This window comes from Contarinia nasturtii, unplaced genomic scaffold (genome assembly GCF_009176525.2).
Source record: "Contarinia nasturtii isolate CC-2019 unplaced genomic scaffold, AAFC_CNas_1.1 Cnas_scaffold_285, whole genome shotgun sequence".
NCBI classification, from domain to species: Eukaryota; Metazoa; Arthropoda; class Insecta; order Diptera; family Cecidomyiidae; genus Contarinia; species Contarinia nasturtii.
Window position 1 is genome coordinate 2103920 of NW_022197640.1, and position 240088 is coordinate 2344007.

Sequence of the window (240088 nt, forward strand, 5' to 3'; positions counted from 1 at the left end):
CCAACGTACAAGAAAAAGAATTTCTTTCTCGGCCTTACACAATGTGACATTAAGAAATTGGGTTACTCGAACAATTTTAGATATATAGATATAGATATACATGTATAAATGTATTATTATTTTTTTCGCAGGTATTATTGTGTATAATATTACAATTCTCATTCTTTCTAACGTTTTAAAACTTTATATTCAACTGAAACCAACCAAATACCATCGAATTTGAATTTCGAATACAATAAATTTGGTGAACGTTACCAATTCGGTTTGCCGTTCGTTTTTTTTTTTTTTTGCCTATAAAATACATGCCGAAGAGAATGAATATGGTTCGCAATAACGATTATTAAATCGTTGTATTATACACAGTTTTACTTTGTTTGAAATTCAGTTGGTGATAATTATACAATTTTTTTTTTACCGGTGTATCCCTACGTCCTTATCGCTCAAAGTTTATCTTGATCTAAGTCTTTAGTGATATATTATATGTATATTTTGATTTTTATTTACTTTTCCGTTTTCCTTTATTTCGTTGAATTTTTTTCTCTTTCCTTTTTTCGTCTAACCAAAGAAAATCGTTTTCAAGACAGTTATTCCAAAGCGGTTAGTTTTGAAATGAGCACAATATAATTTTTCAAAGCAAATAATGGAAATTGACTTAAATATGAATTGTTGGTTTTCATCGTCGTTATTTGTCATTTTCATTTCATCTCTTCATCTATCTCTTAACATTTTCCATAGCGTGAACAAATTGAATGGTTTTGTGTTGCGAGAGAGAGAGAGAGAGAGTGGGTGAGTAAGTGAATGACTGAAGGAAAGGAAAGGAAATGAACATTATTTCCACACAAATTTGAGTGGTTTGAATAATGTTACGAATGAATGAACTCGTTTGGTTGCGGTTTTGTATGATATCGTGGTATTTAAGTAATATTATCACAACTATATTATTCGAATAATGTCGATTAACAAATCAACGAATGGCTCTCATGTACTTTATTTGTTTGGTCAAATGACTGATTAGACTAGTAATATTTCAGTCGTCCACATTTCATCGAAATAATAATTTGAACACTGAATAAATTTTAATTCGAGTAAAGTAAGTCGATTCGGTGAATTTTGGTTTCATGATCTGGTTCAATGTCATTGAAAATGTGAATCATTTAAATGGATATCAAATTGGTTGATAGAAGATCATTTCTTCGGACACGCACACGAATTCGAATCGTTTCGAGGAACAGCTATTTCAACAATTCCATTTGGTATAAGAATACGGTGTCTCACTTATTTCAAACAGAATATATACGGATTGACTATGTATTTCTCGCTCTCAATCATTTTATCATTTGTAAATGTAGTGATGAATTTGTAATTATGCCAGTGATGCCAGCTGTCGCTGAAGCGCAGCAACATTTACACAATGATAATGCACGAAAATACAAAATTGAATGCCAACTGTTTGTTCGAAAAAATGTGTTGATATTGTCACATCCCTTTATACATGCATTTCTGAAGAACAAATATTAGATTTTCGTTTTATTTTTCTACATTTTATAAATTAAGGTGACATGTTCTCCGTCTTTGAGCCAATTTTAATTTAATACTATTTTAGTGTTGATAACCTTTGGGTTTCAGTCTTTGCATTGTCTTATGTCATCACTTCTTTTAGCGAAACTTTTAAAACAATCATATTCTTAACGTGTATATTCCTTCGATTTGGAATTGATTGCTTTTTATTTTTTTTTGGAAAAAATACAAAAAAATGAGGCATAGATTGTTTATTTCAATTTATAACAAATGCATTAAGCAATCCATTTGTCATGCGAGCCCAGTGCCATGCGATTTTCACGTGTTGTATATATCTCTGTCACTGAAATGCACTTGGCTTAACAAACAACTGTCACTATGATAAACAAGAAACTATACATGAACTACAAGAAGTGTGTATGAAATACAATGGTTTCCCTTGAATGTATCAACATGCAGTTGGACACGATTCACGAACCAAATTTTGATCTTTCATTATTTATCAAACTGAATTATGTTCTATCGGTTAATTCGCTTTTAATTCTCGTGTGAAATGACTGTGTTTATTTTTCTTTTCGAATTTAATGTGCAATGTGTATATGTTTGTTTTTACATGAATCCATCATTAGTACATAGAGAACAAACGGCGAGCATTGAAAACGAGAATGAAAACGACCATTACGGCAATATTATCACACACGTACCCGTATATATTTCGGAAACGAGCACAGCTGAAGAATAAAAACGGACGGAAAAATTAGAAGCGCATGGGGAAAAATGCATAAATTATTCTAATTGTTTCTGCATTAAAAATATCATAAAATTCAACAAATGGCCAGCTCGAGAAGGTGAAAAAGGGTTGGCATGATAACTTATACAATGTGACAAGGGACATAATACAAGCAATGCACACAGAAGCACACACTCACACTACAAATATGTTTGTTCCGTGCACGATTTTAGTTTGAATTGCCATGAAACCGTAAAAATAGGTCATTTGAGCGCTTCAAAGTTTTCGTGCGGCAACTAAAGAAAAAATCGACTAATTTATTGATTACAACATTGAACGAAAATTGTAAGAATATAGAAAGAAATGCATAGAGTGCAATTGAATGAAGGAAAGGAACTCAGAATAATTTCTTGTGAAAAAAAGCACAGAAAATCTGCACATGTTTTCCAAGCTCTTTATAGTCTGAATGTATTGAAACGTGTAAATAAAGTGCAAATACAATGAAGCAACTATAACTCACACACAAAATGCGATCGATTACAAAACACTCAACATTCGACGAATCGAATGTACTAATGAGCAACTAACATGACACACATAATCGTTTGCTTAAAACGTAAGTGTATAATATCAATTGCTTTTGTCACCATCATTTTTATCACACGCCTGCAATAATTGCTTTTTTTCTTTCACAGAGACGGAGAGAGAAAGAGAGATCAATGTACAGTAGCCAGTCGGCATATAACACAAAGCTTCGCTGTTGTTTTTCTCAGTTCCTCTCTCTCTCGCTCTTCCTCTCTCTTTCTGTTTCACTTAAAACTACACATAATCGTAAATAAGCTTGGCAATCTAATGGCCCATTGTTTTTTTTTGTTCAGCGTGTGCAGTGTGCACGATTTAAGGTGTTACCCGAATGAACAATGACCAAACTGATCTTTCCGTAAAACATATGCCACTATGTAAAATCGTGAATGTTGTAATTGGCAACATCGGTCAATTGCTCTATTGCAATTGCAGCTAAGTGTACGGTTGAAATGCAGGTTTCAAGCGTGAAAAATGTCACACAATGTGCATTGCACTATTGTGTACTAAAACAAAACCGTTTTGTAAAAAATAAAATCTCTCTCGTTTGGAATGAACATTCATTCAGGCGATATGCCAAGTGAAAAAGAAAGCGCAACCGTGTGTCTAAATAAAAGAAATTGCAGGTAAAATAAGGCTTTGACGGCTAATGTAAAATGTAAAACGTGCAATGAAATCGAGATTTATACATTAGGGTGAAAAATGTGGGTAAGTGAACTCATTGCTTTGCGACTAATGCGTGAACCAGCATAAATTAACGCAATAAATGTTCACCTTTTGCATTTACCGATGCCGACACCGTTACCGAGAACAAAACCCAATAAACAAGTGCATTTTTATTTTTGTTTTTGTTCAGGTTCGGTCTTTCACTTAAACAATTAATTTGCACAGTACCCTTTTATTGTTTCGATGCACATACATTTGAATCGCATAATTTCGAAATGGGCGTATACGCCGATATATCGAAGCCGTCATATTCGCCGAATAAATTTCATGTGAACATGCAATCATTATATATAGAGATGAAAGAAGACCCTTGGTTTGCGAGGCCCTACATTTTAGAGATAACGTGAGAAATCCATAATATTTATTAAATCTGATTATGGTTTTTCCAATAGAAGGGCATTTATGTGAGAACGAAGGAAAGTGTAAAAGAGCGACGAAAGAAAAAAAATCAATCGAATTTCTGTGTGTGAATCGATGTAAACGTATTTGAATTTCATAAACGAAATACAAGACAAACCAAAAGGAGTAAGTGTATGTGCGGGCCTATACATACACAGTAAGAAAATATCAGCCGACGCTATACGCAAAACCGACTGGTACGTGCGCTCATACGTTTTTACATCTTTTACATCTAGTGACCATACGATTTTTCGACTGATTCGTTACTCTTTGTGCGTATCTTCGCACAGTCGAAAAATCGTATGGTAATAGATGTAAAAGATGTAAAAACGTATGAGCGGACGTACCAGTCGGTTTTGCGTATAGCGTCGGCTGATATTTTCTTTCTGTGTAAAGAACGAACGAAAAAAAAGCACGAAACCAAATCCATATATATATATATAACATATATATTGTTTGATTGTAACCAAACTAATCGAAATACGAGAGAACAAATGTTTGTTGTATTAGTTGGTTAAATATAGCCACAATGAAAAGAATGTAGTGCATCGATCGATAAGTATCCTTGAAAAAGCCACCGAATAGACAACCATACATAATTCACAAATCATACACTAACATATGAGTAAAAAGTCTTTGCACTAAATTCAGATGTTCGCCATTCAAACAACAAACACACAATATTAAATTCTTTTTTATTGGTATAAACCTTTATTCATAGGCTATCGAATAGCACATTCACTTTACACTGAACGGACCATTGTCTTCGATTTTTCTTAATATGCGTCGAACCATCAAAATTATGTTCTGGACAACCGATTTGTCGATTTTTTTCAACTTTCTCTCAATCCATGCAACCAATTGTTGCTCGTTTCAAGTATTTTGGACCTTCGCCTATAACATACATCCAAAAACAGACTAGAAATAATTAATTCTGTGTTTTTTTCTGAAGTTAAAAAGATGGTCCTTTTTTCATGGAAATGATATTTTTTAAGAAGTGAGCCATTATTGTGATTTTTTCTGCTTGCAAAGCACAATTTTGTCTTTAATCAGATGGTCCACAACAAATTCTATCGATTTCAAGAATATTTGGTTGATAATAGAGCAAGTAATTGAGGTTTAACCTTACATTTCAGCACTAAATTTTCGAATAATGGCTCCAAGACACCTTCCAAAGAAGATCCTACCATACAAACACCCCTTTATCAAAGTTCAGTTTGTCGACGTCTCTAGCCTTATATAGTAGTGCCCTAACATAATCAATGCTAAAGAAACCACTTGCACTTGATTCGTGGTTCGATTTGGCGATGGATGTTTCACTGTCCAAAATGTTGAATTTTTGAATGCAACATGCTATGAGGCGAAGTGAACATCCAATGTTTGACACTATTTGGAATTTTTTCATAACTTATTTTGCTGATTGCTATTGATTGTGTCTGAATCTGTTGTTTTGGTTCAAATTCGGATGTGCTGTAACCATAATAATCACCAAAAATGAATGGTTGCTTGACCAACCCGGTTTTCGGTACATGATGACAATTTTGTAGGGTTTGAGCATTTAAATTGGGAATACGACTGGACTATCTGCTTTTTCTAGAATCTTTGTCTTCATATTAAGTCCATGAAACACAATACATGGTTCGAAGATAGATTGGTTCATCTTTAGACACATGCAGATTTTGTTTTGAACTTAGCTGTCCAAAAGCATTTGAGACACTTTTTCGTAAATCCGATTTGTACGTCATCACGAATGGAAATTGTTGTGCAAACTGTGTTTGACAGTAGAGTAGGAGTCCCGTTAGGTCTCCTATGTGCATTGGTTTACATTTTAGATTTTGTTTATGTGGCGCAATAAACGCCTGAATCTAGTGCAAAGACTTTTTACTCATATGTTATTTAATATTAAATACACGAAATGGTAACAGTGAAAAGCAAACGGGAAATAAGATAAACGAGAAAAGAACCATCAAGCACTTAAAACTCGACGTGAACACAGATACACCCAGTTTAGAGGAAAATGAAGAGCGAAAAAATCTGTGGGAGAATGTAGCGATACAATTACAACATTATTGAAATTCGATAGCACGTACATTGAAGGCATTTTTATATCTCTTTCGTTGTTTTTCTTTAGTTGGTCGTTGTGTTTGTGTGTGCTCCCGCAAGAAATTTCGTGTACTTTTCCAATACAAAAATACAATGCATACTTCGATGATCTACTCTTTTGTTTGACGCTTTTAAAAATTTGCGATTCACGACTTATAGTTTGTGAACGTGAATTTTGTGTTTGTGTATGTGTGCTTAGCTTTCATCGATTTTCTCCATATTTGCATACGGCATGACTTTTACAACATAATTTGCTCATATTGGTTTGTTTATCATCTCGAGCGGCCGTCAATATGTGTTTATTCGTCGTTATTTAGCATTTGACACACATTTAAATGGAACGCTCAAATGATACCTGTGTATTGCATTTGATTTATCGGTCATTTGTGCAACCGCATGCCCACCCAATTGGTTTAAAATTAAATTAACCGAAATTGTAAATGCCAATGTATAATACGAATTGGAAATGGGTAAATTGGTGTGGTGTGTAATGCAAATTAAGCGCCGAAATTTCGTGATGTAAATTGTAAAATGTGAATGGTGCAATGCATTCTTGGCATGAGGAAGTGTGTTATTGTGCAGAGAATGACTTTTCATCGAGTAGCATGTTCCTTGCAGTCATGCTGATTCCTTCATCTATTGTCAGCATATATATTTTTTTGTGGAGTTGCTGTTGCTTTTGTCGCTGCTAATGTTACTGCCCAAGATAGAATGCACTTTGCCACACTTGCTCGGTCGCTCACAAACACACAGGCGCGCACATACATACGAGAACAGAAGAAGGAGAGATGGTTGGCATTGGTATTGGTGGAACGATGTGAAAATGTGCAAGTGTGTTTCGTTGACTGCTTGACTGCTTGGCGTTGTGTACATTAATTCCTAGTCTTGCTGACCTTATTTTTCGTATCATATGCGCTTTCGATTTTATTTTGTTACTGGCCTGTATGAACATATAATAAAATTTTATCTGCAATATCCCTGTAAAAGAGGCGAACGAAATCACCCTATTCCAAACGGAAAAATGGGAGAAAAAGAAAACAATAGCAACAACGATATGACGACGACTGCGTATACCCATTCTAACCGCGTGTGTAGAATTCGCAATGTAATGCTATCCCTTTGTTGAGGTACACTATGCTAAAATGTATACAATGCATACTCCTACGAAGCACGATACACGAGACATGATCTGAATCTTAGCATAGCGCTTGGCAAAACACATACAATCTGACGCTTTTGTCTTTATTTCACACAAATTAAACGATTCAATATTATAATGTGGGGCCGATTCAATCAGTTTCATTTTGACTGTGTCTCTGTTAGCGAGAGCACAGCACGGATACAGATTTTCAATTTAGCAATGACATTTTATGTGCAATGAGAACGGGTACACAACGAATCGGGTGGTGAACTATTATTTTGTATAAAAATCGGAACAAGCGAATATATGTTATAGCGAAAGAGCACGTGAGCTATAGGGGAATGAAAAAATAACAGCACGCCCGAGACAGGGAGCAAAAGGGAGAGAGAGAAAGAGAAATAGAGAGAGAGAAAGAGAAATAGAGAGAGAGAGAGAGCTTTGAGTGACGAATTTCAAATGCATGTCACACATACATAAGCTCTTACTCGGATACACATACACCAAGCAAAAAAAAATTGCGCGCGTGCATATCTACACTACCATTGAGAGCAATGCTCATCCACCAACACAACACACACTGACACAAAGAAAAAAAGAAGAGAGAGAATACTTTTCAGACTTGGAATAATTCGAACAAAACGGACGAGTCAATTCACATGTGAATAATGTGCGCGCGCTACGTGCATACCATATTATGGTATTCGAAATGACGGAAAAGCTTGAACATTTTTGTTCATGGCCTAGTTTTGTTTTTGTGCAGTGCAGTAGTCATTTTGTGTACCGTTTTCTACCTACCATTAACACAAATATTATAGTTGTATATGGTATGCGATTGGCAAACAAATAAATGGTTCATCCCAACCGTCCTGATTGCACACAGACATTGGGCTCTCTCATGTATATGAACCACATGAACCATTATCTTCTTCTTTGTTGTGCACTTTTGTTCACATTTATTTGCTTCATTTTCAGTGTGCAAAAAAAAGAATTTTTTGCATATAATTGTTTGTACACCTTCGGGTTGAATATTTCAAACCGATAAAAGCTATCCAAACATTAATTTTGTCATATATGTACTAATTCAAATGAAGTATGCCATACTTTTATCCCAATCATTTTCAATTATACAGCAATTTCTCTTATCACATGGTACGGGGTCAATCGAATTCCTTCATTTAGATGCAATCAAAATTGACAATGTTTCAATCAAAATCAAATGTACTAAAAGCTCTCGCTAATATTCCAATCAAATGAAAACTCCAAATCTAATGTTTTAAAGAATGAACATTTGAATGACTGTTCTAGTTTGCCAGCAAATACACATTCGTTGAATGGTGGTGCAAAAATACCAACGAAGATTCGCCACAAAAGCTTCGTAATTATTATTTTCTTTTGCGCAATACAATGACTCATTGCAATACCTTCTCTTATTGTTTCTGGATACATTTACATTTTTTTTACGAATACAAAGGCTAAAGTCAAATAAAATGACAATTACAATTTTAAATAGAGAGCAAAGCGAAAAAGAGTGTCAATTAATATGCACATATTATTGTATATTTTTGTGCAATGGCCACATAATATGTGTACAATGGTGGATTGAAATGAAAATGAATTTGAGTGAGTGTTATTTGGTTTCCAAAAAAAGAGGAATATCATTGACATGGTATGACGTAGACTGCGACCGCTTCGTACATTGAAATATAACACACAGACAGACAGATACAAAAAAAAACGAAAAATTCTTTGACAAATGTTGCCATACAAAACATTCTCAATATTCGAATACGTTTTCGATCGAACACAAAATTTGTATATATATCGAAATCTGTTTGCATGAAGCCATTTTAGCGAGAATATTTTCAAACTACTGTATTGTGTAAGTATTTGAGTGTGTTGCTGTGCTGTATGTTCCAATTGAATGTATAAAAAATGGATAATGAATTTATCGTTTAAAAACTATAGCGGAATGACAAGTTCGATGTAAAAATTGTGTTCGCTGACTCATCAGCCCACTATTGCCACGGATGAATATATCTGTAACTGTGTCTGTGCATATGATAATGTATTGTATGTCAAAATCGCGAGATTTTTTTTGCTATCAATAATATTTTATGACAATTTTGACATTATCGCATTTGAATGGATGACACGAATGACATATCTAAAGTCGCTTCTCCTCCAATTAATAAAATCACAAAATGTTGCAATGTTTTTTTCTCTTGGGTGGAATTTGCCGCACTCTTAAAATCCATTGTGAAGATTATAAACCATTTTTTTTAAATTTATAATTCGCTCTTAGTTGCGATCTAATTTCTGAAAAAAACACATGAACATTGTTCAAAATTGGCATAACACATTTAAAAGCCTGCATAACGTTTATGACCAATTAAAAAATTAACCCCATTCGCTTTATAAGCTCGAATCCTTTGAGAACGTATAAAACAAATAATATGAAAATCAAATACGTACACTGTCTGGGGATTCGATTTTATTACATTACCGTATATGCGCTTAGAATTGTTTAAATAGCATTTGAAACATACATTTCAAACTCTTTCATTTGATTCGCTCCACTATATATTTTTCTCCTCTTTTTCGAAAGAAAATGCACTTGTACAATGTTGCCATATACTTTTTTGACATTTCTATTGAATAACCTCAAAACGGGTATATAGAAATGAACTATGCCAACTGTGCACCGAATGAAAAAAAAAATAATGTGAGTTGTATGTTTCTTTCTTGATGAAAACTTGTGCCATTTTTATGCTATCAGAGAAAATACAATAATGACCGACTATGGTTTCGGTGAAAATAGCCGATATTTTTACCTATTTGACGTGAAATTATCAAAATTTAGTGCACGTCACCATTTTGTATTTACATCACATCAACCGAATATGGAACGTCCATTACTAAATACTCCAATGAAATCTCAGGTAGAAAATAAAAAAAAAGCAAAATTGAAATGTTAAAATTTTTGCTTAAAACTGTGATCGTGGACATTTGTGGGATGGCACCAAACATAAACGATAAATTCACTTTTACTGCCCATTTTTGTCATAACTTATATTGTATCATGGGCTGATTTTTGCATCTGTTCAGAAAAATTTACACACCCAAATCAAGCAAATATATATATGTGTGTGTGTGCTTCATATCTAATATGCGTACTCTGCAAAAAATATTTTACGACATTTGATATTGAAGTGCTTTGCTTCCGGTATCCGTTACTTTGAATGTGTCAATATGATAAGAGACCGAGTCCATTCTGGGACCAGTGTGCACAAAGTAGAATCATTTGTGCTTTAAAAAGAAGAATAACATGATGATCTAAGAGTAGTGGATCCATTTCAAACTCTAAGTATGTCACACATTTTTCATCCGAAATTAAAATTTGTATAGTTTCACAATTGTTGGTAAAAATAGCAAAGAGACAAAGAAAACAGCATGAAATCATGTATGTATATGGGTTGTTTTGTTTTGTTTTCAAATTGGCATTTTTTTAACCTTTCAATGACGTATACACACGCAGTTTTTTTTTCTTTGGCTTTACGTTATTCACGTCATTCATGCATACATGGAAATTCAATATGCGAAAATGAAAACATGACATAATCTATAAGATATGAAATAATAAGGGACCATTCGCATGCATTGATAAACGTTTTGAAATCAAGAAATTTAATATTTGAAAATGACCTATTTATTTGGCCACAATGACCATGAAATCGAACGAATCGAAGAAAATAGATAAAGAAAATTGGATGTACAGGATCATGCCCTATTACATTTCCCGGACAGTTGTGTGTATGTGTTGTTGTTTGGTTTTGCTTACTTTGCTGATGAAGCAACAATTAATGCATGAAATTGAAAGCAAAAGTATCAATACCAATAAAGAAACATTTTGTTTTGAAGATGATATTGTTTGATGATTTATATGTGTATTTGCGTGTAATGTAATGTTTATGTGTTGATAGTGTTTTTTTTCTTTCTTTCTTTCCGACCATGTGTCGTTTCTTCTTCTTTTTCGCTTATTTTTCAATTTCAATTCGCATTTTGAATGACAAATGGCACGACTATGGATATATAAATGTTAAACGCCAAATTAAAAGCGTTTAAGTGGCGCAAACGATTGTCTAAAAAACACTTGCATACTTACGAAACACGATTAAAAGAAACCAATGGAACGAAAAAAAGAGAAAATGGAGATTGGGATATAGATAGGCATAGAGAAAGAGAGAGAGAAACCCAAAGACAAGTAAATACGGATAACAGCGGCAATATAACGTGAATAGAGACAGTAATGCGAAAGAGCGAACAAGCAAACGAACGAATGAGCAAGAGATAAACGAAATCACATTACAAATGTGAAGTAACCTTCACTAATATTTTGGAAATCGAACATGGTCTAATACAAGTTCGCATTAACGAATGAAACAAAAAAAGAAAACAAGTACTAGCACAGGAGCACCCCGCAACACATGTCCGTGTGGCGATTTATGGTTCCATACCAAAACATATGTCACACACATGCACACACACGCAAGTATTGATAGTGAATAAATTAGCACTCGCAACGATGGAAAACAGCTTTCGGAAATTCTATTGTGTAATGTGTTAAGTTCAAGCATTGCGAGTTCCACTCACACACATATTTTCAATATTTTCAAATGGTTTTGAGAGTTAAATGAATAAAGGTCTCTTTCTCTCGGTGTGTTGTTTTTATTTTTTGCTTTCTTACATGAATGAATACTTGAAATTTCGAGGAAATAAACATAGTGCGAAATAGGTAAACTCAAACCGCCTATCACCAAATATATCAAAGTATCATATAAAACAGACTCGTATACTTATTATTATTTGTCATTGCTGGAGCAAAAAGTATAACTCCACGAAAAAGAGCGACGACAAAAAAAATTATAATAATAATAATAATAATAATTTTAAAATAAAAAAAAGACCCACGCACACAACCGCATTTCCCTTCAAAGTAGTCATTACAGAAAAGCAACAGCACCAAACCACATACACACAGACCTACAAAGTTGTGTGGCTGCTTTTATGTGTTGAATGTTAACGAAAACAACGATAATAATAATAATAAACACAATGAAAAAAAAACTCGCCACACATCAACGAATGGCTGAGCTGCTACATCACATAGCTCCGTCGTAGCAATCGAAATGAAGAAAGAAGAGAGAAAAAAAGCACACAGCTCTCACACTTGTAATGAATACGTTCGCACACAGTGCAATTTGACGATGACGGTTTCGTTCAAATCGTAGTCCATTTATTTGATTAGTATTGTTTAGAGGGGTTCACATATCGCATACACAACACTAGATACGAACCAAATATTATAGACAACACGCGCGCGTTGCCGACATAATATGATTATCGCTTAGTTTAAAGTAATCACAGCAAAAATTCGAATAATTTTTTTTTCGTTCATTTCGTTTCTTTTCATTTCTTTTTCGGAGTAATTTTTCTGTCATTTGATTTAATTGTGCTTTTTTGTTTCCCGTGTTCTCTTCATATGGTGTGTAGTAATTAATTAACGGTTTTTTTTCTTTCATATTTAAAATGTGCAGTGCAGTTTATCAATCACTTGCATTGAATTGGTTGTTGGTTTTCTTGTTTTTCGTTTATTTTGTGCACCTTTGTGTGTGCACGAGTGTGTCATGATGTTGATGTGTACTTTGTGTCGTATTTTTTGCTCCCAAACGTTTAGAATACTCATCGAATGCCGTGATTTGTGCTTAAAAAGTGCCTATTCTGTCCACTTTTCTTTGAATCATAATGAGCAATTGAACTGGAACTATGACACACACGCACACACACAGACACACACATATAATAAACTTTATCGGATTTTATCTGTCGTGAATTTTCACGCCCCCAGTATGTTTGTGCCTAGCTTTGAACAGGCAGCACTATGCACGTCGTTACGATTGTTCAAAATCCATCAGTAATTCAAACAAAACACGTAGATTATTCAATCAGTTTTATTTCTGTTTAATTTTAAAATAATACCACAATCTGATGCATTGTGTTAGACAAACACAACGAGATGAAAATAAAAAAAATTCAATTAAAACGCCAAGTATTCCATTGAAAATGATAAATAGCCACTCGCATTCAACACATCATCATTTTTAGGTTAGTGTTTGTCATGTGTGTGTGTGTCTATTGTGGAAAAATTTGTAGTTTGTGTTAATATTTGAGGAGCGAGTGAGTGAATGAGCGCGAGCGCAATTTTGACCTAGAACCGTCCATACGAGCAGTGATCGTGTGATTTGTTGATTTCTGATCAAGCTTCAAGTGAAATGATAGAGAGAAAGAGCGAACGAGCGAATGAGATGGAAATAAAATCATGTGACATTTTCAATAGTTGAAATGCGTCGATGGGCCGCCTGATTCAAATGCATACTTAATTTCAAACACAACATTTAACATTCAATTCAATACCGATACATGCCTGAATGTCACCGACGGAAAAACTTCAACCGAAAAACATGCTTCGAAAATCAATTCGAAAGAAATTTCCGTTCAAATCAAATTTTATTCATTCATTTATACACTGGTAAACTGGTTTACCAGCAAAATGAATAGCAACAACAAAAATCATTTCGACGAACCAAAAAAAAAAAAAAAGATTGTGTGTATGGGCCAAAAGATACAAAGACGATGATTATTCACACATAGCCTTTAAACGAGTGTGAATGAAGACCATCGTAGTTTTAAACTAGTTATTGTTGTTGGATCTGCGATGGCGACTACGACTACGACGATGGTGATGATTCTTGTACCATTACTCAAAATGAGAATGTATATTTTAGCGAATCAAAACATTGCGTCGCGATTTCCGAAGAAATCCATCCGTATTTTGGTATACACATTTAACATGATTGTTCCAAATTTTGAAAGAGAAATAGAGAAAGAGAATGTTAAACGTAAATCTCATGCTTTCCCATTTGTTATTGTTGTTGTTTGTTCGTTTGGTTAATTTGCGTGTATCAAAATATTCTTTATATGAAGAAACGCGCGCGTACTCTTGGGATTTTTATTGTTGTTGTGGTCAACAAAATTTGAGCTTGTATGCTCATGACTCTTGTTCTAGCTTTCAAATGAATGACAAAGTTGCGCGTCATGTGTTGCCGAAATGGAATTGCCATACATTTGTTGTTTTCTTTTCCATTCTTTCTTCAAAATAATTTAATTCTTTTTCCCGTCTTTCTTTGCATATTCTTCCAAAAAAAAAAACAGAAACGAAACTCATTCAGCCGGTTGTTGTTGTACACAGACAAAATGCGCTCAATAGTTTCACATATTTATCAGCCCAGTCAAAATGAAAAAAAGAAGCACAGACAGAAAATCGTCAGTCTAAAAAAAATGGGTTTGCAAAATGTGTATATGTAAACGCCACGTACAGTCAGTGGTTGATATTGATCAAGTGAACGCTGTTTCTCTTAAGTCCGCGAACTCTTTCTCTCTTGCATAATTGCCATGGGTTGTTATTTTTATACATCTAATTAGATAAAAATACACTAACCGAATTTCCATGATGTATTTTAAATTTTTTACGAATATTTATCTGATAAAGTCGAACACATATGTGATGATATTTGTTAAAGTTTTAAAATGGTACTGAATTGTTTGTAAAATGGAACGAATTGAACAAAAGTAAGCAACGAACGACACAGCAAAAAAAAAGAGACAATTTATATTAAAAATGAAGAAATAAATCCGAATTTACTACAACAAATCGGAGTTGTTACCGTTTCATCATCACTTTAGTATGCTTTCATTGTCGTCTTCACACATGTGATATGAATGTTCGCTTGATGATGATACAGCATACACATAAGCACACGCATACATGTGGTAGTACGTGTACGAATATTGTGTGCTGGAGATTCCATGTAGTCGTTACGAATAAGAGGCTATCAAATAAAATCTATATATATGTGTGTGTGCACGAGCGCTTTTTTACGAAAATACACGATTTGTTTCAATGATAATAACGTTTTCGGCTGTTAGTTTCCAGTTTTCGACCGAGATCTCCTGTCAATATTTGATAATCTTCTCTTTTTTTTGCTGCTATAAATGTGAATGATTTGAATATTAAATCCGTTTGCAATTTCGAAATGTGAATTGTATTGCGATAGTTTGTGTAGAAAGTGCGTAAATGTGTGTACAATTAAAGTCATGAAAAATAAACAACATATGTAAATTCGTTTATGAGCTTTTTACCCAAATCAACTGTGCTCCATTTCATTGCAATCATATATGGCAATTAATGTGTGATGATGATAAGTGAAAAGGAAACGTAGATCTATTTTCAAATTAGTACGTCGATTCAAATGACATCAAAACACATGATCACATTGAAAAACACACTATCCAACACACACACACATACAAATTCATAACTATAGCATGTTATTGTTGTCTAAAAAAAGTTGCACAATATTTTCAATAACGTCTCGTTTGTTCCAAATAATGCAATGAGCTCACTCATACAAGATTAAATCGACATGGATGTACGAAAATGCCATTTATATACACCTTTTTATATAAAGAATAAAAAATTCACAAACACAGGAGAAAAAAATCTCGCGAATAGTTGAATTTGAGATGACACGAACGCCAAGTGAGAGAAAAAAGAGAATTCGTCAACGATAACAGAGTGCGAGCGCCGCAGCAACAGTGTGCTGTTTCAATAACGGCTTTGAAACACTTAACATGAATCATTACATAATTTTTTTCAAAGGCACTCATATATTCCGTCTCGAATATGCCGATGGAGATTATACGAATGGAATATGTCGGCTATCTCGTTACTTATTCTCAACGCGCTCGCTCTCTGCTCTGATTTGGTCGGCGCATTCGCATCTGTGTTAAAATGTTAGTTGCTCACTTGGACTGATTGCGCGCGCGAACACTTTTTTCAGTAAAGCCATGCCATTTATTTTTTTTTATTTGTATTTGAGTGTGTATATAATTATGCGACTGTAATCGTGTGTGCAGTCTCAGTTGATTGAAAACCTATTTTTTTAAATTAAATTGCGATGAGATTACTGTGTTTGTCGTGATAGCTTTTCACCGTCGATTTTGATTTTTTTTTGCTTGCTCAAAAAATGTGATTGTTACCATTTCCCAATCATTTTTCGTTACACCGTTATTATGAAATTCACAAAAATAATGTAACAAGAATAAAAACTGGTCATATACAAATGTTAGGACTTTGTCATGCTCATCGTACGGTACTTAACCGAATAGTATTCGGCGAAAACATAGTGTTTTGTTTGCGAGATATACAAATAGTGATTGAATAGTCACGAAGTAAAGAACAAATTTTAAAAAGAAAAAATGATTTCAGTTTGATGGCGTCGTTGCCGGAATCGTTTGGAACATTTGTATCTCCGATTGAATTTTCGACCAGTCATTCTTTGTCTGGTGAACTCACTAGATCTTTATTAGTTTTCATTCAAAGTGCGAAGGAAACCGAAATACGTTTTTTTTTTCTCTCTTCATTTTGTTCAATGTAATATGTCATGAGATTAATTGTATTTTTTGAAAGATAACCAACAATTAAGAGTGAAATGATATTGAAAATATCATCAAATGATTGTAAAGATAACTAAATTCATATGAGTGATAAATAATATTTTGTGTGTGCGTGTGATTCAGAGAGGTAGAGCGAGAGAAGGGAAAGAAAGAGAAAGATGAATCGATTTGTGAATAATGTTCAGTGTTTGTGGTATAAATGTAAATGAATGATTTAAAAGCGCACATATTTTACGAGGTAAAATATTTGTGTAGAATGATTAATTTATGAATGGATTATGTAATGATTTCATGCAAACATTTGGTGGCCAAAAATTAACAAAAATCAAATCGATGAATTAAAAATCGATTATAGGTTGTGTGAATAAGTGTGTGTGAAAGAGAGAGGGAGAGAGTGAGAGAGCTTGATATTCCACAGCAAAACATCCGACCATCCGTCATTTGATAAAAATATGTAATTCGTGCATTATTATCTTATGACAATTATGGCACAATCTCCATTACATATATTCGAATAGCGTTAATAAATTCAAGAGAACCAACAATTCTATCAATTAGGGATTATCTTTCTCTTTAACTGAACACATTTTTTATCCAACCAACAATATTTTTTTTATCTTTTTGTTCTTTTTTTTCCTTTATTAATCGAAACAAAAACAAAATAAATGGTGATTGAAAAATGATCGTATTTGTGGTACGCACACGAAATCCAAAATGCATCGAATCTAAACAATTTTTATTACAAAACAACTAAAGTGATATTGAAATAAAGCATACAACGGAATAGCATCAAACGCATAAACGATAAAATATTTAATCGACGACAACAGCCAACATATTCAATCAAATTTATAAGAAGAAAAACAAAAAACACTCAATATTTAGTGGAAGAAGAAACAGTCGTGAATGTGGATTATTTGGTATAACGGATTATAAAAAAAAACTCAATCGAATGTGATTTAAATAAAACGAGAGAAAAATAATTAAATAAATACAACCACATTCTTGCAAACCCTATCACACTGTTTACGATTTCTAAATGAAATCAATCTGAACGGAACTGAAATACAACAGCACTAAAAGAACTCACATTTTCGGATTGCGGTCATAAAACATCTCAACTCTAATTGAACAAAACAATAACATCAACAAATCATTTGGCAGCAAACAAAAGGTCATCGTCGCAAACATCTAAACAAGTTCAAAGCGAATCTTATAATTTCATAGAAGCGGAAATAAGCAGAAATCGAAAGAAGAACAACATCACGCTAAGAAAAAAAAAATCACATCACTTTGAAATCTTCTACTCTTAAGCGGATCAGCGTTACCACTCACCCCACATCACATATTACGTACACCATTATTTCATTAAAAAATAAAACCAACGTCGTAGATAGTTCGAAAAGAAAGAAATAAAAGTGCCTGAATTTAAATGTGATACTCACCACTTTGCTTAAATTATACACATCGCAGAAAACATTCACATACACTCACTCACACAACCACACACGCCAATCAAACATTCGCCGTTTCAACAACAACAACTTTAAATTTTATTTATCGCAAGCGTCAACATACTTTATGTAGTAGTTCCCAAACACACCTACACAAAGCTGGCTTTTGTAATATTGGTTTAAGTCAGCATAAGTGTGTTTCCTGATATAAAAATCAAACGAAGACAAAAAGAAATTTCATTGTAATACACACATTGCTGATACAAAGAAAACACCAAAAAAAAAAATCTCAATCTCGCAAAGCATTGATACTTATTCATTCGGGCATCAAGTGTGTGAAGCATAAAAATTATAAGAAATAATTTAGCGTATAATTATTGAAAAAACGAAAACACAAATTGCGCGCTCAACATTACTGAATTTAATGTTAATTGAAAAGCATTTATCAACACGATAGAGCACTAAACAGAAGTTGTGGGGCAATTATCGGCGAAAGGACACAATAAATTAATAATAGACGAAGAAAAAAAACGTTAATCGAAGTAAACGAAGCCAAGGCAAATTCCAGCTGCGCCGATTTCCGATTGCTGTGTTGTCACTGTGTGTAAAAGTGTGCACGCGAGTGAGCGAGAAAATATATATAAAGAGAGAGAGAGAGAGAGAGACGAAAAAATAGTGTAAAACCGAACCATTAGTAGTTTGGAAGTCAAACCGATTTGTCAACTAGTTTGACCTCTAATGTTGTAAATGGCTACTATCTTTGAAGCAGTTGCGAAACAGTCCCAAAATAGCCAACCGAATCAATCGCAACCAGAGTCGAATACAAATCAAACGGCACATCATTTTACGGGCAATTGCGTCACAAATGGGTTGTTTCTGTTCGACGAACCATCCACATCGATTAATATGTTAGATAATTGGCTACTACCATCAAAACAATCGCGAAGCAGCCTCGAAGCAGCTAAACGCAAAATCAATCCAAATCACAGAAGCCAATATAGTCTCGATACAGGAACTGTTGATCACATCGATCTATTGACATCACAACAGCAACATTTCCATCAATTCCAGCATCCGCAGCATCCACACAATCAAGCGCACTCACTATTTCTATCGCATACATCGAATATGGACTCATCACAAATATCGCAACAATCATCGTCGTCACTTCAGCCAACCCAACAGCAAATGCAGCAGCAAACTGATCAGCTGCAAACATCGCCGAATTGTTCTTTTGGTGAGTAGGCTCTATTAAATTCGTAAATGATACAGCTTCAGACTTTCATATTTCTGAATTCGAATGCTGTCGTCGAACCAAAAAAAAAAAAAATACAAATACAAAATCACACACAAAATCAAAACAAAAAAAAAAATATATGCTTAAACAAAACAATGCAATATCCCCTTTTCCAGCCACAATTTCACAACCATCCACGTCTTTTACACATATATATACACACACACAAACACAACCATCAAATTTCCATACGAATTTCGGCGAACATTACCAAATTTGCATCAATTGGATAAATGTCAAATGTACAAAAATGTACCCATTTATTTTTGGTTATTGGATTTTCTCTTACGATTTCAAACCGTGATCATATTGCATTTTGGTCTGTACGATGGCTATTTTCGATGACAATTTCGTCAATGTCAAACCGATGTTCCCGTGAAAATTTGATGAACACTCTCTTCCTTCTGATAATATAAAACAAAATCAAATCGAATGCATACATAATCTATTGGGCTTTTCAGTCATTCACTCACCTTTATTTTATATACACGTAGCCAATGGGAAAGGGGATTCGGAAGCATTTGTACAAATTCCATTTAAATAAACAAATAATAAACAAGAGGAAAAAAAGCAAGCAATAATAATAATTTTATACATAATGAATATGTGGGCCTGAACACATTTGTACGCTTGGCCGAAATGAATGGTGGTGCAAACGTGAGCTGGTCACATATCTCAATAACAACATGAATCGCAATGTAATAACTCGAAAAATCAAATTAATTTAAATAGTGATATATAATTCAATCATCGAAAAAGAACCATCAAAATCTTACTACATCACAAACACACGTTTAAAATATAAAATCACATCGTTGGATCAGCATTCAGTTCAGCCTATATCATCATTCGCAAATCACGACTATTTTATTCAGATAAAAAAAAAACACACACACACACATAAATTTACCATATTGGTATAAATCTGCAAATAAAAAAAAATAACAACATGAATATTATGATTTTCCAGACGCAACCAACATAAAATCAAAAACACCAAACTGGAAAAAAATATATATGAAACGATCTTGCCTCATAATCACTTATAATTATACCGAAAAATTTCTTCTCCATCATATTTGTAGCCAAACCAAACATCGTTAACATCACATAATATCTATATATACATATATATATATATATTTTTAAAACTTATATTTTTATGTGCATTACTGGTCATATTTATTTTTTTTTAATTTGCGCTACATTTATTTTTTTCTCAATTTTTTTTTCCGTTTAAATTCGAATAACATATTGCAGACAAAAAGAGCAATAGAGGTAGTAGCATTTACTTGGAAAAGAAGAAAAAAAAACACAACCTATTGCGATTTTTGTTCGGACTGCAAATTTAATAATAAACTTTCACTTACACATAAACACACACCAAACTCATTAATGAACGATTCAACCAAAACAAATCAAAGGAAAAAAATACCAACTCAATTTTTCTTATCATGTCACATTGTGGGGAAGTCAAAGAATATATATTTTAATATTTTTTTTTCGTTATAATTTTTTTTTTATTTTATTTTTTTTTTGCTCTCAAACTTTCAATTCTAAAACAATTCATTCGTTCTACCTATTTTCTTTTCTGCTGTAATTAGTTTCTTTTTTTATTTTGGTTTTGTACTTATTATCGTCATTTGCTTTCATCAAGCTCATCGTGAATCCTTTTCGTTATCCGTGCTAGCTATCTTTCTCTGTTTCTCTTTCTATCCGATCCAATGCTGTAACATCCAAACGATCAAATTTGTTTGCATATTCATTTAATCATTGTATACATGACAATAAAACATACAATTTCGTTTTTAGTTTGTAATTTTTAATTTTAGTTTGTAAAAATCAAATGTACATTTTTTTTTTTTCGTATCATTTTTTTCTCGTAAAAGTTTGTCTATCAATCGTTCGGTATTTGTCTGAAAAATCCCATTTTAATTTTCGTTTTGCTGCTTTTTCCCATCGACCCAAACCAATTCAAAACAAACAATAAACCAATATGGAAGCCAAATACATTAACATCTTTGCCATCCTTATCAGTAAATTTCAAATTAACATTCAACAACATTTCGCTACATTTTAACTACTAGTAAATTTTGTTCGTCGTAACCATGCAATTCTACAAACCAAGCCAATCGTTGTGCCTGCTCATGTACATAATAGTGTCTGATGTGCAACAACAACAAAAAAAATGTCTATTCAATTCACACATTCCTAGAGGGATAGATAAAACACAATTAAATCCAAATCACTAGACATGCTTTGGATTGCGAACAAAGCTCACTTATTTGGAGAGGAAGAAATTGACAAGTGAGAGGGGAAGGAAAATAGAAGTACAGTGAAATCTATAAAAACTCACTGATTAATAATGGTTAATGTGTGCGCTCGAGTTAAAAGTGTTTAAAAATTGCTATTGAATAGGGCTACAGAATGAAAAAGAACACAACTCAACACATAGTGTACAAATATTGATATTGAAATTCCCAACACGCATCATATCATTAATGGAAATGCAATTTCATGGTAATATAGTCAGACTATTGTCCATCCTGGCGTGATGGCATTAATTGTCCAATCAAAATAATTACATAGCGCATATATTATTCGGTCGATATTTTCGAGCTCAACTCATTTCAATGATAAATTCTATTTGTTTCTTTTATTCTGTTATACATTCATCTTTTTTATTAATCATACGTGGAATTGAGTGCATTGAAAAAATAATTGACACGTCATTTTAATAAAAAAAAAAAGCAATGATAATTTTTAAATTTAACTTCGTTTGGAAAATTATTTTAGTAAAATAATATACCGATATCAGTGGACCATGAATCACTGTTAGAATTCGGTCAAATAGATTTTAAGCACATACATTGCTCACACGTTCGTCAACTCTTTGTTACAAACAATAAGGCCGACATAAATTGGTCGAATTACATTTGAAGAGTGAAGCGGCAAATGGAAATTAATTACAGAAAAAAATGATGTGAACCGTTTACAAATCCAGATAAATTGGTTTCACACGAAAGAGTACCTTTGCCAATTAAACAACGTAACTATTTATTTTATTCAACTCGTTTATCGAACAAAGAAAAAAAATGATGCAAAAGATTCATAGAGAAGCGCGCATCAACCGAAAAAAAAGAGATCATGACACCGAAAGCTATAAATGGCATATAAAAGCGAAAAGCATGATGTCACCACGCATTATGAATATGGAACCATACGGTTATAGCAAACGATGCCGTATTTACCAAGTGAATCAATAACAATTTAACTATGATTCGGATAAATAGAAACCGATCATCTTTATTTGTTACACACTTCTAGAACGATTCTTTGTTCTGTTTGTATTTCTAGGAATTGTTAATTCGACATCAATAACATGATGATGGCTTCAATATTTATATCTCGCTGCGATGAATGATTTAATGAATTCATTGATTTAATGCATAAAACTTGATTTTCTTCTGATTAACTTCGATTAACTTCTCGATCAATGATTTTGAATCGTCAATGGCGAATGTTTGCATAGCAATTAAATGTAATTGAAGCTTTTCTGAGATATGATACGTTGACCATCAATTTATGCATTTGTAATAAGTGTCATTATTCAACTGTGAGTCGATACAAAACCATTTATTGTAGCACCATATATAAACGCACCGATTTTTGTTTTATTGTGTGCGAATGAATGTAAATGAGCAATCGTGTCTTATTTCAATTTATTTATGCAGCCAGCATTTTCAAAGCATATTTTTCGATGAGCGGAAAGGCTTATCAATGACACACATTCTCATGAGGGCAACCATAAAATTCAAAATAGAAATATGACAAATACGACGATAACACATTTTTTTTGTTTCAAAACTGTAATGAACCAATAATAAATGTAGAAAGACAAATCGTCGTTCATTTTTCATTTTGTCGACAAAATCTATGCCCTTTTCTATCACACCGGAATCAACTTAACAAATGTAAGTGTTATGCGAGTTTATTATTGCGGTCGCTAACACGCTTTTGAGAAATTGTAATTCCCATGTGTGGGCATTTCAAATCGCTGTGTTTCGCATGCAAATCGTTCAATTTGATATGAAGTATTTCTCGAATCTGTAGTATGTGATTTTATAATTTTAGAAATGCTCATTTATGGCGTAAATGAGCCACAATTCCGCTGATTGAACTCACCTTGTGTATAGCATTAAAATTACATCGAATGACGATGATAATGATAATGTTTGATTCAATCGATAAACAAGTAAATCTATATTTTGTATGTGCATTCAGCAGTAAATTTTCCATTTCAGTTTTTGTTTTGGGATCACTTCAACGTATTATGTAAAACATTCGAGACGATCTATATCGAACATACTTATCATTTAATTTATCAGTTTATTGAGAAAGTAATTTGACAGTGGCGTGTACACATGTGCCTCACCATTTATTGAACTTTTTTAACTGTGACCAAATGGTTTTTTTCTGTAAATTTATACCCATTCAATAGTTTGTCAAACCGAAATTGGAGTACATATCGTGCTATTACATTGTGCTAGATTTATCGATGAAGCAGATACTTATCAAATTGACCAGGAGTGAAAAGAACAGAAAAAAATACGATATGTATAAAAAATAAGAGTGTATATGTCTATATGTGATGTCCAGTCACATGAAAATCGATTCTCTGCTATTTGAAGTGATAAAGAGAGTGAAAATAGTCTCGATATTGATTGCCTGCTGTCCCTTTAACCCACACCTTGAATTTCACACGTTTATATGAACCGAAAAACGCATGCAATTCAATTGTATTGTCCAGTTTGTGTGATGAACAGTTTTGTGTAACAAACGATGAAAATTGTTTTGACATACATATATTTATGAAATGATTATATTATGTTTAAATATTGAACTGTAAATAACCTGGTTTCAATATTTTTGCCATATGAATATTTAATTTCGTTTAAATGCTTCATCCCATTTCATATTTCGATGTGAGAGAAATAGAGAAATTAGAGTAAATAAGTATGTGTGGTTAGAACATGTGACTTGGCGTTTGTGAGCGCAACTTGCTAAGGATTTGTAGAACATCGAACGGGCCATAAAAAGTTCATCTAATAACTTATTCATAGGCACTCAATACCAAGGGTATTTAGAACGAATACTCTATCTATTTCTTTCTACATTTCGTTTGATCCTTATTTCCCATGCACTATGCATGTGGTTAGCTATTAACGCTTGTTGTCTTTGTCTCATTTTTTTTCTTCTCGGTTCTTTTTTGTTTCATTTTTTGTTCGTCAATGTATATTTCAAAATGAAAACGGCACATGTCATTCTCGCTTCGCTACAGTACATTTTGAACATAGCTCATTTCCATTCGATTCTGAGCTCAATGCGATAATGACGGACTATGATAATATTGATAACATCATGTCAAATGTATGGATGAATGTATGTGTGCAAAGTTATCGCTCCAAAGTAGCTAGTCAACAAATTTAATAATACATGAGTTTTTCGAAATAAACGAATAAATACTGCACACCCATACACAAAACCGTACTGTACGCGAAATAATTTAACATTTGTCATTCGTCGGTCGATCGAACGATTTGAAAAGCTTATTTTGTTGCACATACATCCAAATAAGCACGATGGTATGCAATAGTTTTTAAAAAAAATTGTTTTTGTTTCAATTTCATTTTGCCCGTTGCGCTTGTGTTCGTGCTGTCAGTATATGGCACGAGAATAGCGAATGTCGTATTCGTGAATTGAGTGTGATATGTGTGACATAAACACAAATACATTAATAATATATAGATGAAGGAGCGTGCGCGCATATACTGTACACTCACTGAGATAGCCGCAAACCAATTGTACAAATATGCCAATGTACAATTTTGAATCGAAAAAAAATTTACAGATAATTATCGTCGTTTATAATTTAGAATGACAAAACATAAAATAGTGTAACAGGTAGTTGTTATTGAAATATTTGAAATGGTTTTTATACAGTTCCTATTTGAATTTTTGCTGATTCGCATTTTTGTCAGTGTAAAGAATTCGTCCAATCAGACGATACGTACAAATAGTAGTGCAACGAATTAAATGATAAGTTCAATACATAAAGTAGCTGATTTGTGAGCATCACAAGTACCTGCACTTTGCCATCATATCACATCAATAATCTTATATAAACAATACGATTGCGTTCATCACTTTGATGACTATTCAGTATTCACTATATTTCGTCGAAATCATTTGAATAGATATTTTGGCTGTGGTTTTGCCGTCTATCTGCATGTATATGCACATTTTTCATCGTAGCATCGCACGAAATTTCAAATCGTCATTGTCATCCAGTGTGTGTATGTGTGTGTATGTACGATCGTGCCTGCCAATATGCGCAATACAATGTGGACTTGAATATGATGCGACGTTATTTATGACATCTCATTCTCACTCATTAATCCAAGTCAAGCCAAAAGCATTATACATAGTGTCAACACTTCTATTGGACAATTACCGACCGTATGCTCTAAATTTGCACAGATATAAACTATAATATTTCTAGTCGGTATCGTATAACATGCGGTTTATATTGTATATGAAAGAAGCCTACAATATTTAATGCAATGATATTGCGTTGTCGTTTCTTTCATTTTTATTATTCTTATAATGTTATTTGTTGTTGTTGCTATTATTATTATTATGTTCAACAGTGACCGACTATGAGTACGTTGTTGTTGCTATTCTGATGGTTGTTTTTATTTGTTGTTGTGTGTATTTGTGGCTTTTTTTTCGTTAAACTGACCTATTTTCATGCGACGCGAACGTTCATCAAATCTTTTTCGCTGCAATATACATAAGTTTTTCTTTACTATCGGATATATTTCATCATATTCACATTTAAAAGAGTGCCGCACATACATATATGTGTTTATATGTGTATATGAATGTGCACAACACCGAAAATGCATAGACAATCATATTGCTGAGCTTGATTATATGTGACACATAAATAATACAATTTTCTCATTTTTATGATTCAAAAAACTATTTTGAAATGGCTTCTTGTCCACAAGCATTTCTCATCCAGTTGCGCTTCGTATAATATTGGCCCGTAATATTGGAAAATACTAGGGGCTCGGAAGTATTTTTTATTGATGAAAAAAAGCACATAATCAGAAATATTGAAATATTTTGAGTTTAAACAATAATAATCACCATATTCACGAATATTGGTACATTTTGAGTGTGATCAATACTGTGAATAATCATGAATATTCCCAATATTTTGATTGTCGTAAAAATAAAAATGGCGGCAAATGATGTATGTCATTTTGTGGAATGTTATTTATGAAATCACACAAGCTTAGAACACTTTTATCTATACATTTTTGATGTTCTTCAGTCAAATTATTTTTTTATCAAAGAAATATAAGTTTTTTAGCTTGAAATCTCTTTTTATATAATAAAAACAACGACTATTAATTTTATTTTGTGTTGTGTGTGTTTTACATCGGTGCCATATACGAGCTGAATAATGACAAATAATTACGTAAATATGAGAAATATTCAAAATATTCTCAATATTTTCCATTTATACACCACATTCATACAAAATTGTCAAAACTGTGTTTATTTTGATTTTTTTTTCATGTTCCGAGCCCCTAGGGAAAATATCAATGAGTTAACATTTCGATTTTTGGTTCACTAATACCGAAATCTTTTCGGTTCAATGATTTTTAAAATAAACCAACGAACCCTGGCCAAATGAGAATAAAGACACACATAAACTGTATGCGTTACTTTGTAGTCGCTCATTTCTCCTTTGTTTGTTGTTGAAACGAAACCAAAAATAAACGAAATATTGACCAATTCAACATTCTTACATCGCTTTGACTAGCGTTATTCTCTCTTTTAATATTCAATTTTCGAAAAGTTTGTGAGAATAGTAATTTTCTATTATCCATGGTAATTTACATGGCAATTTGCGTGTATAACATCCGATGGGAACTAAATACACATGACCAATAAGCCACAGAAATACAATAACTGAAAACGAAACTAGGGTGCTTTTTTCCGTATTGATAGTGTACAGCCATGCTTGACGTGTACGCAGAGATGATTAAAAAAGACACGAAAAATAACAAAAGAAACCAAAAAAAATCAAAGCAGAACGCTCTCAGTGTGACTTTGTCTTTGCATTGACATTTAGTGGAAATAATGCGACACAAAAATTGCCCTTTAATGAGAAAAAATTTACATTCATTCATGGAAAGATGCACCGATGCAAACCATTCGAATTTCAATTCATCTGGGACATCTTTTCAAACTGATTCCGAAGAAAGTCGGCAAATGAACAAACATATACAAAATTAAAAGATTGAAATTGAAACAAATAATGTATAGTGAGTTGTATATAGAGATACCTGAGAAAACTTCAATTTTTGACGTCAAATGTTATTTTCCATCCGTTTTTCCGCCATTTCAAGCATATGACATAAGCTACTTTACTTCTCGTGCAACAATCGCGCTTTCATATTCTGTTTTATGCATCCGTAAGTTTCAAAGGGGCGCTTCGACACCCAAAGTGAAAAGCATTTGCTTGTTTCCGCTTTTGAAAATAGGTCAACCGAAGCAACAACAACAAACAAAAATCCAATTGAAATGATATATAAAATGATTGTGCTGGAAATTGATTTCTGTCATATTGCAGATATGCTCTACATTTAATTTCGATGGATGCCAATTTTGTTATTTTAATACATGCTCACTAATTGTGGCTTAAATTTTGTTTCACTTTGTTATCGTCTTTCGTTTCAATTTCCAAATTCAAAGTGGCATTTCAAAGAAGATGTGAGGAGAAAAAAAATCAAAATCAAAATGTTGGACGCGTGCGTCAAATTGTTTGAGTGTTATTTGTAAAACTTGAAATAAACGCTCCATATCAATGTGGTCTTAAATAGATTCAAAAATAACAATAACAACATTAGATTATTTCTAAAATGACGAGTCTTGCATGAAATAAGAAAAAAAAACACACCAACTTTTGGTTATATCAAGTTAAATTTTCAAATATAGCAAACAAAAAATTGTTTGTTTCACTAAATATAGACGGCAATTTCAAGACCAATCGAAGTTTTCTAGGTGCAGCTTTTTTTTCGTAATGTACACTTAAATAGAAATCTAAACCAAAAGTGTAGCCACTAGGCAATCATCGGAATGGTAAAGTCCAAATCATTGTAACATTAATTTGTTGAATGGTTTAAAGAAGCATATCGTCGCATAAACTGGTGTTGACAAACAGATATATGTACTCTAACACATATGTACATCAATGAACTAGTTATAAATTGGGCATCAAATCGGAATAAATTCTGGGCACACTAAACAGCAACATGTATGCACACACATATACAAACGGTAAGCGCGCAAACGCATTTCACAATGTATTAGCATAGCATTTTGGCATGCAACATTACATTGATTTGGTGTGTGCTAATTGATGCACGCGCCAAGTGGTTTCACTTAGTTCAAAGTGACTCGCACATAATTTGCACCTGACTTAAACACTTGACGATCCATTGAATATGAACGTTCATTGAAAATTGAGTGTGTGTGTGTGTGTGTGTGTGGCACACATAAAATGACATGCTGTTTACATGCTCATTTCCCATCTTTCGTTCATTTCTTCGTCCGACCGCTCGCTTACAACAGCATCCATTCAATCGATATTGTCCAGTTGCAATTTCAATTTCCTTGCGTTGTCAATATTTTCAATTAAAAAGAAAATTGAAATGATGTGTATGACATTCAAGCCCAAACCGCTTTGCCGGCCATATGACGAGATTATGAATCGAATTCGTCAAGCAGCAAAACGAATTAGAGCGTCCCCCAAAAAGTGATGATTACACATCATCGCATTTTAGAAATGTTGCATCTCTTCCAAAACAGATCAAATGATCGCACCAACCTCAAGGGACCAAACAAGATGAGATTTTAAAATAAAGTGATAAAAACGAGAGAGAAAATCATATCAAGGTTAATTTGATTCAACATTGATTTTTGTTTTTTTGAATTTATCTCGTTCTTTCTCGTTCACTTTTAAAATAATTGAAACGAGTAGAAAATGGTCAAGCGCATAATAAAACGAACGCAGTTGGAATGCTGGCGATCAAGCGACTACAGTCACAAACACATACACATACACACACGACAAATTACAAAGTATATGCTATTACGAATGAAAAATGCAAACAAAAATTCGTGCTTGTTGTTGTTGATGATGATGATTTTAAACTGACAGAGAGTGCGAATGTTCTAAAACTACTGTACAGTTTAAAACATAGTTAGGCATGACGTGTGCTAATGATACAACAATCGTTCAAATGACAACCTTTGGTGTTCGCTTGAAGAATACGGAATAAAAATACACCACATAAATAGCTAGTGGGGAAAAAAAATGAAGAATAAGATGCTGATGAAAAAAAGACGTATGAAAAGTTATTATTGTTTTTATTTTCGGAACACATGACACTGTCAATTACCGATTGACAGACATAAATACGTATTTTTGTGCATTTTGAACGGCACTTGAAGTCAAAGTATGGCAATAAGACAACATTGCTTACTGACGCCACCAAATACCTTCATATAATTCTATATAGTTCTGCGGTTGCCAGCGGTACTAATCTCTAATAAAGAGTTTCCGACCTGTCATTATTTCCATGCTCTGCTTGAAGTGATCAATCCACACATCGATCGAATGAAATGGAAAATATTCAAATAGTTGCCCATTGTTCGGTCATGTGCGCAGGAATGCTCATTTCATATACAAAAAAAAAAACCAATTAAAAACCGACATAAAACATTGTACATTGATTTCCCATAAAAAAAAGTGGGCCAGCTTTATTTTGAGGGGGTTTGATGATACTGCGTGGTCGAAATCATAATTCGAAATCACATCACACACACACACACACACAAAAAAAACTGTCAACAATATACATATGAATTATATTCAATTTTAATATGATTTGTTTGAAGTTCCAAAATGAATTGCAAATTAGAACGTGCTTCCACCTGCCAATCAAAATGGTGATATCGCAAACGAAATAGACTTCATTCTTTGTGGCTTGCGTGAATCAAAATATTCACTTTGCAATCTTTTTGTGTGTGTAAAATTTCTTTGTATTTGCACGACATACAGTAGTGACAAACGGTTTACCTCATTTTTTTCTTTGAAACCACCACATCTGTTTCAATGCAATTAATTATAATTTATTATAAAGAGTGAAACAAATTTAAAACAGACGAAATATGACCTAAAACAATAATTTCATTATAATAGCTCCAAAGTGAGCGTTTGTCTTGATTTAGACATTGTTTTTTATCATTGTTTTGCTTTCTTTTATGTAACACACACACACACAAACATGTGTTAAGTTATTTACAAATATAGTTTTTCATTCGTCGTCTATTTTTCGTTGGCCCGCTTTGTAGTTTGGGTCTCTTTTTTTTGTTCTTCGTTTGAATTTCGCGTTTGCCATTTGCGCTCTTTCTCTCGCTTAGATTTAAATAAATTATTGCAAACATATTTTTGCATCGTTTTGTCGTTGAAACAAGTGTGTGCATATGAACGTGTTTGAACACGGCTGTGTGTATCGGTCAAATAATACACAGAGGTGGAATGTACATTTGCAGAGGTGGGCCCAAGGAGTCTGGCCAAATGTTCGACGCATTCTATAGCCGCAGTCTATTGCGATTATACATCGTCGATTGTGCATATGAAACAAAAAACATTTGAACACACACTTGCACGCGTGCGCCTTTTGAAATGATTTATTCAGCGGCCATGGTTTCCCACCTCTGCTTGGCTTTGTATGCGTGTATAGATATGTGCTTGTGCACAAATGTTTAGTTTTTTTTTTCTGTGTCATGGTCATCAACTAAACCTCGTTTAGTTACATTCAAATACGACGTAACTTTGTAAATTCGCCCGCGTATTTCTAATTCACAATGCATACGTTCAGTGTGATTTGTTTTTTTCTTCTTCTCGCTTTTCTTTTATTCAACATTTTTTGTAATATGTATTCATCTTCTGGGATTTTCCCACTCTGTCTTGTATGTTTGTGCTCAAACATACACACACAAATTACGAACACTTCAAATAGAACTTGCATTTTGATTATATATTTTTTTATCATTGTCATTCACACATCTATGATTGAATCTAACGATTTGCTTATCATTTTACACAATGAGACTCGATTTTTTCTTCTCGGTTACATTTAGCAATCAAAATCATTCATTTTGATATTTATTTAATAAACAGAATGAGAAAAAAAATATTTTAAATGATATTCTTTCACGATTAGATAATATATTGAGCGAATAAGCAATATTGAGTTTTTTATTGTGTTTCAAGTTTTAAACGAAACTAAAATTGGCACACAATGGAAAGACAATATGATGCAATGTTGTTGAAATATAATTTGGAATTTATCTATGACATTCAAAAAAAAAGAAGCATTCGAACACTTGATCTTGGTGTTTTTATTTTTGTTGGCGTCTCTACTTACACAAATATTCGTTTGCACTGATAACAGTGACGCCATCAAATCAATAAAATTATTGTATTGCACTGCAAATATATGAATTTCAATATGCAACCACATATGTAATATAGCAACAAAAATGCAAAAAAACCAAAAATATTTTGGTATTTTTCATTCAGCCAAAATATGTTCGTGTGTGCTATTTTTTTACTGCGACTTTGTTGAGCCATAACATTATGTCGGCCATCATTTCATTCCCAATGATTTTGCATTGATTCGCTTTTCCCTTATAAAAAGTGAGCTCATGAGCTCGGGATAAAAGTGAGGTCATTAACTAATTATTATTCAGACGCTAAATGGTGATTCGGTTAATTTTCCATGCACATACGATGGAAAATAATTACATTTTAATGTATCCGACTAATGATACGGTCAAATTGAACAAATTTCGCAATATTTCGTACATCCAATTCACTAACAGCAGTTGACGAGAGAGAATTTATTTTAAAGCATGCTTCAATTGTTTTCGAAATGAAAACGAGAAGAAGAAGAGGAAGAAAAAAAACATATGTATTGTTGTACTACATTTTTGAAGGGGAAAAAACATTTCTTTGATAATACTTCCAGTGGCATTCGAGTTGTAAATACAAGCGATTTGTTCGTTGCTCGTTTGTTGTGATTTGCATTTATAAGATGACGTCATGTTTAACTGAATGTGAGTGTCAAATCTATTTTTAAAACCATTAGAAGTACATTGAAAGTGAGTGTTATGCTTCGAATTCATTCAAACGAATGAATGAGAAAACATATAAATCTTTCCATTTTGACACATTACGTCGATTAAATCTCAGACACCCATTCCAAGTAACATTTAATAATATCAAATCAACAAATCAAACATTCATTTGCTTTTTGAAAATCAGCTTGAATATATAGCACAACACCAATAAAAAACCCAATTTAAACCAAAAAAAAATATATAATAACAACAATAAACAAACATTAAAAATTGTCAAATCTCGCTCTCATTCATTGACTTTATTCCATTGACATTCATAGGAATCACAACACAAATCGAACACATCCATTGGTTAAAATTATGAAAAACATAACCCAATGACATTTTGTAATTGTACCAAAAAAAAAAACTATGACATGTTTAGTGTTGCTCATCTGTCAGTTGATATCGCTCATTTATTTAATCTTTTTTTGTTTTTTTTTTTTGTTTCCGCACAATTTCGAATCATTACAAGTTAATAATATAAGTAGCTTTGGAATTTTAGGAACAGTGACAAAGAAAAACAAATCAATCACAAATGAATTCGAAAAAATGTATATTAATTGCAAATATTCCTATTATTGAAGGTGGAGATGTGTCGTACCATTTTAAGACGCTCGTTCCAGCCGTGGCCGCTGGCGCGATTATCGGCAAAGGTGGCGAAACGATTGCAGCCATTCAAAAAGACACAAGTGCACGAGTTAAAATGTCCAAATCACACGATTTCTATCCAGGTAAAGAGAATTATGCTTTTCCAACCGTTCTAATTGCATAATTGCATAATTGACTTATAATAATGCTAATAATAACGGTAGTAGTAGTACGTTACAGTATTTAGTGCGATGCGCATCATTTAGAGCAAATGAGTATTGTGAGTGTGTCAATGTAATAGTCGAATATCGCAACGAAATATTTCACGCGCTGTTTAAAAGAAGAAGAAAAAAATAGGTCAAAATGATGCACAATTCGATTTGTTTTAATGGCTCACGGGCGCTAATTTTAAGCTCAGGAAAAATGCCGGCATACATTTTCATTTTTGTTTCGCCTCGTTTCATTGTGAATAAAAAAAAAAAACTTCTACTACTGCAACAACTACTACTCAACGACAAATACTCAATAGGCCAATATGATGAAGTAATAGCATAACATTGTAGCTAATAGTCAAATGTTCGATTTATTTTGTACAGGTACACAGGAACGTGTTTGTTTGATAACCGGCTCGATCGAATCAATAATGACCGTATTAGATTTTATAATGGATAAAATACGGGAAAAACCAGATCAAACACCAAAATTAACTGACATCGAAACGAAACAAGCTCAAGAACGGGACAAACAAGTAAAAATCTTAGTGCCGAATTCAACGGCCGGCATGATTATTGGCAAAGCTGGCGCATACATTAAGCAAATCAAAGAAGAAAGCGGTTCGTATGTACAAATATCGCAAAAACCAAAGGACATAACACTCCAAGAGCGTTGTATTACGATTATCGGCGATAAAGAAAACAATAAAATTGCATGCAAATTGATATTAGCAAAAATAATGGAGGATCCATCATCGGGCACATGCTTAAATGTATCATATGCCGATGTAAATGGTCCTGTAGCCAATTTTAATCCAACCGGATCACCATATGCGGCCAACCAAACAACAATTAGTTCAAGCACTGCGTCACTTAATTCAACTCCGTCACTTAGTGCACCAAATCTCCTGGTTAATGGTAGCGGCATTAATTTATCATTAAATCTAGGACCAACGAATAATTCAAACCCAGCACTTAACACACAAATTATAGATCACATCAAGGTAAGCAAAACATTTACCACCACGTTAAATTATTTTCCGTTGTATTTTAATTCTTTTGCGAATTCCGATCAGCCTCTAATGCTTTCGTTTATGTTTTCAATTCCATTGGTGTGTAGGTTGCCATGCGAGGATTTGGTTACTTAGAGCCGGTTTTAAATGAAGTTGCTGCAGCTTTAGGAATTCTTGCCAAATACGGGTCGCTGGGTGTCGGTGTTGGTTTAACACATACCAATGGCACGACCCCAATCAGTTATTTGAATGTTACACCATTGGAACAAAGTGTAACTGCAAACAGCGTCTTCGGTGCCATCGGTCAAGTCAATTTAGATTCGTTTATCGGCGCAACATCGCCAACACCACGTGCATCCATTGATCGTTTTGAAACCACAACATTTGATCCATTTCGTCATGCTGGCCAACAAGCAGCCGCTCCAATTTCAATAAATACAAACACATATGGTTTGGCGACAAATTCAACGATTGGTGCTGCTGCAGCCGCACAAACATTGGGCGGCTTAAGCAAGAGCCCAACACCAGCTGATGTTGGCCTACGCGATTCGAAATCGGTCGAAGTCGCTGAGAGCATTGTTGGCGCTATTCTAGGTATTTCATTTATTTTATTTGTTTTCCATTTGGAAAAATGTATATTGTTCTTATGTAAAAAAAAAAAACAGATTTTTTCTTATCTTTAAAAAAATATTGATTGCGAGAACATTTTACTGAATTCCAATTTTCTTATCAATAAATAACAAAAAAAAGGTCCGAATGGCAGCAGCTTGATTGACATCCAAAATAAGAGCGGCGCAACAATTCAAATTTCAAAAAAGGGGATGTTCGCACCCGGTACAAAGAATCGCATAGTCACAATAAGCGGTGCACCGAGTGGCATTCAATTGGCTCATTTTCTCATCGAGCAAAAAGTGAACGAGGAAGAAACAAAACGACGTAACCAAAATACATTAACAGGAATTCCGGGTATTATGCAATAGTCGCGCATTCATACAGACATACATACATACACAGCGAGCATCGACGAACGCTAGATGCGGCAAACGAACAGCAAATAAAATGAAAAAAAAGAGAAGAAAATAATGATTGAGAAATTGAAATGAAAAAATTGTTTTGAAATATTAAAAATTAGATCACAGTAAATTGATACACACAGAAAATAGATAAAAACAGAAAAAAACGATACAAGTAAAAAGTAAGGAAAAAAATGAGAGTGTTTAACGTGGAAAATTGTTTTTATTTTCATAAAAAAAATGTGAAAATTTTTAGTCATGTATAGATCAATGCAATCGGCATGTACGACAAGTGTATGTGTTACCTATTCATTTTCAATGGTCAGAGACAGTTGATATACATATATTATAACTATTACAACAACAACAAAAACAACAACAAATAATAATAACTATAATAATATTAATAATGATGATGAAGTGGAGAAAAATAAATAATTGTTATTAATGTAGTTCAGTGCATAGCCCAAAATATGCATAAACATTATATTTTTTGATGACAGATAAACTATTTTAGATTTTTATTATTATTATAATTTTTTGTTTTGTTTTGTTTAAAGAATTTAAAGAGGAAGAGTTGAAAGAGAGAGCGAGAGAAAAAAAAATATATATATATCATATTTTATGTTGAATATCTTCTTTTCACATGTGAAATGTTTATCCTTAGATAGCGAATAACCGAACCATTTTTATTTTTTACTACGATTTTTATGATTTGTTCTTCTACATTTCTTCTTATCCTTTATATAAGGTAGGGCAATACCAACCGCATAAAAACATTCTCACATCTTCGCACATCGTTTAATATGTACCGTTCATTGAATATATAATTCAGTTTAAAATTGGTCATTGCCACAATACCGCCACCACCACTGCACCTGCCCTTCGACCCTCATTTTCCCAAATTTACCCTCTCTCCGCTCCCATGCACAATTCAATGAATTTTATTTTAGAATTTATATATGTTGATAATTTGTGTTCGAAAGAACGTTAAAAACAAAATGAAAACTATTGCAAATCCAATTTGTTTCAGGCATAGATTTAGTTAGTTCAGTGCATAACTAACACAAATGCAAAATATGTGTGTAAATATTGCAAGGTTAATTACGCTGAATGAATGATGCAAGAAAATGCATGCTTATCGTTTTTTTTATGTTTTCCCGATTCGTTATTGATGAGAAGAGAATATATCCAAAATTTATATGATAAATCTATATAAAAAACGAACCTGATATTGCACATATGTTGATTTAATTCATGTAAATGTTCTCACTATTATACATTCAGTTAATTTGAAAGTTAGGCATTTTCCACTCGAGATGCCCACAGCATATATATATCTACATATATATATAGATTTAATAGGAAGAGTCATTGCTTATCTTTTTTGTTTGTTTGTTTTTCATTTACATAAAAAGAAATGAACGAGATAATAAAAATGTTGTTTTAATCTTATGTTGTTAATTTATATAAAAGATTTATGGAAAATAATAATCACACGTCATAAATATACCAATACTAAGTAATACAAAACAATGTTAACTCTTTTTTTTTCAATCAATCACTCAACATGAATTTGAGATCATCTTCACATAAACACAAACACACAAACAAATTGATTGTTACATTTACAAAGAATAAACATGCAAAGAAAATTTATTTAAAAAAAATACTAATAATAAACATAAATAAACAAATTCGAGTCACGCGCATATTCACTAAAGTATGTATCTATATACTTATTCACTCTCACATACACACACATACATACATTTAAAGAGAAAACACAAAATGTTTCCAAGTGAATCTTTTTTGCTGCAATATTTAAAACAAAAACAAACAAACAATTACAAGAACCGACAAACAAAGAATTGCAAACCAATTACAACATACACTGACGGACGCCACTCTATGTGGTCAAGTGTCAAAGAAAAAAAAACATGTTATTTTATTATTATCTATTTTTAGTTGATTTAAGCAGAGTACGAGAAATAAACATAATAAAGCTATAGTGTGTATAAATTTAAAAATTAAACATGAAACAAAAAAAAAATTGAAATACACCCAGAGAAATTTATTCTAAACGAACAGAAAAAAAAGTTTAATAAATTGTTTTAAAAAATTTTAACAATAAAAATAAATCACATATAGTATGAAAAATTGAGATGTTGCAAAAATATACCTAGAAACAACAAAAAAATGTAAAGGATTCAGTACATTGAATTGTACCGCTGTAATGATAGAAATTAATTAAATGATGAGAGAATAAAAAAAGCATAAAAAGAGACAAAAAACAACAGTTATCTAGATAAGGATAAATTCATCAAAAAAAAAAAATGAAAACCATTAATAATTTCACCATCGTAAACTCGTGATGTTGTTTTTATAAATAGTAATATGTATAGAAATACAGGAAAATATTACTGAAAAAATTCTGATAGGTCTATTATAATTAAAAAAAAAAAACACGTAAAATAGTACCGCAGTCGGGTTGGGGTAATTTAAACAAAAAATATATATATGAAGATGCGTTTAAGCTATATTTAAAACAAAAACATTTAAATTGTAGCTGTCTCTCATAAAAGTGATGGCGATGAATTATATTTAATGGTGATTAATGAGCCTAAATGATTTTCTACGAAACAATCAGCAAAATTTTTAAGAGACAAATCAAAATTCGAATCGTAAAGTCAAAATAGGAATTATTCAACAATTTTTTCTTCACTACAAACGCGCTGTTCTCCTTTTTATTTCATTAAAATGATACGAATTCGATTTAAAACAAAAGAAGAAGAAATAAATTGAAAGAACTGAAAAAAAACAGAGACGAAAAAGTTGAAATTCGGGATGAAATTTGCAATAAATTATGAATTTTCAAAACCATCAAATATATGTGACATTTTTGAATCGATTTCGAAATACGGCTACAGCCGTTTTAAAAGAAGCGTGCTAGATGAACATCAACTAGAATTGGAAGTGATTTAAAATCATTTTTTTTTTTTTGTAACATTTCATTCGTTCAGAACTACTTTATTAATGTAATTTTTTTATTAAAATCAAACGCCAGTCCAGAGAGAGGGAGAGAAAAAGAGAGAGGGAGAGAGAGAACAGAAAATATTATTAGAAATCAACATCAGTAAACAGAGTTGAAATAACGTTTGGAAAGAAGAAAATTGTTGAAATGCCTAAATTGACAAAACAAACCCGTCTAGTTTAGTTTCCATTTATTCAAATACACTTACAAAGTGAATGAGGTTATAACAAAATGAAGTTTTAAAAAAATCGAGATAAAATTTAAGCGAAAACACGAATTAGATGAAAATCGAATACGCTGATTCGTTGTATGACTGTGCCGGTATGAAAAGATATCCATTTTATTATTTTTCGTTGTTATGGGTTCTGGTTGAAAAATTCAGTTTCGTTTCGGGGAGTAAATTTGGATAAAACTTTATAACAACATATTATTATTTTTTTAAATGCTGTTCACTTGAATTTATATTGGCGTTTCGTTGGCATAATTTAATTAGATTTATCGAGAGCTTGTGAATAACGTTATATATGTGTAAATGATATTCAACTTATTGAGATCAAAGTTATATTCAGAGCAAATTGAATCAAAATTACGCCATTAAATGCAAATTAATACACTTTTCATCACATAGACGTTGTTCACATACACTCTCTATTCATAGCCACAACAAAAAAAAAACTGTTCATCGATGAGAGCGAGTCTCAGCAAACGAGCCAATTGAAAATTGGTTTGGGAATTGTGCGTTAGAGAGAAAGAGAGTGAGAGGAAGACAGAGTATTAAACGAATATGAGCTTTCAATCATTCGGTCAAAATTACCGTTCATTTTATAAAATTAGAATTTATAGTGATAATTTTGGGAGAATTTCAATTAGTTCTTTTTTTTCGTTTCTCGTTCAGTAGTTTATATTGACACCAAGCACATAGTCACTAACAATGATTTATTTAAAATGTAACGAGTTTCAATTTATCAGCCATGCGAAATGTAATGAAAAAAAACGTAGCCATTGAATGTACATCAAAGTGTGAGAAATGAATTCGCTGAATTTTTTTTTTAAATTTGAATTCGCCTAATCTTTTATTTATTCGCCTTAATGTTCAATTTAGAAAAAAAAGAGAGATCGAACGAGCCGGAGGGAGAAAAGATAGATAACATAAATACAAAAAATACATATATGATCCACGCAAAATTGTTATTTAAACACGAACACCAATTCATTACACATTGTGCGATCATTATCTATCATTTTTTTTCTCTCTTAAAAACAAATGAAGGAAACATCACAAAATCACTCTACCACCCCTCTTCATAAAAAAAAGAAATGAAATTTAATTTTATATGTGACTTGTTCAAAAAAACAAAAAAATTATTCAACAAACATCAAAATCAAATATATCCATATTAAAAGACAAATAAATTAGAAATTATTTCGCCTCATTACTGAAAAATGAAACCAAACTGCACGGTATAATGTGACAAGCAAGAAACCGAAAGCGTTAAATTGTAGATATAACGAAATGAAGATGAATAAAATTTAACTTGAAGAAAGAAAAAAACTACAAAAAATATTCAACGATACACCGTTTTGGTTTTTTATTTCTAATATTGTTGTGTCAAAGTAAGGAAAAAGATACATTCGAAGAATAAAAAATGAAAAAAAAAAATAGTTACCTCTATTTCCATTTAATTTGTCAAATTAGAAATGCAATGTTAATTGAATTTTAATGAAAACAAACACAAAAACAATTCTGTACATAAGATATTTAAATATAAATATACCTATATGAAAATATATACATACATATAAATATATATATATTTTTGTTGTTTTTTCGAAAGACAACAATGCGCAATGAACAGCAAAGGAACCTAATTGAATTTCAAGAAAACGACAGACAAACACATTATGTTGGAACATTTTTACTTATCCTTTTCATTTTCGTTGTATTTTATGTTGCTGTTATTGTATAAAAAAACATACACACACACACACACACATTGAACATAAATTTTTGGATAAATTGATTATCATTTTACGCGAATATCGTTACTTTCGTTCGCTTTCTCATAAGTTCCGTTTAGAAAAGAAAAAATTCGTTATTCCATCTCATGTCCTTTCTCTTCTTTCCCAAACTATTACAACCGGTCAATAGAATCCCAAATCCATACGAAATTGCTACCCGGATGTACATTCAAATAAAACAGACATGCAATTTTGCGATCACATGACTTGCTGTGAAAATGTGTGAAAAAAGTTTTTGATCGCTAAATGCAAATATTTCAATATAAACTGAATAAATGAAAATAAAACCGGAATAAAAATAGAAAATAGCAACAACCAAAACATTATGAAGAAAATAGCATATTTATAAATATAGAAGAGAATTGAATAACACACACACATATATACAAAACACATCCACGAAATGATTTCAATTGTTACTGACTTACTTGTATGCACGTGAATGTGTAAATTTGTTGAAAACGAAATGAAAAAGAAAATGAGAGAAAGAGAGGGGAGAGAATGAGAAGGAGAGTAATTAGTGTTAGACTAAGTTACCAAGTGCAAAAATAAGTACTAATAAAAATTTTATTTTTTATTTAATTCATTTGTTTTTATTTCTGAATTTGACCTCAATTCTTTTTCCATTTTGTTGGTTTTTCGCATTGATTTTTCTTGTTTTCATTTGTTCATTGTTTTTTCTTTTCACTCTTCCGTTTTATTATTTTGTACAACTAAGTGTATAAAAGAAACGTTCTTCATCAAAAGCGCTAAAAGTGACACAAACAAACCAAAACTATTCTCCAACACAAAAAGTGGTAGTATTAAACGAGTTACAAAACAGTGACAAAAAAAAAATAACAAAAAAAAAACGTTGACTTTCTTTCATATTTTAATACGTAGAGAAAAAATCACAGAAAAAAATTGTCTATTTTATTAAATTACCACTTAACACTTTCACTTCCTGTCAAGCCATTTGAAGAAAACTTCTTATATTCTCTTTCTCCCACATAGACTAATTATCACTACTGGATTATTTGCACACTCGATCACAGACACGTATTATGCATTCAATTAATGTGTGCATTTCAATTCACCGAGAATGTAGCTAAATCTTAACTGTTAGTGTGTTGTTTCAGATAATCAAGAGAATTTAGATGAAATGAAAAACCAAATCAAGGTGAAAATAGTTAACTGTTCTTCCTTTGAAATCTATAGTGATGAATTAGTTAATTTAACGAAACAAATGAAAAAAAATTGATGTAAAATGAAGCTTAAAAGCTGTTCACACAAGTCCAAGTGTTGCAAACTAATGAGAAGTGTACCGTAATCGCTTTTCGAATCGAATTCTATGACCGTCATCAATTATTCGAAAGCATTGCTGCCGATTTTTGTGCAAATTCAATTGATTTCATTTGATCTGAAATCGAAGTGAGTCGAAAGCACACATCACAACACGTACACGCTCTGTATCTGCCGATGATCCCAAAACGCTTTTAGAATGTCAAGCATTTACAGAAGAGACAACAACAAAAAGAACAATCACAAATGCATTTTATGCTTTAATCAATCCAGCCAGAGTTCTTTTACTAAATTCAAATCGACCCAGAAATTGTTGTATTTTTACGTACAACTACAGACAAAAGATAAAATGTATTTAAAAAGATATGAAAACAAAAAATCTGAAAAAAAATAAAATAAAAAAATAAAACGTAATAAAGTACCTACTACGGAATGTGTGCAAAATTAAGCGACAAACAGACAACTATTTATCATACCAACACAGAGAATGTAAGGAAGCAAGAAAACACAGAAAAAACAGAGAGAACTCTATTTGATTATTTTTTTATAACACAACCAAATGAAACTAACTCTGCAACATGTTGTAGCTCTATGAAAATCGAAAAAATTATATTAAAACCATAAAACAAATAATTCACTCAATATTACAAAATATCTATAGTGATTGTGAGAAATGATTACGATCGAACATTAACGGTGAACTTATATAGGTTCAGGCATGAAGATGAACAAAAAAAAATAGAAACTGAGAGATAGCACGAGGGTGGGTGATCATTTCACTTCATGACATACTTGGTCAAAATTGAATATGCATTTTTTAGACTTATAATTAATAACGCACGATTAATAATCATGGTTAGCGTTTCAATGTGTGAATTAAAAGCCGAACTAATTCAAATTGAATAATTTTTTTTTTTAATTGATAAAAATCATCCGTTTCATTGAAATCTTTTCTCCTCAATTAGGGGTACGAATCATGAAATGGACTGAAATGCGATTCTTAAATTGTTCGACATAGACACGAAGTATCGATTATTGTTCATCTCGATAAAAAAAACATCGCATAGATAGGATGAAATGTTTATTGTAAATTCGTTGTAATTAAAATATACTTAAAACTTGGAATTTAAATATATTTTCACTTTCAAAAAAAAAAAAACAATCAATTGAAATGTGACACACTTTAGACATTTCAATACGTGATTCCTTTCAATTTGCTCTCCCACACATCTGATTGAACATACAATATTTCGTATCTATGTGCGCATACTTAGGAAATGTGCGCCTAAACGAGATCTCATCGAGCCAATCACAATTCAAAAGTTCTACAGTGAATCTAATATTTTTGGTAGACAAAATTTTGCATGACACACTCCACTCACACGCCATTCGTATATGAATCCTATGTTAGTGGAGAGTTTCTCTGCTTACTTTGCTTGTTATTTTGTCTATCAAAAAAATTAGATTCACTGTAGTTATATAAATATGTAGATGATCAAACGAAAATGTTCAACTAAAATACACCCAGCAGTATGATGAGCCAACGCTTTTTGCAGGTCCAAATCCCTTGTTTCTGTTGAATGTTGTTTTATTTTTCTCTCTCGATTATTTTCGCCCCGGGCACGTAAATGCTTAATTTAAAAAGCACAGTTTACACGTTATACGTGTACAATAATCGTTTTTTTTTTTTGAAAATAAACGCATTCGATCGAATGCCATTTCATCTGGAACGAATAATGATAAAATAATTATTATGTCGATTTAAATTTACAATGAAAAAAAAAAAGAATTACACAAGCACACACTCAAGTTGAAAAATTAGAACAAATTTTGCGATGAAATGGACGAATACACTGCGATTTCTACAATTAACGGTAGTTTAATGGCGAATTAAGAGAAGCGCATTCAAATGAATGAACATATATACACACAAACACACACACATACAAAGAATATTTAGTTATGAGTTATAGAAACGTATGAGCGTTTAGTTTTACTTACTACAATAATAATGAAAACGATAATAATAATTATGAGATACATAAAGCTTATAAGTGCCATTTATTATAGAAATTAAATGATTTAAATTATTGCTGATTTTGGGTGGAATTTTCGAATGTACTTCATCCATGCACCCAAACGCACCAATGACACGATAAGATACATTTGTTTAGTCAAACGATGATTTTAACAAAATTAAACCACATTTTCTTGTTCGACACAATGATTTGTGTGAAATTATAGTGAGAGAAAAGCAGTTGTTTTCTATTTCTGGTTTCAGATCGAACGCATTTTCTTCCGTAACAATTGCGGAAATGATGCATATATTGAAACTTTGTTCATTTCTTTCGAGTTCATGTTTGAATCAGTAGCAAACAATTATATTAAACGGCCTTGAACATTTTTGCTCTTTGACTCTTCACAACATTTTTTTTAGGAAGATGACAAAAACAAAAAAAAAAAATACAAATTAAAGTTTATTACACGATTCAAATAATTTTTTTTCGAAATGAATCAAATAATTAGTAATTTTGTAGCTATGAAAAAAAAAATGTTTTATTTAATAATTAAGATAACGCAAAAGAAAAACAAACAAATGTATTCAAAGTCGTTTTGTTTGAAGAGCTGATAATCGAGCCGTCAACTAAGCCAAATCTTTTTGTCAATTGACGATCGGCCCGTTTTGTTTATTTTTGCTTGAATGTTGATTTAAGCCAACATATCCGTTTATGAAAACAAACTCAAAATTCAAGCAATAAAAAAAAACTCGGATCGTTCACCATCGCGATGAAATAAAAAGCTTCACAGCCAAATATCTAGCAAATTGTGATTCCAATCACATTGCTGACGATGGTTCTTTTTCGTCCTAGTAATACAGCAAATGAAGAGAAAAAAAAAACAAATAACACTGACTAAACTTTTTTGTAGCAAAACATTTCAAAATCAACGAATTATCCTTACATATAGATCATATATAAAGTCTCTCATTACGTTTTTTTAGCTATGACTAGAGGTGCATACCAATAACGACAATTTTTCAGACATTAGGTTTGAGCTATGGATATAGGGGCTGCTATTTCATAGCCGTTATTCATAGGCGCTATTTAATTCGTGTGCTGTGTGTAACACCGAGTAGGAATATCATAGCCTACTATTCTTTTGTACATTTGAATGTGAGTAGGAGAGAGATGTAGAAAATAACGCACAATATGCATAAATGCATTAAAACGAGATAAATAGTGCCTATGAATAGCGCCTATGAATAGCGCCTATGAAATAGCAGCCGCTATATCCATAGCTCAAACCTAATGTCTGCAATTTTTGTTCGTTCGTTTGTGCGAAATCAATGTTTCGAAAGAACGAACATTCAAACGTTCGAAATAGGTTGAAATGTTCGTTGTATGAACGAACACAATTTTATGTGTGAAAACACCTCTAGCTACAACTATCCATTTCAAAAGCTTTTTAGGGGAAAAAAACATCTATTTCGTGTTAAAGAAGTTTTGAAAATGTCGCGCAGTGACTAAAGAGAAAAAAAATGTACTATTCTTACGTTGAAATTTCATAGCGCTCTAAATCATTTGAAATTGGTCCATTTTTGGTTTTCGAAATTTAGAAAAAAAGAAGGAAAATAGAATGATATGATATGAAATCAAAATGTTCAATTAAATAAGATGAAAAATAGTTCAAATCATAGGTTGGCAACTTGACATCAACAACAACAGTTTCTCCTTTTTTTAAAGTTTAATGCCGGGAATGGATAATGTGAAATCATAAACAAACTAAATTTAAAAGAATGAAGAAAAAACAAAATTCGAACTTAAATTTAATCGAAACGAATAAAATGAAGAGAGAAAGAAAATAAATAAATAAAAACTAGAACTATTTACAATGAAAACAGCAAACAAAACCGTGAAATTAAAAGGATTATTTCAACTAATTATGGTGTCTAATTAATTGTGAGATTGTGTGATAGTGTTAAATTTGCATGCAGGCAAGGATTTCTGAACACAAAACGAACACAAGCAGCCGCATATTATAATCCTCGACTATCTCGAAAACCAAACTATATAAGCGAAGCGAGTCAATTGACAGTTGATATGTGTACACACAAAATAAAAACGTTCAAAACAAAGAAAAAACAACTTACAGAAATTTAATGAAATGAAGATGGAATCAAATTTAATGCCGTTCACGAGTCAAGAAATCCGAACCTCGCAATTACAAATTGAGACAAATTTTTTGATGAAAAATCGAACACAAAAAAATAAACTAAATAAATTTACAACAACAAGAAAAAAAATATTAACATTATAGCGATAAATTTATTTGGAATTTAAAGTTTGTGTATTAAATGAGCAGAATGTAGATAAAAAAATGGGATAAATTGTATTTGATTATCGTGTTATTCGTTGTACAGATAGTAAGTATTAAGTGAAAAGAAATCTGAAGAAGAAGAAAAAAAAATCATTGTTTGCTTTTAAAACTATGAAGCAAATTATTATAAACTATCGTCAAAAGTAAAATGAATAAAACCAATAAACAATTAAAAATTCCTGTTATGAAAAGCAAAAAAAAAACATTTTTTTTTTTTCATTCAACTGTTGTTATGAGAAAGAAAACACCAAATAAAGTACCATACCGTTCATCTGGACAGGTTTTTAGTTGCGCACATTTTAGCGATTACAGACAGCCTTAGCAGCTGTATACACACAATACAATTGTGATTTTTTCGAGATCTCAATTGCGGCAAAATATCTTTCGGACCGAATCCCAAAGACCTGAACATATTTCCTTTGCAATTTGAACCGAGGGTTCAATTGAAAAAAAAAATGTTTCTTTGTTTCTCATTGCTGCCTTATTGTTTTATTTGCAAATTACGATACATGTTGTTGCAGTGCTTTGAAACTAAACACTGATATGATCTTCGTTCATTGCTTCATTTACGTACGTGCACGCATTGTATGAAAAAAAATGATTCGCTAATACCCCTGAATAACACACACACACACATCACTAAAATTTGCTATAGAAAAAACCAAAACGAAATGAAAAGCATCCAAACGAGTCTCATATATTTATAAGAACAAAAAAAAATTAAACTTTATAAAAAAAGGCTGTGTGATTATCCGGAGATAATTTGAACGTCATAAATTCTTGCGCCAAAAAAGTGAAAAGGAAAGCGTTCCCACATTATTTCCGATTGAAGTAAAATCTCAACTCACATTTCATCAAATTGTTTTTAAATCTCACATACCACACCTCACACGTCTCATTCTCATCTACGAATTCACATTGTCCCGAACATATTTTAAAAACTACACGTATTCACAGACACACACACACACACACACACTCGAGTGCATAAATTGCAAATCATACGATCTAAATGAAATCGGTTTCATGAGAAATTGTGGACGCTTCCACATCTATTAAAAAGTAACAAAGAACAGAAGAAAAAAAAGATGAAGAAGAATTCATCAATCATTTGTTCCATTCATTTTCTCTCTCTCTTTCTCTTTTATCACAAAACATAATCCATTCACCACAAGGTTCATCACCCGCAAACAAGTAAAAAAAGAGAGGATATATTGAAAAATATTCATACACATTGATATTGTAGTTGAATAAATGAGCTAGTATTAGATAATTAAAATTCTTTCTATTCTATAACAATCGATTTCACACATATAAACAATTTCAACAAGACAAACAAATTCACAAATAATTTTTCGGTTTATTAATTCTGCTGTACTTTGAATCAACGATTTAATCTTGAATAAAAAAAACCGTTTGATTGATCTCACTCGTTGCTGTTAATCCCATCTTAAATCTGTAAATTAGTATATTCAACCATTATTATGCAACAAAGTTCTTTTCGATGTGATTAGAAAGATAAGAAATCAAATATTTTTGCATCTTCTTTGGAATATTTCATTGTCAGTCAGCGCATATGAACAATATTATATTGACAGTAAATTTAAAAAAAAAAACTAAACAACAACAACCAAACAGAGAAATAAATAAAAAAATTATAATTCTATAGTCAACAAATTTCAGCGTTTTCCATGTCAAGAGCATTTAATGCACCACATCATCACCATTAACAGCACTTCTGATGATTTCACACACATCACTCGTTGGTGATGAATTCACCGACACATAAGATACCATTGAGTCAATTGAATGTGTGCATATTTGTGAAGCAAAACTATAAAATATTAGTCATTTCATATTGTACTCAACAAATATAAAATACAAAACTAAAAAAAAACGATGCAAAAAAAGTTTGGAATAGTTGTTCATCATGGAGGAAAAAAAATCAATTGTAAACATAAAAATTATGGATCTTTGCACTATGAAATCGTGCACATTGAGAGTCAACATACATACTCTCTCTATACATCTAATATATTATCCCGTAACATCTCTTTTTCCCCCACATACGTACATTTGCTTTAATTTAGAAAAAAAATTGTCCATTACTGTGTTATTACTGCTAAAAATCATAAAATTTATGATTGATTTCACATAAATAATAAAAAAAATGCGGAAATATTTGACAACCGATTATCGCCGATTATATAAACGGAGATGACAAAAGAAGTAACTGATAGAACTTTAGTATATGAGAATTTAAAAAAAATATTGAATTGATATGTAAAATGTTAAATTAGAATCAATTTAGACAGATACAGAGCGACAATGTTAAATCGTCTTTGAGAGAAATAAATATGAACAGACAGAAAAGAAAAAAAAATTTAAACAAAACGACAGGTAATTACATTAAAAGTGCTACAATAAACTCAATATTATTATCGTAAAAAAATAATTCTCTTGTTTTATTTTCACATTTTTCACTTATCAGGGATGTTATCAGAATGCTATTCTAATTTACACATTTACTTTTAGATTCTGGAGTCGAGTTTTCTTCTTCAAATATCATAAAAATTTTCTTTCTTTTTGTACAAATGAACATCAACATTTCGGGAAACTAGTGCAAAACATTCAGTTAAATTAACGTAAATCTAAAGCTGATGAATAATAGGTAAAATATATAAATTTGTTATAATTCAATTCTTATTTAAGTGAAGTACAAAAGGAATAAAACGACATAGAAAAAAATATATTTTAATTGTACGAAAATGATGATTCTCAGTTGAAAGAACATATATGTTTTTGCTCCGAATATGTTTGAGTGAAATGGCAAAATCATTGTTACCGACACGAAATAGGACTTATTTTTGTTTTTTGTTTCAAATAGAGATTTAATGAATTATTTAATTTATCCCTTCAAAAATTTGCGTTAGCATCAAAACTGCTAAAAACGATTGAACAAACGAAAAATCAGTTAAAAAATAATCTTATTTAATTATTGTAAATAATTATCGCTGAATATGATCATTGGCGGATTTTCCGTGATTCAACTATTTTCCCGTAGTTAAAACTCGCCATATGGATTGTACAGCGCTTGAGACAAAGCCGCCAGCAACACTAGCTGTTTGCTGTGGATTTTGTGAAATCGATGGCAATGCCAGATCCGGCGGATGATGATGTGGATGTGAAACAGCTTCCCATTCGGTCGGTAAAGCACCGTCATCTGTTTAAATGATTTAATTAAAATTGATTGTATTTTATAATCGAATTGAAGAATTGCTATGTCAGCGAATGTTTGGTTACCTTCATCATCTGAACCAGAGTCCGTATTTCCAGCATTTAAATTCTGCATTAATTGAATATTTTGTTTGCCAATGAAACCATTGTTTACATCAACTGGACCAATTCGACCCAAATCACTAATGTCCAAATTCAACAACATTGATATATTTTCAAGCGTATGATTCGGCCACAATGTATTCAATTTTACATGTTGTGTGTAACATAAATATAAAATGTTTGTATTCAAACGGGCGACTTTTCGTGAAAATGATTGTTCATTCAATTCTTTTTTACAAAAATCACTGTTGACCAGAATTTAAAAAAGAAATTGTTTTATTATTAAAATTTACCAAAAAAAAAAAAAATTAAAAATTTGCTGTCAATACAAACCTATAATTTATTCTGAACGGCAATCTAACATCCAAATAGTAGCTCAATAAATGAACCAATTGTGTTGTGTATGTCAAGGCAGCACTGATGCGATAAGCAGCATTTGAACTGGTCATTGCTTCGCTGGCACCAGGTGGATTTGGTACACCATCCTTTATTGTAGTTGCGACCCAATCATTGTACGCTGAATAATCGCCATTATCTAATGAAATACATTTATTTTAATTTAAAAAAAAAAATCGATCCAACGGATAGTGGATAATAAATTGAATATACCTGGAAGTGATGGTTCAATGATAACATGTTGTAGTTCACCATGGCTATCTTGGACCCATCGGCCACGAATGTATGTGGTGTGCGTTGCTTCAGCTAATGCATTTAGTGTTTCGGCTGAAACAATTGTGCCCGAATCGGCTGCATTCATATCGTTGACATTTTTGCGTGCATCAATGTTTGTCACATTGTATTCAACTGGGCTCGATTTTGAGCTTGTATTTGTGCTAATTGCTGTTGATGTTTCTCCCTTTGATATTCGTTGCGATAATGGGAATATAAACTTTATCAATTTTTGAATGTTTTGAATGCGACATTGTTTCAACTCTTCAAACAATTTTGTTCGTTCTGCAACCTTTTTTGCATTTCGTTCTTCCGTTTTTTCAATATAATCACCAAATTGTTGACATGTTTTCACATATTGTGGAATTTGTTTACGGACTTTTGCATTTTCCAACCGTATCGTTTCACATTTTTCCGTCAGTGTTTTCGTTCCGGAAGAACGTTCGCTTATCAATTTCTTCAACAATAGTATATTCTCTTTTTTCTGCTTGATTGCAAACTGCAAATCTTCGGCCAGTTTCCGTTTATGCAGCAAGTGAAGACATGCAGTCTGTTGAGCACGATGAACCGACTTCAAGTTCTCATATTTCATCTGTTTTTCAACGAATCTAATTTGTTTGAAGGGACGAAAATTTAAACAAACAAACTCAATTAATAAACACATTCGACCAACATTTTTTCTCTCAATTAATACAAAAAATGTACGATAAAAAATGAAAATGAAATAAAGCAATTGTAAAACGAAAGGTTTTATAGGACCTTGAAATTATGATTGCTTTATATTCGATAAAAGTTTTGTTGTTCATTAACATGAAAACAAAAAAAATGTTAAAATAACAACATGCTTTCTTTGTTGACACAAAGAGAATGTTTGTATGTATATATATTGTTTCTTCTAGTGTGTTTCTGTCATTGTTGGCATGTTATCGTAGTTGTTGTGATGTTCTCACGCTGTATACGGTGGCGAATGAAAATCTATTTCTCTTTGTTATTATACTTACCGTTCAGCGAGATGATGCGATGAATGTACGAAATTGCCCTTGCTAATGCATTTATGACAACTAAAATATTTTCGCGAATAATTACACAGTGGACATTTTATTTGGCAACCACTCCAATGGCTACCATCATCATCGTTTTCAGTTGTGATGTGAAAATTTTCTGGTGCACCAAAACTCTCATCGTCGGAATGAGTTGCCATTACATACGTAATAGATGAAAATTGAATATTTTCATCATATACCTTGCAATGCAATGATCAAATTCATATGGTTCTTTCGAAATTCACGTTGTTTATATAGAAATATAATGCTATCAACTGATCACCATGAGACACAACACTCTACAAACACAAATATTTCCCAAAACGTTATTGTTTAGTGCGAACTTGAAGAAAGTATATTAATAAAAAATGAACATACACAGCTGTTTCATATACTGCAGTGCCCTCTGTAGTTCCAAAATGAAAACATAGAAATGTCAAACATCTTTCATCTGTTTCATTTTTTTTTTTTTTTTTTTTTTTTTTTTGAATTAATACGCGCTCATTTTCTGAAAGGGACACTTTTCTATGTAAAATTAAAATAGAAAATACAAAAGAAATAATACAAACGATATTTATGAGAATGAATGGTTTTATGATTAATATCTGCTTTGATATGCAACCGTTCTGTGTGGTAAACTTTCGTCTCGTCCAATCTCCTTCATTCAAATGTTGAATGAAATTTTTGAAGGTTAGATGGCATAGTGTGGATGATTTGAACATTTATTTCTTCTATTTTAAGAATCCGTTGTTATTAGTGAGAATAACAATAATGAACAAGTTTCAAATAAACTTTATCCTTCATTGGATCGACTTCTTCATATATATGTTGTTCGATTGTTTCTGATTGTTTTTTTTCGTTTTTAAAATAAAATAAATTTTCTTTAGTTTAATTCTATTTAATTCTCTTGATTTCGAAAAAAAAAACAAATTTCAAGTCTCTAGAATGTAACAATTGTTAAATTGTGTGTAGAAAAAAAAATTAAATGCAATAAACGGACAGAGTAAATGGATGCTAGCCCATGCTTTGTAGTAAATTGAGAATGTAGGATCCCAAATCTTCGTCTTGATTATTCCACGAGAGTAGAATATTTTTGTGAACTCCCTTTGGATCGGATTCAACGACAAGCTGTACGGATGCAACAGCTATTTCACATTTATCGGACATTGTAACTGTCCATCCAGTCAATTTCTCCTGTAACAATGCGTATAGTCTTTTACTAGTGCTGGTTGAAGGTCCTGCAAAATATAGAAAATTGTTGAAAATATAAATGTCAAAATGTTATAAAATTGAATTCCGGAAGATTTCTTCACAAAATATTTTTTGGGAAATCTTCGGCATTCGATCAAATGGAATTCACAAAAACATCAAGGTGCTTACCTGGATCATCGATTTTAATTTTTGATGTAAATCTAAAATAAAGAAAGAATTTACTATTTAAAAAGAAGCAAAAAATTTATTTGTTAAATATATTTACCGAAATATGTGTCTGTTAAGTCCAACCTCTTTGCATACTTCGTTGAGTTCCATGAGCGAAACACGATTGTCTTTCATAACCAACACACCGTGCAGTAGTCGACTTCGTTTTGGATCTGGTGGTTGTGCATTGTATGCGCGGGCTTCAGCTTTGAGCAATGATAATGATGCGTCGACCGGAATTTTAACGGGTGTATTAATACGACACGTCTCGCCATTTGCTGGCATAAAACAATCAATCGAGAATTCTTCTTTGATCTTTTTGGTAAGAAATTCCATTTTGGCGGCTTCACCATGTACAAGCATTACATTTTTCGGTTCGCAATATTGAATCAATTGCATAATTCCTTTTGCATCGGCATGTGCACTGAAGCTCATGTATTCAACTGACATTTTAACATCAACCATTTGACGATTTTCAAATTCCACTTTTTTCGCTCCGTTCAAAATCTTATGACCGACGGTACCTTGAACACAGTAGCCCGGCATTATGACCATGTTTTGTTCGTATGGTGCCCATTTTTTGAAAATTTGTAATGAAAGACCGGCATGCAGCATGCCAGGCGTTGCAAATACCACCATTGCACCGGGATTATCAATATAACCTTTGTCGAATGGTTTAATGTGTTTGAAATCAAACATATTGCGTTGCACAAATGTTTTGCGAATCTTTTGATTTGTCCATGTGATAAACATTTTGTAATAGTTGTTTGCCTTTTCCGTGAGTCCAACAGCAAAATAAATCGGATACTTTAAATTCATGCGATCCCAGTATGTTTCCAATAAAATACACAATTCTTGAGCTCGACCCAATGCAAATACCGGAATCAATACTTTACCACCTTTGGCCACACATTCGTGCACTTTTTTCAAGAAATCACGTTCTCGACAACGTTTCGAATCACGAATTGTTGTTGCATATGTGCTCTCGGTAATCAATAGATCTGGTTTACATTTGTCAATCCATGCAGCTCCCAAATGACGATCGGGTGTCATATTGTAATCACCTGTATAGACAACAGATTGTGTACCAACTCGAATCCAAAACATGGCCGCACCCAACACATGACCGGCATAATATGCTTTTATCTCGATATCATTGTCAACCATTACACTCTGATGCAGTGTGACAGCGATCACCTTTTTCATGCAATCTTTGATCATTTGTGTGGTAAAAAAGTTTGATTCACCTTTACGTTCGACCGCTATTTTACGCATATCCTCAAGCAAAATGGGTGCAATTGCTTTTGTTGGATGTGTCATATAAATTGGTCCAGTATAACCAACCATTTCTGACATGTACGGCAATGCACCACAATGATCCAAGTGAAAATGTGAAATAATGACACAATCAATACTGCCGGTGATCGGACCTTCTGGCACAATGTATGAAAAATCAGGAAAACGTCGTTCATCATTATAGCCCATGTGCATACCACAATCCAACATTATATTTTTACCACCCATTGACAATAGCAAACAACTGCGTCCGACATCTTGGCCGGCTCCAAGTGGCGTCACTTTTATATCTGGCATGATAGAATATTCAATTGATGCAAATGAATTCACCGCCGAATGCAATCACTTGCGTATTTGGTCGTTGTTGATAAAACAAAACAGTCACTTATCAGTTTTAAGTGTTTTTAATGATGAACCACAACAAAAACTATATGCTAAATACTTTTTTCTTCATCCACTCATTTTCACTATCGTTTTGGTTATGCAGTCTTTACTTCAATTCGACAACAAATTGACATGAGAAATCAATTGAAAATAACACGGGAATACGATAAAATTCGTTTTCTTTCTTTCATTAAACGAAATGTGAAACGCTCTAGCGACCTGTAAGATTTTGTATTGCAATATTTGTATTTGAAATGTCATGTAATTTCTGGATTTATAAGATGAAAGAGAGAGAGAGTGAGAGAGAAACAACCGCCATATGATTTTTGACAGTTTGATAACATGAAATTTTTGTTCGTCACAGATTAGACGATAAATTGCATCAGACAAATTGTATTGAATATAAATATCTAAGTTTTTGCGTCGTTTTTAAGTGTGTTGAAATTAGAACAATCACAAAATTATATCGACAGATAAAACAATAATATCAATATTGTGCGTCGAATAACATCTTCGTTTCAAAAACACACATTTCATTTGGTTTTCCGATAGGGATCCGATGACATAATTCAGCGTTTATACATACATATTTCATATTTGTGTACAAAGTTCTATATTTTGTACATATATAGCGAACGATGCGTCATTGCTCAGAATTTATTTGTTTGCTTAATTTTGTGCGAGGCAAAACACAACACTTTTAAATATTAAAAAATAACAAACATTTCTCTTAATTTCAATTTCACCTCCTATTTTTATACAAAAAAAAACACAATATTTTCTATTGGAATACAATGGGTCTGTTCGGAAAATCACATCAACGCGATCCCAAAGAACAAGTAAGCACAATTTAATTATATTTAAAACCAAAATAAAGAGAAAATTCTCTTTTAATTTATTAAAACTACCTATAAATTTGATTGATTGAAACGATCAAATTGCATGACCAACTGAATGGCCATGAATTTGTGTTCAACAATGCAAATCGATTCAATAAAACCATGTATATATTTCGGATTTTCAAGGATTTCTTGATCATCGTTGAATCTTCAATTTAAAAAAAATGTTTTTCGTAGGTTAATGAATGGTGTCATAAAATTCGTAAAGAAGGAAATCAATTGGATCGTCAAGTGCGTGCAATAAAAAATGAAGAGGATAAAGTGAAGCGAACATTAAAGCAGGCGGCTGCTAAAGGTGACAAAGACACTTGTACCATTTTGGCAAGAGAAATTGTTCGATCGCGCAAAGCAACGAATCGAATTTATACGACAAAAGCCCATTTAAATTCGGTGCAATTACAAATGAAAAATCAATTGGCAACTCTTCGTGTGGCTGGCGCTCTATCGAAATCGACCGAAGTGATGTCAGCAATGCAAAATTTGATTCGTGTTACCGAAATAGCCGGAGTCATGCAAGAAATGTCAAAAGAAATGATGAAAGCTGGCATCATTGAAGAGATGCTCGATGAAACCATGGAATCAATTGAAGACACTGAAGAATTGGAAGAAGAAGTTCAATCAGAAGTCGATAAGGTATGCTTTTTTTCTAGATGCTAAAAGATATGTTTTATACATCGTAGATTTCTTCTTTCTTTTTGAATTTACAGGTTCTATATGAGATAACTGAGGGCAAACTTGGCGTATTGGAGCCACCGCCAACAACACCAGCCGAACCGAGTAAAAGTAGAGATGAGCCTAGCACGAGTAGAGTGGCAGAACCGGAAGAGGAAGAAGAAGATGACGAAGAAGATCTTACTGAGATGCAAACACGTTTGCAAGCCTTACGATCCTAAATTAATTTTTTTTAAATAAATACCGACCTACCGGTGAACATCTTATTGAAACAACCAAACATCAATATATATTTTTCATGAACATCGATGTCGATTTAATGATACTATAGATTTTATGTGCGCTGCTATTGCTTTGTGATGAAAATAAATGTATTACTATGTAAAGATAAAAAAAGAATAATTGAAAATGAACACATGCAATGCGTGTAATTAAGCAAAAATACTTGATAACACTGTCAAATACAATATTATTTATCCAATCCTTTTCTTGAACAGCTGCAAATAATTGGCTTTCAATTGGAATTCATTTATGTGTTGGATTCCGTCTTCTAAACTATTTATTATTTATATTTTACAAGTTAATGCAAATAAAACACACCAATTGACAAATGTCAGTGTACAAATGTGCAATATTGTTGACAAATAATCGAATGCTGGAAAGTAAATGTATTTTTTTGCGATAATATATTATTTAACCAATCCGTTAAAGTTTAAATCGATTCGTTCAAGAGCGAGAAAGTGCCGCAAGTGAATATAATACACTTACTATTACCGTGGTGCATATAATAGCTCTGATTCGCTAAAATTGATAATACACTAATGCAAATTGAAGTGCGCCCAATTTTCAAAAATGAAATGCAAAAACAATGCGATTTTGAATTCATAAAATGTATATAAATTGATTGTATATATTTTATTTATACAAGAATTTATTCGTATTTTAAACAAGTTTATGGAATTCGGTAAATTAAATGAAAATCGAGCTAAAAAAAGAGAGTAAATCGATTCTAATTATGTGTTCGGTTGTTGGTTTCACATTCTTGATTGTTTATGTGTGTTTAACTTAAAAATGAAAATAAATTTTCACATCCCTAACAGAAGAGAAAAATGTTGTTTTGTGATAAAGAGCGTGTTAGTTGCGTTAGATATTTATGCATATATCTTATAAGCCTTGAGCTGCTTTCGTTTTGTTTCTATTCCGTTTCACTTTTTTCAGATTGTCCATGCCATTTTTCAAGATTTTACTATATTCTTCCATTATTTTGGGCACATCATCTTGTGATACGACTGTTGATAGTTTTTTTGATGATGATTTTGCGCGGATCAAGCATTTGTATTCGTCTGGAAGTGGTAATGGAGGTCGGCCTTCGCGTGGTTTTGGTCGATCGTTACCATCATCTATTAAGAACAACAACAATATACATCCAAAATAAGTTGGAATGCCGCAACAGAACTTTGAAATCGATTCAAATATACAAAGTAATCGAGGAAATACTTACATCGTTTGAATGTCAATGTGAACGGTACCGATTTACTATTTGCATTGTGGATCAACAGGACTAATTGAGCTAGAAACTTTAGTTAAAAACAGTTTAGTATACCAAATCATCGAATGCTATGTTCAATTTTAACTGTTTCCCTTCACCAACACAATATCAGACAAATAACAAATATATACTCACGCCTTTGTTGCTAAGCAAAACCATTTTATTTTTCTCTAGTGAAATTACTTTTACTTAAAATGTAAATTGGAAATCTATATCTAAATTTTCCGATTGGCCCGACACAAACTTCTAATCGAGTGATAGAAATGTGTGTTTATTTGTGAAGTGTGGCTGGCACTGTCAATACGTGTCAAACAAAAGGCCTTTTCTCTTTCTCGCTTATTTCAACAGAATTGCGACCGTTTAAAACCGATTCGTGTTTCCTTTGTTGTTACTACTTCAAACTCTGCCAATTTTCTCCAACATCAATTGTTTTGGTTCTGTTTAAATAATCTTGAGTTTGAATGTGGAAAAATAATGGAATCATTAGTTTTGAAAAATAAAAATGTCAAAAAAGTTCAAATTGATTTAATCGAAAATTTTCAACATTTATTATTATGTTTAACATTATTAAAATTGCGCGCTATTTTTGTTTCTTTCTTTTCCTGAAAATGGACAATAAGATCAATAAAGTGGTAATTTTCATCTGGATTGGCAAAAAAAAAATCATAAAAATTCTAATTGAATTTCAATTAATGAAACAAGAGCGCAATATGCGATTTGTCCATTGAACGCATCCATTCATATTCGAGTTGAGTCTTTTCCCTTTCATGCATCGACATTCAATCTAAACATTTGAATGTCATATTTTAACGTCATAATGGTGCTTAAATTCACATCAAATTCGCTGATTTTTTTCATTTTTTTTAATCATATATGACATTCATAGCAGCTGGAAAGTCGTTTCTGTTTATAATTTTGTTTTATTTATTGTACATTCGGTTTGTATTGTTTTGCTTTTCATTTGTCAAAACGATCAAATCATCGATCAATGTAATACACTTGCCAAACCTTGGTGGTAGAAGAGTCAATTTGTTAAATGTGTACATTGAAGAATGATATAATCAAGCGACATCACAAGCCAGATTGGACAAATTGATTTGTGTGCATGTGAAAGCCAGTGAGCGAGAGAGAAATGTTATCGCGAAAAAGCAAAGACAAAACCATAAAAGAAGGCGTTGTGGGCAAATATGTCAAAAAGGAAACACCACCAGAAATACCGAGTGAGAATTAATGCAATTATTTGTGTTTTATTTATTTTTCCAACATTTTTGCTTTGTATAAATGCAGTTATAAATGTATGGACGATCGATGCAAATAAAAATAAGTCGAAAAATCGTCGGAATAGTCAACAAATTGGCGGTGACAAAGATACAAACATAAATACCGATGATAATATTATTCAAGCGACCAGCCAGAAATTCGGTAACAATGGAAAAATTAATGTTAAAAAGTCTAGTTTGGGCCATGAAGGAAAATACACACCAAAGTGAGTACGCCTATGCAATTCTCAATGAATGCCACTGACACACGACTTTTTCCTTTTTCTTCTTCTTCTTCTTTCTGCTTGACATGACAAACATAAAACTAACTGTAGATTTGTTAACACATCGACTGAGATGAACCGAAATATTGGGTCATCGTTACACTTTAGCCCATCAAGTGATATGGAAAATACGCCAAGTCGAAAGATATCATCACAATCAGCAAGCGGTGTTTTATTGAATACATCGAATCACATGAATTTAAATCTTAATTTAAATAATAGCCATGGAAATTATGTAGATATCGATCAAATCGATCAAATGCGACAACCAGATTCACCATTCTCACAATATGACCTATCAAAATTTCAACGAAACTATTCAATGAACCAAAATCATCAGCACACATTCGAAAATCATTTTGGTTTGATGCAAACATATTCGGGAAATAATTTAGCCGATTCTTCACCATTTACAAAGCAGTACTCAACAGCACGTAAAGATCTCCAGGCAAGACATGTGGTCACACCATTATCATCAAGCTCATTACCAAAGACGACCAATTACTTGCTCGACAATTCGCCAATTTATGAAAATCAACAGCAAATCGCACGATCAGAGTCACCAATTTACAGCAACACAAATTCAAGTTTGATGTCATTGTATCCATCCGAACCGGGAAGCTCACATCATGGCTCACATCAACCATTGCGCAATCAATCTTCAATTAGCTCAAATTATCCGCACAGCACTAACTCGTCAGAATTGATTCAACATCAACAAAATAACATTTACTCAAATATTATGGCAAACGATATGCCATTATACTCAAATGTTCGATCGTCAGCCTACGATATGGCCAATTGGGTAAGATATAGCATTTATTTTTGTTGTATGTGTGGAATACAGTGGAAAATAATCTTAATTCAATGTGATTTGGCATTAGAAATCAACAAATACATCACAATCAATACAGCATCCAAGCTCATCGGCCCAAATACAAGACGAAGAATTACCATTACCGCCCGGTTGGTCCGTTGATTACACATTACGCGGTCGCAAATATTATATCGATCACAATGCAAAAACAACACATTGGTCTCATCCCCTAGAACGAGAAGGTTTACCGGTTGGTTGGCAATGCATCGATTCACCACAATATGGAATCTACTACGTTAAGTATGTTTATTTTATTCGATGGTTTTTTTTTTTTTCATTTTGTTCATAAATATTCTTATTATTAATTACATTTTAGTCACATCACACGACAAGCACAATACAATCATCCATGCTATACCTCATGCTATTTGTATACAACAAGCGATCGTGCAAAGCCAGATCGTATTATACCGGGGCCAACTCACACACAATTTACACCGCACAGTGCCTTAGTGCCGGCCAATCCTTATTTGCTGGAAGAAATTCCAGCATGGCTTCTTATTTACGTTGACGGTAAATCAAATGAAAAATAATCAAAGTTAAAGAATTACCGAATTAACGATTGTTTTCGTATTCGTTATATGTTCATAGCCGATCCAGCTACCGATCACAAATTGAAATGGGATATGTTCAAGTTATCCGAGTTGGAGTGCTTTGACAGCATGATGTTTCGCATGTTTAAACAAGAAATGGAGATGCTTATATCACGTTATGAAGCATATCGGTAATATTTCATTCAATTCAATTATTTCATTCAGTTTAATGTTTATCGATGATGCATTCGATTCGGCAGGCAATTATTGAACAACGAAATAAGACGACGACTACAGGAAGAACAAAAAATGCAACAAGATAGTGAACGAGCACAAATTCAAGAGCTGGACAATAATCATCAACATCCGGAACGGAAATCATAGATTTAAAGTACACACAAATACAATACACACGATTCCAAACCTTGATTTGAGTATTTTGTTTTTAAGAAGAAGAGAAATTTTTTATTGAATTGATGCTATACAGCTCAATATTTTGGGCGAAACAATCAAAAACGAGGAACAGTGAAGACGAAAACATCAATTTCTAAGCTTTGCAAAACATTTGTTTAACATTTTAAAAATGTCTTCGGCTCAATTTTAAATAGTTAAAAATGTCATTTGTGATAGTAGCAATATTCTTGTTAATTAAGTACATTACATGCTTATTCAATCAAAATATATATATATATTTAAAGAAAAAAACTTTAAAATCATCAATGCAAAAACCACTTTTATTTGAATTCGTTTTTAATTTAATTGTTCAACCAATTCTTTATTTTCAATTAATTTCCGTGATGAGTAGACAAACAGAAGAGAATGTCCATATTTGTCATATCTAAATTTATTTATTCATAATCCGCAATGAAACCAAAGCATTTTTTAATCTTCTAATCGAACTAATTTCATTTACATTTATTGAATAATATTTATAAGCACAGATAACGTAATTAAGCTACATTGTCCTCATCATCGGCATCATCTTTTATATTTTTCTTAGCCATTTCTTCTTTAACATATGCATAATCTTCTATATTAAAATTCTCGATTTTGCCTTTTCGATAAATTTTAGCTTTTTCAACTCCAAGGTTTATGGCAAATTGTGTAGATGAGGGTAACTGATCCATTATTGTGGGTTCAATACCATATTCTTCCTTTGACAATTTTCCCTTCGAGTACTGATAAACTATGTTCAAATCAAATGTATGTTTATTATTGTCGGTTTTCCAAATCGGTTTCCAAAACTTTTTCTCCCACTTACCCATATAACAAAGCATATTCATGCTGCAAAATGCATAAATAACACTCAATTTTTCTCTATAGTTAATAGCTTTCCGGTATGGGATGGGAGTGCTATATCTTCGAATCAGTCGTCGAAGCCAATAAATTCGAAAAAACGACATTCTCTTCGTTGACTTTCTTGTTGAAAGAACTGAACATTGAATGATCAAACTTCTATATTATACATTAAAAACAATTGAATATCAAACATAACCAATGTTCAATGTTAAACTGTCAATAGACATACAGACATTCTACCGATGATACCGATAGGGAGAAGCACTTTGACAGTACAATATATGCGTAGAAAACGTATCGCAAGGTGTATCGCACGTTGTATGATTGAATATTTGTTGATATTGTTATTTATTGTGGTCGCCGGTTTGCGGGGAAGAACGAACGATTTTGTGGAAAAAATAAAATGCCTCGTCAAAAATTTCGTGCCAAATATGGCAAAAGCTATACGAATAAAGGGAAAAAATTTGGTGGAAATAAAGTGAAAAGTGGAAAAAAATCAACCGAATTTGCGAGCAAAGAGACGAAAAAATACAAATTCATTCGCCGAAATCAGGAGAGTGAAGAAGCTTTACGAAGACAGCAGCAATTGGAAAAGGATTTTCGTGAGAAACATGCATCAAGTAATCCATTATTGAATGCCGATGGCAAAGAGAGTGATTCGGATGAGGATAGCAATGAAGAAGGTACGTCGCTCGAACAATTAATGTCGACATTTCAAGCTGCTGGTGGCTATAAAACCAATGCCGATAATCTCATTGAAAGTGAAGAATCAGTGGACGAAGAGGAATCGGAACATGAAACCAATTTAAATGAAACGAACGATGATATTTTTAAGTTCGAAGAACAGTCGCAGCCACGCGGACGAAAATATCGATCATCGGAAGAAGAAAATAGTGCATCCGATGGAAATGATGATAGCGATGCATCGAATGATGACGACGAAATGCCACACGATACCAGCCAAAGTATACTTCGACCAGAAGAATTTAAAAGTAAAGGCCATTTCGATGATTCGATCGAAGATGGAAACGATTCAGACGATGGCGAAGAGAGTGAATCTGAGCTTGGAGAAGAAGAAGAAGATGTGGATAGCGATGATGAAAAAGTGCCCGATATTTCAAATACCGACAAATTCGACCTTCATTTGGGCTACGATTTAAGTCCGAAATTGTTGGAATGCATGAACGATACGCACCATTCGAAAAAAGAGATTTTAAATTGGCCAACATTAAATCGAATTCAAATTGAAATACCAACTGTGGCCCATGACACCGATTCCAATCAACCGACAAAGAAAAAGAAGAAAACATTACTAGATGACGACACTATTTACGCAACTGAAGGAACAATTCCAACCCTAATCGACGATCAGAATTTTGATTTGGAAGCGGCTGGGATTAAAGTTCAATTGCGGCCGAATGTGGTGGCAGCAAATAAGTGCAATGTGAATAACGATGGTGACGATAAATCCTTTACAAAACTTCAATGTGAACTTTTTTCCATAATGAACAATTATCAAGATTTATTTTATTCGCAACGAAGTCATGCCAATGGCGAAGAGATTCGTTTTATTTACACACTACATGCGCTAAATCACATCATGAAAACACGAACAAAAGTTCTAAATCACAATTTAAAATTGAAGATGTTGGCGTCGACCGATTCCAAATCGGCCGCTATTATTCCGGATAAATATCGCGATCAGGGACTATTTCGAACAAAAGTATTGATTGTGGTGCCATTTCGTGAAGCAGCATTGCGCATTGTAAACATATTAATATCGCTTCTATACCCTGATACCGATAAAGAGAGTGGCAGCAAACAAGTTATGCACTATAAACGTTTCATCACTGAATATGGCGGTGAAACGTTACATTTTCCAAAGAAAAATCCAAAACCAGAAGACTATGAACAAACATTTGCTGGAAATTCGGATGACACATTTCGATTGGGCGTCACATTCACCCGAAAATCGATAAAACTTTATTCGGACTTTTATTCATCGGATATTTTGATTGTGTCACCACTTGGATTGCGAATGGTTGTTGGCGCACCGGGCGACAAAGAACGAGACTATGACTTTTTGGCATCGATTGAAATGTTAATTTTGGATCAAGCCGACATATTTTTGGCACAAAATTGGGACCATTTGTTGCATGTTTTGGATCATCTGCATTTACAACCGCAATCGGCACGCAATACCGACTTCTCACGAGTTCGACCATGGTGTTTGAATGGCTGGTCACGTTTCTATCGTCAAACGTTACTATTTTCATCACATGAACTGGCCGAATTTCGATCATTGTTCAATACACGCTGTTCAAATTATCGTGGCAAGGTGCGTTTGATGAATCCCATCGAAAACGGTTCAATTAAACACGTTGCAGTTCCAATTCCACAAATTTTTCATCGCATTGATGTATCATCGATTCAGTCTTCGTTCGATCAACGATTCGAATATTTTATCAACACCATATTGCCACAATTTAAAGCTGCTTCAAAGGCTCATTGCTTGATTTTCATTCCAAGCTATTTTGATTTTGTTCGCATTCGGAATTACTTTAAGAAGGAAACCATGAATTTTACACAAATTTGCGAATATACAAAGGTACAAATCATTTGTTGGGATTTTTTCTTTCAAAAAATTGCCATATTTTAATATTTTGTTTACTTTTCTGTAGGATGCCAAAATTGATCGGGCCAGATCGATGTTTTTCCACAGTGGTGCACATTTTATGTTGTATTCAGAACGTGCACATTTTTTCCGGCGCACACGTATCAAGGGAATTCGTCACTTAATCATGTATCAGCCATCAACATGGCCACATTTCTATTCCGAAATGATAAATCTTATGCAAGAGGCTAACCAAAATGCACGAGATGGCATTGAAAATTCAATGAGTGTAACCGTTTTATACACAAAATATGACCTGCTTCAAGTGGCTGCAATTGTCGGTTCGGTGCAAGCCAATGAAATCGCGCAATCAAGTAAAACAACGCATGTATTCATGACTGGAGAATAATGAGAATTGGCTAAATTTGTTAAAAGTTTTTATTTATGAAATTTATAACATTATTGCTAATTGAATTCCAAGATTATTTGCAATTTTTAGGAGCAATAGCTGCGCATTTCATAGCTCGCCAATAATTTTAAGATATATTTCATCTATTGAAATAAATGTAAAATTTTTATTAAACTTTCATTTTTATTAATCAATTTTCAACGAATTCAGTAAAACATATAGTAGATGATTTGATTTTTTGCAAAATAAAAATAATAAATAAATAGAAATTCTCTTTGAAAAACAAATATATATATATGTATAGTCATTGAGTGAAATTCATAAATAATAGACCATATCATTGGACCAATTTTGGACCAATTTTCACTTAAAACTTAGAACAAAAATCCACAATTGACAATCGACAAAATTCCACTGTGATTCCTTTTGTTTATCTTTGTTTAAAACTATTTTTTTTTTCATTCATATATTAGCGAAATAAAGTTTATCGTCTTGTGCATGGAACGTTGTCAATACGGTGCTGAATGGTGGAGGAAATCAATTATCAGCTTCATTTATGTCATCCAAATTGTAAGCGTTCGACGTCTCGTTTCTTATTCGATTCAGACCGCTGGCTTCTAAACCGTTCTCCAAATCTTCGTCATCCGCATAACTTTGTTCTTCGATAATGCTATGCTTTGAATTCGATGATGGCGTGCTATCCAATGGGTTCGCTGTACTTCTTGCTATCGAACTCATTTCATTTGTTGGAATTGTCGATCGAATTGAATCGATTATTTTTTGGTCTCGAATTGACACCAATTCGGTATTTGGTGGCTTCTTCACTCGCATTCGTTTCGGTAATTTTTGACGATCACGACGCTCTTGTTTTTGATACATTTGATATCGTCGATAGATATCACGGAAAAAGTATTCAGCTGATACTTCGGATGTGTTTGCCAATTTAATGGCAATACTCTCTGGAATGACAATTTTTTTCGCAGTTTCTGTAAAAACAAAAGAATTCAAAAGTTATAAGTGCCAATAACTTCGCTAACTTAAGTTAATTTACCGCAATTGGTTGTTGGACGTGGAGCCATTGTTTTCGTTGTTGGATCCCAAATGAAGACATAGTAAAATGATAGGATGATTGCAGCCATCGAAACAAAAAGTATGTACGCGGCCACCGTAAGCACTTTTAATGCTTTTTGATTTGGTTTACGTTCGTATAGTGATGATGAATTAGCCGCTTGTTGTAGTCGCGCCAACTGTATTGTTTCTTCGATGCTTGTCATTTTCAGTGGTTTTGTGCAATTTTTTTGGTTTTTTGTTTGATATGTTTCCATCGATTTGTTGTCCGATGGAATCTATTTTTTTTTTCGTTGACCCTATATGGTCGTCGTCAGCGTTAGGTTCTTCCTGTCAATCTGCCCAATTACTTTCACATTTATAGTTGAAGATCTTTCGATAAAAAAAAAACAAAACAACGAAAAAAATCGAATTTCAAGTAGAACGACAAAAGTAATTTTCACAGCGTTTTTTTATTTGCAATAAAAACGAAATTAGGTTTTATAAGTTTCAGTTGTGAATTCCAATGACCTAAAAAGCACAATGCTTCAAACAACAAGGTGCTGCAAGACGTTTTTTCTACTGAACAAAACGATTGATTGAAATATGGAATGGTGTCAGTATGCAGTTAAAGCTTTTCCTTTTCATTTGAATATGCTGCAAATATCACAATTCACAGGCAAAACAAACGGATTCGGCAGAAGGTATCAGAAAAACGAGTAAATTCTTGAAAATTAAATCGATTTTTCATTAAAATAGCCGCGAGCAATATTTAGGTGACGAAAAAAAACTTCTCACTTGAATATGTGTGAAAACAAAGGAAGGCACGATACTTTTTCGATTTGAATAACCTTTTCTCTCGTATTGAATTTTCTGCTTTTCAAAAAAAAGGAAACAATTTTTTAAATCGATTTTTATTTTGTTCGAGATCTTTCAAGGTAGAGAAAATGGTGCAAATTTGTTTTATACAATTCAAAATTTGAGTAAATTTTTGATATGTTCAAATACCATCATGTCACACTAATCAAAACACAGGCAATTCACTAAATAAATTCTAATGCACGCATACACCGTTTTCACGCTTTCAACGCCAACCAAAAGGCAAGAGAAAATGTTCTATGCAAAAAAAGAACTAAGGATTATTGTTATAGTATGCTATTCGCCATTTGATTGGATTGCCGCAAGTGGAAAATGTGTAGACTGGATAGATGTGGTGTCGAAAAAGGGGAATGTGTCGAACGACGACGCATTGTCAAGAACAGCATTTAATCGTACGTGAATGTAATGTACTAATACACTATTTGGCAAGTATACTTACTTCGTTGACTTTTTTGTTTTCGACTAATATTATTGAACTTATTACTTTCGATATATCTGAGTATACAACCGAATCGTTTACTTTTTTGTACAAGCACACAAAAAAATATGTGGTTAAATCAAATGAAGATGCGGCTATTAAGTTAATTAGTGGTATGCGGTCATCATTTTTATAATTTTCTGTTCTAAATTGACCGTATTCGTTGTAAATTTGACTGCACATGCATAAGCTTCAAAATCAAGCATTTATCGACGATAAATTATCGTGTACGAGTGTGAATTATTATAAAACATTTACGTCAAAAATATTATTCCAAAAATTCGATATCGAAATCAATCAATCTAAATATCGTATTACGATCTCCCAATCGTATTTTATTTCAGATTTATCCATGGAAAAAATGAATTTGCAAAAAGGACGACCAAATGTCTCTCATTATATTTGTTAAAATTTTGTTGGTCAAATATTATTGGCTATGTTTTTATTATTTTATTAGGTACTTACAAAAATCGTCACTTTTTGATTAAAATCAAGTGTAGAAATAATAAAATATGAAGGAGAATGCAATGATTAATTAATGCTTTCGATGCGGACCGCCAGATCCATGTGAGGATGTGTTTATTGATGGATCTTGTCGTTTTGGCTCCCATATGAATATATAATATGTCGATAGTACGATTGCGGCCAATGATACACAAATCAAATACGCACAGACAGTTAGCACACGAATGCATTTGGATGCTTTATTGGCTTCATAAGCTTCGACAGCGTTCACGGCCTGTTCAGTTGGGCCATCACCTGGTGCATCACTCATTTTTATGGTCAAAAAATAATACGAAACTGCGACGGTCACAAAATTTACAATTTGCCAGAAAAAAATATTTGATCTGCCACAAACACACTATTTAAGTGACTGTTTACACTAACAAGCCAAATCGAACTGAATCATAAATATCGGCTCGTGCCATAGATTTCTATCGTTTGATATATTTGAATTTCTTCTTTTTTTTCGTGTGTTTACTTAATTCGCCTGTGCAACTTATCAGCCTGCAAAACAAAAGTATGGAAATAACTGTTTACACTTTCGGGCCAAGAAGAAGTCCTACGAAAGAGACACTCACACCAACTAAAGTGAATTGAATGAGAAAGAACGAACATAAAAAGAAATAAGTAACATTCTAAATAAACATAATATTGTATTATGACCGAATTTGTTGTGTTTTAATCTCTTTACGAGTTTTGTAATTGTTCCACTCGCATTGCTACCAACGGGCTGAAATAGAGAAGTAGAACTTATTTCAGTTTAGGTGAATGCGTTGAATGAAGCCATAGAAGACTTGTTTATCCTATAATTTTGCTCCCTCACTCAATTCTGACACCATTCAAGTGAATATTTACGAAAAATCGGCACAAATGCGGTTTGCGTTATTCATAACAAAAATATTTGGTTCATTTAGTTTGAATGAAACTCAATACTTCAAGAGTTTGCCAATATTTGCATTTCATTATATCGACACATACCATCGTAATGTGTCCAAAAAGTAAATTTGGTTTTGTATCAATCAAAGATTGTTCACAAACGAATTTCCATTTGTTTTTTTTTTTCCTCAGTAGAAAATATATTTGGTAAAACATCACATTTTAAATGAAGAAAAATTGAATTTAAATGTGTGTCCGTGCTACTACTAATGGCCACCAGAGTGCGGTGTTGCTAAAAATTTATTTTGAAAAACAGCTGATTGCTTTGACAGCCGATAGAAACATTTTTTCATGGTTCAGTATATGTGAAAATGTTTTGTTCATTGAAATATTGTATTCGGACGCTGAGTAAACCTTCAGTTTTGACTGGTGTTCGAAATTGTTCACAATTTACGGAACAAAATCATTCGAATTTTGGTAAAAATGGACACTTCGATATTATTATTGTTGGCGGCGGAGCGACTGGTATTTCATTAGCCGGTGCAATTGGTAAGTCACGTCAAACGAATACCCTTTTTTCAAGTTTCTAATCTCATTTCATTTATTTGCAGCGAAAAATCCAAAATTATCCGAAAAAAAAGTGTTATTGTTAGATGCATCGCCGTCATTTAAGGGATACAACGAGAATGTGTACAGCAATCGAGTTTATTCTATAAATCACAATACAGTTGAGTTAATGAAATATATCGGCGCATGGGATACCATCAAATCGATTCGAATTCGACCCGTCAAACAAATGCAGGTGAATTCACGTTTAGATACCACCAAAAAAATTGTCATTGAAAACCTGTTGTGCTTTAGGTTTGGGATGCATGCTCTGATGCTTTGATCACATTCAATCACGACAATTTCATCGGTGATGTTGCCTATGTTGTTGAGAATGACGTGCTCGTTCACTCAATTTTAAAGGAATTGCAACCATACAATAACATTACCATAAGAAATGATGCTAAAATTGATAAGGTCATTTTGGAACAAGATGGCTCAACATACGGCAAAGTACAATTGGCCAGCGGTGAAGACTTTAGCGCAGAACTATTGGTAAATATCGATTTATTGTGTTTATTTATTTACATTTTGTTTTTGTTTTTCAAATATTTATTTATAATGTGTTTGAGTATTGACTTTCAAAATGCCAATCTCCTTGGAAATGTCATCAATCTTCTTACTTGAAATTGATTGTATATTATCCAATTTATTAGTTAATTCGTTAATTTGCGTTATGATGGCGCATACTTTTTTATCAATCTCAATAAAATTGGATGATATACATTCGATGGTTTGTGGTTGATTGGTATTCACACTGTTCGGTCGACGTTGACTCTTCATACGAACGCGATCTTTTGCCCAATGATTTCGTATAAATGGTTCACCACACTGTTTATTAAGTGTATCGGCAAAATATGCGATATTTTGTTCTCGCTTTCGTCGTTTTATGCTCACATTTCGATCACGACGTTCGGCCACCAATTTATAAATATTAAATGCCAGTTCTTTGGGTAAACGTCGATCTCTTGGATCATTTGGACGAAAACTGAATTGTAAATGATATCGTGATGCTCGCAAGAGTGCACTTTGCTGACACATTCGGATTATTTTCGGCGGTGCCGAACGAAATAATTTCGAAAAGAAAAGACTTTCCAATCTTGCGATCAATTCCACTTGACGCGTTAGACGATCCAAACCGGCCGACTCTTGTAGCGCTTGTATATCGCTAACAGCTAAACCGACTAAGAGATTTGTTAAAATAATTGTTACAAGTACAACAAAAGCAAAAAACATTAAATGCGATGTGACGGGAAATTGAATTGGATAGTCTTTTGCGTAAAAAATATCTTCAAATTCTAATTCGCCGGACATCATTGTTATAGTCTTCAACATGGTCCAATAAATTGATTTAAATGCTGGATACGAATTGAATAGGACGCCAAAACTCAAACCAAATGCAATCAATAGGCAACAATATGCGAGTAGAAATTTTGCAAAATTGACCGCGACTTTGGTAAACATTTGCACATATAAGCCAAATATTGGAAATCGGCCAACAATCATCATCAATTCCAACCACACCAGAAATATTACAATGGCCGCCACATGATATTGACCATCTGGTACTTTTTTCAAATCATCCTCGCGTACAGTGGCCGGAGTCTGAAAAATACAAATCAATCAATTTTAATTGAAATTATGTTCATCTTGATAAATTATTTTGTCTCACCGCGCACACAAATACACCAAGTATAATGAGCATTTGTACCCAATTTTCCCAATATTTAACGTATAACATGAAACCATGTGCCATTTGAAAAAATTCTTTCGCAAGTAATAAGAAGTTCATTATAATTACAATATATCCAACTGGTTTTACATAGTACGGTGCCTCACAGTCTTTTTCAGTTTCTGGTTCGGCTGAATAACCGAATATAGCATGATTACCAGGGCATTCCTTCTCATATACTCCAATGATTAAAATGGAAAATAGCATAACAAACAGCGCATGATACAGTAAGCTGAATAAAAAGAATTTTCGGATTCGATGCCATTTCAAAAACAGAAACGTTTCACACAATGGATGCTTTAAAATACGCTTTTTGCCCACTTCAATGAATGCCAACATTAAATCGGTTTCGCCATGTTTTGGATTCGGCACCAATAGTCGAAAATCCATTTTGATTTCACAATCAACGTCGCCAATTTCATGTTCGTTGACTTTAATCGATGCATCAAATTTGGACAAAAATTTTGGTATTACTTCAGGTGTACGTCGCACAATAAACGACAGAGCGGTAATGCCACCACCCGTTCGAGCTGTTATATCGGCTCCATGCTCTGAAAATAACGGACATTTTCATTGCTTTTAACTTTTAATTCATAAAAAAAAATCGTATACGATATCAAAGCATCCAATTACCTACCGATGAGTAAAAAGGCACACGCACTCGATTCATTGAGTGCGGCGATATGCAGAGGGGTGTATCCATAGTTATCGGCTCGATTAACATCTGCATCAGCAAGAAGTAGATTCCGTGTGCATTCCAAGCATTTGGACTCCTTGACAATGGCAGCATGCAATGCCGTGCGACCATCGGAATATGTTTCATTTACATCGGCACCATTCGCAATTAAAATTTCCACCGTTTCGGCACATTGTGACAAACATGCCAAGTGCAATGGTGTTTTACCATCAACATTTTTGGCATTTACATTGGCACCATGCTCCAAAAGCATTTTCACACAATCCGTGTAATCGTCTTGTGCGGCCAAATGCAGTGCGGTCATTCGTTTTTTACCAAATTGTGAACGAACATCAGCCCCATAGGCCAACAGTAATTTCATACATTGAATATTTCCCAATGCGGCTGCTGTATGCAACGGTGTTTCTGTATAAACTTGTGGTGTATTCGGATTGGCGCCATTTTTTAATAAAAATTCCACGCATGTTATTGAATTTTTTTCCACAGCAATATGTAAAGCGGATCGTTTTTCAATGCCTGCATTCACATGGGCTTTGTTATTGATCAAACATTTTACACATTCGACACTACATGCATTACATGCACAATGTAATGGCGTTATTTTCATTGCATGATCCCATCGATTTACTAACGCACCGCGATTTATCAACAATTTTACAATGCACACATTGCCAGTCGAGCAGGCCAAATGTAACGCGCTGCGACCTTTGTTATCCATACAATTCACATCCGCATTGAAATCATTTAAAAATCGTTGTACAAAATTACGTCTGCCCATCAAGATTGACACCAACAATGCATTGTTTACATCATCTGGCGCAATTACGAAATCTTCTCCTGTAATCAACAATACAAAAATATGATTTAAAATTTCATTTATTTCGAAATTGTTTGTGTCATTACCATCCAAATCGGTCGATGCTAGAATGTTTAAAATGGCATCTGAATTTGGAATATCTTTCATATTATGATCATCCACCTGAAACAGTCGCCATATTTCAAAGTCACACGATTGTTGTTGAGCATTATTAAGATGTTTTAATGTTTCAGTTTTTATATTGCCACAGCACGTGCTCTCACTTGAAATGCTTCGTTTGTCATCATCTTCATCGTCAACACAATCCAATTCATTATCATTGTCAACCATCAATATTTCGTCTTTTGTGTCATTCAAAATATCACAATTGTGGGTGTGACACATACTACTTTCCTAATTTTTTAATGAGAGAATCACCAAAAAGTGAAATTAATCGGTGATTTTGAACAAAAAATTATTAATACATCACTTGCCACTTACTATGACAGAGAGTCGAACACTATCCATTTTATCAAATTCATAAAACAAGACGACACGTCTGATTCACTGCCTACGGAAAGAACACAAATTCACTAATGATCGTCGATTTTTCTTTTAAATTTCTTAAATATCAACAATATTGAGCAGTTCCGTCCGTTTTTTTTTTTATTGAAATATAAACATTAAATATTCGAAAATAGCCAAATGAATAAAAAAAACGATCATTCACTAAATACTCGAACGTGAACCAGCACCAATCAGTAAAAATAGAAAAAAAATAATCCTGTAGAATTTATAATTGTCGCCGATTTTCCACTAACAACATAGAATCTTTCTGAGTACTGGCGTGGTTTTTATCAAATCGAAAAAACTACGAAATTTAGTGAAGACTAAACAAAAAACTGATGATACAGTTATTTTTTCTCTATTCACAACTATCGTTTAAGAATATCTATCTATCCAAAAGAATACTGTAAACTGTTTGAATTTCTCGAATTTCAATGATCAGTTAATTTGTAAATGAATGAAATGCTTCAAGCCGCAAATTTATATATTTGAAGGAGAGGTGTCAATGAAGTGATATATGTGATTGTTTATGTTGGTCGGAAAATTGGTTGGAATTTAAAACAAACAACTGGTAATAGTTACAGGCTTTAGGTGAATTGCGCCATTCACGAGTCTTACTTATCTGAAGAAGAAGAAAAAACATCAACAGCACAAACGGATAGAATGCAGAAATTAATTTTCGCACTCAATTTGCAACAGTTTAGCGCAGAAAATGTTGTTCATATTATAAATTTGTTTCTGCAGAAATCTGACCAGCTGTCCCATTTGCGTGAAAATAGAAAATGATTAAATTTAAAATGTATGAAGTAATTTCTGAAATCAAGTGAATCGCTCACAAATGCTGTTTTCTTTATGAAAAAACTGTTTCTCTCTTACCATGTAAACAATGCTGAATAACAATCTAAACAAAAATTGTGTGTATGGTACTTGGGGTTTCACACTTTGTGTCCGTTTGAAATATAAATTTGAATTCACGAATCCAGTGATCAAATGTGAAGTGGAAAACGGCGAAGGAATTAAGTGCGCTGCATATGATCGCTTAATTTTGTTTCTTCTCATTTTCACATTTGTATGGAATGTTTGTTTTATTCAAAATGAATTGAAGCTGTTGTTTATCCACGCTCAATTTTATAGCGTTTAACAATTTTTTTGGTGTGAAAATAGCATACTGTCATCTGCGTGAAATTTAAGCAAGTTCAGTGAAAATTTGAATTGGTTCCCCTTTTGCTCTCTCTCTCTCTCTCTCTCTCTCTCTCTCTCTCTCTCTCTCTCTCGTATTGATATTTCTGATCGTCAATGTGGTTTTCACAGAAATCATTCAGTTCCTTTGAATCATTTTCGTGCCATATTGACTGTGTCAATCATCACCATTTCACATACTGGTGATGCTTGGCACGCCTGCCACATTTTTTTCCGCAAATTAATCTCGTTATTGACCTTGCATACGAGCGAGACATATGTGTGTTCAATTGATTTTCTTGTATTTTTTTTCGAAGGTTGGAGCTGATGGAGCTAATTCGATGGTTCGAAAACAAATGAATGCAAATCACTTTGCACTCAGCTACAATCAAATGGGTTTGATTGCAACGGTTGAATTGGGCGAATGTGATGATAACTTCGTGGCATGGCAACGTTTTTTACCAAATAGTGTTATTGCTCTTCTTCCACTTTCGGAAAATCTTAGTTCGATCGTATGGAGCACCTATGCCAAACACTTCAAACATCTGATGCAGTTGGACGAAGCCGATTTTATTGATGCCGTTAATAATGCATTCGTAAGTATTTTTTTAAACATAAATTCCATTCAATTAATAAATTTGGTCAATCAAATTTCTATTATGACAAAAGTTGCAAAAATACGAGAAAAATTCGGTCGTTGAAATGGCAATGGGTGCGGTGCGAACAATTCTGAATACGAATTCATCGGTTGTACGACAATTACCACCACAAATAACTGGATTATATGGAAAATCTAGGGCTGGTTTCCCACTTGGCTTCGGTCATGCCAGCAGCTATGTTGGTCGCGGTGTTGCTCTCATAGGGTAAATATTTTTTTTTTTAATTCAAAAATGAATTATATGAAGACTTCGAATTTATTGATTTTTTGGCTTTTGCAAAAAATATTTTAGAGACGCAGCTCATCGCATACATCCGTTGGCCGGTATGGGATTAAATCTAGGCTTTGGTGATGTTAAATGTTTAACCGAAACTTTGGCCAAAGCAACATACAATGGATTTGCACTAAATGATTTAAACCACTTGTGCGAATATGAACAACAACGCTTAAAATTAAATGTACCGATCATGTTAGGTGTACATGGTTTGCAGCAGTTATACAGCACAGATTTGAGTCCGGTTGTATTGGCACGCAGCATTGGATTACAGATCACTCAACAGGTGCCACCTTTGAAGGTTCGTAAATTGTAATTTCTATGTTTTATTCGTGGCTAACAACAATGGATTGTTTTGTAAGACAAAAGAAAATATTGTTGAAAGAATAATCAGACATTATAATGAGATATTTTCAGCCAGATGAATCAGCTCAGCCAGATATCGTCAGCAGCTGAAATTGAGTGGAAACAATAGAAGTGATTGTTATGGTTATAATTACACTTACATTGCTATAATCACTATAACAATCACTTTTATTGTTTTCACTCCATTTCAGCTCCTGACGATATCTGGCTGAGCTGATTCATCTGGCTGAAAGTATCTCTTTATAATGTCTGAGAATAATTCAATCCTAAAGTTGTCACCAATGACAAATGTTCATATTATTATATTTCGAAATATGTCCAGGAATGTGTGCAAGGGAGTTTTGATTGAATGCCATTTTTTTCTATAGAAGAATCAATGAAATACATACCAAAAGAATTTTTTTAATGATTTATTTAGTATCCATTTAGCAAAAAATACAATTCATTCAAAATTTCATTTTATTTTCAGAAATTCTTTATGCAAAAAGCGATGGGATAAATTCAAATGTCGAACTGAACTGATATATCTACAATAGTAACTTGATGTCGAAAATAAATGATTTAAAAAGAAAATAAAAAATTGTATAATAAAAAAAATTGGCAGCTACCGATTTTTTTTGGAAGTTCCATTAATAAACTAAACAATAAATTAAGAAAAACAATTATCAAATTGCATAATCGCAGAAGTAACATCTCGACTTTCGTAGTTTTCAAACAATTTTATTTGTTGAACTACCCCGGTCCACAGTCCCATGGAGATGTCTTTTAAAAACAACATCGATTAGAGCCCGAAAATTGCTGAAGGGCGTTGAAATATCATTTCCTGATAACGATTCTAATATAATGGTAAAAATTACTTAATTACATGTTTAGTTTTGTTACAGTCATGGTAACTGATTCGTCTCATAGTCAAATGTGCGTTAATTTGTACACATCGCACTCGTTTACAGATCGCTCAATAGATGTCGCCATTGAAAGTGCTTTTAACTAATTGAAAGATGTCTACGTGACTAAATGTGCTAGAAAATCTAGAAAATTTTTCGTTCACACAAAAAAATGTTATCGCACTAACACCAATGCATGTATATAAATGTATTTATCGTCATCTGTGAATCACGCATGAACAATGAAACTTTCAGATGTTTATTAAAAAAAAATGTATTGCTCATCTCGTAAGATTACAAAATATTTTGAAATAATTCAACTTTTGCTATACCACGTATGAAAAATAAAACAGTATATACAAGTATGAACGATAAAAGTCGATGTTTATGATGAAAATATAAAAAATGAGTCGCATTTTGTTATATCATATTGAAAATCGAACAATTTTTTCTAAAAAAGTCAGAGTTTGTAATCTTTGTTGCCCAAGACATAGTATTGTTTTCAGTATAAAGTTGGCCAAGGAAAAACTGAGGCCAATATGAAAATGTATAATAACAGATTCAAAATTAAAATGAAGGTCATGTTTTGCAGACAAATAATTCAACATATACAAGTTTCACTTTATAATTTAACGCCTCCTACATGACAATGTTATCTAATTTCAAATAAATCGTGGACTACTCCTTCCATTTTAGGGTAATTCGCATTTATTTGGTTTCATAAGTTGTTTGTCTGCTGCATATACAGGAAACATCTCGATCTATTTTATGATGATGTAAGATCGATTCAATAATAGCAATTATTATAGACATTTTCGAAATAAACAACAGCATCATTTTGCATTTTCCTACCAAAATGTATTATATTGTATTATTCATATTGGTTCATTGTGCAAATGACTGGTATTTGACCGAGTTCATGGATATTAACAATATAAGACTATTTGAAAGTCTTTTTTTCTGTAAAGAAAAATAAATATGTACGTATGTCTCGACAAATACAACTACATTTGCACAAAGTACATGAGTACGAACAAAGAAAAAATAAATTCAATGGAAGTAACCAGAGAAAAAGTCTCCTTCTATCGATATCTATGGAAATATATTTAAAAAACGAGACAAACAAATCTTCGACAAACAAAAAAACATTAGTAAAAAATCAAAATGAGTTGTTGACTTCAGTGTAAATTTCAATGATAAAAATATCTGGTATTTCATATGCAATGATGAATCACACACGATGTCGATGTATTAGTGCTATACTCTATCGCACACATAGGTAAACTTCTAGAATGTATCGTATGGTATAAATAGGAGTAGGTCGGCCATGATGAAATCATTCAGTTTTTGTGATTCGTTGAGTGCACATCATCGTTGTAAAAAGTGCTAAAACGTTGAACAGTACTCAAAGTGAAAGCTTTTGTCGTCCACAGCAGTTTCAGACAAAGAAAATTAAAAAGTTACAAACTGAATCCAACGAATTCACAAATTCAGGTGTGTTTTTGGTGTAAATATCTATTTATTTAGTAAAAGAAAAATCCCTTCACCACAATAGACATTTTAAAAGACATTTTTTTCACACACACACACACAAAGAAAATTTAATATCGCAATACATATTAACCCAAGGTTAAACGTAGACGGTCGCCATTTTGAAATTTTTTTTTCGATCGCAAATTAGTTACCACATAATTTTTTGAAAATACAAAGTTTACAAAAATGGTTTCAACACATATTATTTCAAATTACGATGTACGAAAGGGCCGTGCTTTTTCATTATTCGACTGGATTGGAAAAGTGAAATGTAAGAAGATGGAAATGCGTCGCAAGCGACGTAGTCAAGATTTACGTGTGGCGGCCATTTTGACAACGGCCTTAATAAGCGCTGAACGAGAAATGCGTATCAAACAACAGGAACGTGCATTGAAATGGGCCAAACTAAATTTAGAAATTAGTCAACAAAGTGAACCAAAATCAGCCGAGGAAGAGGAAAAGCATAAGCGAGAAGTTAGCGAAATGTGGAATAGTGAATTGAGTGAATTAGATGAATTTATAAATAGTTTGAGCCAAATTAAAACATCGATAGTGCGATAAAGAGAGAGAGGGAGAGAGAGAAAGAGAGGGAGAGGGAGAAGAAAAAACCAATAACGTGATACGCGCACACACATATAGGAAATATACAGAAAATCAAAAGCAGTCGTCGGACAAAGAAATCCTTCCTTTTATCCACAACCTCACATCAAACAAATCCACAAAGAAATGATAGAGAAACGCAGATTTCATTTAGCCAATTAGTTAAACAAAGAAATGAAGAGAAAGAAAATAGCTATTTTTTGCCTTTTGTTCGAACAAGATGAAATTAATTTCACATTTAGGGTCTTGTTTTTGCAAACTTATAGAATTTCCGTATAATTCTAAATTTCTTTTCGTTTAAATTGTGATATGGCAAATATACTATGCTAGATTTTTCATTTACAGTACGAAATCAGTATGTGAAAAGTGACGCACTCATTTGACGTCCCGGGCATGAACGCTTTGGTTCGTCTCATATCCAGCTAAAAATTTAAATTGGTTTGTAGTGATCACTTTTAATTTAATGCATATTTATTCACCTACAGGATGAAATGTTTTTTATTTGAATAATTTAATTTTCACAATTTAATTATCAATTATTTTTTTTTAATAATTTAACATTTGAACTGAGACTTAATTTTTTTTTCTATGCAAGAAAAAAATTTGACATTGAACTATTGATTCATATTGAATCCTACAACCAAATTGTAAAAAATTATCAAAAAACCTATTTAGCATTAAAATAAATGTAAAACAAATGTTTTTTATGTATAAAATACATTATATCTTTCATTTCTTTCTACAGCGGAGCATAATCAAAACTAACCATTTTTCCTATGTATATCTTTCAGTACTACTTCTTGGTCAATCAATATCATGCATATTTTCGATGGGTTCGAAAATGAAATGTGGCAAGTTTAGTTGAGCGTGTTTCGGTCTCATTCAGAAATGGTGTGCAGTTGAAATGAGGGAAAAGTTGATGTGTTCGCGAATTAAGCAGCTGAAATTTCGTGTGGGTTCGATTCTCGATTTTTCCAATCGTTGTGTGTTCTTCTATTCTGTCTACCATCAGACGAAGAGAGAGAGAGAGAGTGCTTAGCAGTTAGCTTGTGGAGATGGATTGGAGCGTCGACGACTTCTGGCTCGTTCGTTTGCATCCAGATACACAGCTAATGCGCATGGAGCGTGGAAGCTCATCCGTGTGTACTTGCTATCGAAATTGGCCTCTCATTAAACGGTCTCACTAAAACAGTCTACTCACAAACAGACATGGTTCTTAAACATACACCCATGACTATAACACACAGGTCACCTTTGAACATTTTGAACATCATAAATCCCATAAACTTTATCTTTTATAGAAGAATGTCTAAGAAAAATAGCATGACAAAATTAAGCGAACGTGCGTGCTTGCGTGTGAAAAATGAAACACAGAAAACATTTTCTGGCGCTTTGTATGAACGATCTGGAAACGATTTTGGTTACAATAATTATAGCTATTCATCGACTGTACGATATCTCAATCGCAATGACATCGTTTGCTGACGGCCGTGACGTCTTTTACCATTCTTCTTCTTTTTTCTTCTTGTTTTTGTTTCTCCTTCTTCTTTGAATGTGTTACCATTTAATAGAGAAACAATGTGGCAGTAGCGCGGGCATCGCAGATATATTGTTAGGTCACATGAATCACATAGTGCTGACACCAATTAATCATCACAAAACACACACATATAGACCAGAACGTGAACGTGAACTGAACTGAGTCATAACTGAAATGTATAATCTACTATAACAAAGAAACTGAGACGTTCTCAACGTCGACGTACTGATAAGTTGCGAAAAAAAATACCATTCAATCAATTTTAAATCACTTTTCTACCCGAAAGTCCGTTTCCGTTGAAACGCGACCTCCCCCCACACTAATGAGTCTATTATATTCTTTAGCAGCTATTAGATAAATGACATACACACACACACACACTTACATACAGCACGTTAAAGTCGATGACTGCAACAGAATCGAGGGTGAATCGTTTCATTGCAATGCATCGCATCCATATCACGTGAAAGCAGCTTGACAATTAGTCTGATACCGTATAAAGAGATTGAGTTTGGGGTCCACTTCAAGGATAAGTGATGTTCTCAGTTATTCTGCATACAAAAATCATCTTACCTATCTATCTATATATATAAATCGTTCCAAAATTGAACAAAACACAATTTATAGCAGCATCGAATAGCTGTTCCAATTTATTCATTCAATTGCTGTTTCTTCTTCATCTAGACGTGTGAGAATTGCTGTTTGCGAGAACATAAATTGTTGCTCAGGCTCAGGATAGCTCCCAAATCGGTTTTGGTCTTTCCTGCAATCAATTATCCATTTTACAACGATGTGTGTAATAAACATTTCAAGACTTAACACAACAAGTGAATCCCGGTGCAAAGGCATGATGAGATCAAGTTTTATGTATATTTTCTATAAGGTTTTATTGTTTGAATTTATGAAAAATGAAAATCGTTTTCTGAAATAACACCCCATCACAACCATAACCGGGGTGAAAATTGTGTTCCATTCATAGTTTTTTGCAGAGAATATTTATTCTATTGTACACGATAAACAATGACAGCGGAATCGAATCGATTGATGCACGTACAGCCAATGAGTGAATCGGTCAACGCACCAGTGCCCAGAGTCAGCACATGTAAATGGCCAAAGATAAAAAATAATAATAATCGAAAAACTGTGTGTTTGAGTCGATAAGTAGCATTATAATTTGTTGAACATTTGTAAAATGAATCCGTGTGTTGTACCGACGACAACGGATTACTTAAATTCATAAACAAAAGTCTTCGTCTATTCATTAGGAATTACTCTATAGGATAACTTAAGTTCGAGACAACTTCGGTGCGAAAAAATAATGAAAATCATTCTCAAATCCAATTGGCTGCTACGAAAATACTGAGACTCTGTGCGTGTGTGCGCTTAATACTCTGCAATATAGTGGCTATGTTTTCGGACTGAAACACATTAGCGCAAGTGATCGTTTTCTATTTTGTGTTCAAGTGCATGTATTTTTTTTTTTCTCTTATTAGAATCACTTTCAGCTTTAAACATTTAATGCCCATGCCATGGGCAATCTCTTTAAACTAATCGAACAGTTTCTCTTCTGATTTATTTTTTTTTTCTGGCACATGAAAAATTAGTGAATGTTATTGTTCTAGTTCGTGACACATAAATTGTGTGATTCATCAACATGAAAATGTATTTACACATATAGCAGGCGATTCTACGATACAATTTACAATTCTTTGATATTTCATTCGGGCGGTCAACCATCTGTTTCTTTTTACAAAAATCAATTTGTATCAAAAAGCGTAAGCTAAAAACCACTTTCAATTCATTTGTCGTAAAAAATTGTATTTCGGTTACAGGATCTCTTATTCACAAAAATCTACATGGCATAACTTGTGTTGAAATCTCTAAAAGCATGGTCAACCAAAATGGATGTTCGTTGTCTTGTGTCCCGCTAATTAAAGCAAAAATACTTAAATTATGAAATTTTGTATTTAAAAAAGAAAAAGAAAAAGAAAAAGAAAAAACCTTTACTCAATGCCCAACGGAGGCTTATTCAAATGAAAAAAAAAAATGAAATTGTAAAATTCCAATGCAATACTGTACTGTACAAAATGCCAAATGTATAACATATCGAATATTGTAATGATTGTTAACAATTAAGTTAATTTGAAATTGAAATTTTGAAAAGTAAACAAAATGTGAAACCATCTAGTCAGACTAAGTCGAGCGTGTCGGCGCCAGTGTGTTGAACGAGTTTCATGGTAAAATTTGGACGTTACCGATCCAATTCATGAATACTCAGGTATTTGATGTGCAAATCCGAATTTAAAACACATAATATTTTCATTTTGTTATACCATTTGTTGTTAAATCAACTGGCTTCGCTTCGGCGCTGCCGATAAATCACTAACGGTTTCTTTTCTGAGCAGAATTTCTTTTTAATTAGTGTGAGAATATAAAATGATATAGCCGCATATAGATAGAGAGAATCATCTTGCCACCGAGAGAGCATCTGTACATTTAACATATGCTGAAACCGAAACAAATGGTTGAATGAAGAGTGATTCTGTACACAGCGCCTAGATCGTTTCGATATTTAAATTCATATTCTCTGCACATCCGAAGTGTTCAAACAGACACAGAATCATCGCAGATTTGTCTACCATCAACAATTAACCGGTTATCAAAACAAAACAAAACAATATTCATTTTCAATTAGTCGCATATTGTAGTATTTAGCTGGCATCATGCAAAACAATAACCCGTTACTCGGGTATTGCTAATTTAACGTTCAATCGAACGCCCTTTCTATATTTTTGTCTAAATCTAATAGAGATAATGCAGCCACATAAATGAAATGAAACTTATTTAGACGGAATACGTATTGGCCATATCGAACACAGGCAACTTTTGGGGTTTTTTTTTTACTCAACAACTGGCACTCATTTATGTCATCAACAATGCAATCCATGATTGCTGACGTCTTCGACTGTATTAATTGTTCTGTGTATATTGGGATGGTAAAACGAAACTTTTCGAATTCCGTGCATACGAAACCATCTTTTAGACTCATTTCAGATTTTAATTTGATTGGAATTACGAAAGCAACAAACAATAACACATTCTCCGAATGCAGTTCAAATGAGCAAACTCTTCCAACTGATATAGTCTTGTCTTCATGTGTATTATGTGTGTATGCTGCCACGATGCAGAATCTTTGGGGTTGATTTTACTGATCCGCGTGGCTGAATTATTTGAAACTCGCACTAGACATCATTCCACCCACACATCATTTCTATTGTGCGGCGTAGTGTTTACTTCCTTGGGGCCTTTTTCTATTCTCGATATCATCAAAAAATCATCTGTTCTTCCTTTTCGTGTAATACAATCACCAATCGAATGCTTGCGGTTTTCTATTTTGAGGGGCTACTCATCCAGATCATAAACAAGTTGATCAAAAAAATTGACGAAAATTCGATGCAAACAATTTCTTGAAATGGAGCGAATGTTTCGTTTTTAAAACAACGAAATCCTAACTATTAGCAAAGTCAAGAATATAAATATTCACAACACAAATATCATGACATCAATCAACTGCTCACCACTGTACTTATACACTTAAAATGTTACATCATAAGTCAAAATCTTCAATCAACGATCGCAACAAATGTTCGACACAATCCATTTCACACTGGGGAAAATTTACGCTTTTATTTATAACACAAACATTATTCAAAATACATTCGCTCCAATGCAACGAATATCTTATCTGTTTCCTGTACTTTGCACATTGATCAACGGTGGAATCATCATCTACACATTTTTGATATAAAAATCTAGAAATTAGTGGTGGTTATTGAAAACAGCGACGACGGTGCTTGGGATATAGCAAACATCGACATCGGAGCCTTATGGAATGGAAAACAGCGTCTACGGTGCATGGGATTATGTGAACAGCGTCAACGGTGCGTTTGGATATTGTAAACATCGACAGCGGAGCTTTCAGGGATGGAACTCCATGGTAAACAGCGTCAACGGTGCCTTGTGTGATCGGCGTTCTGGCTCATCGGCAACGGTGCCTTGTGCACTAGGCAACGTCAACGGAGCCTTGTGACTACCATTCTCAACGTCAGCGGAGCATTTGGATCCGGACTGGATCAGCGATATTTCATTTTTTTTTCTGGCCATTTTATATGGATTTTTCAGCGAAAACTTAAAAGATTCTCAATTTGACGAATCGTAATCAACCCAAACATCAATTTCAATGCACATAATCCAAACGAAATCAGCTTTAAAAAGCCAATCTCTACATAATTTAAATGTCGTCAATGGGGGGTGTTTTTTTGTTTCTCTTAAATGTTGAGAAAATATACTTTCATTTATTGTTCATGTTTTGCTGCATACACTGATATATATATATTTATATAAATATATTTGGAAATACTTTGCAAAAACGACAGAATTGCAAAAGAAATACATACAAAATGAGAAAAAACCAAAAATCTCTCGAACTCAAACATCTGAAACAAAATACTTTATGTAAAATGTTGAGAGTTAATTGTTGAAGCATGAAATTGATGGAATGTACGAAGTTTTATGTCTGCTTTACGAAACAACACAACTTTTCCTCGACTTGCTACATTTTCGACTCTGTGATATTTCTTTCTTTAGGTGCTATCAATGTGATTGATTGCAATATTGTTTTTATTTTGATTTTTATAAACCCATGTACGATTTATAACGTTGTTGAAAAACAGAAATTGTACAATTTGCGCTCCAAAGAAGATTGTTTTTCTAATGCAAATATTATTGAATGTGAGCGAATAAACCAAGCGAAAAAGAAAAAAAAAAGAAAAAGTTTGCTATTTTTCTTTTGAGAAATGAAAAAATGAATAAATGGAAATTTTTCATTGATGAACCGAAAAATAAAACGCACTTCTTTTTCTGAATCATATGATTCGCTTGACTTGAAACACAACATGAAAAACTGTATTTGATAGAGTATTAAAGCAATTGGTAAACAAAGGTAAATCACTCTCTTGTTGAATCTATGAACTTCTTTTTTTTTATCTAAATGATTTTTGGTCTGTTTATTTTTAATTTGATTAATTATTTGGCTATTAAATATATTTATTTGAGATAGAAAATGTACGTAAGTAATGACATCACTTTTTCAACACAGATTTTTCTTTTTGTTTGCATTTTTCTAATCATCATTGTTTAAGTATTCATAATTATTATTAAATGGATAGTATTGAAGACGGTCAACGGAATTCTTGAAATTGTAAAAACTCGGTGGCATCGACTGTTGTCGTTGTGGTAATCGGCGATTTTCGTCTTGTTGCTGTGGTTGATAAATATCTGGAAACCATACGGGTTTTGATGACACTCGTTTTCCCGCCGATTTTCTTGGGCACATTGGTTTTCCACACTTTCCATCGCGACATCCATCACAAATACCACATACACAACGTAAATGGGCACCACAATGCTCTTTAATACGAGCCTCTTCTGTGCATGATTCATTGGGGCCTTTCAGGCAATAATATTTATCACAGGCATTCTTTTCGTAGCCATATTTACACTCGATCTCCGGATTTTCAGGCTCAGGTAAATGTGAACATTCCTTAAGTAACCATGGAGGACTGAAAAAAAAAACACCGTTTTCATTTATATTCATTAATAAATGTAAATCATTATCAATAGCCAGCGAAAATTTAGTTTTCAATGAAGAACATTTTTTAAATATAACCGTCATATGAGAGCCTGAAACCCAAAACAAATTATAAAAATTCTTTTCGGAAAAAGAGCATAAGAAATTATTGAGCACAAAACGAGAATATAGAGAGTTGAGAGTTAAAACAACACATGACGGCCTTAGAAGAAAACAATAACATACAGAACATGCTGCAAATAATACTAATACAAATTTTATGTGAGCAAAAACCAAATATATAAAGAGACAGCGCAAAAGGCAGATGCAAAACCAGCCTACTTACATGTGTTTCTTATGTAAGTAGGCTGGTTTTACTTTTGCCTTTTGCGCTGTATCTTTATATATTTGGTTTTTGCTCGCATAAAATTGTATTAGTATTATTTGCAGCATGTTCTGTATGTTATAGTTTTCTTCTAAGGCCGTCACATAGAATACTGAGTGCAAAAGTAGCATATATCGATTTGCTGTTTTTACTCTCAATTCTGTATATTGTATTTTAACCAAGCGTTCAGAAAGACATACATTTATGCGAGCGATTGAATGATGCTTGCATCATTTGATGCGCATCGATTGTGCTGTTGCCATACATTCGGATCTTCGGCAGCGCACGAAGTGCTCCGAACGCACAACGAAAGCACTAGCGATGCGCATCAAATGATGCAAGCATCATTCAATTGCTCGCATAAATGTATGTCTTTCTGAACGCTTGATTTTAACTCTCAGTTTTTATTCGCTTCATTTTAGCACTGAAAATGTATATCTTTTTATTTGGAACCGATAAATATATTTATATTTGCTTTCGTCAAAACATGAGACGAATAAAAACTGAGAGTCAAAATATAACATATCGCTTGTTTGTTTTGTCGCTAACTGAATTTATATTCTGTTTTAATTCTCAGTTTTTTTCTATCGCCTTTTTCATTTAAAATACATTCCGAAAAGAATTTTTATAACTTGTTTTGGGTTTCAGGCTCTCATATCCAATTTTATCTTATTTTTATTTTCATTTATAAGCTAGTGAAATTTTGTTCACTTTTGTGAAATTTTTGGGCAATTCCGTAATATTGAAATTTCAAAGCCATAATTTTAAATTTTTATGCCGTTTCACTTCAAAATCTCAAATTATGCATAGAGACACACTGCAGAGATATTACACCTTTTTTTTCAAATTTAGTAACAGTGCAGTAAAACTATAATTTTGAGTAAATATGTGTCTCTGCAGTTTGACTGCATCCATAATTTAGTCTTTTGAGTGAAAATGCAGAAAAATGACAAATTATTATGTTATTAAAATTTCAATTTCACGGAATTGCTCAAAAAAATTCTCAAAAGTGAACAAAACTTTTCCAAGCGTAATATATCTAATTTTGCATTTTGTTCGGAAATTTAAATTTATTTCTTCAAAAGAGTAAAAAAAACGATGAAAAATTCACAACTCACATGAAGCATAATGCTCCATTTAAAACACAAATGCAAGATATGATAAAAATTAATAACTTATACGAAGAAATCATTATTTGATTGTGAATGGAATTCAACAAGAAATTCGAATAATCTAAGAGACCGTTTGTTGAGAACTGTGGCCGAGTCGATGGTTGAACATCCCTTTATATAGCACTGAATTTCATGGTCACTTATTTCGTTAACAACCCGTTCCATATTTTTTTCTCATCGCAGAATATTTAATTATGCATCAAATGAGGGGGTTGAATATCAGACAACTTGTTGCGAACATACTGCTCAAGAGCAATGCGAAGGGAAATTTAATGAAGTAGAATTAATTTATTCATCGGGCGATTTTAAGAATAGGATACCAAAATATGAGTTGACGTCTTCTTGAATCTTTTTTTTTGCTTGGCCACTTTTTACAAGGTTTTGCATGTTCAGCAAAAAAGTTATAAATAGTGGTTCTGATGGAAGAAAAGACGTTTTTTTCAGATTTTTTCTATTAATTTATATTTCATAAGTTTTTTTTCGCATTTTCGTGTATGCCCATCTCATCTACATAGAATATCATAAAACCACATCAATCCCACTTTTTGCTAACGTCCTTGTATTCTCCGTCCTGTAAAAAGAGAGCAAAAAAAAAAAAGAGAACACACGCGCACAAAATCAATCAATAAAATGAAATGTAGATTTTTTTATGATAAGCAAAATTCGAATGAAACGATACTCAGCTGGTGAGTCATAATTTTTGATTGGTGGCGTATTTACAGGTCCTTTAAGAGTTACTGGTAGTAGATTTTCATCAGGTTGAATGGCCGCTTGATACAATACCTCCGATTCAAGTCGAAGTTCTTGTAGAGCTTTGTTTTGACTTTCGAAAATTTGCTTGCAAATCTGATTCAATTCAAGGTTTTGCTGCCGCTTGTATCGTGTCCAATCCTTTTGAAGTAGAGCTCTATAATCCCTTTGTTCATCGTTCAATTGGATTGGTGGACGCTTACGAGCACTGCAATAAATCAAATTGAATTTAAGAATTTGAAAATAAAACTACTGAAGACTCAGTGAATGAAGATGATTACATTTGATCCTCAATTTTTACCAGGGCCTTTGGTTTCTCAACCTCTTCGATTGGTTTGAGTTGTCGGCTATTTTTCTGCAGCCGACGAATTGCCTTTTCGATCTTTCTCTTTCTTCGATCAATACGACTCTTGATGATGGCCGGGTCCAAACGTTTCCGCTTTTTCATTGGTTCAGCGTACACAATTGGTGTCATATGGAACTGTTGTTGGGAGCATCTGTGTATAGTTTTGATTGCATTGCTAACACATAACCTAAAGAAAATCATTCAATTATTGTTTGAAATCATAACGAAAAAATGTCAGGAATTCACTTACTTTGAAAATGCGGCAATTATTGACATCTTTTCAATTCGGAAAATATTAAAATAAAACACAAATTTTCCAAACTGTTTTTATATTTATGGTAGATTTTTTTGACTGAGCAAAAATACAGAAATTTGACCACAACCTATAAATATATTTGACATTTCGAATTTTGATTCAGTTTGACATTTCGAATGTGTTTTCATTATTTCAAACATCCAAGCCATATAACAAACAATACGATCGACAAGTTGACGCTAAGCCACCCGAAAAAAAGTGTGTTTACGTTTTTTTTTATAAAATTACCACTGAATTTATTAGTAATTAATTGATTGTAATTTAAAAAATTTATAAAATGGATTACCGATTTTTCATCGATCCAAAAATGAAAGCATCTAAATATTTGGTGTATAAATGTGACAGTTTACCGATTGAATTGCTTTTAACAACGGATAAAATGCATGCCAACACACATGAACACTACAATTTTTGCATTGAAAAACATAAAACAATGAATTTAATTCAAATTCGATTGAGCAGTGTACGTGATAATACGTCCGTTTTTATTTGTACGATTGATAACACAAAATTTGAACATTTTAAAATTGAACAATCGCTTTACGTTACATTTGAATCGTTTGTAAATCACATCACGGAAATGGTTGAAAAGTGTCGTCAAAAGCAAATGAACGTGCTGCTAACAATGATGAATAATGGATTTGAAGCGACCAACGGACAACGATTTCGATTACAATTTTATGAAAAAGGCACATTAAAAAATTTGGAACACATTAGTTTACCCATCGAATCGGCACCATACGAAGTAATTTTATTCCAAATTAATCAAACTTATGCATATTCACAAGAAGAAAATCGAATAATATTGCAGAAAAATAATAATCTACAATTGGAGCTGGCCCAAAAAGATGATCAAATTGATCTATTGAATGGCATTATAAATGGCCTAAAACATAATTTAAATGAACAAGAGAAAGCATTAAAAGACCGATGCAAAGAGCAATTGACTCGATTGGAAATCGAAATTAAAGAGCTCAACGATGCCAAAAACTATCAAACACAAGAGTTTGAGAAGCAAATAAACGCATTTAAGGTACGAAATGAAACATTGATGAAGGGAAACTACACACTCAACGAACAATTACAAATTGAACAAAAGCAAACGGCCAAATTGCGAGGCGATGGTAAAAAAGCCTTAAACACAATAACAAGTCTCAATCAGCAATTGGATCAATTGAATGCCGAACGACTGAATCAACAAAATACAGTACAAAAGTATGATAAAACGATTGCCGATTTGCGTCAGCAAGTGAACGATCTCGAACAAAAAATTATGACACACAAAAAACAAAAGCAAGAATTGCTGGCCGAATTGGAAGCCGAACGGAATATATGCCAAATAAAAAAGGACGGCCTCAAAATGGCCACCGAAGATATCTGTAATGCAAATTCAATAATTCGAAAACAGGCAACCGAAATTGATGTTTTGCGTAAGAAAGTCGAACTACGCACCGAAGTGGCATTGAAACAAGAGCAATTGATACGAGATTCGAGCCGAGGCAAGGAGAATATTGGTAGTATCATGGAAAAAATTGACGAGGCCTTAAAACAAAATTCAGAACAAACTAAAGACACAGAAAATCGCATCAAATCAATACGAGATCGCACCAATTTCATTGAAAGCAAATATCGAGATCGCATCGATGACCTTTACGACAAATTATGCACAATATCACCAAAAACGAATATAAAAACTAATTTAAAGAATGGATTCGATTTTGGCTACTAAATGTTTACTAAATTAATTGTCTCATTTCAATTGTAAATTATTATTATTTCATTTATCAAAGTACAAATAAACTATTTTTGAGCAAAAAAAAATATCATCAAGTGTTCATTTATTTTATTGTTCACATTCAATCAAGTTGACCGTTGTATGTTTGTTTGTTTGTGTGTATTTCGTATTTCGTAAAATCATATTTACGTAAAATGTCCGTCGCTTTTTTGTTACGTATGACATTTGTATTATTTTCCCTATTGTGAGTAAACTAATGACTTATAGACATTTGTAGATTCAGCAACACACAAAAAAAAACCACTACAACTTGATAACTATTCCATTTGAAGGCTGATTCATTTCCCCCATTCAATCGATTGTGACGGGATAGATTTGGTTATCCTGTGCCGAATCTGTGCTAAGTTTAGTTTTGAAAATTACTACGAATTTAGAATTACCAGAATTGTTTGATGGACGCCATAGTTGGAGAATCATATGTGTCAAGAAAAGATCGAAATAATAAGGTTTTAGATGAAGGCGGATCTAGTGATAAGAGTCCTCGCAAAAATCCAAAATCAACTAGTAGGCGTCAGCCGGAAACAACATATGGCGTAAGTGCAACTTTATCGACATTTTTGAAACGAAAAAAAAAATTACAGAGAAAGTGATTATAAATGTTTTTTCTGCACAAATTTTAGGGAATGGATGAAAGACAACCGAATGTTGTTAATGAAAGTGAGGAGGTAGTAATACGCGATGGCCGAAGTGGAAACAGTGGACACAGTGGTGATCGCCATCAAGGTGGTCCAAGCCATCCAGAACCTGTTGACGAAGAAGAAGAAGGCCTTAAATACGGTGCTCAGCATGTGATCAAATTATTTGCACCAGTTTCATTGTGTATGCTGGTCGTTGTAGCCACAATCAATTCGGTTAACTTCTACAATACAAAAGATGTGTATTTGTGAGTGTTTCTTTCCTTTCAAGCAATGAACAATTTTATTTGACGTTCTCATTTTAAATTGTTTTAGGATTTACACACCATTTCATGAACTACATCCGGATACTGGCATGAAAATTCGGGATGCACTATTCAATTCACTGATTTTAATGACGTTCATCGTCATTATGACCATCTTATTGATTTTTTTGTACAAAAAACGTTGCTACAAAATCATTCACGGATGGCTTATGCTTTCTTCCTTTCTATTACTATTCATTTTCAGCTATCTGTATATAGAGTGAGTTCATTTTAATGCCACATGTTTATTCAATTTGAGTTGAGTGACTTTTTATATAATAACATTTCAATGTTTGTTTTGTCATTTAAACAGAGAGCTCCTCAGAGCATATAATATTCCAATGGATTACATTACAGCACTGATGATAATGTGGAACTTTGGAGTCTGTGGAATGATGTCAATTCATTGGCAAGGACCACTCCGGCTACAACAAGCATATTTAATATTTGTAGCTGCATTGATGGCGTTAGTTTTCATAAAATATTTACCTGAAGTAACAACATGGGTTGTTTTGGCTGTGATTTCAATTTGGGGTTCGTTTTTTTCTCTCGACATTTTGCTCAAAGCATAAAATTAATTTATGGGATTTTTTTTCACAATTCAGATTTGATTGCCGTACTATCGCCAAAGGGTCCACTTCGTGTGCTCGTTGAAACAGCACAAGAACGTAATGAACAAATTTTTCCAGCATTAATTTATTCCTGTAAGTATGACTATAGTCAAATGAGCGCATTATTGGTGTATTGACGGTGATTTTAATTGACTTTTATTTTATTAGCAACGGTTGCTTATTCGATTATGACCACAACTGAATCAACGGATGCTGAAACTGGTGAAAGAAACGAGAGCAGAAGACGTCAATCGGAACGTACAGCTTCATCTGCAGAAGGTACGGATTTTCAAATGGTCACGTTTAAAGAGAATGGAACGAGTAGTAAGCAAATTCACCAAAAAACACATTTATTTCAAAAGATCATATTCAAAAATATTAGGCACTCAGTCTCGCTTGGGATTCGTAGAGAAGGGAAAGACTATTGTCAATATTTAAAAAAAAAATGCTCATCTCATTTGATTTGACTATTTTAGATGCTGGATTCTCCCAAGAATGGACATCAACCAGTGAAGAACGTTCACGACAACGTCAAGTTGAAGTTCAAGCCAATATTGCAAGCAATCCAAATCGTCCGACTGAATATCGTACGGTTGCAGCGCCACAAGCACAACCACATCCAGAATTGGAGGCCGAAGAACGTATGTCTACTTGCGGCAAACATTTAAGAGAATTTTTTTTGAATTATATTTAAAATGGATTTTCATTGCAGGTGGCATTAAGCTTGGATTGGGCGATTTTATCTTCTATTCGGTTCTTGTTGGCAAAGCATCAAGTTATGGTGATTGGAATACAACTATTGCATGTTTCGTTGCAATTTTGATTGTAAGTATAGTTTGAAGTCCATTATTTGAACGAGAGAGCAACAATAATTTCTCTGTAATATCCATTTTTCTTCTTAGGGTTTATGCCTGACACTGTTATTGCTTGCTATTTGTCGTAAGGCGCTACCAGCTTTACCGATATCAATATTTTTCGGATTATTGTTCTGTTTCGCCACAAGTGCATTGGTTAAACCATTTACCGATCATCTTTCTGCCGAACAAGCATTCATTTAACATTTGGATCTATAAATCATACATTTTCTAAAAAAAAAAACAATTAAAATTAAGCGAGTATATCTGAACTAATTTAGGCCCACTAATATTATTAATATTTGAAGACAAAAAAATATAAAAAACCCGTCAATTTAAATTATCATTCGTGAAAAAACAGGAGAGAAAGAATTGGTCAACGTTATTTAAAAAAAAAGAACTATTTAACCTTCATTATTATTACCACCAAAATTATGACTACAGTATTTGCAAAAGAGAAAATAGATAAAGAGAGAGAATGCGCACGTCTTATTTTATTTAAAATTCGAAAGAATAAACATTTATTCAAGTTATAATTTTATTCGCAGTAATCAATTCAAAAGAAAATATAATTTGCATTTTCAAAGAAAAAAATAAATAATATCGATAGATATACTTTTGACAATAATCAACATTTTGTGTTTTTTTAAAAAGAGAAACAATGAACAAAGTTTTTATTCTTATGTTTATGTTTTTTTTTACCATTTCCGTTTATCGCTTACTTTGTGTGTTATGTTTTGTTGTTGTTTTTTGTCTTATTTATCGGCCTCCGTCCATTTTTTCTATTCTTTTCCTTTTAAATCAAGATTCAATAGTTCAGTTATATTTCTGTTTGTTTGGTTTTCATTGTGTTGTATTTTTTTCAAGCGGAAAAAAGTTTTGTTTGCTTTTTTTTCATATTTCAATTTTTGTATCCATCCTACATTGAAAATCGTATTTTGTGTATTTATTTTATGTATTCCTTAGATATGGACAATATTTTGCGGCAGAAGAAGGTGGTGTGCTATTGTGATGGGCCAGGACCTGGTTCAGTTCCGATGTCATCGTCAGCAATTGAGCTTGCCGTTGATGATATTTTGTGACTAGTTGATGTAATGTTATCGCTAGTGTTACTTGTGTCGCTGATGGTGCAATTATTTTTCGGTAGTGTTGTATTATATCGACTTGAACCAGATTCAGATTCGGCAGTCTCAATTTCCAATTCTTCCAAATGCTGAAAAATATCCATCAAATGATAATCAATTTTTCGCAATATTTTACGTTCTTCGAGACTTTGCTCATGTTCGGTGGAAGTGTTTATTGCCAATGCATGCGAGTCGGGCGATGATCCAGTTGATACCGACGATGAATTTGATAAGCTCGTTGGCGATGTGGATAGATTTGGTTTTGACCGTTGTTGCTGTTCGATGACCATCTTTTTACCATTCATTTCATCATCTTGCGGTTGATCATCGGTGTTTTCGGTGCTTTCGGATTTTAACGATGTGTCTTTTTCATCAGATAAGGGTGTTGATGTTGTTAATGATGTGGACGCTGTTGTTTGATCATCACTTTTGCTCTCGTTTGTTTTGTTTGCCGACGATTGTGTTTCATAGAAATCACTGTCCGACGATGATGATTTTCGTTGCTTTTTCATTGGTGGCGGAGTGGAATCTTCATCTGTGTGTACAAAGATAACATAGATTGATTTATTTTGATATTGTTTGATAAAAAATATAAATTGAAATAAATAATGTCTCTTTGCATACCGTCTAAAGGCGATAGTTTATCTTTGAAACGTGAATAAAATGCTTGTAAGCATCGTTTCATTTCACGTAATGTGAATGAAGGTATCCGAACTCCTTTTTGAGTAATTACACATAGTGCAAGCAAATCACCGCAAATCTCTTCATAATTTTCCTTTGTAAGTAACGTTTGGCATATGGACTCAATCAAGCGATCGATATGTAGAAGAGAAACCTGCAAGTTAGATTAATCATAAGTCACTCGGGTTAAGTTTTTTTTTTCGTTTCAAATCCAGCTATTTACCTTTGGGAAGTACATTTCAATGAATGTCAATATGACTGGATCATTGAGTGAAACACGTTTTTCACGTAAAATTGCGTACATGTAATCGATGAGATTTGAATTCGATATTAGTAATTCGACCCATCTGTAACCATAAATTGTTATTATTGAATAAATGTTGTAGAAAAATATTTTAAAATTTTTGAATAAAAAAAACTCAAATCACAACGTACTTGTGTGTAGTTTTATTGTTGTAAATGCCAACCCAAAATCTCGGAAACAGGTTAAAATGCATGGTGGCTCCCTCGATACCAGCCAAACAATGAAGATTAACCAATGATTCATTAAGTGTGTTCATATTGACAGCCATTCGCATCATAACATCCAAGAAATCGTGATACGGTCGATAGAATGCGTCCAATCCACAATCAAATTCTTTGTCAATGCCACGTTGTATGATTTGCGATTGAGGTATGCTCATTTGAACCATTGAACTCATTGAACGCGGTGGTCGTGGATGATTTTTAACTATGTTATTGTATTGTGCTTTGACACTGCTACGACGTGGAAAATATGGTCCAATCGGTCCGATAATATTTGGTGAGTCTTGTGCTTGCATATGACATGTCAATAGTAATGGACACAAAATGACAACCACCTCGAGATTCGGATTTCGTACCAATTCGGTGAGAACGTCCAAAGCCAAACTACGCATTTGTGGTGGATTGTGTGTATTAAGTAATGTGGCCAAACGTCGTACAGCGTCCGGTAAATGTTTGAGCGCACTTTGTGGCGGTCGTTTTTTCTGTTCGCGTGCATTTATTCGCAATGCTTTTACAAGCAATGCCAATTCGGTTAACAATTCCTGCAAATCGCCCGACACATGACATGCCGTTGCTTCATGATACATGGAATGTAAGGTTATCAATGCTTCAAAACACATTGCAATGCCACCATTATAAACAACAAACAATCGATCATCATCGTTATCCACCAAAATTCGTAATGCTGCTATCAATGTTCCCCATGAGACGCGAGCATCGATACCCGTTAAGTATGCAGACAATGTTGTTCTACGGAATGTCGCAATTTCACGTTGTTCAGCTTCAGTATCGTCTGGATGGCGAGCCGCAAATAGATTCATCAATGAAAAAAGCTCATCAACGGCCATTGCATATTGCGTTGGATGCGGTGTTATATTTTTGAATGCCCATTGTAAATTTTGATGGGCGGCCAATTGTCGTGTCAACGATCTACTTTGTTGACAACACAAACGCAACAAACCATAATATGCAGGTAACATAGCACGATTATAGGCTACAATATCGACATCATCATGATCAGCTCTGAAATGATAAAATTCATAAAAATTACAATTAAAATTTCAATATGATTTGATTGGAGCCAAAAGAAAAATAAATAAATAAATAATGGTCAATGGTTGCGTTGAAATGACATTCGATGTCATTAACCAGTTTTTCAACCTGTGTTCAATTGAATGATGCTTTACTTACAAAATATAATTAAATGCAATATTTCGGGTTATCTCGGGGCAATTTGCGACGGCTTGTGCATTTTCGGGGCAATCATTTGTTGCATGATACCAAAATGCAAGAAGAGCTTGTTTATTATGGTGAGCAGGAACACTTGGCTCTGACAAACGTGGATGAAATAGATCCCATAGAGTTCGAATGTATGGTGTTAACTAAAGTAGAAAAAACGAAAATAAAAACGATCATCACTTTACTGTTACTAACTATGCGTTCGTTATTTTTAGAGCTTACCATAAGTTTTTCGGTTTTTGATACCATACAATAGGTCATTAGGCCAAAATAGGCTGACAATTTACTTGGTCCATGCACCAATATATCGGTATAAACTCTGGCTGGTCGCAGTAAGCGGAGCAATAAATTCAAAATGGTATGCAATATTAGCGTAGCCTCGTCACTGAGATCACGATGAGATGTATGCACTTGTAATTTTAATGAAGCGGCACGATAGTTTGTGCGGAAGGATTGTGATGAAACCAACGACACCAGAAGATAAGCGGCAGCTGAAAAACGAAATTGATTTTTTCATATATATATTTTTTTAATTTGCTTAACAATCGTTTTAAACGTAAAATAAACGTGTCTTTCGTACCATTTCGCACTTTGGCATTATTATGGGCTAGAAGGAACTGTTCAACCCAGCTTTCGGCTGATTGTAAAATCCATGCATGTGCGATTTTATTTCTTGGTGCTTGTACGGCTAACCAATCGAGCGCTGATTGTGGACAAAATTCAGCAGCATCCCAAACTCGTGACAAAACCAATTGAGAAAAACATGGCAAACCCGATGGTCCGCCCGACGATTCCGTTAACAATGTTAGCAATTTGAAAAATGGACCGCACAATTCAATGTGCCGTGTAACCGATGTAAATAGCATTGAAATTATTTGACTTGCCAAACGTTCGTCCCATCGACACAAAGCATGTATCAAATGTCGTGTTTGATGTGGATTTATGTTATCCTTAATTTGTTGGTATAAAAACGGAAATCCCTGCACATTTCAAGAGAGAATAAAACGACGATTAATTTTAATGTGTGCACAACTGCACATTGATGTGATAGACTGTTTTTGGTTTAAAATTGTTTACCTTGCCGCCAGCAATCGCATTATAATCCCTTGGAGACAATTGAAGCCGAAGATCTGGTCCCCTTGAACGTTCCACCAATGTTGCCACTAAAGCTATCATTTTATCGAGTGACGCTGGTCTTGTTTTATCAATCGATAATGTTTCATCCGATGAATTATCGTCATTATCAGAACCAACATCAATCTATAAAGAAAAAAGGCAACAACAAAAAAAATGTTACAAATATTTGTCTTCAATGAAGTCCAATCGAAATGCAAAAAACTTACGCAATCTTGTGTTTTATGACCCAAATAAAAGTCGGCCACACTGCGTATCACATTGATTTTGAGCAAAAATAATGTTTCCTCTTCACCCATACGTGAGAATTCATAAAGCAAACCAAAAAATTCAGACAAATGACGTAAATGAGCTTTTGCACCATGTTCCATGATTGTTATTAACGATTTTACAAATCGCGTAACACACGATGCATCGCCAACAATTTCACGACCTTCGGCATCCGTTTCCGATTTCAAATACAAATTACAGTGGGATTGACGCAATCGTTGTATTACATGAATGACTAAACGCTGAAACATTTGTCGCACCATTTGATTTGGACATTTGATGAGAATTTGCACCGGCCACCAAAATTCCGTTGACATATGCGTTAAAAACCATTCACAAGCTTCCTGATTACCTAAGGGAAGAATCACAAAAGAAAAGAATAAAATTTAAAATAATCGATAAGTAATCGGAAAATAATCGAAAATGTTTAATATTATAATGATTACCATTGAATTGCTTCGTTAACAATTCGACCCATAGAACCATGGTCGGCTATTGGCAAAGCACCAAAAATAAAAAAATAAAATAATAATCGTTAAAATCAACGATGACCAGATATTCGACATTATTTTTTTCTTTCAATTTATACCTTTTCCTTAGCATGAATAAAAGTCTCAATAAAAAACGATACTGATAATTGAGCCGCTATACATGTAACATCAGTTTTGTGCAATAATGACTGTGGAATACTTCCGCATATTTGCCACATAAAACTATTGAAATAAAAATAACACGTGCATTGTTGAATTTATGAGTTCGTAGTAATGTGAGAGAAGTTACACTTAAGAAATATTGCTTACTTGAAATACGTATGTTCGAAAATATTTCGATCCTGCAGAAAGTAGCGATTGTCTTCCCAAATCCATTCTTCGAGTTCTTTGTTCAGCAAATGTCTGAATGGTGTTGTTATCGGTGTTGTGGTCGTCGTAGTCGTCGTCTTTTTCGTTGAGCTTGTTGACGCAGCAAATGCTATTGTTTTGTTATTAGCATCGATTGTTTTATCCGCATTTTCATTGCAATCACTACCACTCTTAGTATCTATATCACATTTATTATGCTCTACCGCTAAATCCTCTGTTATTGAATCAGTGGCTGGTGGTGATGGTGGTGGATTTATTGTGGATGTTGGTTCGTCGATTTTTTCGTCTAAGCTTGTCGATATCACCGAATTCTCGAATGTTTCGTTCATTTTATTAAAATCACCGTGTGTTTTGTTCATCGATGGTGGAGTGGTAGCTGTTGTTGGTTGCACCGGCGTTGTTGTTGAACAACATGCTTGTTCGTATGAATCATCAATTTTAACATTCTCATCAAACGAACCATGATCTGAATGTGCTTCATTTGACGATTGATGTGATGGTACACGCTCATAGAATAGCATATAGGCCGAATTGGTTTTTTCAAAACTGAAATCTAAATATTTTTCCGTTACTGTGTCATATGTTTTGCTCGTCATTTCACCGCCAAAGCATTCGGCTTCGATTTGAGATGGATCGAATTGTTTTACTTCAGCATCATTGAACAAAAACCAACGATCCGGACCATGTGGATGTGGACCATTGCGTTCTTTAATAAAACTATAGTAATGACCACCATCGGCATTGCCAGTGTGGACAGTCACACCAATCAAACTGTATTCGTATTGGTCGTTTAAACCATCATCCAAACATAAAACCGAAGCATTGGCACCAGCACCATCCACTTCCATTTTCTCCATATCTTGTTGTTCATTTGTGCATTTCTCGTCATTTCGTTTAGTCGATTCGGTTTGATCAGTTTTTGATTCCTGATATTGTTGTGGCAACAATGACTTTTCCACATAACCGGACATATCCAATTTCATTGGAAATGAAAAATGTGTATTTACCTTCTCTTTTTGCATTGTCAACATATTAAAAGCTGAAATAGAGAGAGAGAGAGAAAAACGAACAAAATTAATTTTATGACAATACGTGAATAAATTCATCTTGTAACAACAACACTTACTATAACGCATTGTATTGAAACACAATATTTCGGGTAATTTCTTGAAGCAAGCTCTTTTTTCGGCACGAACCTTTCGTCCACATTGATCACATGTATACATATTGTCACCTTCCAATGTATCTTTAACCGTTACTTCGGCCAATGATTCATGTAAATCGCGCATTTGCGCCACTTGACAACGAACCGTATAAAATTCTTCTTGTGTTCGACTCACATGACCGCAATCAAGTGAAACTACATTATTACTCAATGTACCACAAAACAATCGTTTGATTAGCGTTTTCAATTCGGGTGTCATTTCTTCCAATTTGGATACCATATCGATGAAAAATTCGGCCATATCTTTTTGTTCGCCCGTATTCAATGGTTGATGATCCATTTGATAGACGCGACAAAATGAACGTGGATTATACGATTTTCGTTCTGATTCCATAAGATAGGCAAACATTCGTTGTAATTCTTGAAGTGTTGTTGCATGTTTGAGTGACTGTTTTGGATCAACGGTAAGTATGGCCTCTCGTGCTTGTGGCATCATAAATAAATGTTGAATGCACGATGCCATATAGCATGTAGCACCGAGATTCGTTAAACCAATATAACCGCATTCAGAGCGGCCGTCATCACGTGGCCAATAATCCCATGGATATGGTGAATGTGGCCCGGGTTGATGTTGCTTCAGTAATTTGCTATGCAAAATTTTAAAGTTGTTTGGTGCATTTCGGCACAATTCGGCTAACAAATCATAAGCAGCAGCTCGTGATGATTGTGTTTTGCATTTTGGTTTTTGCCGATTTTGCGGCGATGGCAAATCAAAGAGGCAATCAAACACTTGTGTTATGAATATTTCAGCGTCGGAACTAAACTTAAACGGTGGATCATATTTGATTAAATTCGTCATTAAATTCAATAATCCAACTAAACCATCGTCTTGACCACTGAAACGTGTTTCGATGATTTTTCGATTAATAATGCTGTTCGACACTTGACGGCACAGCGCTTCAATGTCAATAATCGCTGATGATGGTTCATCTAAACTTTCTGGTGTTAAAGTATCAACTAAGCGACACAACAGCCAAAAATAATCACGGCATGCTGGACCATATGGATCCTTCCCATCATCGGCAATCAAATGTGGATTCACTGTTTGCGATACCTAAGGGGAGAATCACAAAAGAAAAGAATAAAATTTAAAATAATCGATAAGTAATCGGAAACTAATCGAAAAATAATCGTAAAACAATCAATAATAATTAATAAGTAATTTTTAAGTGATTTGCCCCTTTGCGATACCATTTTCTCGGCAACCGGTAAAAAGCTGATCAAACGCGATAGTACTGGTCCCATCAGTGAATCGTATGCAGCCGAATTTCCCAAGCAAATTCGATACAATGCAGCGCATGCTTCTCGTCGTACCGCTGGCTCTGGATCGTCAAGAATAAAACGTTGTAACCATGCACAAATATCGGGCTCAACCCATAAATATTCACGTGCTTGTGCTGATGAATGCACCAAACAAACGAGCAAATTCATTGCGTAATGTATAACCTGGGCTCGGCCCCAAAAACCAGTTTTGAATTGATGTGGATTCGGTGGTCGACTCGCATCACTTAAAATCGATGCCAATCGATGCAATGTCGCTTTCGCTGACATCAATTGCATCATACAATCCTTTATAGCTGGTACGGTTAGTAAATTCTACACCCAGGGAATATGAAAACATCAAATTAAAACCAAATAAATGCATACATATTTTTTTTTTCACAGTCAATAAAAAAGGACTTACATTTTCTGGTCTCAGCTCTTCTACACCTAAAAGGCACAGCGTTCGTAATAAGCTTGCCAAACAATCTGTCCGCCATTCATTTTCCGTACTATGATCACTTTGTAAAACACCTGATAGAAAAATATCAAATAAATGTCGAAGGCCGCCGTTTGCAATAAAACCGTTAAACCATTGATGTGTGGTCGCAACTGTACTTCGATTTACTTCATTGGCAGATGGTGCCGCTATTGGTGGTGTTGTTGTTGCCGTTGTTGATGATGATGTTTGTAAAGATGTTGCCATTTCCATCGATCGATCAATTTCAATGCTTTCGATTTCTTTGCTTTTGATTAGTTCGTCTTTTTGTGGCTCCGGTTTACGGCAATTCACTTGTGGATCCACATTTTCATTGCCTTCGGCAGTTTTATTTGTGATTAGCACCGAATCTGCATTCTTATTACTCTTTTGTGAGGTCTGTTTCGATTTGCATTTTACTTGTAAACCTCTTGCATTGGCTTCGTTGGTGGAACAACAACCAGTGTTTTTTGATTTCACCAAACTCTCAACAATGTGCAATGAATACATGAATTTTTGCAAATTTTTTGGATCTAAATGTTTTTGTATTTGTTCACGAACCTCACATGATTCTGCCATTTGGCTGGATTTTACAACGCCCACATTTTCATGTTGTAAACTATGTTCGTTATTCAAAAGTGTGTCCCCAAGACGCTTAAAATTCTCCAAAATATCTGGATTGGTTGGCAATAGCGCAAGTATATCCCAAACGCGTCGTGACAACAATTGTGCCTTCGTATATGGAAGCATTGAACCATTCTTACCAAGAATACGCATATCACCCAATTTTTGCATCAAATTAAAAAGCTCTTCAAAATAATCCGGTTGCAGCAGCAGCACAGTTGGCAAGCACTCCTTTGGCGGAGCCGCCTGCAATGATGGATGATCGAATGTTTCGCGACGTCTGCTACCACCTCGACCGCCCAATGAAACATAAACCATTTGATTGTCTTTGAAACCAACATCGGCAATTGTTCGTTCATCGTAATCAGATGTGATCTCTTGACCTTGTGTTATTATTCTCAATGGTCCTTCGCTTAATAAAAATCCTAGTACCGGTGCAGCAACACCAGATGATTTGGCGCCACCTTGCAATGCTTCCCACCATTTTGCAATTTCAGCTTTTAGATCGGCCACCAAGTCAGTGGTATGCATGTGCAATACCGATTTATCGGGTAGACCACCTGGCTGTAGAATTATTCGAATTGATGGGCCAATTGCATCGTTTCGTAGTGCACTATGTGTACCAAAACCCTTTCCTTCTAACGCCCAACGTCGCAAATGATATGCATATCGTCGACGAAACGTGTCCAAATGTGTATTCAATAACATCAAAGCTCGTTGCACACACATCAAAGCCTTCTCTTGGCATCGATTACTGCACATGAAAATTGGAGACCAAAATTAGTTTTATTTTTTCTATTGATCGAAATTATTTTAAAAAATTTACCTATTTAAATCTTCGGAAGCTTGTTTTAAATGGTTCATACAATGGGCGACAAACTCTTTCTCCATTTTCAATTGTTGGCCCATGTAATAGGAGTTGATGTATTGAATGGCCGCTAGAGATACATCTGTATTTGTTGCTCGTAGTGCAATTTTCCATAAATGACCCATTCCAACGGCGTCCAGCGATAAGTCTGACGGTGTTGCATCATAATGAGCGGCGACACGTGCCAAACTGCACAGCGTTTGAATCAGACCTAAGCCAACCATTGATATATCTTCGGGTCTTAATTCGGGCAATTTTTTCAAATAGAGATGTTGGAGCGCCTCAATTCCGAGGGCATGTTGTTCGGAATTTTTCGCTTGTCCTTGCAACCAGGCAAATAAACAATCAGAACATTCACAATCGTTTGCCAACCATGACCATAGCTGATCAACTTGATCCAAACTCAGGCGGAAATTTTCTGGCGAACCAATTGTGCTGAATATTGATGTGAGAAAATCTAAACGAACTTGCACCTGCGTCATATGCGAATACATTGTTTGGCCATTTTGATTTAAAGGCAACACATTTTGTGGAGTTTTTACTAGATTTGCGTACACTTTCAAATTATTGAAGAAATGATACATCATTTTATGATTTCGTTCTGCCCACATTGTCACTTGATGCGTATCAATGGCGCGAAATTGTTGAAACGATGCCAATAAATTGGGCAAAAGTCTCAAACTCACCACAACACTACGATTTGCTGCTAAATTTTGCAAACAACTTTCAATGAATTTTGTACGAATATTTTTCTCTGTATTGAAGCACAATAGAGCTCGAAGAGCCTTTTCGGTTTCAATGGCCATAGATTCGCCGAGTTGACCCTGTTAATATGTCATAACAATATAAGTATTAACACTCGAATTTTTTATTTTCGAAAATAATTCACCCGACAAAAAATAATTTAAATAAAACTTAATTCAAACTTACGATTTTGTCATCCATAAGCAAATCCCATAAGAGAATATTGCATGGTTGTGATACTTCATTGGCAGTCATTAGATTTGTTCGAACATTTTCGGTTGTAGTTCTCGATGAATTTCTCGATGATTTGGCAGTCAATGCATTGTTCAACACATTTTGTGTCATATTTCGTGATGATGCGGCAAATGCAGCCAGACAATGTGTACTTGCCGCTAATTGTGCGAGCTCTTCTTCGCACGGTGAATCATCATCATCAAAATCGGCCATATTTTTACCGGATTTTTGACTTAACGGCGATGAATAACTACCATCATTTTCACCTCCACTTAACATACCAATCAAATGATTATTGGCCATCGTGTTAATGAATGGCGCTTTTGCATGCAAATGACCCAGCATCGCTGATTGGATCTGTGATTCACTACAGTCATCACTGTCATTTATATCAACCGCTTCGTCAGTGTCACCATCTGAAATTGCTTCGATTCCTTGCAGCTGAGATTTTGCCGAAATGACGGCACGCATCTTACGACGTTTACGAATTTTTTTACGAGCATGAGCATCTGGTTCGCCAATTCCATCTTCACTACTACTTGCATTTAGGGGTGCTACTAATCTACGATTTATACGGCTTATACTTTAAAAGACCCAAAAATAAAAAAATTTCAATTATTTTCAATTCAGAGAGAAAGGGAATTTAGGAATGATTTATATATATTTAAATATTATATAACTTACGCCGCATCAAAGTTTTCAGCCTCATTTTCATCAGTGATGTCTTCGATTTTACTACTGTCTGTAAATGGAAAAATAAAAAATTAATTAATTGTGTTTAAAAATAAATAGATATGAATGCCATACCATCAGTAGTTTCTTCGCAGCAGTTTTTATGTCTTGGTTGTTTGCATGGTGTGGGTCCGGAGTCAGAGCCAACTTCAATATCAATCGCACTTTTATGGCCATCTGAACTATCATCGTCTGGATGCTCTTCATCGCTATTGCTGCCATCGATGCTAACGCTATTTTCTGAACTAGAGCCAACATTTGCCGCAAGCAATGCAGCCGAACTGGGCATATCGACAATTTGTTGACGCGATCCATCACGCAACCAAATCATTTTGATCAACGTTGATGCGGTGAATATGCTTTGTTCGGTATGTTCTTTTGGATCCAAGTGGCACAGCAATGAATACATGTGAAGCGCTGGTTGTAGTGATAAATTTTTAACTAGTGGTGGCAACACATCGTAAATAGCTTTTGAGCAATGTTTTAGTTGAGCCGCTTGCCAAATCAAATTCAAATGCTCTTCGGTGATTTGATTTTCAACCGCTAAAAAACGTAACACAATTGGTGATTGTTTGATCACTTCAACATGCAAATTTGGACCGAACAAATGGTTTATGATTTTATTTTCGATGAGCCAATCGGATAATTTCTGACCGACAATTTCAACTTCAGCTACCGTTTCCGATGTACAAATATCGTTGAATAAATTAATATGTGCGTTGATTTGTGCCATACCAGCCAAACGCATTGTAAGCGTTGTCGATGTAAAGTATTTGAATGCCAATGCCAGACCATCGGTGTCGAATGTGATTTGTGTGTCCAATGGATCTTTGATAGCGGTCCACATGAAGTCAGCCATTGATTTCGTAGCTGGTGATCGTAAGTCTTGATCGGCCAATTTGCACATGTACTGCAAGATTTTTGAACGAATCGGTACAAATAACGTAACGATACTACGATAATTTAGCCACAATTTTAAATTTGACACAACGGCTGTTATTGCGTGCGCTGTCGATACGGGCAAGTGTGGCACATCAAAGCAATCACTCAAATGATTGAAACCATGTGCTGTACAGAATAGTGTTACATTTCGCAATAAATAAATGGGCATTTCGTTTTCATGTAAATCGCAATAAATGCTCAAATTTTGTGCATCTTGTGGTGAAATTTCGTCTAAACGTTGCACAGCATGTTTGTACGCAATGTACAGCGGAAAATTTAATAGAAATGCTTTGGCAAGCAATATCAGCAGTCTTTCAAATTCGGGCAATGTCCATGTTTCATTGATTTTTGCTAAAATCGATGAAGTACTATTGCTACTGTTACTGCTACTGCTACTGCTGCTGTTTGTGTTTGTTTCATTTTTGTCTGTGTTTTGACTGTCAGCCTTTTTTGCTGTATCACTGCCGCTTGGTTCTTCGTCGTCTGTTGCATTTGTCGATGATTTTTTAGCTGTGCTACTATCAGCAGCATTTTTGGTGTCATGGTCGCCGTTGTCGTCTTTTTTATCGTTGTCTGTTGTATTCACCGTAAAATTAGCATCATCGTTACTCGCCGCCACCGGAGCATCCGCATTCGATTTAACCAATTCATTGTTAGTAGCTCCGCCGCTATCGCCACTATCGCCACTATTAACTTTCACATGCTTATCACACGATACAGCCTCATTTTGAGTTTTATCCAATTCAGGTCTGAAATTCAATAAGATTGGCTTCAAGTGTGGCGGTGTCTCAAGCAAAGGAGGCTATCAATGAAAATACACACACACAAAACACCGTTATACATATGACATTCGCAATTTTTCATGGTAATTATTGTTGTTGTCTTCGAAAAACTTACCCTGACTGACTTTGCTGATAGAGCATTTTGATTTTGTGACGTTGATGGCGACGGATGTGATGATATCCTATTATTATGATCTACAACTAGTTTTTCGATATTTTTCAGTTGAACTATTGACAAACAGATCATCGATTGTACAACCAACTGAAATCGTTCAAAATTTTTGATATCGCGATAACAGCACATGCATTGTCTGTAATTAAAAAAACATTTTTCAAAACCATTATGTTATCATTTGCATGTAAATGAAGAAACACAACAAAAAAAATCTTCTTTATTGAACAACATATTTACCGTTGTTGCCAGGTTTGTATGTATCCGAAAATAATTTCAACTTCATGTTTGCTGAGATTTGGCTGCTTCGGTCCAATGCAACTTACTCTCGATTCGTCTAAAAAATGTTTAAATAATTCACAAAAATTCATCGTAATTATTTTGTACAAGCAGAATTGAACGGCACCATAAAATTGACAACAATGCAATCGAGCGACAGATTGATTTAAAAAAAAATCGGAACTTTCGAAAAAAAAAACGAACGAAATCGCAATTCAAATGAACATTTTTATGTCGATTCCAGGAATGGTTTATTTAAGGCAATTTTTAAATCATAACAATTGGTTTGACACTGGTTACAATTTCATTTACACTATGGTCAAACACATCTCATTAACATTGTTGTTGGTTTTCAACAATTTTTCGTTGATGTCAAAAATATTGCGAAATTCGATCGTGTCACAAAATAAAAATTATCACTTGACTATCGGTCAATATTCCATGGATGCATTCAATTTCGTTGATAAATTCATAAAACTTTACTCACAAGAAACGAGGAGGCTTAGAAATTCCACACAAACGTCACACATTTTATGGACTGCGATTGTTTATGCATTAGTGCCATATATATTTTTATTATATTTTTTCTCTTTCGAACAGGATAATACAACGATTTGGAAAAATGTACAAATGATTTTAATGAAAAATTTCAATTGTTCAATGTTGTCGCAAATGCAATTAACTTAAAACAAATGCTATTCAAATCGACAAACGATTCGAAATCTCTTATAAAAAAAATAAAATAGAAAACAGTATCAAATGGAAAATGTTTCTCACAAAGACAGTTGTCACTTTGTATTATTAAATATAAATCATGTAGTTAAAATTCAATATGGCTGAAAAGTATAAAGCAAGTATAAAGGGAAAAATACAACGCATACATTCACATTGCAACAACATTCACTTCACGCGATGCACTTTCACGATGAGAGAGTTTTAGCACACAGTTGATAGTACAGAGATTTTGTATAAGTAAACGATATTCCAACTACGGTACATTTCGTTGGTATGGTGTGATTGTGTGCGTGCGATTGTGTTGTCGTCGTTTCTTTTTCGCATGTTAATTTTTCATTTCATTTTTATGCGTATTTACATTTTGTGTTTGCACAACTAGCGCCATTCATTTTTCGAAATTCCGTTCGGTAAACGTCTGAATCGAAAATACGTTTTAAATACGAAAATCAAAATCACATCGGATTCTTCATTCAATTAAATAAAAATTAAAGCGAGAAAAATATTATTTTATTTTTATTTTGTAATTAAATCAAAATAGCATTCCACATCAGAAGCAATTTAAAACGTCATTTTTAATTTTACTATCACAGTGCACCCCGAAATAAGTGTCATTGAATGACACTCAAATAATGCCGAAGAATGAAGACAGTGAACAAAGCTAATATGTTCGCAGATATTTTTTCAACATTTTCAATTTCTCATTTTTTCAACGTGTACTAATTTCATTTTCATTGCTTTGTATACGTTCCAAGAAAATATAATTATCCGACAGATAGAGAGATTGAAATAAACATTTGCGCCCTCTGATGGGTGCAAAATGTCTTTTTCTATCAACACACTGGCACATAATCACAAATGTCATCAGACCATGGTAATTACTAACACAGCGTCAAACAAATATTTACAAAATAAACATTAGTTTCTTTTTTAACCGGACGATAAACTAAACGTTAACGCTTATTATAGAACAAGTATTCAAATTCAAAATGAGTAAAAGTTTAGGTGACAGAATGGCTGATCGTCGAATTCGTCAGTTGGTTGCCGATTCAAAACTGAGTGATTTTGATCCCGAAAAATCCGATCGTGAAAAGCGAAAATTAACGCGTAAAAGTTATGCCGAAACCGCTCAAATACAGCGTGGTCCAGTTACAATTTTTGACGAGAAAGGCAGATATCGCGCAAAGAATGCTGATGTTTGTGATTGTTTAGATAACACTTGTCCCGGTTGCCATTTTCCCTGTCCCAACTGTAAGAATACAAAATGTGGATCCGTGTGTCGTGTCAATCGAAAATGGCCATTTGAATGTATTGAACACGATGGAAAAGATCTGGTGATTAAAAATAAATTGCTAGAAAAATGAGCTCAAGTCAATAAAGTCACTACACTACATCACCACACATTATCACACATCCGTCTCACCCTAGTGAATATCCAAAGTTTATTGACCATATTGTTCTGGTTTTGTACTTTTTCTTAGTTTATATTTATTTATATATACAAATGTATCGAATGTCTAAAAAAAATTACTAAACATCATTGCAATTATCAAAACAGATGTTTTGTTACGATTTTGGTTGTAAGGTCATAACTTCCAAAAAATATCGCACCACCGATGGTGATCCAAATGACACGTGGTATGAATCCAGCAAAAACACCTCGTACACCATTTTCTCGATAGATTCCTTGCAGAATTGCATGAATGCCTTTGCGCTTTACACCATTTCGTGTATCCAACATAATTCTTGTTTTTACAACATCCAATGGAGTTGTTATACCAGCTGTAATATTTGAGAAAATAAAACAAATATAAAATAATTAAATAAATAAATGAGCGTATTTCTTAATTTGTAGTGTTCTATCATTTTACCAGAAATTCCTCCAGCAATGGCACCACATACAGCCACCGATACAAAAGTCAATGGTAAATGTGTTACACTTGTCCAGTGTAGTTTCAGGTATTCCCATAATGGATATTGAACGAATGAAAATGGAATTTCACGAAGAATTGTTGCACCGAATCCTCGATATAATCCACGAAAAATGCCTTCGGTTTGATAGGCATGTATTAGAATTTTTGTGGCGCTTATATTTTTCAACTGTTTACTTTGTACTTGACGACGTTGTTTGGCTATTTCAACTGGTACCCGAACCAAACAAGCGACCACCTCGGCTATTGCAGCCGATGACATATGAACAAAATGCGTTTGTTGACCGTGTGCATATGGTGACAGCAGCTTTTTCATGCTTTCGTATGTACAAAAGAAAAGTGCAGCCGATGGCACTGAACCAACTGCAGCTGGACTCAATCCATTGTAAATACCTCGAAATCCACCGGCTCGCCAAAAACGTTTCTCACTTTGAAGACGAGTCTTTACAGTGTCTGGATGAAGAAAAAAAAACGAAAATTTATAAGAAATAGTTTGAGCCAAAGCACATAATATCTACCTATCGGAAAGAGCATGACATCCACCACCAATCCTGCCATTCCGCCCGATATCAACGATGTCAGATACAGATAGTTTTTGGCCAACATTTTGTCATTTTCAATTTCAAGCGACATTCTGCCGCAACGTTGACACACCTTTCTGCTTTTTTAACGATAAAGAATTGAAATAAATTATTTCAATTTCGACACCAAATTTATGCAATTATGATGCAGTCATTTTGAATTGAAAGTAATAATTAGTTTTTGGTGTGACTGAAACTGTTGTATTCAAAATACAATCCAAACATAACCTATCAAATCGTGTCTGTTCGTTTTATCAATAATTTTGACATTTTATTTATAATCAAACAGGAACATCATTCACTAGCTCCATCTGCTCAGCTGAGTGTTACACATTCACTTTCACACACAAACACATACAACTCATTCAATTTCATGAAATGCAACGTTCGATTTTTTGCTCGTTGCAATGAGATTATCTCACTCATCATCATCATCATGTGCATATATGAAATGCAACGTTCGTTCGCCTGCCAATCGAAGCATATCGAAATTTATAATTACATACGCTTTTCGATTTTATGTTATCTATTTTTTCGATTTAAATGAATGTGCATCATCGTTGTATAGACGATGAACCAAAATTGGCCGAAAACACAACAACGACACGACCACACATTAATTTGCATTCCAATTCAATGAAAGACACACAGACATCGCATCTACGCAATGGTTACCGTTTCTATTGCTACAATATATATATTACTTTTCCGCACACCTAGTGTAGGGAAGGTATTGTATTAGGCCAAAAAATTAAAGTCATCCCAAAACATGTTTTCTATGCATATTTAATGTAGAAAACACGATTGGAGATGATTTTGGGGCATATTAATGTGCGTCGCTGTGTGTGATGTGTCCTGTGTCCTGTGACCTGTGACCTGTGACCTGTGTCCTGTGTCCTGTGGCGTGTTGCCAAAATTTGTTAACTCGATAAATCTTTTTCCAAAAACTCAATTCAAATTCTGACTTTGCAGGATGATTTGGGACTACTAGGAGACGTGCTGATTAGTTTTTGAGCAATATCTGTTGACCGGTGTAATTTTTTTGGGTCCGAATGGACACAATCCATACATTTTACTTTTTTGATCATTTTTCAACCATTTTGGTGACACGATGGTTTCGTGCTCAGACATGAAATTCAAAATCTGACTTTACGGGATGATTGGGCGTTACGAGGAATAGATCCGGTCAAATTTTCAACGACATTGATTGATCGATGTAAAACTTAGACTGTGAAGAGGCACTTATGAGAAAAATGCCTTAAAATGATATTCTTTCAATTTTAACGCTGTCTTTGTGTAGTGGGGGTTTTTTGGCACGAGAAACCCGAATCTGATGTTAGTTTTAAGATGCAATCAATTTTTCACAGACTTTTCATACAATAATCGAAAAAAAAATTCATTTTTGTATGAAAGACTTGCCTTTGTGGTACTGTAATGATGTGAAACTTTGAACAGGCTATTTTTTGGATTGAAATTTCTTTAGACTTAATATGATTATTTATTTTGATAAGAAAATAATATTCACACGTTTTCACGGTAATTTAAGTTACTGCAACCATACATAGACCATCATTTCTGTTTGTTCCCAAAATTTCGGTTCCATGCGGAAAAGTCAGCTTGCGTACGTAAGCCTCTTTATATATATATAGAAATGAGAAGTGCTTTTCAATTTGTGAATTGGATCAAAGACCATGTGCTTTTTGTATTGCGTCGCATCATTCATTCATACTCCTTCGTACATAATTTTGAATTAGATTCGTTCATCGCTTACTTGTGCAATATTTTTTACTTGGCATAAATCGAATCGTATCGAAAATCCGTCTAGTCTCATTGGGTCAATTAATCAGCTGACAAGATTAATAAATATTCACAGATAACGAAGAACTCACATTTAATGCGCACACAATGCTTATCGTTTTCAAAATGATTTGAAATTAATTCCAGTAGAATCGTGTATAAATCATCGTGTTGATTAAACCAGATCCCGTTTAATCGATGCCAAAATAAAAGGAAGTTGGAATTGATAAGGCAATGTGGATATTTGACGGTGACAACAACAAATCGTCATCGTTATTGTCGTGAATGTCGATTCAGTTTGACGATTGTGTGTAGTGTGCTGAACTGCACAAACTCAGTAGTGTGCTCACACAATGATGAGACTTCATCGGGCCATATTTATTCGACAGTTAAATGAGTTTGCACAGTGCACGCACACATTCACAATTTCCACATAGTATTGACATATGAATGTTTTTCTGTGTATTGCCTCTTTTTTCGCTTCTTATTTTTGTTTTGAGCACGTTGTTTTCGTATCAACGAGTGAGAGAGAACGTGTACAGAGTGTTTTTGTTTATTAATACAAATAAATCGTTTTACCAGCTCACCAGAGTTATTTTTAAAAGATTCATACTAACTGAGATATTCTTCTTGATTTCGAAAAATTGCATTTTTAAGTGAAAAAATTCAGGCGAATTCATTGTTTGTATCTCATCACGTTCGCAAATATAAACTAACGAACATTTGTCAGATGTTAACACACGTCGTTCGAAATCGATTGTGCAAATTTTTGTGTAAATAGTTCTATTCTTTAGGACTTTTTTTAAATTCTGGCTCCCTTTTCAAATATCGTCAGATGACCCAAATCACATTTACTTTATTGATTTAACCGATAAAAAATGATCAAGTCAACAAGACACATGGTTATCACATGAAAGCTGACAATGAACTCATAATCAAGTACATTATCGATGGATCAATGTGTAAAACGTAATCGGATTTTTTTTCGTTGATTGTAATAAGCGCCTGAAATGAATTCGTGAATATGGGTGAACTCCCACTGTAGTGTGTATATGCATCGAACATCGCAACAACGGCTGCGTGATATATATATAGATATATACGAAATTTTAAAGAGACAGCCATAGAGATAAAGGAGTGCAACGGAAACCAATCCACAGAGAATTTGTTATCAATAAAAAAAAGAAACAATATGCGCCGTTGTGTATTTGAAGTCTGTTCTGATTGCAAACGTATGGAGACTGATTACAAAACGATGAAACCAAGTAAAACAGATCTATATTGGCGGTCAAATATTTGATTATACGGCGTTTTTATGAACTATTGATAGGAATATGTTTTCGATTTTCATTTTGAAGATATGATAAAAAAAACGTGTGTGTGCGTGAGAGTGTGGAAATTCCTTAACTGAATGTGTTTTACTGAATTAAATGATAATGGTTAATATCGAATACAATAAAGTACGAAAAACTTTGTGAACAATTGCGTGTACCGACATTGGTATTTTTACAGACTGACGGTTATTTGAAATTAAATGAGTGTACAAATCACTATAGAATTGTATACACTGTCCGCATGTGACTATATCTCCGTTACAGTTCGGTGATTTTTTTTTTGCTCATTTTCCGTTCATTCGTCTGCGATTCGAAAAATCATCAATTGAATTAAAATAGTAAATAATTGTGTGTCGCCGGCTAACTCATTTCAATCATCGAATTTTAATTGAAACGATAGACAATTCAACACGTTACAATTAATGTTTATAGCCGCCTATCGTGCGGTATAGTTTTGTAAATGCGCACACGCCAGTATAAATATTGAAATTCGAGTGTGTATTCAAAAACGTTGAGAGTTGTGTTGTGTGCTTCCTTGATTCAACATATTATATATATTTAAATCCACAAGACAGAGAAAAAAGGGAGAATAAAAAACCAAAAACAATTCTCAAAACATAATAATAATAATAATATAAATAATATGGAGTCGGTGGAATACTCCTTTTTTCAAGAGCATCCATTTTTAATCGAGTTCATTGCGGGCGGCTGTTGTGGATTGGCGGTCGATACATTTTTGTTTCCCGTTGACACTTGTAAAACGCGACTGCAGAGTGAAAATGGATTCTGGAAAGCCGGTGGTTTTCGATCAATATACAATGGCATTTTGCCCGTAATTGCGGCAAGCATTCCAATAGCTGCTACATTTTACCTCGTTTATTCGGCCGTCAATGGATTCATTCCAATCTTTGTCAATTATTTTTTTATTGAATCATTCGTATATAATACAGATGGTACGGCAAATCCAAATACAAACTCAGCATCCTGGATATTTTTCGTCAAATTTTTAATCAATTCGATAGCTGCATCGCTGGCCGAAATAACTGCTGGACTTATTCGTACACCAATCGAAATTGTTAAACAAAAGCGTCAAGTGAGTAAAATACAGTATCGTGCCATCGATATACTAATGCAAGCATTCCGTTCAGAAGGCTTGTGGAATGGCATTTATCGTGGTTATGGCATCACAATTATGCGAGACATACCATTCAGTATGATTCAATATCCATTGTGGGAACTACTGAATGAGATTACAACGAAAAATCTCGAAGAAAATCTGAAATTATTTGTGGCCGCGTGTTGTGGATCGGTTGCCGGTGCTGTTGCATCAGCTGTTACAACTCCATTGGACGTTGCAAAGACACGAATTCAATTGGCCGATCTCGAATCAAATGCCGACTATAATATTCAGCATCGAAATCCAATACGAATACTTCGATCGATTTACAAACAGAAGGGAATTTCCGGAATTTTCAGCGGTTTTGTGCCACGCGTTCTGTGGACAACAATTGGTGGTTTTATTTGGTTTGGTACTTATAATTTAGTAAAATATATATTGCAACGGCTGTGAAATGTTCTTTTTTAAGCCCATTTTTTGTTTGTTAATAATCCAATAAAACAGAAATGAAATGTTTAAATCAAAGATTAATTCGTAATTGACACATAGAGGTCAACAAATCGATAACCAAATAGAAAACAAAAACAATAAAAAATAATCGTAAATTACATTAGTATAAGAATTCGAAAGATATAAACAATAAAGCAAACTACGAGACTTCTTCTTTAAGGGATTTGTTATTAGACTTCATAGGACAGCAATGTCATTTCGACACAATTTAACAATAAATATACGTTTAGAATTTACCATGTTTCGAAATGAGTCTAATCTAGAGTAGCTTGATAATCGCCGAATCTTATTGTTATATTAATTTTTGTGTGTTTTTTTTTGTTTTGTTTTTAAAGTGCTTATTTTTTTCATAAGTTTTATTTGTGTTTTTGCTTTATAGCTGCAAAACTGTAAATTGAATTGATTTTTTTTTGTTAGATGGGAAGAATTTTATTGAATTTAAAGTTGTGTTCATCATAATTAGAAAAGAAAAAATAAATTGTAAATTGTTTTCAGAGAATCAAGCGACAAGAATAAATAAAAAAAAGAAATTGTAATTATAAATTTAAAAAGAATTAATTGGAAAATGACCACTTAATCAGATGAATTTATAGATTGATTGACGTCATTTGATTGTGGATTAGCACATGTATCCATGCACGTCAACTAATTTCGATCATTAATAAATATGGTAAGTATCAAAGCGGTAGAGTATCATCCTTCTCAATTTAAAGGTTAACAGTTCACACACGCAAGGTCGCATATCTCCTTTTGAAAAATTAAATTTTTCGTCAATAGTTCGAATCATTTTGTTAGCACCAAGACATTATTCAACTCCAAAATACATTTGCACTTTACTTAATTAGTTCCATTTGTTTATTTTTGTTCATTTTCTTTGTCTACAATTAACATCCTTTTTTATAACATTCATAAATAGAGATTTATTTTTACAATCATATTTTTTTTGTTTCTTAATAAATAAGCAATTTTTATTGATATTGATTTAATTTGATTTGGTGATTTGAATGCGAGAGATATATAAATATATATTTTTGGGGCGACAATAATAAATTTAAATAGAACGCAATTAGACGATATTGTGTGTGCATAAAATAGAAATTCAATCGTAGTGTCACGCTGCATGACACTGAAATTGAACATTTTCTGCAACCGAGGTTTTGGTTTCAATTTCATTCGGCCAAAGTACAAACTTGGAAGCGACATAATTGAAATGATAAAATGAAGAGACAAATATGACTAACAGAGCAACGAATTACACGAGTGGTAAGTGAAAGAGCCAAAAACCAAAAAAAAAAAAGACAAAGTACACGCTTAACACATCGTACTTACATTTATATACACATATTATTACAACTTATGCTTCACATAAAATGCGGAATTTATGTTCTTGAATCAAAATCAGCACAATTATAAATACAATTATTAATTTCTCTTGTATAAATATACGATTTAGCTGCAACATTGATTGGAATTTATAAGTGCGTTTTAATTGCGTGTGTGTAATATTGTATTTATTGTGATTATAAAAAGATATTTAATTGAAGTTAAATATTGGAAAAAAATTCGGAAAATGGATGATGGTAGAGAATGTTAAAGCGAAAGAAAGAAAGAAAGAAAGAGAGAGAGACATACACACATAATCTATGTTTGAATGAGAGAAACACTTCTCCACCTTCCTTCCCGCAAAACAGAAACAATTCATTCGTACATATATTGCACAAAAGCCTTGTTCAAAATAGTGGCCACTTCCGTCAGCGAGCAACAAACCGATATGATGAACCAAAACTAAATGAAATTCGTTTTCTGATCAGTGGCAATTTAAGCGGTTATTTTCCGTTCCGATTGATCTTTCTACATTGTTATCCATAAAGTGTGTGTGTGTGTGTGTGTGTTGTTTTTCTATTTTCCGTTTAATGGTTATTTATGAAAATTTAGCTTGATGAAAAGGGGAAATGTTGTTGATTTTGGTGGAGCAATTTATATTAATTGCTGTTGATTGGTTTTATCCTCAGCATTTGATGTAATCTGATCGATTGCATCAAATTTATTCTCTTGTCTGTTGAGATCCAAAACGTGAGCCATTCATGAAATTAAAAAGAGAAAACAAATATATGCACAATCATTAGAAGGTCAATTTTTATTAAACACACATTTAAAATGATGTTTAGAATATTTGCAATTGGCTAGACATGCTCAACTCAACAAGTTGAATATATACAAGCATGTACGTAGAATTGTAGAATGAACGTCACCGTGCAAATTACAAGAAATACATGATCACGACGTAATCCAAACGGTCATGGCACATAATCAGTGTCATGAAATAAATCGATTTGTCTTTTGAACTTTTTGTTGTTGTTTGTTCGTCGTCTTTTTTTTTCTTCTTGCTGCGCTGCTGCTGCTATTGCGAATGCAATCAAGTTTCAAAGCACCAATTTGTTCGGTTCTATGATTTCACGTATGCATTATTTATAGTCATAACAAAACAACGGAAAACTTTTTCAATATTTCAATCATTTGACTTTCATGTATACATATGCTGCTTTCCAACTTAATTGCATTAATTGAGGGCGTCGAAGTGCGGTCGTACGCATTTGTTTTTTTTTTTTTTTTTTCAAATATATTATGATATCGGTGTGTATTTGTTTTTATGAACATGTATATTTACATTTGTGAGTTTTGTTACGTTAACATAAAATGAAATTGGTGCTGGCAAGCTTTACCCTTTCCAACAGCGATAAAAGTCCCGGACTCCAGTGAAGGAACACGTCAGCACGTAATCTCGAATCGGTTCATAACACTGAATAGGCGCAATGTCCAGATCGTGGTCAGCTCGTTTGCCATATCGCAAAAAGTGAAAATCACGTCGCGGTGTTATGCGTAAACTACCCGATTGTCCACCATTCGAACGACCATATCGACTGCCAGCATAAAATGCGGGACGCTTCACTTCAGCTAGACCTGCAAATATTTACCGTGATAAATCAAATCAAACGCGAGAGAGAGAGAAAAGAAAAAAAAGATATGATGTTCCCTTTTTTTAAAAAAAATGTTTTCGATAGCAAACTAACAAAAGCTACATTTGATTTTCCCATTTCACTTATATTATTGTCAACGATGTTCACTTATTCATTGTTTACACATGTCCTTTTTTTTCTCCTCGTTTCGGTTGTTTTTCCAATGAAAACCATAAAAACAAGGAACTGTTTGCGAACATTATCAAATGCCATTGATGTGAATTGAAATGAATAAAAAAAGAAATATTTTTTACGAGAAATATTCATAAACTTTCCCATATGATTCAGCGAAGACAACATTGATTCAAGCTAAAGACAATATTTCTCTGACGCATTCATTCTCTCACATAATTGAAAATAAATCATTCACTCTATAGGAAGTTTGTTTTGCGTTCAAATGAATATATGCGAGACATTTAATTTGCGCTCATTCTCGGTTTTGCTCTTCTTTCATTTTAAAACAAAAAAGAAACATTTGAACAATGAAGTTTTATTTCTTTTTCTACTTTCTATTCAGAAACGTTCATACGGGCTTAGTCGTTTGATGTCACCAATCATTATATTTTATCACTTTTTTTTTTCTCTCTCTCTCTCTCTCTCTCTCTCTCTCTCTCCCTCTCTCTCTCGAGAATAGCGATATCTACAATCAACACTGACACACACAATTCATCTATGACATAATTTTGTTAAATTTATATACTCAACAACAAATTACGTAATTCATTTTTCACTTGAAAGTCCAGTTGAAACTTTCAATACACTCAAAAAAAAAAGAGAAGAAGAATTGCCAAGCATTATAAATAATCCCTTCTGCTTCTAGAAAGGCACTATGCCATCCAAATAAAATGATCTTGCTTACCTTCTGGCCCACTCGTCTCGATGTCATCATATAAGTTTTTTCCATTGCACATGATTGCACATAAAATCACTGTAAAAGCAACAAAGCCCACTGAATTGATGAATACCATTTTGAACGTATCAACCCTTAGGAGTTTGCTATTCGGACGAGAGATTGGAGAGATATCTGCAAATTGGAACATTTGAATATAGCAAAATTATTAATGTTGCATACAGAGAATGAAATAATTGACATGATTTTCATCATACCGTATCACCTAGTTAGTTATTCTGAAGAGTTATAAAGTAAAAGAGGTATAGAGTGAGTGCACTACTAGTGCAAGTGTTCAGCAGTGGTGGTTCGTTGGTAATTTGTAAATAGGAAAAAAAAACTTTTCCTTTCCATCCATTACTATTATTATTATGATGTCCATACAATTACAATGGTTCCGAGAATAATCTCATACAATCATAATTCTAGTTGAGCGCTTAATTGATTTATATTTGCTTGATTGATGTGCCTCGACCACAAATCGTCTTGACACATTGACTTTTTGCATTTGGAATTCATACACGCACCCCGCATTTATCGGATAAATTAGTTTGAGACTGGTGCTACTGCCATTCGAATTGATCTTATTGTAATATGAATATATTTTGACGTTTGACGTTCATTGAAGATGAAATTCGGTGGAAATTATAGACGGTTTAGCAAGCCGAGACTAAGTTTTGTGTGAAGCTGCTAAGTATTTAATTCTCTGCGTGTGTGTGTGGGGGGGGTAAATGTGGTGATGGTGTTGCATGTGCAAGTTTGAAGTTGAGGTATGGTACAAATCAACGAAAATCTTGAAGCGAGTATCATTTTTGTCACCATAAATAATTTGTGCGGTAAAAAGTATCCAAGATACAGGCAAACATGAGTTCACCACAATGCCACATCAAACCCATTGTCATATATTTTTGAGCTCATTAAAGAGACCGGAGGAAAGAAAAAAAAGAAGGGCGATAATATGTAATGTAAATGATTATGATGAGAATGACGTATGTCTTAGCACTGAGCACAAAAATATGAATGACAAAATAATGAGAATCCATTGCATACACACTTATTTTACAAGTGAAATAGATACATGTAAAAGTGTATGATGTCTCTAATGGATCATTTACTCGTCTTTCTTTCTATTCTTCCATTCACTGTTATTGTTGTTGTTGTGATTTTTTTTTGTTTTGTTTTTGTTGATCTGAAATGTAACAGTGCCATTTGCCTTTCAGTTTGACATGCATGGCAACTGATTATACATGTTGCGCCTTTTGTACCTGACACACAAACACTAGCCGAAGAGTAGAGCTTTTCAGTCTCTGTTCTGATTGCATATTATCCATCTGTTTGCCACTTTGTCTTTGCTTCTGTCGCTGATCATTCTCATCATTGTAACAATCCAAACGAAAAATATTGTCTCTTACATTTTCCCTGCCGCGCTATGTCTCCCTCTCAACCACATGCCAACTACAAAGTCACAATGAGAATTGTGTGACACATGAAATATTTATTGCTTGTGTTTATGTTTTCTTTGTAGCTTTTTTTCGCTTTTTTTCCCTTGTTTTGTTTTAAAGATAGACAATTTTATTGTTAGTATACATTTCAGTAAAGTAGGAAACAATTTTTTTATGATTCAATCGTTTTTGTTGTCTATGACGATCAACTTTGGATTTTCGTGTGGAACGAATATGAATATGAATTTCAATTTTATTCAAATATTGATTTTGTACATTTATTGTATGACGTAGTATCACTTCTTTTTTTTTCACTTTGTCTTTGCCCATCTCTCGTTCGATGCCATCGCATTGAGATAAATAAACAACAGGAATTTTTCTTTTTCCCAATATAAATACAGAAGAGGAAAAACATTATCATTTAAATTCAATGAAATGAAACGAACAATTGATGCATTGATACATCGATGACTGAGTAGCATTAAAAAAAGGGCAAACAAAAATTTCACGTATATCTTTTCAATTCCAATTGGTATAATGGAAAATCAAATACACGCACATAAAGTCGATATTATTGAAATTACACTTCGTTATTTATTTATAACCTCTTATGTAAATAGAATAAATATTTCGCATCAAAAATAATCGACTACAATTAGTATTGGGTCTTTTGACGCTCTTGATTTTATGAAAATTGCCTGCAAAACGATATAATTAAAAATTCAAATGTAACCTTTGACATGTTGCGGTTTGATCAAATGCCTTAAATTAAAAGTGTCTACGCCACTTATTTCAATTTTGCCATTTGGCTGTCATGAACAAATAAAAACAAGCAATTCAATTTGATTTTCGGCATATTGAAAGATACTCGTGATTAAAAAGTTTTTTTTTGCATGATTGAATGACAATGAAAGAAACGGGCGATACCAAAAAAAAAAACGAATCGCCGCAAGAAAGTAATGAAAAGCTCACGCGTACTTTTTTCGACGCAAAATGGACGTGATTGATATGGTATTTGTGTGCGGTGAGAGTTGATAATTGAATTGGTTATTTTGTTGCTGAATTTGACAGAAAAACCAATTTCCATTTGATGCATCCGCTAGAGTGTAGGTTAAATAATGTTTACTGAATCGCGCTGCAAAAAAAAAAAATGAACGAAACAACAACATCAAATTGCATACGTTTCAACGTATCAAAAAAATGAACTTCAACGCAAATAGGCCAAAAATATACAATAACTAGTAACACATTATTGCGAATGCATCATCTGCTGTTTTTCAAATGTATTTATTTCATTTTGTATTGAACTTTGTTCATGTTCAGATGATACAATTGGTCGACGATAAAGATGCAATTCAATGTTTCATTGTGCAAGGGTCACACTTGAAATAGCCTGCGTGCATGTTTCCTGTAATTATTAAATAAAACTTTAAGCCTTAATTTAAAGTGATAGCGTGTGAATTAGATCAATTTTCATTGTGATTAATCCAAAAGCGATGCAGAGCAAAAAAAGGGGCGTTATTTATATTGCAATCACTTTAATAAGTCGCGCATATTGCATGACGAACTGAAATCGCACAATGACGACATCGATCAATTTCTATTTCATGAATTCAATTAGTTCTGCTGTAAAATTGTATTAATCACATGCGAATACTCACACAAAAATACAAAGAGAAAATCAAACAAAATAACTTTAACATGCAAATGATCAAAATGATACATCCCACTCAATACTCACATTCAATTCGAAATGGAAAATGCACATAAAATATTAATTAATCCAAATTAATTTCATTGTGCTCGGATAATTGAAAATGTTCCATTTTATTTATTATTATTATTTTCTTGTAAAAGGGATTTTTGATCAGTAAACATGATTCGATATTTTTAGCATAAAATTAAATTATCATTTGTTGTATGTGTTCAAAATGATGTTTTTAACAAATAATAATAATAATAAGGGAAGTGTCGATGGATTTAAATGAATGGTAACATTTGAACTGTCTATCCATAACTGTTGAGTGCGTGAGTGAGAAATAAGTGTGTCGATGTGTCTCAGATGAGCAGAAAAAACTCCAAATGGATAAAATAATAATAAACTTTTTGTCGAAAATCTACTCGTCAACAATCCAATAAAGGATTTTAATGCATGCGAACGCGTATTATTCCGGTTAAAATCCAATGTAGTACACGTGGTGCGCCTCACAAAACTTTACTTTTGAGAATCGACGGTCATGCACGAAACAACAAAACAGGACTGCCATGAAACGTGTCGAATGAACACTTTCACAATTTTGTGTACTGTACACGGGGGTTTGTTTTTATTAGCTTTTATTTTCGAGAATACATTAACAAATGTTTTGTTGTTTCACATCCCAGACCGAATAAAATTAATGGTCACAAGGTAGCGGAGCGCTTTGTTGATGATGTGAAGGTGGTAAATATGATATGATAATGTCGAGAGTCTCTTCATCCAACACCACCACCACCGCCATCATCATCATCACTTCGTTCGCACGTTCGCTGATCATAATTCGTCAAACATTTCCTACGTATGATTTTATTGACTCCTTGGTCTCCTTCTAACTTACCGTTGCTCACTCATTATTTACAAAATGTAAACAGTAATCGCAACAGTCGTAACCATTTTCCATTCATCCGGACGACATCGTTGAATGTTACGTTTGTTTATTTATACATTTCGATCCTTTATTTTACGTTGTCAATGGCTTGCGAAAGAAAGAGAATGTCGAAATTTTATTCATATTTGCGCGAAATGTATTAACATCTGTCAGCGCTTTCGCGCAAAAATTTAAGCTTCTGCGAAAGTACATCGTTTTTTTTTTGTTAAATATCCAAGGTTCACTGACGCATCAAATGTGGCAGAGATATGAATTTGAAATTATATGCAATTTCTTGTATTGAATGAACATATTTCCATAATATTGCCACATTTTACGCGATTTTACGGCACCTACGGTTTTTCTGTTATGCTTCTAATCTTGTAATTTTCACTACAAATGTCATAAAAACAGCTTTCGAATCATCAGTTCATGATGAAACCTCCCATGTGATGATAGCAACACAAAATATCAATCCGTTCGATTGTGGGCCACCTTGCTATTCGGATTGAGTACCGCTGAATTTTGCTTGGCTACCTTGTCACAATCTATGATGAGCTTATGAAACCTGAATGTGACATGATAATGTCAATCGTAAAGCTTCTTTTTTGTGCATCAAGAATAAGAAACGAACAAATTATGCACATCAAAAAACGACAATTTAATTCGGGTTGATGTTATTTACAAAACAAGATATCTTTAAATTGCACGTAAAAGAATGATTTTAAAATGTTTTCGAGATATTTTAGAAAAAGCTCTTTCGTTTTCCGACTGTCCAAATAATACTTTAGTTCCAAACCATTTTTTGTTTTATGTAACGAAACGAGTCTGGAAAACAAAGAACATTGGTGAATTTTTGGATAATATAGTGCAAGATAACCGAATATTTTCCGGTTATGTACCAAAAACCGAAAGGGATTGAGAGAGAGAGAGAAAGAGTCAATGAATGACTGCCAAGAAGAATAGCTTGCCCGGTTATTTTATTCATTGAAATTTCAATTTTATCTTATTCAGTTTTCTCTGGTGCAATTTAATGCGTCTTTCAACTCTATCTCTATCTCACATTGTCTGTTAGTCTCTTTCTTGGCCTTTGACTGTTTGTCTCTGTATCGGTCGTTTGTTTCCACCATTGAAATGTAAACGAAAATAATTAATAAATGCTCCTACTAAAAAATGGAAAAGCACGCCTTTGAGCGATCACATCTTAACCATTCTTCAAAAAAGAGCGGCGCTCCAGCCATCGAACAAAAAGACGATGAATTCAAATGAGCAGCACATTTAACATTCGATGTGGTTTACAAGTAATTTAAATTCATGTTTTTATGATGCGTTTTTCATATTCTGTGTGGACTGCTGTATGCAAAAATGTTGCTTTCGTGTGTGGCAAAGCCCAAGGTGATACTTCAAGCGCTCAATAATAACATTAATTAATCTAATAATAAACTCTGTAAAGCACAGGAGAAAAAAAAGATGAAGAAATGAACACAAGAAATAGAACACAAAAATCAACAGAGAATGTAATTGAGTTCTTTATCAATTTTTTTTTCTTTCGTATATGTAATATACATATATCCTCTCCGGCAGAGACATGCAATTTTCCCGCCATTTGATGCTGGCGTAAAAGAAAAAATGGACGAACAAAGAGAGAGAAAAAATCGTAAATCCAATGACTGGTGAGTCATATGAATTTATGCATACACGTCGCTGTTCACTGGAAAGTCTAATAGAAAATTCATTGTTTTGCAGTTTTTATGGATAAAGTTGCAACAAGCCAATTTGCAATGAAAAAACGACGACCAAAAAGCTGTTTTGGGGTTTAAAACGTTTTTATCACAAAACATGCGTGGGAAAAACTTTTAACATGTAACATCCACTTTTGGATTCCCATGTTGAGTGTATAAACGAGAGAGGAATCCAATGACGCCCATCTTTATGCGGTCTGCCAAACTTAAGCATCGACTTTCATAAATACATTTGCCGCATTTTTGTTCGACACAAAGCATTCCTGATTGAGATTAACATCACCCGTGTGTTTCTTATCAATTTAGAAAACAATTGCTTCCATTTCCAAAGAAGAATTTGCCACAAACGATAATCAAATCAGCGAATAATATTTGATTTGAAACCACTTTGAAGCACATTTTTTTCATATTCATATTGAATAGATATACATTTGACAAGCAGATCATTTTCGGTTAACAATGTACGTAAAAAGTCATACATATAGTACATTGTAAACGATATCAACTTGAAGAAATAAAAATATATGTGTGTGTTTGATTTACACCCCATTTCACAAAACTAACACATTATAGAGTGTCGTTCGGTGTTCAGTGCTCGCATAAATCACCTATGTATTTACTTACGTAACATGTGTGTGCATCACAGATTTTATGCTTAATGTGATTTCCGGTGAAAGATTTGTTAGTTTATTTTAAATTCGACATTTAACTGACAGCTTAGATGTGGAGATGTAATGAACTTTGTGGTTTCGCTTTCAAAAGAAATGTGGTGTATATTGTAGTTGTATTTCATGTTCGAGAAATTGAAAATAAGTTGGCGCATACTTCAAATCACAATGGCCAATAAAGTGACGTTAATTCTCTTAAAATATCGGCATACAGTCGGTAAAATGTATGCTGGGAAAAGATAAATCTTTCTATGTTGCATGCGTGTAAAGAGTATCGAACGTGTGCTTTTTCGCACATCATCTTCATTCCGACAAATGTTTCTTTCAAATTTGAACAATGTTCCTGGATTTTATCCACTTGAAGATGGCTAGTCACAATGATGGAATCAATATTAATTATTCCGTACATTCTCTATATGTATCACTCGATGCAAATAAATAAAGCGAAAATATATCGAATGACCCAATTTGGTTGAGCTTACGCCACTTAAGCTATTACGTGGCTCCTTGAATAAAAAAAATTTGTTTGGAATGTGACATTATAGTCGAATTCACTGAAAAAGTTTTTGGACAAAATATTATTGCTGCTAGTGCAACAAGTTTTAAAAGTGTCAAAACTTATACATCCATACAAACTTAAGTATTGTTCAATGTGTGCGTTCTTTTCCTTGTTTACATTGATTCGCATTTAATTATGACAATGCACGTGAAAGAAAATTTACTCGTTAATCTATTGTATGGCGTTTATTTTAATGCGATTACCGTATTTTACGCGTTTAAATTGCATTGCCGAATAAATTTATTAGAATTTTCACATAAAAAAAATGTGCCTTTCGTCATAATCCAAGGAAATATATCATCGCACACATATGTGCGTGTCAGTCACTGCTTCCCAGTATTGTTAATATGATTTGTCTATTATTAGGTTTTAAATGAAGAAAATGTTATGCAAGGGGTCAGACGAAATTCATCAAATCTTGTATAAAACTTCATTTTTGAGAATGTGAAAAGAAATTTGGAACAAAAAAAAGACGAAGAAATTACCATCAAAATTTCTGGATTTTAAAATGAATGACGACAATGAGGGTCTCACATTGTCGATTTCAGTTCAAAACAACGGAGCAAACATTCTTGCCACTTTTCACTGTAAGAGACAGAGAGTAAAAACCATTTCCATTTGCTTTTAATTAATGCAAAGTAAAGTGCCTCTGAATGGCAAATATACAATACACAGTGAAATGAACGAGTACGCGAATATACTACTTCGGGCAGTGGTTACGCTGTTTCAGTGTAGATATGCGTTTCGCTTCAACACGAGGGTGGAATTAACACTCAAATCCTTTGAGAGTTCTTCGATTAACATTATTCAGTTCGGTGTCGTGTGCGCCGCACTCTTTTCTTCTTCTTCTTCTTCTTCTGCTGTTTTCTCTTTCTATTTTTTTTGCCCCATTCGACCATAAAATTGAGATACGTATGTTGATCGTTTTCGGAATTCGAAGAAAATAATTGGCAAATGTGGCCAGGTGTAACAAGTAGTAAATGAAATGAATGACCATGGCTCAGAACCATGTCTTGAATTACACAAATTAATAATAATTTAATTAATTCCCTCCGTCATTAAATATTCTTGTTTATATATATCATGTAATATCACCTTCCGAAAATATTTATCGAACATTTACTGCGATTTTTTGAGTGGCCTTTTTACGGCCTATAGTTGCACACAATTTGCATGATCCAATTCCATACGCTTCCTATCTAATCTAATACAAAATTTTATTCAATTAATTTATTTTATCCAAAATGCAATCGCTTTTTTCAACACATTCAAATGAGCAACTGATTTACGCTGGCAATCCAACTAGATGGATCGTGGGTGTATGCGTGTGTTTGTAAACCGAAAATTTACAGTTTCGTTGATATATTTTATGACTAATGGCTTTCGATCGTATCGATAATCTCAAGACTTACCTCCATGCATAATAATTACTCAATGTGTCAGTGTGCATTGTTTGTGCGAAGGTATCATGGCGATGATGGTCACTTGATATGAGCTTACACTTGATTGTGTACCATCAAACAAAACTGTAATTAGACACTACTCAAAAGACAACACGAGCACAACAACTTTGAATCATTCATGAAGAGAATCTTTTGGTAATTAATCAGAATGAAAAGGATTTTGAGACGTATAAGAGATGACAGGGAGACAACAACTCAAATATTGTACTGCATGAATATGCTAATTTTGGAAATATCATTTCGAAAAGTCAAATGTCATGAATCACACGATTTTTTTTTTACTTTTTTTATTAATTTTGTTACCGTTATGATGATGAATGATATGCAAAGATAGAATTTCGATTTAAATCAGTGTGTCCATAATATATAGAAATATCACTAAATAGTGTCGATATCTATACTATATCGGTCCACTATATATGAAAGATATTGCCGCACGGCACCGTATCGCACGATCGAAGCCAGTGTAGACGGAAAAAATCACAAATTGCCATGCGGCAGTAGAAAGAACTGTGTGTATGCGTCAACATGTTTGCCGTCCGCACTCACTTCTATCGTGAGCTACGGTGTCTTGCGGAATATCTTACATATATAGTGGACCAATATAGTATAGATATCGACACTATTTAGTGCTATTTCTATATGTTATGGACACACTGATTTAAATGCAGAAAAGATGCATATTAATTTATATTCAAGCAGATTTCAAAAATACTTTTTTCCCATTATTTTTTCAAACAAAGTTTTTGATTGAATTAAAATTTATGAGTAAAGGTATATTGCAGCTTCTTCTACATTTCAACATTTGATGAAGAAATTCTGCGGAAATAAAAACTATTTGCATTTTTGCATATGAATATTCAATCACCATATGCATTTTTACATTTATTTTTTTTTTATCTTTTTGAGTCTTCACCAAAAGGATTGCATATCTTAAAGACTATTGAATTTATAGAAGAGTACTTACAAAATATGCAGTTATTTCCAAAAAGCTGGATTGTATTTTCTGGATGGATTCCACACGAAATTGCACCGTTTTTATCCCAATTAGTGATTTAACACTGATCAATTCAATTGTATTTTGAGGAATGTTGCACTCAAAATTGATGAAAAAATACTATCATCTAATTAAATTCCGTTTTGCTGTTTTTTTAAGTTTAGCAATTTGACCAAATGTGATCTCAAAGTTAAGAAATTCAAATAAAAACCCGTTATTTCAAAAAAACAGTCGAAAATAAATGAAATACCGTCGATGTTGCCGAGTCGATAAAAATAAATGCCAAAAATATGCCGTCGCTTTTATTGAATTAGGATCGATTCGTGATGCACACAGAAACTGGATTAACACACAGCTAAGTACTCCGATCCGACAATTGTCTCTGATGGTGTTTCTTGAATCGTGGCAAATTGTTGAATGAACTGCTGCTAGCCACAAGTATGCTTTTATGTCAAAAATGTTCTTCACTATGCCAGAGCTGGCTTTCATTCGTTGCTAGGACCTTCGCGCAAAGCGTATTCATATTGGATGAAAGCAAAAAGCGTGCACACATTGTTACACACTACATCCGATACAGTATTTCCTTTTTTTTTGTTGAGTGCCATGGCATGAGCTCAATATGGTGTTTATTTGATTGACGAAATCAAGTGAAAAGGGAAAAAAACACATTATTTTTCATATTGTTCATAATTTTCCGTACGTTTTGTGTGTCTTCGCTTGAAATACGATGACCATTCAACATTGAAATCGTATTTTGAGGCTGTACTTATTTTTTTTAACGTATTACGCGCATGATTTTAACGGTTTATTAATGACGTCCGATTGGAATATTTTCTCCATCCTACAATTTCATATTGCGTGGGTTTCTTCATTGTTATTTGTCTGCGGATTGAAATATCTTCTTCGGCTCAACTGGAAAACAATCGGAAAAAAACGTTTACTCTGTCATTCACAGAAAGTTAATTATGAGTAAATATGGTTGTTATTGGCTTGTTCATTGAAGGATTTTAATTAAATTTTGAGTCCATTGGCAAACCAATTGATTGGAAGATTTTGATGTTTTCACTTTTTGGCGGCCACAAACGGACAACAACTATAAAATTAATTGATTTTGGTTTCTAAGAAAATGACATAAACTTAAGTGAGCTAACAAACGATGACAGGAAAAAACAAAAAGTGATTCATTTATGGTGCAATTGTGCATTGAAATTTCGTTCAACTTTACCGATGAATCATCATGATATTCACAATTCTACGTGTTGATCACGTCACAGTATACAATTAAAAATTAATCTGTAAATATTTAATGAATATTTCATGTGAAATCAAATATTTCCACGCAAACACACATTTCATTATTGTCGTTTACACAGATTTTATGCACAATTTATTGAACCATTTTCTTTGAATCGATTCATTTTTATTTTCAATGATAAATTACAGTTTCATCGCAAACAATTTAACCTTAAACCGCATTCCTTTTTTTTCTTACAAGAAACTTTTTTTCATCTGAAAGTTAAAAACAAATATTAAATTTAATGACAAAACAAAAATAACTGTAGTTAAGCAGTAATTTCATTTTGAAAAATGTAATTTTCAATTTCGGACATCGAACAGATGGCGCCACCGATATCGTATATATTTTATGGAGCACATTCCATGTGACAGCAAATGCTGCCAATCGGTAATCAACATGCATGAAGCACAAGGAATATCAAAACCTTTTTCATTTGTTTTTGGTCATAGCAGCTCGTGTCCGATTCGTTTAAAGGTAAATTATCGTGAAAAATTGGTGTAATCATAAATAATTTGATCATTTATTGTCGGAATTTTTCGCATAAAATCTCCATAAAATCGAATTTATTAAATATTTTTTACGATGATCGTATAAAATCTGTGAAATTTTGAATTGAAAATTGAAACAAAAAATAAATAGACAACAGATTTTTTTTGTAGTGTACTAAACGAGATTTGCCGCAAATGTTTGCCTGTCAAAAGGAGACGAACGAAAGAAAATTCGAAATTGAAATTGTCATTTGTCATTTGCAAATGAATACTTTTATATAAATTATAATTGAATTATCCAAATTAAAATGCAACATATATGTTCAAGAGTTGAAATGCATTCCGACAAAAATTTAACGAGAAAAAAAAATGTTACTTGCAAAAACATTAAAATCGTAAACATGGTTTTGACGAGTGCTCATTCTCTGCATATGTGACTACACATATATGGGATAGAATGAAATAACAAACAGCCTTGAACCGATGTATGTGTATATCGTTCTTTTTTTACCTTTTCGCCCATTTAAGGTTATGTTGTTTAGAATCAGAATTTAGCATGTTTCTCTTGCAAAATCAATTTTTTTTCTCTCTTTTAAATGGAATTTATTTGAAAATGTTCAAGCTATTCGGGGCATTTATCATTGTCATGCATTGACTGATTTTTCTTCTAGAAAATTCCGAAACGAATATTCGGTAGACAGAAACCGCATGAGGTTGCGGATATCTTATCGCCTTGCATGAATGTTCAAATGAACTGAATTATCGCCGAAATTTATTGTGTGTACTAAAAATTAATAATGACTTTTGTATTTCATTCTTAATCGGTCTACAGCCAAATATATATAAAATATATATAGCAAAATGCCAGAATTGACGGAAATTACAAACGAAACTCCCGCCAAGGTTGAAGAAACTGAAGCACGCATCGAAGATGATGACGATGATGACTCAGACACCACTATTCCTGAATTGGAAGATACAGGTAAATATCTAGCGACTAATAATAATACGAAAATTGAAAAAAAAAAAAATTGTGTGAGTTCAGTGTTAAAATGAGTGAAATTTCTTTTTTGCTCTTCTCGTTTGCCAACGTTTGTTAATTAGGAAACACTACCGCCAACCTCGGTAAAGAAGAAATCGATTTAGTGTCAAAAGCAAAACAATCACGTGGTGAAAAGAAGGCTCGCAAGATTATGTCGAAATTGGGATTGAAGCCCGTGTCTGGCGTTAATCGAGTCACCATTCGTAAATCAAAAAATATCCTCTTCGTCATCAATAGCCCGGATGTGTACAAAAACCCGCATAGCGATACATACATTGTGTTCGGTGAAGCTAAAATCGAAGATTTATCGCAACAAGCTCAATTGGCTGCTGCCGAGAAATTCAAGGGACCCGAACCAACCGTTGGCGCCGATTCGTCCGGTACAAATGCAACTGTTGCACCAATTGCCGAAGAAGACGAAGAAGAAGTCGATGAGACCGGCGTTGATGAAAAGGATATTGAATTGGTTATGTCACAGGCAAATGTTGCCCGAGCAAGAGCTATTCGCGCCCTCAAGAATAACAGCAACGATATTGTAAATGCGATTATGGAACTTACAATGTAATTTAATTAAGCATGAACAACATACAAAACTAAAAACATGAAAAATATACACACACAAAGAATCACAGAAGAAAAATGAAATCGTTGATTGCTAAAAGAAAACACATTTTTTCTCGTTTGTTTTACTACGTGCGTTCATTTTGATTCAACATTGATACAATGTGACACATTAGAAATTCAACCAAGGAAATCGATGAAAAAATAACAAAAAAAATAAAACTAAAGCATTAAAACCAAAATCTCATTTCAATATACTTTTTTTTTTTTTGTTCGTTGTCTGTATTCATTTTTTGCGACTAAAACATAAACAATACCGTATTTCTTCTTGATTTTGAGGATAATTTTTCGTTTTTCTTTTCGGAACATAAAGGATATGTTGTATTATTGCGGCTTTTGATACAATTAGACCATTCAGAGCGACATTATATAGACAAACAAAAACTAATATTCATAACTAAATAAAGGGCATTTCATTTCAATACCACACACATTTTTTTTCTGTTCACATTTTTCATTTTAATTTTTATTCAAATTTTTATTTCATCTTTTATCAACGAGGTATTCGTTTCATTAACCTACAGATTATCCATTTTTGGTTGTTACAAACAACAAAATTTACTTGATTTTTTTTTTTTGTAAACAAATAATGAGAAAAATAATTGTATTATGATGGCTCCACTGCCAAATACTGTTTAATACTTAATGTAGATATTTTAATTATTATCACTTGATGTCCGTCACGATGATCATCGAGCTTTGTCTACGCAAAGCGTTGATTCAACGAAATGCCGGTTTGATGCGTTGGAACATTCAATTGACCCCGTAAACCTGAACGTTTTGCGAACAAGAAAATGTGATCGATTTAGTTTTGAAAACAAATCAAATGACGAATGTATCTACAAACCTGGACCATCGCTGCTGACCACAAATCCACCAGGACACGCGTAGTATAATTCTTTTCCCTGCAAAAAAATATTATTTTCAAAATTGCAACAAAATTCCGGCAACTTTAATGACACTTACTTGCAAGCTTGCGATATCCTTCTGAAGCTGCATATCGTACTTTTGTTGTGGTTGTGGAGCCGCTTGTATAGCCAATTGTTGTTGACCTTGAAGGCGACTCACTGCATTCAACATAATTTGATTGCTTATGTCTTCGATCATTGGTAGAACATTTTTTCCGACACTTTTTGCCAACGTATTCAATCCGTGCAATGTTATGCGATTGCGTTCCTTTACAGCCGGACTTACGAATGATTTGTTCAAACGGTTTTGCACACTATTTTTGGCTTTGAATTTTTTTTCCCGGTACAATTTCAATTGGCTGCAAACAAATGGAATATTTCAATTTGCGTCAATCAAGAAAATAAAGGACGATACCTTGTGTGGATGCTCTCGCAAATTGAAGCACGTTCACCACCACGTTGGCCCAATCGTTCATAGATTGGTTTTCTTTTTGGCAATGTGGCCGCTTCAAATGGCACCAATTTTGGCATATCTTTTGGGTAACCATCTACAATTAAAATACAATTTCGATATAAAGCATATTTTAGATCAAAGAAAATAAATTACTATTGTCCAAATCGTCTTCGTCGTCCATTTCATGGTCATCTTGCTTCGCGTACCGATCAAATTTTGATACACCATTCAAGCCATTCTGTTCATTTTTCGCATTAGCCGCCACATTCATTCTTCTCATGTGAATGATTTCATCTTGCATTGCAAAATATTCAATTTCAGCATTTGTTCATCGATAGAATTCGGATAAAATTTCATGCAAAAATTCGACATTGGTTAATTCTATAATTTTTTTTTTGTTGTTGGAAAAAATATATTTTGATTTGCAAGCAGTGTGCTTACCCAGTGACATATTCTGATAGTCCATTTTGGATCCATCATTTTGGTCACGAATGTAGTCGTCTGTATTCCAAATTAAGTATGAACGCAATCAAATCAAAAATGTGCATTTCCATGGATGTCAATTATTGGAATGATTCAAACAATATTTTCGATAAAAAGAATTGTATTATATTTACCCAATGAAACGTTCATGTTTGCGTTTTTATCGAAAAAAATTGCACCGACAATTCTTGGAATACAACAGAGAACACTCTTGTTCTACATCAAATGTATGGCTGAATAGTTCAGTTGTGAAATTCATCAACACCGACTCGATGTCATTCAAATGATGTGTGCATCAAAATGTACCGCTAAGCGTATTTCGTAAATATCATTTGAATCACAACCAAAACTGAACGGGCAGTGTTTTTATTCAAATTTGACAGATAAATCGGTAATGTATACAGACCATTAGAATTTGGGCACATTTTGAGGTTAGACAACATACATTTTAAATAAAAATACATCGTTTCGGAATATTGAAAAAATGAAATTAAAAAAAAACGTACTTTGGGTTTGTATTAAATATCAATTTCTTATTTTTTTTTCACTTTTTTCTGAATTTGAATTTTTAGTTAAAATATGATATCAGAATGACAATCGCCAAATTTACCTGAAATATGTGGGAAGGGCCATTCATTTAAAATTGAAGTTTAAGTCAGAGCATAAAATAAGCTGTCACTGATTTTTTTGTTGCTATTCCATAATTTGAAAAGGGAATTATGTAAACCAGTTAGTTAAAAAAGAAAATGATTAGTAGAAAATGTAGAATTAGTTAGTGAAATATTTAATCGTTGGTTAGCAGTTCAATAGAAATAAGAGCGTCAAAAATTAAAAAAATAGTCATCAATTTGGAGACGGCGAAAATATTTTGAAGTTGTCAAAAAATATAATATAAATTAAATATTTATTTTTTCTAACTACAAACGCTTCGAAAAAAATTCAAATAAAAACGGCTATGAATTCAATTAAATATTTTATTTATATAATGTACAATTATAAATATTTAGTAAAAAAATAATAATACATATTTAAAAAAAGAAATATTTTTTTCAGAAACTAAATGTAAAGAAATATATGCACAATGGTGGTTGCAAAAACTACAATTTTCGAAATGAATTAAAATTTACAGCCCGAGCACCAAGTTAAGCATTAACATTCATGGTATGTGGTAACATAAAACGACTTTGAATATATGAAATTGATAACTTTTTCAACTACTTAATCCCTTTCATGTCAATTGATCTATATGTCTCTTTTAAAAAATAGTCAAAACAGCATTTCTCGTAAAAATTTTTTTTTGTGATTTATGGAAAAGGATTTATTTTGGCAGTTAATTGTTTGGCTGTTTCCAGCGAGGAGGTAGATCACAAAATTGTCCTTTGTTCTATAACTCACACAGTTGTAGGTAACTCTTAACGAAAAAAATACAGATGAATTGTTCATATTACGTCGAACTATAAATGACTCGATAACTTTTCAAACACACTTTAAAGATTAATGAATAAATAACTAAAATTAAACAAGGCATAGATAAAACGGATTTTGTCTTTAAATAAAAAAATTTTTTAATGGTAACCTAATGAAAATAGCAAAATCGATGGTGATAACAAATTTAGTATCTTTTTTTTTTAGAAAATCTCCTTTCGAAAAGCGAAACCATATTGATCACATTTAACACGTAGTGTTTTTGCTAGCTGAGGTGGTCCGCAGTAGAAAACGGTCACTTTTCCTTTTTTCTGCACTTGAATTTGCTTAAAAACTTTATCCCAATTGGGACGGCCGGCATTTGTACGCGTTTTCAAACCAGTAATTAAATCACGTTTTTCCTGCGAATAAAAATCGAAATAAATAAATTGTTTTTTTTTTTTCATTTAAATTAAATTTTTAAAAAATTAAGTTACTAACTTTTTCGTGAAGGAGATCGAGTGCAAGCTGCAAACCAACGGCTTTCATGTCAGTTTTCTGTAGTGCACTTGTAATGTACATATGCATATCCAAAAATCTACAATTAAATTAAATATGAAAATGAATGTTTGTCAAAAAGAATTTCTATTGATTTTTTTTATGTTTAACCTTTCCATGGCGCCACCAAGTTCGGCTTGTTCGATTTCCAATTGTGACAGTAGATTCACGAACCATTCAAATGATCGTTGATCACGATTAATCCAGAAAAAGTCAACCTTGCGTAGATGCATAATACTTTGTGGTATTTCGCTGGACCATTCGAAATTGCAACGCGGACAAGTGTGACGAGCCTTCCAATAGCGATGCATTATCGATTGAAGAATCGAAGCGAATGGCGTGACACCGATACCGGTTGCTATCAAAACAGCATGCTGAGCGCGGAATATGTGACTCGATGGTGCTCCATACGGTCCATCAATATAAATCTATTTATTATATGTCACATAATTGAAGAAAAATTAAAAAAAAAACTATCATTTCATATTCAATTCCTGAATTCCTAATGTGAAAATATGCAAAATACAGAATATGTAGTTGTGTCACTGTATTGTGATGTGAAGGTGTGTATTCATCGATTATGTTCAGTGTGATCTAAAATCTAAAATAACAAAATATCTACTGTGCTCAAACAATTAGATAAAAAAATATGTCAAGTGCAAATTAATACAAAAAATTAATTAGTTAATACTGCAACGGTTTAGAAAAATAAAAAATAACAAAAAAAAAAAAACCGTAACCAAACCTCCAATTCACCATTCAGTGCTACTACTTATAGTATTACCGTACTAACATGTAACTTTTGCGCCAGTCGATTCGACAGACGTGCTGAGAGGGGAGTTTTATAATTAGTCTAGTTTGGTGCAAAAAACATTTTATTATAATTTTTGTCAATATTATTATATATTAAATTGAAAATCAATCCAAACCAATTAAAACGTACAGAATTAACGATAAAGATAACAAAATCATATGAAACAACAAAAAAAAATATACTTTAGTTTTGGTTATGCAAAACGGTGAGATGTAAGAGGAAGAAGAAATATGAGTTTTTATTTTTAAAAAAATGTATTACCTCTAATGGTTTCCCAACTGGATAATTTATGGGTCGATCACTTTCACCTACATAATTTTTTATATCAAACATTTAAAATATTTTTGTACAATTTTGCTTGAAACAAAAACTGAATGTATATTAATAATACCGTTTTTCGGTGAATTTGTGGCTCGTACTACTTTTCCTTCTTCTGCATCATTCGGTGAGAAGACTGCTGAAAAAAAATATTTGTGATCGATATAAATAGAATAAAGTTCTTGAATTAATATAATATAATTAGCTTACTCGTTGGACTTGGTGATGGGCTTTGTTCGCAATTTTCCATGCTCGGTGTTTTGAATGCAATAATTGTTGGTTTATTTCTCATATATCGAAAACTCTGTGCGAGCGATCGATTTTGTGGGCTAAGATATGCTAATCCCAATGATTTCATACGGGCTTTCTTCATTTGAGTCTCGTCAAACGATCTTTCCGATTCGGATCGATTGTATTCCCGTAGTGCCATAATGCGATCCCTTTTTCGCATTCGATTCTCCATATCAGGCATTGATAATGATTTTTCCAGTGGTGTTTTATTTTTGAAGCCCATTTCTGTGCCACGTCGTTCTGTGGCCAATTTGCGACGCATTGGAGACTGAAAAAAGCATCAACATTTTTAGTGTGTTATTCAAAAAAGACAAAATGTAATTGACTTACTTTAGTTTCAACTTCTGTGACCGCCAGGTCGTCTGCAATGAATCCATCGTTTGAATATCCGTCTTGTGGTTGTGTACCTTTTCGAGAGAATGTCCGTTGAAGTGTTGCCTGAATCTTTTTTATTGCTGAATTCGTTTCGGACAATTGCCGTTCAATTTTTGCACCCTGACCGGGGGCCTTTGTATTGCTGGACATTTTGGTCGTTGCATTTTCGGTACTGCTTGCAATTGTTGCCGCATCAAATTTGAATGGATTATCCTTCTTATCAATTTCATTTTCGTTGGTAACTGTTGTTTGTTTTAATGTTTCACTTGATGTTGCTTGAGCTTTAGCGGTTGCCATTGGTGATTGTCGCATTTGTAATAGATTTTTGGCTAAGAAATCCTTTTGTGGTGTATTTGAAATGGCCTTGTTTGTCGTTGTATCTTTCATTGGAATGATACTTGATGATTTTTTATCCATTATTGGCATCACTTCACCATTGTGTAAACGAGCTTGTTCTTTTTCAAAATACGCATAGAGGCGATTTGTCCATTCTCCAACACCACGAATATGTAGCCACATGTAATCTTCTTGTTCTGGTGCACTGCTCAATGTAAACGGATGCCATTCATACTTTGCGATGGCTGGTATATTGACAAAAACATAATCGCCCGGCCGAAAATAGAAGTGAGATGGACGCTTGATCACCAAATGTGTTACTTTTGATGGCAATAAAATACCAGATGAAATATAGGTTTTGCCATGACCATTACGCAACCAAATTATCCTATTGAAAATTTATTGTTTAAACAAATTATTCAGGCAGAGTTGTTAGTGGTACTGAAGAAGTGTTGCTTATAACAACTTTATTTTTCGAGCAATTTTCAAAATCGTTTTAACTTATAGTAATCAAAAAAAAAAAAAATAAGCACTTACTTCAAAGCACGTTCAACCATGTAAATGATAAATGGAATGATGAACCATTTCCAGAAGTTTGGTCCATGAAAAACGAGCAACACCCAAAATGGAACGTAAAGTAAATGTGTCCAATAAAATATTTCAAAACTGCCACCGCGTCGAACGAATGGCTGTGAGCAAAGAAACATAATGACGAGTACAAAAAATAGTGCGATTCCGGTTGGATTTGCACAACCGCCACATAATCCAAATAATCCGGGTTTCGTTGTTAACAACCATTCCGTCAAGGTGTAATGTTTACAATTCAATTTTCGGTCATGCACAACAATTACGGAGAAATTGATGAGATGCATAATGGTGTGCACCAAACTATAAATAGCGATAAGAATGCCGGTCACTTTATGCATATAAATGTGATTGTCCAATGGTAAAAATGCACCAAAACCCCGAGTCCGAAGAAATGTAATGCACTGACGTAACATCACCACAAGCACGAATGCGCAATTAAAATTCAAACATTGACCTACAAAACAATGGAAAACGGATTAAAAAAATGTGTCTCTGTAGCCATTTATCGATTATTATTATTTTTTAATATGATAAATATACATACCACAGGCACGTGCAAATATTACATAGATATTGCTTTCACGATATTGAATAGCACGTGATATAAACAGTGCCGCATTGATGACAAAAAAAATCGTAAGAAATGATAAGAAAACATAATTGTTTTTAAGATATGGTGCGGTTAATTGATGCGGCATACGAGTTTGCATTGATATCTTTTTTGCTGGTTCGATGGGTAATGGGACCAGCCAACGATCGATACTACGAAAAAATAACATTGAGAAAATATGTATATTCATTTTGCATGCCATGCCAATGATGAAAATATGTTTTTGATGACAATTTTTCTTCTTCCTCTTCTTTTCGAACAATTTACCTAATGCTTAGATTTTCTAAAAGACCGCCATGTTTTTCAAGTTGATCTTTAAGCGCTTCGTATGTAATCGTACCACGATTATATGGATCGGCATCTTCAAACATTGCCATTGTCAGATCTTCAATCTAAATTAATAGAGAAAACTTGTCTTGAAATTGACTTTTCTTCGTATATTTTTGCGTTGTGCATCGTGCTTTTCTCTTCTCTTAAATATATAAAATTAGACTAATGTAAACGATTCTCGCCCATTAATCAAAACTGTGCAAGACGACTTAAACCAATCGAGACATGGGTGCCGATAATGGCATCGACACGAGGCCAACCGACACCACATCTTCACTCTATTGCTCTATTCGAACGATGCACAGATATTTCAATCTTAATGCCAATGTTCATAGAGAGCATAAAATGGGAATAACATTAAAATTATTGATTGCACAAAATCTGCGACGCTGTTCATTTATCATATCACTTTTTTTCTCTCTCTTTCTCTATCATTCTCTCTGTACATATTCAATCGGCGCGGTGTTCCGAGTGTGTAAACCATTTCTTCGCTGTTTTTTTTTCTCTTCCTTTTTTTTCTTCGATTTTATTTGCAATTCATGTTCTCTTGCAATCACAAATGGCTGATTGAGCGAACAAAATGAACTGAGAGAGCACAAATTACAAATAAAAAAATCGAACACACAAATATTCTTGTCCATTGAATTATATGTTATACCTATTACGTTTTATATTTACTTGATTTTTCGATTGCAATTGCAATTCGATTTCAAATAGAGGAAATGGACTGCAGCAGAGTGACCGTTGATGAAGAAATGAACAAATAGAAAAATGAACGATAAAAAAAAAGAGATACACACACACATGCCGACCACGAATGCCATCATGCTGTCGACTTGATTTGAGATAATCCGTATGTTTGTCGCGTTCACATTCACCACTCATTTGTGTGTGTGTTTGTGTGTAGAAAAGGAAAAGAAGCCAAAATGAATTTATGCATTTGAATTGAATGCGACAAGTAGTAGATTTATCAATATTATCTATAGTATATATAAATCGAATGTACTGATATAATCGAATCAATCGATTTACGGTTTTCCTCTTTGTGATTTTTAATTTTACACTGGCCGTTGCTCGGTTTTTATTTTGATCAGTGCATAAAACATACACATACATTTTGGAGAGAGAGAAAAAGAAAAACAACGCGACGGCACAAAAAAGAGACAAACAGTTAAAACAATCCTAATGCATATTTCTTTGGATACCTTAAAATACCCTGAATGGCCTTTTGCAATTTTATTAAGTTCTCATTCGGTATAATTTGATTTTTTTTTCTTGTTTTTCTCTTTCGTTTGTGAGTTTGATTGGATACAGACGAGTTAAGACGTAGCAGAGAGAAAAAAAATCGCATATAGTAATATGTTTTGATTACATATCTATTTCTTTAGTCGCTCAATTTTATCCGTGCAATTTTTCCCCCTCATATATTATACGATCGGCTGTCTGGCATCAGTTTAAACCATTTTTTTCTTCAAACTGCTATGTACCATTAAACGTTACGAAAACTGAAGTATACCGTCGATATATCTAGAAAAAAAAACACCAATAACAACAGTAACTCTCTCAAGACAAACACATAAAAATACTATGTTTCTCTGTGTAGTATGAAAGTAAAAAAAATGTTCATCATAAAATTATTTTTCGTACGCACATTCCGGCCGCCAAACGTCGAACGCTTTTATTCAGTTTTTTTTTCAAGCAATAGACAAAATGCGTCTCTCTGTGTGTGTATGTGAGCCTTTTCTTTACTTCATCCGATCAGAATGCGTATACACCAGGCCCATTACATTCCCCGTTGTGACTTTAAATTCACAAGTAAATTATTCTACATTTTTTCTGTCTCTCTTTATTCAATCAATGCATTGGTGGAAAGACTTTGAATAGAGCGACTCACAGACAAAAACAACCAAATAGTTTCATCTATTATCTTAGAATGTTGTTTTATGAAAACTATGCATGAAATTTGTTTTAACAGCATTACCTGTCATATACAGTTTAACCTGCCATTATGTTGTGGAATGATGAGGAAACGAGTGCAGCATTCTAATATATCGAACGACCGCGCGTGTGTCGATTTCCTTTTCTTTTTATTGTATTTTGTGTGTTCAATTTTTTTTCACTCCAAACGCGACTGTTTTTCTAAATTTTCAGATAAATGTGACCACTTACCTGATCTTCAGAGAATTGCATTCCATTTTCTTCCATACAAGCTCGCATTACGTGCTGTAACTCACGATGTTGAATCAAACCATCACCTATGATTATTATGATCATTTCACGAAAAAAAAAAACATATATATAAGAGAATTAAATAAATTATCATTCATCGCACACAAAGCAACACAAATTGAACATTTCTTTGGTTTAAACATCGAATTGCAATATTGGCCGTAAAATTAGCTTACCATCAATATCATATACTTTGAAGAGAAATTTTATCTTATCTTCAGGTGATTGGCCAGCAAATTGATGAATGGCATCGATGAATTCCTGCAGTGATATCGAACCGGAATTGTCTTTGTCGAAAATTTGAAAGACTCGATTTGTGAAGAATGGCTAAATTTTGAAATGCAAAAACAAAAAAAGAAACAAAAAAGCAATTATGCGGGGGTTAAATGATGAATTAGTCGATTTGAATCGATGCCGCGTACAACTTACATTTTTCGAGGTAACAATTTTCTTAAAGTCTTCGCGTCGTATTTCCTTTTCATTGCCCACCGTTTTACGAAATAGTTGCTCCAGTCGCTCCAGAGAGCTCTTATCGAATCCAGTTCGTGGCCTGTACACGCGCAAATGATGACAAAACATAAAAGAAAACAAATAATAATTGTTTTGTTACAATTTTGTCATTTATAAAGCTGTAGCGCTGTTTATGTCGGAACTTCAGGCGAATGCAAATGATATAGAAAAACAACGAATGCATTTCATTTTTTTTTATTTCTTCAAATGGTGCATTGAAATGTGGTCATGAACACTGCTGCACATCGAATGAGAATTGCATGAATTCCAGCAAGCAGAGTGAACAAAAAAATAACGCTAAAACGACTGTAATAAAAATGAAGCAATTGCACCACATGCGGTGCATCTAGATCACTGTAAGATAATTGCGATTACAAATACAAATTGAATGAAATGGCCATTGGTGAAATAGTTGAAAAGACGGCCCACGCACATGTAATAAAATACAAATTTCAAGTTGCGCTCGCGCACATGATCAGCGATTCCATCTATAGTCCATTCGATTTGAAACTAATCAATGGACACGCATTTTCATAATAATTTGTATGTGTACATTGTAATGCCGTCGGAATAATACATTGAAATTGGTCGCGGTACTCAATTTTCAATACGGTAGTGAAAAAAACACACACACACGGCAGCATATATTTCATATCTTCTGTAACCACAGCATTTTAACATTTATTTATAAATGTTCAACAATTGCGATACATTTTTGAAATAGAATGCGTTTTTGTTTTTAAAGAACGTATCATTGCGAATAACATTTTCCGGTCACAAATAAATTAGTATTATCGGCAAATGTAATAAATTGCTCATTTTCCCAACACTCTCGACGACAAAAAAGAAAAGTCCGAGAAGAAGACTGCCAAAGTGGTAACTTTAAAGATCGCTATAATTGGTTGCATTGGAGAAAGCCCCGAAGTGTTTCAACATTTTTTGTGTTATAGCTGCTATTCTTATTCTGCATGCTCACAATGAAATGTACGCAGAGCAACAGATCGCCGACGGACTATTCATTAATATTGATTGGATTTGTAATTAACGTTCCGTAGCATTTTTCACCGATGTTAAATAAAATTGAACGAAATGGATAATAAATTGCTTGTCGTGTCTTGTTAATTTTGGCAGGTACACTGGCAAAAGATCTCTCGACGAGAATTCATACAACCGCAACAACGCATTTTGCGTGCGTACATCCAGACATAAATCAGTTCAACGACCACACTGTTGATATACACTTTTAAACTGGACACATTTTTTTTGGCTTGCCAATCGGACAAACAAAATGAACATTCACACGAAAAAATGTAAATATAGTTAACATTTGTTTTGTTATTGCACTGAATTTGTGTAACAGAGAACATGCGAAACCGGAAATTTTCTATATGGTGCTGGTGCTTTTTCTTAACATGAACGACTCAGGCATGTTTGATTTTAGAATTAAAATTTACACAACCATTTTCCAATGCACGCTACAAATGGTACCCTCTATGCTTGAAAAACAAGTGATTAACTATTAAACCGACTAATTTGGGACAAATTGGCTAAACCATTTTTGAATATCTGTGTATATATGCTGAAATTATAATCATACTTAATGATTAAATTGAAATTAAATTATAAATGAAATACAGTAGTTTGTGACAACTATTAAATTTTGATATGTCGTTTGATATTATTTAAATTTTATTATTTTCAATCAAATTTGCTTCAATTGATTTTGACTGAATGTTTTGCGAGTCGTCTCTCTCTTTCTGTCTTCCACTTCAAAGTTCATTTTATCAATTGATACTGTTTGGTTTGAATCAACTTACCGGGCATTTGTTAGATTTGATAAAAATTCCATAATTTGATTGGTTGAAACAATATTATTCACTTCCGAGTCAATCAGGCGATATAATTTTTCGGAAATCTAAATTAAAGATGATTTGTTATGCATTACAAAAAGTGGAGATTATGTTTGGATAGAAAGAAAATTATACAATTTGAAATGAGGGAGCTCTGAAAAATGTCCAATTGCAAAGCTAAAAAATTATACTTACGCCTCTAGCATTCCAAATACTAATGAATTTGTCAAAAGTAATTGTTCCTTCACCGCACAGTACATAGGCAACAGATTCCAACTGCTCAGCAAAGTCAATCTCTTTTTCGTCTCTGCAAACGTTGAAACACAAACAAAAAATATATAGAGAAAATGATTGAAAAATGTTAATTTCTTAAGCGCATACTTACGTTAAACGTCCCTTGAGATGTTCAATCCATTTATCTTGTGGCAAATGTTCGCAGTCTTCGACATCAAATAGTTTGAAAAAATTCAACAAAAACGGCTAGAAAAGGAAAAGAAAAACATGAATGAGAAAATTAATTGAAAATATTGCAGAAAGTAAAAAAAAAAAAGCTATAGAAAAATCCATGGAGAGATGACATTATTGGTTTATCGATTTTATTCAATTTGAATTTGAGTCCGTGATCCAGTTCACACTCATTGCACACAAAAATCGAATCGAGTGATTTTCACACGATGCATTTTCTATGGCAAAAAAGGGCATCAGGCTTGGCGATGGCATTGATTGATAAACGACCAAAATTAGAACCGAAAAATATGCTGCGAAAGAAGTTGAAAAAGAGAATCGGTGCGACTTTGAGGTGAGAGTGAAGTGTTAGGTGGCCATAATTTGATGTAAAAGAAAAATCTCTATAGTAGTTTGCCGACCGATTCAATTTTAAATCGAATTCATTGCAGAAAATAATGTTTATACATCGTTAACATTATGAAGACGCGCCACAAGAAGACAGGAATCAAAACAGAGATGAGCGTGTACAACATTTGACGAATCATTTTTTTTCTCTCTTCATCTTCGCTTCTTTCGTCTTCGGGCGACGCAGTGTATCACTTGATTTTTCAAAAAGAATATTTGTGTTTGCTGATTCTTGTCAAAGCATAAAGCAGTATCATTTAAAATGTACACCAGGAGTGAATTCTGAAGGCGCTTACAAGACATGGAAAACACAGCAAATGAGCCTTTTATATCGTTAGTGCACATGAATGCTGTTGCCACGATGATTATTGCAAAAAGAGGAGCGAAAAAAAAAACTGTTCGCAAACGAAGGAGATATGACCATATAGAGAGATATTGAAGGAACGATGTTAAAAAACAGAAGAAAGAAATAAAAAAAAATAGCACGCACATTGTCGGAAGAAATGAATCCAAATAATAAGCTGAAAGCGCAAAGCGAAGGCAGAGAATTAAATAGAAAATTCAAGAACAATTATACAGTAGTTGATTCAACGAGTGATACGTTCGTTGTGCACAAAACCGTGTGTGCAACGGTCAGTAGTTATTGCAGTGCAATTGCAGATGCGTTTGCTCTTCCATTCGAAATGGATTTATAATGACTTGTTTAGCTGAAAAAGGTGGAAGAGATTACACTTCAAATACGGTCAATATGGAATAGAATGTATAAATCTAAATAAAATGTCATTTAGCTGCGAAATTGAATGTCTTGAGTCTTCTTGTGCCGTTTCGATTTTGTGCGCGTGTGTACGTGCTTTGTTTAACCCGTCGTGCTATCGAAGAATATTGAATTGCAATGTGTACGAACCAGCTTGTTTATTCGGTTTATTTGTGCGCTCTACGCATACACAGCGTTTGGAATATATCTTGATTTGGTGTGTCGATTCTGCATTATTAAAATTCTTTGTTCTCACATTTTAATGACAATTTATTGCCATTCCGTGTTTCGTTTTGTGTTCATTCATAAATTGAACGTTACCGACATTTAATGCTTCATCATAAGATACAACCGTCTCATTCTTTTCTCAAATAAATTACTTGCGAATGCACCCACCTAATCGAGATGTATTCATGAAATGACTATGTAAAAAATGAATTATTTTAACATGCATAAATATCGCCAAATCTATAAACATTCGATTCGATGTATTCGACGATCGATTCGAGATTGAGAAAAATGGCAACATGTCGTTGAATGTAAATTTTGAAGTGTACAAGCTTTGTCGAACATTAAACCTCAAATAAACACGAAATTGACTTTTATCCCCAATAGCTTGATTAGCTTCGTTTTCTCATGCCGATTAACACCATTTACCGCAAAGCTTACCGCGTACGCGAAATTTAATTTTTTTCTCTTTTTTTAAAAAAAAAAAAAGGATTTAATTCGGTGCAAAGGGAAAACAACTTCTTTAACAATATAATTGAAAACACTTCGCATGAACGGCGATTATTCGCTCTCATATTTTATTTGCACGTTTGGAATTGCTTGTAATTATGTTACTATCAGTTTGTATTGATCTTTTAGTGACAGTTTTTGAAATTTTGCGACTGTAGCAATTGTCAATGGTTGCACGACTCGGAGCGCAATGGTTGTCGTTTTCCATTTCGGCCACAATTCACGTGCGTTTTCAATCAGATTTCGATTGAGATTCAAATCAATCTAATTGTTTTTCTACTGCTACCGTTCATAATTCGATATTAAAACGGCACACGAAAAGTGTACCAATAAGAAACACCAGAGTTGTGTACACTTCATTTAGATCGTAGATATCTCTACATATGTGAAATATTATTGCATAACACCATTATGAGATACCACGGATATGAAGTCGAACCGTAAAAATTGGCCTCCCGAATATTGTCTCCGATCGAGTTGAATGCGTGTGAGTGTGTATAACAATAATAATAATAAAGTACTTTTAAGATGTCGTTATTTCAATAGAACAACACTTTTGAATGTAATGTCAAAATAATCGTAAAATTAAATTGAATTTATTAAATGGCTTTAAGTTCTGAATAGAAAATTAATTGATTTGTGTACAGGTTTGCATCATGTGATTGTCGAAAGCTGCACAAGAAACAACAGTGAAAACATTTATCAAAAAAATTAATTAAATTGCGTCGATTTGCCGATCGGTTACATGATTTTCGATATAACCGAATGAAATGTTTGCGTGCAGCACACACACAGCACAAGAGAGAATCTGATGTTCTTGTTCTATGCTTACGAACCGGTATTGAGTTTTTGATCAGTAAGACTGAACCATTGGATTATCACCATTACACACCTGTGCACAAATATGCTTTGAATTTAATTAAGCAACATTAATTGAGTACAATAAGTCAAATCGAATGTGAACGTTGAATGAGCAAGCAAATGCATTCACACCTCACGAAGATGATATAGACATGAATCGCCGACGCTTTTTAACCACGACAACAACACCGGAAACATTGGCCAAGCAACATTGAAGTATTTTCGATTGGTACCAATACATAGACTATGTGGGTAAAATTCATTTTGTGTTATCCACTCTCTTCTTTTTCTTTGTTGGTTCATTTTTTTCTCGTTCAATTAAAAAGAGGAAACGACCCAGAAACTAGTTTTAATAAAAAAGAAAGAAAGAGCATGGATGAAAAAAGAGTGCTTGCATATTTGGATTAGTTATAGTGTATATCGTGCATTTCATGCAATGTTATTTGTTTGAACTTGTTGTTTTGATCTGGCACGATTTTGGAATCGCTAAAACACCACTCAAGCAAAGTAAAGAAATGGAATTTCAAATAATGAAAACTCAAATAGCAAAAAAAAAAGTCAGTGAAAACATTTAAAACAATCGATTCAAAATTCTTTCGGAATATTTTCACATACATGGGCAATTTCTGATCATGACGATGCCAAATATGGAATTTTGCTATGCGAAATTCATATCGATGCGAATAAAATTCCCGCACAATACAAAAACGGTTAAACGCAATAGAAAAAAAGTCGTCCAATTCATACTTATATTAATGAGACAATTAGTTCTGGATTTCTTTTAGAAGTGTTAATAAAAGAGAATGTCAGCAAATATTCGTTTTTTTCTCTTGACAACGGATTCCTGTCGCAAGCATTAAAGATTATGATGACGATGATGAGTAAACGTTTGTATGTGATGTGCACTCGATCATTCGAACGAAAATTTTGATCAATTGCCCAGAAGAACATCAACAAGAGAATATTTTATGTTTTCTTTGGCGCGAATAATTTCAAAAATGCAGCTCGACACATTTTTTTATAAAGAAGATGTGAATTTATGTGCGTATGTTTATGGGCTCACGTTCCATTCGGTGTACAAAGACAGTGGATATACGCATATATCTACGTGACTAGAAATCGACGACAGTGCAATTGATGCAACGTCAAAGATTTCTGCACATATACGAAAATCGAATGCAACTAAAGAACAGCCACCGTGAAAAACATACACACACACACACACACACACAAACAAAAGAAAAAACAAATCAGAAGAAACAAAATTATATATACATACATTTATAGAGAGATTATTCTGAAAGGAGCGTGTGCGTTAATATTGTCGAGCACGAACATTTGTTATTACAAATGTAAGAGATGTTGGCCGTGTGCAAGAGATAGAAAGAGAAGACAACACCGTTATTGAATTATTATGCTGCAATTCATCTGGTAATTCCTCTTAATTACAAAAAACGCACACACACACACGCATATATATGTTTGAATGAACGAATGATTGAGATTACAAATTTTCTGTGTAAACAAATTATTATTGATTAATATCTTTTTATGCAGTATTGAGATGGGATCGTTTTTGTATCGCTAATGTTTGTTACATCGTTGGTCGTTCCATACAAAAACGATTGAATACCGAAGATTTTTGCAACGAATTGAGAACTAAATACAATATTTTGTCGAGATCAACCTCGAAGATTGTCTATTACTATCGAATAAGAAACTGAATAAGTGATGTCATGTGAAACGAATCAATTGTTACGATACACTACAGGCCAAAATTTAACTAACTAATCATTTTGCAGGCCATAGGTGTTCCAAAGCTTTGGCATTTTGGTGAAGATAAAACGTGCGAAAATTAATTGGGTTCGGTGCTCGGGAATAGAAAATGTTCTGCATCGAAAAACGAAAATAATTCTATATTTGTATTCAAGCTTTTGGCCCCTGGTGTATATATATTTCAAAAAAAAAAATTAAATTATTTCAATTGCATGCTAATCACAATTATATCTTTTGTGAATAAATTGATACATTTTTCGTGTAAGTCATTTCGATTGCATATACGATAGCCATTGGGATACAAATATGTTTGTTTCTCTCTTCAGTTTTCGATATGTGCAGCGATATTAAAAATTGAATTCTTCGAGTAAATTTGAAATATACACGATACACGCATATATAACCCGGTGCGCTAAACACAATGTGATTATGAACACTGATCAGATTATTTGCATAGAAAATGGAAACAACCGTAATCACATCACGGTAACTCAGTAATTTTCATGTCGGCAACGATATAAAGAAAAAATCTTTATAAATATATGACAAAATAAAGAAATCGAATAATTATTTATAAACGATGGCTTTCAATAAAAAGCATGTGAAGACATTCACTTTTAATTCGATAACAGTTCTCCCAATAAAATTGAAGCATTTAGGTGGTTTAATCCACCTTCGCTGTCTATTCGCGTTTTCCGTTGCGTCAACCTCTAAACATTTTTTTTTATAATAAATTTAATAATTTATACATTTTGTTGTGTTGTTGTTGATGTAAATTTTTTTTCTTTTCGTTTTTGTTCAATTTGTTGCCGTAACTATTAACAACCAATCGAATTTCATTTAATTATATTTAACCGAATGTTTTTCTTCTTATTTATATTTGTATAATGAATAGAAAAAAACAACGATTTGATTCTGTCGTATGTACACCCGAAGCAGTTAACATTAAAACTATTCAAATGTATGAGCATAGAAAAAGCATATAGTACCGAATTGAGATATTGCCTTATTATTGGCTGTAATCCAATCGGCTACTACTACTACTACTACTGTTGCTGCCGCTGTTATGGATGTTAAATTATGTGAAAAACTCATATGAAGCAGAAGAAAGAAGAAGAAAAAAAGCACACACAAAACGATTCAACATTCTCTCTCTCTTTCTCCCCATGAAAAAAAACCCGTCAAGTATCGAATACTCTGTTGCGCGCCAAAGCGATAAATGATTAATAAATCACATATTGCGTTTGGTTAGTCAGCACATTCATCGTACCGGACACTTTATAAAAACGATTTATGTCATTTTTGATGCCTGCGTATTTGTGTATTAAGTTAAAATGTGTTGTGCGTATATAACATGAAGAATGATTAAGTGTCTCATGCCTGTATCTAATGCCTTCTCGCAATTCTCATTCTCTGTTGCGTGCATATATGCACTTTTCGTCATGGTTTTTTGATTTTTTGCTATTTTCTGGGCTGTGTCTAATGCATGATTTACTTACTTATGTTTGTTTATATTTTGCTACAGAAAAGCCCCCGCCAACTGTCACACACGAAACGCACACACAACAATTTGGGTGTGCACTAAGTTTTCGTTTTGAAAATGCACAATGTACAATTAGCACCATGACTGTCTAATAAAATGCACGCGTGTCCGCACTTTTGCACATTTTTCATGTGTACGTGCGCGCGTGCTCGTATGTGTGCTCGCATGTGTATGTCGAATGGAATTGCCATTGGAAAAATCGCGTAATATTGAAAACAAAAGCAAAATCTGTGTCAAAAAATCACGAGCAAATAGAAAATTCGTGAAGAATGAACATACGAATTTTATAGAATAAACGATCAAATACTAAACACACATTTCTTCATCTAATCACATGATTTTATGCGTAATGTTTTTTAATGAGCTGCACAAATTAAAATTTGTGACGAAAAATAACAAAGTAAAGTTTATTAATAAAACAACAGAATTCGAAGTAAACGACAATTATCGCATACGAAATTTCCGAGAGATTGACAATTTTAGATTGAAATCACACAACTTGATACACTATTTTAATTACATGTGTGGCCAATATGTCAATCGATTTTAGTTTGAAGCGTGTAAATTTATATTTGCCAAGCTGTCGATTATTTGCACAAATATTCACCTACGTTCCATTATTAAATTGCACTTACAAGCAATCATTGTCGCTATACAATAAATTTTTACATGCATTTTTGCCACATAAACACACAAAATATAATTAAAATCAGATTTGCGTTTTTTGACCGTCAGTTTTATCTATTAGCATCGAAAAAACACGTTAATGATGTGACATTCAATAAAACCATTTTTTTAATTACTACTTTAATTTTCAGCTAATTTGCACATTTCATCGATTAATTTGTTTCATCCATTGTGATTGGGCAATATTCATTGAATTCGTTAACAAATAAAAGCCATTTGTCAATTTCTAGATATTTTTACGCAATTATTATTGGCATATGAAATAAGTTCATTTTTTTTTTCTCTAATGCTGATAAGAAGTACTTGTGCAAATTTAAATTTAGGAATTCATTCGGTAGCTACCGAAAAAGTGAAAGATATTTTCTTCTATGCGATGCAGTTGACTAAAAAAATATTGATTTATTTTATTGTTGAGCATGCTTTCGATAGAATAATTCGTTATAAAGACAATGAACATATCGTTATATTCATTAGATATTCAATATGCATTACAGTGCAATCTGTCTATTTCATTATTATTAGTACCTACTTATGTCAGATTCCAAACGAGATTTCAACAAGAGTCACCTAGGGTATCATAGCTCTTTTGGGTTGAATATAAATGAGAATTTGGTTTTTAGATACGGACATCTGAAAGCTCGACTCCCATTTAATTTACTAGTGATTTCAATTTGTTATACTTGTTGAATATTACTATACATAATACGAAAAACTTTAATAGAACTTTAATAGGATATATTATCTTTCTACAGACTTTTGTTAACGGCTTTCTTATAAACTAATTTGAAACTCTTTCCATTTAGCTAATTTGAATAGCAAAAATCTCATAAGGAACTGTTAACATTTGTTCACCAATTAAAATAGAATTTTTCATGACCACAAGTTGTAGCTTTTATGAAAGTAAACAGTTAAACCACGAGAATCCAATTCAAATGGGAATGATATCTTACACTGACATTGAGGAATATGCAACACATCCGAGATTGGCTTAGTTCAGTAATAAAAAATTAATTAGAAAATATTATTTATTTTTCATTTTGTAAATTACTTTTCTATCATCACGCAATAAAAACTATAAGCCAATAATAGTGTGCATGATTTCTTCAATCAAAATCTATTTTTCCCCCTTCCTTTATGATTTCATTCCATTAAATACCTTTAATGCATTCGATTTTGCTGATGAAAAAAAAGAGTTGTGAAAAGATTGTCTTATGGTAACAACAACGAAAAAAAAGGCAGCAAATAAATTACGACACTAATCACTCGTCACAATAATAAATAGTGAAGAGTTTATCGCATTTCGATATGTTATATATGCTTTGGCGACTGTATATAGTTATTCCCCATTTTCTTCTGTTCGATTTTTGCATGTTTTCAATTTAAACATATTGCGATTATAAAAGTGAAACACTCTGTTTCCCGAAATCACGGCAAAAACAATGCGCATCCCATTGATATGAACACAAAAACAAAACGATGTGTTACGTGGTTTCTTTATGATGCACACATCTTAACTCATTATTTCCGAATTGAGTGAACGCAAGAAAAAACGACGAAATAAATTGCGTGTTACCATCATGAGAAATGATCATCGGTGCGGATTGCAAACAGAAATCAAGATACAATGAAGATGGTGTATAAAATCGACACAAATTAATTGTATAGGTTCATTTATGCATCTGAGATAAAATTGCAGAAAGCAAAAAATCAATTACCCATGCACGAGCTCGCTGTGTTTAGCCATACAAAGAAAGATAATGAAATCAACGATCTTATCTCGTGTTCAATACGATTCCCTCATGTAACTGGCATTATGATCATCATCATCATCATCGTCATAATTTACATACATTACTTTTGTTACATTGTTGAAAACTCGATACAAGGATAATAGCAGACATTGTTATCGTACATTGTATAAATAACATTGAAAAATACTGCATCGATTATATATATATTTCTCTTTGAAGGGCTTATATTTGGCCCAACAAGCGATAGCTTTTAAACGGTTCTTATAACAGCATGTCTGCGTGACAGACATAGGATTTGGTGTGTTTTTTGTTTTGTTTCTCTTTTGAGTCTGGTGGATTTTGCATAAAATATGCGTACTCTTTTCTTCATATCAAAGGGGTGCTCTCGATTTTAATAAATAAAATAACCTAACACAAATTAAATTATGACTTAAAAGCAGTAATTACATTTTAAACCTATGATCAAAATTAATGCTAACTTGTTTTAGTACATGAAATGGGTTGGTTATACCACACTTTGTAACATTTTTTTTTGTTGTTTGTCACCGTTCGCCAGATTAAAATTAATTTAAATATAGAAAATTCTAGCCAATATTATCATGCTGTGTGACGAAAAAAAGGAGCTCGGTATTTGGAAACTAGTAATACAAAACAAGTAAACGGTAATGCGATTTAATTCGATAAGTAAAATGTTTTAGATTATCTTTTCGTCAAAGAATTAAAACCGACACAATCACATGTTCAAATGAAGTTCTTGCGGTGAAAAAGCAAGAAGAAATGAAATTGCCCGGTCACATGTAAACGATTGGCTTTATTTCCATTTAATGTACGATCACCGTTCATGTAAATTGGACTTAATCGTGGTAATGGATCTTCTTGTTTTTCGTTTTGTCATCTCTTTGGGGTATAAAATGATTTCGATGCAAGAGATTTCAAAAGCCAAAATGAAAAAGAAAGAAAATCAATAATAACTTCACCAATAAAGTGGATATACCATTATTGCATATGCAAAGTCAATATTTGATGCAAAAACCGTGCCGAAGAGATCTGAATGGAGATGGTCTAAGGTGAAGCGGATAACGTGACTGTACAAATTGGTGATATGAATTTTATTTGATTCCATCTTTATAACAGAACGTGATCGTTGCGCGATATTCACGATTCTTGTAATTTATTCGATGTTATTCATCGTATCTACAGCGTGTTTTCCATTTTTATGTGCTCTTGTGAGATTACCAGAGTTAATTCTTTGGCGGTGCATCAATTTCAAATACGGTGTGTTTTTTTAATGGATTGCTATTTTTTATTCGCTGCAAAAATGCACATCGATGTAAAGTGTCGAATAGATTTGCTTCGAATTTTGTTGTATTTTGTTTTTCTTTTTTCTTTTGAATACATCATGAGAATGTGAAAACGAACTTAATATTTAAGAAAATAAATGGTCGATAGATGGAATGCCGTTAATGTGACACATCAAAAGAACGATGAGATTAAAGGTTATTCAAATTTAAATTGATTACATTGGTTATCTTGGGAGTCGTGCTAAATAGTCATTTATTTCACTCAGAATATCCATAATTCCTTATTGCTTAATTGCAAATCGACCGCAACGTAGAGTGTGTGTTCAATGCAAGGTGAGTATTCATTGATGGTGCTACTACTACTTGATGTTTTACGGCCCCTCCTAAATGTTGCACATGCTATTCAACGAATCAAATGTGTGCGGCCTAAACATTCTGATTTTAAATTGGCCTGTAAATGCAATACAGCAACTTGTTAGACATTCACGCGCCCACATTTGACACTAAACACCTCATGCACGTACCATTTTCACACAAGGCATTCTTATTATTTATTTTTTTCACTTTACAATCACTCGTTTCTAACCGATATGTGTGTACGTGTGTATGTCATTTTTCCACTTATTCGAACATTTATTTCGTCTGTTTAACGAAGTAAATAAAATTAATTATAATTTGTAAAACGAAAATTCGGTGCACGAGACACACTCACACATGTAAACGATAAGAAATTGAAAATGCCTTATGCTACAATGGAAACAATTTTGTTTTTGTGCACGATATCGAGAGATGCTGATTGGTGCTTTGTGACAAATCAACAACAGCATATCACATATAAATATACATACGCAACTGAGTAACAATATTAAATTGTGCGAACATTAACGAAAAGATTATTATGTATAACTAGGCCAAGGAGCTTAATATTGCTTTCAAGCAATCGTATGTACGTATATACCACGATACATAATAATCATACACATCCATATGAAATGAGAGAAGAAAAAAGCGACGACAAAGACGACGACGTCAAGCAGTAACAATCAATTCATGCGTTTCACCGCTCTTTTTTCCCTCTATCTTGTAATCTTCCATTGAAAGAGACGAACGCATTGTGTGCGAAAAAACGTACTACGATATCGAAGCATATTTAATCATCAAGCATCATTAGCACATATTCCCATTTATTGAATTCCTTTTTTTCGCTTTCTCACTCTCTGTCGCTATTTCTGTCTCCCATTCGCTTGAATTCTTTTATTTTAAGCGGCCGTAGAATTTCACGTGCAGGATTTTAGCGAATGTTCATTACATTTCATTTGTAACATGAAAATAAAATGCAATCAATGTGAAAAATGATCTCATAAAACGTTTTTTTTTTTTTTTTGTGGTCACCATTCACTGAAGCCCAAATTTCTGACAATCGTAACCGAAAATAGTCATAAATGACAATAATTAAAAGTAAAGCGCGTTATTTTTAAACCATTACAATCGTTACATGCGGCGCACCAATTTCACGATGCATATATACAATCCAATAATAAACATGTTATGTTTATTTCGATGCTGTTTTATTTTTGTTCGCTTCATAATGATGTTTTGATGACGAATTATGTTTATGAATTCAAACAGGTGTTGTGAGACCTTTTGTCATGTGCATATTACATTTCATGCTATTCATTCAAAGAATAATTACCGAAAAAAACACACACACACCAAGCGATAAACAATGAACCGCATATCAATGGAGAACAACTGAATATAATCGAAGTGACAAAGCTTGTCTGGGGCCGCTGAGTAATTGAATGATTGGTAATGAAAAAAGAAAACGGTGGCGTAGACGGTGGACAGTGGGCGAAAATCAGTGTCTAATTATGAATGTTGTTTATGACGGGTCAAATTATGATGACGCGTTTACCATATGTACAATAATGAGTTGGGCGAGATTGTCTGTGATTTTGTATCAATGCTAAATCGCAACGATGGCAGATCATTTCCGTTTTTACTGTATTTCTCTTGCTCTCTCATTTGCTCCGTTTGTTTTCTATTCAGTTCAACTGATCGATCAGTTGTGTCGTATAAATCAACGGCAAAATGAGATCAATTACAAGAATGATGCAAAAAAAAACACAGCCACAAATTGATACGCATGTTTTCTTCTTAAGACTCATTCATCATGATGGTGATTTAGTAGTTAAAACGGCTGTATTTATTTCTGACTGTTTCACCGAAAAATGGCCGTAGGCATAATATAGAATGCGTAACATTTTGCATCCAGTAGTTTTTCTTGAAGAATGCCATGCAGTGTATATCATGACTGAAAAACAAGCACTTGCACACACACACACATATATACATGAAGACAACGAAATTAATTATAAGGTGCGGTTGAGAATGGAGATTTCTATCTCTATCTAAAATAAACACCACATCAATCATTGGTAAATCAAGTGAAAATTTCTTCTTTTTTTTTTAAAAAAACTTATTCATTTTTTCCATGCAAATTTCTTGTAAGTATAGAGATATGGAATGCGTGCATGTGATCATTATCATCAAGTCGTTCATTCATTTATTATCCGCTATTTTCACTCGTCATATGAGATGCAAATATATAGATCACCTGATCGGCCATTTTTGCACCATTTGAAATGTTGAAGCACAGAAAATAACAATTATGATGGAATGAACCACACATGCACACCATGTATAGCATCGGTTTTTTTTCTCTTCTCTTTCTTCGTTTAATTGAAATAACCAAATAGAAAATGTTTGAACTTTCAAGGGTAAATTTAAACCACTGTTTTTGATACTATTGAAAAATGTTTGTAACCTTTAAAGCAAGCCGCTCTCGCTTCATTCAAATCAGTTGATGGAGTTCTTTGAATTTCAGTTCAAATTGTTACTTACACAACATAAACTAAAATCAAGGATTTTCTTAATTACCATGAACATAACATCATTACCTATGGTCTGATTGTATTTGAAAAAAAAAAAAAAACCAAAATGGATCGTAGAGCAAGTTGGTAAAACAATCGCACAAACATACAAGAACGATGACAAGCCGATATTTGGCATCTTGATGCTATCAATGAGGAAACGTGTCATGCGAATGTGTCGATTCCAATTTGTCTACAGATCAAAACGTAATTAATCTTTTTTCATTGAATGTATGCTTGCACATGCCAAATTAAATCTACAGAAAAAATCAATTCAACATAATGTCAAAATCGGCGTCATAAAATCAATTCGGTACATTGGATTTCTCTTTCAAGCGGCAACAACTGGTGATTAAGGCCAGATTTGAAAAAAAAACCAGGAACTATTTCATCCTGAACAATTTGGCTTTAAAAGCGAAAATATTCAATAAATGCCATTGACATCCGTTTAGACATCCAAAAATGTGTCTTTTTTTCTTCTTTTTTTGTACTTAATCAAAAGTTTGGTTTTTGCACATACTTCACACTCTCTATTTGGAAGTTTTGAATATAAAGAATTGGATTAGCAGAAATTGAAGTCGGTTCTATTCTTAATTAACAGTGCAGGTTATTAATCACTCCGTTGGTTACTGATTTAATATCAAGAATAGAACATTCAATTATAAATTCATAGCACACCCATATGAACTCTATTTGAGCAAATAAAATAATATTTAGAGCGATGTACAAACCTCTTCTAAAAATATTCGTTTGAATCCTTCAAGTGTGTGTTTATCTTCACCTAATCGAGCACTACACTCTGATATTAAAAGCCATCGCATTTTTTCACGTCTCACTTCAAGTTCCATAACACTACATTCACCGTTGTCATCGTTTAAATATCCTTCTTTTAACGCTTTGAACACTTCGTTGGCTTTATTTTTGTCGGCTACATTTAAGAAAATGGAAGAAAGAATAAGACAATCGAATTAGTAATTAAAATAAATGCACATGCACACACAAACACACACACACACACACTGTCATCAAATTGCGAATTGAATAATTACTTTTTATGCTGCTCGTTGACATTTTTCGTTCACTTTCTAAGAATGTATCGATTGGAGTCGCTGTCACTTCACTTTCAGTTGTGATTTGTGTGGTGGCCGATCCGGTGCCGGCTTTCAAGATCGATTGTCCGATATTCATGTCAAATGATCGTTCCGAGTGCATTGATACTTTTCGACTGTTTGGAAACATATCAGCCTTTGTCAATTCGTTCAACGTTTGTGTAGAAATTGTTGAGGACGGTGATGAATAATGATCGGTATCATCTGTTTCGTCATCAAAATCGATGTTATTGTCATCGTGGTCGTCGTCGTCGCTGTTATGCTCATTGGCCTTACTATCCATAATTGCATTTAATTTCGAATGTAATAGATCATTGTTTGTTTGATTCTCACTATCCATGAATGCCGTCATTTGCATGGTGGCCAATGGTAGCTCGTCGGAAAATGATACCTTTTTCGGTGTTCGAATTGAGGCTGTATCGGAAGTTGTGCTAAATTTTCGATTTGTTGAACATTGGCTAAGTTTGCGTGATGGCTTGATCGGTGACGATTCAAGTGTTTCGCTTGCTTTTCGCGACGATGGCATCGAATCACCTGAATAATCGCTATATTTTCGTGGCGGCCGCAATGGTTGCGTCGAATCCGAGCATTCATTTGATTTTGGATCACATGTTATGGCATAATGATCGACAATATCAACGGCTCCTTGCACTTTACAATCATTGTCATCCGATTTTTTGATAATTGTTTCATCGCATTGCTGTGGTTTCGTTGCTGTTGTCGTTGTTCCCGTTTTTGTTTCAGACGCTTCAATATTTTCCATATTGACAATTATATAATAACACTATTTAAAATGTAAATCGAATCTTTTATTCAATCGTTGTCGTCGTTAATTAAAATTTAACAAAAAAAACACTTTGTTTTGGGGCACGATTCTTTATTTTCTTCCGAGACACACACAACTCTTCAAAATCATTAAAACAGAACGAAAATTTCAAACTTTGCCACTTTAACAGTATTGACAAATAAAAATAAAAACGTTTCTATGAACTCATAATTCTACTCTAACATAAGAAAAATGCGGAATTCTATGCGAATTTATCACAAAGTAAAAAAAAAAAAACAAAATATACACAAGTTGTTTATCAAAACATGATGCTCTGCAAATAAATTCGAATTATGTTTTCTTGTGTGTCAAACACAATAACAATTTAAGGTAAACTCAATATTCGAATTTTGGATAATTATTGACAGCGTGAAAATGTTCACGTTTGTTTCGTTTGCTGCTTATTCTGATAACCGTTTGCACAACGGATTTAAAAAAAAATGGAAAGTTACACGACCGAATACTAAAGTATACTGATGAGGTTGGCCACATTCGATGTTGGCTTCAGGCATGTAGACTGACTTACGTACGCGCCCTGCTGCCGACGCATTGATCTATGCTGTTCGCTTTTTGTTGTTGTTGTTTGCTCTGATCGAACGCAAACTAGAGACAGATTTTTTTTTTCTTCTCCAACGTTGTTTTCGTTGACGGTTGTTGTTGTTGTCATTCGCTTTGCTCTGCTATGCTTTTGTGTATATGTAGTATGTTTTAACTTGTTGCTGTTTATTTATTTAGTTTTTGTTGCTTACGCTCAACGCGTGTATATATTGTTGTCGATATTATTTTTGCCCGTTCAGCATCGCATATTAACATAAAATCATTTTCGTTGAAATAAGCCATTTCGCGAGTTGTTAACCTTTTGTAATTATTATTGACCGATTCTAATTCTGAAAATTCCACCATCACGGCTTTAATGGGAACCAATGATAAGAGATATGGAGAACAAAACCAAGTCAAGAAAAAAGCCAAGAATTCCGCCAGTACAATATCCTTTGACATTTGGATGATGTTTTTTTTAAAATAAAAACAAACACACAATTATAAGGCACGCTTGGATTTTCGCGATTTTATCGATTCTCTATTAAAAGATCGATTGAATAATTGAATGTCGTTAAAGTGATATAACATTAATGTGCAGGACACTTATGGCAAATGAGCACATTGAAAGTCAACAAAGCTAAAATACACTCACCGGACACTTGGTAAAAATGTTTAACATCGACATTTACCTTTTACTCTCTCACGCACATGTCGATAGAAGAAAAAAAAATGTGCCTATGCTTGAAACAAATGCTTGTTGTTTTTCTTCTTATTTTTCTTGGTTATTACACTCTCTCTCCATCTCCCTTCTGTTTTCATTTCGGAAATCGAATTGCATTTGGGATTTTGATTAGTCAAGTGATCAATTCATTAGTTTCAAAGTGTATGTTCACCTTGCCTCTTGATGATTTCATTGAATTTACGTTATTCGCATGTCGAATCCAATACTATACATAAAAATGACACTTGAAGCCGATCAATCAAAACTCTATTGAAAACTTTATTGTATTTTCAAAAAGCGATTACTAATTCAAATGTTTGATCAGCCATTTCTTAAATCATATACCAATACATACACTAATTTTATACGTTAACATTCAAATTGATTTGATTGCTTTTGTTTCAATTTTGCATAAGCTATCTCATATTGGAGCCGCAACATTCTAATGATTGGGATGCAAACAATAAAAATATTCGCTTGTATTGTATACCATTTACCTTGTGTCGAAGTGATAGTAGGTGCACCATTGTTTTAGCGATTAAGATCCAACCAGCAATTATATTCGCTCAAGATCCGTTTTTGCATTGTAATTTTGCATTTCATTGAACTTGAATTACCGTGGCTAATGTGCGGCGCACAAGATGCTAATCAAATGTGTGTGGTATATATGAAAATTCGTGCAATTAAATTCATGTGTATATGGTTTGTTCTTTTTTTTTACTCAATCGAAAAAATTGACGTCACTTCTTTATTGAAAACTGGCTATCAATACCACTGTTTTTTGCTTAATTAATTTTCGGAACATGATTTTTTTTTCTTCAACAACGATCGATTTGCGCTTTACCTTGATATTGAGCTCTTACTTTTATTGGTGACTCATTTGTCGTACGGTTATTGTCTTTCATTTCAAATGAACCCGGACTAACGATCCATTATCTGCGAAAAATTACAGACCATCATGCAATAAATGTCAACTGTCTGAATTGTTGTCACTATTCATTGTCGGACAATATTTAAATCAAACCAGTCATTAAAAAAAAATCAAAGAAGAGTTTTCAATTCGAAAGTCTTATGAAATAATTTGCATTTTTTATTATAACATCCATAATATTACTAGTTCAGTTTTAGACGATTGGAGCGATTAGAGAAAAAAAAACTGGTTATATCGAAAGTGAAACATCCGATTTGATTGTATACTCGGTATGATGATGGCTGGCATGTTTTATATGAAACAAAAAATCGCAAACCAACTTAACAGCAACAAAAAAACATTGGAGCCATTCGATTTGGTGACGGACGTTAAATAACGAGAATTGTGATAAGATTTTGGCAAGATTCTTTGTTCGAGAATATTTATTTTTAAAAAAAACGGGAAATACACCTTTTTTTTATACATTTTGGTAGATGATATCGGATGCACAAAAATAAACGGTCGTAAAATATTTTATACAAATTTTGAATTATCTGTTAAAATTCGAGAAAAAAAATTCCTCGCAAAGTTCATATTTGTAGCGAATTTCATTGGCAAACACCAAAAGTTAACTTCCATGAGAATGATAGGAGAATGAAAAAAGTATGTCTGCTTAATTACAAATTGTTTAATAAAATTGTTTTAGACAGGTGATGGTGCAATCAAATAATCGAGGAGATAAAAAGTGAAACGCTGAAAATGGCACGTTCTGATGTCTCATTTCATACATCTTCATTAAATGCAAGCAATATATGATGCAGATGATTTTTATCAAAGTGAGCACACGCATTCCAACTGCATCAATAATAAAACACGGTATGCAATGACGATGACAGTGGCGACAATTTTGCAATCCACTCATAATTGCTCATATTAATTTATAATTTCGTTATCAATGCGAGCATTTATTTCTTGAATTGCATTTATGCGCTCTGTGACACTGTGAACGAGAATCAATTTCATGATTGTTTGTTGTAGTGACCCCCCTTTCTTTCTCCGTTTTTTTTTCTTCTCTTCTTCATTTGATACGCGTCTTCTCACTTGCAATCAATTTCATATAAGATTTTAAATGCGATTAAATGGATTTGTGCGGTACGTGTAATGCAATTTAATTAAATCATTTATTTGTAACGTTTCCATAAAAATAATTTCTAAACAAACGTTCTGGTTTTGTTGTTTTGTTCACTTTAAATTCACTTAATTACGATATCAATCGATGTTCGAGAACACCGTCGCAATGCGACAATCAAATGTGTGTGTACACACACGCACACATGACAATCATCGTTGTTTTGAAGATAGAGAGAAAAAAAAGAAATGGAATGGCAAATAAGATGTTACCATAAAAACTAAAACAACCTAATTAAAATGTGTGTATGAACGAATACGTGCACACAGGAACACACAAAATAGCTGATGCATTCGGTTAACAAATCAATAAAAATCAATCGGCAAAACCAACACCCATCGTATCGAACGGTAACTTTCCCGTTTCTCTAGTTCTCTGCAATATCTCGCAATGTTTTGTATATGCGTGCAATAGTTGGATCGTAAAGTAATCCCAATTACTAATTTATGGAGTGAACCGACTTCTTCTTTTCCATTAATTCGTTGTTAATGTTTGTAATTGGCCGACAAATCTAAAATAACACAAGAATTCTATATGCAATGCATTTTTCTTCGACATTTTTTATTTCTTGTGAAATAAATAAATTGTAAAATCTTGATGTGCAATGAAATTTCAAATTAGAAAAAAAAACAAACACCGTATTTATGACTGTCGTTGTCTTTCTGCTACAATATCAAAATAATGGATTTCTTGTTCTATATATCTCTTGCTTTTTGTTTAGTTCACCGAGAGTATTCATTTGATGATCGCAATATACAACATTTTATTTTTCAGAACAGAACTTGTTCTACGAATAAAAAAAAGGAAAAAAGTTAAAGAAGAAATTAAGAATTGAACTTGTGGCAGACTTGTTTCAACGATACCTTTTGGCATAGAAATTTCGTGAGTTTGAAATCAAACGTCAAAAAGTAGATCCTGTTTCAATTTTGCAACAAATTGTCACAATAAATTGTTCAGATACCGTGATTTTTTTTTATTCTTCTTTCATTTATTCATCAAGTATATATCTCCAACTGTGGCATAAAAACTGGCGATGATAATAAAATTGAACGAAATGCACCTAACTGCTTTTCGAAGACGAAAGCAACCAAGAGATGCAAAGAGAGTTACAAAGGGAAAGGAGAGCGAAGGCTTCATGATAAACTAGCGCTATTTTTCTTCTTGTCAGACAGTGGCGACGTCCAACGATGTTAAATTGTTGAACTCGATTCGCTTAATATGGTGCCATCAATTCAAATTATTTATTGTGTTATGTTATAATCATCCTTTTCCACCTTTTCACCGAGCGCGCAATCGCAAATCATTGAATAAATAACTATAAATAAGCCGGAATAATAGCAATAATGGCAATTTTACAATTTATACGAATATTGCACGTGGAGAAGAATGAATCTATTTCTTTTTCCCCATTTTTTTTTCTCTTCTAAATTATGGTAATTACACACTTATATCGCTAGTATTAATTTTTAGCACTTTGGGATTTTTAAATATAATTAATCCAAAAGGATTAATAGTTAGTCCCAAGGGATTAAAATATTATTTTATAATTATAAATATATTTTTATTTTAAAATTCATGCACATTCTCTAGCCAGCATCAAAAACATCATCTTATACTATTCTCTCAACTTCATATGAAAGAATACCAACAATTGTTTGATTACACTGAAACGTCATCTATATGAGAGTCAACTACTACACACGTATCACTTTTACTGGCGTTCAACGACTGACTCGCCAGTAGACGTGATGCGTGTGTAGTAGTTTACTTTCATATAGTTGCCGTTTGATTGTTGCCATACAATTGTTGTTATTCTTTCGTATGAAGTGAGAGAATAGTATGTAAGATGATGTTTTTGGCGCTCGCTAGAGAATGCGCATGAATTTTAAAACAAAAATTATGTTTATAATTATAAAATAATAATTTAATCCATTGGGACTAACTATTAATCCTTTTGGATTAATTATATATAAAAATCCAGAAATGCTAATAACTAATACTAGAAATATAAGTGTGTATATGTGGTCGTTTATATTGTGGATGCCCACAACTCTCTACAATTTCTTTTGTCAAGTTCGAATTGTTTATATATTTAACATATTAATTTAGTAATTATCGTATGCAATGTTAAGCGATGGCTCTTTTGCTCTGTGGCTCAGTTTGTGATGTCGTCATAAAGTCATAAATTGGTTGTCGCATGCTGAGAGTGCGAATTGAAAGATGCATCCCATTATTTTGATGTCTGTTGGCAAACCCAATGGCAATTCATTTTAAAGCAAACCATGAATAAAAATGAATTGAGAAAAAACATCGATGCAAATTATATTTAGAATAAAACGGTTGCGCATATTATTTTCAATGTTTATGTGTGTGTGAGTGTAAATGAAACGCTGACAACGGGATTCACATCAAACGACAAATCTCATTAGAAATCAATAATATATTTATGTTTGGAGAATTGGAATAAACTCTTTTATCTTGGCTCAATTTTGCTTGTTTATCATGGCATATGCAATACATGCGATTCTCCATTGCAATTGTATGTTCGTTTGCAAACAGTGAGCAATCCTGACCGATCAATGTTAAATTTCATGAAATCATGCAATTCAATCCATTGACCGTCGTCTAAACAAAAATCTTCATTACTTGGTCAGATGGTCGTAAAACGTGTTCATCGTCACTGGCTTTCGTTCGGACTATGTGACAAAGCCTCTGTCATTAGTTCGTGTTTCTCTTCTCTTTCATGGTGCATGTAAACGTAATGAATTTTGTGACAACCACAAACAATGATCGATTCAGATCTTTGTGTACTACAGACGCCTCTTGATCATCGTCTCATTCTGCCTTTCAAAATAAAATTCATTCTCACTGAGGTGATCCTGCATTCTAAGCGTTACATTTATTACATCAGTTAATTTGACTTTTAAAAGCATTACCATGAAATTTATACAAATGAGATTGGAAGTCGGAACAGATAAAACAAGCGAACGCATTTGAAAATACAGTTTCATTTTTGCATCTTGATAAAATTTGATTAAAGCAAACTGAGCGCGCGTTATGTATATGAGAGTGTGCGCCAAAACGCAAACATTTTGTTCGTGATTGAGAAGAGAGCATTTAGCGATTGCATGCAATCAAATATGCATTGATGGCATTGTGTAAATCGTTCCATCAATTTTGTCATGATTTATAAGCGCGAATTTGTTTCTTCAGCCCCGGCATTCTGATCATATTGAGAACGTAGACTTTGTGTTGATAGAAAAGAAACAATGTAACACTATGTCATTGACAAGACTCGAACATCTCTCATTAATTTGCTGATGAAAAAAATATTACGATATTTGGATACACGAAATTTACACAAAATATGAATAAATGTCGGTAGCTACATCAAAAGCATCAAATAAAAACGGTTATCTTCAAAAAAAAAACTCACAGAATTCGCACAATGCATTCTTTAACAAGTTCAAAGTGAGTCCAGAACACAAAAGAGACTCGGTGTGTGTTGAGTGTTGGGAATGGGTACGAAATAGAGAGAGAGAGAGATTGATATGCCGGCACGCAATTCAATATTTCATTCCTCATGAAAAATGACATTAATCAGATGAATTTTATGCTATGCGAAAATGATTATTCAATTTATAAGGTTAATTGATGTGGTTTTTTCGTCGCTTTTTTTTTCATAAAGAAACGAAAAAAATAGCAAACGTTAATTATTACAATGAAAATATGATGTCGAGTTTCTAGTCTAACTGTTTGTGTTGAATTGAATGGGCGAAAGGCCAAGACACCGTCTCAAATAAATAATATCGTCCAAAAATTGTGGAACACAAAACCACTGCATAACCTATTTTTTCAGCATTTTGTTCAATCTTTTTTTCTAATGAAAGGTTACAACACATTCACTTCGTCGGCGTACTTCGATCACATGAAAATGGCTCGTGAATTCTCCTTTTAATATTCATTTTGTATATTCAACGGTACAAGGTCTCATGTATTTGTGTGTAAGTGTTTATAAGCGTGCACCCATTTACAATTTATGCGATGTAACAAGTGTATCAATTTGCAAACAAAAGACGAAGCAAACACACACTAAACTCGAATACAACCATTATGCGGTGTTGAATTCTTATATGTCGACGCTTGAACGCTTTCTATTGTTTTTTTTTTTTTTTTCATTTTGTGATTCGTCAAGAAAATATGCTGTAAATGTCTACTATGTTTATCCCCAAATCAATTCGGTCGATCTTTATTTTTTGTTTTTATGTGTTCTGCTGAAAGAAATAGCATTGTACAATCAAATTTCAATACGCATATACGGAGCATATTGTCTGCCAATATTTGACTGAACGGAATATGAGAATGAAGAAAGTGTATGAACGGCATTATGACAATAATAGGGTTCGTGTGCCACCTACGATTGTATATACAGTGTACACATGGCTTACTGCAATCAAAAGCTTAGCCGATTAAATGTGTAGACTGTTTTGTTGTTATTTTACTCTCTTTTTTTTGTGCAATGCATTCTTGTCCGAAATGATTTCTCGGTTACCTAACTCGATTGCGTGAGCGCTTCCACGAATATTTATTATTATTATTTTTTTAAGTTAATTTCATGAAAAACAAGAAAACAACGATGATAAAGAACAGCAAAGTACATACAATCTATATTTCTTTTTTTTGTTATTGTAAATTCGGTCGTTGTTTGTTCGCTTCGTTTCCGTATTCTTCTTCTCTCCATCATTTTCAGCTGTTGTTTTGCTTCACAATTCATTCGCTCACGTTTCGCTGTCATCGTGCCAAAACAGAACATGATATGCAAAATTCAACACACATAACAGAAATGATTGCATATCGCAAAATGAACAAAACAACGAATTCGTTTGTCGTTGGCAATTAAGCGAAAGTAAATCGTCTTTGCATGTGGAAATGGAGGGAAAATCATTGAAAATTATACTTGTTTCTTGAATATGCCTGAAGTCTAGTGCCGCTCAAAGAATGTTTATCTAAAGAACCGTTAGACTGCAACACAATAAGAAGCATTTTCCGAGAAGAAAGCAAACTTACCGAATTTATCAAAGCAACCAACATTTACTCCGACTCTAAAGAATAGAAAAACATTTTTTTTGCTTCGATTCAATACTTACTGCTAAAAAATATTCTCCCGCTAAAAATCTAATGTAATAAAATGTAAACCCCAAATTTTTTTGTCTTTTTTTTTGTGAAAGAGTCACATTTAATTATTCTCGTGTAATTCAATACATCGGTATTTAGCTTTACGAAAATTGTCTATCTATAGAAATTGAATTTTTTCGATTCAATTGCAATAATTTCTTCTAATTCTGAATGCAAATGAATATATATTAACTAATATATAAATGGAAAAGTTGTACGCAAAATAGACATATTTTCTTTGTTTAAATAAATGAATCTAATATGAAATATTGAAATGTGAATCTAGCATCAAATATGAAATGTATTTTTTTTGACAGTTATTTTTAATGTACTAGACATTTTAGGTTGTCATTCTTTCGGTGAAACTTAAATTTCAATGGAAATTACATCGGTTTGTGGTTGATCGATGGGTTCATCCGAATCGCAAATTTCCTCAATTGACTTGTTCAATTCATCTTCAACATTGTCCATCTCGGCATTGGCAGTGGAAACAGCAACATCGTCTTCAACTGGCTCTGGTACATCGTTCAATACACCGCTTGGTGTATGGATTGCTGAAATCGGGTCCGACGCTGGTTCGTTGAATACCTGCATTTGTTCATGTGCAGTGTCCTTGTCTCTGTCATCATGTGCCAGTTGTTGTGCGATTCCCAAAAAACGTTTTGTGAAAACTTCCGATGACGACAATTCATTTTCTGCTGCATTTAGCTTTACCGCGAGAACACGAATTTTGGTTGCCATTCGAGTGGTTTTCCGTTCGTATTCGATTAACTTGGCATCTCTTGCGGCCACTTGTTGTTTCAATTCATCACGTTCCATGATCAAATTACGGAACATTTTTTTCAAATGATCTTCCAATTTTTCGGCGATAAGTTTGTAGTTTTTGGTTTTTTTTTCGAGAAGGGCTTGTCTTGCCATTTTGAGCACGTTTAGGTTTGCACGTTTTCAAATGTATGAATTTCACAACGGTACTTATCAGATTATTAGTTTATTCTAGCTGCGTGTAGTGTATTCTTCGACGGCTCGAGAGAAAGTGAAACGCAACCGACTTGCCTACCACAGAAATTCAATGCCAAATCGATGTGATGTTGTCACACACACACACAGCATAAGATGATTCTACGTCACATAAATTAACGCCAAATATTCACCACCGCATCTATGCATGTATTTGTTTCGATTTCGATTGATGAACAAAAGATGACAACTAAATTGGTTCACAATTGACGAAATGTCATCGAAAATGGACCAAACTTTTTAAACCGCAAAATCAAATGACCTATTTTGTTGTAAAACTGTTGAGCGGTTTTCGTTTAAAAAAAATATATTTCTGTTCGTAAATTGTACAATGTGACAAATGAACGTTATTCCTCTGTTTCAATAATCCAATAAATATAAACTCTTTGAAAAAGCGTTTTTGGTAATCAGATTCCATCGTTTCCATTTTTGGCAAATAATTCAAACTATTTATTTTCAGTAGAATTTGAGAATTTTCATTTTAGCCTTGTACGAATTTAAATGAGATGTGTTTGCCTATTGCATTCGTACCATATTGTTATAAAAGCATTGAAAATGGATGTTTTAATTAATCGAATTCTGTCATGACCATAATTTATGTAGTTTCTTTTCCTTCGGCGTGCAAATTGCCGCGCAATACTTACATTGAAACAATATTACATAGGTCATCCACTAAGGTGCTACACGGTAAAGTGCTTATATACGCATACAAACCGTCGACGAAAAGCAAAACAAAGTTCCAAAATGAAAAGAAAATCCAAAAACAAATGCAGATACCATTTGAATACAAAACAAAAGCAATTCAATTTTATTTGAATAAAAAGATATCAATAAATGTTTATGAGAATTGTCTTAGCTACTAATAGCTATTGCTAATTTGTATAGATTTCAAAATGATGATTACAATGAATGGGTTCATTTGTGTAAACAATTTATAGCCACGTTAAATGTGTGCTCGTCTAAATATACGGAAATAATAAATGGAATAAAACAGGAAGTGAAAATACAAGGTTTCTCTTCTATTCATATGTTCGTCAAGTGTTCCGTAGCTGTCTTGATTGTAAAATAAAGAAAAATGATATAAATTGTATTTTTTTTTTTTGCTTTCAAAAGAAATCGATGGAATAATTCAGTTTTATATAATTAATTTGGCATACGTGCCACCGCATACTGTCGTTCAGTCGTTTTAGTTCAATTATTCAATGTTGATTATTTGCCGATGGCATGAGCGTTTGGATGATTTGCCAAATTTCCAGTTTCGTTTAGATATGCCAAATTTTTGTTAATCAATGTTTTAGCAACATCCAAACCATTTTCGTCACATAGGTCCACGATGTACGTTGTTCGATTCAATTGCAAGCTGTATTCAACTGCGACAATTTTTGCCGTGCATTGATTACCTAGGGGAGAATCACAAAAGAAAAGAATAGAATCAATTTAAAATAATCGAAAAAGAATCAATAACAATTATTAAACAATAGAAAGGCAATTTTTAAGTGAATGGCCCTAGTTGATTACCCATGATTTGTTCAAGACCATTTTTGGCATCAGGATCAAAATGACAACATCGATTGATCTGTTTTATGCGGTTCAAACGAAAATGCATTGCATACTCGGCATACTGATCCCATGCCTCTTCATATTTGAATGTTTGGCTTACGCGTACCTTGCCGATATTGCCATAGTCCACATAGTATACAGAGAACACATATTTGTCGATGACGCTAATTACCTTTGCTCGGTAGTACCAATCATTGAACAATGCAAAAATCTTGTCATTTAACTTGGGTAAACAATTTGCAGTGTACTTTACGAAACGCTGTGGGTTTGCATCATCATTTAGAATCTTTGTAAATTCGTCCACATCCATTACACGATTTGGATCATTTATCATTGTCCCATAGAATTCTTCGACGCTTACTATGTGTTGCTTTTCTACCAAAATTGTCGAACCAATTGATAGTGTCGATGGTTTTGGAAAATCAGCCATGGTCGGTGCTGTCGTTTTCAATGCGATTTTTTCAGATTCTGCTGATTTCATTGGTGTTGCTTTTGGTGCCCAACCCATATTCTGATTGGTAGTTAATTCTGAACGGTGCATGGGTTCCTTTACTCCATTCAAAACAATCATGTTTTGCAAACCGTTGTCACAACGTTGTAAAATTTCCAGATCAATGTCAGTGTGCATTGATTTTAGTGATGTACTTTTTGGTTCCAGAACTATGCTCGCATTGGCAGTTGGTTTTGAATGGTGAACGGGTTCATTCGCTCCACTGTTACCACTGATATTTTGCAAATCGCGACGTAAAATATCCCGATCAATGTCGATCGGCATGGTTTCTTTGGTTACATTCAATAATTTGTTGACTTGAACCGGTGCTGGTTGAATCTTTTTCGGTGTTGGATTTTCCTTGTGATTTGTGGATAGAATTCTTGGTGCTTCAAATTCCCCATTGATGCTTGTATGTGGCACCGTCTCACTTCGGTCTTTTTCGTCGAACAATTCCTTCACGACTTTCTTTGGAGAGGTGAGATCGTACGTTTCGTCGTTTTGGTAATCATCGGACAATCTATTTAAAAGATTTGTCAATTTTCGTCTGGGTGTGATGAGCGTATCAATATTGTAAGTTGGCATGGTTGGTTTGTTAACTTCCATGGATGTGGTCACTCGCTCTGGTGCTTTTACAATCTTTTTCGGTGTCGTGTATTTTGTCGGTGACGTTTGTGGTGCCTCAAATGAAATCCCATTTTCGACCAGCGAAATGTCCATTTCGAAACTCTTTGGATTCGTTGAAACATGTGTTACGTACTTCTCGATATACTCATCGGACAATTGATTAACTATTTTCGTCAGTTGAATTCTGGCGAATGGGTTCGATGATTTTTTCAATGGTATTTCTGGAACATTTTTGATCAAATATTGCGACGGATCAGCAAATGGATTGAAGTCATGTTGTTTCGCCGATACTCGTGTTGATGGTGGCATTGTCCGTGGCGGTGGTGTTGGTGGTGGTTGTGGTGTTGTCAATGACTGTGATGGTTTCTTTTCAATTTTATCGTGACAATATTCATCATATTTTTGCGGTTTCAGCATACTGTTGCCAAAGAAATACTTGTAAAAATTCCATTTATTTTGTTGTTCAATCGCAAACGGATTAACGCCCGCGCTAATAATATTAACCAGCATTAGATTCTTGTCATTGCATATGATTTTGTATTTAACAAGCGTATGCAGTAAATCACAAATACTGTGATTATCTGGCACATGAACTAAACGAGACATCTTTGCATACGGTGGAATCAATTTGGCTGCATCTGTAACCTCATAAATGCCACACTGTTGCGATGCGATCTGAATCACACAACCAATGTCAATGAGCAACGCACCGTACTGTTGTTTCGAACTATTTTTCTCACGGCATTCATATTCCAGGCGAACAGCACGAACCATATACTTTTCCTGATAAAAGTATGCAAACATTTGGCCGGGTTCGGGTGTGTGTGTCAATGGTTTTGGTGTTGCACCGTACAAAATCAATTGATCTGGCATGGAATTTTCATCCAGAATATAAACAATGCCGGCAGATTCGTTCACGATATGAGAAATATAACCGAGTCCCGTGTAATTGGACGTGTATACAACATGACCATTCGATGTTTGTGGCGGCTTTTCACTTTCGTTCAAATTGAATTCATCCAGCATCGAGTACAATATCAACAGATTTTCCGTATTTTGAGCATCATTTTTGCCGATTGGTGTTGTATTGATGCGTTCAATTTTTTTTAGGTCAGCATTCAATTGCATAAATTTGGTGCAAAGTGACGAGAGCACCACTTCAAATTTCGTCGAATCTGAGTCATTGAATTGCATTGGTTTTATTGAGTCCGACTGTATAAGGTGATAAACAAAAATTGAATACGAATGAATAATTTCCTGAATACTGCCGAAATAAATGTCGAGCGAACAAAAAAAAATCAATTATATGTATAAATGACATTACCAAATGTTCAAGTCGTCCCAAATTAAATTTCGTTGTTTTTATGGTGCTGCGCAATTTTTCATATTTTTCCATGTAATTTGCTTTTAAAATATCCATTTTGCCGGCGTATAACTGATTATCGGCGTTTTTTTTATTATTTTAGTCAATTGTAAATGAATTTACTGGGCAAGAAAATTATTTGTTTGCAGCGTCGTTGTAATCGGATTCGCGCCAATCGTCAATCGGCCATTTGCATTTATTTCCATCAAAGAGAATAAAAGAAACACAACGCGATCCGTTTGAGTAAGAATCACACCGTAATGTGAACCGCCAACCAAAAGTCGGAACTGTCAATTCCATTCACAATCAGCAACGTTCAATTTTCGTGCTGACACATTTGGTTGCAGTAAACCGATCGACATTCTTTATAAAAATGATGATGAAGAAGAAGAAATGCACGAAAGAAATCTCCAAAATCGATAGAAAAACATTTTTGTTTTTATTTGCACAAATGTTTCGTCCGCTCAAAAATCGGATATCATTTGTCAGGACAACAGAGAAAAAGAGAAAGAGAAAGCAATACAATGAAACAAAAAAATGGTGTCTACGCAATGTATTCATATACAAACCAATCAAGATTGCTAGAATAGATATATTTTTGATGCGGTTTGCCAAAAAGTCAACGTTAAAAATAAAAACAAACAGAAATAAAACATATACAATACGTTTTTTTGTTGCTTGTTATATAGAGGAAAAGAGACAGAGAAAAGAGGAGCGAGAGAGCTGAAAAATGTTGAAATAAAATGTCAAGTGTTTGCGAATAAAATGAACTGAGTGAGGCAAGAGAGAAAAATGGTATTTATTTACTGTTTGCTTCGCTTCAGTTGGATATGTAAAAAAAAAACGTAAAAAGAACATTAATTGCAGTGTGTGAGCTACATTTTTGCAATACATTTTATTTGTTGATTTTTCAAGTGATTTTGAATACAATCAATACGAATACGGTCTCGCTCTTTGTTTCTCCCCTGTATGTCGATTCTTTGCTTTCTTTATCTCGCTCTCTCTGTGTGTTATTTTGTTTTTTATTTTCATGTGTCACCTTTTGTGATGTCAGCCAGGTATCTTATCACATATGCATGTATGTGAATTACACATATAATCAGCTGATAAAACAGACATTATCACAATTGGAGAATGATTGAAATAAACGGAATGAAGTAAAATGAATTTTAGTAGTTTCGTGTTTACTAAAGCTCTTCACATCAATACATTCGCATAAATATTTTCTTTCGTATTTTTTTTTTGTCACAGACAAAATACAAAAAAAAACTTTGTGCTATTGGTTTTTCCTAAATCGATTACACGAAAGAAAACGGCATTGATATTCGTTTGACACATAAATTCCGTTTCACATCAGTTGCATCAAATACTTACAAGTGAATAGCGAAAAAGATGATAATCAATTTTGTGAATCTGTCCAGAATTTTCCTGCTGTTGTTCGGTAAGTTGTGTGCTAAGGACGGAAAACATTTTCTAACACACTCATAGCCAATCAGCCGTCATGCAACTAGGCATAGAGCCAAATATGTTTTGTGCTGAGCACGCGACCGCATTTGGGTATCATTTAGCCACTTTAAAAAAAAACATCGAATATCTAACGTGGCTAATTAAAATAAAACAGCAGCAATGCAAAGAGAAAATTGATGTTTGGCGGCGACAACAAATTTCAATGAATAAATCAACGAGAGCAAGAGAGCAAGAGTCGAATGTAAAGATATTGAAAAGAGGGAGGAGAGAAATAGACACACCATTGAACTAAAACAAGCCACATTACATTGCTTTGAAAATCATAAAAATTTGATCTGTCGTGCATAATGGCAATTAATGTTTGACAGTTTTGATTTCTCCAAGTGATAAAATCCTTCATATATTGTGCTTTTTTTCGCTTTAATGTATGATTGTGTGTAAAAGTATTATTCATTACTAAAAGTATGTGTTGAATTAATAACAACAAAACGGAAAAAAGGTAACATTGATCGCTTGCAGAAATAACGCGGAGTGTCACACAAGCGGCCTCATCTCTTTGGCTTTGCATTCAAGCTTCCATTTCTTTATTTTTGTGTTAGTGTGTTGTTACAATCTTTGTGTGTGTGTGTGCCATGTCCAGCGGACAAAAAAAACCGGTAAAAATGGAGTTTCTGGCCTTTTTTCTGTGCATTTCTTATTTTACCATTTTCTTCTATTTTAATTTATTTACCATTTGAAATACTGCATCAGGCAACGTACAATGTGCGCAAGTTTTTGTGCAATCTCTCTCCTCATTCTCTTTTGTCGATGGGTTGCTATCGGGCCAATTTTTTTTTTCTCGTTAGATTGGCGATTCCGATTTTTTTGTGTCTTTCTTTGTATCTCCCTCCCTTCTCTATCTCCCTTTGGTTCTCTTTCGACCTATCGCATTGCCAATTCACTTTTTGCTTACTTTCATTGCACAAGAATAACATAAAATGTGATATCAATCAGTGATCAGAGTCTATCGGTTAAATCACTACTACTGGTGCGTATATGAAACGATGCTCTATCGCTCTCTCCCTCTCTGATTCTACACTCGAAGCCCAAGTGTCAGGTAGAACACTCATAAGGCATATGAATGCGACGCACCAACTCTCAGCATCGACATATACAATACATCCAATTAATTGGTATTTTAATTATGAAACATGTACTTTTTAACAGGTTTAAGTATACACCAATCGAAATCAGATTCTATTCGCAATGGAATAATAATGAATGGTGCTAACGAGACAGTTGATGGTTCAATTGATAAAAGTGCCGTACAACAGCCAAGTGTCGACGATGTCATTGGCAACGGTAGCACTCAACCATCAAGTAAGTATAAAAAAGCGGAAACTTTTCAATGACGAGGAAAATATCGAAACATCTTCTTTTAATACAAAATTTAAAACAATCGAATGAGATCCGTTGTGAGTGTATAATTGATTATTATCCGAAACAATGAAACGATTGAACCAAATCAGTTATGATGGAATCGAACAAGATAAGACAATATTCTCTTCAATAGATATGTTGGATGCGAAAAGCGAAATTTCAATCGATCAACATTTGGAGCAATATTTGGCCAATCATGCAGGTGCAACAGTTTTGCGGCCGGAAAAAAAGGATGACACAAGTGAACTAAAAACGTATATAAACTTACATTTCAAATACACATCACATCATTACATTTTGTTTAATTTTTAGTATTAGTTTCAACGGTCGGCAGGACATCAAGTTTGTTATCCATTTGTTGGATATAAATAAATACACAAATTATATGCAAATTAGTTTCAGTGAGTTTGGAAAATATGTTTTCATTTTAGTATAATCTAAATTCTGGCTATTTTTATACACGTTTTTTTAGCATCTGCTCAAGCAACCAAACAAATTTATAATTTTACCGAAATTATTAAGCCGACAACAATGAAAATAATCACATTCAGCGATATTCAGAAGTTGGAGATTTTTTTGGAGTTTGGAAAAAGTGAATTCAGCCGTTATCAAGGCTATGTGATAACATATGAATTATATGGTAATAACTTACCTATTTTTTATTGCATTTGTGATTTTGCAATTCAATTTAATTCCAAAAATTTTTTCTCTAAAGATAAAAATACACCTGAGGGCAATGGTAGTGCAGTCATGCAACTGCATCCATTGGACAAACTAAGCGTTCTAATTGAAGTGCCCGAATCAAAGCAAGTCAATGAGACTTGGATGCAATTTCGAGCATTACTAGCAACCAGCACCAATAAGTACATTGATTCTACTGGAATGAATGTAGAAACAAAATGCAGGTACATTTTACCATCGTAAAAATCAATTTGGTTTTGGCATTCGATTGGGTTTTTTTTTCTCTGTCTTTCGTCTATTTTTTTTTCTTTGATGAAGGTTGATTAAATCAAGTCGCATGTGAATGTTTGATTTTTAGTGTAGATAATGTTACATTTGACAACGTGTCTACATGTAAAGCAGCATGGTCGAACGCGCAAAAATGTATTGAGATTGATTTTTCAATTCGATTGAAAGCAAAAAATGATCCAACCATAAAAGAAATGAACGATATGAATAGAGAATTTAACATGAATCGCGACGAATTATTTCAAATGTGGATTGAATTTGGACGACAAGAATTTGCTGATAATGGATATAATGTAATTTCTGTCTGTCTCTCTTTTTGTTTCTTTCACCCATCATATTTAAATGGGGCACATTTTTGTTGTTTGCAGGAATTTCCAGTGCCCGATTCAAAAAAATTATTGCTGCTATGGACGACAGTGAGTTTGGTAACTATTGCAGCATTTTTAATGGTTCTAACTGCAATTTGGAAAATGGATGTATTACGCGACTATCGTCGAATGTACTGGAAAAGTGGTGACGACGAAAAACAAATATGCAAATCGTCCGATGGCACAATGTATCCACCTGTACACCAAACGGTTCCCACACTCTTTCCAAATGATCTGTCCGCACCATGTAGTACATCGAACGCCATTCCATTCGGTTGGTCACATGTTTTTCTACTGAAAATGTTTTATGTAAATTATTATTGGCAAGTACACATTTTTTTTTCTTCTTGTGCTTCATTCGACACACAGATTTCGTAAGCAAACCAATCTCGTATAGTATCAACGATTTTAAGAGACGTTCATCGATTGCAGAATCACTTAATCCGAATGGCACCAATGCGAAACGGAAAGCCGGTAAAGTGCCATTTCAAAGCGATACAGATTTCAGTGGTATGATCATGATGATTAGTACGCATTCATTTTCTTTTTATTTCATCAATCTATATGTTCTTTTTTTTCTAATTTTATTTTTATTAGAATCGAAACAAGATCGACCGGAAGACGAAGTATACTTCAGTAACTCCGATTCAACATCACCACGGTTAGTAAATTAAGCAAGAGACATCGTAAGAAGAATAACAACAGCAATAACAAAAAAAAACGCTTCAAGTCGCAACGTGATTTTGTTTTTGTTTCCAAATCGATTTATTCAATCCATCAAAGCCAAACTAAATAGAAGTGATTAAAAAGAATGTGTGTGTTTTGTTTCAACAGTCCCATATAATGTTTATTCAATGTAAAAAAAAAACTTTCAAATGAATAAAGGAGTTAAATAAAGGATATTAGATTTAATCTGAACAAAAATCTTAATAATAACTTTTTAAAAGAATTGTGTTTGATTTGAGCATGTATTAAGGATCATCATCAAACTATTTGGCATAACAATCAAAATTCTTGTGTTTTTTTTATTTTCTTATTATTTGTTCCCTTGCGCTTTGGGATGGTATATAAATATATTGCGATAAATGAAAAGCATGCAGTATAAATGAGAACAGAAAAAATCAACAACAACAACTATGATTCTAATAGTGCTTTGACCAGATATTCGACAGATGGTTTTTCGGCCGTTTTATACACTTTAAAACCATTTGTTTCGAGGCACTTGCGTGTGCTCGGTCCGATGGCAATTAGTTTATAATTAGCTAAATTTACGTCTAATTTTCGTAGAATTGCGGTTGTATAGTTAACACCCGATGGGCTGAAAAATGCCAAATATTCGGCTTTGTCATCGATCAATGCTTGCTTGAGATTCGATTCAAGGTCACTGTGCGCAACAGTTTCATACACCTCAATCGCATCCAAATAATATCCATAGTCCATTAATTTTAGCTGTAGCGTATCCTGTCGCAAATTTCCGCATGGAAAAATGAACGGATATTGTAGACGAGCGCCTTCTAAATTTTCAAAAATAAAATCAGCCAAATTGTTTGAATTACCCGTATGTTTGCCGCGTGCATTTAAATCAAGTGCCACATGAATCAAATTATGCGTCACTTCACCAACACAATAGTTATGTAACTTGCTCCATTTTTCAGGCAATTTAATGCCCACTTCACTTAATGCCACCTCACAGGCTTCCACACTTCGTGGACTGGTGAACACAATGCCCGAATACATATCGGGTGCTTGTAATTTTTCGCGTAGTTTGTCCAAAAATTTGAAGCGAAATTCCAGCGTTGGCACAAAAATTGGTTCAAAATTGTGCGCCTGTAACAACGTTGTATAGTTGTCGACACTATCACTTTCCGATTTTAGTAAAACCACACGCTTCATTTTGTCGCCTTTTTTGTGCTTAATATTTGTGTCTCACGTCTTTCTTATTCTTCTCAATTCACCAATTGTTTTTAAGAGCTGTACAGTCCGATCCAATCAGTTGATAGTTTATAAAAGAATAAAAAAAATTAATTGAATTTAATCCACAATTTAGTTCAGTGTGTCAGGTGTTTTTGTGAAGTGATTTAACCGCTGTGCTTACTCTCACACAAAACCATCCAAACTGTTTACTTTGTTTCAGTTAATCTATACGCCGAATATAAATAAACATCTATTTCGTGCATATTGTTGATGAGACACAGTGTGCGTGTGCGTGTTTGTGTTTAACGAACAGGCCATGCATTCATTTTGTAAAAATAAACACATGCAATTTGGCAGATGAACCAAAAAAGAAAACCAAAACGATTAAACGATTACAACGACTGCATAAATTTGCCATTTATGCGTGACAATTGTCTCATGTCACAATGTGATTGATAAATGTGCTGGCCGGTGGCGCCACTGGTCAATTTTTTGGTATTATTTCACACATATACATATCTTATTGTGTTGACGCTGTCAATAATGATTACATTTCAAAATTTCAGATCTACAATACACTTTGGACCGAACGGTAAGTGAAGCCGACGACAAATAACAAAGAAGAGTCAAGCACAAATAGAAATAAATATATATTTTTTCGAACGAACCAACTACGTTAAATTAGATTTTAATTCTTGTCTATATCGGCTGTACTAACAGTTGCTATTTTGCACGTTCTCATACTCATTTATAATTAAAACGACAACAACGACAACAAACAAATAAAATAAATTACGTTTCTATTTTACAGAAAATATTTTCAGAATGGTGTTTGGAAAAAACATTTTGTTTTTGTGCCTTTTATTATGGACGACAGCTAACGCAGACCAATCAAATGGATTGATTCGGTAAGTGTTGAGTCACACGATTATTGTTTATTTTTGTATTTTGTTCATACACACTCTTCTTTGTACCATAAAAAAGAACGAGAGAAAAGACATTTAATGCGTTCTATTTGAATAATAAGTCGCCTCTCTCACTATTTCATAATTTAAATTTTTACGATATTTATTATATAACTTTTTCGCTTACCATTTCCACTAATTATGTATGGCTTCCATGAAAATGGAACTTTTTTTCTCTCTATGGTGTGTCGTTAATTACAAGACAAGAAAATGCGGAATATTCTATATAAGTGTGGCTTTGAACATTTGCCAAACCAAAGTCAATTTATACGGACATAATAATTTTAATGTATTTTTTTTTTCGTTCATATCGTTACGGACGATTTGTTTGTAAACTATTTTGACCGGAATGACCTGTTTTTAAATAAGATAGATTATCTTTTATCTATTCATTTTATTTCTTTTAGTGCATGAAACATTTATCTCCATCATATACATTCATACTCTTTTTTTTAAGTGTGCTGTGATTATGGCTATCAACGCCAAGTAGCCAATGATCCATAAATGAAAAATAAAATTTTACTTACATTTATTTACTTTTATTGGCGAATCACCATATCGCTTATTATTGGCTTATAGAGCAATATACGATATCAGTAAACAAATGACAATTGGTGTGGTCTGACTCATTGAATTACATGTATGAAAATTATAATTAGTTCATGAGCAAAAATATCAACGAATGACACAACAGTGCATTGGATATTGGGATTTGTTGATATTGTTGTTATATTCTGTTTTCAAAACTAATTGTTCATCTTATCAAGTGTTACAATATGTTTTATTTTCTATTTTGGTAGAATTCCTGTAGAGAAATTTGAAACGCCGCGCAATTTCTTTCATCGTGTCGGCACCGAAATCACACAATTGCGATTGAAATACAAAAATCTCAGAGGTCCTACACCGGAACCGCTCTCAAATTATCTAGACGTATGTAGAAAAAAAACAACATCGAAAAATCATTTAAATTCGTTTATCATTTTTCTTTTTATTTTTATACAAGTTGTTCACATTAATTTTTTTTTTTTCGTTTTGAATTTTAAAATCAGGCTCAATATTATGGTGAAATCTCGATTGGTACTCCACCGCAAAAATTCAAAGTTGTCTTTGATACGGGCTCATCAAATCTATGGGTTCCATCGAAGAATTGTAAATTTACCAACATTGCATGTTTGACACACAATAAATACAATGCAAAATCCTCATCAACCTACAAAGCAAATGGAACACAATTTTCTATTCAATATGGATCGGGTAGCCTTTCCGGTTATCTATCAACGGATGTTCTTGACGTAAGCGATAAATGAATCCGCAATATAACCATATCAAATTGAAAGAAGAAGAAGAAAAAAAATATACATAATTCCAATTTTTCATAATTTACAGATTGGCGGTTTGAAAGTGAAAGATCAAACATTTGCTGAGGCAATCAATGAACCCGGTTTGGTATTTGTTGCGGCTAAATTTGATGGCATTCTTGGTTTGGGATATGGTTCGATTTCCGTTGATCGTGTTGTGCCACCATTCTACAATTTGTACAGTCAGGGTTTAATCAAAGATCCAGTGTTCTCATTCTATTTAAGTAAGCCATAAATGAAGCCGCATCATTGGCTAATCAATAATATTATCATATCAATTTCGATAAAAAAAACCAAACATTTCGTTATTTCTTTTCGATAGATCGTGATCCATCGGGTAAAGAAGGTGGTGAAATTATTTTCGGTGGATCAGATCCAGCACATTACAAAGGAGATTTCACATATGTACCAGTCAATCGTAAAGCATACTGGCAATTCCAAATGGATTCGGTTACTGTTGGCGATAAGAAATTCTGTGATGGTGGTTGTCAAGCAATTGCTGATACTGGCACCAGTTTGATTGCTGGCCCAGTTGAAGAAATTACCAATATTAATCGCGCTATCGGTGGAACACCAATTGTTAATGGACAATATATTGTCGGTTGTGACGCAATACCAAATTTACCAACCATTGGCTTTGTTTTGGGTGGCAAACGTTTCGAATTGAAGGGAATTGATTATGTATTGCGTATCAATCAAATGGGAAAAACAATTTGTTTGTCTGGTTTCATGGGAATTGATATACCACCACCAAACGGTCCACTTTGGATTTTGGGAGATGTATTCATTGGACGTTATTACACTGAATTCGATATGGGCAATGATCGTGTTGGATTTGCCGATGCCGCTTAAGATCGGCTGAGCGTTCATAATACATTCAGAAAATTACCAAAAGCAAGTCTCGTCACATTTAATCAATTTTTTATGCAACCAATAACATTTTAATTAATCCCAGAAGCAAAATCACATACAGAAATACTTGGAGTCAAATATAAAGCAAGAACTTATTTTTTTTTTTCAGAATAATATCGAATGAGATTGAGATAATAAATACATAACACCACAATTGTATAGAACAAATGATGTCTTTTTAAATGAACAATAATTGCGAATAAACAAAAATAATTTAGAGGCTACAGTAAAAAACATACGGTTAATTCAATAATTTTTGAACATAACAATTTTTGCATGATGTTCTCAACTCAATGGAAAAACATAAATTTTGTTTCTTTGGTCTTGAATAAATAAAGAGAAAGAGTCTGAACTGAGTTTTTCACTCTGGCCCAACAAAAAAAAAACCGATGCATGCTTACTTTTATTTGCGAAATCGTCATTTTCGCGACTTCATTTGGGAAAATGTACACGCTTGTGAATGAGAGATGGTCTTTTGTGTACAAAGTGAAAACCTTCACACAGTCACACACCAATGCTACATGGAAAATGAATTTCGAAAATTTATTGAAAAGCATGTGCAGCAGTAAAATTATAGTAGCAAGAAATCAGCGAACACACGAAACGAGCATTTGAATTCAAAGCCAAAAATTATTTGGCACCATATACCAAATGGCAATGAATACACGCTCTGAACGTTTTTGCGTTGTGTATTATATGCGAAGCAACAATATAACAGACTGACAAAATCATTTATACGGATCTCGGGATGCTTGCGTTGAAACACATCGAGTATGGAGGAAATGTTGGTATTTAAGGGACACAAAAAAAAACAGTTGCATAAAAGACAAAAGACAGACAAAAACGAGCATGAAAGAGACATACATGTAGATATATATAGAGAGAGAGACCGAAAAACAAATGAAAAGAGTAGAATACATTGTTTGAAAGTATTTTAGCTGTTATTATTCAATGGATTCGGTTCTTTTCTTATGCAATTTCTAATTGTGTTTCATTTTTTTTTCTTGTACACCTAAATCCATTCTCATGTTTTTATGTCACTTTTTCTGGTAAAATTTCATTAATATCTCTTGTGTATTTGTTTACTTTATCTAATCAATTGGACTAAATTTTACTAGCTTGAAATTCAGAAAATAAATTTATTATCATTATTGTTGTTGTTTTGGTTTTATTCATCAATTTTGCATGAATTTATGAATTTGTTTCATTTTTTTCATTGTTAAAATTTGTTTGTCAGTAGTTGTTGTTGTTCTTACTTCACCTTTTTTTATAAATACGCCTATGCGAGTAGTAAATAGTGTTTTTCTTCCGTTAAATTTCTTTTCATTTTAAAAATAATGCTGTGATCAATAAAAACAATAATCGTTAAAATGCAATCATTATTTTGTATATTTATATTGTGTCTTCTTCTTCTCCTTTTTTTATTTTTTTTATACAGTTTGGCAGTGATAAAATTCTCTTTTCTGCATTTTCCGCTTTCGTATTGTGTTTTACTCTGAAGACCGAATGAATAAAACTGAAAAAGTAACAAAGAGTTGGTGATTGCATTGGAAAGTTAAAAAAAAAATTCACACAATTAGTATATGGACAGGGTTTTACCGAAATGTGTATGTTGGATACTCAGATTAATAGGTCGACGGATCCATTTTAGTCGATGCACAGCGGAAAATAAGCAAAAAGAGAATCATCTCTGATTTTGGTAAAGGTACAATTGCATAAAATATTTGATAAGTTTTTGTTTGTTTTCTATTTTTGTTGTTTGCTGATGTTATTCAAACGTTTAAGGTTTTAACATAACATTTAATTATGTTCGTTAACTTCTTTGCCATGAAATATCACTAAAAAATATCGATAAAATCTATTTTTAAATATAGAAAAAAAGGAATTTCAAATAATATCAGCGAAAATTCTTAATTTTTCATTTTTTTTTTTTTTCATTTTAAATGTAATAATTGTAATAATCATATGTTCATAATGCTTTCCATTTTTAGTCGAGAGTGTTAGAATTAATTTGTTGTCATTGTTTTTTTCCTTTCATTTTTTTTGCTGTTGTAAGCTAAAATTGGATTTTTCCTATTCGTTTTATTTTGCTAATTTTGTTTGTGTTTGATTTGTTTGTTCAATTTCAATATTGGATTTATAGCTTTCGTTCTCGCTCCAATTTTCGCATTAAAGTCATTCTTTTCATATGCACCATTCATACACCAATATTACGTCCGAGCGTAATTTACATTATTTAATTAATGATAAATTTTAATTTATTTTAGCCTCATTTTTTTAGATATCATATATATGTAAAATTCATAATGCAATCTAGATGGCCGATTAAAAGTTTAAATCTTAATTTTTTTTTTGTTCAATTTGTTTAAGTTCAATTATCAATTCATTTAAACTTTTCCAAATGCCCAAATATGTTTTTTTTTTCAATGTTTCTCAAAATGTTAAATTATGAAAAAAGAAATGGATTTAACGACGATGACGCTAAATGAAACTTGATCCGCGAGAAAAAAGTGAGAAAATTGTTAACGTAGCTCATTTAGTTCATAAAATTCAGATGATAGAGTTTGTTGTTTAAATGTCTAAGGTTGATCAAACATGTAAACACATCAGCGTATTGTGGATTTCATTTGATTTCCGATGCAATTTAATTGTATTTTATCGATTGGCAAACACCAGTCACTGGTGTATGCTATGCGTGTGTGTGTTTGTGTGCAATTTATAATTCCTAATAAAAGTTCAACCTCAAAGTGTATGCTCCAATTTCATTCTATCTCATCAAAATAGTAGAACATTTTAGCGGCATTAATATTGTTGTTTTCACTTGGTTATTGGTTAGTTGTTCATTTTGTCTTTCTAAAAATGTGTTGCCTTGTATTTGGTTTTGTTCAATCAATTTTATTTCATTTTTACAAGTCTATGAGTGGAAAGAAAGTCTTATTTTTATTATTGACTACCATGTCGGGTGATAATCAAAGATCCGTATCGAACATTTGCAGTGATTTAGTTATTGTGTCGTCCTTTAAGCATGTTTCTAAAAATTCTTCTATTGTTATGACCCCATCTTGATTTAAGTCAAATTTTCGAAATACTTTTTCGACTTGTTCACGAGCCTTTCGATCATCGTCAGTTTGATTTGGTCGACGGCCCATCAGTTCATGCACTGATTGGACTATTTCGCTAAGCTCACTTCGACTTATGCAACCGTCACCATTCAAATCGTACAATTTAAATGTCCATCGAAGTCGTTCATAAACTGAACCGCGCAATAGCGTTGATAATGTTACCAATAAATCCTATCATCAGTTTTTTTTGTTCATCATTTAGAGGGAAAAATAAAAAAGAAAATGAAAACAGAAAGTATTTAGAAAAATGTATTACAATATCTCAATAACAACATTTTGTGGCTGATGTTTTTACATTTTATGTATCAGCCGTACTTTTTCTACCTCCTAGGTGTACATTCAACCGCTGTATGAATTGCATTTAAGCATAGTTTTGAAAAGAAAATATGCATGTAAACATAAAGTGGTACACTCCGGCTATTTAAATGCAATTCATATGCGGATTGCCAGTGTTTTTTTTTATGAAGTTGTATGGATTGAAAAATATTTACCCGGAAACTGATCGCACCAGTGCAGTTAACGTCAAACGCTTTGAACACATAATGTGCATAAATACTAGAATCTTTAACGGATGAGAGGAGAAAAAAAAATAAACAACAAAAACAGAGAGACATTTCAATGAGTGTATAAATGCATGTGAATGTGTGATAGAACGGATAATAAAGTTGGTTGGAAAAACAAAAGGCTAAAATTGTCGTACGTGTTCTTCATAGAATTGTTCACTTGACGTTTGTTATGACGTCGTTGACAGGCCATTCTGTTTCAAACTATTGGCGCTGCATTGAGTGTTACGCAATTATGAATAATTAACCAGAGTGGCAGCTCGTGTGAATGAAGAAAATACTTTTGGTATGTAAACAGTGTGGCCTTACAAAGCGATTCCACTTCAAAATGTCTATGGCTATGTGTGTCGTCCTCTTCACATTGCCGCCACTCTTCAAGATCTGATGCAGATATATTCAAATTTTTCTTACAATATCGTTAAATGGTTAGGTGATGAATTCCAAAATGGAACACACTTGAATATGGAATGGTACTTGTTAATTAACCCCCTTTAAAAAAGCTTTACCGAATGAACGAACGAACGAATTTAAAATTCGAGAAAAGGATAAAACAAATAGAGGAGTGAGAGAAGAACATACCAGTTGCAAATTATAAACCAAACACAATGACAAACGAAAATTCCCATGCGAAAATGCCAATGTGCAATCTGTGTTCATCGTTTTCGACATGAACATACTCACATACAGATAGAATGCACCACAACCATTCAAGTACACAATAAATGAGTGTGCCTTTATGTTGTGACAATTCTAATGGGATTGCAACTGTTTTTGAATATGCCAACCATCAAAGTAATCACGTTTCTCTTTTAGCCGGCTACATTACAAATTGCACAATAGGAATTTTCTCAAGGAATTTTCCAAATAAAAACAAAGAAAGAAATCGAGAAAGAGACTTATGTAAAATTGAAAAAAAAAAAACGGTTTTTCGAATATTATACTTACTGCCATGAGGGAAGAACTTTGCATAGATATCTTTAAAACACTCTTCATGAACAACACCTTCAGGGCATTCCTGTGAATAGCAACATAGAAAGAGAAAGACAAAAAACCGTGAATTGCATTTTTTTTTTTTGCAAATATAAACTAAAATTGCATTGCCTCTCGCACAAAGGTGGAGGGCAAGCGACAAAGATGTCACAATTTAAAACATAATAAGGCTACTGAGAAAATAAGAAAAAGTATATAAAAGACCATAAGCCAAATTGAATGGTATGAAATTCACTAGAAAAATGAAGGGAAAAGACGCATTGTCTACTTATCTCCCAACGGGAATAACGAAGTGAAACTATATGAGGAAAAAAAGATACACTACAAAGAAACTGTTTTCCAAACTAAATGTCTATTGATTTTGAATTCAGTTTGAATATTATGAACATACTGTTTTGAATCCACGATACATCACTCGAATTTCTTGTCGCGTGAATTTTGTTTGGCGACAAAGGTCCTCCAAAGCGACTGGTATTGGCTTGGGTACGCGAGTTGTTTCTAACTCATAAACTACTTCTTCAACTGGACTTTCTGGTGGCGTTGCCATGTCGTGTGTGTTTTTATTGTGTGTATGTTGTGTGTGTGTTTGTGTTATTTATTCAATTTTCAACTTTTTTTTACAGTTACTATTCTTATTATTGTTATCCCGGTTTGAATAAGTTCTGTTAATCTTTCGTTATTTTATTGTATTCGCATTTGTTAATTCGGTTTAATTCCTTGTTTTATTATTTGGTTTTTATTAAATTTAAGTCGTTTTGCTTTTTTCTTTAAATTGATTTAACCTAAGATACTTTTTTGCATAGTTGTTATTGTTTAATAAGTTTTTTGTTGCTTTTTCTTTAAATATCTGTATTGATCTTTTGAATACTTGTTAAGTTGACGTAAACTTCGTAAATATACGATTTAAAATTACGTTTTAAAATTTAACTACAACTAAATATTTATAACTTGGAGGGGATGAAGTAATGTGAAAAATGAGTTTCACTAAATAAGAATCGATTCAATCAAATCACGTCTTTAACGAAAAAAAAAATGTGAACGAAAACAAACGAATGAACTAAAAACAATCACATCCACTGTTTTATTAATATGTATCAAATTTAAATTAGGTTTTCATTTTTAATTTAACTATTATTGTACAGTTTGGTTTTCGTTTTATTTTATTCTCGGCGATTTTCAATTAAGATGTTTCGGGTGGTCTTTTTTCATTAATTATATTATGTTTTGTTTAAATATTTTTTTTTTTAGTTTGAATGTTATTTTGAATGAAAAGAAAAACCCCGAAACGAAATAGCTTAAATTAACACAGTTCAACTCAGTACGATATATCCTTTGGTATCCTAGCTTCTTTATTATTAAAAAACACCCCCACACAACATAGACGCTAGTACATCTAGTTATTTATAAATAATTTAATAAAATTCGTGTACTTGCAGCTATTACACATTACAGCTAATCTATGGTGGATGGTAATAGTGGTTGTTTCTTGTTGCTGTTGTTGTTTAGATTTTATTATGATTTCTAAAAGCAATGAAAATGTTGTGTTGTTTTTGTTGAGTAATATTTTTTTTTTTGGTTTGGCTTTGGTTTCGTTTTTTTGGTATTTGTGTACGAAATGTATACTGTATTGATGAAATTTGGCAGGAATAGAAAAAATGGGAAGAGAGAAAAGAATATATGTAATCAACAAAATATTAATACAAAAATTGTACAATGTAGATCTTTTTCTAATAAATAAACACATGCAAAATAAACGAGTCTAGTTTAGTGAATAATTTGGAATTTGTTTTGAATTTTTAATTTTATGTCTCGATACGGCACTTTATAAAATGATATGCTTTGTACAACAACGTTGACAATGATAACGATAAGTGTAAAGGCGGAACGATTGAAATCTTACACGCATACAATAATTTATACCATGTTGGATATTAATATAAACGAACGAACGAACGAAACAAAAAAACACATCGAATTTCCCACGAATATTTGTTCATGGGACAAATAACAACTGTTACGCAAACGTATACACATCAGTGAAATGAATGAGAGCAGAGGCAACAGCAGCACCACATGAAGTATGTTAGAAAAAACAATAACAAAACAAAAACTGAATGAAACGTTTTATAACGGTGGAAAAATACACAAAAAGGCTGGCAGACAGACACACACACATACATGTACGCACACTCGCCTGATTCGTTTCAAAATAAATGAAAACCAATCGAATTACCAATATTAATTTATTGGTTGGCTCACATGCTGATTCAATGAAGCGTAATCACGATAATCACACGCATTAGATTAACGAAAAATGGCCCAATGACTATAGTTGATATTGCATATAATCGAACCGAAAGCACCGACAGTGTTGTATACAATCAAAACGATGTAAAAACGAAACGATTGAAGACGAAAGAAAAACGCATCGAAACGTTCACGAAACAGTCTCTTTCGATTCAGAAACGGTTTTCTTTCAGATTCACATTGACGCACAAAACGAAATCTCACTGTTTCAAAGAAAATTTTCGCAGCGAGACCCTTTATCTATTTATAATCATTCTCTCCCTTTTACTTCGATGCTTTTTTTTAAACTTTGATTTACCTTATAGGATATTATGCAGAAATGTGCAAAAGAAAAAAGGTGCTTCAAATAAGGATATTTGTCGTTAATATTAAACGAGCATGGAAAAACATGGATACTAAATCGGTTTTAATATTAGCGATATCTTAGCATGTTTTCCATAATTTTTCATAATGTATACTTGTGACACGCACGGTATTCACACATTACATATTCATAAATGCACTGAAAATTACGAACGTAAATGAGATCATACCGAGACAGAATTCGTTCGGTGAAACGAGACGAGCCAAAAACACCGACGACGACGACAACGATGACAAATACCAAAAAGATAACGAAAACAAATTCCTTACAGAACGATAGCAAAATGGATTGATGGAACACGAGCGAATAAAAACCGTTAAAATAATTTGCAAATACACAAATAAAATATGCCCATGATCATCATATCACATCACATCACATCACTGAGAAATACACGAGTATCAAAATGTATGTTCCGTGGGGTTTCGTGTTTCGGTTTGGTCTCGTGCAAAAGACCAAATGTTTTGTGCACCATGCAGGATTTTATCGTGTTCGCAAATCACTACCGAGGCACATCCACGTACGTTGCCGTTTCTATTTTTTTAGGCGTGTATTTGTGTAAACATATATATATTTTTGATACACAGCACATCGTTGCTGATTCGATTCTATTGATTACGCGTGTCTGTATCTGTAAGCTTTTCCATTTCGGCTAAGGGCTTTTCTTCCCGCACATTGCAATACCATATTATATATCACTGACGTAGATTGAATCCAGTTAAAGTTATGTTTATGTTTGTATGACTGTTTAACTTTCTTCACTGCTTCTCATATCGAATCATGCGCAAAAATACTAAACACACCGTGATAAGCTTTACATCAGTATCGCGCGCTTTCAGACTCCATATTTCGCACATTTACTCATACATATACATCATACAATATATTCATTTCTATATATGAATTTTATGGTGAAATTTTGTGCATGCACGCACGCATACACATTGGCACAATCTCACACACAGTACATCGTTCGTCACAAGCAAGACAACTAGCAAAAAAAAAAAATTATGAACGATTTGGGTGTTCGGTGAGTCTTCAGGTTTTCAGGTCTTCATCTTTTACCGTTTTGCATTTAATTCGTATTTGATATAGGTTTCATGGTATGCGGGATGGGAATGACACACGCAAATGATCCTAGACACATTATGTCAGCACAAAAGAAGCATTGAGTTATAATACTTTGACATAAATGTATGCATATAAAATATAGAATATATACACATACACCTACATTCATACATACATATATGTATTAGAGTGGTTCGATTTTGACATTTTTTCAAGCATCAAAAATCGTACCCCTATAACCTCTGTAGGAAGGTCATAGAAACATGACTATAACATCGAATTCGAAAAAAAAAAAGATTTTTGGTGATGCGCGGCTCCAGGCGGTTTCTTAAAAAAAATCAAATTTTTATGAATTTTGATGAATTTTGAGCACTTTGAAAATTCAACAAAAAATCCCCGGGGGTTTTTTGGCACGAGAAAACCGATTCTGGCCTTAATTTTGTAATACAATTAATATTCGACACTTTTTTGATAAAAATATATACTTTTTTCATAAAAATATTCTTGAAATACATAAAATTGACGGTATTGAATACAACACGTATAAAGGGGTTGTTATGACATTTACAGGTACCTTGTTTTTGAAAGATTTTTTTTTGCAGCAATCAAATCACAGTGAAAACTTGTGAATCTTATTTTCTCACCAAAATACATAATCTGGCCAACTTTGAGGAAATTTCATTCATTACAACATCAAACATGCGTGGTACCATACAAAAATCCAATTTTTTGTGATGATTTCATGAAAAAAGTGTCGAATATTAATTGTATTACAAAATTAAGGCCAGAATCGGTTTTCTCGTGCCAAAAACATCCCGGGGGACCATTTTTTGTTGAATTTTCAAAGTGCTCAAAATTCATCAAAATTCATAAAAATTTGATTTTTTTAAGAAACCGCCTGGAGCCGCGCATCACCAAAAATCATTTTTTTTCGAAATCGATGTTATAGTCATGTTTCTATGACCTTCCTACAGAGGTTATAGGGGTACGATTTTTGATGCTTGAAAAAATGTCAAAATCAAACCACTCTAATATGTATATATGGGAAAATGATGAGAATTCGGGCGATAGAGGAAAATTATTATAACCATGACTAAAAATATTATCGGTACATAACGGCTGAAAGTTTCACATCATACTGAAATGCAAAACAGCCAATGAACAAATCAAAAGCATACTGCTTCAATACAGGAACAACAGGAAAATAGAGAAGAAAAAAATAGCGAATGGTAGAGAGAAACAAAAAATTAATTTGAACAACTTTGTGACATTATCGCTCAGGAAAGCGAATAACATGACGTACGCGAAAAACATTGGGAATGCGAATTGAGCAAGAGTGAAATGCAAATAGTGCCATCACGGACGATGAATATGTGTACACAACGGCTTTATTCAATTTCATTGCATTTTGCTCTTCTCACGTATACCATCCTCGTGCGCTGTTCGTCTGATATATGTTTTTTCATTGTTTTCATTTTTATTTTTCATATTGTTTGTGAGTGGTGTGTGTGTGTGTGTGTGTGTGGGTTTTTTTATTCCTTATAATGTATGAGTTTCGTGCATTGCTCTACTCAATTGTTTTGATATGTCTTCCTTTCTTACAATTTTTACGATGCGTCCGTATGTGCATCGTGTATGCAAAACAATTGTTATCGCTTCAACTGCACGATACATGTGTGGCAATACGATTATATTCCATGATCTATACAAACCGAATGAGACTAGGTGAGAGAAGAAATGTAAGGCAGCTGCAAACATTAACCGAGTTTTTTTTATATCTATATATTCACTATTCTTCGCTATTGCTACAATTTTTATATGTGAAAATGCATGCATGTGAAGTTATATTTTCTTTTTTAATAAATGAAAGGCACTATCATTTTCCTATATCGGTGAAATATCAATGTTAACCATTTAATCGCTATAAATGGAATGTGCGTTTCATTTGTGATTGTTACCTTTGTGTATGTTGGTGTTGATGGTTCGGAGGTAATTGTTGGTAAGAAAATCGAATCGACGTTCGGTTGATAATTTTCGTTAATTTGTTGTTGTTATTATTGCTGTTGTTTGCCGTTGCAAATGTTGAATTTTCTCAAGTAGTGGGTGCTCGTCGACACTCTATCTATTTTGTCGTTTCTCTCCGCTTTCTCACTATTTGGGCAACTCAAACAACGATATCGCGTTTCACTTTTCCTTTTTCGTTCTTTCGCTCTCGTTTATTATTCGTTTTGCCTGGATTCGTTTTATTTTTCATTCGCCATTGCTATCTCAGTTTGGTCGTTTCTTCGTTTCGTTTCGTTGTAACTTTTTTGTTGTTGTAGTAAAGTGGATTCTGCAAATGTTACAGATTGAGATACTGACTGATTGAGCTATTGAGCGTGCTGTATGTTCCAATGCAGGGTACGTGTGTGTGTGTGTATATATATATATTCACGGTTTGTTGCTTTAATTTGCCTGGCTATTGTACCGCTTGTCGCGGCGAGTGCTTATTCGCTGGTGTGTATGCTCAACTCCAACGACTAATTAGTGCGAAACGTTTGAAGACCATACATAATTGTGTCCTCGGAACATGCTATCAGCACATGTTTTATGTTTAAAAATAATATTTGTTATTCCTCTGTATGTGTGTGTCATAGATATGCTACTATTTTATAAGTAGACGGCTGTCGGAATGTACAATGTGTGCTTTTTTATGATGTATATTTGATTTATTGTGCATAGTTGTTAGAGTTTTGCTGTTTTTTTCGATTTTATTTCACCTTTTTGTGTGCATATTCACATATACCAAATCTAGATAGATTGTCCGTTATGTTTCAATTCAAGCGATTGCATTTGAAACGACAGAGAAAATAAAAATCACATACTTAAAACATGACTGCAACTTTTGAGAGGCAACGACTCTAAAGACTCAACTAGGAGCATAATAGTGACGAGAGAAGCACACACTTTCAAACTAACATTTTACTCGAACGAAAGAACAAAAAAATTGAACGAAGAAGGAACAAGAACCAGAGGCATACATTCAATTCGGATTGGCTTTCGTTATGAGTGAATTCGTGTGCAACGCTTTTTTTCCTGCCTTTGTTGGCTGTGGTTGTTGTTGTTGCTGTTATTTCCGTTTTCGTTTCACTTTGGTATAACTTTAAATTTACATATTGTTAGCATTTCAAAATGACTTGTGTTAATGCATTGCATTTTCGTTGCCATATAATTTTTTTGACCATTTCAATTTAGCACAATTTAATTTTTATTTATTACGACTTTTTGTGCTTGTTGATTGTTGATATAATTTCCATAAGTAATTTATTAGCTTGATACCTTCGTTTTTCTTTGCTCGCTTATTTTTCTTCAATTTTTTCTTTTCCTTTCTCTAGTTCCTTTCACTTTTCATCGTAATTCGATGTTTCTTATCATCATCTTCTTCTTTTTTTTTTATTATCGTGTATTATTATGATTTAACACTTAATTCACACTGCTTGTAATACGGATTGATTTTTGGCATTTCTTTTTAGAACTTATTTATGATTTGAACAATATTGCTACAATGCTATTAAAACCAAAATTTATTGTACTGTTTAAGATGATGTGTGTTAGTTTGAACGGGGTATGCGTATATGACTTTTTTTTCTTGCTTTCTCTTTGCAAATGTGCTTTGCCACACTTTCTATCTATCTCTCTGTGTGTGTGCGTGTGTGTGTCTCTTGACACTCGGTGATTGGGGACCAAATTCACAATCCGAACTAAGATAATTTAAACGTGATTTGAAGTGTCTTAAAAACGGATATTTCATCGAATTCGTTATGGTTTTCTTTATACTGATTTAAAGTCTACCCTATAGAAAATTCACTTTTATTTTTAAAAACTTCACACACTTTTTCCAACAATTTCGTTCATTTTGTATATAATCTTATTTTAAAAAAAAAAACTCGCACAGGCTATCCAAACCCCGAAAATGAAACATGCACAACGATTTTTTTTTCTCTCTTCTCTTTGTTGGATTGCTTTCTATTATCGCCGCTACCACCGCCGCATACAATGTAAGAGAATATCTTACCCGGACTGTGAGCGAAATATTTTTCTGCTTGCGAAGAAAAGGCAAAACCACCAAGAATAAGCAGCAATTATGTGAAAAAGCGAGACATGAGCCAAATGGATGGGAATACATAATGATTGTATATGTGTATATAAGCGCAAGAAGGCACATGCATTTACCAAAAGCATTTATACCAGCGAGATGAGGGTGTTTATTTAAATAAGCGACAGGGTTTAAAAAAAATACCAATCTCATTTGAAATTTCGGTAAAAATAAAATTGGTCGATCCGACATAGAAAAAAAAGGTAACACAACATAAAAGTAATCAATTTCGAAATTGATTTAAAAAAAAGAAAATTCTTTATCACAAATGCTGTATATGATTTAAATGGAAAATATAACTTTCACATCACCCTGTATGTTTGACATATTTTCTTGCTTGGACTTTTTGCGCGCGCATTTGTTTCAAGTTATTTTGTTCGAACACACACGCACACCAACACAATTGCACAATTCCAAAATGCTACACACACGCACATCCAGCAGCAGTACACGCTCCGTATGTAAATAAATCTGTGGAAAATAGAAGGAGGGAGTAAAAATGTTACATTCGGTCGGTTTGTTGTTTTTGTTGCTGTTCTTGCTGTTTAGAAACGAGAAAAAGCTGGCTTTTGGATATCAAGCCGATTTACGTATATATTTGCTTCGTGTGATACGTATTTGCTGTGGTTTGAATCGGTGAAGCTTTTTCTCTCTCTCTTTCTACATTTGAAGAAGGAGTCAAAGAAGCAAAATGACAAGAAAAAAATCATCTTAGCCACATAGCCCATTATTTTGACCGAAACAAACGGTACGAAACATTTGGCATTGTTAAATTATGGAATTTAAACGGAAATAAAAGATAACAACCCCAGTCATCCGTATATATCGGGAACTAACACCGTTTTTGGCACGGGTCCATGTTTGCAAGAGTGACTTGAGAATTGTCATCAATTTGGCGCTTACTGCATTTTATTTTCTCTTTATATTTATGTATGTCATTTGAATGACGTTGAACAGCTGATTGTCTCCATAAGAATGTGCGAAGTGCTGCATGTGAAGCAAATAACCCGAACACACATTTTTACATCTTCTTTACAGGCAACACAGAAATTTTTTTATTTGCTCACATCGAAAAATGGATTGCACTTTTCTTCAATCCGAACTTAATCGCTTCTTTTTTTTGCAAATTCAAGAGAAATTGAATTCATTGCCGTTCTTCAATTTTTTTACGATTATTATTTCCTTTTTTTATTTCATCGATAATGTGCAGATGTTTCTACCACACAAAAGTTAAAAAGGCAAAAAAGCACAAAAAAAACAATGAAAATGTAGTAGTAGAAGAAGACGATGAAGTTTTAATATGATCAAAAAATGGCAAAGAAGGTGACAGCGGGTAGAGAAGATAGAGAGAAAGAGAGATTTAGCAAGAAAAAAAACAGCAATTGCAACCTTTTATTACGACATTAGAGTAAATTTATTGCGACATTTATACTTATACAATTAGCATAAATTCCATTTTGGTTTTCCACATTATTGGTTTTTACCATCGTTTTTAAAAAGTAGTTTTCTGGTAAGTAACTGAACGATTTACGAGTTTCGGAAGAGATTGTTGTGTTGATTTTCTGAACGTGACGCGCGTGGACTTGATTCTGGTTTTCATTTTGTCTATTCGTTTTCATGAATTCAATGAAATGAATGTGTGAAGTGAAAACAATAACCGTTACATATATGGTTTTTTGTTGATCTGTTGTTTTTCGATATACGTAATTACGTAATAAAAAGATAAGCTTTCCCACTTTTCAGTACTTGTGAAAAGCACCTTACGATTAAGCAAAGCTCTCTTCGAGCTACCAAAAAGCTTGTAAGAATCATCCACTTCTTTGAGACAAAGAATCTACCAATCCAAGCAGTCCGTTTGAATTTGAGCTGCTGTTGCTATTGTTGTTGATGTTGTAGTTGTAGCGGAAACCGCTTGGGCTCGATGAAAGTCATAAAATCAAGGTATAAATTGAATTGTGTGATTCGGTCGAAATAAAGCATTTTTCATGGAACCATTATCATTAATATGTAAGACAAAAAGGGTTTTATAGGCACTTCAAGAAAATTGTATATGAATCTAATAAAACGCTTCAAGATATGACCTTCAGATAAATGTCGCATACCATTTTACATGCAATCATATCAAAGTTATAAACCACAAACTGGGATTTCGGTAAAATGTGTGAATAATTTAGATTCTTTCTTCGAACAATGCATTCTGCCTCGGCTTCACATTAACAACTTAAGAGATTTAACATTTAGCTGGGTTCGCCGTGTACAATTTTTTTTTTGTTGTGTCTTGCCAATGTATCATATCGGCGCTCTGTTGTCTTGCCAGCAAAAACCTAATAAGCATCATCGCTTAAATGCTCATAAAATACATAAGAGGCTAAATGTGGAACGAATTGTCGACGACAATGACGACGACAACGACAACATCAAATAAATGAACGAATGGCAATACGAACAATAACAATGTCACGACCAAGCAAAATAAAGAATGGGGCAACGGGCTTGGCAATCTATTTGACTCATTGCGCATAATGTATATGCTTGTGATTTAATTATTGTTATTAGCGAGATATTCTTTTTCCATTGCCACTATTTCTAGCACTAGCAAAACCGTCACGTGTTCTAAATGGCTATTCATCGCATTTTACTTCACTACGCTCATAATTTGCAGCGCACCAGAAAAATACAAACTAAATATTTATGATTCGTTATTCTCGTTGACATTTTTCGTTTTTATACGCTATGAGTGTATGTGTGTCTGTAAGTGCGCGCGGAAGTTGTGGAAGTTTTTTTTTTTCATTTTATTCTCCGTTTTGTCGAAATAAACAAAAAAAGGCGCATTTCGTTTGAAGGCTGCAATGTGGGTGTATTTACATTTGATTGATTACTCATAATTGGTAGAAAAAAACATTACAATTTATGCGCCCATATATTTTTGCAACATGTTCCGTTTATTTTGGACATTTATTCTATGCTTTTTTTGTTGCGAAAAAGGGAGCAATTAAACCTATCGTGGCATTGAATAGATAATATTTGGACTATAGAGAGATACATTCAACATGAAAAATAGAAGAATTCACCAACCACATCCATCAATGTGATTAGAATCTATTCATTTCAACATTTATTCAAAACCTCATTTGCTTAATTAGGATGTATTATGATATGAGATTCAATGATTGCTAAAGCATCAAACAGTTGCATAAAAAAAACATACAGAGAAAACAAATTTGTCGGAAAATATTCAATGAATGTGGTATTGTCGTTTTTTATGCAGAAAAATGTCTATCTTCAAATATCACATTGCCATTGATTTTCGCAGAGCACAATATATGTGAGGAGCATTCTGAGAAGCACTATGTAAGGAGTAACATTTACTCCGGATCTTCAAACCACCACTCCTCATATTGCTCTTAGAAACAATTATGGGTCATTCCAAAAACTCTTTCGATTAACTGGGGGGTTTTGACGTAAAAAATATTCCAAACGTTTGTGCCGAAATGCTTAACCCCTCCCCCGGCAATCGATTTTCATCACAATGGAGAAAAAACCATTATGTTATGATCTACCCTCTGCAAAATTTTCCCATTCCTGTTTCTTTTATCATGCCCATGAATGTAATCAACCCATTACTACTCTGGAATTATTTAAGTGAATAAACAGGTCATTCAAAATCGATTTAGTTCATCGAAACGGTTATATCAGAACCAATAATTTACTACGTCAGTTTGTAAAAAACTATGTTCTATTTTTTATGTTGAAATCAGGATGCGCATATTTATAAATGATTTAAAACATAATCAATGTATGATAAAAATAAGCTTCATTATATTAACGGTGGCGGCATGTGATTTATGCTCGTTTCGAACAATAAATCGATAAAATCATTACCATTCGATTAATATCTTCTTGGAATTATTAAGTGGTAAGTTTTCTAAAATGTCGGTTCTAAATGTCGGTACGTGTTGACTCTTGATTTTCCTCCCAAATAGATTGAATGATAAATCGTTTCCGCTGCGTGCTCAAGCGAGAAATGTAAAAATATTCGATGTTTATTCATGGATTGGAAACGGTATCATATACAACACAAACCAGCCAAAAACAAATCACATATCGCTATAAGTGTGTAGCCAAAAATGATTTTGCCAAATGATTCGCTCGGAAGACTAAATATATATTGGAATCGGTAATAAATAATATGAGGAAAAGTTTAACGTGTTTGCCCATTGAATGCGAAACTGAAGAGAGATAAACTAACAGCTAAAACTCGCTTTCCTTCCATATCTCAATGTTATGGCTAATACATGGCCACAAAGCGTTTTATCGAACTTTTATTCGATCATTTCGAGTGACAGTCTGAAATGGTATCTTGTATTTTTGTGGGTTCACTCTCTCCCATTCTCGCTTTCTCGCTCTGTGATTCAGAGTGCTCGATGATATATAGAAAAAGTTTCCACATAGATACAGAGACACGCACACATACATCAATTGAACCAGAACAATGGATTCTTTGACGTTACTCTTTTGATAACAAACAAAAAAATCATAAGACATGGCAAGACATTGAAGTCATCTATTTTTGTTCGGTTCACAATTAAGGCTTCCATCAGTAGCTTTTGTGAAATGGTTTCCTTCCGATGCCATTTCAATTAGAATTTCGATGTACTTCAAACGGATCGATTTTTTTTTCAGTTTTGTAATTTTATCAACAAACGACTATGAAATCCAAAAACCGTTTTCTCCTCGGACTATATATTGATATAGTGACTCTTCGACTACTATTTAACTCACATTTTACTGCGACTTATTTCGAATGGTTCGCATGCTCATAATTCATTCGATTCCAATAAAATATGTCTTCTGCTTTTGATTTGACACTTTGGTGAGTGCAAATGGAAAGTTTTGTTCATAAGAAAGTGATAGAAAAAGGGAGAGAGTTGCTGGTTTTTTTTTTCGCAACATTTGTTAAACTGTAAGGTGTCATAGCATAGACAAGGGCTTTTGTCGATTTTAACGTTATCGTGTCAAAGTTTTAGCATGATAATGCTCAAAATTGCCAACAAATAAATTTCGATACAGGTTTTCATGTTTGCCGCAAATAGTTTCCGAAATGGGTGTTTTTAATGTTGCGGTTATTCGTCATGTATATAGAAATACAAATACTCATAACGACAAAGTTTAGTTTTAACGACAAAAACATCGAAATTTAATCGTTTGTTGGTTGAGTTTTATTTCATTTGATTTATTCAGTGCGTTTATTTGATTTGGATCGGAATAAAATCGTTTCATGGCAATGATATCAATTAATCGATAACATTTCGAATAACGCGTTTGCAATGATTATATTTGAATTAAATTTTCATATGAATAGAAATTGAATGTAATTCATATTGATATCATATGATTGTGTACGTGCACAGCGAACATAACACACTCACTCCCCCCCATTCTTCCTCTCATCGTCGCTCTTCTTTCCGGGAACGCGCACACAATGGCCATACTTCCGAAACGGAATGTGTGCACTGGTTGCAATAATTATTTGTGTACAAAATCGGTTTGCATCCGAGAATTGCAGTGCAGCAAGCAATCATCATTTACATTGGCATTCCTTCACACCCATGAATTTCCGTTGCCACTATGTTGTGCACGAATATATTCAACTCAATGCAATATAAATGTAAATTTGCTACAAAAACGGACATCATGTTGCACTTATTGGCTTTCAGTGTTTGAAACTAAATTTTGCGTTAACAATTCTGAACTTCGGCACGTACGGAACGAGACTGTCTTAATGAAAATATTATTATGCTTTGACACGCATGCACTTCTGTACTTTCACATTGAAGTCGCCCCAAATACTGTTCTGCGATCGATGTTGTGCTTAATTTGTGTATGGCCCCATAGCAGAAGCAACTACCTGTGGCCAATCAAACTAAAAATTGTTCATGAACACACCAGATTCCGTTCAATGCAAATTTGCTTTTTTTTGTCCCCGAAACTCACATTCGCATCAAACTTTATCGTACGAATTTGACTTTGCGAAAACGATAAAATTTAATAAAGACGACATTTTAGCATTTTTCACATGTAATTTACTATCGAAGACGATGCATCCGAGGACGACGACGCGAACATTTATTTAGATAAGTCGTTAGTGTTCCAGCTTTTATAAGAGCTTGCAATACTTTTTTTTTTGCTTTATAATATATGCAAACACACACACACCTACAATTCCTCCTATCTCTCTCTCTCTCTCTCTCTCTCTCTCTCTCTCTCTCTCTCCCCCAATGCCTCTGCATGTTGCATAATCTGCAAGTATGAATAGTACACATGTAAATGGTTAGAATTCATTTTGATATTTTGGTAATTCGAGCCGAGCTTCATTTTGAATAAAACTTTTTTCTCAACTTTTTTGTTGAGATGCATAAGTTTACTTTTTTCATCGTATGTGCTGCGGGGCATATAATTTTTTTAGATAGCTAATAATTCTTCAACATTTCATCGGTGTGTCCAATATGTATTCGCACACACGATGCACTAGCAAACTTTCAAATGCGATTTTATTTGCATGCTAATTGTGGGCCAATTGAAACTAAATTATTATTTTCAACTGCATAATGATTTTATTTGTTTTTGTCATCGTTCTCGATTCCATGTACATTAAATATGTATGCTCAACGTTTTTGTCTCCTGACGTCAGCATTTTGAATTTTTCTGTATTCGCATTTACGAGCATAGGTCAACCAGCTGCACTGTATTCAATGAAATTTTATTACATTGCGATGGATTTTATTGCTATTTTGCATTGAAAAGCGTTTTCTATTTGCATATATGGTAAAAGTTGGAAAATTGAAATTGAATTCAAAGCGTCGAAACTTGAAATGTGTTTTAGCATGTGTGTGTCCATAACATATGCAAAAAAGTCATTTGATCAATGTTATCTCTAAATAATTGTGGAGCTTATCTTTTATTCACTTTGATATTGGTTTTCCTTCTGGCTTTTTTTTATTCTTTTCTAGTTTTGTTGCTATTTCATCACAGACGATAAAACATGAAAGTTTTCACATAATTATTAAAATGAATGTCGATAATTTACTTCAATGTGGGGTCTCCTTTTCCATGTTTGAAAGATTTATATCTAGATTATGCAGCACATCTGATTCAATGGGTTCATTGATTTCAATAAATTGGCTGCCTTTAATACAAAATTGATTGCGTTCACTTTATCGAACTATAACTTCTTTTCTAAGTAAGCATTGAATAGTATAATTTTGTGCGAAAACGGTTTTTGTTTTTAGAGCACATCCTTCACGTGAAATATTCACTGAACAGAATAATAAACACCCGTTTGCCACAAAAGTACATTCATTCGTTACACAAATGCATTGCAATGCGAATAATTTGAAATTTAAATGAAATTATACGAAATTCAATGAAAAGTCAACGAAGCTCATGTTACTGGAACTTCCAGTCTGGAATATAAAGGAATAAGCCATACAGTTTTATATTGAAGGACTAAAATTGTTTGAATATCGTAGAGAGCTTCATTGTCTCAACGAAAAATATGGTTGAAATATCAAAATGTGGACCATGATTTCCAAATAATTGCAAATCTTCTAAAAAATTATGAAATAAAAAACAGGCGAATTTAAATAATTTGTTTGCCGTTCGGTCTGGCATCATCATCATTCAGCGTTTCATTTCAAAATTCAATTGTATTTTACAAGATTCTTGTTTTTTCGGTACACACGCAGCAGATTTTGTTTATTTTTCATTTTGAAATCGAGATTGCATATGATCAATTGCTGTATCGAAAAGAAATCAATTAAATCTAGATTTGGAAGTTACTTTGTTCGTGGCTTCATTATGCGCATTCAGAATCTGAATTTCACTTTGAGTATTCACACAATTTTATCATAAAATCGAAATAAAAATAATTTCTATTTGAAAATGTATACGCTGTGTGCATCACTTTTCTTATTGATAAATTTTGCCGTAAGTGTTGTAAATAAAATTGCCTGAGAAATGAATCGCCGTAATAATGATCGTATTTGTGTTTTTTAGATAAGTCATGAAGTGATTGAGCCGCTTTCATGCCGTGCATTGAGTCAACCATATGCACCTTTCTATGACCATTGTGAGAATTTTCTATATTTCAGTGAATTTGCTGGTTTCGTACACCGATACGATTTCAATGAAAAACGTTTATATACAGCGAGCACTGGAAATATATCGACCACATTTATTATTCCAGTGATAAATTGTAAACATCGATTCATAATTGGCAACGGACTTGATGTCATATTGATGGAATGGAATGGAAAAAGTTCAACAATCCGATTGATTCGGGCCGCATTTCGTGTACATAATGCACATAAATACTCGAAAACTGTTTGGAGTTTGGCTAGAATCTCGCCCACTTTTCAATTTTATGCTGGAACATTTTGTGAAACAATTTGCGGTGACACAGACAGTGAAAATGCAGCATTATTTCAATACATTAAACCAAATCATGTGACACGTCGAATCAAACATTTTAAACTTGCCGGTGATTTCGAATGGAATATCGAAGAGAGGCTGATGTATGTCATTAATTCTTGTTGCAGAACACTACTGGAGTTTCAATGGAACCCAGAAACTGGCGCTCTTTGTAAGTTAAATGAATGAGTAACAGTGAAATCAAGTTTTTTTTTTAAATAAATATTCAAATCAAGGTCATGGCCGTATCGTATACGAGTTTAAAAACAATGGAAATGCTGCAGTAATTCCATTGGGGTTGACAATTGATACCGAGGGATGTGTGTATGTTGGCATGTATAATGGTGGTGAAATAAAAAAAATAAATCCAAAGTAAAGTGTTCAAAAATGATCAAAAATCTATTGAAATCAACTACTCTTTTAATCGTTAAAATTAATACAATTTTTAGAACCGGTAAATGTGTAAAGACTTTTAAAATGCCAGCAACAGCTATTTCAGCACTATCATTCGGCGGTCCAAAGAACGATATTTTATTTGTGACATCACAGTCACATAAATTCAATATTACAAATGGAGGATTATGCGCTCGAGACGATCATGGTCCATCGGATGGTTTAATATTCATGGTCAAAGACGTCAATGCAAAAGGTGTTGAACGACGAAAAATGTACCTTGATTCTTGCTAACAGATGATCCAATCGATACAATGAATTTCAATATTCTGTTTTAAATAAAAATGATTGTAGAATTAAATTCGTTATTTGCTTGTTACTGTAAAACTTTTTTTTTTCGGAAAACGAACGATAGAAATGGCAGAGCTCTAAAAGATATGGAATAAGTCTAAAATATTGGTACTGAACAATTTTTGGAATGAAAATCCAAATTCAATTGATCGAATTTTTATATTTTGTAAATTTTTATAATATTTTATTTGGCCCAATCGTCACGTACTGTTATTAAATATTTTTCATTGCTGCAAACTCACCTTGTTGTTTACTATCTGACGAAGCGTTTGATAATAACAAGTTGGCAAGTGTGGAATGTGTATCATAACAAACTTTAGAGCAAAAAATGTTCAAACAAATATCAAGTGAAAAAAAATAATAATAATAAAAAAAAAACAAACGCTTAAGCGTGTGTGGAAAAGAAAATCAATGAAGCAACACATTTCTGAACGGTTGATTGAATGAAATGCGCAAATTCTATTAAACTAATTGGTTTGGGAATTATAAAATAATAATGTGTACATATTTTTTGTGTATATTGTCGATTGGCGATGTCAGCAGTCAATTGGTGGCTAGTCTATTCCCTAGATAATAACTACCGTCTCGAACGTCGCACAATTTTCTATGATAGAAATTCCATATAAATGAAACTATTTGACAGCAAATTATTTAATTATATAAAATTAAATAAAATTTGATACAATTATAAGGTTTTGTATGATTATCTTTCAGTGCCCAAGACAACATAGGCCGTACCCATTCGTATACGATAACCACTTGTTTGATATAAAATACGTTTGGTGATTCCGAGTTATTTGAATCACCGGATCGATACGGCGAACCCATTTGAAATTAAAATAAATGCCGCTCTATTTTCATATTTGAAAGTTGGTAATAATTCGAACGTTGTTATGGCCAAGTTTTCACCCAGTTTGAGCAATAAATTTTCATTTATAAATTTATAAATATTTTATTGAGTCTCAAAACTGGGCTGGTGATATCCAACCAAAAGAACTAAACGCGACAAATTTAAACCAGAACAAAAAAAATTGTCAATGCTCATTCGTTGAATATATTTACGTTTTCCCCTCATTTCTCAGTGGACATTGAAATGACCATTTTTCCTTGTTTCTGTTTCAAAAGTTATAATCCATATTGAAATTGAGAATCGAGTTTTGAATACTCAGTTGAAAAAATTGAAAATATCAGATTGAAGTCTAGTTAAAAAAAAAATCAAATTTAAAATGAATTGAATTTGATCCGCCATTGTATCTGGTGTTAACACGATACCTTTCTGCAAATTCACCAATTCAAATAAAACACTTGTGCCGATCGCAATAAATGGAAAATGCTTCCTTTGTGTGTCAAGTAGTTTTCGTTTTTTTTTTTTCAATGTATGTCGTTCTTGTATCTTCAACATCTTATTATGTTCTCCTTTTAAGCGTTTATCAGAGAGCTGTTGAGATTGGTACCGGAGAATTGCGGGCACATGTGAGCCGTTGTTATTCATTTCGCATATTATTTTTTAATGAAAAGTGGAAATGATCGACTTTGGTTGTAAATCGGCAAGTAGAGAAAAAATTCCGATGATAACCAAATTTATAATAAGCATTAAATGGCCTATCACGCAGACAAACACTCAAAATTACCGAGGTAGAAAGAGAGCGAGAAATAATTTATACCATTGTGATTATTTTCAAAATAATGATAATTTGATTTAAATGAAATTGAAAATCGTTGGTTACGTTGTACGATTGCTATTGGTAAATGAGACAATTTCCTGATGACATAAAAAATGCATTTGTTTTTTTATTATCAACTTCATTGTACGCCATTAATTAACAAACAGTACATTGCTACAAATGAATGAAAATACACAAATTTAATTTACTTGATTATAATAAAAACAAATAAATTCTTTTTTTTCGGTTGTGGCTTGCCAATTTCCAAACGGTTTCGAACACGCAAAATGTCCAACAATTTTTTAACGTTAAATCAAATCAACCACACATTTGACGTGTGTGTACAGACGGGATATTGGTTGTTTGGTCGATTCCACCACAAATCCCAAATGATAAACGAGAAAATAAGCTGGTTTGCAATGCGGAATTTTACAAATCTGGATTTTAGAACTAACACCTTACACATTGTCCATCACCCGAAATTCCGTGTATGTCCATCCGGTTATTTCATGACATTCGAAAAAGAACCTATGTCACCAATTTACTTGGCAAATCGTTCACCATCCGTGTGTATGTTATGCCCCCATTCTGGTCACAATATAAAGCACTTTCATGCGCCAAATATTGACTTAGTTGATTGGACCGTGTTGAAATGTTCGATAAAAAGTGAACGAAACAAATGTAGCTGACATAATAGAAAAATGAACAAGAAGAAAATTCACAATTGACATTGTAAAATTGAAAATAAATTCACATTCCATCAGGTGTGATGCTATTTACGAATAATATGAACGGCAAAATAAAGGTAAATATTTTTGCAGGTTTTATGTTTCCAATTTTGTTGGATGTGTGAGTTGATCGTTAGTTTTTTTTGCATTGATCTCTCATGATTTTTTCCACATTTTAGTTCGATTTTTTTTTTCACTTTATTATTATTTTTTTCAAAGGTATAATAATTCCCGTTATTTTAGCGCAACTTATAGAAAATCGCAATCAAACAAATAGCTAATGTATATTGTCATTGTCGATGCGAATTCAACAAGGGCAAAAAGTAAAACTAAAAGTCACACACAATACGTGCGACCAGTCAAATATCCGTATTCGTTCATAAATACATTTGAAATGGAGCACAGGCGTGCGAAAGTTGAGTGAAATTGTTATCGAATACGAGTACACGTTCATTTAAACAACAAGAGTCCATTAGCGTAAAAAAAGTCAAACACACACACTTTTGTACATATTGGCAAAGGATGAAAAGGAAGTGTCGGATATCATATATACATATACGTATCATTATCGGCTCTTATGTTCAGTGATTTGTTCAAATTTCAAGCAAATGACGTTATACTGAAACGGTGACAATTCAACAAAAGAATATGTTCGATTCACTTCATTCATGCGATAAACTCGTTCAAATATATGGTAAATGCATTCATTTCCCGCGAAAAGAAGTGGCAAAAAACAACCATTGTATACGCATATTTGTAAGTATGTTTCAGGAATAATGGCACATTGCACACGATACGACCTAAAGTTATGTACACTTTTATTAATGAGACGATGTACATGACAAATATAATAGAATGCCCGTTTTGTTAAGACTTTGAATACGATAAAGAGAAAGAGAAAGAGAAAGAGAGAGTATAAATGAAAACAACATCAAATACGAAAGAACTTAGCAACGGGAATAAAGAACTTTAAATATATTCGTATGTACTACCGTTTCGTTGTTTTACTCTCCGTGTCGTACTTTTTGTTTCCCTTTTAATATTGATAGAAAATGTGAGTATATCGAAACGTATTATGTTCATTTTGGTCGATGTGTTCCCGTCATAGCTTCAGCAAGTTGGATTATCATAGCAGAGAGACGGAGAGAGTGAGAGTGAGAGAGAGAGAGAGAACAAGCGTGGAGAGTAGAGAGCAATGCTTGTTTGGCTTTCCACCAAGACATACTGATTCTGATGTGTATTGTGTAGTACTAAAAAGAGGGTATATTTATGCCATTCAACCGAACGCCAGTTTCAGTCTGTTACTAAAGCTCGTTGCTTGCGCATCTCTCAGCTGATTATATTGAGTTATAAAAACAGAACAGCCGCTTATATTCCGCTTTACACATCGGTGTGAACATCGAAACATTCAAATATCTTGCCACGTCTTCGTGCATATACCGTTTCCGTTGAGCAGAAAAATTATTTCGAAATTGAATGCAAACGAACAATTTAAAACTACAAATGAAACAATAATAATCGCAAACCAAAAACATCCGCCGTTGACGCCGCCACCGTCGTAGCCACAGTGTAATATTTGAAAGAAGAATAAAAAACGCGTTCGCGATCCAAAGAGGAAATCATTTAATTTCGGTGCTATTTTTAAATGTGTTTGTGTGCGCTTATTTTCAATGTAATTTGAATACAAACGTTTCGGGTTTTTTTCCCATTTGTCTGCATATTTCCTTGTAAAAGTAGCAAAGCCACACAGAACAACGGTAGCCACGCATAATTGAAAATTAAAAGTATAAAAAAGATACAGTGCGAGGAGTTACCACAATAACACAATAAGAACACAAATAAAAACAAATGAGTTAAGAATTAAAAAGCGTGAAGTTAACCGAACCAATTTCGAACAGTTGAACTTTTAAACCGACGATATTCAAGAAACACCGCATTCGATCTGACGATATAAAGTGTACAATATACGCGAATTTTAATTAAATTGATATATTTCGAAGAGAGTATATTACATTTCACGCACCAAATACAAATCATACCAAAATGAATACCAAAATGCGTCAAACAATTTCCGGTGTTTTACTCATAATTTTATTATCAAATACACACAATTACGGTGCACATGCCGATGATAAAACAATTAACCGCCTACTAAACAATCAAGCTATCGTCAGTCGACAAATAATGTGTGTTTTAGAAAAAAGCCCATGCGACCAATTAGGCCGACAACTCAAAGGTATGTATATAGCATATTGAATTTATTATTAATTGCATTTAAATGCAAAACTTATGGACATTTATGGTATGGAGAATAGATAGAGCATAAACACCGTTTAAAATTAGATTTGGTGTCGATTCATTATTGATGCGAAATTGAGGAGATTTGTGGATTGAAATCAGTAATCGTGGTGAACCGTAACGAAGAAAAATCCACACCATTTCGAATGATGACGTAAAAACATAGATCAATCAAATCATATGATGCTCTTAGATGGTCTATTTTTTGTATCTACTTTTGATGGGCTGGCATTTTTCTTGTCTTTTTTATTTCAAAGCCAAGTCAGACTTTTGAGCAAATAGAGCATGTGTGTGTGTATGTAAGAGAGAGTGGGGGGGTGTGATTTGAGAGTAAAAAAGGGAATACAAAATGGCAAAGTGTGAATAAATCAAGTATGATCCATTCGAGTTACTTTAGAGACAGAATGGATAACAATATGCGATAACGCTGAATTTGGGTTAATTTAATTGAATGAATTGTGATTTATCCTTAATTGGATAAAATCGCATAATTCACGTCTTCTGACATGTTCCTTTCATTTCCAATGGTTTATTGTATTTTTGTGTGATCGGTCACAAAATATCTAAATACGTTTCATTATATAACAACGTCATAAAAACATCAGGCTGGGTCTTCTAATTTCTTCAATTTAATAAAGTAGCTGCTGACCAGTGGAAAAAAAAAGAAGAATCAGTGTCAGTGGTATCAAAGGCACACTTCGTATGTGTTTAAATTGCTGAACTTTAAATTTAATATTATTATTTAAACATGTATGTATGTTATGCTTTCCATCTCGACATTTCGTCCGTCCAAATAAAGTGCGATAAACAAAATAATCAAACGAAAATCGAGTGAAATAAGTATAACGACTTTGTTTGGAATTGAAATGTTTTGTCACTTGCTCTCGCTCTCGGTATGTTTGTTTGTTTGCTTTATGTTCCTCGGCTTGAATTTGTATCAAACAACAAACAAAACAAAAACACACAATCACAACAACAACAACAACAACAAAAACATAAATAACAATGGACTATGAATCAGTAGTGTACGTGAGCTTGTTCATTGGATGCAATGCGAATTACATTTGATTGAGACTGATGAAGGAGTGACAAGTTGTCACAAGCATCACAATGAATTTCTTCTTATCGATCAATTGTAAAAAATTACAGTTTCCGTTATCGTACTTTCAAAAATTACACACTCAGTGTACCAATTCATACGGTAGCTCAGTAGTCAGCATGTATATGAATGACAAAGTGCGCAACTGGGTGCATGAGCACTAGATTTCTTAATTTTGCACGTAGTCCCTTGTATTTGCTGTATTTTTGGCCGCACATAAATTTAATCAATTGTCAGTTTGAATTAATAAAGGGATCTGATTACATTTCTTACATTTTAATGCGAAAACATTGTTGAATGCAAATAACCGTTTTTAGTTTCGAAATTTCTTTTTTGTAAAATCCATTCTTTTTGCAACATTTCCAACAATCATCGAATTATATATAGAATGATATTATACCATTTATTCGATCACATCATCTGCATCAAATGAACATAATTATCTCACTTTTGGTTGTCATTATTTATTTACTTTGTATTTGTTTGTTTGTCGTTTCTTTGCTTGCGTTAAATGAAATGCCATTGTCTGCAGCATAGTTGAATCATTTTAAGTGCAATTATTTCATCACTAATGGTCATTTAATGATGATAGACTCAGTAAACGTCATTTTATCTACATTTAATTCACTTTGATTGTGTGTTCATTTCGGAATTGAAATTTGCCTTTTTATCGACGGTTTGAAAGGATCCCATATATTGAATACATTTCGATTTGATGTGAAAAATTCGGCACCAGAAAACAAAAGACCAGTGAGTAGAAATGAAAGTTTTGCACATGAATCACGTTTGATTTTGCACAGACATCATCCATAAAATGAAATGGGTGAGATGAATGGCAGAGAACGGCAAACACATTAACAGATAAAATTCAACTTGAATTTTTACAAACAATAGAGAAAATGCACTCGTTTCCCTTCCCACCTTCATTGAAATTAGTTATTCATTGTGATGTGTTCGTTCGTCATGTGAATCAGAAGCACCTTTTTGTTCAACATTAGCATGGTTTGGACATTGCATGCATTCTGTTCTTTCTTCACCTTTTTCTCCGATTCGATGAATGGTCCCCCAAGTTTTTATTATACCATTTATTATTTTCCAAATGCACGATGATGATGAGAAATCGTAAATATCGAATGAGCCATGCTAATTTAATGGATATCTCTATTTGGTTTACGTTCCATTGAAGTTTAACATCTCTAAATTCACACAAACTCGATCAAAGTATGCACGAGCTTCTGTATTTGAGTGCATTGATAACAGCCATAATAACGTGATTCGCATTGTTGGCAACAATCACTTAACGACACATCCCATTTACGGTTTTTGGTTTTCAAACTTCGGTTTGCCACCCATTCTTCCGCCAGCCGCTTTTCTCAATTTCCTTTGTTTAGTCAATGTAATTGATACTTGTTTTACACACCAAAACTTGCCAAATTTGCACATTGCTGATGTCAGCTAGTTGCTGATGAAAATTGTGTTTTCCGTGAATGAAAAGAATACACAATAATAATATAAAATTAAATTTCCGTCGCGTGCGTCCATTCTATTTTTCAACAACATTTTCGCTGACAAATCAAGAAAAAAAGGAAGATATCTGATAATGAACGCGATGGAAGAAAGGAAACGAAGTTTTTCGCACAGATACAATGCCGAGCAGCATAATGGTGAAAATGCAAAATTCTGATGAGTTTATAAAGTTATTTATGACGGTGCATGGGCTCGACAGTAAAGCTGAATACAATAAAGTTTTCTTTTTTGCTTCGAATCGCGCTCCGTTTACGTCTATTTGCATCACATTGAAGATATTTCAAGCGTTGTCTTGTTTTGTGCGTTCGTTTATTTCAGTGTATGTGTGTGTGTGCGTACGTTTTTTTCTGGCACTTTTTGTTCGCATTCATTTCGAATCAAACAAAATCAAATCAACTCATTTGTAGCTGTTTGAAGCTTTAATGGAATCGTCCAGCTTGGACCCCCACTGAAAATAATTTTTCTTCATAAAATCAACGGCCAAAAAGTTATTGGACTAGCAGAATCGGTAGGCGAGAATGAAATAAAACAACAAAAAAAGAAAAAAATCATACATGCCACATCCAAAACGAAAATTAAAGAAAAAGAATGTTGTTTACTGAAATCCCACGATATTACGAATTTAAATACCATCATCCGTACTTTTCAGCAGACCTATTTTGTTCAGTGTTTGCAGCGCCCCATTGTAAATATGGGTAATCTCATTTTATCGGCTGTAAGGCAATTGAAAATGTTATGTTCATGTTTTTTCCGTCTTCTTTTTGTTTTCATTAGCTTCAACAATTTTTATTTCTTAAAGAATCAGCATTTTTCTCTATTTAATGGACCGAAAATCATTATTGAATCACGATTTTGTCATTTAAGAACACCAAAAGAAGTATGAGTCAGAGAAAAAGAAAAAGAAAAACAGTAATCATGATGTGTTAGCGTATGCGACGGAAAATATGACTTCACAACGTCACATTTTTTGACTACGACCAGAAAAAGGGATTACCATAAATATACAATTCCATAAGTGTCTCGTCGAATATTTTCACCCGTTTATTTAGCTTTCAATGACCATAGCGCGAAAAGTTTCAAAATTCGTGCAAACGTGTTCAAGAGAGATAAGGAGCATATCACAATGCTGAGATAATTTTTTTTAAACCGACATTACTGATTGATTTGACGACATCAATAATTCTCGTGCGACACCGGCAATTCAAATTGCTGTGACTTGAACACGACATTTTTTTCTATGAGAAAAGGTGAGATGCATTGACATTTTGCTCCAGAAACAACATTGAAAACTCGTGTTTCTACTTTCTTTCAATATTAATTGAGGTCAAACTTATATAGAACGTTAAGGTCGAAAATACTCTAACACCCTAGTTATTTGTTCAAAAATACTCACTGAACTGTATGTTTCTTGAAAAGAATAAATAAAATCAAATTAAATCCCATTCCAGAATTCTTTTTCAATTCGATGGAATATAAATTAAATTTGAAACGTTACAATTTCATCTATTTTCATGATGGAGATTGTGTAAAAGAAAAAACCGTTCCCATTTTACATTGAGAATAGCAAATGATATTTTATCAAATTTTATGATGTGTGCTACTGTTGAATTTCATCACAGTCATTAAATTTCTTATCAAAAAAAGCCCTTTCGAACGGCTTCTACGTCAATCGAAAGTCCATTGAAGCATTTTCATATGATGAAAATAATAATAATCAAATGATCGCATGCCATCATTTGCTCATATCCAGAACATTGCACATCGGATCCATATTAAAGAAATTCCACAAATATTTTCGCTTGTGTTTAATTCATTATTGGCAATCCTTAGATTGCTAGCTTACAACATAGACGGAGACGGCTGTTGAAGTTACACACGATGTGCACAAACTCCAATCGATGAACTGAATGTGATCGGCAAGAAATTAAATGACAGACAAGCAACCACATACATGATAAAAACAGCATTAAGCAATTATAATATGTGTGCAACGGTGATGCTAAACATGTCAGTTCATCAAATTACTCCGTTTATTCGATAAAAATCGATAATTACTTGAACGTATACACGATTCTGTTCGAATCCAGAGCACAAATTTAGCAGTTAAAGTTTCGTTTTAATCACATATAATTAAATTAAATGCCAAATAATGAATTTCGTGCGAAATACTTCGACATCACTGATGGCTTTTTGCTGTCTGAATAGTGCTAGATATTCGCAGCGGCTGCCCAGATGCGGATTAGATGCATTCACTGTACGCCTCTGTATTTGGTACAAAAAAGTTTGATGTGCTGTACAGACGCTGCGAATATCTAGCGCTATTCAGACAGCAAAAAAACCCCATCACTGTTCGATATCGAGATGTGAGCCATTTTGATGAGAGGAAACACAAATTCAATTGATTGTTGTTCTTTTCGTCCAAAATCACAAACATTTGGAATTTATATCATTCCACAATATCAAACACAGTCAATAAGAAAAGTACATATAATATGTACAGCAGTAGTTACATCATTTGAATTTAGGAAAATGGAGTTTCTGGTCAAGGTTTTTACATGAATTGGTGTGAGAAATGAAACGTTTTACGTCGTGAGTATGAGAGATAGATTCAAATAATCATGTAAAATAAATGACCAAATGAAAGTTGATGGAAAGCAGCTCAAAACATTGAATCGAATTACATATTACAAATGTGATACATCACGATTAGGATCTTTGTATTGGGTGTTCTGGCAAAGTACTGCGTTTCAAACTTTATGCAATTTCAAACTTTTTAGGCATTTCTTTCTTTTCCTCTTTCATTCGCCATATCATACGTATCGTTCTCGCTTCGAGTAAACGAAAGCAAATCCAGACACAATAATAACTGAACTGAATAGTTAAATATTTGCCAACGGCAATACAGTCCCAGTTAAATTCTGGCATTCCATTTAAATGTATGCTTTGCACATTCGTTGTTACAAGTGTGTACACAAGCAGGAGCGGTTATTTTGAAAACTGCCAAATAGATAATCGAATCCACCTTGAAACCATCAGTGTTAGCTCATGATGCATATAAAGTACATGCAATTGAACGCGATTGATGCGGTTTGTTATTTTAACGTTGAAGTTCTTTTGCTCAAATCCATAGAGGCTTTTAAAGCGAATGAGTGACTGTATGAATGCATGCACTTCCGATCGAATATATGTAGTTGTAAACATTCGGTGCTTCGTAATATGTGTATGGATAAAGGATTTTTTCTTCAGGCACCGTGTAATTAGCAATGAGAACTTATCATGCGGAACGAACATTGGCAATCATAACGAGTATGGAAAAAAGCATAAATTATTCAATTTCAAAATTCTATACCAGACGAACTGTGTTCCGATTCTGTCCAGTCGGATGCGATACATGTATAAATCATCGTTGCCACATTTGCAATGTTGCCTGCATAATCGAATCGGGCCACCAAGTTTTACCGTTGTCGTCCTTTTTTCCAATTCATTCAATATACATTTGATTTAATTTCAATTTGTGAATTGAACTGTGCAACATTTACATGAGTAAAGTAATTTCTTTTCGTTAAAATCCAAAATGCACAGAGAGAAAAAGAGAAAGAAAAGGGGAAGGAGACAAAGTGAAAATGAATTCCCAACATTATCGTTAGAATTTTGATTGAAAATATTGATTTCGAACGAAAATGAATATATTTTTCGAGGGAAAAAAGATATTATTTCAAGCTTTACAGTACAGTTACGACACACAAAACCGATATTTGTTCTTTGAACTTTTGCAACAAATCGTTTGCACAACCAATGAACCATTTTGACGAAAACTTTGTATCGAACAGATTGTGAATCTGTAGCATACCAATTAGCCCTGTACACATGAATTGATGGCATTGAAGAAGAAAAAGCAAGAAAAAAGGAAATTAGTTAACTACCCTAACCGACAGAATGAAACATTGACAACATGTACCAAATACCAAATAAAAAATAAACATGTACTCTGGTAGTGTTCACGTTTGACGTCTGCTTGTCAGCTGCCATGCCGCCAATACGGTGTGCGCCTAATTTAGATTTGTGATTTAATTATATAAGCTCAGTTGTATTATCTATAATTTATGTGCCATAAACAAGACAGTCTTGAATGAGCTTGAATCAAAAAGCAGGAGCGTGTCGGTTATGTTGGACTGGGTTTTGTGTATATTGTGAGTAAACCTAATAATTACAACATGATCATTTTGTGCAAGCCGATGATAAATGTTTCATTTTATTCGCTTGACTGACATCATTTACTCAGCACTATCAATTAATGGCCCAAACATTACCAAAATACAACTCATTTCACCAGCACGTGTGTATGGAAGAAAAAAAAATTGTGTCATTCTCATACCAATTAGGTAGCTACGTGTACGAGCACCGAACGATTAATAGACAAACTTAAAATCAATTTGGATTCCTTCGAAGCAATCTACATACAAAATGAACTTCAATGCCGAATTTTAACTGAGTGGCAAGTGTATGGCCATCGTTATTTCCGTATACAATGTCTGTAACGATTGTATCGATGGCCGTATTTTCGAATACATTTGTTACCTCGTAGATTACTTTAAACGCAAAATTACCCACTCTTCGAAACGATATAGCACTTGGTATGCAACATTTTCCACCTACACACACCTACACACACACATACACAACAAACACGTGTCCGCACAAACACAAAATGCAATATGAATTTTCAAATTGGATATTTCGTGGCCCCGAAACAGATAATTTTTATTCAAGTGGTTTAACTGTTACATAGATGGATTTGCGTTTAAAGTCGTAAATTGGCACGTGTTTCAATAGGCTTAGGACACGCAAAATGACGCTTCATTACATTAGATTTGATTATATTATATGCGTCATATGAGAATCGAAAAACCACCAAAGTACTTTCTCCTTCACACCCGCAATGAAACCTTGGCAAGCAGCAAAAATACGTAATGCGCCAATATCGAAATATTTTGTTCCAAATTCATTGATACATCAGCTATTTCGATTTGGGGGAGGGTATTCTTCAACTATATCACGCAAACCAATAATACCCATAAAATACCATATATACACGCTTGGATTAATTCACATCGAAAGTTAAATCAATATGAAGTAATCCGATGCATGGAGTGAACGCTTGGCCTGACCAAATTCAATATCCATTACCACAGCCAAGACATTTGGATTAGAAGGCATTCAATCGTTTTTCGACACACACACATACACGCACATACCACATTTTACGTCTCTCAAACAACAAATTGAACGTAAATCGTTTCGTTCGACATATCAAAACCAGTCAGTCAAACCATACACACGGAAAGCACTTAATTTCTGCGTTAAGAAAAACCGGCCCATATCGTCAAATCAAAATCACGGTGCGTTATTCTCATAAAAGATTTATAATTTGAATGTAGAATTCGTCAACCACTGAACGGTTTCGAAAATGAATGTCGTTATTTCATATTTTTTCTTTCGTATAAAAAAAAATCAACGTGAAAAATATGTACATGGTTCATTACAATTCATCTTGGCCACCAATGTCGGTTTGAGGTTTCCTGGGTTTTGCGTTTATCGCGCGTTTTGTTGAATTCATAGACGATCGAAATGTATTATGAAGAAAATACAATAGATTAGCAAAAGTGGTCGTGAAATGTTCCAAGAGTCAACAAAAGGCTTCTCTGCTTCTGTCATAAACGAAATTTATTATTCACTCTTCCTTTATAAACTTTTTTTCGGTATATTTATATAATCCCATTCGAATGAATGGTTTTTTGTGTGTGTGTACGCGCGTGTGTTTTTTTTTTCTTGTTCCAACATTCAAGCCGAAAATGCCGGATAAATAAGCCCAAGTGTGAAAAACAAAAAAAAGTTATTCCATGAACAACAAAAATTTACTTGTGTACATTTTGAAATGGATAGACATTTTCATCATCAAACACATTCCATATTTAAGTTTTTGGTCTTGAAAGAAACAAAAGAATGTCAAATACACATTCAGTCGCTCAATACCCGTTTAGAAGATTTCGCCGTCCGTGAGTGGAGTTTTTAATTTATATTAATTTACTTAAAACCCCACATTTTTCTCTTCACACTTCAATAGAAATGTAATCTGTCGTTTAATGAATGTAAATGTTGAATCAAAGTGAAAAACCGAACCGGTAACCGGTAAATAACCTTGATTTCGGGTATATCCATATGTTGAGCGGCTTACGGATGATGGAATTCTCCTATTTTTTGCTTAAAATACTATTTAGAAGATTGTGCCCATTCGATTTGAATGCAATTCCATTTGAATTCATCCAAATTTCAAGTGGGTCGTCTGCACACAAAACCCGTTCATAAAGTTATCGGCTATTTGAACGCCTTAAGAACATAATCTTCAACCGTCGTCATCAACTCATCTTTTCACATAAATTCAGTTATTTGTCCACAAAACGATAGAAATGGCAATGACATTTTGACATTCTAATATTTATTTTTGTTTGAAATGAAAAGATTCATTGGGGATTCTTTTTTTTTTTAAGTCAAAAGTTTTGATCGCAACACGAATGTCAATGCTGATATCCTAGCTGTCCAATATATGATGAATTGGAATGAACGAGGACAAATGAGACTTGTGGATGTTTTTGTTGAAATATGCTTTCATTTCAACTGGATTCATTCTTTTATTTGACTGAAGAAAGAGATGAAAGTAATTTAAATTATGGAAATCGGTCATTTTTTGTGTCTTTCAGAGATTATACTTTCGAGATATGTATATTTTCGCCGCAGTAATTATAATTCCCGTTCTGCTCACCAAACTGTATATGTATACAGTCATAAAAAGCATTTCAAAAATGGATAAAATCTGCGTGCAGTACTCCTTTTCCGCAGTTTCAAGTTCTTTTTTTCATCACAATTCACATTTACACCAGACGTTTTTAGCTCATACCATTCCAAATGCTATTGTTTATGTATAAACTTTAGCAGAGTTATTTGAAAAAAGGATATAAAAGTACGGACAAGTGCACTCACCACATACTCAGTCATAAACTAGACCGACGTCCAGTTGAATTCTAACGCTTCCATTTTTGTGCGGGAGCTTAATATATCACGAATAGTAAATTATACGTTTACTCAGGCAATGAATTCAATTGGATTGGGATTTATATTTGTAAATGAGTAAAACAATATAACAGTTGCTAAAATCTATTGCTACAACGAAATGCATACTCCAAAAAAAATGAATCATATAGGTCAAAGTATAGAAGAAACTTAGGTGATTGGGATCGATTTAGTCGGTTTGCCGCAAATATAGTTGATTGCATGATGAATTCCGCAGTGGAGCGAATGAGACGAATTTATACAATTGTTATATGAAGGGGTTTCGTTTAGTCTAAGTTTTTGTACACGAGCAATTAAGCTGAATGTCTCATGGGATTGCGTTCAATTCGCACTTCGCACATCAAAAATTTTGTTCAATTTTTAGTTTTGACCAGAGAATCCGTGTTCCGTAACGCCATCACATTAAGCAACATTTATACACACTCAAACCAAACATCACTTTTTTTACCATCCCGTAAGCTACCGGATAATCTAAACATGCAAAATGAGTCAAAAGCTCAAAAATAACATAAACAGTAGGAAAACCATTTAGAAAATCTTTTAACTATCAGCGATGAGAAAAAAGCCCTTGATGGTTTGTGCGATTACTGAGCAAGAGCAAGAAAAACCGAATGTGCTCTGCGGTTAAGCATAGAATCACAAAATACTGAAGTATACAACTGGGGAATTGTTAATTGCAGTAAACGAAAAATGTAGTAAAATTGAAACGATATTCATAAAAGTTGTACGATAGCGAGAAAAAAATCAGCATGCATTCGTCGAGCGATGGCATAAGTTAAGAAAAAGAGATCAATTCCGAAGCATTACCTTTTCACCAGCAATATTCTAGAAATGGCCCAGAAAAAAAATATAAACAGCGAATACGCGCGTTATCGGTCGGTCTTTCGAAATTGAACCGCACCTCCTACTTAGCTTGATTTTGTGTTGTATTCGGTGCTTTTATCGCAATTTTTTCTCCATACCGTCTTTTTTATTTTCGTCTTCCACTTTATGGCGGAACATAACGGCATGTTAACACATATACCATTTGTTAGTCATTTGAACAATCTTCATTTCATGACTGACACAAACGGGCATGCTTTGCCATCGAAAGGGCGTAATTCATGAACGAATGTTTGGATGCATATCATAAGTAACTCCATCCATTTATCTAGTTACCCCGAGGCAGCAGTTTTACCCTTTTATTCATTCTACCTCTCTCGGACATTGATGGAATTCTTACGGTTTGATAAAAGTTCGCTGTCATATGATATTTTACTTCAGACACGTATCAAAAACTAAAACCGACCGAAGACTCCAATGTACACAATGTACGTCAAACAAGGGTCAAAAGAGAAGGATCACTCGATTTTACCAATTACACATAAATCGTTCACTCATAATCGACCAGTTTCGAGAAAAGAACAAGAAAACCAAAAGCAAACAAGACGACCAAGCAGAGTATTTTACGAGCAAATTTTTTTTATATATATTATATTTTCGTATTTTTCATGACAAGTGACGGAAGATAATACTTTGCATAATTTATTCAAAATATTTTCAAGGAGAGAAAGAAATGAGAGAAAACGAACGAAACTGAAAACTAGACCTATAATGAAAGCTACTTCAATGGAGTTTGAATTTATTTTCGGCAAAAACGACAACAGTTTGACACGGCCATATAGTTTTCAATTTTCAGTACTTTTTCAATTCAACGAGCATAAGAAGTGAAAAATAATTTATCATTTCTATCTGCAGTCTATGCATGCACACTGAATTTAGCATCAAATTTCTGATGTAATATGAATAATTTCATAATTGAAATTGACATTTAAATGTTGTGCCATTTAAATCAACTAAATTTTTTTATTATTCATGAATGAAATTGATAAACAAAGAATAGACGACGCTTGGTTATTTGTGAACTTGGTTGTCAATGGCAAAGATATATACTTTTTTCATTTCGAAACTTTTTCAATAACTTTATTTCTGTCGCCGCAACAACAAAAACTACTCATTTAAAATGTTATCGCAAATAATAAGATATTGATATGTAAAGTGAATGTACCTTATTGCTCGAAGGCACATCGAGAAAATCACAATGTTGCGAAAACTGTTTGCAGATTGAAAATTGAAAATTCTTGATATTCAAATTTGGATTGTGAGATAAGGGATTTTCATTTATCCAAGCAACCAAAAGCATATTCAACCACCGACACCAGATGCGATGAATGTCTATTAAATTAAAAGCTTTAAGTGAAAACTGAAAAATGTAGCACGTGACAGAATGATACCAAGTGTGTTGAATGACGACAACAACAATGATCTGATCCAATTTAATACATCTAGATCAGTAGTGCGCGAGGACAGACTTCTAATGGGGGGGATTAATTTTCAAAACTCCATTTTTTATATAAACTTATGGAACACTTTCACAAAAAAAAAGTCTTCAATTTTTCCGCCAAAAATGAAAAAGAAAATTTCTCTCGTCAAAATCACTAACATTTTTCAGAAAATGTTCTCGACAAAATCGTTTAAGAAACTCAAGAGTTTCCCGAACCTAGGGGGCTCCGCTACCAACCCCATCGCACACTACTGGTCCACATGTAAAGTATACAAAAGCACATTGGCAAAGGGCAAGGCGTCACACAAAATAAATGTCACCGATGCAATCAAGATAAACGGAACGACATCGAAAAATTAAATAAGTTTTAATTGGATTTTGTTTGTAACTTGCTCATATTCTTTTATTTTCGTGCTGCACATTTTCAAACCCACTATTGTCGATTTCGTATCAACTGAGAAATTGTAGCCGAAATTTGTTGGACATTTTTTTACTCTATATTTTCTGGGAACACATGCGAATGTATACCCATTGAACATCAACGGCAATATGCATGAAACTCGCATAAATTTCAAGTGCAAAGGTTTTTGGTGTCAATAGGCGATGCCTAAAGGTCTCGATAAAAGGATTTAATTTTAAATAAAAAAATTATTTAATAGATTTATCATGATGTGATTACATACAGATTAAATAGAGATTTCTTGTTTACTTGGCTTTTTGCATGGTATCAATACCACTGCGATTGCTGGTGCAGTATTTTTCACACAAATTTATATGCCAATTCTATTTTGAAACAACTTTTAAAAAATTATTCAGCAATATTCGCATAAATGATTTAAATGAAAACCGTTTTGTTTTCGTGTGCTTATTATGCATTAACATGATGAAATGATGAAAAACATTGTTTCATTTGTATTGGAAAAGAATAAACGTGTAAATTGACGCACGAACTCAAATCAAAACTGTTTAAATTTTAAGGTGATGAGGTAGAGGTTAATTAATGAAAAATTCATATTCGATTGAGCAAATACAAACATTCAAATTTATACGAAGTTTCAGTTTTAATTAAAAAGTATCTTTCAGCTCCAACAACTCCTATAGCAGTCCTTCTATAGTTTTCATTCATTTCGCATAACCGAAATCAAATACGTTCAGTGGGCTCCACAGAAATCCAGATCGATAAATCAAAAGAGAATGCTTTGCACATTTTTTCTCTCTCATTTTCTCCGCCACATGGATTTAAATCGTGATCACATATTGATATGATAAACATCTCTTTCAATTTCAAACTGAGTAAACAAATCGTATGAGTTGTTTGTGCACAAAGATTCGTTGGTTGTGCGAGTCGCCTCCAACTTTTTGAAAATCAACACGCACACACAAGCTCAAACCCATACTGAAATGTTGGTTGAAAGTAAAATTTCGGATTTTTTTCCACTTGGTGATTGTGACATATCCCATTTTCGAATGAGTTTGACCTCAGAATTCAATGTAAAGCGCTCCCTCATTTCGTTTGTTTCATTTTATATTTTTATTCATCATTTTGATGAGTATTCATTGGTTTGATGTGCGCACAGCTGACACGAATGTTAGACATTTCAAGATATTTTGACGCATATCATTTATCTTATAATAATTTAAAACGATAGAGAGCGAGAAAGAGGACGCGTCCGGACCGAATTTTCGCCGCATATATAAATACACAATGAGAAAGAGACAGGAAAAAAAAGATTTGAAACGCATTTTAAATGAATAAGCACTCATTCAAATGTAGCAGACGAATTTTTCGCATTTGATAGTATGAATGAGGTTGCTGATGCTTTTCATCCATTTGTGTGTTTGCCTTTCATCCATTTGTGTGTGTGTGTGTGGCATTCTCAAATTTCACTTTCCATTCATAACGATGTTCAAGAGAATTCGCAAACATTATCATAATGTGTACACTATGCTGTTAATAAAAAGAAGCTAAGTGCAGTGCTTCTGATCTTGATGTGTTTTATTTGAACCATAAATTGTTTGGTAGTCTGTCTTCCCATCTGAAAATGTATATAATTGTGAAAATGTCAAGTCATTTTATATGATTACATCACTGACTTGAAACAAAGGGAAATTCTCTTTCATGTGAATCCGCAAACATTATATCGTCATTTGTGGAGGACAATACATTTCCCAACGACATTTTTCAACAAAATCCAAACAAATATAAGGTAGCTTATTGTTTTGGATGAGAATAAAAAAAGCTTATGTTTTTTTTCTCTTCTTTTCGTGCAAAAATAATTGTGGTCATAGGGACTCAGCTTTCGAGGATCCTGATTACTCCGTCAAAAAAATCTGAGAACGAAACTTTCCAATCAATTTTGTGGAGATTTTTTCGATTGGAACCCATTTTATTTTGATCGCGTAACACATTTATGATCACATTGAATTTTCTTTAGTGGCGCTTTTAACATTTTCTGCTTTGGCTCTGTCTCTATTTTGAAAATGACTTCCTTTGAAGATGAGTGCTAACAGCAGACTGCGATTAGAATTAAAATTAAATTGCTTATGCGCAAGTTAAGTTATTTTTTGGTGAATTTAGTCACATGCAGGTGTTAAACCAATAATTGTATCCATTCATTCTGTTGTTGAAAACAGTTTGTCTGTTGAAATGACCAAACATTTTATGTGGCATACAATTGAAATGAGCAACAATGTTGATTCTGCACAATGCACAAATGATGGAAACCTGGCAATTTTTTCGTTGACATTTGGCATTTACTCAAATGCATTTGAAACATAACAGATGAAGGCAAAACAATACACAAATATTTCAAATATAATTACATAAAGGTGCTAAACAAATACATGTAAGTGACAACGTCTGAGATTAGTAACCATTTCACTAACTCGTTACAGTTGAAACTGTGAATGTGGCACAGTTTAATAGTTTGATGTCGAAATGACTGCAATAATGAGAAAGTTGGAATAACCATGCATTTTCCACTAAATACCGACAGAATGTCATCGGCGTTGAATAGCTGTACGTTGAGATAATAACAATAATAACAATGAAACCACAAACTATATCCATCTCAAATGAATTGCGTCTATGACAGCATTCATGTTATCTTTTCACGTCAAAGCATATGGTAAGGTGCAAATGTATGTAAACTTCATATGTCAGATGTGAACGCTTCGTTCCGTCATGGTGATGGTAATTTCGAGACATGAACAACATAAATTGACATGTAACATAAATAGACTTGATCATGTCGAAGAGGATAATATGCTCAAATTATATCATTAAAGTTATTTGCACGAAATAATTAACTGAGTAAAATTCGTTCCAGCCGAAGCTTCCTAATGAGCAATAACACTCGATTTTGACACGGTGAAATTGTAATGCTTTTACAATGTTTTTAAATGGAAGGATTATGCATGCTTACTAAAAATTATTGATCATTGGGTTGATTATTTCAGATGGGTACATATTTTTCTTTTGAGATATAATAATTTATTCGAGTAAAGAACAAAAAAGTATAATTATCGAGTGATATTCGATTTTGGGGAGAAAAAAAATTGATAATGTGGTAAATTCATCGATATGCTATAAACTAAACTAATTTTGTGTATATTTGATTGAAACTACCATTACGTTTCATTATTAATTATCAATTAATAGTATTATCAATCGATTAGAAAATCATTGAAATACATAAAATGTCTGAAACCACCAAACTTAATGGTCTTTATGAATTGTAATCGCGACAATGGATCGCGAAAATAAAAAACTATTTTTATTTTACAATTTTTATTTATTCATAATGAAATTAAACGAATTGCATTTCAGCTCATAATTTTAATTTTCATTGATTTACACCAGCCCAAACTTCGTTCAAAAAATCATGACAAAAAATGCAACAACTCTATCATTCAGGCATGCGACAAATTGCGGTAGTTCAAAGAAAGAGCAGCACGTATACATACAAATGAGTTGGACTTTTTTTTATTTTTTTTTTATTGGGAATAATTGAATAAAATCGTTGACAGAATGAGTAGAACCACGAAAAAAGTTGAATTGGGTAAGTGACCTTTATCGCACGGTGAAATTTACAAGAGCACATTTGACAATTGAATCAATCAATTCCCATACTACAATCTACAAAAATAAATATTTTCAATAAGCAAACGACGTGCACAATATTTTAAATTTTCCACTCAGCCTTTTTTCTCAACTTTTTCCATTATTCAGTTCGATTAATACGTTCAATTTGACTTTTAAAAGCCCACTGACAGTTTTGCTTTTTGTCCAATTTTGTCTCTCTTTTTATTTAAAAAAAGGTCACTTCGTAACTTTATGTTGTTTTTTTTTATATTTGTGAGATTATTGTGTTTGATTCGAATGCATAAATAAGATGAATAAAACGATTAATTGCACACTTGTTGAAATGATTTCCATACATACAAAAACAAAATACTGGAATCAATGATCCATACGAAAAAGCATGTTTGCATTCTATTCCATAGTATTCGCTTCTTTCCATATACTTTTCTGCACACCACTTTTGGATTAAACAAAAACAAAAAAAACCAAACATTGTCTGCAGTTGACATCTGATATTATGTCCGCAAATAAATGAGCCCTTTTTCCGTTTAGCGTTCGTTGTTTATGTCTAATCCAAAAATGTGACCAGTGGAGTCTCTTTTTTGCATAGTTAATGTTCTATTGTCTCGTCGTTATTCAGTTTGTTTAAAGTGATTACAGAGATTTAAAGAGAAGGCAAATAACTTCAATAAATAATAAACACAATTGCAAATGGAAAAATATCACATGGACTCTGAAATGCATTCAGAATTATTCAAGCGATTTTCTATTCGGTATACAAATAAATAGAATGTACAAAACAAAATGCGACAGGAAAAAAAAGAGAGATGAGCGGATAAAACAAATATTCTTGAACAATAAACTGTTGCCCAGCGTTTACTGACTGCCGTTTATGGAAAGTACAATGTGCCGATCTTATTTTGCATATGACAAAATGCTGTTATTGTTACAATCTTTTTCTTGCCTTACAATGATACTCGGTATAATTTATTCACGGCAGCACTTAAGACATTTTATGCGCTTTCCCAAACGCACTCCCTTTCGAGACTTGCAAAAAGAAAAAAACACAAACACACACACACACAAAATAATGATCGGCTTTGTTCTCTGAATTTTCACTGCCTAAATCGTAAATGCTTCATGTTTCAGCATATTTGGGCACATTGAACGAACCAACCATTGTACTTCAGTCTTTCATTCTCTTTCGTTTTCCACATATCACAAATGTAACAATCAATGTTCTTTGGTGTATCGTGTCTGTGCATGTTTGAATCAAAATCCAATAATCCTAGTTGCAATTTAACATGTGTCATTGTACATTCAAGCATAATGCTGTTACAACACAATTTCTCTTTTTCGATTTCCAACCATCTCAGCATACTATAAAAAAATCGACTCGGCCTGTGCGCTCTACATACTTTATACAATTTTCATGTGCATTGTCCATCTCTCGTTTGCTTTCATTCTTTCGATCTCTTAACATTCGGCTTTCTTCCTTTCCATACTCTATCAGTGCGTGTGTGTGTGTGTGTGTTGAGTTTTGTCGTTTTGGGACCTTATTACATTTTTTAAATTGTCAATAGATCGAAGCTGGCTTGCATTTTCTGCTAAATTGATGCAATGATTCGATCACAAGATAAGAACATAATTCACTATACTCACATGAGAATGAAAATAACAAAAAAAAGGATGTCGTTAAGGTTTACATTCATATTTTCAGTTTGGAATGGGAAATGATTTTTCACGATTCTTCACATCAAACAGTAACGATGAAATGAATCGTGAAATTATTGTAAAACGTGATTCGAAATGAAAACACATCGAATCGATGTGAAAAAAATCTACCTTTTATGAAAAGGTAGTCATTTGATTGACACAATTCAACTAGTTTTTGAAAATGTGGATCTTTTTTATTGCTGAATCTATGCTATCTTTGGACAACTCTTGAAATTTCATCTAACTAAGTAGCCGAACATATTTTGAGCTTTAAATTCTTCTTTGAGTTTTGGTCGCCAGCAGAAAAAGATAGAAATAGATTTTTTTTTCAAAAGTACGTGACACATGAAAAACACATAGCGTGCTTGCGTTTGAGTCACTTTCCATCGTCATAATCATCGCCATCATCATTGTGAAATGGCTTTTCTCGACCCATTTACCAATTTAACAAATGGAACGCTAATAATGTTGATGTTTTTACCGAAGCGCAAAGAAAAAGTTAAATGGAGAAATCGAGGCGCATATTTGGGTGCTGCATTAAATGCCATTTCTGCAGACAATAATTCCACTTTGGAGTAACGTTGAAAATGTCTTTCGTTCCGTATAACTGGCGCATTGTTCAATATGTTCATTGTGAAGGAAAAACGTTTTGAATTCCTTTTATCTTATTATCTTAGTAAACGCGATAAGTTCATGACGAAAAAAAGCACAACTTAGCTCACTTATTGCGTATGAGGTATGCCAAGGAATATGATATTTTGTGTCATCACAAGGTTCTTAAATTTTTATCAAAATTGTGACAATTTTTTACTTTTTAAAAATACAAATGAAAATGAATGGAAATAGTCTATAAAAAAATGTCCATTGTGTGTTCATATTAAGGGAGTAATTACACAACAAAAGTTGGCTCTTATCATAGCAACCAGAGGTCCGAGGGGATAAATTAACCCCCTTGAGAGTGGATTTAAAAAACCCCATTTACAAATTGTTGAAAATGTTTCATCAATTCAAAAGTGAGTACCTCTTTTTAGCTCATCAATTTACATTTTTGAGAATTTTTGGAAATAAATCTTTCTTGAATCGACACCGTCAGAAGCTATGAGTCTTATGAATTTTCGAGAAAATACAATATAGCTCAATATACATATTGGCGCTATTATTGCTAAATGAGCGGTCAGTACAAAAAAATGCTTGATGATTCAGAAAATGAAATCTACTGTAGCTGCGCAACATTGCTGTATTTTGTATTGTGTCTTATGTGACATAATTGTGGTAGAAAAACTACATTACTCAATGCCACCGAGTGGCACGAGAGGCTTCCATTGACGGAGAAACTCTACATGCCATAAATGATTATTTGTAATCAAGGGTGTTATCTGTACGGATTTCCCGTTTTGGTTCTCTTTCACTACAACTCTTTTAAATGTATACATATATGAAAAGGAATGAACAAACAAAACCAGGTTTTTTTTATTGATTACAAAAACAAAATACTGGTAAACAATGCCTGAAAGGAAAAAAGGAAACCAATGGATATCTACATCGAAAATTTTATTGTATATGGTGTAAAACCGAAAACTTCATTTTCTTTATTTGGACACAAAAATAGTCATTATTATATGGTTTTCATGATGACACTTTCATAACTTAACATTGAACAATCGATAATACGACGAAAGATAGCAAACCTATATCATTCATTGTATTCGGTCAAAAAATAATAAATGTGCTTAACGAACACAAACCAAGCGAAAGAAAGTCAAATAATTACTATATTTCTTCGCAAGGCAGGACGCATTAGCTGTTGAATAAACATAATTATTTTTGATGACGGGATTTTTCCGAATGTATTTGAACAAACAAAAATGATCGCAAAAGCGAAATAATGAAAAACAGCACATCCGATAAAGTATGATAGGTGACTGAGCTGCTGTTTCATTGTTTGTTGCATGGCATTTGGCTAGCAACGACGTTCAACATTGTCTGTATTTATAAAAGAGATTTAAAATCTGCTCTAGATTTAATCCTGGTTACCGTCTACATTCTTTTTCATTCTTATCGCACATTTTTGCTTTTTCAAGTCTGCCACGCAAACATCAAAATAGATGAAAAGAATTTTAATGTATATTTACACATGTATTTTCCACTGAATCAGAATCGTGCAAGCAATGTTTACATTCAACATTCGCATACGAATCCATTCTTTTATTCTTTCTCGGAACAAACACAATTTAAGTGAAGCTTACATAGCCAATACAAACATATATAATCCTAAAGTTAGGCAATTAAATCAACCATTTTCCAAAAATTCAAATAGCTTCTTTGGCAAGCTTAAACGCTTAAAGTTGTCGACGAAAGCCGATAACGCGGTTAACATTTTTAGTATATTAGGCGGTTGCATCTTTATATGATCGAACATCGATACAATTCTTCTGACATTTAATTTTTGATTAAAAATGTTCAGCGTCAACATGTTTCGATAACATCACAATTTAGTGTCAAATAAATTCAATAGGTATGATTATGATTTCACAGCATGAATAACACAGCAAGACAGTGTGAAAAAAGGGGATTTTATCGGTTTGAAGAGCCATTGATAAAGCAAGAGAGGTTATCATCGAGTGAACGAAAAACTGTGCACACATTGATACATACGTAGGTTGCTCCATAATTTTTTTTAAAATGGTACTTATAGTGTTGCCCGATGTAAACCATTGTCATATTCGTAAAGTTTGATGTTTTGGTATGTATTCGTGCCCTGAACCTTTTGTCGTACGAACGCTATTTGTATTGTTTACAGTGACTGGTAAACTGCGACTCAACGAAAAAATGAATTTTACACGTGAAGATTTTGGTAAAATGATTTACTACGATTTTCGAAGTAAATTATCTCAACAACAGTGTTTCGATCGACTTCATTTGGCCTTTGGCAATGAAGCACCAACCCTTCAGACAATTTATAACTGGTACCGAGAATTCCGTTGCGGTCGTAGTTCGCTCAAAGACGAGTTTCATACAGGTCGTCCAAAATCGGCTGTTGTGCCACAAAACATCGATGCTGTCAGAAAACTGATTATGGAAGATCGTCATGTGACCTACCGTGAGATTGAGGCATCTTTGGGCATTTCATCCCACAGCATACATACAATTTTGCATGAACATTTAGCCGTAAAAAAGATTTGCTCTCGTTGGATCCCACATAAATTGACCGATGAACAAAAAATGGCTCGTGTGAGTTGGTGTAAAGAAATGCTCAAGAAATTCAATCGTGGTGCTTCAAAAGACGTTAATAAAATCGTCACTGGTGACGAATCGTGGATATATGCCTATGAGCCCGAAACGAAACAGCAGTCGACTGTATGGGTCTTCCAAAATGAAGATAACCCAACGAAAGTTGTTCGAGCAAGAAGCACTTCGAAGCGAATGGTCGCCTGTTTTTTCGGGAGAAGTGGTCATGTGGCAACCGTTCCACTAGAGGATCGTAAGACCGTCAATTCTGATTGGTATACCACCATTTGTTTGCCCGAAGTGTTTGGTGAAATAAGAAAAAACAACCACCGTCGCAAAATAATTCTTCATCACGATAATGCGAGCTCTCACACATCTTTTCAAACTACTCGATTTTTGACCGGTCAAAACATCGAACTGATGGGTCATCCACCGTACAGTCCTGACCTGGCACCCAATGACTTTTTTTTGTTCCCAAGCGTGAAGAAAAAACTACGTGGTCAACGATTTTCGACACCAGAAGAAGCAGTTGAAGCGTTCAAAACACACGTTTTGGAGATATCAGTTTCGGAGTGGCACGAATGCTATGACAAATGGTTTCATCGAATGCAAAAGTGTATCGATCATCTCGGGGAATATTTTGAAAAACAATAAAACCATTTTCGACAAAAAACAACTGTGTTATATATGTTTTTAAAAAAAATTATGGAGCAACCCTCGTATAAGTATAACGTCAAAAAGATATTTGAACGAAAATTACACTTGGCAGTAAAATAGCAGACAGTGTCTATAATCGAATCTTTTGAAACGTGCCACTGTTGCTGCTGTTGGTGTCGCCAACGATGAAAATATTTTTTTTTGTTGAATTTTTGTTTGCTTTGTCATCCATTATTCTCGATTGCCTGCAGGAAGATTTGTTGTCGATTCAAAACTTACGAACACTCGTGAATGTGGCCAAACGAAAAATGAATAGAAGAGAAGAAACAAACGAAAACAAAAGAAACAGAAGCCTCATCAGAGACGACGAGGGAAAAAATGTGAAAAGCAAAAAAGAAATTGCCTAACTTTATTCACTGCTTGCAATTGTCACCTTATTGCCATTGAGATATACACTTCGTTACAGTTCTTTTAAAAAAAAATCGCCGTGCCTGTGCCGATATAAATATATCGTCACATCAATCGATTTGTCGTCATTTTCATTCATACTCTGTCGATTCTCCCTTTTACGGTCCTTTGACGGTCAATACATTTTCGTTCCTCTACCTACCGAGATATCCCATCGATTCGACACAACAAACGATATGAGCAATTCAGCTACATGACGCATGTGGTCGACCGTGATTTTCCTACATTATTCAATACAGCTGAAGCGTAAATGTGTTTGAAATGAAAACAAAAACATGAGCCAACGTTTGATTATAAGTGTGTGTATTCGTGCGATCTATTGTTTTATGAATCATCGTTTAGGTCACATCGTGTCACAATACACTATATTCAATTGTCAGTTGATAAGCGCCAACCAGAAAAAGATATCAAATAAATGAATGCGTACGGATGCCACACATACAAATACACATATAAAATCAAAACGTACACCAAGGACCACCACTCTTACATACGCACAGTCAAACAATAAGTCAAACTTACCAGTAATAGAGACAAACGAAAAAGGGCGGAAAAAAATTAATAAAAATAAAATTGATAAAGCATGAAGAATGAAACCATTTTTGTTTGCCAAAAACGCCCAACAAACGAGACAAATACCATATACAGGCACTCAATTGAATGTCACGATTTCGAAGGATCTGTCTGTTGAATCAAAATGGCATTTCGAGAAATTCCCAGCAGATTCATTCAATCATTGTGAAACCATCACACACTCACATTCCATGCAATTGTCTATCTTTTTGTGCCTTTGCCGTTTTATGATATATCATATACATTTTTTTCCATTTCACTTTTGTAGTTGGCACATATTTTTTTTCTCTCTCTTTATAACGTTAAATCAACAATACAATAAGACACAAATTAATTTTCTACTGTTTGTGTATGTGTGTTGTGTTGAATTTCCTGAAATTATTTCCAGTGAAATCACATTCGCTCTAAGAGCAATTTTGTGTTTGTTTGCTTTATTTTCTCTCGTGTGGTAAATTGTGAAATGCTGCTTTTTGTTTTCATTGTTGTTTGTCGAGCTATGAATCGAATAAAATTCCCATCAAACATATGTAAAATGTCAATAATGAAAAATTATTTTCAATTCTTTTTGCAACACACCGTAACAAACACACACTGGATATATGAATTTATATCCATGTGACTTTTAAATTGTACGCATAAAAAAACGCTTTTTTCATTCTTCAACATATTTTTTATTCATCACGTTCTTTTTGTTTGTATATATTTTCAGCCGCTTTGCCCGAAGTCATATTACGGAATTGTCGCAATTGTTCCCCACAGCAGGCGCAAAATGCTCAGAAATTGACGAACTTCTTACAGACACGTTATCCCGATGTTTGGGCGATGTTGATTCGGAAATATCGTGGTGTCTAAAATGTTAGAAGAAAGAGGAGAAATCATCATGCAAATAACACCACATAAACACACAAACACTTCATTTCTTTTTTCCAGAGAGCATCAAGACACAACAGTGAACCAATCAACTATCGTCATAGGCGTCGAATGCATTTGTTGTTTTGCACATGGGATATTGTTACAATAATCCCCAAAAGCATTCAACCGCAAATCCAATCGCACCGACACACATAAACACACACAAACACCGCTACCTTTTTTGAACGCAAAAATATCATGTCATTTGCTAGGCATATGAATACAAACATTTTAAATCTATATCCTATTTACACGTCAATCAAATAACATTTAACTTAAACTGATTCTACCAATACAATGATATCTTTATCCGAATTTTATCCAAACCAAAATCAAGACCAAAAATCCAAAATAAAATAAAAGAATAAAAAAATCTGTATCTCATCCAGACATTATATTGAGATATTTTCAGGCAGCTGAATCACTAACCAGACAATATATTTGGATTTTGTCATCTAGATAGTTCATCTGGATAACGTTGGGAGATGATACGGAGTGAAAACAATAGAAGTGATGTATAGGTATAAAATACTACCATAACTATAACAATCACTTCTATTGTTTTCACTCCGTATGTTGATCTAACGTTATCCAGATGAACTGAAATATCCAGATGACAAAATCCAAATATATTGTCTGTCACTAACTAATGTCAGGCGCTGAAATGGAGTGGAAACAATCGAAACGATGGTTAGAGTTACAAAAATACTTTGATTTTGTCCATCACTATAGCAATCACTTCTATTGTTTTCACTCCATTTCAGCGTCTGACGTTAGCTGAATCAGCTGCCGGAAAATATCTCAATACAATGTCTGATCTCATCAAACCGATTCGTAGATTGAACATTATATCAATGTAAACATTAAATCTGAAACAATTTGACAGCATTCTCCAAATATTTATTGAAAACAAAATAAAATGAATAATTTAAAATAAAAGTGAACATATAAATTTAGCAATTCAATGTGCTCTATGTTACTGATTCAATTCCAGTTGAAATTTTTTAGCTCATAATATAAGACAACACACAAAAACACACGTATTATCTAAATAACAAACAAACATGAAATATATTCAATCCAAATTTATTCGCATCTAAATGAAGAATATTCGTAAATTGATTCCAAAAAATTTAAATAACAACAAAACCGAGTAGAAGTTAAATAAAAATTTACTTAAAAATATAAACTCCTCGCATTTTTTTTATTTCATTTTTTTGACAAGGATATTTCTTTTTCATTTCATCGAATGCTTTCGAAATTGTCGTTAATCATTTTTTGTTGACCAACATTTTTCGAGTTAAATATTTAAAGCTGTTTGAACAATGGAACATGGTAACGATGACACAAATCACATAATGAAATGAACAGAAAGCTTTAACAGTGCCATTTTCACAATGTGATGTAATCGAGATCGTTTGCAAAATAATAAATAAGCACGAAACTTAAAACAAAAATTCAGCGTAGCTTGTAAGTGCCAACACTTTATGGATAAGTAACAAAAATGCGTTCTCTTTCTGTTTGATTGTCTTTTTCTTCATGTGTATTGCTCGCTAACGGTTCTGTGATCTGAGATGGCGATTGAAATTCCCGTTACAAATCGATTTTAATTTATTGTTAGCTTTTTTACAGCACGTATTGTGCGGAAATGACTATAATAGCGAAATTCATTGTGTTTCGAACTATCTATGGGATCACTTTTTTTAAATAGTACTCAGCTCCAAGAATAAGCATCGCAGGAGAACAAAAGAAAAAGATGAAGAACATACACGAATATACGTATATATGTCATTGCTCCTGACGTTATCATCAGTAATGAAGTGCTTTACACTCGGCTCCGGTGATAAAACGAAGAATAATGACTCCATATGATTTATTATGTCGCTTTCTTATATTTGCTCAGTTCTAATGCCGTTATAAATGTTCCCTCGTTGCATACAGGAATATACAAATATCATTTCGTACACATACGTAAAATAGAAGAGGCCGACGAGAAAAAAAATGAAAAAATTCAATGAAATTTGCCAGTTTTGCTGTCACGAATTCATGCTAAAATATTACAATTCAATTTTTTTGACATCTGATGTACATCAGGTGTACATACACCCAGAAGAGAGAGAGAGAGAGAGAATTGTTGATTTTATTTATTAAATGTAGGTGGCGCATTGATCACAATTTGGATAAATTTATGGGTATCTTTATGGTCTATGAATTATTTTTATAAGATTTTTATAAATAAAAACACTAAATCCAGATGGCACTGACTGTCTTGCTCGCCGAAAACTCTTCCATTAAGCTATATAAAACGTATTGAGCCGTTGAAAAAGATGGACGGATGAAGGAACATATTCAGACGTCTAAAGATAACTCATAATATAAAACGAAAGTCTAATTTGGTGAAGCATACCAAATGCACATTATGTCAGTTGTCAATTGACTTTCGAGACGCACAACCCAAAATTATGATCGCTAAAAATGAGATATAATATTATTTGTAATTGCAGTTGGCGATATCACATTACAATAAGTAAGACTTTTGATATTACATGTTGATTGTTGTCTTTGTCATAATTTGGTGCGTATGTTATTTTACTGTGCATCATACGTACTTTTCGTCGAAAGAAGAGATAGCATAAATCTTTCTCATCCTGAATTCATATTTGTAATGCTTATTTGATGATGTTACAGAGAAAAAAAAATAAGCTTAACTGAATAGAGATAGGTTTAATAAATTGTGCTTTCTCGTCACTTCGACGTGGTGTAGAGAGCGAGGGGGTGCTTAGAATATAAACAGGATAGAAGTGAAAGCGAAACCGAAAATAAGCGAACATTGAACAAGAAGTGAACATTCACAAATCAATAGATAAAGCGCCACCATGGAACGAGATTTCGTTGCGAATCATATATGTATCGGTTTGTGAATGCTTGACACGAAGATAAGTCAACAACATATTCTGAAAACGAAATCAATACAAACACGGAATCCAATTCATTTACCATCAAAATGAAACGCCATTGAGATGAATAAACGTTTATTGCCGAATGAAAATAGTATTTGTTTGGGTTTCCTTGACAAATACATATCGTTGTCTCGTCCCAATTGATTATTGTTTGGAGCAACAGGAGAAAAAAAAACTTGTTGAAAATGGACGTATGTATGTTGAAAAATGACAGAAATAACACGAATAATGAAATTGCGACCTCTTTGACATGCAAATGATGCGATGCTGCAACTGAAATGAAAATTACAAAATCAAATTGAAAAGGTTTCATTAAATTCAAAGATCGTGCTATGTACAACTGTATTATATACGGGATGCAGATCAGCAACACAACCAATATCAACTATTTTATATTCTATATTGGTACTTACTTCCATGTTTATGAATTTATCACTGAGAAAAAAAAAGTTCATTTGTAATTTTTCCGATGAAAATCACAATGGTATTTGTTAAAATAAATTCAGTGTCGAATCATTGACAAAATGCCATTTGATGAATGCCATTCATTTTCCGCACCTATTTACATGATAAATTCGTACTACAGACATTTTAGTTTTCATCTCACGTGACTTGGTGACTTTCGCTTCTCATCTACGATTGCGAAACTGGCAATTTTCTTTTATTCTCTGTAAGCTTTTTCTTATGCGGTATGTCAATTCACAAACCATTCGCTACATCAAATTGTTTTATCTCATTTCGCTTTTATTATTTTCGTTTCTTTTTTTGTCTCTTGTGAGAGACCATCAGTCAATGTGCAGGGACATAAGTTTTGCGCGCTTCCAAGAAAATTGATTTTATGTCGTTTATAAGCCTCTTTTAAAAGTCACTGAAAGAAGAATAAGAAGAAAAAAAGAAATGAAAAATCTGTTAAAGAAGCTTATATTTTTCTGTTATTCTTTTATTCTTTCGCTGTTATAACATATAGAGACTCGCTCCTCGCCTCCGTGTATATATATAGATATATTTGCTTTTTATTCAATTCATGCTTTGAATTCGACCTGATTGCGCTCTCGATATTGCGAATTATATTTATATAGCGTGTATTTATTTATTTATTTTTGAAGATGACGTACAATTTCATTTTTTTCTTTCTTTGTATTACTATTGCTGTATAGAATATTCGACTATATCTATATCTAGGGGGAAAGCGCTATTCATAGAATTCAATGGGATTGGGATTTATATGAGTTGATTTGAATCGGTTTGATAAGTTATTTGACAGCATGAAATCAAAGCATCAAACTCTAGGGGGTAGAGATATTCACCGAAATTGAAGGTATTCTTGGTATTCTCAGTTTTAGACGAAATGTCAATGTATTCAGCAACGTATCACAATGTGCACTATATGAATATTATCTACCAAAGGATCGAGTACTATCTGTCAAAATATTTCCCCCTATGCCAAGCGAAATTAATTCGATATACGGCGCTGATGTAAATGTCACTCTGTCATTTCACAATAATACTTTTTTGGCTTAACAATATATAAGCTCTTCATTTAAAATGCATACACATTCATAATTATTGAATCGTTGAAAAAAAAACATGTCATAAAATATTTTTCTAACATTTTTCATTGAAAAATTTATTAAAAAAATTTTTTTATAAAAAAATTAATTTGTTTATAAATTACAATAATTTCAACAAAACATGTTTCATCGATTAAATAAGAATCCAATGTAAAAAGTAATGACAATGCGACACCTACCGTAAAAATGCAAAAAGAAACTTAGTTGGTATCCATTGTAGCATGTTTGTCCACCATGACAGCATCTTCGTTTTACTTGACCAATCACAGAGAAGCAAAACGAAGATGCTGTTATGGCGGACCAAAATGTTACAATTCCAAATAAGTTTCCTTTTCTATTTTAACGGTAGGTGTCGCATTGGTATTACTTTTTACATTAGATTCTTGTTCAATCTATGAAAAAAAAAATTGAAATTATTGTTATTTTTAAACAAATAAATTTAAAATATAGAGAATTTTTATGATAAACGTAAGAAGAATATTTTATGATATGTTTCTTTTTTTTACTCGACCGTTCAAAAATTATGCATGTTGAATGAAGAGCTTATATATTGTCAAGCCAAAAAATGTATCATTGTGGAATGACATAGAGTGACATTTAAATCAGCGCCGTATATCGGATTTATTTCGCTTAGCAAAGGGGGAAACGTCGTACTCGCTCCTTTGAAAAAAAACTTTTTCAACGCCATTAAGTGTATGATTTCAATTGGTTTAATAAATGCACAAATAATTTTAATAAAAATAACAGAAAGAAAACAGAAAAAATTACAATAAATGTAGAAATGGAAAAAAACTGGAAGTCTTTATTACCGATATCAATTTGACATTTGGTAATCACGGTATTCACATTTTTAGTACAAATAATCTTTAAATAAGTTAGTATTTGTCGTATTTGAAAATAGATATAATACCATGACAATTTGGAATTCATTCATTTAGAAAATAATATTATATTCTTTAATTTATTTATTTTTTATATTATTGCATGTGATATTCATGCATACATCGGCAACTCAACTGTAAAGTATCGAATTTATTTAAAGTGATTTTAAATATTTACAATTTACTCACAATTACAACGTTCTATTGGAATTGGTGTCTTCCCCCTTGAAGTTCTAGTTCTTCACTATATATATATTGTAAATATAGAAAGAATACTCAGCCAATCATATTTCTTTCCGTTAATAGATTTGTTGTTTCGAAAAGACGGAAATAAAGACAAAAAGAAATTGAAAAAAGGAAAGAGAAATTGTTCATTCTATTTATATATTATTTTACTTATTACAATGTGGTTTTAAATCATGAATTGATTGCGAATAAATGACATTGTTGAAAAAAAAGCATCGCTAAGATTTTCAGGTTATCAATGATGAATATTGTAAACAAATCTGACTCATTCCATTCTTTCATTGTACGAGTGAACAAAGAGATCCGAATAAGTTTCATGATTGCAACCATAGTGACATATTAAACATAAGTTTTGTTTCAATATCGAGATGAAATCACTCGCATCCGCTTTAAAATTGATCTTCTTGATTCGATGGCAATGTGTAAATATTGTCGATTTTATTTGCCATCAGTTTGCTCAAAAGCATGTTAGCTTATATGGTAGCAATCAAGAATCTAAAGCAAAATTCATCCAGAGCTCAATTTTTATTGCAAATACTCTGGGGAGAATGTGCTCATTTCCTGTTGTCACGTTGGAAAATAAAATATTTATAACAAAAAAACTACGTACTCACTTTTACCAAAATCCACTTGGTGAATTTCGAACAAACAAGTATTCGGTTAAGTATTTGGGAAATTTGTATTCGTTTGACTTATGTGCATTGCATTGCAAGGAAAAAATCGAAATGGCTGTCTCGCGAGTATATTTGAGGAAATTGGATACAAGCACAGACAGAATTATACGAAACAGTGAATCGATATAGCAATGCAACAACCTTGAAGCTATATTATGTATGCAACATAAACCATGCGGATCCAAGTTTAGTTTTGTTTATCGAAAGGTTGAATGTGCTGTAAAAGTTCGCATACACATTATTTGTGGTGAATGTTTTCCGTCAGCAGTGCATTTAAATTTCGGGGTACATGTTCCATCCTTCAATATCAATGCAACCCAATGCATTGAAGTTTCAGTTGTATTTTTATTTTATGTTTGGTCTTTTCATTCACCATTTGAAAAATAATGTATATCACAAGCAGTAACTCAACTGCATATTTTATATAACATAATGCGTTGTGTTAACTTCTTTTTTCTCTCGTCATGGTAACGAAAATAGTTGATATAGAAAATAATTTTGACTACGAAACAATATAAACATCTTTCGAACAATGTATTGAAGAGTTGACAAACTAGATTTGATACCAGACAACAACTATTGCTCACACTGACGATCGTTTTTGTGAAATTCTCTCGAGAGAATTCGTAATTTCAATGATAAAATTGATTGAAAACAATACACTTTACTAGCTCATAAAATGTATGGTGGCTTACAAGAATTTGCAATGCACATGTTTAACTTTGCACACGTCAGTTTACGTTCCCATTTTTAAGCACAACATCAATTAAGTACTAAAATTGTTACAAGACTTCAGCTCTGGTTCAATATAAGCCACTTGGTGCAAACTAGAAAAAAAAAATGCTTACTTCACAAGAATTTGAAATCTGTACAATGTACATATTTCCACAGGAACCGTATATTTTCAAAGTCGCGTTGAACCGTTTGCATAAAATGTTCGTATCCATGGTAAAATGGCAAAACTGGAATCAGTTCCAAGGGATACATACGTGACTATTTTTCACGTTTGCAACAAAAAAAAATATATTTGTTTCAGAAATTTGCATATAAAAGAGAAACAGATTCCAGCAACATCGAAAATACCCACTTAATGGACGTTATGTTCGTTTTTTTCGCAGCAAAATTGTCTCTTACTTTTTTATATTAGTTTGGTGGAGAAAAAAGTAATTCTGCAAGAGATGTGAGTGCATATAAATTTGCAATATTTTACAGTGATGGTTGTTTCCTATCTGAATAGCGCTAGCTATTCGCAGCGCCTGTACAGCATTGCTGCCCAGATGCTGAATCGTAGCGGTTGCCGCACGCGCAACACACTTCGTTTGTACCACACAGAGCATATACGTTCGCGTTCGTTCTCTGTTCGACATGCGTTTGTATACTGACTATGGTATTAGTGTATCATACTCTGTGAGCTCACTGGTTACTTAGACTATATGACAATATGTTGTGTGGTACAAA

General features: G+C 33.3%; 31 protein-coding genes and 1 long non-coding RNA gene across 48 annotated transcripts; 16 read left to right on the forward strand and 16 right to left on the reverse strand.

Annotated features, from left to right (window-relative positions):
* The first annotated feature begins 12577 nt into the window (after positions 1 to 12577).
* LOC116337425 (RNA-binding protein Nova-1) lies at positions 12578 to 38147 on the forward strand. Of its 5 annotated transcripts, XM_031761987.1 has the most exons (6): positions 12578 to 12741; positions 17529 to 19463; positions 33437 to 33586; positions 34040 to 34659; positions 34776 to 35262; positions 35419 to 38147. In XM_031761987.1, the coding sequence occupies exons 2-6, from the start codon at positions 18974 to 18976 to the stop codon at positions 35646 to 35648; spliced, it is 1977 nt and encodes a 658-aa protein (XP_031617847.1). In that variant the 5' UTR covers positions 12578 to 12741; positions 17529 to 18973; the 3' UTR covers positions 35649 to 38147. The 5 variants fall into 5 exon arrangements, with proteins under 5 accessions (XP_031617847.1, XP_031617846.1, XP_031617848.1 ...); XM_031761986.1 differs by lacking the exon at positions 12578 to 12741 and having other exon boundaries at positions 17401 to 19463; XM_031761988.1 differs by lacking the exon at positions 12578 to 12741 and having other exon boundaries at positions 17401 to 19463; positions 33440 to 33586.
* Positions 38148 to 48830: 10683 nt separating this feature from the next.
* On the reverse strand, positions 48831 to 51805 carry LOC116337645 (beclin 1-associated autophagy-related key regulator). Its single transcript, XM_031762387.1, has 5 exons — positions 51402 to 51805; positions 50341 to 51008; positions 50065 to 50266; positions 49696 to 49976; positions 48831 to 49615 (listed from the first exon to the last, which is right to left on the reverse strand). Exons 1-5 carry the CDS (start codon positions 51599 to 51601, stop codon positions 49443 to 49445), a joined length of 1524 nt encoding a protein of 507 aa, XP_031618247.1. The 5' UTR covers positions 51602 to 51805; the 3' UTR covers positions 48831 to 49442.
* Positions 51806 to 52338: 533 nt separating this feature from the next.
* LOC116337498 (integrator complex subunit 11) lies at positions 52339 to 54833 on the reverse strand. The gene is made up of 3 exons (XM_031762105.1): positions 52921 to 54833; positions 52824 to 52855; positions 52339 to 52681 (listed from the first exon to the last, which is right to left on the reverse strand). Exons 1-3 carry the CDS (start codon positions 54453 to 54455, stop codon positions 52458 to 52460), a joined length of 1791 nt encoding a protein of 596 aa, XP_031617965.1. The 5' UTR covers positions 54456 to 54833; the 3' UTR covers positions 52339 to 52457.
* A 204-nt stretch (positions 54834 to 55037) lies between these two features.
* LOC116337499 (charged multivesicular body protein 3) lies at positions 55038 to 56729 on the forward strand. The gene is made up of 3 exons (XM_031762108.1): positions 55038 to 55381; positions 55619 to 56074; positions 56149 to 56729. The coding sequence occupies exons 1-3, from the start codon at positions 55337 to 55339 to the stop codon at positions 56332 to 56334; spliced, it is 687 nt and encodes a 228-aa protein (XP_031617968.1). The 5' UTR covers positions 55038 to 55336; the 3' UTR covers positions 56335 to 56729.
* Positions 56730 to 57105: 376 nt separating this feature from the next.
* Positions 57106 to 57957, reverse strand: LOC116337500 (signal recognition particle 14 kDa protein). Its single transcript, XM_031762109.1, has 3 exons — positions 57798 to 57957; positions 57615 to 57690; positions 57106 to 57513 (listed from the first exon to the last, which is right to left on the reverse strand). Exons 1-3 carry the CDS (start codon positions 57819 to 57821, stop codon positions 57278 to 57280), a joined length of 336 nt encoding a protein of 111 aa, XP_031617969.1. The 5' UTR covers positions 57822 to 57957; the 3' UTR covers positions 57106 to 57277.
* A 516-nt stretch (positions 57958 to 58473) lies between these two features.
* On the forward strand, positions 58474 to 61064 carry LOC116337739 (scaffold protein salvador). Its single transcript, XM_031762577.1, has 7 exons — positions 58474 to 58882; positions 58950 to 59148; positions 59257 to 60010; positions 60090 to 60322; positions 60399 to 60595; positions 60674 to 60806; positions 60876 to 61064. The coding sequence occupies exons 1-7, from the start codon at positions 58795 to 58797 to the stop codon at positions 60997 to 60999; spliced, it is 1728 nt and encodes a 575-aa protein (XP_031618437.1). The 5' UTR covers positions 58474 to 58794; the 3' UTR covers positions 61000 to 61064.
* Positions 61065 to 61358: 294 nt separating this feature from the next.
* LOC116337740 lies at positions 61359 to 62127 on the reverse strand. The gene is made up of 2 exons (XM_031762578.1): positions 61877 to 62127; positions 61359 to 61801 (listed from the first exon to the last, which is right to left on the reverse strand). The coding sequence occupies exons 1-2, from the start codon at positions 62016 to 62018 to the stop codon at positions 61566 to 61568; spliced, it is 378 nt and encodes a 125-aa protein (XP_031618438.1). The 5' UTR covers positions 62019 to 62127; the 3' UTR covers positions 61359 to 61565.
* A 56-nt stretch (positions 62128 to 62183) lies between these two features.
* LOC116337367 (digestive organ expansion factor homolog) lies at positions 62184 to 65079 on the forward strand. The gene is made up of 2 exons (XM_031761850.1): positions 62184 to 64522; positions 64596 to 65079. The coding sequence occupies exons 1-2, from the start codon at positions 62318 to 62320 to the stop codon at positions 64935 to 64937; spliced, it is 2547 nt and encodes an 848-aa protein (XP_031617710.1). The 5' UTR covers positions 62184 to 62317; the 3' UTR covers positions 64938 to 65079.
* Positions 65080 to 65231: 152 nt separating this feature from the next.
* On the reverse strand, positions 65232 to 68243 carry LOC116337369. 4 transcript variants are annotated; one of them, XM_031761854.1, is made up of 3 exons: positions 67807 to 68243; positions 65989 to 66377; positions 65232 to 65923 (listed from the first exon to the last, which is right to left on the reverse strand). In XM_031761854.1, exons 2-3 carry the CDS (start codon positions 66260 to 66262, stop codon positions 65475 to 65477), a joined length of 723 nt encoding a protein of 240 aa, XP_031617714.1. In that variant the 5' UTR covers positions 66263 to 66377; positions 67807 to 68243; the 3' UTR covers positions 65232 to 65474. The 4 variants fall into 4 exon arrangements, with proteins under 4 accessions (XP_031617714.1, XP_031617712.1, XP_031617716.1 ...); XM_031761852.1 differs by lacking the exon at positions 67807 to 68243 and adding an exon at positions 66993 to 67116; XM_031761856.1 differs by lacking the exon at positions 67807 to 68243 and adding an exon at positions 66836 to 66947.
* Positions 68244 to 69030: 787 nt separating this feature from the next.
* On the forward strand, positions 69031 to 76169 carry LOC116337368 (ubiquinone biosynthesis monooxygenase COQ6, mitochondrial). The gene is made up of 7 exons (XM_031761851.1): positions 69031 to 69270; positions 69333 to 69523; positions 69583 to 69822; positions 74616 to 74894; positions 74968 to 75161; positions 75249 to 75531; positions 76066 to 76169. Exons 1-7 carry the CDS (start codon positions 69093 to 69095, stop codon positions 76093 to 76095), a joined length of 1395 nt encoding a protein of 464 aa, XP_031617711.1. The 5' UTR covers positions 69031 to 69092; the 3' UTR covers positions 76096 to 76169.
* LOC116337857 (transient receptor potential channel pyrexia) lies at positions 69880 to 73816 on the reverse strand. Its single transcript, XM_031762802.1, has 6 exons — positions 73702 to 73816; positions 73054 to 73123; positions 72660 to 72966; positions 71697 to 72593; positions 71000 to 71610; positions 69880 to 70932 (listed from the first exon to the last, which is right to left on the reverse strand). Exons 2-6 carry the CDS (start codon positions 73078 to 73080, stop codon positions 69880 to 69882), a joined length of 2895 nt encoding a protein of 964 aa, XP_031618662.1. The 5' UTR covers positions 73081 to 73123; positions 73702 to 73816.
* A 1632-nt stretch (positions 76170 to 77801) lies between the features above and the next one.
* Positions 77802 to 84603, forward strand: LOC116337809. Of its 3 annotated transcripts, none has more exons than XR_004200823.1 (4): positions 77802 to 77974; positions 78959 to 79051; positions 79405 to 82431; positions 82576 to 84603. It is a non-coding gene; the product is annotated as an uncharacterized LOC116337809 (long non-coding RNA). The 3 variants fall into 3 exon arrangements; XR_004200822.1 differs by having other exon boundaries at positions 79405 to 81928; positions 81986 to 84603; XR_004200821.1 differs by having other exon boundaries at positions 77803 to 77974; positions 79405 to 84586.
* LOC116337808 lies at positions 77981 to 78952 on the forward strand. The gene has a single exon (XM_031762705.1). It carries the CDS (start codon positions 78200 to 78202, stop codon positions 78572 to 78574), a length of 375 nt encoding a protein of 124 aa, XP_031618565.1. The 5' UTR covers positions 77981 to 78199; the 3' UTR covers positions 78575 to 78952.
* Positions 84604 to 85065: 462 nt separating the features above from the next.
* LOC116337807 lies at positions 85066 to 87412 on the reverse strand. Its single transcript, XM_031762704.1, has 2 exons — positions 87286 to 87412; positions 85066 to 85774 (listed from the first exon to the last, which is right to left on the reverse strand). Exons 1-2 carry the CDS (start codon positions 87357 to 87359, stop codon positions 85336 to 85338), a joined length of 513 nt encoding a protein of 170 aa, XP_031618564.1. The 5' UTR covers positions 87360 to 87412; the 3' UTR covers positions 85066 to 85335.
* Positions 87413 to 87783: 371 nt separating this feature from the next.
* Positions 87784 to 88837, reverse strand: LOC116337806 (39S ribosomal protein L40, mitochondrial). Its single transcript, XM_031762703.1, has 4 exons — positions 88686 to 88837; positions 88371 to 88622; positions 88024 to 88297; positions 87784 to 87910 (listed from the first exon to the last, which is right to left on the reverse strand). Exons 1-4 carry the CDS (start codon positions 88709 to 88711, stop codon positions 87872 to 87874), a joined length of 591 nt encoding a protein of 196 aa, XP_031618563.1. The 5' UTR covers positions 88712 to 88837; the 3' UTR covers positions 87784 to 87871.
* LOC116337805 (spindle assembly abnormal protein 6 homolog) lies at positions 88801 to 90499 on the forward strand. The gene is made up of 2 exons (XM_031762702.1): positions 88801 to 89496; positions 89563 to 90499. The coding sequence occupies exons 1-2, from the start codon at positions 89029 to 89031 to the stop codon at positions 90478 to 90480; spliced, it is 1386 nt and encodes a 461-aa protein (XP_031618562.1). The 5' UTR covers positions 88801 to 89028; the 3' UTR covers positions 90481 to 90499.
* A 229-nt stretch (positions 90500 to 90728) lies between these two features.
* On the forward strand, positions 90729 to 93427 carry LOC116337738 (presenilin homolog). Of its 2 annotated transcripts, none has more exons than XM_031762575.1 (9): positions 90729 to 91079; positions 91167 to 91429; positions 91497 to 91706; positions 91800 to 92020; positions 92092 to 92190; positions 92266 to 92421; positions 92574 to 92738; positions 92810 to 92922; positions 93000 to 93427. In XM_031762575.1, the coding sequence occupies exons 1-9, from the start codon at positions 90939 to 90941 to the stop codon at positions 93153 to 93155; spliced, it is 1524 nt and encodes a 507-aa protein (XP_031618435.1). In that variant the 5' UTR covers positions 90729 to 90938; the 3' UTR covers positions 93156 to 93427. The 2 variants fall into 2 exon arrangements, with proteins under 2 accessions (XP_031618435.1, XP_031618436.1); XM_031762576.1 differs by having other exon boundaries at positions 92266 to 92376.
* Positions 93428 to 93475: 48 nt separating this feature from the next.
* On the reverse strand, positions 93476 to 107832 carry LOC116337737 (ubiquitin carboxyl-terminal hydrolase puf). The gene is made up of 22 exons (XM_031762574.1): positions 107612 to 107832; positions 107086 to 107182; positions 106789 to 106984; positions 105025 to 106693; positions 104902 to 104959; positions 104170 to 104800; positions 103198 to 104063; positions 101694 to 103125; positions 101201 to 101605; positions 99911 to 101063; positions 98725 to 99823; positions 98514 to 98637; positions 98371 to 98416; positions 97864 to 98276; positions 97598 to 97780; positions 97101 to 97500; positions 96743 to 97011; positions 96473 to 96663; positions 95192 to 96304; positions 94980 to 95103; positions 94700 to 94910; positions 93476 to 94610 (listed from the first exon to the last, which is right to left on the reverse strand). The coding sequence occupies exons 1-22, from the start codon at positions 107652 to 107654 to the stop codon at positions 93955 to 93957; spliced, it is 11379 nt and encodes a 3792-aa protein (XP_031618434.1). The 5' UTR covers positions 107655 to 107832; the 3' UTR covers positions 93476 to 93954.
* Positions 107833 to 108869: 1037 nt separating this feature from the next.
* On the forward strand, positions 108870 to 109220 carry LOC116337593 (ARL14 effector protein). Its single transcript, XM_031762272.1, has one exon. The coding sequence runs from the start codon at positions 108870 to 108872 to the stop codon at positions 109218 to 109220; it is 351 nt and encodes a 116-aa protein (XP_031618132.1).
* A 77-nt stretch (positions 109221 to 109297) lies between these two features.
* On the reverse strand, positions 109298 to 110618 carry LOC116337434 (S-adenosylmethionine mitochondrial carrier protein homolog). The gene is made up of 3 exons (XM_031762003.1): positions 110306 to 110618; positions 109728 to 110240; positions 109298 to 109638 (listed from the first exon to the last, which is right to left on the reverse strand). Exons 1-3 carry the CDS (start codon positions 110418 to 110420, stop codon positions 109406 to 109408), a joined length of 861 nt encoding a protein of 286 aa, XP_031617863.1. The 5' UTR covers positions 110421 to 110618; the 3' UTR covers positions 109298 to 109405.
* Positions 110619 to 112683: 2065 nt separating this feature from the next.
* On the forward strand, positions 112684 to 115427 carry LOC116337483 (S-adenosylmethionine mitochondrial carrier protein homolog). The gene has a single exon (XM_031762087.1). It carries the CDS (start codon positions 114143 to 114145, stop codon positions 115067 to 115069), a length of 927 nt encoding a protein of 308 aa, XP_031617947.1. The 5' UTR covers positions 112684 to 114142; the 3' UTR covers positions 115070 to 115427.
* A 524-nt stretch (positions 115428 to 115951) lies between these two features.
* Positions 115952 to 129007, reverse strand: LOC116337614. Its single transcript, XM_031762293.1, has 4 exons — positions 128498 to 129007; positions 119003 to 119167; positions 117850 to 118087; positions 115952 to 117182 (listed from the first exon to the last, which is right to left on the reverse strand). The coding sequence occupies exons 2-4, from the start codon at positions 119109 to 119111 to the stop codon at positions 117104 to 117106; spliced, it is 426 nt and encodes a 141-aa protein (XP_031618153.1). The 5' UTR covers positions 119112 to 119167; positions 128498 to 129007; the 3' UTR covers positions 115952 to 117103.
* Positions 129008 to 130202: 1195 nt separating this feature from the next.
* LOC116337854 (nascent polypeptide-associated complex subunit alpha) lies at positions 130203 to 132404 on the forward strand. Its single transcript, XM_031762790.1, has 3 exons — positions 130203 to 130298; positions 131145 to 131294; positions 131417 to 132404. The coding sequence occupies exons 2-3, from the start codon at positions 131174 to 131176 to the stop codon at positions 131917 to 131919; spliced, it is 624 nt and encodes a 207-aa protein (XP_031618650.1). The 5' UTR covers positions 130203 to 130298; positions 131145 to 131173; the 3' UTR covers positions 131920 to 132404.
* A 57-nt stretch (positions 132405 to 132461) lies between these two features.
* LOC116337853 lies at positions 132462 to 134149 on the reverse strand. The gene is made up of 7 exons (XM_031762789.1): positions 133955 to 134149; positions 133779 to 133838; positions 133491 to 133631; positions 133299 to 133431; positions 132942 to 133242; positions 132823 to 132880; positions 132462 to 132746 (listed from the first exon to the last, which is right to left on the reverse strand). The coding sequence occupies exons 1-7, from the start codon at positions 133968 to 133970 to the stop codon at positions 132679 to 132681; spliced, it is 777 nt and encodes a 258-aa protein (XP_031618649.1). The 5' UTR covers positions 133971 to 134149; the 3' UTR covers positions 132462 to 132678.
* Positions 134150 to 134901: 752 nt separating this feature from the next.
* LOC116337851 lies at positions 134902 to 159359 on the reverse strand. Of its 2 annotated transcripts, XM_031762787.1 has the most exons (19): positions 158279 to 159359; positions 157961 to 158157; positions 144419 to 144513; positions 144229 to 144340; positions 144001 to 144098; positions 142103 to 142223; positions 141850 to 142000; positions 141614 to 141699; positions 139382 to 139506; positions 139049 to 139266; positions 138454 to 138958; positions 137536 to 138304; positions 137125 to 137473; positions 136988 to 137053; positions 136858 to 136904; positions 136567 to 136635; positions 135894 to 136210; positions 135726 to 135822; positions 134902 to 135646 (listed from the first exon to the last, which is right to left on the reverse strand). In XM_031762787.1, the coding sequence occupies exons 1-19, from the start codon at positions 159099 to 159101 to the stop codon at positions 135449 to 135451; spliced, it is 4443 nt and encodes a 1480-aa protein (XP_031618647.1). In that variant the 5' UTR covers positions 159102 to 159359; the 3' UTR covers positions 134902 to 135448. The 2 variants fall into 2 exon arrangements, with proteins under 2 accessions (XP_031618647.1, XP_031618648.1); XM_031762788.1 differs by lacking the exon at positions 136567 to 136635 and having other exon boundaries at positions 136988 to 137050.
* Positions 159360 to 169631: 10272 nt separating this feature from the next.
* Positions 169632 to 173229, reverse strand: LOC116337468. Its single transcript, XM_031762064.1, has 3 exons — positions 172718 to 173229; positions 170235 to 172605; positions 169632 to 170116 (listed from the first exon to the last, which is right to left on the reverse strand). The coding sequence occupies exons 1-3, from the start codon at positions 172811 to 172813 to the stop codon at positions 169926 to 169928; spliced, it is 2658 nt and encodes an 885-aa protein (XP_031617924.1). The 5' UTR covers positions 172814 to 173229; the 3' UTR covers positions 169632 to 169925.
* A 729-nt stretch (positions 173230 to 173958) lies between these two features.
* On the forward strand, positions 173959 to 177897 carry LOC116337470. Its single transcript, XM_031762066.1, has 10 exons — positions 173959 to 174197; positions 175430 to 175582; positions 175776 to 175896; positions 175955 to 176043; positions 176115 to 176282; positions 176358 to 176547; positions 176682 to 176904; positions 176980 to 177253; positions 177349 to 177489; positions 177577 to 177897. The coding sequence occupies exons 1-10, from the start codon at positions 174149 to 174151 to the stop codon at positions 177651 to 177653; spliced, it is 1485 nt and encodes a 494-aa protein (XP_031617926.1). The 5' UTR covers positions 173959 to 174148; the 3' UTR covers positions 177654 to 177897.
* LOC116337472 (uroporphyrinogen-III synthase-like) lies at positions 177800 to 182240 on the reverse strand. Its single transcript, XM_031762070.1, has 2 exons — positions 179075 to 182240; positions 177800 to 178950 (listed from the first exon to the last, which is right to left on the reverse strand). The coding sequence occupies exon 2, from the start codon at positions 178870 to 178872 to the stop codon at positions 178114 to 178116; it is 759 nt and encodes a 252-aa protein (XP_031617930.1). The 5' UTR covers positions 178873 to 178950; positions 179075 to 182240; the 3' UTR covers positions 177800 to 178113.
* Positions 179401 to 182480, forward strand: LOC116337471 (lysosomal aspartic protease). 3 transcript variants are annotated; one of them, XM_031762068.1, is made up of 7 exons: positions 179401 to 179485; positions 179705 to 179801; positions 180659 to 180788; positions 180908 to 181150; positions 181245 to 181440; positions 181539 to 182110; positions 182238 to 182480. In XM_031762068.1, the coding sequence occupies exons 1-6, from the start codon at positions 179437 to 179439 to the stop codon at positions 182066 to 182068; spliced, it is 1245 nt and encodes a 414-aa protein (XP_031617928.1). In that variant the 5' UTR covers positions 179401 to 179436; the 3' UTR covers positions 182069 to 182110; positions 182238 to 182480. The 3 variants fall into 3 exon arrangements, with proteins under 3 accessions (XP_031617928.1, XP_031617927.1, XP_031617929.1); XM_031762067.1 differs by lacking the exon at positions 182238 to 182480 and having other exon boundaries at positions 181539 to 182234; XM_031762069.1 differs by lacking the exons at positions 179401 to 179485; positions 182238 to 182480 and adding an exon at positions 179581 to 179603 and having other exon boundaries at positions 181539 to 182234.
* Positions 182481 to 183047: 567 nt separating this feature from the next.
* Positions 183048 to 194627, reverse strand: LOC116337473 (Kv channel-interacting protein 1-like). Of its 3 annotated transcripts, none has more exons than XM_031762071.1 (5): positions 192504 to 194627; positions 187195 to 188425; positions 186759 to 186828; positions 185742 to 185812; positions 183048 to 185421 (listed from the first exon to the last, which is right to left on the reverse strand). In XM_031762071.1, exons 2-5 carry the CDS (start codon positions 187348 to 187350, stop codon positions 185098 to 185100), a joined length of 621 nt encoding a protein of 206 aa, XP_031617931.1. In that variant the 5' UTR covers positions 187351 to 188425; positions 192504 to 194627; the 3' UTR covers positions 183048 to 185097. The 3 variants fall into 3 exon arrangements, with proteins under 3 accessions (XP_031617931.1, XP_031617933.1, XP_031617932.1); XM_031762073.1 differs by lacking the exon at positions 192504 to 194627 and adding an exon at positions 189789 to 189976 and having other exon boundaries at positions 187195 to 188324; XM_031762072.1 differs by lacking the exon at positions 192504 to 194627 and adding an exon at positions 189644 to 189756.
* A 7948-nt stretch (positions 194628 to 202575) lies between these two features.
* LOC116337666 (regucalcin-like) lies at positions 202576 to 203882 on the forward strand. 2 transcript variants are annotated; one of them, XM_031762422.1, is made up of 5 exons: positions 202576 to 202666; positions 202736 to 202808; positions 202926 to 203321; positions 203386 to 203521; positions 203599 to 203882. In XM_031762422.1, exons 1-5 carry the CDS (start codon positions 202622 to 202624, stop codon positions 203834 to 203836), a joined length of 888 nt encoding a protein of 295 aa, XP_031618282.1. In that variant the 5' UTR covers positions 202576 to 202621; the 3' UTR covers positions 203837 to 203882. The 2 variants fall into 2 exon arrangements, with proteins under 2 accessions (XP_031618282.1, XP_031618281.1); XM_031762421.1 differs by having other exon boundaries at positions 202736 to 203321.
* A 3705-nt stretch (positions 203883 to 207587) lies between these two features.
* On the forward strand, positions 207588 to 233487 carry LOC116337668. The gene is made up of 2 exons (XM_031762423.1): positions 207588 to 208521; positions 232096 to 233487. The coding sequence occupies exons 1-2, from the start codon at positions 208329 to 208331 to the stop codon at positions 232236 to 232238; spliced, it is 336 nt and encodes a 111-aa protein (XP_031618283.1). The 5' UTR covers positions 207588 to 208328; the 3' UTR covers positions 232239 to 233487.
* Positions 233488 to 240088: the final 6601 nt, after the last annotated feature.

Excerpts from the sequence above, each read along its gene's own strand:
- LOC116337498 (XM_031762105.1), bottom strand. The coding sequence starts at position 54,455 with ATGCCAGATATAAAAGTGACGCCACTTGGAGCCGGCCAAGATGTCGGA. Across the intron at positions 52,856-52,920 it reads CTTAACAGACACATATTTCG|ATTTACATCAAAAATTAAAA; the intron begins GTAAATATATTT and ends TCTTTATTTTAG. Across the intron at positions 52,682-52,823 it reads AATTAAAATCGATGATCCAG|GACCTTCAACCAGCACTAGT; the intron begins GTAAGCACCTTG and ends TATATTTTGCAG.
- LOC116337857 (XM_031762802.1), bottom strand. The coding sequence starts at position 73,080 with ATGGATAGTGTTCGACTCTCTGTCATA. Across the intron at positions 72,594-72,659 it reads AGCATCGACCGATTTGGATG|GAGAAGATTTCGTAATTGCG; the intron begins GTAATGACACAA and ends TGTTGATTACAG. Across the intron at positions 71,611-71,696 it reads GTGTGCCTTTTTACTCATCG|AGCATGGAGCCGATATAACA; the intron begins GTAGGTAATTGG and ends CGTTATTTTCAG.
- LOC116337499 (XM_031762108.1), top strand. The coding sequence starts at position 55,337 with ATGGGTCTGTTCGGAAAATCACATCAACGCGATCCCAAAGAACAA. Across the intron at positions 55,382-55,618 it reads AACGCGATCCCAAAGAACAA|GTTAATGAATGGTGTCATAA; the intron begins GTAAGCACAATT and ends TGTTTTTCGTAG. Across the intron at positions 56,075-56,148 it reads TTCAATCAGAAGTCGATAAG|GTTCTATATGAGATAACTGA; the intron begins GTATGCTTTTTT and ends TTGAATTTACAG.
- LOC116337666 (XM_031762421.1), top strand. The coding sequence starts at position 202,622 with ATGTATACGCTGTGTGCATCACTTTTCTTATTGATAAATTTTGCC. Across the intron at positions 202,667-202,735 it reads TCTTATTGATAAATTTTGCC|ATAAGTCATGAAGTGATTGA; the intron begins GTAAGTGTTGTA and ends TGTGTTTTTTAG. Across the intron at positions 203,322-203,385 it reads CCCAGAAACTGGCGCTCTTT|GTCATGGCCGTATCGTATAC; the intron begins GTAAGTTAAATG and ends ATTCAAATCAAG.
- LOC116337805 (XM_031762702.1), top strand. The coding sequence starts at position 89,029 with ATGGATTACCGATTTTTCATCGATCCAAAAATGAAAGCATCTAAATAT. Across the intron at positions 89,497-89,562 it reads TCGAATCGGCACCATACGAA|AAAAATAATAATCTACAATT; the intron begins GTAATTTTATTC and ends ATAATATTGCAG.
- LOC116337806 (XM_031762703.1), bottom strand. The coding sequence starts at position 88,711 with ATGTCAATAATTGCCGCATTTTCAAA. Across the intron at positions 88,298-88,370 it reads GTAAAAATTGAGGATCAAAT|TGCTCGTAAGCGTCCACCAA; the intron begins GTAATCATCTTC and ends GATTTATTGCAG. Across the intron at positions 87,911-88,023 it reads TCAAAAATTATGACTCACCA|GACGGAGAATACAAGGACGT; the intron begins GCTGAGTATCGT and ends CTCTTTTTACAG.
- LOC116337471 (XM_031762068.1), top strand. The coding sequence starts at position 179,437 with ATGATTACATTTCAAAATTTCAGATCTACAATACACTTTGGACCGAAC. Across the intron at positions 179,486-179,704 it reads AATACACTTTGGACCGAACG|AAAATATTTTCAGAATGGTG; the intron begins GTAAGTGAAGCC and ends TCTATTTTACAG. Across the intron at positions 181,151-181,244 it reads TATCAACGGATGTTCTTGAC|ATTGGCGGTTTGAAAGTGAA; the intron begins GTAAGCGATAAA and ends CATAATTTACAG.
- LOC116337645 (XM_031762387.1), bottom strand. The coding sequence starts at position 51,601 with ATGGCAACTCATTCCGACGATGAGAGTTTTGGTGCACCAGAAAATTTT. Across the intron at positions 51,009-51,401 it reads TCGCATCATCTCGCTGAACG|ATTCGTTGAAAAACAGATGA; the intron begins GTAAGTATAATA and ends CAAACAAATTAG. Across the intron at positions 49,616-49,695 it reads CTCTGGTTCAGATGATGAAG|ATGACGGTGCTTTACCGACC; the intron begins GTAACCAAACAT and ends TCATTTAAACAG.
- LOC116337593 (XM_031762272.1), top strand. The coding sequence starts at position 108,870 with ATGGCTGATCGTCGAATTCGTCAGTTGGTTGCCGATTCAAAACTGAGT.
- LOC116337434 (XM_031762003.1), bottom strand. The coding sequence starts at position 110,420 with ATGTCGCTTGAAATTGAAAATGACAAAATGTTGGCCAAAAACTATCTG. Across the intron at positions 110,241-110,305 it reads TGTCATGCTCTTTCCGATAG|ACACTGTAAAGACTCGTCTT; the intron begins GTAGATATTATG and ends TTCTTCATCCAG. Across the intron at positions 109,639-109,727 it reads CATTGCTGGAGGAATTTCTG|CTGGTATAACAACTCCATTG; the intron begins GTAAAATGATAG and ends CAAATATTACAG.
- LOC116337473 (XM_031762071.1), bottom strand. The coding sequence starts at position 187,350 with ATGGCAACGCCACCAGAAAGTCCAGTTGAAGAAGTAGTTTATGAGTTA. Across the intron at positions 186,829-187,194 it reads TGTATCGTGGATTCAAAACA|GAATGCCCTGAAGGTGTTGT; the intron begins GTATGTTCATAA and ends TGCTATTCACAG. Across the intron at positions 185,422-185,741 it reads CTGGTGCGATCAGTTTCCGG|GATTTATTGGTAACATTATC; the intron begins GTAAATATTTTT and ends AACTGATGATAG.
- LOC116337738 (XM_031762575.1), top strand. The coding sequence starts at position 90,939 with ATGGACGCCATAGTTGGAGAATCATATGTGTCAAGAAAAGATCGAAAT. Across the intron at positions 91,430-91,496 it reads AATACAAAAGATGTGTATTT|GATTTACACACCATTTCATG; the intron begins GTGAGTGTTTCT and ends AAATTGTTTTAG. Across the intron at positions 92,739-92,809 it reads AGAATTGGAGGCCGAAGAAC|GTGGCATTAAGCTTGGATTG; the intron begins GTATGTCTACTT and ends TTTTCATTGCAG.
- LOC116337807 (XM_031762704.1), bottom strand. The coding sequence starts at position 87,359 with ATGATTTCTTCGTATAAGTTATTAATTTTTATCATATCTTGCATTTGT. Across the intron at positions 85,775-87,285 it reads AATGGAGCATTATGCTTCAT|TCCTCCATGGTTACTTAAGG; the intron begins GTGAGTTGTGAA and ends TTTTTTTTTCAG.
- LOC116337854 (XM_031762790.1), top strand. The coding sequence starts at position 131,174 with ATGCCAGAATTGACGGAAATTACAAACGAAACTCCCGCCAAGGTTGAA. Across the intron at positions 131,295-131,416 it reads TCCTGAATTGGAAGATACAG|GAAACACTACCGCCAACCTC; the intron begins GTAAATATCTAG and ends TTTGTTAATTAG.
- LOC116337500 (XM_031762109.1), bottom strand. The coding sequence starts at position 57,821 with ATGGTTTTGCTTAGCAACAAAGGC. Across the intron at positions 57,691-57,797 it reads TTTTGCTTAGCAACAAAGGC|TTTCTAGCTCAATTAGTCCT; the intron begins GTGAGTATATAT and ends TTTTAACTAAAG. Across the intron at positions 57,514-57,614 it reads CACATTGACATTCAAACGAT|ATGATGGTAACGATCGACCA; the intron begins GTAAGTATTTCC and ends TGTTCTTAATAG.
- LOC116337853 (XM_031762789.1), bottom strand. Across the intron at positions 133,632-133,778 it reads CTATCAGAATATGTCACTGG|ATGAAATCATTCACATGAGA; the intron begins GTAAGCACACTG and ends TTGCAATGCAAG. Across the intron at positions 132,881-132,941 it reads AGGATATCGCAAGCTTGCAA|GGAAAAGAATTATACTACGC; the intron begins GTAAGTGTCATT and ends ATTTTTTTGCAG.
- LOC116337468 (XM_031762064.1), bottom strand. The coding sequence starts at position 172,813 with ATGGATATTTTAAAAGCAAATTACATGGAAAAATATGAAAAATTGCGC. Across the intron at positions 172,606-172,717 it reads TGGGACGACTTGAACATTTG|TCGGACTCAATAAAACCAAT; the intron begins GTAATGTCATTT and ends CACCTTATACAG. Across the intron at positions 170,117-170,234 it reads TGGTCTTGAACAAATCATGG|GTAATCAATGCACGGCAAAA; the intron begins GTAATCAACTAG and ends ATTCTCCCCTAG.
- LOC116337614 (XM_031762293.1), bottom strand. The coding sequence starts at position 119,111 with ATGGTATTCATCAATTCAGTGGGCTTTGTTGCTTTTACAGTGATTTTA. Across the intron at positions 118,088-119,002 it reads CGAGACGAGTGGGCCAGAAG|GTCTAGCTGAAGTGAAGCGT; the intron begins GTAAGCAAGATC and ends AAATATTTGCAG. Across the intron at positions 117,183-117,849 it reads TTTTATCGCTGTTGGAAAGG|ACAAGAGAATAAATTTGATG; the intron begins GTAAAGCTTGCC and ends GGATCTCAACAG.
- LOC116337483 (XM_031762087.1), top strand. The coding sequence starts at position 114,143 with ATGGAGTCGGTGGAATACTCCTTTTTTCAAGAGCATCCATTTTTAATC.
- LOC116337808 (XM_031762705.1), top strand. The coding sequence starts at position 78,200 with ATGGTTTCAACACATATTATTTCAAATTACGATGTACGAAAGGGCCGT.
- LOC116337737 (XM_031762574.1), bottom strand. The coding sequence starts at position 107,654 with ATGTGTGACGTTTGTGTGGAATTTCTAAGCCTCCTCGTTTCTT. Across the intron at positions 104,801-104,901 it reads GCTGAAAACTTTGATGCGGC|TATAAGCCGTATAAATCGTA; the intron begins GTAAGTTATATA and ends GGTCTTTTAAAG. Across the intron at positions 95,104-95,191 it reads AACAATAAAACTACACACAA|ATGGGTCGAATTACTAATAT; the intron begins GTACGTTGTGAT and ends TTATGGTTACAG.
- LOC116337470 (XM_031762066.1), top strand. The coding sequence starts at position 174,149 with ATGATAATCAATTTTGTGAATCTGTCCAGAATTTTCCTGCTGTTGTTC. Across the intron at positions 177,254-177,348 it reads ATCGAACGCCATTCCATTCG|ATTTCGTAAGCAAACCAATC; the intron begins GTTGGTCACATG and ends TTCGACACACAG. Across the intron at positions 177,490-177,576 it reads AAGCGATACAGATTTCAGTG|AATCGAAACAAGATCGACCG; the intron begins GTATGATCATGA and ends TATTTTTATTAG.
- LOC116337739 (XM_031762577.1), top strand. The coding sequence starts at position 58,795 with ATGTTATCGCGAAAAAGCAAAGACAAAACCATAAAAGAAGGCGTTGTG. Across the intron at positions 58,883-58,949 it reads AACACCACCAGAAATACCGA|TTATAAATGTATGGACGATC; the intron begins GTGAGAATTAAT and ends GTATAAATGCAG. Across the intron at positions 60,596-60,673 it reads GCTTCTTATTTACGTTGACG|CCGATCCAGCTACCGATCAC; the intron begins GTAAATCAAATG and ends ATATGTTCATAG.
- LOC116337668 (XM_031762423.1), top strand. The coding sequence starts at position 208,329 with ATGAATACCAAAATGCGTCAAACAATTTCCGGTGTTTTACTCATAATT. Across the intron at positions 208,522-232,095 it reads ATTAGGCCGACAACTCAAAG|CCGCTTTGCCCGAAGTCATA; the intron begins GTATGTATATAG and ends ATATATTTTCAG.
- LOC116337740 (XM_031762578.1), bottom strand. The coding sequence starts at position 62,018 with ATGTCGTTTTTTCGAATTTATTGGCTTCGACGACTGATTCGAAGATAT. Across the intron at positions 61,802-61,876 it reads GAATATGCTTTGTTATATGG|TTTATCAGTACTCGAAGGGA; the intron begins GTAAGTGGGAGA and ends ATTTGAACATAG.
- LOC116337368 (XM_031761851.1), top strand. The coding sequence starts at position 69,093 with ATGTTTTGTTCATTGAAATATTGTATTCGGACGCTGAGTAAACCTTCA. Across the intron at positions 75,162-75,248 it reads CGCGGTGTTGCTCTCATAGG|AGACGCAGCTCATCGCATAC; the intron begins GTAAATATTTTT and ends AAAATATTTTAG. Across the intron at positions 75,532-76,065 it reads AACAGGTGCCACCTTTGAAG|AAATTCTTTATGCAAAAAGC; the intron begins GTTCGTAAATTG and ends TTTTATTTTCAG.
- LOC116337367 (XM_031761850.1), top strand. The coding sequence starts at position 62,318 with ATGCCTCGTCAAAAATTTCGTGCCAAATATGGCAAAAGCTATACGAAT. Across the intron at positions 64,523-64,595 it reads AAATTTGCGAATATACAAAG|GATGCCAAAATTGATCGGGC; the intron begins GTACAAATCATT and ends ACTTTTCTGTAG.
- LOC116337472 (XM_031762070.1), bottom strand. The coding sequence starts at position 178,872 with ATGAAGCGTGTGGTTTTACTAAAATCGGAAAGTGATAGTGTCGACAAC.
- LOC116337425 (XM_031761987.1), top strand. The coding sequence starts at position 18,974 with ATGGCTACTATCTTTGAAGCAGTTGCGAAACAGTCCCAAAATAGCCAA. Across the intron at positions 33,587-34,039 it reads ATCACACGATTTCTATCCAG|GTACACAGGAACGTGTTTGT; the intron begins GTAAAGAGAATT and ends TATTTTGTACAG. Across the intron at positions 34,660-34,775 it reads AAATTATAGATCACATCAAG|GTTGCCATGCGAGGATTTGG; the intron begins GTAAGCAAAACA and ends ATTGGTGTGTAG.
- LOC116337369 (XM_031761854.1), bottom strand. The coding sequence starts at position 66,262 with ATGGAAACATATCAAACAAAAAACCAAAAAAATTGCACAAAACCACTG. Across the intron at positions 65,924-65,988 it reads ACGTCCAACAACCAATTGCG|AAACTGCGAAAAAAATTGTC; the intron begins GTAAATTAACTT and ends TTGTTTTTACAG.
- LOC116337851 (XM_031762787.1), bottom strand. The coding sequence starts at position 159,101 with ATGGAAAATATTGAAGCGTCTGAAACAAAAACGGGAACAACGACAACA. Across the intron at positions 139,507-141,613 it reads TGCAATTCTCTGAAGATCAG|ATTGAAGATCTGACAATGGC; the intron begins GTAAGTGGTCAC and ends CTATTAATTTAG. Across the intron at positions 136,636-136,857 it reads CAGTTGGGAAACCATTAGAG|ACTAATTATAAAACTCCCCT; the intron begins GTAATACATTTT and ends GCACCAAACTAG.